This window comes from Rhinolophus sinicus, chromosome 3, assembly GCF_057876585.1.
Source record: "Rhinolophus sinicus isolate RSI-liver-muscle chromosome 3, RSI-T2T, whole genome shotgun sequence".
Taxonomy (NCBI): Eukaryota; Metazoa; Chordata; class Mammalia; order Chiroptera; family Rhinolophidae; genus Rhinolophus; species Rhinolophus sinicus.
The window spans coordinates 182764577-183052934 of NC_142503.1; the positions used below are offsets into that span (position 1 = coordinate 182764577).

Below are 288358 nucleotides of genomic sequence, written 5' to 3' on the forward strand. Positions count from 1 at the left end.
TCCTAAAATAAAACCAATACACTTTATGATTTTTGTGTCAGTAATGAGCTAAATTATATACAAATCAAAGAATCTCAATCTCCTCAGAGCAAATGTCTCTATTGCTTCCTGATAAGTGTTAAATAATACTAGCTTACTCAGTAAATTGGCATTCAACTCTTATCAAATGATGTGTTCTGGCAGACTTCATTCATCAGACACAGAATCTATTTCTGGGGTCATACTGGCCCATATGACCAGAAACAAACCTCTGACTTGATTTTTCTACCTGTAAAATGGAGCTAAAAATGTCTTCCCATATTTATCTCATGTTGGTGGCTAATGTATTCATATTTTTAAGAAACTTGGTCTTGTTCTAAAAATACTAAAAATGAAAAGCAATCTTGGCTAATAAGTTTATTTGGACCTGCCTAAGTCAATAGATTTCCTCTAATAAAACAGTCTTTGGGGGGAAAAAAATTCCTGGCAGGCCAGATCTGATATTAGTATGAATTACCAACCTGTTCCACTTGACTTTAAGAAAACTTTGGTTATTTAGTGGAAAACAGGAAAGATTACCAGTAACTGGGGATATTAGGGAAGGGCAAACTTTGCCTGAAGAATAATAATCAATCTGACTCTTTGCCCATACTTAACCCTGAATTGAACCAGTTTAAGAGCCCTCCAGAGGGGCATGTGCCTTAATTCTAAATTACTTACCATGTAACACTTCTGCGTCTTCCATGATTCTAGGGAGAATAGAAAGAAAATCTACCCAAATACCCCTGGTGCTAGAGAAAAAATTGTTCTCCTATGGTTTTTGGACCAGAATGTAATAAAAAAACATTCCGTAACAAAGGAGAAAAAAACACTGATTTTAATGGACAATGTGCTTGATAAATTCAAGCCTCAACACAATTCAGTGCCTGCCCATACTTGTGGTACTATTTGTATCTTCTTTAAAAGATTGTTCTATTCATTCTACACAGAAATATTTTCCTACTACCTTGGGACCTCAGGACTATGGGTCTCAAAAGAGCTATCAAAACTTTTTGTTTGCTTGGGTCACAGAATGACTTTTCTAGGAGTTAGCAGGCAATAGGGAAAAAAAAATGCAGAGGGCAAAGCAAAAGCATGGAAGGCAGGACAGGTTTTAGAAGAATGAATGTAATAAAGATTGGGGAGACGGGCAGTACATACAAAGCATTTGCCTTGATCACAGTTGATGCTAAATAATGGGAAAATTGAGAATTACAAAGAATGGAGAAGTTAATTCATGAAAAGACATGGAAGTGGAAGTCAGAAGGTAAAATACTTTTGTTTTCTGTATGTAGCCACAGTGAAAGGATATGAGAAATGTGAGGAAAAGGGATAGGAAAAAGCCAACGACATCTGCTTATATTAGAAAATTAGCTCTAAATTGCTCAAACGATCAGCTACCATAAGACATTTATTCAGTTAGCCATCCACTTGCAACATCTCCTGAAACCTGCAAAGAGCCAGTCATTCAGCTGAAGACTGAAAAGGATTCCTGGTCTAAAACAAATTTAGAGTCCAGTAGAGGGAGACAGACATGTAAACTAAAGAAAGCAATGCAAGGTTACAGGGGCTATAACAGAATTGCATTGTACAGTCTGGCAGTAAGGAAGGATTCGCCAATTCTATGTAAAAAGAGTGAAGAAAGGGTTAATGAAGAAAATACACAGGTCCCATTAAATGTAGTACTGCAAAATCAAATACAGAAATCTGGTACTTGATAACGGAATAGATTTAAAACAATGGTTTTGTAGACATCCTATTAGAGAAACTTAAATAGTACCTTTTGACCTTGAAACATAAATTATTTAGGATTATTTCATCTTTCCTCAATACACAAAGTTGTTATAGTCATAGAAAATGAAAAAACTTTGCTTAAAGCTTTGTTTTGACAGATGTTGTCAGTAACAGCAAGGAATAGGGACCTGGAGATACATACACAGAGGGTACCAAAAAAATGGATACACAGTTTAAGAAAGGAAAAGCTATTAAAATTGTAATATATAATATATACCGATAAACAAAAGATGCATACAATCACGTTTGACTTCTGCAGTTACAAGAGGTGCTCAAAATGGTTACCATCAGCATCCAGACATTTCTAATTACGGCAAACTACTACTTGAGCAACGTTGACCAAAGTGTCCACTTGTGTACATTTTTTGGCACCCCCAATATATATATATATTTGCATCTACTTCATATATACATAATGTACATTATATACATGTTATATATATATAAAATATATAATACATATGAGGTCTGACAATTGAGTTCACGAACTCATCCTAGAAAAATTGCTGCGTACCTCATTGCTGAATATCACTGTGGTCACTTTCAAAGTACTCCCCTTGGGAAGCTATGCACTGACGCCAGTGCCTAGTCCACCCTTCAAAGCAATTTTGGAACTCTTTTTCTGGAATGGCCATCAGAGCTGTCGTCATATTACCCTTGATGTCCTGAATGTCATCAAAATGTCTTCCTTTCAATATTTCCTTTATCTTCAGGTAAATAAAGAAGTCACTGGGGATCAGATTAGGATTAGGTGAGTAGGGAGGGTGTTCCAATACAGTTATTTGTTTACTGGCTAAAAACTCCCTCACAGACAGTGCTGTGAGCTGGTGCATTGTCATACGCAAGAGCCATGCATTGTTGGTGAAAAGTTCAGGTCGTCTAACTTTTTCACACAGCCTTTTTAGCACTTCCAAATAGTAAACTTGGTTAACTGTTTGTCCAGTTGGCACAAATTCATAATGAATAATCCCTCTGATATCAAAAGGTTAGCAACATCATTGCAACAGTTCGTGAACTTAACTGTCACCCCCTGAGTGTGTGTGTGTGTATGTGTCGTGTGTATACAAAGAAGCATTTCTTGGCAAAGCAGTTCACTTCTAATTAAAGAATCCATCAGTGGCAGGGATGGCAGTGACCAGATTAATTTTAGTTCTCCACGACCACACTTGTATAATTTCATTTTTGGGTTTTACAGGTACCTCATCAAGCAAGCTTATAAAGCACATTGAGATTACAACTTAGTGACTGTCTAATATTGTAGCCTCTGGAACCTTTATACTGCTACAAGAAAAAAAGTGGGTCTAGTTACTCAGCATGACTTTACTCCAAATTTTCATTCTTCCAGTTCTCTTCAGTCTATACTTTAGGTAATCACTCTTATTTCTTTATTTGCAATTTTTGTTACCTTTGTCCTCTCATGACAAATCACCTGACAGTGTATATGAAAGCAGAGTTAGAGATGCTGAGGATGTTTACCTGTTAGGAAATTTTATGAGCTAGCTCCAGAAAGATGTGGAAATTGGAAATATGTGTGAAATACAGAACGCATTGTATATACAATGAACATTCTTGTTTCCATATTTACAGTAAAAACTCCCGCTAGGAAACAGTTAAATCCTGGGATTTAAAAACAAAAACAAAAAAAAACCCTTTTTATTATGGAAAAATTCAAACACATGCAAAAGTAGAGTGGTAAGTATAAGAAACTCATGTACCCATCAACCAGCTTCAGCAAATATAAACTCGTAACCAATCTTGTTTCATCTCTACCACCCCACCTTCTTTCCCACTTCCCATGTAATTTTGAAGGAAGTTTTAGTCACGGTTTTTGATTCTCCAAAACATGTACAATGTTTTGTCTACAGAAAGCATCATATAAATTAGTTACCTAGTTGATTTATTCTCATATCTTCCTTTTTTACTAACTCTTTGACTAGCTGCCAAGCCACTAAGAAAGAAAGAGACATTTTCTCGTATCACTTCTGAGCTTGAATCCAAACTTTCATTTGGTATCGTTGTGCAAAGGTGGTTTTAAAATGTACATGGATAGAAAATAAAACTGTAACATTCTTCATAAATTACTGAACCACAGTCATTTCCTTTCTTTCATTTATTTTTACTGGTATATAGTATACATGCTGACTCAGAGTGAGATTGCTTTTTAAATTATGAGATGGTCTCAGTTTACTCATTTACATCCATTCCAAAATGCAGTATACTACAAGATATGATACAAAATAGCCAACTAGGTCATAAGAATCTGACAATTCTGATAGAACAGAAGCTGATGAAAAGAATTCATGGAGGTGATCAATGCCAAGCTAATGTGTTTCTCAATGTAAAATTTCTCTGAAACTTCACTAACACAAGAAAATCATGAAATTTACCATAAAAGCAAATATCATATGAATGTAAAACTTAATTTCTTAGTAAAACCCATAATAACAGGCCTCTACGCCTATTCCCTAAAGTCTTTCTGCTCCCTTGAGCCATCAAACACTTCCCAAAAGGTAATAATCCCTCCATTAGAGATCTGGCATCTTCTCAACTACTTCCAGAACAACCCCCGGCCCAAGAAGTGATAAATGGATGTTTTAGAGGGTTTTATGGAAAATATAATACCTTTCTCAATATCACTGATCACTAAGGGAGAGGGTGGAAGGTGGGATCGGAGAAGTATATGCATCTATTTCATTTTCTCCAAAAGAAAGTAAAATTTTACCCGATGCTACTCCAGAATAGTGTACTTGCATATGCATGTACATTAAATTTTGTAGGTGTGCTTTGCTATATTGGAAAACATATTCAAATAATAAATCTCAATAAATGAAAATGACTTTCTTTTCCTACAGTATATAAAAATGCCAGGGCAATCTGCTTTCCGTGTTCTGACACCAAAGAGCTAAACATTGAGTGATATCCAACTTTATGAGTCACATAAAAATGAAATAAAAATGGGTAAGAAGATAAACATTTAAAGAGATAAACACTGTCAAACAGAAATGATTACAAAGTTTGTAACAATCTGCATTTTTCATTGTTTTCTGTTTACCTAGCTTTTCCCACTATGAATTTCTTTCATTCATTTCCGTTCTTTTAATGATGTATGTTCCCAAGATCATTAACATTAAAGTAAAGGATGTGAAACAGGACTTAGTTTATATTTACTGGGAGAAATATAAATAACATGGAAATGCAAAAATTTCCTTAGACGCTTAAATGTTTCATCTAGCTACATTCATTTAATAGCTCTGGAAAACTGAGCTCCTTTTTCATGGGGGTACTGTCTGTTTACTTTGTACTATATGAAACACTACATTCAACCTTTATTGACCTACAAGAACAGCAATTTTATATTGTTTAACCTAACAGTATTTCAAATAGCAAAAGGTCTACAGATTGCCATTGCACTTGAGTTACACATGGTTATTTCTTGGTGAAATGCACAAAGAAAAATGGAAGTACTGTTTCCATTCGTGCACCCTTGACATAATTAGTTGAAATTTCATTTTTTAAAAATCATATCATATTAATAATGAAAAACAAATTAATATTATATTTTAGTCTGGTCTGTCAATGACTCTGTCAATAGCCTAACATTACCCTAAAATAAATGACATACCCTTCCAATCAGTGTGTGCAGTAAGCACACTAACTCCTTCTTCAAAGGATGACACCTAAAATGTATGTTAGAACACAGAATGTCAGTATTTATAAAAGCCAGAAAAATTTTTGACTAGAAAAGGTTTTTGTAAACAAAGTATTGTTTTGTTATTAACAAACATCTGCTTAGTATACTACAGTAATGATGGGGCGGGGGGAGTACAATTTATAGTTTTACAAGTAGAAAGGTCAACCTGAATGGGAGACATATTAAACAAGTCAAGTTATGGAAGAATTGTGCTCAATTTAGCAGGAAAAGACTTCTGTTAAATCCAAAAGTTTGAGATTTTACTTATGTCTATAAAAAGTTGAAAAGGTGATTCAGACATTCTTAGAGTATAGAATAATTTCTTTTCTGAGTGAATAGTATATCTCTGTTGCTCCCGAGGCTATTATTCTTAATAGGAACTTTTGTAAAACTTGGATTTTGAGTTCCTACTCAATTTTAGGGGTTAGCCTAGGCTGTCCCTGTTGTAGACAAAGTTAAATAAACTCCACAAAGCAGATCAGATACATTCTTTAGACATCAAGTCACTACTTTAACTACATCTGTAGTTAAATTTGTCAAACCAAAAATAACAGTAAAGAAATGTAGATTATATCATAGGCCATGAAGCAAGTACCCAATTACCTTTTCACACAATCTTTCTTTTATGTTAATGATACTGTCAACATAAACAGCACTAACAAGTAATGCCAGTGGACACTTATTGAGAAGTTCTTATGTATGAGCCACTCTTTTAAATTGTATTGAGTCATTTAGTCTTCATAACAATCTTCTGACCTAAATGTCATTATTTTGTAAGTGAGAAAACCAAGGTTTATGGAGGGGTTAAGCAAATTGCCTAAGGTCAGAATCCTAATACTGAAAGTGCCCATGAAGCACTCAACGAGTTTATCCCTCAATTTTTGTGGTAGGGTAAAAAAGTCCCCTCTTCCTCCAAAAAGACAGTAAATGCTAATCTCTGGAGGCCTTAAACTTTACCTTACTTGGAAAAAGTGTCTTTGCAAATGTGATTATGTTAAGGATATTGAGATGGGGAGATTATCCTGGATTATTTCGGTGGGCCCTAAATTCCATCCCTTGGGTTCTTATAAAATGAAGGCAGAGGGAGATTTTATACACACACACACAGAAAAAGGCAATGAGAAGACAAAGCAAAAAGAGATTAGAAGGTAAGAGATTAGAAGATACTGACCTAGAAGATTGGACTGATGTGGTCACAAGCCAAGGAATGCTGGCTGCAAGACACAAGGAAATTATTCTTCTCTAGAGCCTCCAGAGGGACAGGAATTTACTGACATCTTGATTTCGGCCCAGTGATACTAATTTTAATTTCAGACTTCTGGCCTCCACAATGTAAGAGAACAAATTTCTATTAGTTAAGGCCAATCAGTTTGTGGCAACCCATTATAGCAGCCACAGGAAAGTGACACAGGCTGCAATTCAGATTAAAAAAAAAGAAAAAAGTTTAACTGTTGAACAGAAGTTAAATGTTTTTGTTTTTAAAAACTTCAAAGAAGAGACTCCAAATTGTTTTTTTTTTCCATAATAATACACTACATTCAACCATCTCACTCTCAGAAAACAATCCTTTCTAATTTATAAATCATCAACTTCCTTTTGCTCTACCTTCTACAGGAACAGATATTAGCTTATTTTTGTCCTTTATCATAGCCCTCCACACTCTAAGTGACTTCACATCACTGTTAAATTCCATAGGGTGTATAATGCTCATTTATTTTGTCTCTTTATTACATGACTTATTCTGGTGTTACAATTATCTTCTAGTTTTCTTCTGGTATCTCACTATAGTTGTAAAACTCAGAAATGATTCCAAAATTCAAATAAACTAAAGTTTCTTTTAAGATATAAGTATAATGGAGAGATATATGGAATGGGCTGTGTGTAATTATGCTATTAAGTTCACAAACTTGTTACAACGATGTTGCTCAACTTTTTTGATATCAGAGGGATTATTCGTCATGAATTTATGTCAACTGGACAAGTTTGCTATTTGGAAGTTCTGAAAAGGTTGCGTGAAAAAGTTAGACGACCTGAACTTTTCTTCAACAATTCTTGACTCTTGCATCACGACAATGCACCAGCTCATATGGCACTGCCTGTGAGGGAGTTTTTAGCCAGTAAACAAATAACTATATTGGAACACCCTCCTTACTCACCTGATCTGGCCACCAGTAACTTCTTTCTTTACCTGAAGATAAAGGAAATATTGAAAGGAAGACATTTTGATGATATTCAGGACATCAAGGGTAATATGACAGCTCTGATGGCCATTCCAGAAAAAGAGTTCCAAAATTGCTTTGAAGGGTGGACTAGGCACTGGCATAGGTGCACAGCTTCCCAAGGGGAGTACTTTGAAGGTGACCGCAGTGATATTCAGCAGTGAAGTATGTAGCACTTTTTCTAGGATGAGTTCACGAACTGAATTGTCATACCTCATATGATTTTCAAAATTGATAATGGGACTTTAATTTTAAAACATTTATATTAATTCCATCAAAATCCCTCAAACATTAATAGTGAATATATTATATTCCATATGCTTTCCTATCAATTCCACAAAATTGCTTTTAGTTATCCAAATAGACTATCAAGTAATTGCTAAATAATATCGCCTGTGACTTCTACACTTAGAAGTTAATCTTACAAGTAGTATAACAAATAGAAACAACAAATATTAACTTAGTAATAGTAGACAAAATTCTTGCATAACAACAATTACAAGAGACATCATGATCTCTTGTCTATTTATGCAAGTTATAAAAAGTCCTAGATTCTGGCAGGCTTTACCCCAACCTGAGTGATTACTCTGAAACAGCAACTAGATTACTTGACCACAGGGTAGCCAACAGAGGCGAAACTGTCCACTCCAACCCATTCTCTTTTCCAGTGAAAATAAAAATAGTGTTCAACAATAAAATCTGTTTTACTCAAGTCAGCTGATATAGCCATAATTAATGATGACACAAGACACTTGGGAGCTCATGGCAGAAAGGATGCATTTTCAATTGCCTATAAAACTTTTTGAACATGCCATCATCGAAGAGACTTCACTCTTTCTACTTTACATGTACTATTTTAGAGCAGGATTTCTCAAACTCAGCACTATTGACATTTGGGGCCAGATAATTCTTTGTTATGGTGCTGCCCTGTAAATTCTATCATGTTTAGCAGCATCACTGGTCTCTATCTACCTAGATGCTAGTTGTACCATCTCACTTGATCCCCCAATCAAAAATGTCACCAGATGTTATCAAATGTCCCTTGGGGGAACAAAATCACCCCAAATAAAAACCACTGTTTTACGGCAAGCGTAAACACTAATTTATATAACCGACTGGCTGAATTGGGATATGTTAAAAAACAAAGAGTGAAACTAATGCCTCTTTTACATTGGTCTTGCTTTAAAGGCAATCATAAAGCTGTAAGACAAGCCAACAAATATCTCCTTTAACACTAAAGAGAGATTTCTTCAAAGGAGCTGTGGAGAGTTTATTTTTAATCAGCCAATTTTGTGACTGATCTCTAGGCCTAAGGACAGCATGTTCAAGTCCCATATCTCTTCACCAATTCTTACCTTAGGTTTCTGGGAATGAGGATTGTAAAGTCAATGTTTGATTTACATGGATTACACTGACATTCAGGGCAAGTGTGCATCCCCAGTAGTTCTATTCATATATGTATCTAGAGCACACGGAGCTGATGTTCCTGCATTACACATTAGCAGTTTCATTAATTTAAGTGGCCAACAGGCATAGTTTTGATTCCCTGGGTAATTTAGGAGTGAAGGTAAGGAGGAAAGGACTTAGGAAAAGGCCAACTGAGATGACTTCCCCGTTTTACTCCAAAAAGGGATCTCTGTTCTTTCTACAGTAGATAAAAATAAAATTAAGTGATTTTGGTCATGAGGTCCCAATAGTAGAATGGAAACTTATGGAGCAGACTTTCAGCCATTTATTTTCAAAATAATAGAATACATAAAAACACAAAAAAATTTTAACTCCATCAATAGGATAGATTTTTGTGAACATAGAAATGACACTGTCTGAGCTGCTAGAACTCTTAGAAGCTTCAACTTGCACTGTGATTTCTCTTTAAACCATGTAAATACTTGATATATTTAATAATACCAGGGGTTACATGATACTCTTTAGCCATTGATCCCATTTCTTTAGAGTCAAAAAATTACACCTCTGCTTTCAGATCTAAATAATCCTCACAACCCCAAAAGATAGTTCATTACAGTCTTCCTCTTGTTACCAAATGAGAGCAAAGCTTAATGGCTGGCTTTCATTTCTAATATCTTTAGCCAGTGATTCATTTCTGCCCATCCCACAAAGATAATGCAAGTACAAACAAATATCAGCATGTGTTTATTGTTATTCTTTTTAATCAGACATCACTTGTGAGAGTATATAGGCAAAGTTGTTTTAACCTTCTTGTTCCTGGCACCACAGCCACTCCCTTCCAAGGCAAAGGATGCAAGCCCAGCCCGAACTCTTGTACCAGCAAGTCAAAGGCTTCTGTTGAGGTTCTCTTTCACAGTCATGCAAAAAGGAGTTACAAGAAGCTCTGGAGACTGAACGTCAATAGGGCCAGTTCTGGTTGCCAGAGATATGCATTCCTGCCCCTCCTTCTGATTAAGTGTTTGGCTCTTTTGACTAAGGGAGTTTCTGTGGGTGAGGAAAGCTACCCTTGAATTGTCATCTCTTACGAGGAAGCTGACAGTGCTAATAGTTCAAGTACGGGTTGATTGATGAGACTCTCCCAGCCTGAGAGGCTTGCAATCTCTGTCATTGCCAGAATCAGGTAAGCAGTTTCACCTGCCAACATTCTGTTTTCCCTCCCTCTATTCTTACCCCGCCCATAAAGAGAGAGGACGACTACTGTTCCTGAAAATGGAAGTCTCATGTGATTTGAGTTTGTTGATTTGCAGATCCAAGGACTTTGGCTTGCAAATTGGGAGAGTCTTCCACTAGTTTTTCTTAACGAATAATGTAGCACAAAAGAGAACAAAGGGGTAAACCCAGATTTTCTGAAAACTTGAGGTTTCTAAAATTTGGGAGGACCCTCTTTAATAATAAAAATACATAGTTATATATACAAGAATTAGGTACAAAAGTGAATAGCTATTCAGAATGCTAAGAGACATCACAATAAATTACAAATTTTAAATTAACTACCTGATCTATTTCTTACATTTTGCAACTATAAATTCTTTGTTCACTTATTTATCATACAATAATATTGTCATATAATTTTCTATGGAGAGACTAAAAAGGTAATAGTCTTTTCTATAAACCTGCAAATAGGAATAAAATTCCTTATTATTATTGATTATTTAGAAGATTTTTCTTTCAACTTTACAACCCATTAAAGTCAATGTAAAATTTTAGGAGGGATGTCAAATTTTTCTTCCTGTGAGAGTTGTAAGACTGAATTTTTCAGTGATGAACTTCTTATTTTATATATTTCCAACCATATTTTCCCTTCACAACCACATCTCTTAGTCCTCTGGTCCTTTACTTTGTTATCACAATACCAGTTGATTTGTCATGGAGGGCAGTATTCCTAGAAGCGATCCCACAGCAGGACAGCTAGCAAGAGCTTAACTGTGCATAAATGACTGCAAATAACACAAATGCATCCCATTAAACCTGAACTAAATGCATTTGTACTAAAAAATGCCTGCTTGTCTCCAACCACTAAACACAAGACATATGAAAAAAAGAATAATGTCAGGATATAAAGAGACAATTGTTTTAACCAATAGTTAAAATACTTCATTTGTGTAAATTTAGCAGAAATATATGACTATGGGAACTCATTGCAAGTGAGAAGCCTGAAGCTGCGTTTCATTAGCATCCCATAAATCTGCCTTGCGGAGAACTGTAAAGTCTGGACCCTCTGTCCACACATTCCCATTCCTCTCTTATTTTCCCTTATATATTTTGCAATACCTTATACCACACAGTGACTGGCAAGAAAGTTATTTATCTAGTTTCTATCAGGGAAAAGCCTAGTACTAGAAATACTATATTAATTGTGAAAAGAAGATACCATGAGGATTAAGATGTTTCCCCCCCATTCTTCCACTTATGCTTCCAATGAGGATGTGGTGACTATGGTTCTGGCAGCCAACTCAGACCCTGTGACAAACTCAAGGATGGAAAACACATGAAAAGTCTGATCGAACAGAAATATAAAAATGTCCTGGGTTGCTAATGACCATGGAAATGCCAAATAAGCACTGGGTGAATTATTTCTGGACTTTTGTAGTGTGAGAGAGATATATACCTCTCTCTTATTGAAGCCACTGGTTTGAGTTTGCTGTTATAAGCATCCAAACTTCAAGTTAACTAACAAAATACTTATTTAAAAATTGTGTTTGGTGATACTGCCAAAATAGGTATAGATGCTCCTCAACTTACGATAGGATTACATCCCAATAAACCCATCCTAAGTTCAAAATATTGTAAATTGAAACTATATCATAGTATTTTCCCAATCTACCCAACGTCATAGCTTAGCTTAGCCTACCTTAGATGTGCTTCATATAGTAACATTAGCCCACAGCTGGGCAAAATCACCGAACATAATGAACACACTATAGAGTGTCAGTTTCTCACCCTTATGACTGTGGCTGATGGAGCTGCAGCTCACGGCCATTGCCCAGCATCACCAGAGAGTATCGTACTGCGTATCACTAGTCTGGAAATGATCTAAATTCAAACCTTGAAGTATGGTTTCTACTGAGTGTGCTATCTCTTTCACAGCATTATAAAATTTAGAAATCATAAGTTGAACAATTGTAAGTTGGGGATGGTCTAATTCAAGCACATCTTCTCATTGAAAATAAATAGAAAAGTTAGAATATATATATATATATATATATATATATATATATATATATATATTTATTTATTTATTAATTTATTAAATATATGAGACCTTAGGAGACAGTAAAAAATTACAGGGCAAAGATTTAGGAGAAAAGGACCCAAAGAGATGTGTCTGGCATCTGGGACCAATTTAATTGTTAAGAGTGTTTCTAGATTATAGAAAGGCAGCTGAGAGACTAAGAACCTAAGTAGAGGTTTTGAAAAAAAATTTAGGATAGAAAGATAAAAATTAAAATGCAAGACCTTGATGTTTTATATTAAGAACTCAAAAAGCTACACCAGAGCAAGAATAAATTTAAAAATATACTAACCCTTACAGGGAATAAAGATAATAATCTCAAACCCTGAAATTAGATAAGGTTACCCCAGATTGTATGTGCCCCTAGCCACCTGTCAAACAATTGTAAAGTCTTGCTGAGGGAAAGTAACATCATCCTGTTTACATATTGTTTCCACAATTATTTATATACAATACCTTATGTTCAATCAAAACTAAGTAGATACAAAAAATAGACAAAAACTATGATGCCAGGGGTTGGAAATGATAGCCAATGGAAACAAAGCAATCAAATATCTAAGTAATAGAATTATTAAAAATAAATGCTGGATCAAATATCTAGATAATCAGCTTTAAAACTATGCTGTATATGTGCAAGAAAATAAAATTCAAATCTGAAATATTTCAAAAGAATCCCACTAGAAATTGTAAAATAAGTGACTCAAGTAAAAATACAATGATCAGAATTAAGAAAATAGATAAATTTGAGAAGAGCTAAGTGGCAATTAAAGAAAGAATTAGTGAATTTGAGGACAATTGGGTAGAGACTATTCAGAATAAAGCACACATTTTTAAAAGCATGAAAAATACAAAAAAATTAAGAGAGTAAGATACTTAGGAGATACGTTAAGAAGGTCTAAAGCAGGGGTGTCCAAACTGCAGCCCACGGGCCAACTGCGGCCCGCAATCCATTTTTTATTGGCCCGCAGCAAATTCCAAAAAATATATCTAGTTTACTTAAATAAACCAGGTGAGGCAATACGTACTTCACCTCGAGTGAGTGGTCCGGCTGTTTGTGTATTTTACCGCATATGGCCCTTGGTGAAAAATGTTGAAAAAAGTTTGGACACCCCTAGTCTAAAATAAACTTCCGAACTACTAGCAGAGGAGAAACAAAATGCCAAAAACATTCCAAAACTGATGAAATTGTCATAGTTTATAAAGTTTATAATTTTTCTTTACATCATTTATCTTGCTTGGAGTTTTCTGTACTGCTTAAATCTCTGGGGTAATCTCTTTCACTTGTTTTGGAAAATGCTTGTCCATTATACCTTCAAATGTTGCTTAAGTCTCATTCTCTTTCTCCTTTTTTTCTGAGACTACATACTCGTACATACATTAAACTGTTTGACAGTGTTCTTCAAGTATCTTAAACTCTTTTTATTAATTCATTTTGATTTCTATTGACTTGCCTTTTAATTCACTAATCTTACCTAGTGTGTACAATCTAATAATAAGCCATTCCCAGTAAGTTCTTAATTTTGGATTCTGTCTTTCTTTTCAGATCCATAATATACACTTGAAAAATTTTTTAGATTCTATTTATCTGTCAAAATTCTCCATCTTTTTTTTAATCAAGTTTGTCAGTTTTTTAATTCTATTTTTCATAATAAATTTTAATCGTCATTTAAAAGTCCTTGTTTTCTAATTCCAATATCTAAATCATCTGGGGGTCTGGAGATATGTATTTTTCTTCGATTATGGATCGCATTTTCTACCTTCTTCACACATTATATAATTGTTTTACGTATGCCAGGAAGGACAATAGAGACTGGAATCAATGTAATTCGCCCTCAGACAGGGCACGACTTTTCCTTTCTCAGGCAGACAGAGTGAATGGCTGACCATCTTGAACTAATTAGGAATTGAGCTGGGTGAGAGATGGGTTGTTGCTTTAGTTAGAATAAGTCACAAAGGTGTGAACCGTTCTGTGTTCATTACAAACTTCTCCATCTTGCAGAACTTTGGCTTCTACTAAAATGTGGAAATAGTTTTTACTGAAACTACAGAAGGGAACTAGTCTCTCTTCTGCAAAACCCTAGACAAGAGTCCTACAGAGAAATATAGAGGGGAAAAATCAGCTTTGAATTTAGGACTCATCCAGATTCCAAGCAGCTATGCCATCCCTCTGGTGAAAGCTCCTGTTATCTCTTTCCCTCAGTAATATCTGCCTGTCTGTATTGGAACATGAACCTATGCTTGGACTTGGTGAAAGCTGCCAGAGAGGAAATGGATGCCAACCTCTGCTCATCTAGAAGGTATCTTCAATCTCTGGAAATTGTCTCTCAGTCTCTACACAGTCACAATTTTCTAATTTTTGTAGGTTTAGAGATATAGATATAAACTGCATATTTTTAATTCATCCAGGTTTTTCTAGTTGCTACAGAAGACACAATGGTCTGTCACTACCTTATATCTTATATGTCTTAACGTAAAGTGGAATCTTCTGTAACTATAAAATAATCTAATTCAATTACATTCAGAAAACTCATGCTCAGATGACTTCATAGATAAATTATACCAAACATTTAAGGAAGCAATAATGCTAATTTTATGCAAACTATTCAAGAGAATAGAAAAAGAAGAGACAATCTCCAACTCACTTTTTGAGGTAGCATAACTTTGATATCACAACTTATAAGGAAAATTATAGTGCAATCTCACTCATCATCACAATTGAGAAAAACAAAAAAATCTAAGTGAACTATTTGCAAACAAACACCAAAAGGATTATACATCACAATCAATTGAGCTTATTTCAGTAATGTGAGGTTTTTCATTTGAAAACTTAGTATAATTTCCCACATTAATTGAATAAAGAAGCAACATTATATGACTATCTCGATGTATGTAGAGAAAATATTTAATAAAATTCAACAGCCATTCATCATAAAAGCTCATTGAAAACTTCTTCAGTTATCTAAAAAAAAAAAAGTTACAGCAAACATCCTACATAATAGTGATATGAAAACTCTCCCTCTGCTATCAGTTAAAAAACAAGGATTCACATTGTTACCAATTTCATAAAAATGTATAAGTTCAAAACAAGAAATAAAAATGGATAGGAATTTGTACATAGAAAATAAAAGAGACTCTATAGATGGGTACAAAGTCAATATATAAAAATCAATAGTATTTCTCCAAATATCAATGACCAGAAAATGAAATTTTTAAATATCATCTACAACATACAAATACATTTCATTTCTGGAAATTAATTTAAGAAAATATGTAAAGCATTTCCACACAGAAAAATATAAAATATTATGGCAACAAATAAGCAAATATCCAAATGAGGGGCCAGCAAATATTTTCTGTAAAGGGTCAAATAATAAATATTTTAGCCTTCACAGGCTAGATGGTCTCTGACAACTATCCAGCTCTACATTGCAATACCAATGTTGAAATAGACAATATGTAAACAAACAGGTGTGGCTGTCTTCCAATAAAACTTTACTTTCAAAAATTGTCAGAGGACTGTATTTATCATATTTCTCTGAAAACAAGATCGGGTCTTATATTAATTTTTGCTCTAAAAAATGCATGAGGGCTTATTTTCAGGGGATGTCTTATTTTTTCATGTACAACAATCTACATTTATTCATGTAGAAAAATCTACATTTATTCAAAAACAGTCATGTCGGTTTCTTTTGTAACATCATTATAACTCTCCAAACCCCGAATTCCAGCTTGAATTTCTTGCAGCTCCATTTCCTGTAGAACCACTGGCTCCAATCTCTCATGTCCAGCAACAGAGCTCTCCTTAAATGAGCACTTCTTGTCCGTATAGCCTGCTCATAGTGCATTGGCAACATAGCTGCCATCGATTCTATCCCATGAATTCTTCACCCAACTCACAACCTCTCGCAGGCTAGGCTTCACAAAGTTTCCACGCTGATTTCTCTCCATTCTCTTTTCAATGTAGTCATTGGTTTCCCTGCGCAAATGGTCCTTGAATGGCTTGTTTATTGCAATATCAAGAGTCTGGAGCTAGGCAATCATTCCTGCGAGAATCATTATTTGATCTATTCTTCTCTCTGCAAAAAAATTCTTCATGTCTTTAGCACGGTGAGTGCTGGCTGAATCCCAGATTAGCAGACCTCTTTGGCCACCTTGCAAAACAGCATTAAATTAACCCACTTCCTTATAACTACTTGTGTGCACCAGGCTTTTTGGTTTCCAGAACATAAAAGCTTAAAACACATTCAACCTTATCTTTCTTGCCTTTAGTGATGATTAGAGGTGGGGCTTTCTTTCCATCAGATAAATTGCCAAAATACAGGTAACACATGCACTTTCATAACCAGTGGAGGGAATATAGATTGACGAGGCACCCATCTGATCAATTGTCATTTGAGATCCTTGGCCCATAAACACTGCAGTTTCATCCATAGCAATCATGTTGGAGAACTGGTATTTAGAAAAGTCGGTGCCATCAACAAATGACTTGAATGCAAGTGCACGTTTAATATCTTCAATGTCTTCCACCTTGAACAGTGTTGATCTTCTTAGAGACAGTTCATATCACTGAAGGAAGCCACCCAGCCAGTGTTGTGATGCTTTGAATTCTTCTGGGGATATTTCTAACTGTGGTGCCATTGCAAGGGCAAATGCTTGAATATCAGCCCTGCACACAACCAAAGCCTTTGCTCTCCTGTCAGCAATCCATTCACAGATGATGTCTTCCAGCTCAGGAAATAATGGTTGCCGACCTGATCCACACTTGTGCTTCTTAGCATTTCCCTCATCCATCTGCTGACTGAGGTTACTGTAATCTGCTCTCCATTTTCGGACCATTTGGAGATCCAATTTATTCTCTTTGCAGAAAGCCGTAAGATTCTTGCCCCTGGAGTCCTCCACGATTCCTTTCTTGTACTCGATGGAACAGCTCTTTCTTTCTGCACTCATCTTGTCTGGGGGTCAAAATATTATTCCCTTTAAGTCTACCATTAAATCAAGTGTTAATTGAAGACTTACAAGACAGGAGTAGCAACAAAAATGATGACAGTTAAAAATGATGGTCCACACAAAAGCGAAGAAAAATTGCAGGCACAAAAATTCAGAAAACGTTTCTTTATTTCACACAAGTGCATTAATACACTTGTGTATCCATTACAACATACAATGTATTTAATTATGAAGATTCATATTAGACACAATCACGTCCGTTTGTTACCAAGTGTGCAAGTTATTCGTGCGTTGTGTCTGTACTCTGATTGGTCATTCAGCAATAAGTCTTAAGTTCATCTGTTTACATAGGCATTTACCTCTCATCCAAAGGTGACTGCTTGGGTATTTACAAATACTTAATTATAATTTATCATTTATTTTAAGTACTAACGTCAATAATATTATTTATTTATATTTAATTATATATTAATATTATTATTTTATAATTCAATACCTCCCTTGTGTGTTGCAACAGACGTACTAAATGCGTCCGTCTGGCTGATGATCTTAACTGCGGCTTATTTTTGGGGTAGGGCTTATGTTATGAGCATCCTGAAAAATCATGTTAGGGCTTATTTTCCGGTTACGTCTTCTTTTCGGGGAAATACAGTAGCTCAGGGGTTGCAATTTGTGGCACCTGATTTAAATAATCAGAATAATGGAATATGTTAATATGTAATGAACATATAATAAAGATATCTATTGTCTTCAAGTAGATCTTTCCACATTTAAATCTCTGGCGGTCAAAATTCAAGAAATAGTTTTTGTTTTTTTAAGTCATTGTTTTGTTGGGGGTTTTTTGGTAGGTATTGACAAGCTCATTCTAAAATGAAGTAAATATTCAAAGAGCAAAAGTTTGCCTAGATAATCTTGAGGAACTAATTAAAGGACTTTAACAGATGTTGAGACTTATTTTAAAATTCTAGTAATTAAGAGAGCATGCATGGTATTGCTAACAGAACAGATGCCTAGATGAACAGAACATACTAGTGCATTAACACCCTTACATATACATACAATTGGTTCATAACAAAAGTGACATGGCAAAGCACTGGAGAAAGAGTGGTCATTCTAATATATTACTCTGGGTCACCTAGATAGGCATACTGTAAAAGAAAACATTTCCCACATAATATACAAAAATCAATTATAGGTATATTGTAGATCTAAATGTGAAAGATAAGGCAATGAAGACTTCAGAAGAAACTATGGAAGAAAATCTTTAGTACTTTGAGGTAAGCAAAAATTTCTTAACCAGGACATATAAAGCACTAATCCTAAAGGAAAACACATTAAAATTAAAATTTTTGATTTATCAAAGAATACATTAAGAGAGCAAAAGGTAAGTCACTTCCTGGGAAAAGATATTTTTACAGACAGACAGATAGCACCCAAAAGAAGATCTCCAAATGAAAAGATGCTCAAAATTACGACACATCAGGAAAATATAAATTAAACCACAAGAAGATATCAACATATACCAACCAGTTGATGTAGCTAAATAAGACTGATAATACTAAATTTTGGTGCGAATGTGGGAAACCTAAAATTCGTATACACTGCTGGTGGGATCTAAAATAAAACCACTTTGGAAAAAATACATTATATACGAGGTCTGAAAATTAAGTTCATGAACTTGTTGCAACAATTTTGCTAACCTTTTTTGATATCAGAGGGATTATTCATTATGAATTTGTATGAAGTGGACAAACAGTTAACCAAGTTTACCATTTGAAAATGCTGAAAAGGCTGCGTGAAAAAGTTAGATGAAAACGACCTGAACTTGTTGCCAACAATTCTTGACTCTTGCATCACTACAATGCACCAGCTCACATGGCACTGTCTGTGAGGGAGTTTTTAGCCAGCAAACAAATAAGTGTATTGGAACACCCTCCCTACTTACCTGATCTGGCCCCCAATGACCTCTTTCTTTACCCGAATATAAAGGAAATATTGAAAGGAAGACATTTTGATGACATTCAGGACATCAAGGTTAACACGATGGCAGCTCTGATGGCCATTCCAGAAAAAGAGTTCCAAAATTGTTTTGAAGGGTGGACTAGGCACTGGCATTGGTGCATAGCTTTCCAACGTGAGTACTCTGAAGGTGACCATAGTGATATTCAGCAATGAGGTATATAGGATGAGTCCATGGACTTAATTGTCCGACCTCGAATGAAAGTTGGATATACATCTGTCCTATTAACCAATTCCATTTTTAGGCATATTTCAAAGAGAAAAAAATATATACACATATACAAGAATATTCATAGCCATGCTATTCATGATAATCTCAAACTAGAAACAACCCAAATGCTAATCAACACTAGAATGGATAATATGACATAGTCATTCAATGGAATATTATACAATAATGAAAATGAATAAACTACTGTCCCACACATAATGTGAATACATCTCACAGACATAATGTAGAACAAAACAATTTACTAGACAAAAATTATACAGGTTATTTCATTTAAATTAATGTTTAAAAAATAAGAAAAAGAGATCATATAAGAATAGAAATGTTTAGAGAAGGAGAGAAGATAGCACAGAGAGATCATCCAAGGGTCATTTGGGTGTTCGCAATAATCTATTTCTTGACATGGTTGGTTGTACAGATACTTTCTTGATTATTCTATTAGTTACACATATTCACAATATATTAAAACTTTTGCACACTCAGGTAAGTGAATAGTGATTGTGTTTAATGCACGGGACAATGACTAGAAAGAAAAAACATCAATATGACCGCTCATTTCTGGATGCTGAGGTTATGGATTATTTAATTTGTAATTGTATTATTATGCTATTTATTTTCCTTTTTTTAAAAAAATAACAGGATCTTACATTCTTCTACACTAAGCCAAAAGTCAATATAATTTTTTAAATTAAAAAAGAACTACTTCAAGTTTGTGAGAACTGAATGAGAGGATGAGAAAGCCATTAATCAATATGGATAATAACAAAGGGAAAAGGCAGGTTTTGGCAAAAAGAAAATCTGGCACATAGTTAGCTTTGTGGAGACTGAGGTATCACAACAGAGGAATCAATCACAGATGAAAATTCAGTCAAGGCTGAAGGAACAGATTTCGGTCTTGCCAACACAGACATGATGGTTCATTCCGAGAACGGAGAAAATTTTACAGGAAAATGATAGGGAAATATGGATTGTAAATGTATGTGTCAGCTTTTATCATACATCAAGAGTTTTTGATTATGAGTAGACTATTTGGAGAGAAGTCTTTACTTTTGGATGTTTCCATTTTAGTGTTTTATTAATCACTGGGGTGAATATACATTATCTAGCATATTTCCTCATGCATGGTGGTTTTTAAACAAATGTTGGATTAATCACGTTAAGTGCTTACCAAATTTTCTGATGATATAAATCTCAGAAGAAAAATAAATGCTTTGAAGTCAGAATCAGAATTGCAAAGACCTTAACAGGCTGGAACAGTGTAACTGAATTCTAAGACAAAACAATAGGAATAAAGGTAAATTTCCACATGTAGTTTTAAAACAATTAAGCTCACAAGTGTAGGATGAGACAATCTTATTACATAGACTTTTATGTGAAAAAGACTTAAAGGTTTGGAATGATGAGGAGCCCAATATAAACTAATGAGGTGCTCAAGGCTACGGAAACCTAGGTCAGTTTTTGGCTATGTCAATAAATGTAGTGTCTCTAACAAGAGAGTTAATAGTCTCATCAGACATTTCACTGGCCAGAACAAACTGGAATGTTGCACTTGGTTCTGGCTGCATGTCCAGGGGAAGGTAGCCAAAATGGTGAGGTGTTTGGAAACCTGCTTTAGGGATGGTTGATTTTTGAAAAAGAAGAAATCTAAGGGGAGACAAGACAACTGTCTTTGAGTACTTAAAAGGCTGTCATGTGTAAGAAAGACGTGATTTTCTCTGAAACTTTGTAGACCAAACAAAGAATAAATGCTGAATATTTCAGCGTCATGTAAAGAAATAGAGTATAATGTAGACATGCCCAAAATTAGAACAGGTTATTAGTGAGAATGTGTTACTGAAACTTTTATTTTATAATTATTATGTTGAAACATTTCATAAAGTGGAACATTAAACAAATCTCAACATTTTAAACAATAACAATATAAAGTCCCATGTATTTACCACTAAGGTTAAGAAAAAAATGTATCAGCAGTATTTTAGAAGGCCCTGTGGAATAGAGATATCTTTAATTCATACTGATCATATCTTTGTTTTTCTTACCACCTATGCAAGTTGCCCTAAGTAATATATTGTTGGTTCCTACACTTCAAAGGAATTAATCATGATGTATATATTATATTCTGTCTTATGTTTTTTTCCCCTCAGTTTGAAGTTTTGCTGTTCATCCATGCTGATGTATAGGGAAGGTTAATTTCTTTTCATTAGTGAATAGTTCTCCATTTACATGGATATATCACAATGTATTAAACTACTGAGGCACATTTCAGTTGTTTCCAGATGGCTCTGATGCATAACCCTACTAAGAAACTGCTTCTTTTGTGTATGTTTCCTAGCGCACACTGAGAAGTTTCTTGGGGTTCTAGAGCAAGGAGAATACACACAAGCTCAAGTTCACTAGGTAACTTCAAACAGTTCTAATGTGGTTGAGTTAATTTACCTTCCTGTCACCATTAAATGAGTTCCCATTGCTTCAAGTTAGTTCCATCACTTGGTATTTTCAGACTGTTAAAGTTGCCCATCTGATATGTGTGCAATATATCTAATTGTGATTTTAATCTGTTCTTCCCTTAATACAAGTGACGTTGAGTGACTTTCATATATTTATGAACCATTTGTGTTCTATTTTCTTTATTATTTGTTAGGTTCTTTGTATGTTTGTTTTGCCTATTTCTCTATTGACCTGTTATCTTTTTCTTATTGATACCTAACTACTAATCGATTATTTTTGTTTGGTTGTTCGTTCCGTAGTAATCTCCTGAAATATACATTCTCATTTTACATTCTTTATATAATTTTGTTAATTTAACATCTTTAAATGTTAACTTAGTACTACTTATCAGTCTTTTTTTATGTTTTATGTAAACCTTCTTAAAAAATTCCTTTTCTACTCTGAGTTAAAAATACATTTTCTTGTCTCCTACAGTTTTCTCTAGTTTTGGCTTTGACATTTAAGTCTGCATTCAAACTTGAATTGGTATCTGTTTATGGTATATGGTAGGGATTTAATTTATTTTATAATTTTCATATACTATTCACTGATATAAAAAAACCATTATTTAATAAATTGTTTCCATATACAAAGTCTGACATTTAAGTTCACAAACCTGTTGCAACGATGTTGCTAACATTTTTTTTGATATCAGAGGGATTATTCATTATGAATTTGTACCAACTGGACACTTAATCAAGTTTACTATTTGGAAGTGCTGAAAAGGCTGCGTGAAAAGTTAGATGACCTGAACTTTTCTCCAATTCATGGCTCTTGCATCATGACAATGCACCAGCTCACACGGCACTGTCTGTGATGGAGTTTTTAACCTGTAAACAAATAACTGTATTGGAATACCCTCCCTACTTACCTGATCTGGCCCCCAGTGACTTCTTTTTTTTACCCAACGATAAAGGAAATATTGAAAGGAAGACATTTTGATGACATTCAGCACATCAAAGGTAATATGATGACAGCTCTGATGGGCATTCCAGAAAAAGAGTGTCAAAACTGCTTTGAAGAGTGGACTAGGCACTGGCATTGGTGCGTAGCTTCCCAAGGGGAGTCACCATAGTGATATTCAGCAATGAGGTATGTAACACTTTTTCTAGGATGAGTTCGCAAACTTAATTGTCCAACCTCATATGCATAAGTATATGTGAGGACTCTCTTTTCTGCTCCATTTGCCAACCAGTCTATCCCTGCATATGTTATCACATTTTTTGAACTATTGATTGCTTTGTTTAGTCTTAATATGTGGCAGGGCAAGAAGTCCTCAGATACACACACACACACACATACACACACAGACACACACACGTGCGGGCTTTCCTGTTTATGAGTATAGGGTTTTAACGAATAGTGCTGCAATGAACATAGAGGTACATACATCTTTATGGATAAATGTTTTCAGAATTTTGGTGTAGATACCCAGAAGAGGGATTGCTGGATCACATGGTAATTCTATTCTTAATTTTTTGAGGAACCTCCATAATGTTTTCCATAGTGGCTATACCAATTTACATTCCCACTAGCAGTGTATGAGGGTTCCTTTTTCTCTACAACCTCTCCAACCAACTCTTGTTATTACTTGTCTTGTTGATATAGTCATTCTAACAGGTGTGAGGTGGTAGCTTATTGTGGTTTTGATTTGCATTTTCCTAATAGCTAGTGAAGTTGAGCATTTTTTCATATATCTATTGGCTGTTCATCTTCTTGGGAGAAGTGTCTGTTGAGGTCCTTAGCCCATTTAAAAAAAAATCTTTATTAAATTTATTGGAGTGACATTGGTTAGTAAAATTATATAGGTCAAGTGTACATTTCTATAATACATCATCTGTATATTGCATTGTGTGTTCCCTACCCAGAGTCAATTCTCTTTCCATCACCATATATTTGACTCCCTTTACCCTCTTCTACCACCACCCCACCCCCCCACTCTGCCCATTTTTTAGTTTTTCGTTGAGGATTCCTTTTAACCTATAAATCAACTTGGAGAAAACTAACAACTTTACACCATTGAGTCTTCCTATCCAAGAACATTATTTAGGGTTTTTTTTGTTGTTTTTTTTTTAATTATACCTAACAAGAAGCTTAAGTATGTTGACTTTTGTATCCAGCAATGTTAAATTCATATTCATTATAAACAAATTTCTATAGAGTCTGTGGAATTTTCTGGGTAAACAAGTTTTGACTTCATCCTGATATAAAAGGGAACGTTTTCAAGATTTCACAGTTAAATATGATGCTTCCTACAGGATTTTTATAGATCCTTATATTAGATTAAGGAAAGTTTGTTTTATTGACAGTTTGTTAAGAGTTTTTAATTTTAAATGAATATGAAATTCCACCAAATGATTTTTAAAGCCTTTTTAGCAATTTGACATTTCAGTTTCTCTAATCTGTTTAATGTGACGATTTATTTGACATTAGACTGTCATTGAGATACCCCCACATTGGTCATGATTATCTCTTTTATACATCACTTGATTTAAATTGCTATTATTTTGGTCCATGTTTAGTAATGAGATTGGTCTGGTGCTTTTTTTAACAGTTTTACCTGGTATTTAGTATCAGGTTATTATTAGCCTTATTAAATGAGCTGGAGAATAATCTTTTGTGTCCTCTTGAAGAGTTTGTGTAAGTTTAGAATTATCTTTTCAATTAAAATTTAGTATAATTTGCCCTTATATCCATCTGAACCTGGTGCTTCCTTTTTGGAAAGATTTTAATACTTCAACTTTTTAAATGATTACATAGTTAGTTATATATTGTATTTCTTCTCGGGTCAGTTTCACAAGTTGTATTTTTCTATAATTTATATACTTCAGCTAGGTTTTCAAATATTTTGGCATAGTTTACTTATAGTATCCTATTAATTTGCATAACATCTGTCCCCTTTTTCATTTCTAGTACCAAAGCAGGACTGCATTTGAATATCAAGATGACAAAAATCATGACTATAGGAGAAATACATAACTTTGACCTACACAATGAAGACATTGAAATCATTAAAGATTTTGCTTACCTTTGTTCAGTTATCCATTCAAATGGAAACTGCAGCTAAGAAATGAAGAGAGGCAGAGACTGGGAAGGGCAGCAATGGAAGAACTAGGAAAGACCACCCAGAGCAAAGATGTGTCATTAGAGACCAAAGCTAATCATCCACACACTCACATTTCCAGTTACTATATACGAATGCGAAAGCTGGATAGTGAAGAAGTCTGATAAGAAAAAATCAACTCATTTGAAACATGGTGTTGGAGGAGAGCTCTATGAATACTCTGGACCACCAGAAGGATGAACAGGTGGGTCAAAGAGCAAACTAAGCCTAAAACATCACTGAAGGCAAAAATGACAAAACTGAAGCTGTCCTACTTTGGGTGCATCATGAGGAGGCAGGTTCTTTGGAAAAGACAGCAATGCTGGGGAAATAGAAGGCAGCAGGAAAAGAGGGAGACTGAATAGGAGATGGATGGACTCCATCAAAGAAGCCATAGGCATGAGGGGCTGAGCAGGGCTGTTGAGGACAGGACACTGGACACCACTCATTCATGGGGTTGCCAGGAGTCGGAGCCGACTCAATGGCACCTAATACATGTTGTTTATTTGTGATTTCCACCAAATTTTTCTTGATCAATCTTGTCAGAGTTTCATCTAATTAATTAGTATTTTTCAAAGAACCAACTTCTGGTTTTATTGGTTTTTGCTATCTTTCCTCATTCTCTATTTTATTACTTTCTGTTCTTATTATTTTCTTCCTTCTTTGTTAGGATTATTTTGCTGTTCCAACTTCTTAAGTTGAATATGTAAGATGTCTGTCTCATTAATTTTGACCCTTTCTTCTTTAGGGCTAATAATTTGCCTCTAACGCCACGTCAGTTGCATAACAAAGTTTTGACAGTAGGATTTTCATTATTATTAAAGTCTAAGTAATTTCTAAATTTGTGATTTACTCTTTGACCCAAGAGTATATTTAGTAGCATTTATTTTAATTTTCAATATTTTTTTCTGTATTTAGGAAGTTAATGATCTCTAACTTAATGGCATCAAATAATGTGATATGTATGCTATCAAGCATTTGAAATTTATTGTGGCTAATTTATGGTTAGTTTTCAGTACATGTCAGCACATGGTCAGTTTTTATTTATGTTTTATATGTGCTTAAAACGAATGTTTGCTATGAGACTATTGGATGCAATGTATCACATAGGTAAATTACAAGTTTGCTGATTTTGGTGTTCAAATCTTTTAGACATATAGATATAAAGTATTTTAGTTGGGTTATACTATCAAAAATTAAGAAATATAGCATCAACATTGATCGAGTTTAGTGTACATTTCTCCTTGCAATTCTATAAAATTTTGATTCAAAATTTGAGGTAATTATGTACTTACAAATTGAGAATGCTTTATTTTCTTAATGAATTTAGCCTTTCATTATTTTCAGTGTTTCTTAAACTCTAAAGCAATGCTTTTTGCCTTCATGTTTACTTTGGATGATATTGCTATTGCTATAGCATCTTTCTTTAGGAACATGTTTGACTTGAAATCCAGGGAGGATTAATGATGGGTTTAAGTTCACACAAATAATTCACAGAAGTAGAACTAGGACCCAAACTCCCTGACCCCCTATTCGAGTGCTCTTGATAAGTTCCCTAATAGAATGAGCATGATATGGTACAGAGAGCAAAAGAGAAACAGAATTGACTGGATGATATGTGCACAGAGCAAAGGGGACCAGAAGGTACATGTATGGAGGAGCAATGGAAGACAATTAAAGCCAGGCACAAAGTTTGAATTTTAGGGCAAGGTGTCATGACAAAATAGGATTTAAGGAAGCTTATAATTTTACCATTATTTAAGGGAGAGAGAGAGAGAGAGAGAGAGAGAGAGGAGAACAATCACGACAATGACATGAGGCTGTTCAGGAGGATCCTTGTACTCTTAGTCCCATGTCATGTAATTAATGAAATCTTGAATCATTCATGGCAATAAAGAAGCAAAGGTAGATTCAAGAGCCATTTTGTGGAGGGAACGACATGCCAAAATGACTCAACAGATTTTGGAGATGGAGGAAACTATAGAATCAAAGATGCTACCTCATTTATGTCTGTAGTACCCTAACAGTGTCATTATTTCTTGGGTTAGAAACCGCAGAGTTGGGAAGGAAGAGTTGGCCTAGAGGAGGAGAGAAAAATAATAACTTTTCTCTCCACGCAGTGAGTTTGGTATTTCTAGTAGACACGTAGAAATATAGGACTAAGAACAGATCCAGATATAAAAAAAAAAATTTTTTTTAACCTGATGAAGGGGACTCCTTGTATAGATATGAAAGTTGAACCTTTGGATTAGGCTCTGTGTTTCTTAAACACATCTGTTTCTTAAAGACCAAGAATCATTTTTCCCCCAATTTTTTAAATTAAAAAAATTGCCATAATTTATTACTTCCATCTTTTAAAAATTGATATCAGGGATGATGGCTGCATGAATAAATTTCTGGACAGCCCCCAGGAACCTTCTTGGACAACCACCATACTCCAGGTCAATCTTGAGCACCACTGTGTTTAAAAAGTAAGGTTTATTGCTGCAGACCTTTAAAATTCCTTGTAGAGCTCCCCTTAAAGTATTGACAAGGCTCAACCTCTGTTTAACTCACAAACATTAAGATCAAAGCATTAAGTGGTACATCTGCTTGTGCAATTATCAGCCATGCCAGAGAACAGCTTTGTGAATTTGGTCACGATGAACTCTGAGGGAATAAGTATCTGGAAAGGCTCTAAGAGCTTTCTCCCCAGAAGTTTAAAAAATCTGTAAGCAACCCAGTGATTTTTTTTTTTTTTCAGTGAGTTTGGTTTTGTTTTTTGCAACTGGATATAATAAAAATGTCTGAGATTTTGCTACATAATAGCAAAATTAGGGAAGGGTCAACAATAATGTTTTAAGCCAGTTCAGTAGACTTGAGTTCAACTCTGGAAGTCCAACAGGATTCTAACAAATCCACACAAAAGAGCCATCATTTGTCCATAAAGTATTTATGTTGAGTCCCTTCACTGGTAGAACAGGGAAGCCCTGGGGGAATCATTTAGTTGTCTGAGCATCAACTGTAAAATACATTGAGGCTCTGAAATCGCAAATTGAAATGCTCCGAGGACCACTTAGCCTTCATTACATGATCCATTCATTGCATACAATGCTGTCTGCTACGGAGGCTTTAGGATGAGACTTTTATATTAATACAGACCACATAGAAATTTGTTTTAAAGATCGCATGCCATTTTTGATACCAGGAGGGGCTTGTCTTCATGTTCTCAGCCCAAATTTCTGGACTTAGCTGAAATTTTGGAGCCCTCAAGATCCTGACTATATATATATATAATCTCAGGTTAACAATAAAGACATATTTCTTTATTTCAAGTCTCAAAAGGTAATTATATCTAGAGTAAACAAAGTGCTTCAAAAATGTCTACCTAGACTAGAACTAGAAGAATCTATAAGGGCCAAGTTTTCACCTGTGAACTTTATATAGAACCATGAAGCCCTTCTAAAAGTTTCCAAAAATTTCAGTAAATATAAAATTCTTTAAAGCTTTGTGGAAAAAAGATTTTCTTTTGTTTGCTTCACCAAGAAATCTGCTACCTGTCTATGTTCACCTTAAAGCACCATTTCTTGCTACTCTCATTCCTTTTTAGTTTGAGAATAAATGGGGCATCAATGAGACCAATGCCAGTTCTCTAATGCCTCTTTCTCTCTCTCTCCATTTTCATGTGTAGCTCCTCTTGCTGCTTGAGTTGACCTTTTCTGCACTCTTAGATAAATCTCAAGAATCTTTTGCGACTCAGCTGAACTGTCACTTTTTCCAGAAAGGTCTAGAAATTCTAATTGTCTTTCTCCCACTTCCATCTTCTCCTCTCCTTTAACCAAATCAGGAATGTTGCCCTGACTTCCATCACTTTTGCTTCTTTCTGTCATAACACTTCACTATATGTCTCCCTCTCCAGTGACAGTTCCTCAAACACAGACTGCCTTATTTGTACCTATAGTCCCAGCACCTACTTTAAGTTTAATACTTATTAACAAGCACATAGTGGAACTCTGATTACTTTTTCACTCACTTGGGGGTGCAAAACAAATGCGGATCTTTTAAAGTTGTAAAAAAAAACCCCTGCATTTATTCATTAATCCGTTAAAGATATTTATTGAGAAACTGTAATATGTCTGGTACTTTAGGTACAGAAAACAGAGTGAGGAACAAGCTAGAAATGGTCCTTCTTTTCTCAGACCTTATGTTCTAGAAGGAGAGACAAACAATAAAGAAGCCAAAGCAAACAAACTAGAAGTAAATCGACAATACGATGCCAATTAGTGTTAAGTGCTATGAAGAAAAATCATTACAGTCAGGGATAGAAAGTGAATGGCTGGGGTGGGGTGGGGGCTCAGGGAAGCTTATTTTGACCTGAATATTGTGAGTATGAGCAAGCCATGGGAGGAAGAGAATTCCAGTTAGGGGAATAGCAAGTGCAAAAAATCTGCTATGTAAGCAGGTTTGATGTGCGGGGAGAGTTGCAAGGAGCTCACGTGGCCGGAGGAGGCAGAGTGAGGGCAGAGTAGAAAGGGATTGGTCTAAAGATAGGCAGAGTTTGGACCATCCAAAGGCCTCCAGGCTCTTAGGGACTTTGCATGGGTTGCTCGTTATGCAAGTGTGCAGGGGGCCCATTTGAAGGTTTCAACGAGGGACATAATGTGGCCTGATTTATGTTTTTGAGGGAGCCCTCTGGATGCTAGATAGAAAAAGAATATAGGAGGACATGAAAAATTGTTAAGAAGTCCTTAGTGTAATCTGGGCGAGAGATGATGGTGGCTTTAGCTTAGCTGGTAACAGTGGCAGAGCCTTCAAAATTGGCTCTTAGCATTGTGAAGTGACGTTTTAAGTTTATTACAAGGTAAATCAGGATCAGGCTAATCCCACGATTCATCACAACACTAACAACACACACACACATGCATATGCATAAACACACACGCACACACACGCACACACACAGGCATAAACCCGCACATGCCAAACAGATACAGCTAATGACACAAAAGACATAAAGCCCTCGGTTTGGTCTGATCCGAGGCCATAGGCACTATTTTCAGATGCTATGGATGATTCAGGATTCGCCTCACAACTGATAAACAATTGCTCTCAATGATCTACGTCTGGCTGCCTTTATCCAGCTCACTAGTCTACAATTATAGTGTGTCAGCATTCACCTCACAAATGTGTTGCCCTATCTTGCCTGAATGTCAGCGTGCCCATGAGGAAATACTGTTTTACCCCTCTGCCATTCCACACCCTTAGTTTGGTGTCTGCTAAGAGAGGCTGGGCTACCCCAGCTCCATTGCAGAGATACAATAGAAGAGGAGAGGTTTGGAGTTTGAATTTTGACTCTGCCACTTACTGGCTGAGTAACCTTGGATGACTTACTTAACCTCTCTGAACCTTAGTTTACTCATTTGTGAAACGCAGAAGTTTAACAAACTTGAAGAAGATATGCAATAGATATTCTCTCCCATCCTGCTTCCTATGCTTCTGCACCTCATTCCAAATCTTATCTGGGAAAATATGACATCAAGGTAACATTGGTAAAACCACCAACAGGGACACCCATGATATATTCAACGTTCACAGCCATGTCTGAGGTCAGAATCTGCCTCTGCTCCAAAAACCTTTAGTTTGGATCAATTCCTGTCAATGGTAGTAACATCACTGCTTGCTGCCTCTGTACCAGAATCTAACAACAGCTTCCTGTTTTGAGTTTCTCTTAAAACCCTTGGCACTTTTGAGGTTAATAATAACATCCATAGGGCAATCCACAACTACAGATAATAATCATATCTCAGAAAGGAGGCATCAAACTGAGACGTTATTCAAGAGTTGGCAAGTCAGTCTCGTTATGCCATCCTTTTGGTCACGGAAGGGCTAAGGCCACTTTACTTTCATTAATTTTAAAGTAGTGCTTTAGAAGAAAAGCTAAAATTGCTCCAGTGGGAGGGAAGGAAAGAGAGGGCAGACAACAGCCAAGGGTTGAGAGCTGAGCAATGTGTCAATTCAAACAATGGAAATCATCAGCAGACACTGAGGGCAAATTACTTTCATATATAGAAATTATACCATAATAAAAGAGACAGATAGATCCTTTCACAGCTGTGGTTAATAGCATTTGTTCAAAGAAAATAATGGAGTAGCAGCAGGCTCAGTATGACAGGCTTTCAGACCTTATCAACAATAGCAAAGGGACAAGTAGCAGATAAACAGTAAAATAAGCAGGGGAAAAAACAATAAAGATGGAGCCGTGGATTGGTGTGATGAAGTGGGAATGATGTGAGGATGGTTTTAACGAGGTTACCTTTCTGGTGTATGAGGTTAATTCTAAACACCTAACAGGTTAAGAGACAATTTTCAGATATTTTTACAACCTGTGTACAATTGAACTGCTGTTTATTGTGAGTTTGCTTTCTTTCTAATTGAAATTTGGAATTTAGACAGTGTAATGATTGGTGTCAGAAGAGAGATAGACTATGCAAAGAGTTGGTAATTTGTCCTCTAGATGTCTGTGAGACCCAGTCATAGATAATGTACAGTAACCCAAAAAGTTCTTTCTTAGCAATGCTTCAGAATGTGTCATTTGGATTAAAAATATTATTAGAAATGGTGGTAAAGAATGAACTAAGTTTGTGTCTCTTCTGTTAACATCATCTCTTAATCCAGTGCCTCAACTAAAACTCGCTTCTCTATCCTCAATAAATGGTATGTTTTCCACCCTTCCTCGGACAAATTTTACCTGAGCAGTAGCATTTGGTTTCTATCAATATATGCTTTGATGTCATGAGAGAGACGATGATTTTATTTACTTCTGTTTCAACATGAAATGTGGCTCTGGAATGCTATTTGCTGAATATGCCAAGGAGAGGAAAAACTTTACCTATTGTATAAAATCGAATATTATCACATATTGATTATTACATAGTCATTTTTACAAATTTGTAGCAAAAAGCAAAATCTATAGCTGTTGTTTAAAACTTATTGGTGTTATCAGCCAGCCAACTCTAATGTAAAGAATGCTGTAATCCACTGACAATAAATCTCCTCATTATAGTTTCTGCAAACTATTTCTCAGGCCCTATGACACACTTAAAAATGTCTTCTTTCTTCTGAGCCCGAAAACCCACTGGTAATGGAGGAGTTAATCATGAGTTTGTAAAGCTTAAAGCCTTCACAGTGTCATTTGTTTCTTTTTGTTCAACAGAAAGAAGCCTTGAGAAAGTTTGACTGACATTTATGATAATTACATTTGGAGATTAAAATAATTTAGGGTTTCGAAAGGTTTAAAATTTATACACCATATTGGGCCTCACATGATTATGGCTACCCTCATATCATTTTAGTCATGTGTTGAAATCCATTTGATGTGACTGTAATCGTCATTTTAATGGATATTTTTAATTCCTTGTTTTCAGCATAATAGATAAAGGGGGATTTAATTAAATTCATTGTGCGAGCACTTATCAGGGGTAAAAAGGTTCACAGAATTATTATTTTTCTGGCATGACATGTAAAGAACATTGTAAAAGACAGGAAAGAGAACTATCAGAGTGCAGCTGGCATTAGAAGTCAGGCCAGTTTCATCTCTCCTGTATGACATGGAGATTTCAAACCAACATTAAAAAGTGGTGCCTTGAAACTATAGTTTTCATAAGGGACCGGTTTTCATATGTAACAACACTGTGTTCATTCTTCAAACCTGATGGCACTCATTAAGGTCAGAGTTCAAGTTTCCCCAAAAGTCTCACTAGAGAGCCAAATCTTAGGTCCCATAGCAGTCAACTGAAAACATAGCAAAAATGGGCAAGAGCTTATTTTCCCAGTAGTTTCACTTCATCTGCCAGTTCTGAAGATGGAAAGCACAGCTTCTCCTGGGGGTTTTAGGATAGTCGTGGTCATACTCTCTGGATAACTGAAGGGCTCCGAACGTGATTGATCTGGTTACAAAGGAGCTGTCACATCATGGAGGTAGCATTCAGGAAATGAGATGCCCATCAGGAACTGCTGAGGTGGTGAGTTTATTTTGGTACAAGAGGAAAGCCTGAATTATTTATTCTGTAGAATTTTTACATTATTGAGTGACCGTTTCTTTTGGAATCATTAAGCCTAGAACCTCTGCCCTTAGCTTGCTATTCAGAAACCTTTGTTATAAATTTCTCAGTGTTGTGAGACCACATTCAAACAGCATAATCATTAAATGTAAAAATGTACTAGGAGCTTCCACAGGGGAAGAAAAATATAGTTATAAGCAGTTCTAACTAGTTTAAGAGCAAATGAATTCAACAGTGAATGAACCCACTACACTTCTATCTAATCTTTAAAACTTTGAGTTAGGATGCTAAAATTAAGTTATGCAATCAGTATATTTATACACATACACATGCATGAAGTGGATAAGCTAATAGTTTTCTCTGGACAGAGGAATTACATGTGATTTTCTTTTCTTTCCAGGTGACTATATTATAATGATGATGAATGTGCATTACTTTAAAAACCTGCACAAATGCCATGAAAAATTGAAAAAATAACTACCATATATTAAGGTCTCTTTCCAACTTGTGGGTATGAGCACATGTGTGCGTGTCACTTTTCCTCAACTAAACCCATATGGATGAAAAGGGGCCATATACTAAACCTGACAAGCTCAGGGGAGACCAGCATGGTGAGCCTTGCAAACCCAGAGACCAAAGTAACCACAGAGTGGTCTGCATGTAAAAATTCCTAACTAAACGCAGGTCATGGTGGGTAGTCACTTCCTAAGCCTATAGCTTCCTTGACAAAGGTCAATCTTTACCTTGGAAATTGTCTATTGTCTTTGTGCATCTAAGACAGCATACCTTTGAAATGTCAGAGTAATCTTTCCAGAATCTTCGAAGGCATAACCACCAGCACCAGAGTTTGAGACCACATTGTTATCTTGTTGCCCACATACCATCTCCATGTGCTGAAAATGTTAACAATCCTGTACCCACCAATGTAAAAGAAGTATGTATTTCTCCATTTTGCTTTATATCCAATCCCAGAGATTTCCCTGCTTTGCTTTCTTCTGTTCCCTAATCCATCACCAATGGATTTCATGTAACCCTCGTTATGTCTCCTTCTTTGATTCTAATATATGAAATAAGCTGCAAAACTGCCATTCTCTGGATCATTTTCTCAATCTGTTGAGATTTTGCTTCCCAGCAATTGCCATCAGTTTGGTTTAAATAAACTCTTGCAAGAATTTTTCTTAGGCTGGATGTTCTTTTGTTGACACCCCGTTCCTTTCACGCTCCACATTCATCCTCGCAACCTCTCCAAGATTCAGAAGTAGTTGGTATGGAAAGAAATGTGTAAAATGTGACAACATCACATTCTTTAACTTCCACAAATGAGGTGGAAGGAGTAGTTTTAATACATATTCTTTTGGGGAGTAAAAGGGACACCATTCACCTCTCTTCTACCCTCCAACTTCTAACATCAGCTCCATGATGTTGCTCTTTCTTCCATGATTAAAATTCTCAAGGGTCCTTCTTGCCTCAATCTCCTTGCCACATATTTCTCAGTGTTTATCATGTGGCTTCTACCTCCTACCCACTAATTTCTTAAAACTCTTCTCCCAAATTTCTACTGACCCAATTAAAATGCCTTTTCTCTCTCCTCTTCTTTGATCCTTCTGCTATATTTGACAATTTTGACTTCCTCCTCTTCTTTAAAAAGCAAAAGGAAACTGATTTCATTACATAGCACCCTTGTCCTTCTCTAATTCCCATGGCTATTATGGTTTTCTCTAACTTTAATGGCTATTCTTTGTTTTTATCACCCATTCTCACTCTTTTCCTGGTTCGGCTTTCTCCTCCCCCTTCCCATGTGAAAGGCATTTCCAAGTCTGTTTCCAATCTTTATGCTATTTTATTTTGGCAAAAATTAATTAAAAACCTGCTACATATTTGGCACTACATTAGGCACTGGGGATATGAACTGAAAATAGAGTAATGTATGAAGGAGAAAGTGGCAGATTCTGCTTGAACAGGGTCTTGAATAACCTCTCCTGGGAAGAGGCAAGGATAAGATTTTGCATGTATTTGAAAGCCATGTTCAAGAGTTTAGATTTCACTCTCCAAGCATTTAGAAGAGATTGAAGGATTTTAAGCAGCAGAATTACATAAGACTAACATTTAAACCAATTTAAATGTGGCCTCCACACCTGATTAGAAAAGCTAAATAAATGTAGTCACCCAGTTAATAAATGGTCAAGCAAAAGATGAAACTGCGTCTGATGTCTGCCCGCCATTTGCAGAAAGTTTGTAATGTCAGTCCAAGCCTATTAGCATAATCTGAAAGGCAAGGTCACCCCCGGCTTGGTTTGAGTGGTCTCAACTTAGATTCTGATGTTTTTGTTCAAACTCAGAGACTTTGCTGGCGATCTCCTGAATGACATAATTTTCTCTTTGCCATATAGAACCGTAGGGCTGTCTTTCAAGTGATGGGTGTCTTTTACATGAGCCTTTAGCAAAGGCAAACTTGTCTGCCTTTCAACGCTGTATCATCCGCCAGAATAACAACTGAGGTGTAAGAAGGTATTTGGGATGGTTCTGCGGCTGTTAAAATCAGGCCCATCGGTACTACAGCTTACTGGGGACACATCTTAGTTAACCAAAGTCAGTATAGGGTGAGGGAGCCTGATCGCCTAGGTTCCAAGTCTGATTTACCATTTATTAGCTGTATAACCCTCGGCTAAACACTCCGAGCCCATTTTCTCATTGATAAAATGGAGATATGACAATAATAACAGTACTTAGCGCATAGAGTTGTGAGGATTAAATAAACTAATAAATATAAAATCCTTGCAACAGTACCTAGCTGTATAAATTATATGCTGTATAATAGTTATAAAGGCATTCATAATTTAGGGTGTTTCTCAGAAAAAAATACATATATCCCTTTCTAACACATTGTTTGTAAATAGACTGGCCTTTTAATGAGAAGAATCCAAAGCCAACAGACATGTTCTTTTATATCTCTACTATGCAATACGTAAAGCTACTGCTTGCCAGATGCTTCATGACCACTTTTGTGCTTCTGTCCCTATATGTGAAGTAGAAAAGCCCAGGCAAGTGGTCTCTGTTTGCATCCAGAGTCTGTTGTAAGGTATACCTCAAAGCACCAACCACCTCTGAAAACACAGTGGCTGGCAGGCTCTGAAAGCGATCCAGCAACCTTCTAAGACTGTTTCTGATGCTGACCAATTCAACAGCCACCAATAAGAAACAGAAACAAACCTAGAGACTGTGTCAGATTGAACAGTTCACTAAGGCAAGAACTCAAAGATTCTAGACTAGATTCTAGACAAGGTACTTGGGTAGTTATTACGACTGGCTTCCACACCTGATCCGTGCAACATAGAATGCAGAGCTGATAGGGAGAGGGCTTCCCTGATCCTATTACTACATTGAAGAAATGAAAGGCTCTGAATCCTTTGGTTATTTAAATGGAATGAGTTCCTCGGGTTTATCGCTGCCATGTTTGCCAAATGTAGAGGTCTAGCCCAGTTGTCCAAATTAACTGAGGAAGAGGAAAGAAAGGGGGGCCTCAAATATGTGTACAAAATTAGGATGAAAAAGGATAGAAGAGGGAGAAAGTGGATAAAATCAGGGTAATCTTGACTGGGGTGGGAGGGGCTGTTGTGGTCAGGAAGGGAGGGAGAAATATAATGAATAAACAGAAACACAAAATTTTCACATAGTACAGATGAAAATTGATTTAAAGAGCAACAAGGAAGGAAAGGAGAGACAGGCATCCCCTCCAGCCTGGCCCTGTTGCCTGCTTGATGCAATGGGGACTGACTAATTAGAGACTGACTGATAAGAAGTTAAGGCAAGAGACTCAGGAATTCAAGGTATGAGACTCAGCTGTGTCTTTTGGAAGTCCGACCTCCAGCTCCCTAACTTCAGCTTCTTATTTGGAACATGGACACGGAAGTTAGAATTGCAGCTATCTTTCGGGGGGGGGGGGGGGTGGAATATATATATATATATATTTCTTGTTGGTAGTATATTTGGTAGTAAATGAGTAGAGTAGGTGGTAGGTACATATTTGAAACACTTTCAAATTTTTTTTTAAAAAAGTGTTTTGGAGGGACTGAAACACCACTGCATGAGATGTACCCATCAATTATATAATGTTTCATAATTCCAAGAATAAGGATACAAGGATTAAAAAAAAATCTGAAGTACAATGAAGCACAGTATTTGTGGACTGCCTCAAACAGTATAACAATGAGCAGAGCAATCTCTAGAACTTTTATGCTTTTTAAAAATCAGAGTTTGGGTTTTCTTAGAGAAAGGAGTCCACAGCTCATTTGTCCTATTGCCTTTAGGTCAGGCAGCTTCCTTAAAACATTTCTAAGGTATGGATGAGTTTCCTTCATGGTTTATTTGGAAATCGGATACAAGTCATGAACAAAACAATTAAGCTAAAAAGAATCATGAGAATATGTATATTACAACATCCATTCCAAACTAGAAACAGGTAGGAAAAGATGAGCTGAAAATGCCAAAAAATTTGATTCCTTGTGTGACTTATTTGTTGATATAAAATTGGAAAACGTGTTTTTAAATTCACAATCTTAATGTTTTTAATTATTTATTTAGACCACAAAGCAACATATGTTTATTGTGTAAACTTTGGAACTGCAGACAAAATTGAGGATAAACTTAAAACCTTCCATAATACATCTACCCAGATCATTATCGTTAACCTTTCGTCATGTATGCTTATATTTTTTACAGATTTATAAAAACTTAAATAAAGTTGGAATCACACTTTATACATTGTTTTATAAACCTTTCATTTAATAGTGTTAAACACTGACCTAAATTATTACTCTTCTAAATTATGACTTTTAATGGGTGCATAGAATCTCCTCATATGGCTATACTCTAAATTATCGAATCAGTAACTCATTGTTGGTCATTTTGATTGTTTGCAATTATGGTAATGTTGCAATGAGCATCTTTCACATAATTTGGGAACATATCAGATTATTTCCTTAGACTAGCTACATGGAAGAATTATTAGTTGAAGAATATAAACATTTATAACACGTGATATATATTGCTGACTTGTGCTCATGAAGGTTGTACCAATCTATTCACTAACAGCAAACAATATATCTACATTGATTAAAAAACATATATAAATTCTTAAGTCAAAGGTACATAACAATTTCTGCTTCTAGCTAGAATCAAACAAGAAGAGGACAAGAATAATAAAATTATAATTAAAAGAAGGAAGCCTAGCTTTTCTTAAATTAGTGAGTATGTAAAACTGATATATTTATTCAGAGGTTCATTCTAATGCTCTCCAAACCCATTTTTTAAAAATTCTCACCTAGCTCTTTGAAAACATGGTAGAGAATAACTCCGGCAGGCTTTAGAGTGAGAAAGCAGGTTCAAGTCCTAGTTCTCATTTGAAAACTGTGGGTGAATTACCTAAGCTCTGTAAGGTTAAATTCATTCATATGTAAAATGAATATAAGCAAGCATCTCAGAAATGTTGGGAAGAGCACAGGAGATAATGAATGGAAGTTGTCTAGAACAGTGCTTGGTTCTTAGTAAGTCTTCACTCCTACAGAATCTTCCAACTACTTTAAACATGATCTATTCATAGTATACATATGTAATACATACAGAGCGTGCCAAAAAATGTACACACATTTTAAGAAAGGAAAAAACTATTAAAATTGTAATGCCCAATATATACTAATAAAAAAAGATGAATACAAGTCAATTGTAAGAAGTACTCAAAGTGGTTATCATCAGAGTCCAGACATGTTTGATTACGGGGAACTACTGCTTGAGCAACGTTGACCAAAGTGTCTACTTGTGTACATTTTTTTGGCACCCCCGGTATATCTATACTATGTGGAATGTGCTGGTAAATTGTTGAAATGAATCTAAAAACTGTTGTATGGTGTGTGTTTTTTTAATTAATTTGGTTTCTTTCAGTAGGAAATATTAAGAGATAGGCCATCAATCCTGACGTAAGTATTTCAAAGAATGCTTTATTCAATATTTTAAAAATTAAGACTACCAATTCAAGCTGGGGAAAAGCAGGATCGACCCAGCAAATACCAACTGTGTGGGGTACATTTTTAGGTTCCTCTTTCTCCATTACATCTCTGTGGTTATGAAGGACTTTTCCTCAAGGGATCCACCAACCAAAACAACCATTTTTTGTCTTTGTTCTCATTGTTTTCATATTTTTTCAGATTTTCTCTTAATAATTTTTCCCATGTTGACGAAAAAACATCCAGCCTAAGAGAAAACTTATATAGAGTGTATTTGAGCCAAACTGATGACAATTGCCAGGAAGCAAATCTCAACGGATTGAGAAAATGCTCCAGAAAATGGTGGTTTTGTAACTTATTTTATATATTAGAGGAGGGTTACATGAAATCCATTGGTGGTAGATTAAGGGAGTGGGAGAAAGCACAGCAGGGAAATCTCTGGGATTGGATAAAAAGTAAATTGGAGAGACAGGTACTTCTTTTACATTGGTGGGTAAAGGACAGTTAATAGCATTTTATAGCACACAGAGATGGTAATCAAGGGCCATGAACAACAATGAGGGATGCTGTAGTTTCCTGCACTGGTATAGCAGGTTGTGCCCTGGAAAAAGGGATTGCTCTCATATTCCAGGGGTGTGTTATCTTAGATGCAAAAAAAAGACAATAGAAAGGCTCACTTAGGATAAAGATTGACCTTTGTCAAGGGAGCTACAGTCCAAGGATGTGACTACCAGCCATGACCCACATTTCGTTGGGAATTTTTATGTTCAGACCATCCTATGTGATTAATTTCAGTCTCTGAGTTTGTAAGGCCTGCCAGGCAGGCCTCCCGTGAGCTTGTCAGGTTTAGTATGTGGCCCTTTTTTTGTCCACACCCATATATCCCATGCATCCTATTTCTTCCTTTCTGCTTCATTTTGTGATTTAAATTCCATTAGGCAGTAGGGGTAGGGGACCAAAAAGCCTACAATGAGAGACACTGAATGATAAAGTAATAGAGACTTGTCTAATACAATGATGAATAGCTAACAAAATTGACTGAAACATATGAACAAAAGAAAGTCATGAGAACTAAAAATGTGTGGGCATTGAAATATGTCATAAACAGGGGGAATTAGCCCAATGAGTCATAGAACAATGCTGTCTGAATATTAAAATATGGATCAAGAAAGGAAAATAAATGAATTTTCACTTTTTGCTGCAGAAACTTCATTTTTTCATTGTAAATAAATTAAGCTTTAACATTTTAAAAATCCTCAACACAATGACTGTATGTATTGACTCATATCATTTTGACGGCATTTAATGTTCACTGCAAAGTTATCCTTGAGAAGTCACATCACATACAAGAAAGCTACAAACTGACCAAGGGTTAAAATTAGCTTCTGTAATGGCACAGAGATCAGTGTATTTCAAGATAGGATGCCGAGCGTTTTGTCCTTTAGGATTATATAAAATTAAGGATGTTTTTTATAGGAAATTATTAGTTGTTGCTATAGACTAAATATTTGTTCTCTCTCCCTGCAAGAACAAAATTATTCCATTATCTGTGTTTCTATATAATTTATCCACTATCATTATACAAGTACTCTGTGCCCGACATTGTGCCAAGTGTTTTACATGTTTTATGTGTATTACATCTTGTGGTAGATTGCATTATTTGTTCATAAATATTTATTTGCCATCCACTTGTGCCATGTTCTTAGAAGGCTAAGTATTCTTTCCTGTCTATTAATTTTGGGTTGGCCGTGTGCTTTGATTTGGCCAATAAAATCTGAGTAAACCAGATGTACCCTATGTCTGAGCAGAAGCTTTACATGTTCACATGTAGTCTGGCTCTGTCTCTCTTACCCTTGTCTTTGCCATGAGAACAAGAAGTTTTATCATGCTTCCTTAACATGACTCCCAGAATGAGAAGACTCCTGGAACCCAGCAGAGTCCAATCAAATCCAGCAAAACTGCAGATAACCTGCAGCCCTCATGTATCAGGAGAAACACAAGTGGGTTTTCAGAAAGCCATTGAGATATGGGGCAAAAAGTAACACGATACCATTTAATGTAAATGTCATAAGGGTATGAAGTACCTACTATTATTATTATCTCACTCAACAGTGGAGAAAATCAACTCCAGTCACAGGACTTAGATTCTTCCCTATAATATAATGCATATCTGTTTCTCTTCTACTAGACTTAACTCCTTAAAATTAAGGACCATATATTTTTTCATCTTTCTTTCCCCAGCACCTAACACAGTCTACTTATTAATTATGGTATTGGAAAGAGGAAGTTATGATTCCAGAACACATCCGCATTATTGACACGTCTGGATGACTGTTATATTTAAACACCTTGGTACCAATAGTTTGGACTATTCACTATTTCCTCCCCAATATCCTTTTATTTTAAATACAAAATGAATTCCTTGTATTTTTTTAAATAAATGAAATAATCTGTACTGTAGTCCTATACCTTTACTTCATCAGAGCCCATGTTATTAAATAAAAAAAAAGTGTCAAAAACTTATCTGGATAAAACTCTACTTGTTTATAATGAAATGCATCTTTAGAAAATTGTTGGTCCACTTTTTAACACAGGTTTGTGTGAAGAGGAATTGAATAAAAGAAGATACAGTGTGCATTATTTAAAAAAATTCACAAGAGCTTCAATTCAGTAAAATCTAGGTTTGGAAGATGCCAGATATTTTGGAAGCAAAATTCACAGCTTAATGATTAACTGCATATAGGTGAAGAAAGAAGGATTAAGGGGAATGCTATAAATGTATTAGGGTTCTTCAGGGAAACAGATCAATAGGATGGATGGATGGATGGATGGATGGATGGATGGATGGATGGATGGCTATTATAAGGAACTAGCTCACGTAATTGTGGAGGCTGAGAAGTCTCAAGCTCTAGAGTTGGTAAGCTAGAAACACAGGAGAGTCAGTGTATAATTCTAGTCTGAGTCCAAAGGCCTAAGAACTGGGAGATCCAATGGTGTAAGTTCTAGTTCAAATGTTGGCAAGCTTGATACCCAATTAGAGCTGACATTTTAGGCTAGAAAAGACCAATGTCCACATTAAACAATCAACCCGGAGAAGTTCCCTGTTAGCTCTTTTGTTCCAGTCAGGTCTTCAATTGTTTGGATTAGGTCCACCCACATCAGGGAGAGCAATCGGTTTCTCTCGGTTTACCCATCCAAATGTTAATCTCATCCAGAAACATTCTCACAGAAACACTCAGAATAATGTTTGAGCAAATGTCTGGGCATCCTGTGACCCAGTCAGGTTGACACATAAAATTTCCCGTCACACAGTATTCCTTCATTTAACAAATATGTACTAAATTTCTATTCCATGTTAGGAATAAATCTTTCTTTCAACATCTTTGTAGTAACTGAATTTTCATCTTTCATCAAAGAATTTTAAAACTAAAGTGATCTTAGAAACTATGCTGTCCAACTGATGCATTTATACAGGTAAGAAAAACAAGGTCCAGAGATACTAAGTGACTTGCTCTAAGCAACATAATTTTACTGGTAAAGGCAGAGGTAAGACTAGAACCAAAGTGTCAAGAACAAATGCTCTTTCCATTATATTGCACAGTGCTACTTTTCCTTCTCAGTATTTGATTGTGAATTCCAATCCCAGAAGGAAAAATAAATGAATAGATACACATACGTACATAAGCCTTGTGGGGTGTTTATCTTGTTACAGACACATACGCACAAGCATTTATGAACACAGGGAGAGATAAAAGCTTTATTACAGCTTCCAAGCAATACTAAAACACATTTTAGGTATAAAAGACAAGATTCTCATAGATACAAATGCATCCTTTATAGTTTTCATCCATTAGAGAAAAATATAATAAAACACCCAATTTCTATTTCTGAATGAAGCGTTTCAGAGGTTTAATTTTTCTTGCTAACATCCAAGTAACTCAATGATGTTCATCTAAAAATGAGGGCAAAAGGTATTAAATTCATCAGCATATAAATGACTTTTCTAGATGTAAAGGTGGATCACAGCAAAAGACAGCCATGATTTCTAGTGTTATTACTCCTCAAGGAAAAATAAATAAAGTTTTTCAAGCAATCATTAACAAACTATTTCACTGAACTGTTTTTGATATTATCATTTTCTGTTTTATGGTCTCACCCCAGAGAAACTAACTATAAAATAATGTGCGTAACTCAATAATATTTCAGACTCTTAACACATCTCTTTTCTCGTTGTTTCTTTAAACAATCTTGTTAGCAAAAAAATTATTGGTAATTGACCCACACCAATTGAATACAAGTGGTACCAGCTCAGAGTGAATTTCAAAATGTCTGTCATCTTGTTTCCATTTAACAGGAAACATGATGCAATCCTGAAGATTGCTAGCAATAAGTGGAATAAATGGTAGCACATACTTATATACTCTAGTTGCTTTAATTTGGGTACATAGATAATCTAGACTATCACTTTTGATATCTTATGAACTGTAATAAAAGTATATGAACAATCAAAAATCCCTCATAAATTGACCAAAGTTCAATTGTTTATTTACTCATTCATCCATTTATTTAACAAACATCTATTGTTAGGCTAATGTCAACAAAAAACCATCCAGCCTAAGAGAAAGCTTATAAGAGTTTATTTGAGCCAAACTAACGACAAGTGCTAGGAAGCAAAATCTCAATGGATTGAGAAAATGCTCCACAAAATGGCAGTTTGCAGCATATTTTATATATATATAATCAAAGTATAATCAAAGGAGGAGGGTTACATGAAAACTATTGTTGGTAGACTAAGGGGGTAGGAGAAAGCAAAGTGGGGAAATCTCTGGGATTGGATAAAAGTAAATTGAAGAGACAGGTACTTCTACATAGGTGGGTACAGTATAGTTAATAGTTCACTTTTTACAGCACATAGAGATGGTAATCAGGGGAGAGGAATAACAAGGTAGGATTCTGTAGTTTCCTGCTCTAGTCCAAAAATAAAAAAGGAATACTAACATTCTAAGGATGTTATCTTAGATGCAAAAAGACAATATCCAGGCTCACTTAAGGTAAAGATTGACCTTATCAAGGAAGCTTCAGGCCAAAGATGTGACATCCCACCATGGCCCACCTTAGTTAGGAATTTTTATGTTCATGCCATCCTATGAGATTATTTTTAGTCTCCTGAGATTATCAGGTTTAATACATGGCCCTTTTTCCATCCACACTAGCAAGACTCAGCTACTAGTAAGCCTGGTACTATTAGATATTCTGGAATCTAAACTCATACAACTTCATAACTGATTGGATATGACTGGAGAAGGAGAAATTATATAGATATAGCTCCTACCTTTAAAAAAGGCACAGTGTATGGGGAGGCCTAAGCAAATAACAGAGTCCAGGTTTATTCCAATCATCTATAGAAGTAAGGTGAGAGGACAACTACCTGCCTGACAAAGATTGAAATGGCTACTCAAAGGAGATAACGTCTGAGGCCTGTCTTTAACAAGCAATGAAGGGGGATGAGGTTATTACTCACTGTGAAAAATATGAAAAGGCCGAGAGGTATAAAATAACAATATAGTTTTGGTTGAACATTAAATAGTTACATTCAAAAGGAAAATAGTGTGTGTGGTGAAAGGGACCAAAGTTTTGCCACCCCAAAATGTGCCTTTTGGGATATTGATTTTTAAGCTGGTTATTAAGAAACAAAAGACTCAGAAAGCACCTCTGACACCCACCCCCTCTCGCTTTCCTGCCTAAGAAATTAAAATAGCAAGGGCTGCTTTGGAAAGGAAATCTTAGCGTATTCACCTAAGCATTAGATAGGAAGCATCAGATCAGGGGCCTGTTAGCTAGATTCCTCACTGTATTCCACTGTTTGTGGGTTATCCAGCAAGAATTTGTTTGCCACGTGTCCAGCTCAGTTTTGGCTACTTGTAAATTGCTTATTTCCCTTTCAAATCCCAGACCCCTGCCCCCTTCCCTTTTTTCTTTATCCAAAATGGCATATAAACCTCAACTGCCCAATGCCTCTTTAGGTTTTCATATTCTTATGGACCTCCAAATGTTCATCCATATAATAAACTTGGACATTTTCTCCTGTTAAGCTGTCTCTGCTACTCTGATTTTTAGCCCAGCTAGAAGAACTTACAAGGTGGGAGGAAAATTATATATTTTTAGCCCCCACATTGGGTATGAAAGATGGGCCTAGAAAAGTAGGTTGAGGCTATTCTATATATGGTGTTGATACATATCCCTTTACTAGTAGGGTTAACACTGAAAGTTTTTAAAGTAAATTGTGTCCAGATCAATGACGAGTTCTCGAAAACAGCAGAAGGAAGAATTAAAGAGAGACCTGAGTCAATGATAATAGTTAGGGAAATACTATAATAACTTAGGTGAAAAATGATGCGCATCTGAAATTAACAATGGAAATGAAGGAATAGGATTCAGATGTGTAGTTGATCCTAAGTACTTCCAACATCTCTGCATTTGCAAGTATACTGACTCACTAAACAATTTTTTGTAACCCCAAAATTAATACTCATGTCACTTGGAGTCATTTGCAGAGATATACACAGTGGTTAAAAATTTGAGTTGCTCAATGTGCATTTTCCCAACTAAGGTCAAACAAAACAATGTTCTGCTTACCTGTTTCACTTTTGTGGATGAAAAAAGGGTCACATACTAAACCTGAGAAGCTCAGGGGAGGCCAGCAGGGCAGGCCCTACAAACTCAGACACCAAAAGTAACCACAGAAGATGGTCTGAATATAAATATTCCCAACTAAAAGCAAGTCATGGGCAGTAGTCACATCCTGGGCCTGTAGCTCTCTTGACAAAGGTCAATCTTTACCTTAGGGGAGCCTGTCTATTGTCTTTTTGCATCTAAAATAACTTGCCCTTAGAATGTCAGAGTAATCCCTTTTTCCAGACCCCTCAAGGTACAACCTGCCACACCAGAGTAGGAAACTACAGAATCCCTCAATTGTTATTCACGTCCCTGATTTCATCTCTATGTGCTGTAAAATGCTATTAACTATTCTGTACCCACCAATGTAAAAGGAGTACCTGTCTCTCCAATTTACTTTTATCCAACCCCAGAGATTTCCCTGTGTGCTTTCTCCCACCCCCGTAATCTACCACCAATGGATTTCATGCAACCCTCCTCCTTTGCTTCTAATGTACAAAATAAGTTGCAAAACCACCATTTTCCAGAGCATTTTCTCAATCCGTTGAGATTTTGCTTCCTGGCAATTGTTGTCAGTTTGGCTCCAATAAACTCTTACAAGTTTTCTCTTAGGCTGAATGTTTTTTTGTCAACAGTTTCTTACTGAAACCAAGTATCCTTTCCACAGTCTATTTAGTGCCATGTTTTTCACAACCTTATGCTTTTTGTTGGCGATTTCACTGTTTAAAATGGCCCCCAAGCACAATGCTATTTCGTGTTCCTAAGTATAAGGAGGCTGTGATGTGTCTTATAGAGAAAATATGTGTGTTAGATAACTTCATTCAGGCATGAGTTACACTGCTGCTTATTGGCTGTGAATCCAATGTTAATGAATCAACAAGATATTTTAATTAAGGTGTCTTTAAACTAAACACCCCGAACATGGTTATGCATTAACCATTTGACAAAAACATCTTGACTAGAGGCTCCCAGGATCCTAACTCTGTATTTTCCCTCGGGAGCAGTGATTCAGTATTCACTAATTCATTGCTCAAAGTGACTTTACAGAACATAACTACTGTGGATAATGAAAATCAACTTTTAGAATTGATAGGATTCAGTAGCTGGCTGGATGTGGGGGAGAAATGGGAAGTGATGAATAAACATTACTCTTCTTGCGTAAGTATCTGAGAAGATAGTAAATAGGGAAGACAAGAGATAGCACGAATTTTAAGAACTGACATTGATTTAAATATTGAATAGACTGAATTTGAATATATTCAATCTAAGGAACATAGAGGCAGAGAAATTTAGAAAGCTTTTTGGCATAATGGTGTGGGACTAAAGGGGGAGGTCAGAGTTGGTGATATAGATGAGAAAGTCTGCAGCATGGAGAGGAGGGTTGTAGTAGAGGGAATGAAGGGGGTCACAGAAGGAAAGATATATACCAAGAAGAGAAGTGGGGCTGAGGATGACCAATTCTCCCTGCAACAATAAACAGCACGAAGTCAGATAGGGAGCCTATACATAAGCAATAATTTAGGAGGAAAACCAGGAGAAAAGGAGAAACAGAAGCCAAGAATGGAGCTTCACAAAAAGGAGCAGGCGAAGAGGCCCAATGCTGCACGAGAGAGAAAGAGAGAGCAAGAAAGATTAGGAAGAGATCATCAGGTTTTATAATTGGGAGACCTTGTGACATTAGTGAGATCCAGGAAAATGGGAGGGGAGAAGCCAGACTGCGTGGGAGGAGGGGGTAGAGACAGTTTGCTCTTCCAAAGAGTTTGGTCATAAAGGACATGGGACAAGTAGGCTCTCAGCTTGAGGACTAGGTTAAAAAAGAAGAGAGGAGTTCATGAAGTTTGCCTTCTGTGATTATCTGGAAGTTTTAAGGAAAATAAATGATATCTAGAGAACTGGCTTTAAATTACTATTTTAATTCTAATTTTTTATGTTGCTACAATTTACCTGAAGCTCAAATTGCCATTTATCATTCATTCATTCAACAAATTTTACTGGGACCTACCATATGTCTGACATTATTTTAGGCTCTGGGGATATAGCAGTGACTAAAATAGACAAAATTCCCTGTCTCTGTGAAGATTATATGCTAGCATGCCACGTCTGCCTGAATAAGAATTGGTACTATCCAAGTCTAATGTAAGCCAATAAATGATATATGGAATGACATTAACTATAACAGGTCATGTTTGTTATTCTTTACTGTGATTCTTTGGAAACTCCATTCCTCTTCCTAACATGATTCTAAGAGACACTCTTTTTATTTTTTGTTTAATTCTCTATTAATTTTCTGACTTCCGTGTATCATCTACGAACATAGCAACTGATGAACACTTCTGGCAGTTCTATGGTAAATGGAATGGCAGCAAATGTTGGATCACTAATTGTTCATTTGAAAACTATATATAATTTTTCAGCTGGCACACAGCCTTTTGAAGTATCAACTAGTATTATATTCCTTTGGTAACCCCCCCAATAACACTAGGATAGGAATGAATTCATCTAATTAAATACCTAAAGGGCATCTTTTTTTTGCCCTTCAAGGATAGCTAAATAAGGAGACTCATGATGGATCTTGTTTCAAAATCAGAGAGATTTAGCCATCCAAGAGTGGTATGGCCCTGGGGTTTAATTTTAGTGTGAACATGGAAATGCATCTTCCATCTTTAAAGTGCTTATTCCTTAAACGATAGCTAATACACAAACAAGACTGACAGACTTGTTAATGGATTTTGTAACATTTTGGAGTATCTAGAAATATATTATTAATAGTATAATTCTGTTTGGCAGTTATAGCAACACATAATGATGGTTAATTGAGTTGTAGAAACTTGTATGCACATGCTACCAACCTATATAAATAAATTGATATGAAAATAATTGTTCTGTTTGGAAGCATGTAATTTTAATTCTGGGAATCCTTGAGATTAAAGTGTTACAAAACACTTAATTAGTTAATTCATAATCTACTCACTTTGAATTTGTGATAGATCAGAGAAAGGCTAAAACAAAGACGAAATGGTATATTAAATTGCTAATATACATGGTACTGCAAAGTTTATGTTTAACTGACTGGAAAAAAATTGAGTACCTATTTCTATCAATCCTTAAACAATTAATTATGAATTATGTTTATTTATTCACTTTTTATAAATTTAGCAGATTCCTGAATGACCTCTGATAAACACTGTAGTGACCAATTATGTAGTATATACTTGAAAGATATAAAACAATTTTTTTATAGAACTCAAATTTAACACTTACATGACTGTCTCTCATTAATCTGAATTGGTAAGATTTAATGTACTTCCTCTTTAGCTTCTAGTTGGCAGGGCCCAATTTTTCTATACATCCTGGATACTACTAGATAAATAATTAATTTTTATTAGTTAATATCAGTAATTTTACCCACCTGAGATCTCAAATGTTTGTATTTTCCTTCTCCACACAAACAGGCTGTCACATTACTTACATTAGCAAGACAGTTGTCAAAAATATCTCAAAAGCATTAAGCTAGATTCTAATTCTGCAGAGACAACTGTTATGTAATTTATTCATACCAGGACATTGGAATCTTGATAATACCAGTGTCTTTTGAAGTGTTTGCCAGTAAAACAAAAGTGGAACCCAGACCAAATATCCACTGTTTTATTTATGAGTAAAGATATAAAATAAATATTTAGATATAAGGTAAAAGAATAAAGAAAGCTGTGGCATTTTTAAAACAAAAATTTGAGCATCAACCTAACCAAAATCAGATACATCTAGATATGTTTGATAGAGGCGATTGAGAAGCCATTTCAGAAACAATATGAGTTGATATGGCTACACTTACACACCAGAACAGCTAACATAAAAATAACAAAATCGGTGAGGTTAGTGAGGATGCCGAGCAATCAGAACTTACATGCGCTGCTGGTGGTGTGTAAACTGGAACAACCATTTTGGAAAACTGCTCCACAGTACCTATTAAAGCTGAATAGATGCATACCCTATGGCTTGGCCATTTTACTCCCAGGTATATAGTCTACATAAATCTATCCATATGTTCACAAAAAATACACTATACTAGTCACAGAAGCACATTTTATTATTGCCCAGAACAGGGTACTCCTCAAATATCAGTCAATAGTGGAGTGGATAAGTAAATTACAAGATATTCACACAGTAAAATACTACACAAAAATGAGAATGAACAATCTGAAACTACAGGCAACATGGCTGACTCTTACAAATAAAACGGGTTAGTGAAAGAAGCCACATACGAGAGTATATGCTCTGTTATTCCACGTGTATCCAGTAGAAAACCAGGAAAATCTAATCTGTGTTCTTAGAAGTCAGGAGAGTGGTTACTCACAGCAGGTGGGTAGTGTTGCCAGGAGTTGCGTGGGGAGTTTCTGGTATGCAAGTAATGTTCTATTTCTTGATCTGGTGATGGTTACAAAAATGAGTTCAAGTTCATGAAAATCCATCACGCTACATAATTATGACTTATGCAAGTTTTAAAAATAGACATTTTTTAGAGCAGTTTTACCTTCCCAGAAAAATTGAGGGGGAGATACAGAGATTTCCCATACAACCCGTGAGAGTACAGAGGTATGGCCTCCCCATTATCAGCATGCCTCATCAGTGTGGTACACTAGAGTTCACTCTTGGTACATTCTATGGGTTTTGACAAACATATCATGACAAGTGTCCACTATTACAATATCATACAAAATAGTTTCACTACCCTGAAAATCCTCTGTGCTTCACCTATTCATCCCTCCCTCTTCCCAACCCTTGGCAACCACTGATCTTTTTATTCTCTCCATAGTATTTCCTTTTCCAGAATGTCATATAGTTAGAATCATACAGTATGCAGTCTTTTCAGATTGGCTTCTCTCAGACAGTATGCGTTTAAGGTTACTCCATGTCTTTTCATGGCATGATAGCTCATTTCTGTTTAGTGATGAATAATATTCCATTATCTGAAAATGCTACAATTTATCCATTGACCTACTGAAGGCCATCTTGGTTGCTTCCAAGTTTTGGCAATTATAATTAAAGCTGCTATAAATACTCATGTGCAAGTTTTTTGTGTGGACTTAAGTTTTCAGCTCTTTTGAGTAAATACCAAGGAGTCTGATTGCTGGATCACATGGTAAAGGTATGTTTTGTTTTGTAAGAAATGGTCACATTGTCTTTTGTAGGGACAATGCCATTTTAAATATGCACCAGCAATGAATGAGAGCTTTTGTTGCTTCCAGTCTTGCCAGCATTTGGTGTCAGAGTTCTGGATTTTTATGTTTCTAATAGGTGTGTAGTAATATCTCATTTTTGTTTTAATTTGCATGTGCCTAGTGACATACAATGTGGAGTATCTTTTCATATGCTATTTGTCATCGGTATGTTTTTTTTGATGAGATGTCTTTTAACGTGTTTGGTCCATATTTTAATTGAATTGTTTATTTTTCTTACTGTTGAGTTTTATGAATTCTTTATATATTTTGGATAACAGCCCTTTATCAAATATATCTTTCACAAATATTTTCTCCCAGTCTGTGGTGTATCTTTTCATTCTTTTGAAGCTGTATACTTTTCAGTGTTTACATTGTATCATTTATTTTGTATCTTAGATATTGTGGTATATATATGACATAAATTTTAACATTTTAACCTTTCTTAAGTGTACAGTTTGGTGGCAGTAAGTATATTCACATTGTTACGCAACCGTCACCACTATCTATCTCTAGGACTTTTTCATCTTTCTAAACTGAAACTCTATGCCCATTAAACAATAACTCCCCACCCTCTATTTCCTCCAGCCCCTGGAAACTACTATTCTTCTGTCTCTATGAATTTGACTAGGCTCGGTATCTTATATAAGTGGAATCATAACATGTTTGTCCTTTTGTGTCTGACTTATTTCACTTAGCATAATGTCTCAAGGTTTGTCCATGTTAGAACATATATCAGAATTTTATTTCTTTTAAAGGCTGAATAATATTTCATTGTTTGTCATGATTTAAAAATGCCATATAAATGGTCATTACATCAAAGCCATTAAGCCAAGCATCCTTTGCCAACCAGCTGATAACTTGTGTAATGCCATGAGCAAGTTGGCTAGAATCATGTGTAAATGATGTACATGATTACCTCTATAATATTATTTAGGGGAACTTAAAATGCCCTCAGATGTCTCCCTTCCTCACCTCTGACATGGTATTTAAAACTCTACACAGGCTATTTCTAAACTCAAATATTCCTGAAAAAGAGTAACTTATTAAGATGATAACATTTTAGGATGATTTAAATGTACTGCTTTCTTTTGTGGCAGGAGAGATCTTAAAAGGCAGGGAAAGGAAACATTTTTCTGTTTCTAGTGCATTGTGACATTGTGTCTTTCAACCCTCCTACCAGCTCCATACAGCAGGACTGATAACCTGCCTCTTGAATATGAAGAAACAGAGACTCAGACAGGTTCAGCAACTGGGACCAGATGAACAACTTGTAGGTGGGAAACTGGGTTTCATTTTCAGGTCTAATGTTTTTCTACTACACCATGCTGCCTACCAGGAAGAGATATCATTCATGAAAGAAGAAGGAAAAGAAAGAATACCAAAGAACACCCCTATCAACTTCCTCATTTTCGTCTAAAGCTAGGTGGTTAATTCACTGATCCATTTCACTAGAAGTTGTTCTTGATCATGAAACACGGATGTGAAAAACATCAAAAGTAATTTAAATATTTAGTCCATACTGAACTTTCCCAATCGAAAAAAATTTACTGGGGCGGGGTGGAGGGGAAGTGCCTGATTAGTTCATTTAGGGACTTCTGCCATTATGCTTACAATGACTCCCATGGATTGCTTTATTCCTAAACAGAGAAAAAAAGAAAAAAATAGGCTTACATTTGCTAAGTCATTTCAGTGTTCGAAATCCTTGCTCTTAGGAATTTCTCCCTTAGACATTCAAAAAATTATTCTTGATGGTCTTTCAGACTATTTCTCGGAGTAGACAGAGACTAACTGGCCACTATTCTTCAAATACTATAAGTTTCTCCATGAGCTTTCTTTCCCCAGGTGAAATAATTCTAATGTCTTTCATTCTGTCTCCTAAATAAATCTGAATTTTCTTATACTTTAATAAGAAATGTCAAGATTGAGAAAGCAATAATTCATCTGAGGCTATTCAGTATGAACTATGATCTATAATTGCCAAGTATGTCTGCTGATATTAAGTATAAACATGAAAGTGGTTTTATTAGTTTAGTGCACATTAAACTGAAATAATCGAAACTGACATTTATTAAAACAGGGGATGACATAGATAGCTATATTACCCAGATTTTAAGACATATCTCACTACAGTGTTTAAATTTTATAGGCTGAATTGTATAGAGAGACATACAAATAGAGATGAAAATAAGAAGAGGTAGAGGTAAAAATAAATATAGAAACAGATGGAAATCATGAAATTAAATATATACAGATTATTTCTGGAGAAAACATGAAGAACAGAAAATTATTATAAAATTACTATTATAATAATTACTAAAATTATTATAAAAAATTATCATGAGAAACTCTTATACATCACTTAGTTTATTGCATTTTAGAGGTTACCTTTTTTTAACAGCTTTATTGATAAATAATTTACATACCATAAAGTTCACTTGTTGAAAGTATACAAATCAACGGATTTTAGTATATTAACAGAATTCTACAATCACCACCATTATCTTTTTTTAGAACATTTTCTTCACTCCATAAAGAAATTTAACACCCATTAGCAGTCATTTCCTATTCCTTAATCTTTATCCCTTCTCCCATCCCTAGCCAACTACTAACATATTTTGTTTTTGAAGATTAACTTATTCTGAGCATTTCATATAAATGGAATCATATAATATGTGATCTTTGGTCACTAGCATCTTTTACTTAGCATGTTGTTTTTGAGGTTCATCGATGTAGCATGCAGCAGTACTTCATTACTTTTTAGAAATGATATTAAAATAATATTCCATTGTATGGCTATATTACATTTAGTTTTTTCATTCATTAATTTGTAGGTATTTGAGCTGTTTCCACTTTTCTTTGTGATTATGAATAATGTTGCTATGAATATTTGTTTACACATTTCTGTGTGAAAATATGTTTTCATCTCTCTTGGGTAGATATCTAGGAGTGGAATTACTGTGTCATGTGGTACCTCTACGCTCAACCTTTTGAGGAACTGCTAAACTGTTTTTGTGAGTAGCTGTATGTAACATGTACAATCACACCAATGTATGAGAGTTCCCATTTCTCACATCTTCGCTAACAATTATTAATGTCTCTCCTTTTTATTATAGCCATTCAGTGGATATAAAGTAATATCTCATTGTGGTTTTGATTTGCATTTCCCTAATGACTAATAATGTTGAGCATTTTTTTTTCATGTGCTTATTTGATATTCCTATATCTTTTTTGGAAAACTGTTCAAATCCCTTGTCCATTTTTCAATTAGGTTGATTGTCTTATTGAGTTGTAAGAGTACTTTATATCTTCTGGATTCAAGTACCTTATCAGGTATATGATTTGCAAATATTTTCCGTCATTCTGTGAGTTGTCTTTTCACTTTCTTGATTGTCTCTTTTAAAGCACAAAAGTCTTTAATTTTCATGAACTAAAACTTATCAATCTTCTCTTTCATTACTTATGTTTTTGATAGCATTCCATAGGAACCATTGCCTAACCCAAAGTCACAGAGATTTACTCTGGTTTTCTTCTGAAAGCTTTTTAGTTTTAAGTCTTACATTAAGACTACAATCTGCTTTAGTCCATTGTTGTCTATAATGTTAGGTAGCCGTCCGAATCCATTATTATGCATATGAATATCCAGTTTTCCCAACATCATTTGTTGAAAATACTCTTCTTTCCTCTATTGAATTGATCCCTTTGTCAAAAAGCAATTGAATAAAAATGCTAGGGTTTATTTGCTGATTCTTAATTCTATCCCATTGATTTATATGTTTATCCTCATGCCAGTACCACATTGTCTTGATTACTGTAGCTTTGCAATAGGTTTTGAAATTAGGAAGTGTGAGTCTTCCCACTTTGTTCTTCTTTTTCAAGATTGGTTGTTTAGTCCTCTTGCATTTCCATATGAATTCTAGGATCAGCTTGTCAATTTAACCAAAAAAGACAGCTGGGATATTTATAAGGATTGTACTGAATCTCTAGGAGGTTAACTTTTTAATACTTTTCATTAGGTATGAGCTATCATAATTAATTATGCATTAAATGGCCAATAATTGCAAATTTGATGAAAAGTTTAAAATATGGTTGCACTTTAAAAGCAGTTAGTTGTCAGCAATAACAAACACATGTTAGATAGAAAGCAATCAATTGTGAAATATAGAAGGAATAGAAGGAAATAACCTCGGATTTAAAAAAAAAAATTATATTTGGGTACAAGACTTAGGGACTACAAAAGTATTAAAAATATTTAAAAATATATTGGCCCCAATACACAAAAAGAAAATTTAAAACTTTTAATTCAGAAATGTTCAATTTAATGTCTACAGAATTTTATGTTGAAGGGGTTTAGGACAAGCCTCCCCAAAATGTGCCCTTTAGCATGTGGGATTATTTTGAACTGAAGGCAATCAAGACCCAACAATCGCAATAAAAAGTGTTACCTCTCCCTTAATTACCTAAAAGAATTAGATAAAGGGCCTGGCCCAGCAATAGAGAAGACTTTTTATCTGAATGATCTATCTGCATGCCAGGACAAACATCTAATTATTAAACATCTGCTCTTCTTATCATCCTATAAATTACCCCCCTTCTCTCTCAAGGCCCAGGCCCCTATCTCATTCCTTAGCACAGATCCTTGGGTCTCACTGCCTTTGTGAGGCCCCCATAGGTATGTAATTAAACTTGTTTTTCTCCTCTTAATGTGTCTTATGTCAATTTGATTATTAGACCAGCCAAAGAACCTAAAAGGGTAGAGGGAAAAAATGTCCTCTCCTACAAAGTCAAGTAGCACATTACAGCTTAATTCTTGGGATGGTTATATTTCACTATAACAACATTAAGTCATATGAATATAAAAGTATATACATGACAAACCAAAATTATAAAAGTAATTTCCAAAAAATGTTATAACAAAGATTTTGCTTATTTGATAAAAAATTTGATAGTGTTTGTGCTAATTCAAATTTTAATACATCAAAAATTGCTTGAGGTAAGATCTGAAAAAAAATCTGAAAACCTGTTTTCATTAAAGGTCTTAGAAAAGCCCTGGAATCAACTGTAAAGGAATCATACAATTTCTCAACTCTGCAGAATGACAAAAAGTCTTTTATGTGTACCTTTGAAATGTAAAGAAATCACATGATATCTGTTGTGGTATCTTATTCCACAGTATAAAAGTCAAGCAATGATAGATCATACAAACGTCTAAGAAAAACCACTTCTCCCTTTGACCTACTTGCAGAAGTATTTTCCCTTGGCTTTGAAGGTGAATAAGTATGCTTGTTAAGTACAGGTCAGGTCATCTACTCTTAGTAAAGGATTCTATTAATTATCACTTGGTCCCAGTTAAAGTAGTTTTAAAATTCTATTTGGGAAAAAAATTCTTTCTTGTGTAAGCCTTCTAATTTCTCCTTGACTTACTAAATGGTTGTATATTGGTTGTTCAGGGGGGTCTCTACTTATGTACAGCCTTTATTTGTTCCGTTTAATAGAAACAGAAACTTTAAAGCTGAACAAGTATCATGAATTGAGAAACTTGAAAGTTAACTTGCCTTGTAACCTCCTTAGTTATTCCATAAATGTTTAAATATTGGAACAACCATTTTCTTCAATAAAGACATCTCTACAAAACAGCCATTATTATCCATTATATATCAAACACCACTATGTTTGTTATGTAAGCAATATTTATAGAAGGTAAAATTTTGCCCAGAAACAGCTAAATAAAAAATGTTAGCCATAATCCTTAGTTTTATTAAGACAGAAAATATTGGCAAAGAGATTGTGATTATTTCCTTTTCAAATTCGTTGGCATTTCCTAGCTCCAGATGCACTAGAAATTTGAAGCTGACTAAGGAGAAAGAATAATTTCATTGTCTTTGTCTAATAAACGGTTCAGTAGTCCTCCCTTTAGTATTTGAACTGTAAATTAAGTTGATATGCTAATTGAATAATAAAAATCTTATGAGTATATTTGGGAATGTAGTATATCACTGTTGCTATTTTGTAATGTATATAATTGGTATTGGAAATGTTCAATTTACTAATATCTAAAAAATTATGCTGAAAGAAGCTAGCAAGTTGTTTATGCTCTTGGTAGTTTAATAATGATAATTTTTAAAAACTGTGTTTCATACATAGGCTGTCAATACTAACTACTACTATGTATATCTGAATCTTATTCACAATTAAAATAAAAATTAGAATACCTGAACATTTCATTGATTATTGTAATTATTTTCTTATAAAAGAGAATAAATAAACACTTATCAAAGTGCATCTGTCTTTTGGTTTATTGTAGAACTAACTGTGTTCTATAAAATATTTAGCCAGGAGGAATATTACTTCTTTAAAATCATGAAAAAAAGTATCTTTAGCTTTAACAAGCAGTGCTGATTTTTACTGGGCACTTTCAACTTGTTGCCCTCCACCACTGTTACCTGTCTTTGTGGATCTTTGACGATTCCACAAGGAAAGGGTTTATGGATGAGAACACCTAAGTTTTAGAGAAGTTATAGAAGTTGATTGAAGTCACACTGTCAACAGTGACAGAACCTTAATTCAAGTTGAAGTGGATCTAACTCAAAACTTACATGGATCTTTTCATTATACCATGATTTTCTCCACAGCCAGTAGCAATTATTGCGACTAGCACTACAGCCATCTCTATGATCTTGCCTCCTTGTTCCTTAAACTATACATTTAAAGCCTCACATCAAAGTAGTATGCATGTTCAAGGGAAAGGTAAAGTAGAGTTGTGGGTTCTAGAGACCAGAGCCTAACTTGAAGGTGACATCAAAGCTACGAATGCGGAAGCCTGTTCTGCAGAATAGAAGCCTCTGAGAGCAATGGCTGTCGGAGGAAAAGAGGATGGGAAAGGCATAGTGACTTAAATGTTCTCACAGGCATCAGCTCTGTGCTAGCTCTGTGTCAGTGGTACTTCTGTGTCTCATTGCTCTTCTAAGGAATTCATCTACATCAAAGCATTCATGAGCAGTGTAGATTTTACTGAAGATTTTGTAGCAAAGATTGAAGAAGAGATTTAAAGTACACATCCCTCCAAAACCTTTGAAGGCTTCCATTAGATATTTATTTTCTTTTCTAAATCACTACCAGGATTTCTCTTCCTCTCCTCTTTCACTACATGCTGCCTAAACTTGTTGACTCTTTTCTCTTCCTTCCCCAGTTTTCTCAAGATCTCCAAATACCTTTCCCCTTTAGAATGCTGAAAATTTCAGCTCTGCCTTATGTGTGTCAATGAAAAAACATCCAGCCTAAGAGAAAGCTTTTGAGTTTATTTGAGCCAAACTGATAACAATTGCCAGGAAGCAAAATCTCAACAAACTGCGAAAATGGTCCACAAAATGGTGGTTTGAAGGAGGAGGGTTTCACAAGAAATCCACTGGTGGTAGATTAAGGAGGTGAGAGAAAGCAAAGCAGGGGAAATCTCTGGGATTGGATAAAAATATATTGGCGAGACCGGTACTTCTTCTACATGGGTGGGTACAGGACAGTTAATACTTCACATAGAGATGGTAATCAGGGGAAAAGAATAACAAGGTTGGATTCTGTAGTTTCATGCTCTGGCCCAGAAAATAGGATTACTGATATTCCAAGGATATTACTTCAGGTGCAAAAAGACAATAGGCAGGCTCACTTAGGTAAAGATTGACCTTATCAAGGAAGCTTCAGGCTAAAGATATGACTTCCCGCCATGGCCCACCTTAGTTAGGAATTTTTATGTTCATGCCATCTTATGTGGTTGTTTTCAGTCTCCTGAGATTATCAGGTTTAACATGTGCCCCTTTTCCATCCACAGGTGCTACCCCCAAAATTGCACCCTAAACTCCATGACACTCAGGAAAATAAAGGCCTTCTAATTTATATCCATAGGAAGCAATGAGAAAATTATAGTATTTTTTAAACTAAGCTTCGCTATACAAAATCACTCTTTATGAAAATGATGTGAATTGGTGCTATTCTCTCTACATATATTGTACCTGTCTCCATGTTAATTCTGGCTGTCCTCACTTCAATCTAACTCTGCCCCTCACTTTCTTTAAATTTTGAACCTCAGGTCTGAATTTGACCAAAAATCAGAATGGATCCTGCTTCCATTCCAAACACATTATCAATACCAATCTAGCACATTCCCATTTATTTAGCATTCCCTATGCACTTGGTGGTATAGTGAATACTTTACAAATAATTGTATTTAAACTTCCCAACAAGTCTAGAAAGTGGAAATTACTTTTCATGTCTGCCCCTTGGCCTTTCCTTTGTCATGAAATAAAACTTTCATCTTGGTACTGAGAGTTTGGTGGGAAAGATACTGTGCTCACTAAGCATGCTGGAATGTGTTGCTGAACAGCTGGGAATAGGTAGGTAAGAATTATCCAGTATTGACCTTGATCTCACATCTAAATGATTCAATGAGACAAAGAAGTATGACACATTTAAATTTAATTCACTTAAGTTATGTGGTGCTTAATAACTTCTCAAGTGGTATTACCTGCATAATCTTTCCTAATCTTCATAGCAACCCTGAGAAGCAAATATTGTTATGACCCCATTTGCACAGATGAAGAAAGGAGACTCATAAATTTTGAGAAACCTGTGCAGAAACCTGCTATCTTTATGTCTTTATCATTTCTCTCCAGACTTTATGTACTTTGAACAATATCATGAATATATATATATATATAATATATGTATATATATGTTTTAAATGTGTGTACGTGTGTATATATATATATATATATATATATATATATATATATATATATATACACATATAGTAGTATGCACATATGTGCATATAGTAGTATGCATGTATATATGTGTCTTAAAGAAATTGCAACTGGCTTACAAGGCTGAATTATTTAATACAGAGATTAACAACAACTCAACAGTTGCCCCTCTAAAGAAGCAAAAAGTTCAGATTCAGTGAAATGACTCAGAATTTTATATTCATAAAATGAAAAACCTACTTTAATTTCATCAGTTAAAGCTCATCTTTCTCATCTGTAAACCAGAAGTAATTATTACAGGATTTTGTGTCATTTCAAAATTCACTATTTTATTTTGATTTGTAGACAGGTAGGTATTGGGGGCACCACCATCTTTTCAGAGTTGAGGGTTTCTAAAATTTTGAAACCAAACTTGATAGTATAGAATATTCCTTCAAGCCACATGGCAATAAAAGGAGAAAAATTAGGTAGTAGCTAGAAGAGAATGATGTTAGTAAAGAACAATCAGAATGGTGGGAAAACCGAAACCAGGACAAAATAACATACATGACATATATTTCCAGGTGAATATGAATACAAAGTACAGATTGTGTTTCAAATACAAAAGAACTGAGAAATGACGCAATGACAATCATAACAATAGTTAACATTTCTTTAACATACACAATATGCCAAGCACTTTACATGCATCATATCCTTTAATTCTCGCATCGACTCCATGAGGTACTATCGTTACCATCTTCATTTTGTAGATAAGAAATTAAGATCTAGAGAAGTTATGCAAGAGCCCAGTCACCCAGTTTGTGAGGGGTTGTAGCCAAAGTTTCCAAAGTGTGACCCCCAGCAGCATTCTCTCAGGCATGAAGGGAAGGTGGAGAGTGGGGAGAAGGAGGTGCCATTCCACAGGATTTTACAAAACAAAGAAATTAGGGTAATTTCAAACTAAAAAGTTAAAAAAGTTGGAGTAATTTTGGCAGCGCATACATTAAAAAATTGAGGAAGTTCTATGGCAACATAAGCTTAAGAAAAAAGAGTAAAATTGACTCTTTGAAGCAGATAAAATGTATAATTTAACAAATGTGTTTAAGCTGGTTCTTCCTGTGGAGCAGCTATGTGATGAGGGGGGAGAGGAGATAAGGGGACGGCAGGAGACTGAAGAGGTGGAGAGAGGAGGGGACTGGAAATCATGGCTGAAAAGAAATGAAAGAGACTCATCCTAAGAATAATGCAAGGGATTCCCACTGAAAACAATGAAAAGAGAACAGGAAAAAGTTTAAATGTCACGAAAATCTAAAACATTTGGGCAAGTATTTGACTAATTGTTCAAGGTACGGTTTGGGAAATGATTCCCTAGCTAATCTCTTCTTAGAAAGAACAGAGGAACATGAAGTAATTTGATCACAATCATGACAAGAGAGGTTGCTGTAAAATTTCATTCTTCGCAGAGCCTCACCTTAACTTTTGCTATTAACATCACCATGTCTGAGTCCAGAGTATTGAAGCCAAGAACCATATAATCATGAAAAAATAGCAAACATGCTGTGGTGTGTTTGTTTTCCTTGCTCAGGTTTTCTGTGGGGTGTATATGGTAGGAGTTACATCACGCATAATCAACTGTATTCAGTCCATCAGCTGATTACAGACATCCCTCCCAGGAAAGCCTCCATCCCGGATATGCTCAACTCTATTACCCAACTCTGAGGCACAATGAATGAATGATTCATGAGGAAAATGCCAGTGAAGAGGTGTGAAAGAGAAATACCCAGGAGAGGATGAAATTATTTTAATTCATTGCTCAACCACAATATGGTTTATATAACACAGGGTGGCAAGCTGCATACATGACTGAAAACACATCTTTATAAACTATGGCACCTCATACTGTAGTTATCACCTCTACAGATACGCAGAGTAATACCTCACCTAGGCAGAATGCTGGTGAGAAGCAGAAGACACTCGTACCTCTAAATAGCTACTACACATTTACTCCCAAAGCTCAGCCCGAAAGCTTCCAGATTCTATTCAGTGAATAGTTTATTGGACTCTCTCAAAACACTTTTTACTTTTATTTTACATACTATGGTAAGAAAGTTGGTATAGCTTAGGATTAATCTAAATAAAAATCACAGCCTCTTCCATATATTAGCTCCCATGTATTAGCTGGTAATTAATACAGGCTCTTCCATATTTTAGCTCCTATGTATTAGTTGGTAGTAGTTGGGATTTAATCATTCATAGCCTCCATTTCCTCACTTGTAAAATGGGTATATTTCATAGGGTAAGTATGAAAATGTAACCAGCACAATCACATAAGCTATAAACACAAACAAGTGCCCAAAAGGTTAAATACAGATTATTTTTATAGACCCTGGTACCACATTTTGAACCAACGCCCTTATGTGAGACTCAATCAAAGAAAGAGCAATCCTTTCTAATGCCAAAGAAAAATAGGCTATTCTGGAATTACTGAGAGATTGATTATACATTGATCAGAGTGGAAGTTTCCTAGAGGATGTTCAAGGGTAACTGTGATTTATTTGATTGTCTTTTGTTGCTAGCATTAATATTTCGCTGAGAATTCAAAATGCATAGCAATTTCAACCTACTAGCATAGGGATAAACAGCCCTTCCTAACTTCACTGCACTGTGTTATTGCAAAGCACAATCATCAATGTTCTTAATGATGAACTATGCCATCAAGAAAGGGTTAAAGGTAAGAAGACAAAATAAGCAGAAAGATCACCATTTTAAAAATTAGAATTTTTAAACGATATTTTTTCCCCAGGAAACGTATATGGGTAAAGACGCAGCCAGTCAAGAAAACTCATTCCGAACAGAGCCAATCACAATGCCTCGGTATAGGCCCACTGTCGTCCTATTTGCATAGAAAGATGGTTTAATATCTCTGTTTCAGCACTTGCACTCAAGACTACCAACATAAGCTTTTCAAGTGGAAAGAGTGAGTCACCTAAACATTTGCCCTTTCCGACCTTTACTTACTCTACTAAGTTGTTTATCTTTTCTGACTGATTTGTAGAAGCTCTTCACAAAGCTCCTTAAAGATATTAGACTTTGCTTCTGAATTATAAATACATTTCCACAGTTTACCTTTTGTTTTATGGTTACTTTTTTCCCCAAACAGAGGTCATAAATTTTAGTGTAATCAAATGTGACATATTTTTCTTTTATGACCTCTAAGTTGCTATCACGGGAAGAAAAGCTTTTTCCAACTCAAGATCATTAAATTACCCTCCTGTGCTTTATCCTATCCCCTCTGTGGCTTTAGTTTCACATTTAAGTCATTAACCCAATTGTAGCTTATGTCTGTGCATTACGCAAAGCAAACACATTTCCAATAAAACATCTTTTCTGAAAATACAGCACTTAGCTTCTTAATCCATGTAGCTAACAGCGTGGATTTTTACACTATTTCTAGGTGAAATAAATGTAATACATTTTTCATGTTATTTTAAGTTATCAAACATTCATATCTGTGAAGTAAACATTTTGGTGTTGTGATGAGGAAGAAAAGGGAACGAACATGATTATATTATATAATTATGACATTTAGGGGTTAATATTATTTATTTTCCAAATGCTAAGTATCCCATTTAATATTTTGGATAACAGTTATTCTTCTCATCATGTGGTAACTAAGTAGAGAAACTGAGGTAAAATGGTGATATAAATGAACATTCCTGGGAAAGATGAGGGATAGAAAATATAATATCCTCCTTTTCTTTTTTTCTAATGCTGCTTTCTGAATCTCTAGACTGGAACTTAGTAAAGAGATGACACGATACTCCACACGAGTTCCAGGGAGCTGGAAACTTTTGCATTCCTAGGTATAGCTCCGCTAGATGCTACACTCATCTAGAATGATGAATGGCATAGATATGAACTGCTTTGTGAAATAAAACCAGAAATAACACCAATTCTGTTCATTCCTTTCAAGTATAGCCCAACAGAAATAGTCATTAATGTTATGTTCACTAATTTTCCTATTATTACTGTATCAATACAAAAAACTTACAGCATGGGAGCCATCACCACGTACATTATCACACTAGATTTCCATAATCACCCCATGAGAGGAAAGCATCACAAGCATTATTTTCCCCTATTATTACAAGGTGACAGAAATTGCACTACTTACCTAGATCCCAAGGCAGGAAAATGAATGAATGAATGAATGAATGAGCAGAGGCTACAACTCAGCTGTTGGCATTTATATTTGCTTTTCCCACCAGGCTGTACTCCTTTAAAAGAGAAAAGGGAAGAAAAGAAAAACCCATCTTTAATTTTAAAATGCAATGAAAGTATAATAAAATAGAACTTTAAAACAATTTAGTGTATTAACATCTGCTGTTAGACCTACTCTTTTGTAAAATGAGATCTTGTGATCTCTGTCCCTAGAGATATTTGAGAAGTTAATAGGATAAGTAGCTGTCCTTGAAGATTGAAAAAATAATAGGTAGACCAGAAAGTCTACTAGATTCCATTCAAAGGCAATAATTAATATCCACAAAGAATTTCCAACCACTTTCATATCTTCTTGGAAAAAGTTCAATTTCTCAAACATTGACTATACCTACTCTGTGCAAGGCATTCTGAGGGATGCTAAGGAAATACAGTGGTAAGTGAGATGCCTGTGAAAAACAATATTTACTGTGGCTATCTCTGAGACTGTGGAATTATGGGAATTATATACTTATTATTATTATTATTATTATTATTATTATTATTATTGTGTATCTTTATTTCCAAATTTTTATGTAGTTAGCATGCATTTGTTTGGCACAACAAATAAGCATTTAAGAATGTATGGAGACGGATATAGCACAATGTTGTCTTATTTTCTACTAGAATAGGCCTCCCATGTTAAATTCCTTTGAAAATTCTATGCTCCTACGCTGAAGAGAGGGGAAGTCCACACTGACTGAGCAATTACTATGTTTTGGCATTTTCTTAGATGTTAGAAATATTAACCTTTTACTTTTCATCACAACCTCTCAAGAAAATATTATTATCCTAATTTTATAAATTTGAAAACTGACCCTTACAGGGAGGCTATATGACTGTTGGTCACGCAACAAGATTTTAGACCCTAAGTACAGTTTTCTTTTCACATGGCCATGATACCCTTCGTTTGAATCCTGCAGACAATAGGCTTGTCCTTTGCTGAAAGTACCAGTCTGATTTGTAACTAAAATAGAAAATCATGTGAAGTCCCAAATAGCTCCACGTTTATTTTTATTTGTAGCTGCCTAATATACCAAGTCTCAATTCCTATTGAATTATCCCTCGTCCCAAATAAACTACTGCATTAAATTCGTTACATCCACACAGTTGGTTGGCTTGTTGACCAAGTTTTTCCACTGGATAAAATGGAAGAAATTGTCAAGTACTTGTTTTAAACTAATGTACTTTAAACAATTGCCCTGGGTGTTCCGTAATTACTGAGTATGTTCTCAATACCACCCTGAAATTTTAAATTGTACATTCCAGATTAGAAACAAAACATGGAATAGACAGAAGTGAGTCAAGTTGAACCTAGAGAATTTCACTCAATGAAAGGGTAATTGTAGAATTATAAATTAGCAAAAAGAATGTTGTTGTTTTTTGCTTTTTTTTTAAGTTAGCATTTAGTCAGGAAAGTTCAGATCAAATTAATATTAATAATCAAAATGCTAAAGATTCAAATACATACAGAAAGACTATTTTTACAGAAAAAATGAAGTGAGTAGACATTTATTAGAAATAAAATGACTTCTAGACATCAGGAATTTTTTTTTTTTCTTAAAAAAATGGTTTAGTGAGGAATTAGGAAAAAGAGGGACTTCTGGGGTATCGGTGAAGTTCTGTTTCTTGATATCAGTATTGGTGACATGATAACACTCAGTTTGTGTATTTCCTGTTTGTTTGTATAGTATAGTTCAATAATCATTTCTAAGAAATGAGTTGTAACTGTGAGGACTGAAAACCTGAGTGATTTTTAAATGATGATTTTTGCATCTTTGCACTATAGATTTAAAAAAATGGCATGAGAAGAGCTTAGGTATAATGGATATCTATTCTTTTGCAAAAGCAAAAGACCAGAAAAAAACAAATTAAAACCACTTCACTAAAGAACAAAAGAAGACAAAATTTCTCTTAGTCCTCATATTCTGTAGGTATCTGACCTGGGATAAGGAGTGATCTAAAATCCCCATACAAGCTAGGCCCCAGTTAACTCTCCTTTCTTTTGCAAACACATGCACTCCAAACCACATAAACCATTTTTGAAATTAAGTTTTTGTCCTATGAAGAGTCACTATTGAACAGGACTTATACACTTACGTTTCTAAGGGTTAACTATAGGACAATTTTCATTAGCATCATAGCTGACAAGCCAAAAATGGGTTGTAAGATTCTTGCTGATCCATAAAATCCTTATATTTAAAGTTGACTATTTCAATCCCCATTTCTATTTAATGCCTATTAGAAATAATTTAAAACTCACACACTTAACTTCAGGAGAAGCTAGTAGTTCTCAAACTTTAGAATTCATAAAGGTTGTCTGGAATATTTGTTGAAAACATACTTTAAAACTCTATGGCAGACACTCTGATGCAGTAGATTTATAGGGACAGCCCCAGGAATCTATGCTTTCCACTAGCATGTTACATAATTCTGAAACAGATCGTCTGTATAGCACACCTTGAGAAAAACTGGCACTATTAGAACATCAAATATTGACAAGTTCCAGACAAACTCCGCATGGGATACCAAGAGATCACAATCCAAGCAGTGTGCATGGACTTAAATAGCCAGATGGTTTTCACCCTGGAAATCTAACGATCAATGAATTAACACCATGCTGCACAAACCTTCATCTTTGTGAGACACAATGGCTGATGTTAAGAGGAAGGGTACAATTCAGTAAACCTTTATGACACCCTGACCCACAGTTGGCCTAACAAAGACTTTGGCTAATTAGTAGGCAAACCCTCCATTCTGAGACAAACCCCATCCATGGAAGTTGTGACTCAACCTGTCACAACAAGTATACAAACATCACATCTGGACTGTCATGGGCTGTCAGTCACAGGGTGACTACTAGTTCTTCTAAAATCCAGAACGATCATGTCAGAAGAAGCAGCTACTTTGTTTACCCTCTTTCTTAGGTAATCTTTCTCTGCATTATCATTTTGATCATTAATGTTCTTGGGTTGACAGGAGCCAAAGAAAATTCAAATGCAACCCAGAAACAACACAAATATGTCATCCTGGAATAGACATGTGATCTGCTTAACCTAGGCACCTGCTTCTCATGATGACTAATGCCAGATGTTTCAGGGAAAGATATGAGCCTCTATTACACATCTGCTTTATGCAATTGTGCAATGATGTCTCATAAGGGAGTTCTTTTTTTCTGACCCTGGCTTAGCCATCAGCTGTAGCCTAATATTTCAAGACATCAATCCTTGAACTCATTACTCCTTCATCGTTTACTGCATTTTCTATAAAACAAACAAACAAACAAACAAATGAAAAACAAACAGAAAGAAAGAAAGAATATTTATCTAATATGCTCCCTTATCAACTCTGGACCAAACCAATTATACTTGTAGAAAACCTTTACTGTTTCCATTAAAAAGATAGCTGGATATTTAATATAAGGAAATATTTGTTGGTTACAGTAGGTAAATGAGAACTAGCTCACATTTACAAATAGTTTGGACACAAAAATTACTATACTGGTAATGCTGAAAGTTGATATTAGGAAAGACTTCTAGAGTCTATATAGCTAACCGAACGTAATTCAGGTGAAACTACAAGTAAGGACAAGAATTATAATTACAAGTATCATAAACACTATCAATTTCTCTTAAATTATATACTCCTGATAAAAATTCAGTAAGCAAGAAGCACAACTATGTTTATTAATTTGTGCAACAGATTTATAGAGTATCTTCTCTGTGCCATTCAATGTATTAAGTACTAGGTAAATAGTCACAGGTTTTACCCTTATATAGTCCAATAGGGGAAGTTGACAATTGTTAGGAAATAAATAGATAATATAATGATAAATTGAGATACATATTCTGTAAGAAACCAGAATGGTTATGATAGAGAAAAACTAGAAGAAACTACTTGGAGTTCTCAGGTAAATTTTCTTCAAGAGGTTACATTTAAATTGAGACAAAAGTTCAAGAAAACTAAGATGATACCAAGAGCAGGAGGGGAGTGTTCTGGGTAAAGGAAATAACAAGGCAAGTCTTGTTGGTACATTTAAGGAACTTAAAGGAAGTCAGTGTGCCTGACAATAGGTAGAAATCAGATCTTGGAGGACACTGTAGGTTATAGTAAAGAGTTTGGGCTTTATGATAGGTGAGATGGTAAGCCATTAAAGGACTTAAAATGGAGAAATGGTATGAACATACATTTTTAAAAGATCACACTGAATGCAAAAAGGAGAATGTAATGGAGGAGGCAAAGAGAGTGTGGGGAGGTCTGTCAGAACAGCGATTTTCTAACTTTCACGTGCACAGAAATATCTGGGGATCTTGTTAAAATGCAGATTTTAATTCTCCAAGTCCAGGATGGGGCCTGGGGTTCTGCATTTCCGCCAAGCTCCTAGGGGATGCAGATACTATTGGTCCATGGACCATACTCTCAATAGGAAAGTATAAGAATACTTTTACAGTAGTATTTCAAGATGGTGGCTTGAACTAGGATGGAAAATGTAGTAATAGAGGAAATTTGACATATTTGAGATATATTTGGGAGTTACAACTAACAGATTCTCTATAGTATGCCCCTTAATATTACAACAGTGGGGTATATGAAGATCTCTGAAACCAACATTTCTGAAAGTCAAGGGCATCCTGAAGTTTGTGTATCAACTCTGTGTATGAATGGAGATAGTAGCTGAGGAATTAAGGCAGAGTAGAAACTTTTAATGAGTAGACCAGAATTTAGCTTGGGGAATGGGGAGAAGGTTGAAGGTGGCGGTGAGTGAAATAGGGATGTTGCCTGTTTGCCTGACAGCCAGGGAGTTATGAACAGTGTGTCATACAGATGCACAGGAAAGAACCTTAAAGATCAAAGTCAGCAATTTCAAGTCTTAGTTCTGCTACATTTCAGCTGTGCCTCTGGGAAAAAAAAAATCACGAGTCTCTTATATCTATTTTCTCACTTAATAAAATATGATATAATGAGATCATGCACATGGACACATTTAGGATGATATCTATCATAAGAAAGTATTCACAAATGTCAATTGAATTACACCTATAAGCCTTAACGGGGGACCATTTTTTGCTTCTTCTGAAGATATGAAAAGAAAATCATTGTTGTAGCTATAGGAGGGAGTGATTTCATATTGTGGAGTGTGTCTCCGTGTGCAACCTATATTATATCTGCTCTACTAAAGATGTTTACTGACAATGAATTTGGAAAGCCTTTTCTTACTTAGAGACAAGAAATATCGCCTCTAAATTCAAAATGGTGTACACTTCTGCAAATACTACAAAGGTAATTTCCAATTAAAAACAATATTAGATTGGATTTCTAGTAAAGGTGGTGGAGGAAGTAAATGATGTACTTGCCTCTTATCATGACCACCTCAAAATTACAACTAAACTACAGAACAACCATCATTGAGAATCACCTGAAGTCTAGCTGAACAGAAGTCCTACAACTACAAATATACAAAAGAAGCCATGCTGAGACTGGTAGCAGGGGTGGAGATGTGGATCAGGCTGGTCCCATACCCACATGTGGCAGCTGCAAACTGGGAGGGATATCTCAGCGATGGTGGTCCTCCCGGAGTAGCGAGGGGTCCCAGCCCCACTCCAGGCACCCCAGTCCAGGGTTCCAGTATTGAGAAAATAAGTCCCCACAACTTCTGGTTGGGAAAACCAGCAGAGATTGTAGCTGAGTGAGATGAGGGCAGCTAGAGTCACAGGTGCTCCTCCTTAAAGAACATGCACACAGGCTTGCTCACTGGTGGACTCACTTGGTCTGAGCGCCAACACTGGAGCAGCAGCTTGAAAGGTTCCAGGAACATATGGGGAGACACTGAATTGTCTGGCTTTAGGGCAAGGGTTGGAGGGGCAACTTTCTCCCAGATGGAGGAGCTGGCAAAAACCATTGTTTCTTTGTTGAGCCCTCACCCCTCCTGGTGTGCCATATCTGAGTTTCCATCAACCTGGCTAACATTGTTTGTCCACCATAGTGATTCCCTGAGACCCAGCTTGTGGGCCCACCCATGCGATTTCCAGCGACTTTCCCATACAAATGGCCTGTCTTGGCTCATGCTGTGGACTTTCCTAAAATCTCTCAAAGATTCACAAACCACAAACAAGCAGCATCAGACGTTGAGGTGCTCCATACCTCTTGCTGAACAGCCTCAAGACCAGCATTGGTGCCAGCCAGCCTCAATTTGTGGCTTGGACTCTCCCAGGCACTTTCTATCACAGCATGGGTGGCAGCCATCTGCAGATTGCTTTGTGACTTATTCCAGGTGACCCTGAGCAGGGCAAGGCTACAGCTGAATTTGGCATGTGGTGTGGCCCCTTCCAGGATGACACACCCAAAGGGCAGACTGGTCAGGTACCAAAGCCCTGCTAAAGTGAACCCTACTCTGTATAATCAGCCCCTGCACAACAGCTCCTCCACTTTAGTCACAGCCAATCCCCACAACCAATCAGCCCAAGGGTCAGTGCCTCCCATTGATGTGCAAATAGGAATCAAGGCTCAACTACAATAGGAGAGCAGAACAACTCAACTCCCACAAGTGACACACCTGCAGCAGCTAGCTCGGGTGACCAGGGAGACTGTGCCACAGGGCTCCACAGGACACTTACTACATAAAGCCACTCTACGAAGACTGGGAGATACAGCAGTTCTAGCTAATACATAGATACAAAAACAGGGAGGAAGCCAAAATACGGAGACAAAAAAACACGTCCCAAATGAAAGAAGAGAACACAACTCCAGAAAAAGAACTGAACAGAATGGAGACAAGCAATCTACCAGATGCAGAGTTCAAAACACTGGTTATAAGGATTCTCAATGATCTCAGTGAGAACTTCAACAGAGAAATAGAAAACATAAAAATGGAGATTGAAAATATAAAAAAGATCCAGTCAGAAATGAAGAATACAATAACTGAAATAAAGAATACATTAGAGGGAATCAGTAGATTAGATAAAGCAGAAGATTGAATCAGTGATTTAGAAGATAAGGTAGCAGAAAACACCCAATCAGAACAGGAAAAAAAAAAAAAAATGAGAATAGTTTATGGGACCTCTGGGATTTCAAGTGTACCAACATTTGCATCATAGGGATACCAGAAGGAGAAGAGGGACAGCAAGGAATTGAAAACCTATTTGAAGAAATAATGATGGAAAATTTCCCTAACCTGGTGAAGGAAATAGACATTCAAGCCCAGGAAGCACAGAGAGTCCCAAATGAGATGAACCCAAAGAACCCAACACCAAGTCACATCATAATTAAAATGCCAAAGGTTAAAGACAAAGAAATAATCTTAAAAATAGCAAGAGAAAAATAGTTAGTTACTTATAAGGAAGCTCCCATAATACTGTCAGCTGATTTCTCAACAGAAATTTTGCAGGCCAGAAGGTATTGGCACAAAATATTCAAAGTGATGAAAAGCAAGGACCTACATTCAAGATTACCTTGCCCAGCAAAGCTATCATTTAGAATTGAAGGACAGATAGAGTGTCCCTGACGCGAAAAAGCTAACAGAGTTTAGGAGTTCATCACCACCAAACCAGTATTATAAGGAATGTTAAAGGTACTGCTTTAAGATAAAAAAAAAAAAAAATGGTAAAAATTATGAATAATAAAATGGCAATAACTACATATCCATCAACAATTACTTTCAATGAAAATGGATTAAATGCTCCAATCAAAAGGCCTAGAGTGGCTGAATAGATAAGAAAACAAGACCCTTATATATGCTGCCTATAAGAGATTCACTTCAGATTGAAAGGCATGGGAAAAAGATATTTCATGAAAATGGAAACAAACAAACAAAAGGCTGGGGGAACAATACTTATATCAGAAAAATAGAGTTTACAACAAAGGCTATAACAAGACACAAAGAAGGATTTGGTAATCTCATTTCTGGGTATTTATCCAAAGAAACCCAAAATGCTGCTTTGAAGGGACAGGTGCATCCACATGTTAATTACAGCATCATTCACAATGGCCAACACGTCGATGCAGCCTGGGTGTCCACCAATGGATGAATGGATAAAGAAGAGATGGTACATATATGCAATGGAATATCACTCAGCTATACTAAAGAATGCAATTGTGCCATTTGCAACAACATGGATAGACCTAGAGGGTATTGTGCAGAGTGGACTAAGTCAGATAGAGCAAGACAAACACCGTATGATTTTATTTATATGTGGAATCTAAAGAAAAAAATAAATGAATAAACAAAACAGAAATAAACTCAGATACAGAAAACATTTTGATGGTTTTCAAATAGAAGGGGAGTTTGGGGGGATGGGTGAAAAAGGGGAAGGGATGAAGAAGGACACACTGGTAGTTACAAAAGAGTCATGGGGATGTAAAGTATAGCATAAGGAGTATAGTCAATAATATTGTAGTATCTATGTATGGTGTCAGATGGGTACTAGATTTATCGGATGTATGTATATTGTATGTATACTGTAATCGAAAAATCAAAAAAATATTTTAAAAAGCAGTATTAGGTTATTACAGAACTTAAAGAGCTATCTAGGTCCTTAGCCATACTTGTAAGGATCCCTAAAAGGTGGCAGACTCTTATGTTATCGAAACTCTTAGGAAAAGAAGTTTGGCAAAACTAAGGTAGGCATTTTCAGGTCTCACCACAATGGTCATCAAGACTTTTTCTTGATGACTTGATATCAGTCTTCTACTGTTTGTTTGTTAAATTATTTGTACTAAGAAAGCGGCTTCCTCACTTTATCTTTCCTGGTTCAATTTAAGTCATTCCTCTTTCCCACACTCTCAGAGGGACTGGAAAATAGCTGGTCATACTTTATAACTCAGGCCTGGTGTGAAGTTAGGCTGACTTCAATTAAGCCTCTTTTGTAATTAACAGCAAGTATTTGCACACAAGAAAAGTTCCAGATGTCCTCCCGACCTCTGAGTGTCTAAGTGGATAGAACATGACCCCTGTAAAAGTACTCTGCATCATTAATTCATAGTGATTACGGTCTTCCCAGTGTTGACACAAAGACATACTCAGCCTTTCAAAATTATAAATTCAAAACAATGAGCTTCTTTACTCTATAATCTTAAATGTCATGGGATTTATAACCTCCTCAGGATAGGGAAAAATTTATGGAGTTTATCTTGTATAGCCCTGAGTTTATATATGTGTTGAACCTTATGCTTGAAATGAACAACCAGCAATCTTCAAAAATCCACTGTATCTATCCCAGGCAAGGCAGATGTAGTCTCCCCCTTCCCCCCGCTTCTCCATCTCTCTCCCTCTCTCTCCCCACTAGACTAATTCTCAAATCCCAAAAGAAGCTCTTTAAAATTTCCCTTGGCAATCCAGGCTGGTAGAAAAAAAGTAATAATTTTGGTCATTACCTTTTGCCTACTCTGTTAGGCAACATTTAGAATCATGCCCAGAATGTCACATGCAACTCTAGCCCCCTATAAGAATGTCTCACACCATTTCTGGGTAAGTCAATTCCTCAATTGCACAGAAGCTCTCAAACTCAAAGGAAATGTCCAGGTATTTCCCACCTCAGCAAAATTATCACCGTCCTCTTCCACTCACAGCCAGGACACACCACCAGGGAACTGAATATTGTAACCACACAAATTATTCAAAACCTACAAACCAGTCCTTTCCTCCACTTGGTCTCATGATAAATAATGCCAAGTATTTGGTCTTCAGAGATGAAAAATCTTTCAAAGGACTTAACAGTTAGGCACTTATCTCTCATCTATACATCTGTAATGATCTCGATCAGGCTCTTCCTTCTTCTAGTTCAACCCACTTAAATCCATTCTACCACTGACTCTAAAGAGAGATATCCAAAGTATAAATTTGATCATGGCCCTCAGGCAATGGGAAAGCTTGAATTTAACACATCAGACCCATTGATATTGTTGTCTGAATCCTTCACTGACCTATAAAACCTTTAAGGCAGAGAACAAACCATATTCATCCCATCAATCCTGCAAACTAATATTAGGTTGGTGCAAAAGTCATTGGAGTTTTTGCAATGTTTTAACCTTTTAAACCGCAATGACTTTTGCACCAACCTAATACCAAGCATAGCATTTAATGATATTCCATAAATGCTTGTTGAATTAGTATTAGTTTTTCAAAATCACAGACTCCAAAAATGGAGATAAAGGGAAAAAATGGCAAAAACGTACACGACAAAGATGCCAAACTATAGACCTTCTGTCACATCTTGTCCTCCAGAGTAGTTAGAGTAATATCTGCAATAAGTATTTTATATCACAACCTCCTATTGCATTCAGAGCTTCTGCGTTCACCATCACATCCCAAGTGATATACAGGGAAATCATATTTCACATCAACACATTACTACTGAAACAAAGCAAATCTGTGCTCTAGGTTTTAAATAGAATGGAACAGAAACAATGTTTTCTGAACACAGTTTCATCAAAACGGATTTGAGTACATGTTGTTCAGTAATGGTATCTCAATACCCACATCTGCCTCCTTGTGCCCTCAACACACACATGCAAATCTTACTGATATATGGGGGGTAACGCTTACTCACCCTTCACTGCCATTCCTCCTCAGCTCCCCTTAACTGCATTATAATCATAGTTATTACTGCCATAATAATAGTAATAATACTTTGTGCTTCTACAGCACTTCTCAGATGATCTCAAAGCATGACTGCATCATGACTGTAAAAATTAAGAACGTTCACCTCCTCTGGACATGGTGTTTATAATAAGGGCGGTAGCTCACAGACTTGCCTGACACCCACAAGTCAAAATTATGAAGAGACTTGCACAGATTTGCTTCTTTTATTTAGCTAGAAAAGGATGACTTTATGGACACAGGTCAAAACAAGTTCCAGAGGGTCCCATCAAAGAAGAAAGATCTACTTCTTATCCAACACTCATTGACCTTATCAAATACTGACAAGGAGGAAGAAAACATTTTAATGATTCTGTAGTTTAAATCTGCCTTTCACATCATGACCACAAATTAACTGGCTGCCCCATCTAGTCTTGGTCTCCAGTGTCAAGCCAAACTTTCTGTATGTCCCAACCTTCCAGAATAAATTCAATGTCTATCAAGTGCCAATGAAGTGCCAGGATAAGGCAAAGCACTGGGAATAAAAATATGTAGAGATGGTTTCTCTGCCCTTAAGGAGCTCATATTCTTTATAGGTTAGAGATCATGAAAGGGGACAGATAATTGGTCTTGCTTTCACATGGTGAATGGCCAAAGAAATTTAGTCTCTACATGGCAACAGAAAGATGAATTTCAAACACAAACCATTCAGATTGCTCACGTGCTCAAAACCCTTTGATAGTTTCTCATCACATTGAGAATGATATCTAACTTTGAACCATGATCTACACGGGGGTCCCTGTTTTTCTTGTTGTCTATCCCTCCAGTCTCATTTTCTTCCCTATGATCTTTCTATTTAAGGCACACTGACTTCCTTTCTTCTTATCTAAGAACCTAAGCTTGAGCCCATCTCAAGTCTTCTGTACTTGCTGCTCCATCTTCTTATAACACTCTCCTCCATACCATCATATGACTTGCTTTCTCATTTCATTCAGCTTTTTTCTCCAATGTCAACTTCTCAGAGAAGACTCCCTTAACCACTTCCTCTAAAATAGCCACCCTAGCCTGTGACAGCTCATCTGTATTTTTTTTTAGCCTACTTTATACTTCTTCACCATATTTATCTCTATCTGACATTATAATAAATGTTTATCTGGCTGGTTGATCACCGTTGGCGTTCACCTTCAGGATATAAGCATCATATAGGCAGTGATATTGTTGTGTTCATCATTACAACCCAAACACCTAGAATAATAGTTGACATATAGTGTCTAGCTAATAAATATTTTCTGATACATAGTGGAGAGGTTCTCTACACCCACACTCTACCCAATAATACAATAGGATCACCAATTTGCTTCCAATGCTCCAGGGATTATCTAAGGTCTTTAAATTGGGAAAGGGAAGGGAATGGGTTTTTACCTGTTAAGCTCAGACACACCAATGTTGGCTACAAGTAATATCCATGTGCCTTGCAGGAATCCTCTACTGCCCATAATTCCAGGTTTCTCTCTCCTTTACATATTAGGCACTATAATTACGATTTTATGACTGGAGACTGGCTGGCTGTCCAGTCATCGGGAAGCATCCTTTCTCGATGAATGTTGCCCCATGGACATAGATAAGCCCAATAATTGTGCCTCTTTGTCTATGACTACTCCTTCTAGTTCTCTTAAGTAGGCTTAAACTTGATTCATTTGCATATCCCAAGAAATTTTCCCCATGGGAGCAATGACAGGAACTGGATTGTTTTCATAGAGTTTCATGTCTATCTTGTTAGCCTCCAGGGGTCAAATTTTTGTGTCTTGCTTCCTTATGGGGTATTTCAAACTATCAAAACAAGTTTGTGCAACCAAAGAGCTACTTGGTTGAATCCACCAATAGATTGGATACCTATTTACAAGCACACACAATTTTTTTTTTCTTGTGCAAAATGTTAATGGACAAAATGTAAGGGCACAAAACCTCAAAATGAATACACAAATTGTGAGATATGCTTTTGAAATTCTGATAGGTTCATATAAGTCTTGGAACTTAGTGTAAATGTCTCATTCATAATTGTCCTTAATTTTGTACAAGGTGTGACCAAAAGGTACGGTGAATGTTTAAATAACAAAAAAATTATTACAGTAAGACACATTGCTATAATCCCCCTCAAAACACTCCCCCCTTTTTCAAACACACTTATCCCATCATTCTTGCCACTTTCTGAAGCAGTTCTAGAAGTCCTCTTTCATGAGTGTCTTTACTTCATCCTCCACCATGACAGTGCTCCTTGTCACATACTTCTGATAGGCAATTTCTGTCAAATAAAACTATGGCGGTGTGTCCTCATCCACCTTATTCATGGGGTCTTGCACCATGCAACATCTGGCTCTTCCCCAAAGTCAAAACGATCATGAAAGGGAAACATTTTGAATCAATTCAGAACATTCAGGCAGCCATGACAGCGTAACTAAAGACACTTGTCAAAGAGGACTTCCAGAACTGCTTCAGAAAGTGGCAAGAATGATGGGATATGTGTGTTCAAAGTGAGGGGATTAATGGCAATGCATTTTTTTACTGTAATATATTTTTTTAAACATGCACCATATTTTTTAATCATATCTCATACGAAGCTGCCTTCCTCACAAAGATTGGTTCCTCCTTCCCACCCCAATGCCTAATAAGAATATTGGTTGCCATTGCCAGCAGGCACCACAAGTGCTAACTCTATGGCATGTGAGAAAACAGGCTGATGGCACAGTCTTTATACCTCTTTTCTGCTTTAACAATCATTTAGCAGTTGGCTCAGTCTCATCAGATGTTTATAACACTAATTCAGAAAATGTGGTTTCCAATCACACAGAACAAGCCTTGTTCTCTCAGCAGTATTTCATGCCATCATCTGCCTTTCTAGAAAATGAGGTAAAACACTGGATGTTTTACCAAAATGTTTAGTAAACGACATTATGTTGGTTTTCTTTTAAAACTGGGTTGGGTAGAGCTAAAGAGAATATCAAAAACCGTTTTTCCATTTCTGAACCAAAAAACAAACCCAGAGCTACGTAGCCTCACACCCATATGTTCATCCATCCATCTGCCCCTTCAAACATGCATTGAACATCTACTCTATAGCAGACACTCTGGAACTGGAACTACAAGCACTTACAAGATATGACCTGGCCCTGACTCAATTATTTACATTAAACCAAAGTTTTTATCTTCAACAACAGCAATAGGTTTTAGGTCCAAACACATGTAGCCTAGGTAATGTTACCCCTATCAATGTCACTTCCGTGACTTTCTACAAAACCGTTAACTAAATCCATACTATCTGTGATGGCCACATCCTTCTATTTTCTTGATTGATTATTCATAGCTTGTAATTTACGAAGTACTTTCACATAGAACATTGCGTCTAATTCTCACAACAATCTGTGGGGTTGATGTCATAGACCTTATTTTACTGAAGTAGCAGCAGAACCTCAGGGATGCTGTGCCACTTGCCCACATCATACATGGTCTTATGGGCAGAAATGACATTTCTGACTCCATAATCACTGCACTGTGGCTTCAGCTGTCTCTTCTAACATCTCCTTCTAGTCTTCTTTGGTTGCACACTCAGTTAGCAAATATGTATTGAGCATCAACTATGTGCAATGTATTTTGCTAAGCAGAATTCTACCCTTGCAAATTTGATCAATTTTTTCAATTCTGAAATTGATCAAAAGAATTTGTTCATCTCTGTGTTCCCTGCATCCAGAATGAGTCCCTTCTAAAATTTATAGCCAAATATTATAAGCTCTCACATGGAGTCTGACTTCTCAAGTACATGCTCTCCTCAGCTCCACAGGAAGAGTTCAAGCTTTTCTCCATAACGAATAGCAATTTTTAAATTCTCTTCTTATTTTGAATAGTAATTTTTAGCCCTAGCCCCTTTCCTTCATGCCCCCACCTAGAGAGAAAAGCAAATGGATGTGAGGAGAAAGCAACAAGCAATGTTTCATTTCTTGGGCGGTATTTGAGAAGCAGCTAGATGCAGGGGTTCCCATGAGAAGCACAGATGGAAGTCCATCCATACAGATGACTCAACCAAAGTCCAGGTAACAGACAGTTCCGCAATGTCTGCCACTTTTTAACCAAAACCACTGCCTTCATCGCCTTCGTCTCACATTTGCTGCTTGTTGAGTTACTTTAAACCCTCGTTCCAAAAGATGGCCCTTAAGATAGAAAAGATATAAAATTAAAAGCAGATGCTTCAATGTACTGGGGTCATGTCTGGGTCTGGAAATGGAAAGAGAGACAGCAGGTTTTTATATTCTCTTACGCAAGTCCCAGGACATTCTTTAAAATGAAGAAGTCAAAAAATATAAATATTTCCATTAGTCAAGGGATACCAAACCAAGGTTTGTCAAATCAGTGACTATGAGAACTTCTCCAAATGGAAATATTTACAAGAAGACTGAGGCAATCATTATTACCAAGCACAATTATGAGACAATATGTACCCTTCTCTCTCATTTTTCCAAGCAGACATATTATGGCATGGAAAGATAAAGAAAACAAGGCAAAAATGAAAGGGCACAGAAGATGAGAGGAAAAGGGTAGGAAAGGTGAAAAGAAAGGAGAGAGAGTGGCTGGTATAAAAAAGAACAAGTTTTGAAATTAGACGGGCATTGATTTAAATTCTGACTTTTGCCATGTGTCTTGGCCCAACTTGTCTCATCCTGTAAAGGGCATGATTATATTTTCTCCACAGGATAAATGTGAAGATTAAATGAGATATTGAATGAAAAAGCCAACATGGTGTTTGACAGCAGCTTCTCACTAAAGAGAGGTGGTTGTGATTGTTGTTTATTTTAGAGTAAAAGACTAAAGAGAGAAAGAGGAGAGATGTTCTCACTGAATAAAATGTCATTCTCAAACCAGATTTATAAGATTTATTATTAAAAAAATTCTATCTGGATATTCCAGAATCTTTTAAATTAACTATTAATTGAACTATTCTGATAATTCTATAATGTATGGCTAGAAATGTAAAGCTACCCACAATAAAAACTGAAACTTTATTTTGAGTGCACTATGATTCTCAATCCTGGATACTTATCAGATCACTTTTTTAAAAAAGAGAAAAAATCAAATCCCTAGATCTTACCTCAACAAATTTGTTTTCAGTTAAGTCTTGGGTAGGGCTCAGACATCTGTATTATTATTATTTTTTAAGTTCCATAGGTATTCTAATGCCCAAACAAGGTAGAGAACCACTGTTATAAAAAACTACATAAAGTTGAGCATTCTGGCCATGAAAGGCTGCATCCCACTACTATCCTGAATCAATGTGAGACACCTGTAGGAAAATAAATATACATTCAACATAGCAACTTTCTTAACCAAATTAAAACCTGCACTTGCAAGGCTTTTTATTTCCTGAGACTATTTACTCAAACTTCTTCTATGTTTATACCTATCTATAAAACCAAGATATGCTCTATAAGAAAGACTGTGGAAATACAACAAACCCTTCCTCTAGAAGGTGCTCCAGGTTGTAAGCAATCCTTCATGGGTCTATATAATGACATGTATAACATAGAAGCTTCTGCTTCAAATGTGTGGAGAAACACACCCCTGAGAATGGGGTGATGCCTACAAGTAGTAGCACATCATGCTCTCAGGAGTGACTGAGGTAATGTTATGCAATTCGACATTTTGCTTCAATTTGTTTAGCCACCTCCATCTGCACAAGCATTGATTGGTGCATGGAGAATGAGTCACTTCACATCAGATTGGGTCCCCAGGGAATTAAAACAGTCAAATGAGAATTTCTTTGTGTGTCAATGCGAAATGGTTAATAATATACCAAGTTCTTGTGCACCTGAAACTAATAAAATTTTAAAAATAATAATAATATACTAAGATTCAAGAGAAGACCCTTCATTGTGCACCATTCAAGCACACTTGAATGAAAAGTGTACTTTTCATTCAAGATTGCAGCTTTGATTGTTTACAATACCATCACTCTTGTTCCCAAAAGAAAATAGTTATAAAAACACAGAACTTTTGTTCTTATATCACAGAGTTAACCATTTTGTAAAGCTTTGTTTGGAAAACCCAAAAGGGCTTATAATGCCTTTGTTTTCAAATATGCAACAACAACAAAAAAATTGTTCCAAATCAATTTTTAAATGAAATGCCAGAAACTTGGGAAAATGTACTCAGTGGGCCAAGAATACAAACAAACAAAAAAAAGTGGATGGTGATGAGAGTCTCCCTTCTCTTTCATCAGGTTTCACTTAGCTAGGGTCAGTCATGCAATTGCAGATAAACAAACAAAGGAACTACATTTAAACATGGTACATTCCTAACAGGACTTCTAAGCATAGGGGAGAGGCCATCTCAGTGCCTCCCTACCTCATGGAAGCACCAGCTGCTCCTCATCGCTTGGGAAGCGAGTTGTGAAGAACACCAGTGACTGATAATTAAAGAGAAGAAATTCCATTCAGATGTAATCATAAAGGGAAATAACAGAGACACAAAAGAAATGAAGAAATTAAAAAAAAAGAAAAAAAGAATTTAAACTCACTAAACCCTTGAAGGCCTGACGTGACCCCAGAGTATAAGAAAAACAGATTGCCCTTAAAAGACTTATCTTTTTGAGAGGAAAGCCACATCAACTGAAATGAATTCTGAAGAAAGAAGGCCAGGTTGGTAAGGAAGGAACAGATAATTATTTTAAGAGCTTAACAACATAGATAAGCTGGTGGAAAAGGGAAGGAGCACTCTGCAATTTGCTCACTACTTACCTTCTTTAGGACACTGGGAGCTTTTTATAGGCATTTCCAACACTGGGTTTACCAGACGGTCTTAGTCTTATTGACTACATTTAAGATAAAATCACTTTGAGGTGCCCTGAATATTTTGTTTCTTATAAACATTTATATATAATGGAAGTTTTTATTTGATCACTTACTTTTATTCTCTCTCTATCTCTTTCTCTGTCTCTATCTCTCCTTTGTCTCTCCCTTTGCATAAAGAGAATAGAGCCAATGTCTTTTTTCACTATGTTCTCAGTATCTAAAGAGAACCACAGCCCCTGAAAAAGGTTAACCTTTCATTGAAATAGTCCTTCATAGATTTTCGAACGTGAAAGAAAATTACAGAAAACAGTCCAGCCCCCCTGGGCATTGTGATTCGGACAGGGTGCCATCCCAAATATTTGCATGGGCTCTGAGTTGAATTTGAGTTGAATTGGTACAGTGTGGGTATATGGCAAAAGACTGGCCTGAAGAAAAAAGCAGAGAAAAAATCATGTATCAAAGATATGTGCAACATTTGTTTGCCAAGTTACCAAAGCATTGGCCTCTTGTACGGAGTAGAGACATCTGTGACCCTTTAACTTCAATTTTTGTATTCCCAGACCTAAGTCACTGTCCCTAAATTGATTTGTATTACTGGAGGGTAACTTTACATCATAAACAGTTCTATTGTTTGAATATTTAGGAACCTAAAACAATGCATTCAATATATGTTAAGGAAAGACTATTAAGACTTTTTTTTTTACCAGATTAATTCAGCATGTGCATAAACTTCACTCTTCAGAAGCAGCATGAAATAGTGTAAAGCACATGAATTGAAGAGCTACAGAGACCCTATTTTAGATTCTGCTCCACCACAGGCCATGTGACTATGGAAATAACAATAACTAATATTTACTGAGAATTTAGTATTTGCCAGGCACTGTTCTGAGCACCTCACATGTATCAAGCCATGCAGTCTACATAATAGCTCTGTGAATTAGATGATATTATTATGTTATTATGATTATGACTAATGTTGAAACAAACACAGAGTGGTCGAATGGCTGATTAGTGAAGAATCCAATATTTGGTGCTAGGTCTTTAGCCATGCTCTTAACCTCTACGCTATACCATTCCCCAGCATTATTTGATTTCTCTGTCTAAGTCCCAGCTTTCTAATCTGAGAGAATGGAAGGACTGTGATGTAGACTAAATACTACATAAAATAGCCTTAACTTTTAAATAGTGCTACTGTTAAGGGGACTTCTAATACTAGTCATAATGAAGTAATGTAGACTACATTTGTCTTTCTATCTTAAACAACAATATATCTGGAGGAAAAATGTGAAACAATGATATTCAAACATTTGACAACTGGCAACACAGGCCAGTGATCCTTGAGAGAACTAAAACAAAGTTAGCTCTATAATTGCCCCAGATTACTTCCTGGAGAGCTTCCAGACTACAGTGCAGAAAAAGGAAACCCAAATAGAACCAGAGGTCTTTCTGAATTAAGGAAACAGGGCTTGGAATTTAAGTCAGAATGAAGGAGACAGAGTTTGGAATTTGAGAAGATGAAAGCAACAGAATTTGTGGGGTAGAGTACAGTAGAGGAGGAAGTTGCACAGACAAAGACCCCCAGAGATCTGAAAAGGGAGAGTCCTTGAGTTTTTGGCTGATTACTGATGTGCATGTGTGTGAGAGGAAACTATCCAAGGCCAGGGAAGGAAGAAGGTGAACAATTCCTGAAGCTCCCACAGGGCTAAGAATAGTTATGTTACAACCAGACTGAGTGAAAAGAACTTCAATTACATGGGGAATTAGGTAAAGTCCTCAGTATGGCATTGCCTTAGAAGTGGGACTAAATTAGTTTTAGGCTAGAGGCTGACTTTAGGTCTGCCCTAATGAAACTTAAAAACAAGCCTCAGAAGGATCAGATAGATTCCGAGTAATTTAACTGCAACACAGAACAAAGTCAAACAGTAAAGTATAAAACAAAAGGCAGCACCCAAGTACATAAAATTCATAATGTTGGTATCCAGTCAAAAATGCAAATAAGTGGGAAACTATTTTTAGGAGAAAAATTAATTGGTAGAAATAGATCCAGATATAAAAAGATGACAGAATTAGTTAAAGAAGCTACCATAAATATGCTTAATATGTTCAAGAAGATGGGGTGGGGGAAAGATGAACATGATGAGGAGAGAAACGGAACATGCAAAAAAGAACAAAATCAAACTATCTCTAACATGAAAAATTCATTGGATGGGATTGACAACATATCAGATAATGCCAAGGGAAAAAAAAATATGTCAGTGAACTTGAAGACATAGCAAAGGAAAATATTTTAAAAAGTAAAAAAACTAACATATGAAGAAACTTAAGGGACTTTGGACTATATCAAGTGATAACACATGCAAAAAGGGGTGGAGGAGAAATGCTTGAAAAAAAATAGCAAGAATTTTCCAAATTTAATAAAAATTATAAACTCACAGATCCCAGAAGCTCAAAACACCCCAAGAAAAACAGACATGAAGAAAATCAGTTCAATTCAAATCTATTAAAATGGCTAATGACCAGTAATAAAGAGAAACTTTTAAAAACATTCAGTGAAAAAGATAGTACATATAAAAAACTGACGTAATGATTACAGCAGACTTCCTTTGACAAACTATGCATGTAAGAAGACGATGAGGTGATATCTTTAAAGTAGTGAAACAAAAACACTTTCAACCAATTATTCTATGCCCAGAAAAAAATATATATAAAAAAGAAAGGTTAATTAAAAACTTTTCTAGAGAAAATGTTTTAAGAATTGATGACTAGAATTTCTTCAAGCAGAAGGAAAATGATACAGATGGAAATTTGAATCCACACACAAAGACATGAAGACTATCAGAAGTGGCAATACGTCTGTAAATATATATATATATATTATACACAAAAAAATTTGTTATTAAAAAATCACTTTGAAAGATAATTCACTGTTTAAAATAAAATTAATAATAATGTAGTATGGACCTCATAATGTATGTAGAAGTAAAATGTATGATGACAATAACACAGGACAAGGGGATGGAAGAATACCAAAGTATTCTTTAGGTTCTTAAATACCGTGTTTCCCCCAAAATAAGACCGGGTCTTATATCGTATTTCCCCGAAAACAAGACAGGTATATACTAATTTTTGCTCCAAAAGACACATTAGGGCTTCTTGCCAGGGGATATCTTGTTTTTTCATGTACAACAATCTACATTTATTCAAATACAGTCATGTCATCTTCTTCTGGAATATGGTCATAACGTACTAAATGCGTCTGTTTGACTGACAATCTTAACTGGGTCTTATTTTGGGGGTAGGTCTTATTTTCGGGGAAACACGGTATATGTGTAGTGGTATAATATTTGAAGAAAGACCATGGTAAATTAAAGATGCATATTATAAATCATAGGAACAACCACTTAAAAAAAGTATAGCCAAAAAGTCAATAGTAGAGCTAAAATGGAATAATAAAACATTTAATTAATCCAATGAAAGTAGGAAAAAAGAACAAAGACTATAAAAGATAGAAACTGTTTTCTATAGTTACCTATAGAAAACAATACAACTATAGTTACCTATAGTTACCTATAGAAAACAATACAAAGATGGTTGATTTAAATCCAATCATATCAATAATTATATTAATTATAAATGGTCATAGTACTACCCTTTAGAAAAGGGGAAAAATACATTTAACTGGCCAAAAAACAGTGCTTCCATAAGAAAATTATATGAATGACATAATTATAAAATAAGTTTACTGAGGTATGGTGTTAACACTGATTTCCCTTTAAATCAAAGATAAACATGAAACATTATATTCACAGTCCCTCTCCCCTGAAGTAAGAACACACAAATAGAAAACTATTATGCAGAGATAAAGCTTGAGAGGATATACAAACTCTTAACAGTGATTAAGTCCAGGGAGAACTGTGGGGAGAGAAACGTGAACTGGAGCGAAGCGAAGAGGGAGCTTGTTAAATGCAGATATCTAACCAAGCCTCGTCATGAGTAATAGAGTCAGTAGATCTGGGATTAGATCTAGAAGTATGCGTCTCTAGCAGGCACCTACAAGTAATTAGGTTGGAGTAGTCCTTGAGTCACACTATGAAGACATTGATGACGGGAATATAAGTCTATGGTCAGATTGCCTGCGTTTGAATTTCAATTCCACCAATCACTAGCTTGGAACAAGTCACTTCATTTCAGTTTAGCTATGGGTAAATGGGAGTATTTGTATTAACTGAATCATTTCATTTAAAATATTTATCATGGTGCTTACCACATCAGTATCCATTAATGTTAACCAATTTTGTTATACATATTTCTGAAAAAATTGGGGTTTTATATAATGGTTTTATTGCATTACCTACTGCTATGACAAGCATATTGGAAGAGTAAGTCAAAAAGGAAAATCAATAATGTTGATTCTGTATTTATTTAAAATTTTGATATTGTGTTCACTATTAAATTTTTTGCATTAATTTTTATTTTTAATAATATTAAAAAATTGTGTGTATGTGTCTAGTGCCTCACTCTAGTCCCAGGCCTGTATCACTTGTATAACTAAAAAAGGTGGGGAAGAGGCATATTCCTCTGATTATGCAGCCCCACTGATCAAATATTGTGGAGATACAGGTATGTCTTCACCCTCTAAAAGAATGAGAGATATTAGTATCCTGAGAGTGAGGTGTTTTTTCACTCTTCAAAGCATTTCCTATACCTTCTTTCAAATACCCAGCTCTCCTAAAAGTATTAGGTTGGTGCAAAAGTAATTACAATGTAAAAGGTTAAAAAAAAAAAAATTGCAAAAAGCGCAATTACTTTTGCACCAACCTAATATTTCTAGAAAGAATTCAGTTCATTAACAGTTATTTGCACAACTTTTTATAAAAATATTACACCTGCAAAATGATCTCAAACAGGAATAGTAATATGGAAATACTCATGGGTGCTCAGTTTGTGTCAGGTATTGTTCTACACACTCCACATACTTCAAATGGTTTAACTTTCTCAGCAGTCCTACTAAATAGGTATCGCTTTTATCGATAAAAAAAACTGGGGTCCTTTAAGGTTACATGACTTTCCCAACACCACACAACTAGAAAGTGGCACAGTGAAGATTTAACACCAGGCCTTTTGATCTGGGTCCTCACTCTTAATCACCACACTATACGGCCTTTCACCCCCAAATTTAGGAAGCAGAGATCCAGGAAACCACAGGATGTCAGTAGGCAGCAAACACATCTGGTACATCTCAACTCAAGCTTTTTATATTCTCAGAGCTAAATGGCTGCCTCTATACTAATTAGGATCACAGGTGGGTAACCACATCAACAGCTGGTTCCACTGCCTAAATATTCAGGAATATAAAAGAACACACTTAGTGACTTATAGTTAAATTGGCTGTTCACTGGCAGAAAGAGACACGTGACAGACACACACACACACACACACACACACACACACACACACACACACACAGAGATCCTTGGAGTGTTCCTGGGGATTCATTCCACTTGTCAAGAGAGATTTGGGTAGAAAGCTAGAACACTTGGATCACTTCGGCACGTGCTACTTTTTTCTCATTATGATATCATTGCAGTCATGAAGGCCCCTGACAGCATGTCAATTTGGAAAATAGTATCTCTGTTGAAAGCTTGATGAGTACATCTTATTTTTAATGCAAACTAATTCCTGCTTTGCAGATAATCCTCTCTGAGTGATGTTTACATAAGATACACAGAAATGACAGGATAAAAATAGTTACTATGAAATTCTCTACAGGCTATAAACAGTTTTAACTTTTGGCAAAAGGACTTTATTATTTACATACTCGGACAAATATAGGTCACATTCTCCTCAGATTTTTAATGTTCCTCTGCAAATAACTGACATACAGAGTGTGTAAATATACCAACTGGACCCCTTCCTGTGTCTTAATTAAATTCTAGCCATCTTGCTCAGAGTCTTGTGTATTTGGTTTATCTTAGGATCATTATTAATATATGTCAATAATGTTGCAGTCAGATCTTGTCTTGCTGCCTTTTTAAAAAAACAAATACAGTTGGAGTGATTTATTTCCAATGATAGATAATGTCTCACTCCAAAATCTCAAGATTCTAATCCCCCACTGTTCAAAAGTCCATAAACTTCAAACATCATCAAACTCAAATGCTATAATCCTAGTAGAGAACGAGGTGGCAGATTCTGTAACTGAAGTAAGGAGCACACTGGTTTACATTAATACAGTTATTTCTCTGTCAAAGCCTCACAGCAAGAACAGAATCTCAGTTCAACATTTTTAGGCCAAATGAAGCATCATGTTTATAAATAAAGCCTTCAGTCCTTTTCCTCTCTTAGCAGTAAATTCTTTGCAACTCCTGGCATTTGCAGTACTAACATTTGTCTGATTTAGTTGCAGGACAAAGGCACTCTGTTATGGAAAAAGAAGCATTTCGGCACTCACCCATATCCCAAAACATTTCTAAAATGTAGGTGTCCTATGGGGTTTGTGGTAGGTGGAATAATGACTCCCAAATGTGTCCACGTCCTCATCCCTGGAACCTGTATATTACCTTACATGGCAAAGGGGACTTTGCAGATATGATTAAGGTTAAAGACCTCCACAGGGTGAAATTACTGTAGATTATGAGGTGGGTCCAATCTAATCACATGGGTATTTAAAATAGGAGATGCTTTCTCGACTGGGTTTAGAGTCAAAAAGAGAAATGTGAATACAGAAGAACAGCCAGAGAGAGGCAGTGCTGTTGGCTTTGAAGATGGATAAAGGGGCTGCAAATGACGGAACATGAACATTCTCTAGAAGCTGGAAAAGGCAAGAAAACAGATTGCCCCCCAGAGCTTCCAGAAAGGAACATAGTCCTGCCAACACCTTGATTTTGGTCCAGAGACACCTGTGTCACAATCCCAACCCACAGAACTGTTAGATAATAAATTGGTGTGTTTTAAGCCACTGAGTTTGTGGTAATTTCTCCCAGCAGCAATAGGAAACTAATACAAAATATTTTCAAGTTACTGGGCTACACAATCAACTTCCCAAGGAGCATCATTCCACCTTTACAACAGATATTTTTAGCATTTGTTCCTACCAAAGGAAATGTACCGTGATGGTTAATTTTATGTGTCAAATTGACTGGCCATGGGGTGCCCAGATTAAACATTATTTCTGGATGTGTCTGTGAGGGTGTTTCTGGATGAGATTAGCATTTGAATCAGGACATTGGTTAAGATGATGTGGGTGGGCAGCACCCCAATCCATTGAGGGCCTGAATAGAACAAAAGGCGGAGGAAGAAACAAGTTGCTCCTTTCACTTCCTGCCTGCCTGCTTCAGTTGGGACATCTCATCTTCTCTGGTCCTCAGGTTGGGACTAGACCATTAGGCTCCCCAGTTCCCAGGCCTTCAGACTCAGAATGAACGACACCATGGGCCCTCCTTGTCTCCAGCTTGTAGATGGCACATTGTGGGACTTCTCAGCCTCTTTCATCTTGTGAGCCAAGCCAATTCCTCATAGTAATAAATATATATCTATATCTATATACATATATCTCACTGGTTCTGTTCCTCCAGAGAGCCCTAATATATGAACTTTCTTCTCTACACACAACCATATATGCTATTAGTACATAAAGAGTTCATTACTCTTCTATTTTCCAGGAAATACACTAAAGGAGTGTTCTTAGGTACTGAAACCGAAACCACTGACATGCAGACCTCAAGCTTCAACAATTTCTCCTATATCTCTAAGACATAAGATCCCTAGAATTTCCTATTTAGCAACTTCTTATTTCTCTGAAATCTTGGGTTCACGACCAGGTTATGAGGAAAAGAGGCGTGGAGGGGGAGGAGAGGTAAGTGGCCCAGCCCTGGCTCCTAGGTGATTTGCTTAGAGCACTGGAGGTTCATACATACCTAGCAGGTCAATTTATCACTTATTCATTCCTTAGGCAAATATTGATCGTGCATCTAGAATGTTTCAGGCACTGTGCTAGGCGCTGAGTCTACATAGGTGAACATGACAGGCTGTGCTTCCATCCCAGAAGCTGGAATTTACAAAGTTCTTACAGAATAATGAGTGCTTACAGGACAGTGAAACCTCTTCAGCTCATGAGCACCTGTTTGGAACTTTTGCTGTCCAGTTATGACTTAGTAATTGTTGAGACTCGCTTCCCTCTCCAGGTGACTTCCAGCTTTGCATCTGAACTCATTCCTGACTAGCAAGCACAGAACCCCAAAGGCCCTACCACTTTATTCTGCTCTCAGCTCTGCCTTGTGCCCAAGCTCAGCAATAACTTTAACCTTGTTCTCAAATCTGAGTGTGCACAAGAGTTACCTGGAGTGCTTGTTTCGAGTATACATTCCCAGACTCCCATCAAGGTAATACGATTGGATGGGTGTGACATGAGATCTATGAGTTAGAATTTATAAACAAATACTCCAGGTAAAATCTGCTGAAATGACTGCAGACTACACTTTGAAAAACACTCATTGAACTGTTATATTTTTCATATCCATAAGACTAAAAATGTCGTTTTCTTTTTAAAAAATAATTTTTTATTTCTTCTGAATTTTTGCAATTTTTATTCACATTGAGGAAAAAAAATCACGCAAACTATAAGTCTCCCAACATTCTATTATACACTGTTAACATTTGGTACGTTTTCCTCCAATCTTTGGCCTGAGTGAATTAATAAATATTTGGAGTCATATATAAAGCTACGAGTCTTGCCAATTTTAAGGAAATATTATAAACAATTACCCATGTCATTAAATCCTTCAAAACTGGAATAGCTTTTCATTAGTCTTTTAGGTTGCTTAGTAAAGTTAATGAATTTTCTTTATGTAGATTATATACGTTTCACGATAACCTTATTTTTAGGTATTTTCCAGTTTTGTGACTATTAAGCATTTGTTTCTATTTATGTTTTCATGTTTTTAAATATGAGCATGTAGAAAATCCACTAATTCTACTAGTGGATTTAAGTTTACTAGTGGATTTACTAGTGGATTTAATCTACTAGTGGATCTAGTATTTAAGTTTTAAGAGAATACCATATTTCATTCTGTTGTTTGTTCTAATAATTTTCAGTTGATTCTTTTTAGCATTCTATATGATCTGCAAATAATAACTGTTCTCTCCTTTCTAATATTTATAATTCATTGATTTTTATCATGTTATTATGTCTGTTACAACTTTCAAACTAATACAAAATAATTTGTTATAATTGATCTAATTATTTTATTCCTGACTTTGACGTTATTCCAGTCTTCCACCAAACAATATCACTTTTTTTAGATTTCAGATGATAATTTTAGTATTTTTAAGTCAGTTTTCTCATATCATGGGTTAGTAAGACTTATTTTTAAGATAAGATGAGGTGCTGCATTTTACCAAATAATTCTTTTTCATCTACTAAGAAAACAATACTTTTCTTTTTACCAGGTTAGTCTACCTTAATAAAACAACTTGGGAAGATGTCCATCATGTTCTAAGCTCTGTTTCAGAGCATAGATTTATCTTTTCTTTGAAGTTTTAAACAAACTTGCCTTTAATATACTTTTAACATTGCGTTTCTGATAACGTCTTTTTATTGCCATGCATGTGAAAAATAGATTGACTAAGTATAAACTTCTGAAATCATATTTTCCCCTCAATATCAAAAGATTTTCTCCCAGTATTTAATATTGTGAAAGAGAAATGATAAATTCCTTGTTTCTTCTGCCTAAATATTTGCAGGAATTTTTTCAAAATTAAAATTGTTGTAGGTTAAGTCTAGATGCTATTTCTTTTACTTTTGCCTGAATTTGACTCATCTGAGGAAACTTTTTTCCTCTTTATAGTTTATTCTTATTTATCTGTCCTTTTTTCCTGATATTTCTAGGTTGAATAGCCTGGAACTATTCTTCACATTTTTTATATGTTTTCTCATAATTATTATTTAGATTTGTTCCATGAGTTTTGTGATCATTTCTCAAACATAGTTGAAGCTAGTCATAATAGTTTCAGTCATGAATTTTCAAGATTGCTTTCTATGTTTGTTATGGACGCTGTACTTTAACTAGGGATGTGATCTTGCTTCCTTAACTGAGGTGACTTTTCCTGTAAGATACCAACTTCAAATGGCTCCCTGCTTCATTCAAGAGTCTGTTACCATCAAGAACAAGCTATAAACAGCATACAGTAGCTCCAGGTACATGCCTCAGAAACTTGACTGACCAACTTCAAATGGCTCCCTGCTTCATTCAAGAGTCTGTTACCATCAAGAACAAGCTATAAACAGCATACAGTAGCTCCAGGTACATGCCTCAGACACTTGACTGAGATTGAGATTTGAATACCACTCCCTATACCTGCTGATTACCCCACACTTCAACTATCCCAAGTCCATGTTATTCCGAAGGAAGGGCCAACCAGCCTGTGGGTCCCCAAGAGCATAGAAAAGCCTACTTGGCCAACTCCCTTTAATACTTGCTTGCTCAATTAGTCTCTCCTTTATCATATGCTATACAAAAAAAATCTTTAATGTTTATTGCATTTAGACCTAATTTTCAGTTGTAATAAAAATTTTCTTATTATGACTCGTTGTCAAATGGGAATGTGAAATGGAATAAAGCAAACAAACAGACCATATCGTCATATGAAAAAAACACCATCATTCTTATAAAAATCTTAACACACAGACGGAAAAGAGAGGAGAGGATAAAAACAAAGCATTCAGGGGTGGCCGGTTAGTTCAGTTGGTTGGAGGATGGTGCTGGTAGCACCAATGTTGCTGGTTCTATCCCCACATGGGCCATTGTGAGCTGTGCCCTTCTTAAAAAACAAAACAAAAAACAGCAAAGCATTCAAAAGCTGGTGGACAACAGCAAATTGTCTAACATAAATATTATTGAAGTCCAAAAAGAAGAGAAAACAGATTATTAAACATCTTTAGAATTAATGGCTAACATTTTTTTTTAAAGTAATAAAGACAAGAAACTGCAGATCCAATAAATGAGATAATTCCACACTGGATAAATATGAAAAGACACACCTATACACATCATGATCAAACTGATGAAAAGCAAAGATAAAGAAAAAAATTCTGATAGCCAGAGACAAAAATAATATACATACAGAGGAACAATGATAGAAATTCTAGGAGATATTTTGTGAGAAATTGTGTAAGCCCAAAGACATTAGATTTACATAATTAAAGGCCAAAGGAACAAAAACAATAACAAAACAAAAATCAAGCAAACAAACAGAAATGTACTGACCCTGAATTTTGTACTCAAAAAAAAAAATGTTTTTCAGTAATGAAGGGAAAGTAAAGTCTTTTTCATATAAACCAAAGCTGAAATAACTAGTTGTCAGCAGATGTGTATTCAAAAAGTTTTTTAAAAAATATTTTTATTAAAAGAATGATGATACCCAGTCAGAAATTTGGATCTTACAAAGAAAAATTTAAAGGAACAGAAGTGTTTTTTTAAAAAGATGCTATATATGAAAGATACATTGTTCTTATTTTAATTGTTTAACAGTAATTAATTGACTAAAGCAAAAATAATGTCTTGGAGGATTTATAACCTATAGAAGTAAAATGCATGAAAATAATACCAAAAACTACGGGAGAAAGGAAATTAAAGTATATTGTGAAAAATTTCTTGCACTGCATATGAAATATGTAATACAATTTCCGTGTAGCCTATTATAAGTTAAAGATATATATTTAAACCCTAGAGCAATCTTTAAAAAAAAATTAAAAGAGATATAACTAATAACACCACAGGGAGAAAAAAATGTAATCAAAAGAAGGTGAAAAAGAAGAAAAGGGGAACTAAGAACAGATGGGGCAAATAGAAGAGAACTAGCAATATGGTAGATTCAATTCTAAGCATGTCAGTAATTACATTAAATATAGAGGTCTAAACACACCAATAAAAGGAAAGATTGTTAGATTGGATTCTTTTTTAAAAGCGAGACACAACTATATTCTGTCTATAAAATCCACTTTGCCTATAAAGACATAAAGAAGTAAATAGTAAAAAAAAGTTAGGAAAATATATACCATGCAGACACTAGTGAAAACCAAGATAGAGTGGCTATAATAATAGAAATACTTCAGCCCAAAGAATATTACGAGACATAAATAGGGACATTTCATAATGAAATAACAACCATAAATGTAATGGTATCCAAAAGCAGAGTTTCAAAATATATAAAACAAAGGAACTAAAAGAAAAAGGCAAATCCACAATTTTTATTGGATAGTTCCATGCTCTTCCCTTAGTAATTGATAAAACAGTAAACAGAAAATCAGTGAAGATATAGAAGACCTGAATAACATTATCATCCAGTTTTATTGGATTGATATTTATGGGATCCTCCATGTTAAAAAATAAAATCTATTTATTTTTTAGTCATGTGAAGCATTCACTATGATAGACTGTACAGTATTCTGGGCCCTAAAGTAAATCTTAAATTTAAATAATTAAAATCATACAAAATATAGTTTCTGATCATAATGCAATCAAACCATATCAATAACAAAGATATCTGAAAAAAGCCCAAATATTTAGAAATTATACAAAGTTGGTTCTTATTAGTCTCTCAAATTTATCCTTTTTCTCTTCAAACTTAAGTCTACTTTTGTGTTTCTCCTTCAGAGGACATCACCATCTTCCCATTTTCCAAGACATTGAACTTTTCTGCCCTTTTCTTTTCATAACCACCCCCTACCTCCTTTCCCAAACACTGACAAACCATTGACAAACCATGTGATTCTACCTCTGAAAAGTCTGTATTTCATGATCCCACTACACCCCCAGTTCAGGCCCCCCTTTTTTTTTCACCTTAGTCAGATTTATTTCTTCTAATAAGATAGTTTAGCATTTCAGAGTTTTGCATCCTGCACTCTTACAAACTTCAGTTATTAGCATCAGAAACACAAAAACATTACCAGACCTCAAAACACAATAACAAATAAAGCAACACATGATGCACAGTAAAAAATATAAAACCTAATAATGCTATCAGAAAATTAGACATGTTAACTCATATTAGCACAATTATTGCTGAGCAATAATTTATACTGTTTTTGTTGTTGTTTTTTCTTAGAAGAGCTGTATAATGCATATAAAATATACTATAAACAAGGTTGTTTTTGGATTGAGCCTTGTTTACTAGTTGCTTATTAGTTGTTTATAAACAAGGTTGTTTTTGGTATATTTTATATGCTCTATGCACAAGCAGAAGAACACAGGACGTGAGTTGGTGGTCACAATTGCTTGGACTTTCAAGATGGATCCTCACAGGGAGTGGTTACCACAGATGGCAATTTTTAAAATAGGCAGATTAAAAATACAGAATCAAGTGAGAGACTGGCCTTCTTTGGTCTTTGTTTTTGGGTAATAGAACTGAATGAAGAGATGTGCCATCAGGCAGAGAATGGAGTTCTAAAAATGTTACACCATCATCTACATGGTTTGACACTCTTCCTTTATCACAGATATTATCTTAGAGAATTCTTACAGAAATTCTTGGAAATAATGCTGCTGTTGTGTTGTCCAATTAGATCACTGAGTTTGCTGTTGGAGGTTATCTTATTTGTCTAAGGGGACTGAGTCATAAAAACTAACCACAGTGAACTGCAGGAGTGGAAAACCATCCCAGACTTTAACCTCTGTTTTTTTGGGCGAGTACATAAGGCAGATTCTAGATTTGATACAGCAGCAGCCAGGAAAATGAAATGCAGGCTCTGCTTGGCACCATTTGGGCCTCTGCAAACCAGACCAATAGCCTGCAGGCCTTGGGTCACCTGAAACCAGTGGAAAATGTCACTAGGATGCTTCTGAGTCTCAGCTCCCTTTCTCCCTGGTTGACCCTGGTTCCCTGGTGACAACCAGCACTGCCCAGACAGACAGCAATGATGATGACCAGATCACCTGTTGACACTGGAGCATTACACTGGCTTCACCTGACCTGTACTCTAGTGGACACATTCCACTTTGGAGAAAACACAACTACCAGAAGACAAAATGGAAGGCAGAACTATGGTCTTGCACTGAGAAGTAGATTTGGGTGACAGACCCCTCATTCATCGCAAATGCTCCCAAATGCAAAGGAGGCCCTGAAATTCTGCCCAGCTTTCCTCTGCGGTCTAATAAAGATCTGTTCTAGAGATAAAAAAAAATAGGACTTTAAAGCTCTGCCAGAGCCCTTTGCAGCACTATTTGCCCCAAGCAAAGGGACACGTTTTGGAGGCCAAGGTATGGGTAAGAGGCCCCCTGAGGAATGAATCTGAGCTCCCGACCGACCCCAGGAAAACCAGCAGAGATGCTGAGGCTGGAAATGTTGGTGATGGGCACAGAATGACAGTACCAACCTCGCTCCTTCATTGCAGATGGGAAAGGGGCTGTGGGACCTGGCTGTTGGAGCGCTGTACCCATCCCCCCAGCATGCAGGTTGGGGCCCTGCCTCTCTCCCAACCCCCCTCAGGCTGACAAGGAAATGACCCACCTCAGGACTAGGCTGTGTCTAAGGGTCCGTCCAGACACCCTCTCCTCTGCTGGACGTTGCCCACTGGCTGCAGGATGCGAGGACTGCCATACGGACCACCACTGAGACACTGCTCTCAGGCCCTTCTTAACTCACTCTGGCTATTCCATCAACCTTCAATCTTTCTCCTTTCATGCGTACCTTCAATCAAGTGTTATAACCAATGTTATCTGCCTAAAGCAGGTTTCCAATGAAATGTGGACAATGCACTGTCCAAAAAGTACTTCTGTGGCCAAAAATATTTGGAAAACATAGCATATTATATCCATCTCTTTCAGCTTTACAATGCGTATTGGCATATTAAGAGTTATTTGCATTACTGCAGTGAAAAAAATCTGTTTAACTTTGTTTAACGTAGCATGTCTCAGATTTGTTTGAAAATTAAGTTGGTGGTGTAAAGAATGTTCTTTAGTAAATATTGTCCTAAATCACAATCTAACTTCACAGTTCCCCTCCTTTAAAAAGTGGATGGTTCGGAACTGGTTATAAAATGACACCCAAGCTCTCGGCCTAGATGCAACGTCTTTTATATTCTGGCTTCAGCCTTCCCCTTTAGCCTGTGTTCCTTACATTCCCCATCCCCAGTCCACCAAACCCCCATGACTCAGCCACTCTGGACTAGTGTCCACAACTCAAAAATACCTTGTACTTACTCTCCTTGCTCTCTCGCCTTTGCTCTTTTACCGATCTTTCTATATCTAGCCCAAATACAGCACCATCTACGTTGCGGTTCCATTCATTTATTTCAGAAAACATTAATTCCATATCTACTAAGTACTTGACACTGCCGTCTAGTCCAAGGAAGCTCCAGTTGGAAATAACCTCTCTTTCCACAATAATCCAATAGCAAGCTTTGACTGTTACATTTCTGCATATATTGTATTTTGTATACATTAAAGCCTTTCTTGAAAGCTACTCCACAGACATCCTAGGCACCCACCTGCTAAAGTTTACATTTCCTGCTCTGTTTCCTGGACTACTCCTCTCCCAGATATCTGTATGGCTACTTCCTTACGTCTCTAAGGTCTTGACTCAAATAGGAACTTCTCAATGAGGCCTTCTCTCACCATTCTTTAATATTGTAGCTTCCCGTCTCCCTTTATTTTTATCTTACTTTTCTTCATGATACTTATGATACATTATAATGTAAATTACACATATTTGTATGTTGCAAACCCCATAATCACAGGTATTTTCATTGCACTTATTCACTGTTTTATGCTTAGTGTCCAGAAGAAGGCCCACCACTTAGTGAGTGCAATGGATAATTTTATGTGCCAATTTTACTGGCCCATGGAAACCATTAGTTTGGTCAAACGCCCATCTAGATGTCACTGCGAAGGTATTTTTTTAGATGAGATTATCATTTAAATTAGTAGACTTTGAGCAAAGCAGTTGACCCTCCACAGTGTGAATGGGCCTCATTCAATCAGTTGAAGGTCTTAAGAGAAAAAGATTGAGATTCCACCAAAGCAGAGGGAATCCTGCTCGCAGACTACATCTGAACTGCAGCATCCACTCTTCTCTGGGTTTCCAGCCTGCTGGCCAGCCCTGCCAATTTCAGACTTGCCAGGCCCCACAATCTTGTGAGCAAATTCCTTAAGTCTCTGTTGATAGATATTTGGAGATATTTCTCACTACATATGGATATAGATATAAGTTTAGATATTTATACCAATCTAGCTATGTCTATGTCTATATCTATCTATCTACCTACTCACCCATCTAGAAAGAGAGATACATCCTACTGGTTCTCTTTTTCTAGAGAACCTTGGCTAATATCGTAGGTACTCAGTAAATACTTGTTTTTAATAAATGATTTATTATTAATTATTTACAGATGCAATTCCTTTTCTAGACTCTAAGCTCCCTGAAGGGGCTACAACTTTAACGCTTATCTTTCTTTAACTTTATAATTATATTTCTGTCTGTTCTGTGCCTCACACCACTATTCATTCATTCATTCATTCATTCATTCATTCAACATACATTTGTTGATTACCTACCTAGTACCATGCATGGGGCCCATGCCACATATATGCATGTACTTCCCACCCCTCTGACTTTACTCTCTCACCGCTCTGCATTCACTTATTTAATTCCAACTATCCTTCAAGATTCAGTTCAAATACAACATCTTTCATAAATAACAAGCCATTCATCTATTCAGCAAACATTAATTAAATGTCTACTATGTATAAGTCCTGGGTTATGTTTATTGAATAAACATATGAACTCCTGAAAAGCTACCTGAAGAGAAAGGTAGCAAGATTAAAAGAAACATCCTCATTAAAGTTGAACTTGTTAGAGAGTCTATACATTAACAGTGTCACAAAATCCAAAAACAAATAGATCAATTGATTGGAATCACGTTAGTTATATCTGAAATGTAGTCACCAAACAGCCAAAGAACCATAGCACCAGAGCATTTAGCACAGAAAAGCAGCACATTCCTATGACATTTAAAGGTCAAATAAAGGTAGGCAGTGAGAAGTAGACAAGTTCAAATATGAGGACAGCCTGTTGGGGGTAATAAAGAAGGAAAAGGCAAGGGTTTTCAAAGGGACATCCGTTTTGCACCTCATCCATATTTTCATCGTCCATCCAAGGTGATTAGTTCAGGTGAAGTGTCAGCACTAGCGAGTTAAAGCTTTATGTATGAGGTGAAAACTAGTCTTCTTGGCTCTGCCTTTCGCACTGAAATGATTTATGAGAATAACAGAGATTGACAGATTAAAAAGGTCACTTGTCCAGTCAGCCTGCCACACCTCATCTTGTTTCCATGTCATAATAAACTTTACTTGCAGACCGTGTCTGACTTGCGTCCATATGCTTTGGATGCTCCAGGAGCTGAAAGGTCACTTTGGACCCGAGTGCTTCTCGGTCATGTGTGGGTGTTGCCCATCTCCCCTCACTTGCATATTTTTGTATTTAAAGCCACAGCAGGTAAATTTCCATCTCTTGTTCAGCCTGTCAGCCTGGGTCTGAATCATAAATTATGTTTTTCCATTTTACAGTCAGAAAAATCTCCTCTTTGACGATAATAAAATCAGTGGACCAGATTCTGCCCTTTGTTACTAATGTACAAATCCTGCTGAGGTCAGCAGAATTTAAGGGCATGCAACTTTGAGCAGAATGTATTCCAAATTTTTTTTTTTTTTCCTGCTGGATTTTTATTACCTGACATCTTTCTGATCACTCTAGATTGCACAATAAGGGAAGGGTGGCCCAGTTTGGGTAAAATAAAAAATGACCCAAACCACTGACCTAAATCTTGCCTTTGAAATTTAAAATTACATTTACTAGGAAGGAAAATAGTTTTTCGAGTGTGGGTGGTTTTCTTTTTCAAAACCCATTTTCAAATGTTGACCTCCTGAATATTATCATACCAGTGTGGACTGGAAAACAGAAGGGTAGGTAAACATTTTTTTTAAGCTTGGTGGGGGGAAGTCATCCTTTCTGAATTCATTATCTGCAAAGAAGCAGGAAATACCAAGAACTTTTTTTTCCCCCAAAGATTTCCTAGTCACATTGCCAGATTTGACTCCAAAAGAAAATTGTCCAATTTTGTGAAATATTAAGACTTTTTGTCTTCTTTTTCTTCAAAGGTGAACTCAGGTGGTGAAGAAGCAAAGGTAGGAAAGTTTTGCTTGGGGCAGGGATAAGCAATGGAGGTAAGGAAGTCTCCTCCTTTGTTCAAATAAAGGAGCCATATGTATAGTTGCCACACAGATGACAGCCCCTATGTTTTTACGTAATGACTCAAAGACGGCCCCACCATTAACCTCCCTGCTCTTTCCTTGTCCCTAGATGCCTACAGAAGTCAGTCTTTTAGCTAAGATGCCACCTCCGGAGCACTCTGTGAAATTACCTGGGATATAGGTCTCTAACCATACACCCAATTATTTATTAATTCCCTATCTGAGATTAAAGCCCTGACCAAATGGAACATGACACAGGCAAATTTTAGTGAGAGAGAGGAAGGAGCGATTCAATAATGGAGGAAGGAAAGATTCAGAGCAAAGCGCATTATGTTAACACTTATTCCACCATGTTGTCTTTCTTCGTATTCATAAGGTCCCTGACCTAAACTGATCTCCTTGAAATTGGGGTCTTGGCTGCATTTATTTTTGTTTCGCCAACACGTGGCACAGGGTCTGATAACATGGAAGGAGTTTAACGTAGTTCTTTGATTTGACAGTTCTGGACTTGAGTGCAAATTCTGCCAATTACAAGGTAAGTGACTTTTGGTAAGATATTACATCTCATTAAACCTAATCTCTAAAATGGGCATAGTAATTCCTTCCTCCATATATTCTTTTGAGGATTAAGTAAAATATAATTCTGAGTGCTTTTCACAATACTTGGCACAGAGTTTGCACTTAATAAAAACTATAATCATCATTGTTATTATACGTTCAAAAAGTTTCTTGAAGAAATGAGCGACTCAATCAATCTGTCAACTAATGAAGAATTATTAACAAGGGAGCAGCAGAATTATATGAGATGCTGGTCACTTGAAGATGCTCAAAGGTGGGGGTGGGGAGTGCCTACAGAAGGCATGAAGCAATTAACCTCAATCTTTCTTTGTTCTCAGTCCATTTTTAAAAACTCATCACAATTGGTGGGACATGTGAATAGAATAAAAGTCTCAAAGCAGCACTAAAATATCAATGATTTAGAAAAACTCTGTTTCACCACATCGACAGCATGCATTTGAGCCCCGGGTAGCTGTTTAAGTAAAACTGTGTCCTTCTCTCTTAAATTCTTATACAGCAAAGTGACCACATGTTCCAATAAGCATATACTCTTTCTTTCATGTTGACATGATGTTAATCGGGCCTCTGACCTCATTTTGATCACGATATACTTTGTGTTACAACACAAAAAGTAACATTTATTAAGAACTTACTAAGTCCTCATCTGTTTCTAAGTATTTTACATGAATCAATTGATTTAATCATCACAGGTCAAGGATGTAACTACCTGTGTGGAAATTACCATTATCATCTTCATTTTACAGATGAGGAAACTGAGGCACATGGACTTAATAATTTGGCAAAGGTCAAAGAGGTAGCAAGAGCTGTGGTGGATATTTGAACCGAGATGGGAAAACTCCAGAGATCTTACCACTATACCAGAGGCCCCACAGGATACACTTGCTCCAGCTACCTATTGCAGACACCATCATAGCAGTATCTGTGTATTACGTTGTAGCTAAATACATTTTTTCACATTGGTGGAAATATGGCTGTGTAACTGGGGAGACTCTGCACACACAGTGTGAGATCTGCTAGCAGAGGCAAATTCTGCTTCAATCACAAATATGCCAGGGGCCAGCATACCAAGCTGAGGAAGTGGGGCAAAATTGGTCACACTCTTCAGCATGTAATTTCCAAAAGCATGGCCTGTCATGAACTCTCACCACTAATCCCTGTTTCTACTGGGATGCAGTTGAGGGCCTCTTCAACAACCCACTTTCCAAATTTTCTTCCAATGGAGTAAACCTGCAAATAGCAACTGGGCAATGGTGAAGCAAAGCCAGAGCTCCCTAAAGCCTCCTAAGTAAACCTACAATTTACCAGGAATTCCTTTCTCATGATAATCTTTGCTTAAAATAAACACGAGCATGACAGTCACTGAAAGAAAGGGTAACAATCATTGGGAAATACAGAATCTTTCTTCCAGTTTGTGTTCTGGGCACCTGTTTACCTGTAAGTTTTGTCAATGCCATCACACACCAAGTTACTGCCCTCAGGAATTTTGCTCGCACATATTTTTAGATCTGTGCATGAGCTGGTTAATGGACCTCTCCATTTTGATTTGTTGCCCTTGATTATATCTAGATGTTAAGATTCAGCAGTAGCATCCATTTTCCATTTTCTGGACAATAGCAAGATTCAGGAACTCCTGTCTAACTGAAATTTTAAAAAACCATTGCAATCGTACACTGTATTGCATCCAAATAAAATGTTAGTTCTGTCCTAGAATAGGCAGATTGGATTACGTATTTATTAAAATTTGAAAAACAAGCCAAGGACTTTGGGGAACTCAATTTTCTTGCCCCCAGGATCTTTACCGTTGCAAGCCCCCTCTCTCCTCAGCTGGAAAAATCCCGGCCGGTAATGGAGAACTGGTAAACTCCTTTGAGAGCTTCAGTTGAAACGTTCTGAAATAGTCCTTAGAGGACTTTTCATTCTGCATATCTCCTTTCCCCTTTAGAGCTGTCCCTGCTGACTCACTCATCCTGTCCTCCATCTGTAACTCAGAAGAGACTGTGGTCTTTGAAAATGAGGAATGTCCCCACTTGGCAGATGAAGAGAATGGGCATCCGATTGGGTCTTCTCTACTCACGTGATCAGTATCCTAGAAAATTGTGCAGCGCAGATATAACCCATGTAAGGATTGGAGAGTGTGAATACAAAAATAATCCTCACCCTCAGATCCCACTTAGGTACACCGAGTACACTGAGAACAGTATTGCCAGTCGAATAAATGCTGTAGAACCCTATGATTGTCACTGAGCTTCAAATATGCTCATTCTGCAACCAAGGAGTGGTAACTGGTGAAGAGGAATGTCCACAGATGGCCACCTCTCTTACAGCTATAAGCCTTTAAAGAGAATCAGCTAGAAAATTGGCTGGGTAAATGAAGTCAGGGGAGGAGAGCATTAGTGCAAGTTACCATCACCTCTTACCTGGACAATTATAATACCTTTCCTGCCACTATTCTTGCCCACCCCAATTCTCTTCCTATTGACCAGGGTTATTTTTACAAATGCTATATCAGAACATAACCCTGCCCTACTTAAGATCTTCATTGGATTCCCACCACACAAAGAAAAAAAATGCAAATTCCTTAGCGTGGCCTACGAGGTGCTTTCTAAGCTGGCCCCTGCCTACCTCTGCAACCTCCTCTTCAGCCCTTGTCTCTTCTGTCATAGTTCCAACATACTTACGTCCTATAACTTCCTGAACCATGTCAAACTCTTTCCCAACTCAAAACACATACCCTTCCCTCTTCCTGGAGCACATCCCTCACTCATATTTCCCTCCTCATGGATGACTGCCTTCCCTCTGATTCTTCCCATAAATGGTGCCTTATTTTTCAGGCGTAAACTTTATTTTCCTCCTGAGACAGGCCTTCCTGTATTAACCTAGGCAGATCTCACCTATTCTTCCCTATCACAACACTTTATTTTTTTCGTTCATTTAGCAAATTTATCTGTGTACTTAGTATGTGCCAAGAACTGTTTTAAGCACTGTGGATATAAGAGTGAACAAAACAGACAAAAAAAAGGTGTGCCTTTGTGAAGCTAACATTTTAGTCAGAGAAGCGGACAACGACCAAAATAAATTAGTAAATGAGTAGAGAGAACAGTTAGCTATTCCATGTCATTTTAGACAGAAGGGTTAAGGAACATTTAATTGTGAGGGTGACATGTGAGAAAAGACAGGAAGGTGGGGGGACAAGCATGCAACCAGCCAAGGAGAGAGTGTTTCAGGCAGAGGGGACACTAGGTACAAAGGCCGTGAGCAGGAGGGTGCCTGGAGGTGTGAGGAAGGTAAGACGCTGGTGCTGCTGAAGTGGACTGAGGTGGGGACAGTGGTAAAAAATGAGGCTGAGAAGCAATGGTGAAGTCAGGTGGAATAGGACCTTGGGTGTCACCATCGGTTCTTTGGCTTTTGCGCTGACTGGAATGGGAAGTCCTTGGATGCTTTTGAGTGGAGGGTGATATGATCTGTCTTGCATTATAAATAGCTCACTCTGGCTGTTCCTTGGGGGAACAACTTGAAGAAAAGAGTTATGGAATCAATGTTAGTGTCCCTTCAAAATTCCTATGTTCAGGCCCTGACCCCAAAGTGTCTGTACTTGGAGACGGGGCCTATGAGAAGGTGATAGAGGTGATAGAGGTTAAATACGGTTAGAAGGGTGAGTCCCTAATCTGATGAGGCCAGTGCCCCTATGAGAAGACGAAGGGACATCAGAGCTCGGTCTACACACAAGCACCAAGGAAAGGCTATGTGAACACACACTGAAAAGGAACGCAAAAGCCGACCAGGCTGGCTCCCTGATCCTGGACTGCCAGCCTCCAGAACTGTGAGCAAATAGATTTCTGTTTTAAGCCACCCAGTCTATGGAGTTTTGGTTTTGCGGCTGGAGCTGCAATATATTTTTATTATTTATTTTTACCACAGGTGGGTGCAAGAATGGAAGACCCTGTTTCCTTCACAGCACTTAAGAGAATTTGTAATTATAAATAACTGCCACTGTGTATTTGTTTCAAATCTTCACTCAGCTGTGAGCTCCAAGAGGCTGGGCTCTGGGTCTCTCTCGTTCACCATTCTACCTCTGTACCTGGCAGGTCATGGATGTATAATCAGTCCTTGCTGAATGAGCAATTTGGTAAACTTAGAATTTCCCCTAAGAAGGGCCCATATATTTAAGACATTTGCTTTTAAATTGAAAACATTTTTTTGTTTGTTTCCCTAGAGACTTCTTTGAACTGATATTGCGATGCCTTATATTGATCAGCTTTCCTCTTTTGCGTTCTTTCATTCCACAACCATTTATTGAGCTCCTGCTATAAATGTGTCAGTGTGCCAGGGCTGGGATGCAAAGATAGTCCCTAGTTGTTTACTTCAAGTTGTTGAAAGATTTTTATGTTGGTATTATTTAACATCATACTAGTTAATAAGAGTTTGATACACACACACACACACACACACACACACACTCAAAAATTGAACATATTTTTACCAAAGTCAAGTATCTTTAATTTCTGAGACTACTTTGCAATCCTCTACTAGAACTCAGATGGCACCTATTTAAAATGTAACTTTTATTTATGATAGGCTACAGTTTCAAAGTTTGGATCACTTTAATTGACTCTTGTATTAGTTTCCTAGGGGTACCTTAACAAAGTACCATGAATTGGGTGGTTCAAATAACAGAAATTTCTTGTCCCACAGTTCTGGAGCTAGAAGATCAAGGTGTTAGCAAAACTGTTTCCCTCTGAGCTCTGTGAGAATGAATCTGTTCCATTCCTCTCTCCCTAGCTTCTGGTGATTTGCTGGCAACCTCTGTCATTCCTTGGCTAGTGGAAGCATCACCCCACATGACTTCATATGGCATTCTCCCTATGTGTGTCTGTGTCCTAATTTCTCCTTTTTATAAAAACCCAGTCATGTTGGATTAGGGACCTAGCCTCCTTCTGGATGAGCTCATTTTAACTAGTCAGCTGTAATGTCACTATTGCCAAATAAGATCACCTTCGGAGGCAAGGGGATTAGGACTTCCACATAGGAATTTTGGGGGGCACAATTCAACTCATAACAATCCTTAATAAAGGAATGAACATAAAACTCTTCTCAAGGCTCCTCCACCTTTCAGCCCTTAATAACGACTTGTCTTTGATAAGCATTGGGGTTGAAAGTTGCAAAAAAAAAGATAAAGGGGGGGGTAATTCTGCATTCTACAACTTTCATAAGAAAAGCACCATTGTGCAATCAAGAAAACACATTAGCAAGAGGTATAAAGACCTGTCCCGATTTCATATGTCTGGTAACATCTGATTCAGCTAAGCTTATTGAAGATATCAGTGAGTTTCCTCATATATAAAAGGCAGGGTCAGCTTTGATGATCACTAATGTCTCAATCGGTCCCAGGAAGAAAGTGCTATATTTGTGGCAGGCAGAATTCTAGAACGACCCCCATGACTTACACCTCCTGGTGTTACCTCCCAATTACAACTGCAAAATCCCTTTTGCTGGGATTTTGCAGTTGTAATTAAGATTACCAATCAGTTGATTTTATCATAAAGAAATTATCCAGGTGGGCCTAACCTAAATATATGAGCCCTGTAAAAGAGTTTTTTCCAACTGGTAGCTGAAGAGAGAGATTCAAAACGTGAGGGGGATGCTTGTGAGGGAGATTCTTCTTTGCAAAGATGAAAGGGGCTAGGAGGGCCGGGACCTGAGAGAGTGGCCTCTAAAAACTGAGAGAGGTATCTGGTCAACAACCAGCAAGAAAGCAGGAGCCGCAGTCCTACAACTCCAAGGCACTAAATTCTGCCAACAATCTGTATGAGCCTAGACGCAGATTCTTCTCCAAAGACTCCAGAGTACCCAACCTTCCGAGAGACCTTATGCAGAAAACCCAATCAAGCCCACCTGGACATTGACTTACAGAACTATGAGATACAAATAGGTATTATTTGAAGCCACCAAGATTGCAGTACTCTGTTATACCGCGACAGAAAACTAATACATCATTACACTAAGGTGAGAAAAGGAAGAGAGAAACCAGGAAGCAGAGAAATGGCAATGGAGTGAAGAAAGAAACCAGATGAAAACTGAGTAGGACAGAACTATCAAAGAAAAGAGGCGAGGAAAGACATAAGGACAGAAGGAGATAAGATAAATAAGATACATTTAAGTTTTCCTTAAGTATTTCTACTTGGTCAGAGCTAAAATATGCTTATCTTTGTTTCTTCAATTGTCTCCTATTTGCATGGAGTGATGACAGTGGATTTGACTATAAAGTGTACAACATTTTATACAATTAAGTTGAAATCATGATCCATGTTACCTAGGAAAAAATAATCTAATAAAAAAATAGAAGGGAAACGGTGCTTTTTGCACACATGAGCAAAAGAGTACAGGAAAAAACAGAAGGAAAGAAAAGAAGGAAGGATGAAAAACACAGAGGGGAAGGAAAGGAAAGGAAGAGAGAAGAGAAGGAAACTGCAAAGGAAAAAGGTTTTTTAAAGGAATATAAAATTCTTTATTGAAAACTGAACTAATGTGTGTCAGAGACAGGCAGAGTGGTATCAAACCTCTTGCAGTTCTCCAGAAGCAACAGAAAAATTGCCATTTCTATTCCACTTTTTCAGCCCTTTTGAGCTTCACTAGTTGCCTGGCTGCTTACATAGCCTTCAATGCCATCAAAGGAAGCAAAAGCTCCACAGTCATGACATTAAAAAAAAAAAAAAAAAAGAAAAAAAAAGTCTTTACCTCATGTAGGTATTTCTGAATCCAAAAACTATGAAAACACAAAATCACATCTGTTTGAAAGAGACGGGTAAGCCAATAGCAATGTTAGACATTTCCAATAAAATTCAGTAATTGAAAATAAGTTTTATTAGGAAAACATCATTTCTGGACTTTCCCTCAGCAAGGCAGAGAAATTACTCTGACATGGTCAAATCCCAAGAAGTTTTTTTTTTCCTGTGTCCTGAGTGGTTCTATGGCTCCTTTATAGTATGGGGCGACATTTCACCCCATGTTCATTGCCCCATGACACAGACCAACATCAGCATACTGAAATAAAACACGAAGACCAACTTGGCGTACAATTTGTAGCAAAATGCATTAGTGTTAAAGCCAAACTGGTCAGGCAGTTAAATAACCATACACACACACACACACACACACACACACACACACACACACACAATGAGCAAACTCTGTGCACAGACTTTGACGGCGCATTTCATGTAAGACCTCTTTTTTTTTAATTGAGCTATTAAACACTAAAAAACAAGACTTGAATACACAGGACAAAGTTCAGCTATACAAGTTGGCACCAAAACACTGAATAAGAAGAAAGCAGATATTCACCTAGCAACTTCTGTTCTGTGTTCTAAGGAAATACCAACTCTATTTTCTTTGTCTATGACTACCAATATTATTTGCAAAGCATTCTCAACAAATTGGTTAAATAAGATCTCTTTCCAGCTAGAGCTGACAGACCTCTAATGGAAGTTAGACCTCTAATGTTCTCAGTAGCTCCTCTTCCTGCACTCAGGAAATTCTACATGATTATTGCTGTTATTTTGTACATAGATGGCTGTTATATAATTGTCTACTTGCTGTCTTGTGGCCTTGGGAAGACTACTGATGTGATGGTTGATGACCAGCCAAACCCAAAGACTGTCAAGTGACCCAAAGAGCTGTTTATACCAATCTCAGGGAGGAAAAGTACTACATAATTACAAAATAACATATTTAGATGAGGGGTCAGCAAATGTTTTCTCTAAAGGGCCATAGAGTAAATATTTTAGGATTTGTAGACCATGTGGTCTTTGTCACAACTACTCAACTCAGCAACAGAGGATACGTAACTGAATGAGTGTGGTTATATCCCAATAAAACTTTATTTATAGACAAAAATGTAAATTTCTTGCAATTTTCTTGTCATAAAATATTATTCTTATTTAGATCTCCTTAACCACTTAAATAGTGGTTGTGAAAATCAGTCTTAGCTCAGTAGTGAAAATCATTCTTAGCTCACATCCATACAAAAACAGGTGGTGGGCTGGAATTGCCAGGAGGGTCACAGTTGCCCACTCCATATTTATACTATTTTATGTCTTTCCAGAATATGTATCATGATTATACTTTTAAATTGAATACCTGATAAAAACATAATAAACGTTGGTTAAAGTTATATACAATGGGTACCAGATGCACATTATTGAATTTTGTGAAATATTAATAGAAGTTCACCATTTCTAACATACTGCAATTTTATTTACTTTGTGCTTTTAAAGCTTCCAGTCCATAAAGAAAATACAATGCAGAAAATCTAAAAGTCCAAAATAATTTCACCACCTATCAATTCCAATTATTTTGATACTGAAATACTGTATTAATGTCATAAAATCTGAATATTTGTTTTCCAAAGACAGAAATTATCTCAGGATTACTTGGTGTTATGTGGCTGAGAATTTGATGATTTAGCATGTACAATACCACAATTAAAAATGACCTGTACTCAGCAGCTGTACCCTTCATCTTCTGATATCAATGATCATATTAAGTGGATAAATCCAAAGAATCAAGTTCAAGTTACCTTTAATTGCAAGGCTTGGGGATGGCTCTTGTGGGAGTTTTAATGTCATCACTATTACACACAGTGTGACTCATAGATCAATTCAACAATAGCCATTGTTGCTGCAGCACTATGTGTGTGTAAGTTGTTCAATGTGCATGGCTCCATATTTTTCATATTAGTGCTAAAGAGCTGTCTCACCCAGTTCAATTCTATCAATTAATTAACCATCAAGTATTTGCCAACTCTGTGATTTACGAGGTGTGACAATTACGTTTGCGAACTCATCCAAGAAAAAGTGCTGCAAAAAAAAACCCCACAAAAAGAAAAAACAAACAAACAAACAAACAAAAAACACACACATAGTGATATTCCACAATGAGGTAAACTCTAGGGGTAAACATTTAGATAGTCACAAATGTAATTCTGTCATTGTGGAATACCTGCATGCTTTGTTTGGTGCATTTCCCATGGAGATGTCAATGAACATAATGCTCCATCTGTGAATATTTTAAATGTTGAAATAAAAACAAGAAATGTGAGAAAATAAACTAGTAACTAGTTTACCTCATTGCTGAATATCAGTATGGTCACCTTCGAAGTACTCCCCTGGGGAAGCTATGCACCAATGCCAGTACCTAGTCTACCCTTCAAAGCAATTTTGGAACTCTTTCTGGAATGGCCTTCAGAACTATCGTCGTATTACCCTTGAGTTCCTGAATATCATCAAAATGTCTTCCTTTCAGTATTTCCTTTATCTTCAGGTAAAGAAAGAAGTCATTGGGGGCCAGATCAGGTGAGTAGGGAGGGTGGTCCAATACAGTCATTTGTTTACTGGCTAAAAACTCCCTCACAGACAGTGCCGTGTGAGCTGGTGCATTGTTGTGATGCAAGAGCCATGAATTGTTGGCGAAAAGTTCAGGTTGTTTTCATCTAACTTTTTCAATCAGCCTTTTTAGCACTTCCAAATAGTAAAGTTGGTTAATTGTTTGTCCAGTTGGTACAAATTCATACTGAATAAACCCTGTGATACCAAAAAATGTTAGCAACATCCTTACAACAAGTTTGCAAACTTAATTTTCAGATCTCATAGCCAAAGCTTCACCAAATTCCCTTTGTCTGTTTTCCTTTAACATACTACGTCAAGTTATCTCTTACTTCTACACAGTGAATCTGGTAATTACTTTTTCCAAATTATCATTTTCCCCTTACAACATAATTCAATTTAAGTTTCAGGGAGCTGGTTAGGCTCTAGTACCAAGAGAACAGGACCCAAATGTTTCAAAAAGAAGACTTTGCTCAAGCCCCCCATTCTCAATAGGAACATGCACCTTCTTCTTGGCTACAGAGCAAAAGTGCCATCATCTCTTGCATTTTTTTAAAATTTATGTCTGATTTATTCTCTCCTTTAGCTCTTCATGCCTTTATTACCTTCCTCTAACTCTCTTTCCTTCCCTTCTTAGATAGTCTCCATTTTTTTCATTCCTTTCATATTTCCCAATCTTTCTTCCTTTCTGCCTACAAACACTGATTGGCTATCAGGCGTCAATCAGTGCTTGGCGCCAGAAATACAATGATGAGGAAGACACAGCTGCATGAGACAGATGGTGGCATAAGATGCACAAAGAGTAACATGCGGCATGGAGCTCAAAGTCTACTCCCCTCTCTAAACCTGAGACCCGACATACTTCATTTTCAAAAGGCCGGTGCTTTATCCTCAGTTTCTTCAGAGGCTTAAAATTCTCCCTCTTTCTTAGGACCCTCTAACTTTAAATACAATTATGCCATCCCAAATTGAAAAACAGTCTTTACTTTCCTTTTCATGTTTTAATAAAATATTTTAAACATATATAAAAATAGAGTAGAAAATAACAAGTCATCCACTAAGTGAACACGTTAGTATTTTATCTTACTTGACTCAGGCTTAAAAAAATAAAAATAAAAGAAATAAAACATGCCAAGTACAGTTGGTGTTTTCTTTGCAGCTCTCCTTCGTCCCATTCCTACTTAACAGCTCTTCCAAACTTTCCCCCCACCAAGTAACTACTATCTTGATGTAGTTACCCTTCCCATACAGTTTGTGATATACTTTTGCTACAGATGAAAGGGTCTATATAGTTTTATTACATGTGTACATAGTTTCTAAAATAGCATTCTCTTGAGTTTTTTAAAGTACATCGTGATATCACACTATCCCATTCTGAAATTTGGCCATTAAATATATTATTATTATTCTTGAGATGTATCCATATTGATGCATATGGTTTCATTCACTTTACCCAATGAGTACTATTCATCAGATAAATAGAACACATAATATTTTATCTTTCCCTTACTGATGGACATTTACATTACTTCAAATTATAAATACATTACTACAATTACAATGTCAAAATGGGCATTTTAATACATGTGTCTTTGTGGTCATGGGAAAAGTTTCTCTAAGGTACTTAGCTAGATATAAAATATCTTAGGCCAGGTGCATTTTCAGCTCCACTAGATACATAGCTTGTATCAATTGCTTCTCCAAAATAGTTGTTTCAAGGTGCTCTCCTGCTATTAATGTATGAAGGTTCTCTACATCCTTGCAGCAATTTGGTGTTGTCAGATTTTTATATTTTATACTGTCTGATGGGTTTAAGTGTATTTTATCATTGCTTTCCAATCTGGTTTCCATCTTCATTTAGATATAAAACTGTTCTTTCCATGGATATCTAACAATCACCTTCTTGCCAAATCACAAAGACTTCAATCGTCCTCATCATTCTGCTTGACCTCAATTGTATTTGGCAGCCTGGTAAATACCAAGGCCAAACTCTCCTCTCCCTTTGCTTACACTGAACAGTATCCTGGGAAAAAGGAGGCAGAGAACAAGATGTCCCCTTAGAGGTTCAGATGTGAATCTAGGGGAGAAGTCAGGGAAGATATTCTTCAAATAAATATATTTAATGATAGAACTGCAAAGTTAGAAAATTAAGAAAAAATACAGTAGCTTTAATAACATTAAATACATAAAAGTAATATCAAAACGAATACTCCTATTTGTGGGAGGTGTGCAAGAAACAGTATCAGAACACATTCATAATAAGCACTACATTTAATGCAACATACAGTAATTATTTCTCAATTATGTTCAATGTAGTTTATTTGTGTGATGCATTTTATATTGATCAGCTTCCTGCTTATTAAAATATAATAAAATTTTATGTTTTAAAAATAAATACAGTAATTGAATCTACTATAATGTCAAAAATGGGACTATGGGTCTCATGAAAGCTGTTTATCATACATTTTCCATTTCCCTTCCCATGAGCTATAGTTCATTCTGACTATACAAGCTACAACACAGATCAAACAGAAGCCCATTTGGATATGGCCCCAGGAATCTTTAAATGGGTCTAAATAGGTAGCTATAGATGGGAAATTATGAACATATTGCTTACTGGAGTTCCTGGTTATTTGAAGTAGTCAGCCCCACCATTCACTGTCCACCACTGACATCTCTGATAATATTAAACAAATATCACTTAAGAAATTCACTCAACAGATATTTTCTGAGAATTGACTCTCCTAGGTAAGGGAATTGAGCAATGAATAAGAAAGTCTCTTCCCTTGCACAACTTAGATTCCAGAGTTCTATGAAAATGATGTCAGGCCCTGATCAGCAGCTCCTGTCTTTATAAGGTTTTTGAGGGATGGGTAATGAGGTGTTTTTGTCTGGGGGAAAGAGTAGGGTAGCTGTCAATGTTGGCAAAAAAAAAAAAAAAATTCTGAAATATGATAAGGCTGATATCACAAACTCTGTAAAATGATGACATTCAGATTTCTCAGTACAAACTAAGTCTAAAAACACAGAATAATGGCACCATATGACCCTCTTGAATGACATTTGAGTAAAAAAAATTTTAAACAAAAATCATACAAATCACCCCCCGCCCAAAAAAAAGAACCACCATTCACTGCCCCACACATGAAGTTGGCAATTACTAAAACTTATAACCAGGAGTCTTCAAAGGCTGAAAATTTTATGTGAAATAGCCCCTTGAATTGCAAAAAGTATAATCTTCCTTCTTTGGTGACTCTCATTAAACCTTTTACTCTGAATGCTTCCAAAACTTTTATTAAAGAATTATGGTGTTTTTTAAAGGAAGAAGTAGTGTTCTTCATTTAAAAAAAACCTTGTTATTAAATTTATTGAAGGTAACATTAGTTAGTAAAATTATATAGGTTTCAAGTGTACAGTTCTATAATACATCACCTATACATTGCATTGTGTGTTCACCACCCGGAGTCAGTTCTCCTTCCAGACAAAAAAAGTCAAGAACCATATAACTTCACTAATATGTGGGATATAAAACTAAAAGTAGTATTCTTTATTAAAGAACACTGTGGTGTTTCTTTGTGTAATTTCTGTAGTTAATCCTCAAACAGATAACTCAGCAGATGATACCACATTTAAGTTTGGCAAAAAAATAATCATTAACTTTTATTTTCTTTGGTTGACTTGTGATGGTTCTACCAATGGGAGAGTTTATTCAACTAGTAGTTTACTCTGAATGTTTAACTAAGTATTTTATGGAATAAAATGTTCCTTCAAGCATTGGCAACTACCAAAGAGATGAATTATCTTCACAGTTCTGTCTAAATTTTTCTAAACAAAGGAGCAGAATTAGGGAGGAGGAGGAGGAAGAAGGGGAGGAGGAGGATTGTAGTATAAGCTATTTCTATTCTAGAAATATTAGGTTGGTAATCTAGATGACTAGCAAAAAAAATTGGAGGAAATAAAAATAATCAGTTTAGATTCCCTGTTGCCATTTGTTCTCAAGCAATGATTTTTTTCAAATGCTGCCAAGTTCTCTAAGAGAAGAGCTCACCTCGATTATGAGAGAATCAATTATGAGAATAACAGTATATGAAACATCAGAATCTTTCTTTCTTTGCTTTGTGGAGATATGTATGTGGATCAGAAAATGCTTGTGTTCCATGTTGAGGTTCTTTGATTCTCAAAAGGAAATATGCTGGGCTAAATTTATGAGCTGAAAGGCCAAGGGGCCTATTTTGGGAACACTAGAGAAAAGACCAACTGTGTCAAACTTAAAAAAATTGTAACTGTCAGTGGATCTTGGCTGTTTGGCAGATATACTCTGAGCATCAAGTATACTAAATCTGAAATTTCAAGAGAAAATTTCCAACCTCATTTCTCATTATATTAAATTTTAAGCATTTATAGCCAAAACCCCAATATGGATACAGTTTAATAATACTTATTGAAAAAAAAAAAACAACTAGTTGTCTTAACTTGGTGAAAATTTCAAGGACAATATCTTAAAATGATTTTAAAATGGAAAATATTGAGCCTCATGTACTCCTACTGTAAGAAAAATGTGGATGGTATTTTTTTCTTTTGACATTGTAGCAAAAATTCCCTTTGGAAACTCACAAGAAATATTTTCTAGGATTGGACAGTACACAACTGGTCGGAATAGATATTTTTAAAATTATGCTTAATTCAGTTTCCAAAATTAATTTTTATATAATCATGAGTGAAGTAAAGTATCACCCCAGAGGAAGTAAACAGGCTTTGTCACTATTTGATGTTCATCAATATACACGTGACATACATTTTCCTCACATTTATAAGAGAAACAATTTTCTTCTAAAACTACCACTGAAATCTTTTTACCCACCATTTTAAAACTGTAGAAAATTTATGTACCAAGGCTACTGCCTTTCTGATCTATGCCTTTTCTTTATTGGTTCCTGGTCTTATCACACTTCCTCACTAGAAGATTTTCTCAAGACTTGGCACTTGGTCATTTTCCGTGTGTGTGTGTGTGTGTGTGTGTGTGTGTGTGTGTGTGATTAAAAAACTTACTTCTCACAATTTAAACGATGATGTCTGTGCAGAGAACTTCCAAATCTGTGTTCTTTACATTTAAACCAAATCTCCATTATTATATATTTATTGATTCCAATTTATTCACCAGATATGACACTTACTGTCTACAGCTCTTGCCACAGGCACTGGAAACATAACAGTACACAGAACAGTTCATGTGTGTGTCCTTAGAACTGCCTGTTGATGGCCTCCTTAGATATCTGCTCAAAACATTGCATTCAACACTTATTACTTACAACTCATCATTTTCTATTTCTACTAGCTCTCTTTTTTGATGAATATTTTTGGTCAGTGCTACAATCACTCTCCTATTCATCCAGATGTTTAACTGTGGGTTACGTTGTAGATCAGGAGGAAGGAGAAGAGAGAACGTTTTTTAAATTTTCACTCCACACCTATCCATTTTTCCTTTTGTTTGTTTTTTCCTATCATTTTCTAATGGACCCCCGTAGTATTTAGGGTCCTCCCCTTTCAATCCATTCTGTATAGAGTTGGCACTCTGTTTTGAGAATATCATCTGTATAATGCCACATCCCTGTTCAGAAACATTCATTGATTCACCATCTATGGAATAAATCTAAACCTGTCATTCTAGCATTCAAGACAATCCACAAAGTATAAAATACTGCCCAATTTTGTCTCCCCTAACTCTCTAATATATAATTTATGCTATAGCCAGACCATTCTCCTTACCATCCACAAAACAGTTAAGTGTTCCACCTCCATGTTCAACACCTCCTGGAATCCTTCCCCCCATTCCACCCCGTGCCCCCATTTTCTTCTCTAAACGACCAGGTTTCACCCAATTTAAGGTAGACTTATAGTACTACCTCCTCCTGAATTTTCTTGTTAACTCTTCTAACCAACATTCAAATCTCTCAGAAAGCATGAACTATTTTGTTCGTCCTGGTACTCATCATGTTTTGATCATTTTGCTTTAAAAAAAAAATGAGTATATTTTATTCCTGAGACCAAATTAAATGTCTTTAAGGATGGAGCCCTCTTATAGTGGGATTCTGTTTGTCTAAAGGTTTACATTAGAGAATGACTTGGCCTTTGACAGATTTAGCTGTGCCGCAGTCTAATCACATCCTCTAAATGCTGTGCACAAGTGAAGGACCGTGTACGGTGGTCAGCTTTTTATGACGAGCACACTCACATCCCCTTAGAGCAATGCTTTAATGGGATGTCCTTCATGACTGTACTCCTTCTGTTTGTATTAGTTCTCAAATCAAAGAATAACTCAGTGCCTCCATATGTACCATGTTCAATGATTCAATTAGTAGGCCTTTCATGTCACTTGTGGAAAATCAGAAATAGTTTCCCATCTTTTAGTGACTGTAAAACAAACAGCAAGGGCTGCATTTTGATTTTATGCCCTCTTTGGAAACTACACTTAGGCATTGGATTCTATTAACTGAATTAGTATGTAGAAACTTGTGAAAGACTGGCTATCCAGACAAGTTTATAACCATCGTTTGCTCTGTGTACAAAGGAGTAATGGTGAGAATTATAGATTAAGGAGAGAATATCAGATGCGTTTGCTGTGACTTAACAGCACTAACAGGGCCCCATTCTTGCTCCATTACTGTTTGTTGTCTGCTTTTCAACAGTGCTCGGCATTTTCTCCAAAGCTTCTGATTGAGAGATGAGCAGAGAGTTCCTCAAGCGAGAACATGCTTGATGTGCAGTACGTCGCTAGCAAAATGCTGATGGACATTATTCAAGAATTTCGATACATCAGGAACTGTACCCCTGGGGCTCATAATGGGAGTCAAGCGCAGCGATTACATTGATTTGCCAAGGCCACACTTCACTTACGTCTGGCTGGCAGAGCCAAAAAAGGCAGAGGTCCTCACCTAGTGCCGCCCAATGACTGTGTTTACAATTCCTGTCATTCTGCTAAGCAGCTTGTGCCTGAAAGTCACTGATAATTCTGTGGTCACAGTAGCCCCACCTTCCCCCTCACCATCTTTCCAAGGAAAATAGGTGTCCAGTTGGCCAGGAGGGCTTCTGAATGGACTCTAAAGGGTTTGTGAAAAGACCATAGTGTTAAGATCAGTGTAATCTAAAAGAAGAGAAATCTAGGCTGAACCAGAGCAAAGACAATCCCCCTAAGAGATGGGTTTTCAACAGTTTTACATTGAGGAATAACAAGAAGCTTTATTAGAAGCTATTTTTTTCAACAGCTTTATTGAAGTATAATTTTTATAGCATAATTCACCCGTTGCAAATATACACTGCAATGCTTTTTAGAAAATTATTATAGAGTTGTGCACCCATCACCACGGTACAGTTTTAGAACATTTATCATCACCTCCAAAATTCCCCTTGTGCCCCTCGTTTGCAGTTAATCCTTATTTCCATCCTACCCCTCACAAGCATTGATTTGCTTTGTGTCTCTACACATTTGTCGTTTCTCAATGTTTTATACACATGAAATTACATAATACATAGTCTTATGCATTGGGATTCTTTCACTAAGCGACATGGTTTCAAGTTCAGTTATGTTGTAGCATTTATCAGTAGTACACCCCTGTCATTGCTGAGTGGTATTCCATTATGTTTATCCACTCATCAATTGATGGTCATTTCGATTATTTCCAGTTTGGGGTTATGATGAACAATGTTACTATGAATATTCACATACATACCTGGCCTTGTGTGGATATATGTTTTCACTAAAAATTAAAGTGATCTCCACCCCCTCAAAATTAGTTCTTTTTCCTAAGTGCCATCATTCTAAACTCTATTGGAATAGTCAATACCCACAGAAAATAGCAAGATTTTAAGAGTAAAAAGCTGGACCTGGTTTATTTCACTCAGCTGAATTATTTACCTGATTCTTCCTCAACTTTATTCTGTGTCCAGGTAAGTGCATACAGAGAAATGACACAAGGTCAACTCAAAATGCTAGAAAAGGTAGCCTCTATCAAAGGTTATGAACTTTTTTTCTTCCAGGTGTACAATGGTCTAAAGACCACAATAAAATCTTCCCTCGCATCAACTCATTCAATGCCACAGATCTTGACATCAACAGAACAACAAATCTATTAAGACTTGATTCCCAGTTTAAATAATGTGTATTCTAAGAAGTGCTCAGCCAAATATTTTTTTATCTCAAAACAAAAATTTGCTACCAACTTATAGATATGCAGAGTATATTTCTGGCAGGTAGACCATCCCTCTTAACAGACTAAGTGTTGTGTTCCCCCCAAATTTAAACGTTGAAGTCCTAACCCCCAATGCAATGGTAGTAGGAAGTAGAGCTTTGGGAAGTAAGCAGGTGTAGATGAAGTCATGAGGGGATTAGTGCTTTTATAAGAGGAGACCAGAGAACTCACTCTTCTTCTATCTCTGCCATGTGAGGACAGAGCAAGAGGCAGCCATCTGCAAGTTTGGAAGAGGGTTCTCACCAGAACTTGACCATGCTGCCAACCTGAAATCAGACTTTCAGCCTCCAGAATTGTGAGAAATAAATGACTGTTGTTTAAGCCACTGAGTCTATGATATTTTGTTATTGCAATCAGAACAGACTGAGAAAATCCTTTTCAATGACCTTCACCCCACCTTAAGATAATCTCTTCCGTCCTCAAAACAAAACAAAATAAAACAGTACAAATAAAACTGTAGAAATTAAGATGAATATTATTTTGCCATTTGTTTCTAGAGTAACTTCTTTTCTTGAAATTTTTTGAAATTAAAAAACATCCAACAAAGTATTTTCCTCATTTCTGATATCTTGTGGATAATTTTTCAGAGGCACTTCTTTCATCATAAATACAAAGAGTACCAAATAAATGTATACACATTTTAAGAAAGGAAAACACTGTATTAAAATTGTAATACTCAATATACATATTGATAACAAAAGATGAATATGTTTATGTGTATTCATTTTTTGGCACCCCCAGGATGTTATTGCAGAGTTTTTCACATTAAAGAATGATTTTAATTTGCCTCAGTGCCAACATTTTTAATGAGGGCACACATCTCTGAAATTATAATTTAAATCACTAGGAAAATGTGATTTTCTTTATAAAATGTGTTCAGAACAATTCTTGAGAAGCATAGCCCTTGGTAAATTGAAGTGCACCCATAATGCACATAATCAGTGTAGTGTATGTAGCTTTAACTGAGGTCTGTGATAAATGTCCCTTGTTTTGTTGGCAGAAGAGCCACGAGGCAAAAATATACCATCAGCATATGCTTCTTGGGATACTCTGCCTCATGATCCCAAACTAGGCCAAGCATTGATAACACGGGAACCACAGCAATGACTTTGCACGTGATAAAATAGAGAAGTATGTCAAAAATTCTGTACAATCAAAAAAAAGCATACTGAATATTATCAACAGAAAATATGTCTGGGACAATCAGGAAATGACTGAAGACTGTGGAAATACCTCTTGTGAAGGTATATGGTCGAACAAAAGGATACTGGACACCTTTAACCATAACCAGCATATTTACCTTTCAAAAAAAATCATAATTACAAATGGCTACTGTATGTCTGCATTCAGAATACATTTATCTGACAAATAGGAGTTGAACAAGGAGTTACATCTGGCTGCTGTTGCCATTTTCTTGCTTGTTCAGAAAAAAAAAAAAAAAAGGCATTCTTTTCGCTGGTACAGAAGCAACAGGGGTTTAGGCCATATTGAATGTGAGGTGGCCATAGGGTATCGATTTTTGGTATCCTATACTTACAGATACCAATATGGAGCTCAGAAGAAGAATCTAGCTCTAGAGTTGAAAATGTTAATTCATTAACATAAAGATGCTACCTGAAGCATGGCAATGCATAAGCCAGTGGAAGGATACTTTGCTGACTGAGTAGAAATCCAGGAGAAAACCCTCGTAAGTGTTCATATTCCATAAAGGACTTGCAAAAGGATGAAGAGCCTGTGAAGGCTGATAGGTTGTGCCAAAACCCAAAGGAAATGAATGTATAGAGTGCAGAGATGAGGAGGTGTGCACCAGCAGTGCCAAATGCTACAAAAATGCCATTGATGAACAATCCTGAAAAGCATCCATTTGATTTAGCAGCGAAGAGCTTGTTAGTGATCTTAACCAGACCACGATGGACTGAGAAGCGGAGAGAACAAAGAAACATAACCAGTCGGGATTATTCTTTCAAGATGTTTGGCTCTGAGAAGAAGGAAAGAGATATGTCATTCGTGGGAGGAACAGAGGACGTGAAGTTAAAGACACTTATTTATTTATTTAGGTAACTCAGTGAAAATGAAGTAGAGATGGAAAGACGGAAGACACAAGAAGGAGAGGGATTCTGATACATTTTAGATGCTTAGCCAGTAACAAGTTTAAGAATGAGTGATCCAGTTCAGTAGCTCTCTGTTTTAGATGCAGGGATCCTAGAGTTCACAGAGATTAGTTTATTTGACTGGTTATGTCACTAATAAGTGGCAGAAACCACACTCTATCATAGATCTACCTTTCATAGCCCAGGGCATTTCCCACTGTACCACTGCACAGTCTGTTTAATTCTAAGGATCTGCCAGATGGTGCTTCCGGTGTTGAAATAGTGGATTCGGAAATGCCAGGAAGATCTGAGGAGGACACACTCTAGAAAGCAAAATTCCTGGTTGCTGTCATAGCCAGGAGATCTAACAGCTTCCCTATACCGAAACAAGTTTCTCCTAATTTTCAAGATCCTCTTACCTCCATTCATTGTGTCTGTTTCTGCTTGCCACTCAATTTGTCTGCCTTGGACCCATGGCTCTGCCTTCACATTTGCCTTTGTCATACTCCCAGGGTAGGGTTGTTAGATAAAATGCAGAATGTCCATTAGAATTTCCAACAAGCGGTAAGTTTTTATTTAGTATAGATATGTCCCATTCAATACTTGGAACACCTTTATGCTAAAATGTTATTCATGTTTATCTGATATTCAAATTTGACTAGGCATCCTGTTTTGTTTTGTTTTGCTAAATGTGGCAGCCCCATTCTAGGGGCCAGATAGCCTAGGTGACTGTCTCTTTCCTGTCACTCCTTCTCTTCATTGTGCAACTGTCAGCTCCTAACTGTGTTCCGAGTCAACACTACCTGAGCCCCAGATTGAGAAATACCCACAGGCTCTGCTGGTACAGCGGTCCACAAATATAAGATAAGCCCTAAATCATATACCATATTTGTCTTAACGCAGTTTAGAGTTTGTTTATTTTCCTAGATTTGCTTCCTTAATCATGTGTAGTTCCAATAAATACCAAAATTTCTTAGCATCCCATGAGTAGACACTAACTAATGGCAGATCAAGTCAATAGACATGGGAGGAAGGGAAGGAAACTGTCTCCTATTTTTATTTTCCCTCAGATAATACACAAAGCAAATCAGGAGTGATGATCACATTTGATCCCTATAATTGGTTGATATATTAGGGGCAGTTTAGGCAAGAAAAATCTGGCTGTATCCTCCACTTCTTGTCTCAGAGGACTGCCTCCAAGTCAGCACTGTGAGTTGCTGACCCAACATGATGGCTTAAATAATAAATACAATGAAATAAGGGCTCAGTTAATTTCTGCATCCCTGCCCTGATCTGCTAACCCAAGTATATACTAAGTACATATGCAAGAGATGGGAGAAGTTCATGGTGTTTAGTCTGCAAAAAAACCAAAAACACATTTTGCCCCAAGCGTTTTTCCCCTTCATTTAAAAGTTAAATTGCGTATTTCAAAGATAAATCTAAGCCATGTGTCTCACAGTTTGCTGTTCTGAAAAAGCTCCCTGTCATATCAAGGACTTCCAGAATGTCATTTTTATTCCAAATGAGAAAACTACATTTTTCCTAAACACACAACAACATTCAACCTCAAAAATACGTACATATGGTTCTGACATCTCATGAAATACAATAATCATTTATTTTCAGCTGATCCATTTATACCCTTTCTGAAGATACTTGTCATCTGATCAATGCCATTAGAGGTTTAACATTTACTAGCAGCCTATTATGTGTCAGGCACTATGCTATGTACTTTACAAATGTTAGTTTAAACCTCAATCACCCTGGTAGAGACATATTATTAACTCATTTAATAGCTAAAGATACTCAAGTCTCAAGAGGTTATGTAATATGTGAAGCAAATAAAAGGCTAACACAAGTTCTGCCTAACACAGAAGCCCGAGATCTTTCCACTTTCCCAGATAGTAGTATGTTCCCTTACAGGTAAAAAAAAAAAGCTAAATCATCCCTATTTTATATGAGTCAATAGTCTTAATAAAAGACATAGATAAAAGGATATTGACACAGTGTTGACTGACCCATATTTAACTCAGTGGAAAACAATGCACTAAGATAGTACATGCATGGATCTAAAAAAAAAAAAAAAAAAAAAAAAATCCATCTTTACAAGATATTAGATTATAAAATTCACAAAAATGAAATACCCAGATCCTTTTCATTAAAATAATGTATAATACATCCTACCTCCAGTGCTCACAGCTTTTTTTGGAGGGTTGAGAGTTATATACAGATTATATTCTGGGGTATTACAGGGGTATAAGAAAAGAGAAACAGCATATTCAAAGCACATGCATTACAGAGAGACAACAGAGAGGAGTGAATAAAATACAGGTTCTGGATTCTGACACTCTTGGGTTTCAAACCAAATGCCAGTGCTTCAATTACAGGTCCTTTGCTTAAATGCTCTGTACCTGAGTATCCTCGCTTACAAAACAGACATAATAATACCTATTTATAGGAATGTTATAACAATTAAATGAGATAATATTAGGAAAACAGTTGGCCCAGTGCCTGGGACATAATAAGCATGCTGTAAATGGTGGTTGTGGTTGTAGCTGAACAATCGAGCCAAAAACTTTGGCAGTCATAGTAGGGCCATGGCGGCCAATGAGGCGACATTTTCAAATAATTATACCCCATGGATAGGAAAAGGAGAAACCTAGCTAAGTGCTTGGCAGCATGGAAAGAAAGGGGTGAGGGAAGGTGACTGTCAGAACTGGCACATGTGAAGATATAAAAGGGCTTGACAATGAACTTGCTATCTACATTGGAAAGACAGGCTACTTACATTTTTGGCCATAAATAACGCTGTCTGAATGTTGCATGTAGGAAAAAAATAAAACATTAAAGAGATTGTTTTTATTGGATTAGGAGATACAAAAAAATTTAGGAGATTCAGAATTTATATGGCTTAGTCATAGAAATAACCATTAGCCCATTGGCCTCTTGCCTAAAAGTAACTATATTATTACTTGTGGGAATTATAGGTTGGGACTTTTAAGAAGTGGAAATGACAATTCATTGTCACTACATTGTGTTTGTTTAGTGATAACGAAAATTTGCCTTTGAGGAAAAAGTTTGAATACATCCACTTTAAGTTGTTTTTGTGTTTTCTTAGAGTAAGGGCCAGCAAATTATGGCCTGTGACCAAATATGGCCCACTGTCTGTTTTTATAAATAAAGTTTTATTGAGCCTCATTCACTTTTTACATACTGCTATGGTTGTGCAAAAGACTGTATGAACTGCAAAGCCTAAAATATTTCCTACATGAACCTTGGCAGTAAAAGTGTGCCAACCCCTTTCTTAGATATTTTGTCTTAGTCATATTGGGTTGTCATAACAAAATACCACAGACTGGGTGGCTTGAACAATAGGCATTTATTTTCACACAGTTCTGGAGGCTGGAAGTCAGGATCTCATCATGGTTGATTTCTGGTAAGGGCTTTCTTCCTGGCTTTGAGGCTGACGTCCCATTTTGTGCGCATATGGGAAGTTGCTGGTTTTTTTGGGTGAGAGGAGAAAGAGAGTGAGCAGCCTCTGTGGGAATCTTCTTTAAGGACACTAATCCTATTCTTTGGGGCCTCACTTTATTATAGGCATAACTCATTTTATTGTGCTTCGCTTCACTGTGCTTGACAGATGTGCTGTGTTTTTTTTTTTACAAATTGAAGGCAAAATCCTCCACCAACAAAAAGCACCAAAAAAAAAAAAAAAAAAAAGATTATGATTCCCTTTATTGCAATACCTGCTTTATTGTGGTGGTCTAGAACAGAACCTGCAATGTCTCTGAGATATGTCTGTACCTCATTTAAGTTGACTACCTTCTCAGAGGCCCTGTTTCCAAATATAGTCACTTTGGGGGTTTAGCTTCAACATATGGATTTTGGGGAGACACATTTAGTCTATAGCATATTTCAAACCTACAAAATATTATTTAGTTTGATAAAGCCATAGTGTTTCATTCCCAATGCATCTTCCAATGTGCCTTTCTAAACACATCTGGAAAATAGGTTGAAAACAAAGTACAGTGGAAACCTTCCCGCTCACTATGAATAAAGAGACTACCCAGAAACTTTACCTCAATGTTACCCTTAGCAGAGCATTTGAGCTTGGGGAAAATTAGAGATGAAATTACTTCTGGAGGGCAAAACAAATTCTTCCATTGAGAAACTGAAAGGCACCTATTAATCCATTCCCCAAATGGTAGTTTTCATCATGTGGATGCCTTTTTTATCTTACTGAGGAAAACAGTAGTGAAAGTACTTGGGGGAGAATCTGTGATCGAGTGGGTTTAAAAGATTCAAATAAGCATTGATGTGTCAAAGTCAAGTTGTAGGGATCATCATTCTTGCACTATTTGCAAAGAGGATATAAGTCTATTTCTCCGACAACCACAGAGTATTTTAAGAGACACTACCTCATTCATCTTCTGAGTGCCCTTTGAAGTAAGTGTCCCATATTTTATTTCTATTTTATAAATGGAAAAACTAGGGCAGAGAGCAGTTATATGCCTCTCCCCAGAGTGAATCAATCACTAGAGGAACTGAAATAGAACAATTTTAAATCCCTTGTTCTCTATGCATTCAACCACGAATTGGTGTATTAAAGACCTCTCCGTAAATAAAAAAGTGTCCTACGTTCATTGGATGAGGTATTATTCACACTATGAACATGGTGTATGTTTCCTGCCATCCAACTATGGTGGATAACTCTCTAACTTTGGCACTTTTAAGGATTCCCTTTCTCAATTATAAGAAACATGAACATCAATAGGAAAGAAATTTTAAACCAAAATAATTTATAGCCAAAACACCCAAAGTAATACTGGATTGAGCTCCTGGCACCATGCTACCTCAGGAGATAGAAACAGGCTCTAGCACCATCTAGTGGGAGACCAAAGTAACTCATGGATTATTAAGAGGGTTGTTGTCATCCTTGGGGTTCCCTTCATTGAGAGGTTTGGATTTTTTTCTGATTACAGCTTCCTGGGGCTTACTCCTATATAAGTAAATATATCTTTTGTTGAAGTCATTGTAGAATTATACTAAGGGTTGGACTTGGGTTACCTGTTGCAGTTTCGTTCCAATGACAGAGTAAAAAGGACGAGCACTGGAAGTGGAAGAGATGAGCTTAAATCTACTCCACCACCAGCTCTTTGCTTTTACACAAGCTACCTGTTCTCTCCAACTGTCCGTTTATTTATTAATATGACGAAGTCAAGGGTAGTTGTGATGATTAAGGGAGTTCTTTAGTTTATTTATGTATTTTTATATAAGCGACTCAACAAATACTAGTTTTCTCTTTCCCCGAAAAGATTCCTGTAATAATTCTGTATAGGACTGTATCAATTTGTTAGGGCTACGGTAACAAAGTACCACAGACTGCATTACACAATAGAAATGTACTGCCTCACAGTTCTGAGGTTGAGAAGTCTGAGATCAAGGTGTCAGCAGGGTTGGTGCCGCCTGAAGACATGAGACAAAGATCTGTTCCAGGCCTCTCTCGGCTTGTAGATGGAGACCTTCTCCCTGTGTCTCATCACACTGTCTTCCCTCTGTTTGTGCTATGTCCAAATTTCCTCTTCAATGAGGACACCAGTCATGTTGGATCAGACCCACCCTCGTGACCTCATTTTAATTTACCTACCTCTTTAAAGACTCTCTATCCAGATACAGTCACATTCTCAGGCACGAGGGGCTAGAGCTTCAACATATGAATTTGTGGAGGAAGCACAGCTGAGCCCAGAGCAAGCACAATAGGCAGACAGCCATGCAGCAAGCAATCAGTTGAGGCAAGATAAATCCTCAGCCCAGCCTACTGAGGCCTAGCCACGCTGCCTCCAGACAGAGAGAAGTGGGAAAACACAGTTGTATAAATCAAATGAAAGATCCCATTTACTTTTGTTTAAGGTAAACATGAGATCTTTTCCCTCCAGGACCATAGGTTTCTGAGATAAAAGGGACTCTACAAGCACAACAATGTATTGTTAATTACAGGAGGCCCCTCAGGTACCCTCCGCAAATAAGGAGGTGGAATCCAAACATTGATTCTATCTCCTAAATGGATTGAATCAACAATTCCTCAGTTATTATGTTACCCACCCGTGCTAAACCAACTTTGGGAGACTTCATTTCACCATTTAGCTGACTCAGGAAGGGCTTTTTTTATAACTTCTAGCTTATCTATAGTACAATTCTAAATCTTAAGTTGCTAAAAAACTGCACTCTCCAGTTTTCATTCTGGGAAAAAAAAAAAATGTGTCTGCCAGCATTTTCAAAATGTATTTTGTGAGGGGCCCATATGTTAATATAAGTACGGCAAAGATTGTCCACCTCGTTGCTCTCCTATTAAGCAGATTTCCTTTACAATCTGCCATATAGCCAGCCTCTGCACTTCAGGTTTAGAGAGAACAGAATTGCAGTGCTTTCCCTGCCTGCTGTACCGTGACTTTCACACGGTTTCCCCCTTCCAATTTCCCCACCACAGCTATTTGCATGCCTGGTATCCAGTCTTCCTATGCCTGGGACAAAATAAAAAAAGTCATAATAATAAAACACAAGCAGGAGCTTCAGAATCCCAAACAATTGCACTCTCTAGTTATCATTATCGTTATTACCCCCATTTATATTTTAAGTGACTATTTGAGTTTACTTCATAAAAAGGAAATTCTGGGCAAAGACAGCAATAGCAAGCAGTCCTCAGTTTGGGGAATCCAAATGAAGCTGGGTCGGAAGGTCAGCTATGAATTGTTCTAGTAAAATTGCATAGCATATTCAATTTCAAAGGTGACTTGTTACATATTTATCCCAGGGTTTCGCTATCAGTTTAAAATGCCTGTGTTGAGTTGCCATGCATATTCACATATACTGCTTCCCCAGGGTCACCCAGTAGGTGCCATGTTTTATCTCCAGCTTCAATGCATCATTCAATCATCAACTAACATCTAACCCACTCCCTCAGTTCTTTTCTCCTCTTTCTTTTACCTGACATCTGATCCCTTCCTTTCCCACAACCTGACATATTCTCACTATGCAAACATTTCTGCTTTTATACCCAGCACCTACATCTTGGTTTTCATACCATTCTCCAATAAAAACAAAAAACAACAAAACAAAACAAAACAAAAAAACACCAAAAACTGGGCTGATTCTAGGTGTGGCACAGGGAGCATACAAGAGGAGCCTAGAGCATTTGTAGTGCCAGAAAGTAAGAAAGTGCTCTATGAAAAGAAGTTTTAAATATTTAAAAACTTCAAAGAAACAACAACAACAAAAAAACCTTAACAGAGCTCCAATGGCCGAAGCTGGAACAATTTGAGCAGCAAAATAAATAACATACAATTGGATTATACCACAAATATAAAATAAATACACGAGTCCAGAGTGGTATAAATAAATGATGGAGTAAATATGTAGAAGAGAAGAAACAAGTCTTTTCTACAGAAAAATTATAGGTAATGTATATAGATACTCTCCTGTTGTTAGGGACTGGATGTGTGTGTCTCCCCATAACTCATATGTTAAAATTTTAGCCCCAACGTGATGGTATTGGGAGATGGGGCCTTTGGAAGCTGATCAAGTAGAGCTCTTATGAATGGGATAGCGCCCTTATAATAGAGATTCCAGAGAGATTTCTATGCTTTCCACCACGTGAGAACACAAAAAGAAAATAGCTGTCTATTAATCAGGAAGTGAGCTCTGACTCGATCTTCCGGTGCCTTGATCTTGGACGTCCTGGCCTCCAGAACTGTGTGAAATAAATTTCTGTTCTTTACAAGCCACGCAATCTATGGTATTTTGTTATAGCAACCCAAATAGACTAAGACATTCTCCCAGAAAGTAGAGCTTAATCTCCCCACACCCTGCCCTGAATATAAGCTGGATTTATGACTCACTTCCAAAGAACAGAGTACGGAAAGGGAAAAATACTAAGCTTATAGTGGAAAATCCTGGCAAACACTAATTTAAGCAAGTGATCAAGGTAAATATCCCGAGTGATATATCTTGTGGATACCATGTACTCCCTCATATGATATCATGAGAAAGGTATCCTACCTCTGTGATCATCATCCCCCAAACCCATATCCTCAATCTAGTCACTAGAAAAGCATTACACAAACCTAAACTGAGGAATATGTTATAAAATATCTGAACAATTCTCTTCAACACTGTCAAGGTCATGAAACACAGGGAAAAAGTAAGACCCTCACAGATCAGAGGAGACTAAAGACATGTGACAACTAAAAGCAAAGTGGTACTCTGGATTGGATCCTGGTACAGAAGGAGGACATTAGTGGGGAAATTCATAACATCTGAATAAAGTCTGGAATTTATTTAATATCAATGTTAATTTCTTAGTTTTTGGTCTTGGTCCCATGGTTTTGTAAGATGCTAACATTAGAGGAAGCTGGATGAAGCACATGCAGGATTTCTCTATATTGTCTTTGCAACTTTTCTGTAAATCTGAAAGTAATCTAAACTAAAAAGATTATGTTAAAAAATTAAAAAGCAAAAGTAATTGCTGCTTTTTAATATTTTGTTCATCTATGATTTTAGTTTACCACTATAAAAATCTTCCTTTAGGAAAAAGTAGACAAAGGAAGATAATAACTAAAGTGAATACAGCAATAATATTGGGGGATAGAAGCAAGTTCACCTCTACTGTGTTTCCCCGAAAATAAGACCTAGCCGGGCCATCAGCTCTAATGCGTCTTTTGGAGCAAAAATTAATATAAGACCCAGTATTATATTATATTATATTATATTATATTATTATATTATATTATATTGTACTATAAGACCTGTTCTTATTTTAATATATTAAAAATAAGAACATATTAAAATAAGAACAGGTCTTATATTAATTTTTGCTCCAAAAGACGCATTAGAGCTGATGGCCCGGCTAGCTCTTATTTTCGGGAAAACACAGTATGTATTTGAGACATAACTCACCTACCATAAAACTGACACTTTTAAAGTATAAAATTCACTGTTTTTCAGTTTATTCACAAAGTTGTGCAATTATCACCACTATCCAATTCCAGAAACTCTTTATCACCCCAAAAAGAAACCCCATCTGCATAAGCAGTCTGTCTCATGCCCCTCTCCCCAAAGATCCTGGCAACCACTGATCTACTTTGTGTATTTATGGATTTGCCTATTCTGAACATTTTATAGAAATAAAATCACACATACAATATGTGCCCTTTTGTGTCCATCTTTTTCACTTAGCACAATGTTTTCAAGATTGATTTATATTGTAGAATGGATCATTACTTCATTTCTTTTCACGGCTTAATAATACTCCATTGGGCAGATATGTCACATTTTGTTTATCCGTTCATCAGTTCATGGGCATTTGGGTTGTGTCTATTTTTGGTTATTACAAATATTCCTGCTATGAATATTCTTGTACAAGTTGTTTTTTTTTTTTTGGTTTTTTTTAAGCATATACTTTCCTTTCTTTAGGGTATATAGGGGTGAAATTCTCTAGAAATGAAATTGTTGTATCATATGATAACTCTATATTCGACTTATAAGAAACTGCCAAACAGTTTTTCAGTGAGCCTGTACCATTATATCCTTACCAACAATGCATGAGGGTTCCAACTTCTCTACATCTTCACCAACACTTCTTAGTATCTCTTTTATTATTATTATTATTATAAACCATCCTAATGGGTATGAAGTAGTATCTCATTGTGGTTTTGATTTGCATTTACCTGATGTCTAATGATACTGAGCATCTTTTCATGTGCTTACTAGCTATTTCTATATCTACTTTGGAGAAATGGCTATTCAAATTCTTTGCCCACTTTTAATTGAGTTACCTGTCTTTTTATTGTTGGGTTGTAATAGTTTTTTTTTTATGTATTCTGGCTAGTAGATCCTTATCAGATATATAATTTGCAAATATTTTTCTCTGATTCTACAGGTCACCTTTTTACTTTCTTGATAGTGCCCACTGACGTACAAAAGTTTTTAGTTTTGATGAAATCTATTTCAAGTATTTACTCTTTGATTATTCGTACTTTTGGTGTCATATCTAAAAAATTATTGCCTTATAAAGGCAATTACTCCAAGGCAACTAATTACCTTATTTTCAAGTGGAACTCTGTTGATCTCAACCTTTCAGTAAACCAGAGAGTGTTGGGCTGCAGTGTAGTAAATAAAGCTCCAGCTTTATTCATAATATAGTAAATTTTTCATGAAGCTCTCATGACTACAGAATAAATCAAAATAACTATGAGAGTGAGAAGATAAACTTTCATATTCTTTTTTTGAGGTTTTGTTAGGTTTCCATTTTTTTTATTTAAATTATTCATGGGTTCAGATGTATTATAAGGTTTCATTTTATATCTTTAACTGAAAATTAATAAAAATTCTAGTAATATACAAAAGACAAAATTCAGCAGTAAAGATCATTCATTTATAAGATTCAAAGTACTGGAACTATTTGTGTTAGAAACCTTCATGATGTGATAGTGTTGATTTCATAAATGTTTTGAGGAAAACAAACAATTATAATTTCCAAATCAAAGAATAAAAAAAAGAAATGGACTTTTTTGGGTACAAATACAGAAAAAGTTAAACCTCACTTTTGCAAAATTGATGAATCACCTTGTTTGGAAAAAGGGTCTTAAGCCTATTGAGTGGGTGGAGACACTAACTTGCTATTGGTCAAGAGCTCATTAGGAGCCAAAAGAAAACGACATGACACCCATATCCTCCAGGCAACACTCTAAAATATGGGATCCTTCCTTAATGTTTCTAGCCCATTCAAGGCTGGAGACATGCTGACTAAATCCCCATCATTCAGTCCCATACCTGTTGCCAAGATCCTTCCTGCCTGGCTGGACCATTTTGACACTGACTGGCAGCTGAATTGTCAAGTTCTACAAATAGCATGTTTCCCTGCTTGCCTGGATATCCTTCCCATCTGGCAAGAAGCGTTCTAAAATACCAACTCCTCATTCTTCCATCCATACACCTGGGTGGGCAGGTCAAGAGGTTGGGACATTGGAGCCAAGTTTATTTTCCTAGTGATTAATACTCCTGGCTCTCAGGCTTATCTCCTGAGCTGAAAATTTCCTTCTCAAATATAACCCACACCTACAGGTACAGGCAGAAACCCAGATGGGATTACCATTCCAAACTCAAGAATCCCCTACATAAGCTCAGTTACTGATCCTTTTCCAAAGTTTATAACATTTTGCCCTCAAAATTTAGCATTATCCAAGTAAACGGTTATTAGAACTTTCCGCTATTGTGACATGGCTATGTTTAATTATTTCATTGGATTAAATTTGAACATTTGAATGTACAAAAAAATAACATTTTATTCAATACATTTTGTAGTATTCAAAAGAGAAGTTATTCCTAAGTTCTAGATGTTAAGAACAAATATCAGAGTAATAATTCAATAGCAGTGGCCTCATCAATCGAAGATGGGTTCTTTGAGGTCAGGGTTGAGGTATTTTGGCAACAAACAGCATGCACTTGGGTCCATAGATCACAACCACCCTGGCCATGCTTGAGTTACTCTGGATAGAATATTAAAAGAGTGGGGGGTGGGGCCAGGTATCTAAACCTGAGACTAGAATGAGCTAATCAGCCTCATCTCAAGAGCATTGTGTCTTTTCAGCAGAAAGGAACAATATATTCTGAAACATGGTAAGATGGGAACTTCTCCAGAATCCAAATGTTTGTCAGAAAATAAAAGCATTTGTCTTTCAACTACCCTCCCCCATCCACTGTCTCCTCCCCCTTCACAGTTTTACAGGCACAGCAACAAGTTTTCCTTAATTCTTACTGAGGTCACAAATGTAACATTGCCACAGACAGAGCAGATGGAAACCAGCATTTACCAGGGTGACCATTTAAGAATCATGTTTGTGAAATGGTTCCCAAACTCCATCTGCGACGAACGGAGTTAACCAGCATTTCTGGAGATGGGTTCGGGAAGACTATATTTTGGGGCAGCAGGCTTCAGGAAGTTAACCTTGCTGCCTCTAATAATATCGAAGTTTGAGAAGTATTGGCGATAGACACTTTAGCAAAGACAGAAGGGATCCCCAGAGGTGGAGCTGGAGATGGTAGAAGGTAACTGACCTCAGCAGAGAGAAAGTACTCAGGAAAAATTTGATGCTTGAACTAAGAGGAAATCAAAATGTATCTTCTTCCGTCATGAAAAGGGGTCTTCTCTCACACACACTTCAGAGCTTGAAGAAATAATGTATACATTCCTAGAGACATCACCCTTAATTTAGAGCAAGGCTTCTCAAGGTCAAAGTCACTAGAGGAGGCCTGTGCTGGGAGAGGACATGAGGGGGCAAAAACAAAGAAGTACGGAGAAGAGGAGTGACCTGATAGAAAAGAAGACGTATTTCCTTTGTGGCTATAAAGTGAATATGGAAGGAGTGGACATGTATTGGGTTTAAGGGACACCAGGGCAAAAGCCACACAGAAGGAATTCTGCAATGAGAACAGCAAGCATAGAAAAGATACCCGGTGGAAAAACCAGGTAGAATGACTGCTCAGAGTAGCTGTACTGACTAAAACTAAGGATCTCCTCTTTGTTTTGAAAGCAGAAACATAGCAAAGAAATGCATGTTCCTACAACGACATAACAATGATATTGTCTGTCATACTGACAAGGTGACGTATATGAGGACTTTAATTTTTCAGTGAGTGTTAATAATTAACCTGCTCATCAGGTTTATTAGACAGGATTAGTCCCTAATTGGAACAGAGCAACCGCAAGGCAAATTATCAAAATAACTGATGGAACTTTTTTGACTTTACAAGTTTGGAAGCTCCAGATATTTATATGTCTAGTTTTTCGATCTTGAAAAACTAGAAAGTGTGACTGCTGTGATGCATTCGAATACATATTGAATTCTTTGAGTACTGAAGTAGCGTTTAATATAGACACTGTGAATAGAGAATATTTTGCAAATAGATATGTTTCTCTGGTGGGAGATGTTAACGATTAAGGAGTCTGGGACACGTGGGGGCCGGGGTATATGAGAACTCTGTCAATTTTGCTGTGAATGTAAGCTGCCCCTTCAAAACTAAAGTCTTTAACAGGAAAACAGGTATGTTTCTGTGTTTTGACATAACAAGTCTTCTACCCAGCACATGAGGCCACCATATGGCTCGTCGCTCACTACTGATGCGACATTTGGTATGTGTATAAGAACACATTTATGTAGCATAGCCAAACTTTTAAAACTGTATTTGACATGGCTTTGGTATCTTGAGGTCTCACAGATTTAATAACTAAAGGAAGCTATCTTTCAAAGCATCTATACTTGAAATTTTATACTAGGAAATAGAGGGGAAAAAAATTTGCCAAACATAAAACTGAGTGATAGCAAAGATGATTGCATCTAATATTTTATCTTAACTTTTCATACTCATCCCAAATATTAACAAATATTTTAAAAACATTATGAACTATGGCCCAGCAGTTTTTAGATTCTGGGATCTCTTTGCTGATTTATATCCTAGAATATTACAGAGGGAAAAAAAATCAAAATAACTCAGAAGAATGCCTGGCTCCATTGATTTTGTGGTGAGGCTCTTGCTTGGCTGAATTTAATTTAAATGTAGTTCTTTGTTATTGCTTCAAGAGGAAGACAGTCATTTCTAACAAGCACAAATTATTCAGAGCATGACCCTAAATGCTGTATTTCAAATAGCAAAAGAAAAAAAGCTATCCTCTAACCTACTTCGCATCGCTGGAAGAGGGGCTGTGTGAAAAGAGAGCTGAGAAAGGACAACCTGACCCAGAGAGATTAGCCTTCACCAGGGCCCTCCTCCCAGTTTTTGTGGGTCTCTGGATGGGCCAGTTGCACAAATACAAGAAGATCAGGCCAACATCCTGGAAGGGGGGAGGGGGTGGTATCACCCTTCTTGGATCGCTGTTTGCCAAGCTCTAGTTAACCCAGTTACAGTAAAGCCATTGTGGACTCTTTAGTAGAGCAAGCCTCAAATCCACATGGCATTCACAATTTTTTGACGGTCGTGGCCACAGCCAGTAACTGCAATTTAGTGGCTTCCACATTATCATGAAAGGGGGCGGGCAAAGGCTCAAGAGCAGTGGATTTTATGGCAGTAGGAAATAGGACCCATTTTGTGCAGTTGCCAACTCCTTTGCATTTCTGAGGATGAAATGCCCCCTAGATCAAAGTGACAAAGTGGTTAGGATATTCACGGGACAGAAGACAAAAGGAGTTCATTCACTGCCAAAAAACAGCCTTCTGTTAAGGATTTAGAAGTTTAATAACAGTACTTACATGAGAAGTAGAATGCAGGAGACTAACTTGAAAGTGTATGCTGTTTAACAGAAGCTGCTCATTCTTCAAAAAGCCAGGCAAGCAGGGTTAAGGCTTACCCTCATTCACTCATTTGTTCATCGGACATATATTGAGTACCTACTACACGGGGCACTGAGCTAGGTATTGTAAGGAATATAAATGTGCTTAACAAAGCCTCTACCTTTCAGGAGCCTGCAGGGATGGGATAGGATGGGATAGGATAGGATAGGATAGGATAGGATAGGATAGGATAGGATAGAATAGAATAGAATAGAATAGAATAGAATAGAATAGAATAGAATAGAAATTATAATATAATATAGCATAATATAATATAATAATATAATATAATATAATTAATATAATATAATATAATATAATATAATGGCACAAATTGAGGTGTCAGAATATCTATATAGCACCTGCAAAGGAAATAGACAAAACTAGCTTTGCAGTTTTAGCCCAACGTTCTCAAGAGGATAAAAGGATCGTGGTTAAAGAGGCAAGGAGAGAGGACTTTTTTGGAGGGATTTGTTGGAGTTCAGTGAATCTCCCTCTCCACATGCCCCTACCCTGCCAATGGGGAAGTTGGGACAGTGGGGACTCCCTGTTTATTTCATGTAAAATGAAAGACATTTCAAGACAACCACTTGGGGAGCTTGGCCTGTATCTCTTTTAGAGTTTGTAAGGGTACAGGGTACAATGTGAGACCCATGCTTAAAAAAAAACTCTCTAGGCAAGAAGCTAGCTGCAGCTTCCTGTAGTGTATACTTTGAGGGCTGTATGGAGAACAAACTGTTCTTGCACTGATAGCAGAGAAGAGAACGCGTAAATGTTTCCCCAGTACTACACGGGGTCCATAGCCCATGGGAAACAGCTGTGCGAGAGCTGTTTAAGGTCCTTTACCCAAAAGGGCTGCCTAGAGAGACAATCGATTTAAAAGGGATATAAGAAGATTAGGGGAGTAGAAAATAAAGATGCCTTCTGCCTACATCTGATGGAGACCAGCACACTTCATTTAGTAGTTATAGTACATTAAGGTTGGAAGTCTAAATCTCATTAAGATACTTAAAGATAAAGTGTTCTAGGGAAAAATTTTTTTAAGTTACTTAAGACTTGTTATGCGCCACTAATGTGTCACTAAGTAAAGGCTGGATCTAAAAAGGTTATATCTATAAATACAAATAGTCAAATGAAAAGTGAAATTTTAAGTCATTATTCAGCTATGTAGCTTGCAGGACTTCATGCTTTTGGAAACACAGAGTTTGGAAGTTTGAGAAACTAAAATTTTTATCTGCATGTCTAACATATTAAGACATGACATGAATAAAAAAACATAGACTCAGACTCAGTCCAAATGTGTTTGATCCTCTAGCATAAAAACGCTAAGAGTGATGCCCTTTAAGAATGAATCATATAGGGAATTATGGAGGACTTGCACCCTCTTTCCTGGAGGAGCTGACATGGGGTAAAGGCAGGAGAAACAATGCTGGCTCCCCTAGTCTTAGCCCTACTGCTCAGGATAGGGAGGTGAGGACATTTAGAGAGCAAAGGACAGACCCTGCCTCCATACCCCAGGTTCCCTCCTGTACCCCATTAAAAAGTCCCCCTTCCCATTTCCTTGCTTCTCTACCCCCTTGACTGCTTGGCCCAAGAGGCCACAGTCCTAGTAGTCCCCTGAAGGCTAAAGCCAATGGTTTGCTGCACTTCACAGACTGCTAAAGCATAATCCAGGGGTCATGTGGTCTATACCCTTCCCTTCTGAGGCCCAAAGAAGTTAAGTGGCCCATTCGCCATAGCATACTGGTTGGTGGCAGTGACAGGAAGAGAACCCTGGTTTTCTGTTTCTCTAAAAGGGCTGTTTTGACTATGCTACCTTAAATGAAAGATACGTGGGAAGGAGTATGGCGTTACATATACACATACACACACACACACACACACACGCACACACACACACACACACACACACACACAAAATGGTTAAATATTTTCCTTGCCTCATCCCATAGCAGAGACCACGGTTTCAAGAAATTTTATTTAGTATTAGGCAGCAACCTCCCCCCTCAAAATAATTTAGAAACTTCAAAGAGAATTACAGAACCACTTCATATGCTATGAAGTTGTACCATATGTCATGAATCAAACAACTGATTAAATAAATGGGGAATGTCATGAAAGTTCCATTAATGCTGATGTCATCTCTGCCTAGGAAAACTCATTCGATTAAGTCACTTCTGTAAAAACATTTCTATAATCTCCAATCCCCTGCAATTTTTAGTATACAAACATATAATCTTACGTGATTGGTGCCCAGACAGATGTGTTAGGCAAAGGGCCAGAGGATTCTAGGTAGAGCCTCATCAGAATTAATTTGTTCTCTACGGGGTTCCTGTCCTATTGTGGTGCATGGGCCCATGTCTTTCTAGGAACCATTCCCAAATAAGAGTCAAGACAGGCCAAGTCCTCACTCTGCAGTGTTTCAACTTCACACCAGTGCCCTCAGGCCCTCACAGAGGCTCCCTTGCTCGAAAAGCAAAAGGCTGAGCAGAACTGCTGCTAAAAGAATTGCCTACACTTGGGGACACATTCCTTTATTTGATCATGAAAATAAAACCAAGTAGCTCAAACAAAACACGTGGTCTCTTGCCAACTTTTCTTTCAATGACAAAAAAAGCAATTTTTTCCATAACATGAATAATAATAAAAAAAATGTATCTTAATGAGATTTACATAATATTGGAAAGAAAGATTATGAATAGGTCAGGAGATTTAGAGATTTCAACCACTTAAGCCCCAGGCTATGATTATCTCATTAGTCCTGTGCACTCAGAATAAATATAGAATACGTTGGGTGTTACCAGTGAATACCACGTTTTGCCAAAAACTTGTAAAGAGCAAGCTTTGGATACAGAAGGGTATGTACCAAGTGTTACCTAAGTGGAATTCACACTTATGAAAGGCAGCATCTGGTAGAGCAAGTTCCCCATAATCAGAGCCATTCATGTATCTGCCACAGTGCCAGGCTCCCAAACAAACCATGTTGTCATCCCCACCTTGGGCCTACCTTTCTCAGAATACTTCATGTTCCTTCTATATCGCACTGAAACTACTGTCTTCCTCTTCCTCAGGTCTCCTCCCTGGAAGTGGATTTATTCTCATCCTCTTGGGAGGCACATGAGCAATGTGGAAGTTTAAACCTATTGCTTCAATTTGATCCTACTTTGGAAGAGTTCTCGTGGAGAGAGCGAGCTAGAAAGGTCACACAAGTTCTGCTTGAGAGAAACACTCATTGTGCAAACAGCGTGAAAACAGAAGTAGCAACTGGTCAGAAGATCTCCATCAATAAGGAGTAACATTGAATGAGCCCCTATTATGTGTCGGGTACATTCTAAGAGCTTTATCTGTATCAATTCATCTAATTCTTTCAACATTTCCATGACATAGATGCTCCTGGAATCCCCATTTACAGAGGAGGCAATAAAAGTACAGAGAGATGAAGTCAATCGTTCAAGATGAGAATGTTGGAGCCAGACAGTCCTGCTGAATAATCATAACAACAGTAATTGAACACTCAGTTGGTTCCATTAGTGTTAGTCATGTGTCCAGCATTGTGCTGTATGAGTTATATGTATTATTTTATTGCATACCAGCAACAACCCCTTGAAGAAGATACTGTTATGATGTCCATGCATGCATGTCCTATTTTCCATCCAAAGTTCAGAAGTATTAAACAATGGAGCCAGATCCAAACCACGATTAGAATGATTTGTTTTTTCTCCTCACTACTGTCTCTACAAAGTTACATAGAGCTAGTCCCTACTGAGAGTGGGTGGGATGTTTAAGAAGAATGAAATACCCCACTATTAGATGTGCTCAAGGAGGGGCCAGGCATTTACTTGAGTGGGGCAGCCTCTGAAAGTCATTTCTGCATTTCCATATATCTAGGGGTGTATGTGTAGATTCATTCAGATTGTTTCATGTCTTTCTAGGCTTCTTTTCCTACCCCATTTCTATTTACTCACCTTGAGGTTGCAAACTACCTTTTCTTTTCCATTTTTATTTTCTCACAATCTCTGGGTGCCAAAGTCAGTAATTCTTACTGCTGCTACTGCCATAGCTGATAAGTTTGGGACTATGAAAGGCCCTGAAAACCAAGTCTGAATTGTCTTCTTACAAAACGGATGTTTCCTTGCTCACTGTTTTCTGCTCAGAGCGAGGACCACATTGTTTAGACTTGTAATGGACTGGGCGCTCCTAAAACAGCAGAACCACCGTACCCATGCGTGACCTCAGGGATGTTTTTTTCTCTTCAGATCTGGATCTATCAGGTGATGGTAGGTTCTGGGATACTTGAAATGTTGTTCTCCATTGAAAGAAAGTCATTGGGTTCTGAATCTATTCCTGGGATGGACTCAGTTTCTCCAAGATGGAGGACATCAGAACAAGTATAATATTAATTATTACCTAATACTTATTACACATTTACTATGTGCCACTCTAATTGAACACTTCACATTTATTATCTCGTGTAATCCTCATGCACAAAAGAAAACTGAAATAGGTACTGAGATCCATCGTTAAGTTACAGGGAGGAAACTGAGACTTCAGAAAATGATATAACTAGTCCAGGGTCACACAGTTGTGAGAAGTGGAAATAGTATTTTAAAATTTTAAAACAACGACTGGACTACAGGAAGCCTATCCTCTTGACCACTATCCAACATGGCCTCCCACCATCCAACATGACTGAGTAACACAGCATCACAGAGTTGTGTTAACACCAGAGCATTTATGGTTGCTGCTCACTAGCACTTTTTTTTAATTCTTTTTTTTAATTGGGGAATATTGGGAACCAGTGTGTTTCTCAAGGGCCCATCAGCTCCAAGTTGTTGCCCTTCAATCTAGTTGTGGAGGGCGCAGCTCAGCTCCAAGTCCAGTCGCCATTTTCAATCTTTAGGTGCAGGGGCCACAGCCCATCATCCCATGTGGGAATTGAACCGGCAACCCTGTTGTTGAGAGCTCGCGCTCTAACCAACTGAGCTATCCGGCTGCCCCAACTAGCACTTTTATGAGGATCTTCTGTGTGGAGGTTAAGTTCTTGCCTGAGCTAAATTCCCGCTACATTGATTGCTAATTCAAAATGGCCTGACTCAACTAGACATTCACTGGGAAGACTCTTACTATACTTCCAAATACCATCTAATCCGTATACTGTGGATTTAAATTCACAGTATATGTCTTGAAGCTCATCTTCCATAGGCACTTCTTCTCTCCTTATATACTTATTTATTTATGTCTAGTGATCCTCACAATTATAGTTTGAAAAACTGGAGGCAGGATCTTATGTACTCGTATATACACCAAGGGGCTTGCTTTAGAACGCACTGATTTTTTTTTTTGTTGTTGTTGTTATTGTGTGGGGAGAGGGGATTCAATTTTATTTTATGTCATCGAAGCTAATCTTTTTAAGGTACTTAGCTTCAGAAACATGGCAAAATATATACAGAGTGTGCCAAGAAACTGTATACACATTTTAAGAAAGGAAAAAAACTATTAAAATTGTAATAATGTATACCAATAACAAAAGATGAATACAAGTCCCATTTAACTTCTGCAGTTACAAGAGGTACTCAAAGTGGTTACCATCAGAATCCAGACACTTCTGATTATGGCAAACTATTGCTTGAGCAACGCTGACCAAAGTGTCTACTTGTATACAGGTTTTTGGCACCCCCGGTGTATATATTTCTAATTTTGGCCACTTGCTTTGTATAAAATAGTTTTGGGATATATTTTGTGTCAATGACACCCTAAAAACATAGAAGTAAGGAAAAAATTTAATTATTATTTATAAAAATATGAGAACCAATTAGATGGAAGTTTAAATATATAAAACATTAAGACTATCAAGACAGATCGAGGCTAACTAAAGATATATGGAATTGAGACTCTAATAAATTGGCTTGAAATCATAATATTATGGAAGTTTTATCCTAAAACCTCCTTAGAAATGAGTTATCCCATTACCCTTACTTCCAGGTGAGAAAGAATAAGACCCACTGTGTGGGGGTAACTTGTTGGGATTGCATGCGTGGTCAGGACCAGAAGCCAGCCACATTTTGTAATACTTTCTCAGGCTTGTCACCTATTCTCACCACTTGCATTTTTTGCTTCCTAAATTACTTGGTTTTATCACTGACTTTCTTTCCTCACTCATTCACCAAATGATATTTTTTGCTAAAGAACACTCTGGCCCATTCGGCAAGAGATCCCCATTTGAGTTCACCCTCTGCTGCTAACTCACCATGGGTCAAACCATTTGCCCTGGCTGTGATGGCTCAGCTGCCTCCCTCTCTTCATTGATCCCAAAACAGTGGCAATGACTGCATCGCTGATGGATGCACTTTACAGCACAGTCTGCATCAACAGGGACAACCAACTTGCTCTGAATTTTATAATTTGGGAAGCCCTTGTATCTCAGCCAGTTACTTTTTTAAGCACCTGGAAGCTACAGGCAAGTGATGTAACATGTTCTCTTGATAACATGCCAGAGACAAGATTAAATATTGGTCTTTCTCATGGACATTCAGCCAGAAGTCAAACATTACTTTCCCCTTTTCTATGGTGAAGTAAAATATTTGTGTCAGATGCTTCCAGTGTATTTCATCACCCTAGTTTCTTCTTTTCATAGGAACTCTTCTGTCTGCTGATGTCAGAGTTTTGAGTAGCAAATACTAGCTAGACATTACCCTAAAAATCTCACTTGCCCTCTTCACACACTAGGGGAGCAGAGGGGACTGCTTTGCATGTGCCAATGAGAAGGATAATTTTTACACTCTCTGTAGACATTAGAAGTTTTCTCATACTGTCTCATGGAGTGTCCCTGTCACGGGAGATGGCACAGAGAGATGTGCCAGCTGGCAACCCACCTGCTGGCTGGTTCTCTGAAAAAGGTTCACTAGTTAAATCAAAGTTAATTGCCAAGCCAGGATCATCCTAAACCCACATCAGAAAAAGATTGAAACTCTGCCACTGAAAGGAGTTGGCAGGGAACATGGGGAGGTATTTACGGATGGAGATTCTGGCTGAGCAGATACATCTTTTGTTCAACAGCTGTATCTTACTGGATCGTGTTATTGGTATATTGTGTCCACTCAAAAAACTTCCTATGTTGAAGTCCTAACCCCCACTACCACAGAAAGTGACCTTATTTGGAAACAGAGTTGTTGCAGATGTAATTAGTTCAGATAAAGTCATACTAGAGTAGGGTGGTCCCAATCCAATATGACTGGTGTCCTCATAAGAAGACACAGATACACAGGGAAAATGCCATGTGAACATGAAGGCAGAGATCAGGGTGATGTTTCTGCAAGCCACTGAAGGCCAAAGATTTCCAGGAACCACCAGAAGCTAGAAGAAAGGCATGGAAGAGATTTCTCCCTGAAGGAACCAACCCTGATCTTGGACTTCTTGATCAAGGACACCTTGATCTTGGACTTCTAGGCTCCAGACCTGAGAGACAATACATATCTGGTGTTTAAGTCTCCTAGTTTGTGGTACTTTTTTAAGGCAGCCCTAGCAAAACTAGTATAGACCGTATTTCCAAAGTTTTAATAAACATAACATAAAGCTCTAGCAGTAAATATATTCCAGTAACAAGTTACTCGAATAGAAAGTTTGTATAATTCATCATAGTTAATATTTCTTCTTATTGAGTGATATATCGTCTATTTCCACCCAACAAATACCATCACTTGAATGTCTCAAAATAAACTAAAATAACAAACAAATAACAATAACAAAAAACCAAACTCATTCATAAAATTTAGGTCTTTTTGCACAATCCTTTCTAAAGCAGAGCACCGTTTCCAAAGTGTAGTTAAGATCAGCCAAGGTTTTTCCATGACTCAACTGGTACACTTGAGATGTACATTCTTTCCTTCTCCATAACAAATATTATTATATAGCTGCTGTGTACCAGACACTCTGATAGACATTAGAGACCCAATAGTGGAGAAAACAGTGGCCTATGTTCAGTGAGGAAGACAGATATCAAACAAATAATTACTCAAATGTACACAACTCCTAACTGTGACAAGTGCAATGAAGCAGTATCACAATATTTTGTAGGCAGTTACTTTTACTATAAACCTGTGGGAAGGCAGAGCTGGTCTTACTCTGTACTCCAAGTAAAGGCTGAAAAACTGACTTTTCTCCCATCAAAAGAAAACACCGAATATTACACTCCAGGAACCAAACCACTATCAAAAAAAATAATCATCTTAATAAAACACAGGCCCCCAAAGAAGGAGGGGATAGGAGCTTAAAGTGGTACAGAAGAGAAGCAAAGAGGAAAATGGGACATGGAGAGAGTTAAAGACAAAGGAAACTCAGGACGGGATGCTGACAGCAGCTATCCACCCCCCATTCAGGACTGAAGAATAAGAGAGTGAAGACATATGCCCAGTGCTGTAAGTGTGGAGTGGTGAATGGCATGTGGTCGGGCATGAGATTTTGTGCAGCTGAAAGGATCTTACCCAAAATAAAACCCTACCTTTGTTTGCAGCTCTGTCCTTTTAAACTGGAACATCACTGTTCAGAATGCTCCTTGCTCTGTGCAGTTGTGAGCACTTGAGCCTGCTGCCAAATGACGTAGCTGGTCACCAAAGAAGCTGCTGAATGCTGCTGAAGACAGGGAAGAAAATCCATTGAATTAGTCCTCAGCATTGCAAACGCAGCTGCCTCTCTCAATTACTTTGTCAAGTCCCATTATGATTGCTGCTCTGATCACATGCAAGGTTTTCCCACTAGTGGAGATAGAGCCAAGAACCTCAAAGTGCCGGCATGTATGCCTCAGGCCACTATGGACAGGTCTGCAGCTGCTGTGTCACTTGCCCTTAGTGGAACTGAACAAGATAAACTGCTTCCTTGGCATTTATACCACACTTAGCATGGGTTATATTTACACCTCTTGCCTGTTGGTGATGACCAACTTCATGATCTACTTTGAGATCTCTCAAACAACCTAGGCATGACTGAGTTGAAACTACTTTGGGAACAATAAATGAATCACTGTATGGAACTATGAACCCTCCTGTTTCCCAAAACAAGTATTCAGGGAACACCTCTACTGATAGCTGGAGGCAGGGGTGATGAGCAAATGATACTGCTGGGGTGAAGAACTCCATCATGGAACAGAAATAAGCTTGATCCCAGCACAGAATTCTACTATGACCCTTGATTTGTCCTTGTCTGTTTGAGCTTGCATAATTTAGAAGCATGGCTGTGATAGTTGGAGATGCCAAACCACCAACTAGTAGGTAACTAGGTACATCACTATAACCCCCATATGACTAATATGAGAGGAAAGCTACCTATTTTGAAAGCTGTTAAGTTACATGGTAAGACTTACACGTGTTTAGCACATTTAGCATCATATTTTAAAATGAGTGGAAGGGAAATGATCTCAAAAATAGGAAAAAGAGAATAGAAACATATTATCTGTGAACAAAAGTGGAATGTTCTGGAACGAGTGGGTATTGGTGGCTGGTTAGAGCTGTGGTTCTCAAAGTGTGGTCCTCAGACCAGCAGCATTTGCCACAACTGCGAACTATTTAGAAACACAAATTGTCAGGCCCTACCCCTGACCGACTGAATCAGAAACTATTGGTGGGGAGCTCAGTAATCCATAGTTTAACAAGCCTGCCAGTGATTCGGAAGCATACTCACACTTGAGAACCACTGGGTTAGGGCATGAAGACCAAAGCACAAGCAGAACAGAATAAACCATCTTCCGTAAACAGAATTATCAGGGCAGAATTTCAGGGTCTCCAGGGAAAGAAACTGTAACCCTTGAGACTGTAAATTATTGGAGGGTCTAACAGTCTAACCAATGATGATAAAGAGATAAAACAATTCATTAAAGCAGACTGTTAAATGGTTCTTCAACTGAATAAGTGACAGACACGATCCCTGTCCTTGTGACATTTGCAGAATTTCTACAAGTTCACTACAAACAGCGTTTTCACCCCCAAATTCTTAAGCAACTGAAATCAGCTTTTAGTCCAGGCAGCTGAAGTTTTTGTGGTCTGGCAAGTATTTGGCATGACTCTCTTCACCTGAATCTGAGCATTTTCCTTCTGAATCATTCACTGAGTGAGCAGAATTTGAAAAAGAATTAATAAATAAAACACATTCTTTGAGGTTGGAGAAATAGTCTCCCATGATAATAGAATGGCTAAGCAGGTACAAGCAAAGGACATATAGAAGAAACACAGAATACTTCTACATTGTGTAGTCTTCTTAGTTCCTGTATATACCGAGGGAAAACCCTAGCACAAGTCACTGGTCAAAGGGAATGTTGAAAGGATTGAAAATCCAGGGAAGAAAAAAATGCACTATAGTAAAAGTCTAGAGTTAATGTGGTTTATCTAACCTAAAGCTGAATGCCAGAGATATTTCTCCACCCTCCTCATCTCCCTAATGTTATAAGTAACACTTAACTCTGGGATATTAAGTAGAAAGAGTTTTGTGTGAATAGAAGTTATTTTTTTTTTCTTTTAAACTCTTTCATTTTAGCATACACCAAAAAGAGACTTGCATGCTTATTTTAAAAGTGACATCCATTTGCTAGTTGAGTTCCCCCAGGCTAAGAAAGTAAATGGATGTTTTGGCAAAAAGTCCTAACTTAGCACTCAAGTTGCGTATACCAGCCACACTTAAGAAATATTTTATTCATTCAGTGTTCCCCTGTAATGGAAGATGGCACAAGAATTTTGAAATAGACTAGGAATATTCTGATGAAATTTCTCTTTTAATATGCCTAATTTTTTCAAATATTATTGTGAACTTCATGTCTCTACCACAAATAGACATTTCAAAAGATCCTTTATAAAAGACACCCAAATGTATTAACTCAGAGCTATCAAATCAATTTCATTCCAACTTAAAGAAATTATTTCATTGAATAACTAACATTTGCTCAGCCAGGCCTGACTCTATGAGTTCAGATCCTGAAATCAATTTTCTCTTCTAAATTCTTATTCCTCTCTCTCTCTCTCTCTCTCTCTCTCTCTCTCTCTCTCTCTGTCTCTGTCTCTGTCTCTGTCTCTCTCGGTAAAGCAAGGGTGGCAGCCTAGTGATATCTCTGCCAAAACTGTTTTTGAGGACACTAGGAAAAAAAAGTACAGAAATAGTAATTTACTATTTTCCACCTGTAGTTAGAACAGTTTCCACCTGTAGCTCACTCACTGGTATCATGCTGGCAAGACTCGTGTAATGCTTTTAACGCACCTGAAGTTTTGTTTAACTTCCCCAACCTTCTTTTATTCACCACCCAAAATAGAGTAAATTGTGCATCTCTTGTTTTAAGACAATGCAATTTTAGTCTGGGATGCCATACAAATTGTACGGATCGTCAACATATGTTCTAGTCTAGCTCATTTATCAGCGATTTTCAAAGCTCAGATGGAAAGGGAACTGGTAACACCAGACCTCATGAGTGCTACTGATGGGAAGAACCCCTCTGAGAAGTACCAGCCCAGAGAGTGTTCAAAGGAACTCGAAAGTTTGGCTGAGGCTAAATTTCCTTTGGGGTTTTAAAAACCTGACTAGTTATTTGAGCTGATACATACTGTGTTTCCTTGAAAATAAGACCTAGCCAGAGAATCAGCTCTAATGCGCCTTTTGGAGCAAAAATTAATGTAAGATCCGGTTTTATTTTATTATAAGACTGGGTATAATATAATATAATATAATATAATATAATATAATATAATATAATATAATATAATATAATATAAAATATAATACCGGGTCTTATATAATATAATATAGTATAAGACTGGGTCTTATATTAATTTTTGCTCCAAAAGACTCATTAGAGCTGATTTTCCGGGTAGGTCTTATTTTCGGGGAAACACGGTAGTTATTTGAGCTGATACATAGCCAGTTTTACTGTGATCTCTTTCTTACACTCTCTAGGCAAGTAACTTTGCATGAAGTTAAGGAAGCCAAACACCTCAAACAAAGAAGGACTCAGGTATCCAATGAATTAAGACTAGTCACACACACACACACACACACACACACACACACACACACACACAGACTAGGAACCCAGATTCCTATAGTGGTGTGTTTCAATCACAGAAGCATGGTGCCCTTTTGTTTTGTACTCCCTTCTTTCCATGATCAACTAAATACGGTTTGACAGTAATTGGAGTCATGTGGCTTTTGTACTTCAGATCTTGTCAATTGTATAAAACTTACTTTCCATTCTTCATATCCCTGCAAATTTGCACTAACACCATGTACAATATATATGTCAAATCCCATTACAATATAAAATTTTGAAAGACAGACATTTCCAAACGTCTTAACTGTGACTATGTTGTTGTTATTTAAAAAAAAAAACAAGACACAATACAATAGTTTTTTCTTATAACAAAATTATCTGGACAGTCCTTAGGAGTTGGTCTGAAAGAAATTTATAACTGTAAGACAAATAACTTGAGAAGAAACCAAGTCTTATCATTGAGATAGCACTTTTTTTTAATATCATTCCATAAATTAGGATTATTATTTACTGATTTACTTGGAGATACAATATATAAGAATGTTTTCATGTATACTTTATTTTGTCCTCCATACAGTTGCATCACTGATTTATATAAGTTCCATCACTGATTTATATAAGTTACTCAGTCTGCCTGGCATAAAATGAGGCATTTGGCCTAGGTATATAGTCACTCAACTCCTTTAAAGTCTCTGATTTTCTTCTAAGAGGCTCAGAGATTCATATTCTTCAGGATATTTCATGGCCTTTCCCTACCAAAACCAAATAATTCCACTTAATTCAATTTGAGTCCATTCATTTATTCATTTAACAAATACATACTGAATATATACTATGTTCCAGGCATTCTGCTCCTATAAAGTATTTAAAATTTCAAATGAAATATATGAAATGAAATTTCATATGAAATATATAAAATGTATAAAAGACTGAAACTTTATATATTTCATATGAAATTTCATATATTTCATGTTTGATACATATTTATTTTTAAAAGGGCTACATATATTCTTACATAGCACATCATCCATTTTGTTTAGTATGTCATTGTACATAGGCCCAACTTGGTCTAGCACCCTTGAAACTGTAGACATCTTCAAGTTCAGTAGTCTATTTTATCAATTTTGTCCCCATTAAACAAAGAGGTTAAGAGACAATCTACATATGGAGTGTAAAACAAAACAATAACCAATAGTTTAGTCAAACAAATTAAGTGAATACTATAGATATCTTTCTTAAAATTTCCAGATAAGGTAGAAATCAATAATTCAAATCTTTGTGAAGAGAACTGGAATGACATTCCAATGAGATTTGAGAAATATATTTACCAGCAAGCTATTTCTCATGAATCCTTAACCATTGCCAATTATTACTTAAGTCTGTATAGCAATCCAGTATAAGGTTAGATCACTTAGGCAAATGAATTCAGATTTCATTCTGATAACATTTTTGTTAAATTCTAGGAGGACTTAAAGTCCATTAGTTAGATTTAGAATTCTATTCCAAGCGCTGTGAAACCCTATAAAGTGAGCCTATGAGTTAACGTATCAGTATTCCCAGTATGCCAGAATATTCTCTCTTTGTCGTTCTCCATTCTACATCTTCTATACCTAAGAGCTGTTCTTAGGTATAGAAATTTTAACAGCATTGATTTAGGAAACACTAGACAAATCACCATGCCTCTGACTATCTCCCCAGCTGACCAAAAATCACCTGAATTTCTCCATTAACGGTGCCTTCTTTTGGGTTCGGACATTGCATAACTAAGAGTGGCCTGATTACAATAATGATGCCCATTCATTGAGTGCCTAGTCTATGCTAGACACTGTAATAGGGCTTTACATACTGATTCCCCCCAAACATCCCTGTATCTCTTTTTCTGCAGATGAAGGAAGTGAAGTCAGGATGGTCACATAGCTAATAGATAGTGGAGCCAGCCCTCAGCACCTCTGCTCCTCCACTATGTGACTTTGGGGCACCTTATTAAGCCATCATCACTTTTGGTGGTCTGTCATAAAAATGTGTATTATATTACTCTTCCAGATGGCTTAAAATTGTGAGACAAATGTTTGTAGTAGCAGAAAAAATATCAAATGATACATCTGGGAAATGATGCATTTCTCAGGGTGATAATAGAATTGGTCTCTTCAGTGAAGAGTGGTAGAACAAGACATACACAAGGCTGCAAAATTTGGAGAAAGCTAATATAACAATCATTATTATAACTAGCATTCACTGAGGACTTAACTTTGCACATTCACTGTCTTAAGTGCCATACATACCTTAACAGATTTTAAAACCCAAAGATCAGAGAAATGTCTCTAATTTGGAGATATCTCATGGTGATGGGAAAAATAAGACTTGCCAAACAAACTCTTCTGCTTCAAGGACATTCCTTTGCACAGAGAGCTACCTTAGGAAACTACCTTGTGACTATCTGGACACATCACTCTTTTCTAATCTAGGACCTGCAACCTTTAAAGAAGTACTTATATAATGAGCAGGGAGAGATCCAGGTTTATTAGGCCTAAAAGTTATACAGTTTGGGGGTCCTTCTTTAAGAAAAAGAATACAAAATTTTTTGTGAAAGTACACTGTGCTTATAACTAATTGTTAGATTATATCCAATTTTTAAATTTTACAAAAACATGTGATCATGTGAACACATTGCAACAGTTCTTGCCAGAGACTTGGGAGAGGGTCAGGCAAGCAATGGGTCTTATAGGCTGAGTTTCATTTGATTCTTGGGACACCTGCCTCTGACAATGAGCAACAGTGAAGGGGATACATTTATCAGGAGGTTGAAAAAGAAATCATCAATGAAGTTGCAAATGGAAGATATCTTTCAAATTAACCCCAAACAGCCCAACAGTTTAATTAAAGAAACTTTATAACTGCTAGATTTCAGGAACTGAGATAAGTCTTATAACAGCTCATCCACCTGGAGACTGAGGTACATAGAATTGGGTTCAAAAGTGAGGCAAAAGGTACTTGTTTGGCAGAATGACAGAGTGGCATATTGTTACACTCCTTACACCCCTTCTGGGAAGCAGCAAACATCTCTCCCTCCTGAATGTGTCAAAACACATCAGTGTGTTAGACAAACAACTCAGACACTTCCCACATTTCCATTCTTGTATATTGACCCAAGGGAAAGGGAGGGGCAAGGCTTGGTGAGGCAGTGAGCATCCTGTTACACATAATCCACCCAACAGTACAGAATTCATTTCTTAAATTGCTATCACACCCTGGGCCCCTTTGTTGCTCAATAATAGAGGGACTCATTTCCCTTTCCACCTTGTAAAATCCACTTAGAAGGAATTTAACTCAGTCAGAAAGCATTAAAAAATTCCTGAGTGGGACCACCCATTAATAATGTTACCCTAGAAGAGATAAAGACAAATAAAGTATAGACACAAGAATCAAAGGGGTCAGGTGAACAGGATCCTAATGGCTTTCATAGAGAACGATCTAATGAAATGAACTGACATAGTTTTCCTTTCAAAAGCAATTTTGAAATGAAAGAAAAATATCTTATGCTGGATGAAACATACATTTTTAGATGACGAACACAGACTGACTTCCTTATTTGCACCCTTAGATTTTTGAAAAGACTGGAAAGATTGAACACTTCCCTGCTGTTTGTTTGATTTGGTCTGAGTTGAAGCCAAGAGATGTGGTGATGGAAGTTTGGAAAAACAATTAAAAAGAAATGTATGCAGTGGTTTTTCTGGGATCCTAATTAACTGGCCCATTTCTAGGTAACATTAGGGAAGTTGTGGGCAGTGATTATTATCTCTTTAAAGTCCTAATTAAAATGTCAAAATGTAAGGTAGAATGTCTTCAAAGCTGCATGTAATTTGATTGTGTTGGCTTATTGGAAAAATGGCCTTGGAAATACAAATAAACCAGCCACTAAAAAGATCCCAGAAGTCCAGGCTTTATTCCAGAAGTATAATCTGTTGAACCAATAGCATTTCATAACTAACCACTCACCAAATGGTAGACATCCAAATGTCAAAGCCAGTTTCATAACATGGTAACACATAACATGCTGCACAGGAATATCTTGCCAGAGCATACTTGAGTTTGAAAAGGGTGTTTGGGGTTTGTTCCCCTACAAATGCTTATCACCCAACTTTAAAAGTTCTCATTTGATGAGCTTCAGAAATGGCCGGCACCCTACTCACTCTCTAAATAGTCTGCTAACACTTCTGAACTCTAAAAGAATTCCTGCATACTATGGCAGACTTCTGTTACTCTCACGCATCCAGATCTCAGGAGGAATGGAATCCCTATCACGTCTGTGCATGGGCACTGGTAAAGCTATTCTTTAGTTAAGAAGGTGATGTGGTTATGACATTTTGGGATGCAAATAATGAAAAAAGCCAATGAAAAAATGACTTAAGCAATAAAGATAGCTGTTGTATAACAAGCACAGCAGTTGATTAATATAGCATCTCAATGACAGTAGCGATACCCACTTTCTTTCCATTTTTTCATACCGCCACGCTGGGTGTGCCAGCTATTCCCTTTATTATCACACTCTGGTTGCATGAGCTCTAGGTGTCATCTCCTGAAATAACCACACCCAACGGGACAGAAACAGAACTGTTGCCTCCTACGGACCTCCTTTTATGCTTTCCTAGACACCCTCAACCGACTTGGCCATCAATCAAACATCATCAAAGGGAATTATTAGGTGGGTACAAAAGTAATTGTGGTTTTGCAATTGTTTTTAACCTTTCAAACCACAATTACTTTTGCACCAACCTAATACTATGACTAGATTAGCTTCATTAAGATTCATCTCCCACTCCCAAAGCTAAGGAGAGACCCAATCTCCCCTAGTGTACCTGTCATACTGATACTATGAAACCAAGCATAATTCCATTTGCAAGGAAAGAAATTGAAGAATGGTAGGCAACCTACAGTGGCCACCCATGTAGGTGATGTGTCTACTTCATCACTGTCAGGAGGGTCGATACACTGAGTTGCTTTTCCAATGGTGAGCACATTTGTACTGACACGTTCATACACATCCTCTCTTCTATCTCCAGTCATGGCAACCTTTATATAAAATACCTGCCAAGACCTTTGGCTATGAATGAGAGAAAAAACGATTTCCACCTTGAAATCCATACATTCATTCACTTGTGTATTCACAAATACAGGCTGAGCATCTACTAGGTGGTGGACCCCATGTTAGAGATACAATAAGAACAAGCCAGACATGGTCTCTAATATCACAGAGTTTATAATCTAGTGGGAAGAATACATAAGGGTAAATAGGCAGTAAAATATCATAGTTCTTTGGGAAAGTATGTCGTGAAGTACTTTAATATATAGTATCGTAAGTGCTTTGATAGTGAAAATACTGGGCACTATATAGATTCACATAGAAGATGTACCTCACCCAGTTTCCAAGAGGAAGAGATTCCTGTGGTAAGAAACAAAGAACGTTATGAGAATGGGTTGTAAGTAGAAAGAGTTAAAAGGAGACTAAACAAACACTAGAGCCTTGGCTCTCATTTAATTAATGTTCAATAATTAATTCAAAACTTCTTAAGAATACCTGTCCCACTAACTTCTGAAGGGTACCTGTACAACTAAAACAGGGACTCTTGATTTGGGGCACGTGGATGTAAGTCAGAGATTAGTGAACTTGGAGAAGAAAAATATATCTTTATTTTCATTAACTGAGACTTTAGTTTCTAACTGAAACTTATCATTTCCTACAATAATAAATATGGGCCAAAAACCCACAGTAGTGTTATCATTACACATGACTTTGTCAGCAATAGAAATCATACATATTTCATATTACATTAATGTTGATGAAAGTATCTCAAAAAAGTGTTCAAAATGATGGCACTTAGAAGACCTACTTTTGATCTTGTTCTTTCAGTGTTTATGTGAAAGAACACGTTCTTTGGTTTTGTTTTTTTAAAAAAACAAAACAAAACGAAACATTTACCATATTTACATTTTACCATATTTCAATATAATTGGTTTTCTTTTTGATTCTATACATTTTATTTTATGCATCAAAAAGCAATAATCTGAGAAGGGATTCATAGATTTCACCAGACTAAATAGGGGTACATTTCTTCCCAAGTCAGATTCAGTACTTGTACTTGAAAGACTTGGAAAAGCTGTGAATAACATTTTTTTGTAATTGTGCATCCTGTCCAATTAAATTTTGATGTTTAGCAATGTTAATTCTGTTGGCTACAAAAAATAAAATATTCTTTTAGGGCTGCAGTAGAAATTCTAAGTCTCTGAGTTAGCCATTTTCTTTCTGTAAGAGTTCCAGTGCAATCAGAAAATTCATACCACATCAGTTTCCTTATAGTCATCCTTACTGCCAGAGTGGTCAAGTTCAGTAGCTTAGTAGGCACTTGTTTAGTAGACACTTCATCACAGTCAATCATAGGTGATAATTTGATTAAATGAGATGATACTGAATGCCATGGATTACTTACTAGTACCTACTTTCATTCAGCATTGTGTTCAAGTCCACGAACATGACCAAATCAGTCCCAAATTTTCATTTGGAGTCTTTGTTTCCTGGGACCACTTGTGGAACCAAGTTTTGTATTGATGAGAATCCAAGCAGGAGAGCGAAATCATATCAATTGTTTGAACAGAGGATTTAATACAAAAATTTTTAGTTCTGTGTAAACCTGTTAATTAAAAGGTGAGAATAACACTATGACGGGGTTCAGCAAACTTTATGTAAAAATGGCCAGATACCATAGAACTTTCAGCTCTGCAGTCCTAGGGTCTCTATCACAACTACTCAACTCTTCTCTTACAGAACAAAAGCATCTATAGACAATACATATGAAAATTTGCCTACCACTGCATTAAGGTATTATGGAGGTATCTACTGCAGAAGGCAGCCTCATTCCTTGGTCTGGGAGAACAAAGGGAAGAGGTTGACATCTAGAGGACGACCCAGTGGAACTGAAACTCGGACTTCTCTGCAGAGGGTTCTAGCTGGTGCTGATGTCTCTGAGGTGGTGCCACAACCCAACTCTGCAATGTTGGAAAAGCTGCAAAATGAATTCAGCTGTTGTTGTGGGAAAACACTGCTGATGCAGCGATGGAAAAGTATAGCACAGCAAGAGGAAATAGGCAGGAAACAAACAGGAAGGAGAAAATCTCTTCTTCCTCCTCCAGCCTTGTCATTTTTGACTAGAGCCCTCCATTGGCGTAGCCTAGCGGGAAGTCAGGTGGCCATGCTGCAATGTGGTTTGCAAAGTCTTAGCCTCAGCATCGCAAATTGGATTTCAGAATAGTAGGCTTGAAGCTAAGGAACAATAGCTTTATAACTGGCACAAAAGTTTGCTCATAAGTTTCACCAGCCTACTAAAGATTATACCGTGCGTAAAAACAAATTAAGAATGAATTGGCTCTAGTTTTTGATAAACTCTGATTACTGAATAAGTCCATGAAGTAGTCTGTATAAACTGCTTACTTCAGTAAGCATTCCTTTTTACACTATGTTCTAAGAGTATTGAGAAATATTGTGTCCCTTGTTATCAGTTTGGAAGAAGATAGACAATTATAATCAGTAACGACAATGACCCCACTCAGGTCACTTTTGAAAAAGAAAGGGCCACCAAAGTTGAGGTAGAGTCTTCTGTTATTATTATTACCACTTCTGGGCACACACAGATGGTTCCATAATCTCTTCAAAACCCACTGGGAAATTAAAAAGAATACTAGATCAATTTAGCATTTTTAATAAAATAGTAATGTTTTTTAATGGAATCCTTCATTGCTGTGTATGGCAGAAATGGACTGGAGACAGAAGAGATAATAATTAGTGAGCTATTTTATTTTTGGAAAGTAGCCCTTGGTCAAAAGGACTACACATTCTTTGCCCTTGGATAACCTCCACTATTAATAAGAACAGACATTCTGAGGCATAAAAGAAAATAAAGCACACGCCAGGTTGACATGCCATAATTGGAGGGCCCATCAAATATTCCAGGTTCCATTTTCCCTAGAATGTTTGTACCAAACAACACAATGGACCATATAATATTTAGAATTTACCCCTTCCTCCCATTCAAAGTCTGAAGAAAGAAGGAACAAAAGCTTTTGCAAAATTATATTATCTTTTTTGGAAACTGTCTCTGACTCATGCCATTCAATTTTGATCATTTTCCTATACTTTGCATACTTGCAACATTGTATCTTATTCAATATGGCTTCTTCAGTCAAGGAGCATGTGCTATGAGTTAACTGCTTGGTGCCCAGCACTGCCTGACGTACTATGGGAATCTCAGAATGGCTTCCATTATCAAAATGTTTCCTCTATGGCTAGAAAGCAGAATGGAAATATAAGAAACCATTGTATTCAACAGAATGTGAAATGAGGTAATTTCTTTTGCAGCATCCCAGTTAATAGACTTATATCTTGGCAAAGAGAAAAGAAAATAAAGAAATATTTGTGAGCTGCAGTAGTTAGCCTAAGGTTTTTTGTTAAAAATAGGATTTTGACTGGGCTTTGAAGGTTGAGTGGAATCTAAACAGAGGGAAGTGGGCTGAGAAAACAGCTAAGCAAAATCACAGAAGCAAAAATAAAAACTCTGACTTAGGCAAGAGCTAAAGATTTGAGAAAAGAACTGTGTGAAATAAGCTTTATAGATGTTCATGGAAGCATTTGAAAAATGATTAGTAAAGTACGAACTTGAAGCGGGAACTTCAAGAAGGCAGGATCAGACATGCTAAAAGTGGGGTTTTGAAAAGACTGATCATCAGTATAAAAAAATGGTTAAGCAAAAGGAGGGAAGGCCAAGCAAGGGTCTGGTATAATGGCTCAGGCATAGATAGGTAATAATCCTACTGGAGTAGTAGCCATGAGAAGAATGAGGAAGGCTCTCAGAATCCAGAAATTGAAGATAAAGGGAAGATACGCACCAGTAACTGATAACTTTACTAGTGTCTTTCTCAGCACCCTGCGTCCCCTTCTAGTCCGTCAACCATTAGCAAGTCCCTTCCAAGCCTTCTCTGTGGACTGCTCCAGGACACAAAGGCTGCACCACGCCCCTGGGAGAGGATGCTGAACTCTTGAGTGTCATGCTCATCATACTGATCCACAGCTTTGAGTCCTTATTTTCTTTGCGTTCCCATACAGTATTTATACCAACCTATCGTCTCCTAAAATTTTCTTTTCTTTCCCCTTAACCGGGGAAACACATCTTTTTCCTGTTTTATAACTTGATACGGAATCAAGAGGCACTGGAGATCATAGCTGACCGGTGTCCCACGCTTTCTTCTCAAGCCCCCATCTCACCCAGAATATCCGGCTCTTTGCACAACAGGATCCATTCTTGTTTTACCTGGCTTCTCCAGCCACTACCCCCATAGGTCCTCTAAAGCTTTTCTTCATATTATAGGTACTCCGTGTTTTGGTTTGGTCTTGGTCTTAAGCAGTTCAGATCCATAAAAGCTGCACAATACATTTTTATACCGCATCATTATGAGCTTGTGTTATTCTATTTTCATCTCACTACTTGAAATCTAAAATCTAAAATTTCCAGGCACAAGGACCTTGTGCTGCCCAGGTCTGCACAGCACTGCCATTTTGCACCTCAATAAATATTAATAAAGGAACTAAACTTTGGCGTGTTTACATTCCTTGCTAAGAAGCTGGGGATACAGATGTAGATGTCTTGATAAGAAACCCTAGAATTTCTAAACTTTAAAAGACATGGATTTTCCTAACAGGTGACTAAAATTTCATAAAAGCATCTTTCCCTTTTAATGTATGAGATAAATTATACGTAGACATGAAACTCCAGGCATTGAAATGTTACATTTCAGGAAAGGCTCTTACAGTACTCCTTGGAAAACAACTCTGAAGTAAAACAGAGCCCAGTATGAGGACTATTTCTCTCTCTCTCTCTTTAAACAAAGTGTCATTTGTTCCTTAGCACAGTGCCCCCCAAACTAATTTACAGTAAACCCGAACAGCATAAAAGCTCAGACTGTTCACAGTTAATAACCATTATCTTTTCCTGTGTGATTCACTAGGCACAGATTGTCATGAATTTCCTTTGGCCCCTTTCCCATTCTTTCAAATGGCTCCTCCCCTCCCATTGTTTAATTCAGCTTGCTCCTCACAGTCTCCTCCCTGCAAACCGTCTACTAAACACACCCAATTTCTCAGTTAATTTGTGTGTATTAGTTGCAAGCTTTTATTGTTATTACCTGTGAGATTGTTTAGACAAGCCAAAGATACTCATTCAATCCAGCTATTAACTTAAAAGAAACTAAACTTTCTACCAACTCTATTTACTCACCAAACCCTGAACTATTTAAACACTGGATTCTTAAGAACCAAGTCGCTGATACTTCCTGCTCTGCCTTGCATAGAAAGGAAAAAAGAAAAGAAGACAAAGACTTGCAATATCTTTCATAATTAGACACCATAGAAGTAATGAGTATAAAATACAGTTGGCTAAAGAAAAGTATTTTAAAAAATAATAGTAATGTTATCAAAAGGTGTGGGTATATAGTATTTTATATTATAAAAGCCTGTAAAAGGAAAACCACTGAAATATCTTAGAGATGATGGGGAAGTTTAAGAATAAGCAATTTGTTGCAGAGATATCCAGTTATTTAAGTGTCTTCCCTAAGCACCTTCAGATGAATGGTCCTGCTGTGGGTACGATGGAGGATGCTCAGAAGTAAAACCTGGGCTCTGTTCTAAAATCAGCTGACGACTCCATTGGAGAGAAAAACACAAGTACAATATACATTACACTGAATTAGAAAAATCTATCGCAGGTCCATGCCTTTTGACCCAGATATGCTACCTCTCAGATTTTAGTCTAATATAAACAACCATGGATATAACCACATGGGCTTATGGAATAATTTTCAGAATAACTAACCTCAGACCAATGGACAAGATAATTAATTTTAAAATGTGGCCACATATAGTAGAATGATGTGCAGCCATTACAGTGACGTACAAGACCATTTAATGATATGGAGAAATGTGTGTGGTATATTGAGTGAAAAAATCAGGCTAAAAATTAACAAACTTAGTATGATCGCCTTGGTGTTGAAAATATACACAAGAGATCACCTACATGAAGCCGATAGCAAACATCATATTTAATATCAGAAACTAGACGAAGATGTCCACTCGTGCCACTTCTATGCAACATGTTAGCTGGGGCAATTAGTCAAGAAATTTAAATAAAAGGCTCCAGATTGGAAAGGAAGAAGTAAAACTATCTCTAATTGTGAAACATGATGTTGTACCTAGAAAATCCTCTAGAAATTCACCAAAGAACTATTAGAGCTAATCAATGAGTTCAATAAGGTTGCAAGATATATCAAAATATAAAATATGAATTGTATTTCTATATAGTAGCAGTGATCAAATAAAAAAAGAAATCAAGAAAATAATTCCACTTAAAATAGCATCAAAAAGAGTAAAATACCTAGGAATAAATTTAAGAAGTTGCAAAACTTATACTTGGAAAATTACAAAGTAGTTTGAAAGAAATTAAATACTTAAATCAATGGAAAAAACATTTGTATTCATGGTTCTGAATATTTAACATTGTTACAATGGCAATATTCCCTGAATTGATCTATAAATTCAGTGCAGTCCCTATCAATATACCAGCTGACTTCTTTGCAAAAATGAATAAGCTGCCCCTAAAATTTATAAGGAAATGCATGCAAGAGAGTCAGAGTAGCGAAAATAAACTTGAAAAAGAAAAACAAAATTGGAGGACTCACATTTTCCAATTTCAAAACCTACTATAGAGTTACAATAATCAAGACAGTATGGTACTGGTAGAAGCATAGACCTAGAGACAAATGAAATAAAATTAAGAATCCTGAAATAAGTCCTTCTGTTCACGGTCAATTGATTCTCAACAGAATGTCAAGGGTTGGATCCTTACCTTGCACCATATACAAAAATAAACTCAAAATAGATCAAAGATCTACATGTAAAAGTCTAAACTGTAAAATTCTTAGAAGACAACGTAGGTGTACATCTTCATGAATTTAGATTAGGCAATGGTTTCAGGGATATGATACCAACAGCAAAAGCAACAACAAAATAGATAAATTGGATAGCTGCCGTTATTTTTGTTGTCTGTTTATTCTATTTCCTTGTTTCTGTTTTCTTTTTCTGGTTTTCTTGTGATTTTTTGTAAATTTTTAAAATTCAATTTTAGTTCATCAATAGCATTTTTTTAGTTTCCCTCATTGTTTAGCTTTTTTAGTAGTTGCTCTAGGTATTACATTACTTAGACATAACTTATCACAGTCCACTTGGTATTGTCATTCTACCAGTTTCAGTGACATATAGAAACCTTTCCTGCTTTATGTCCCTTTATCCTCCCCCCACTTATAACTGTAATCAATATTTTCTCTACATATATTCAGAGCCATATCAAAGAGTGTTATAATTTTGTTTTAGCCATCGAACACAATTTTTGTTCAGATAACTTCCTTTAGTTATTCATTTAAGATAAGCTAGATCTGCTGGCAAAAAATTCTCTTAGATTTCCTTCATTTTAAAATCTCTTGATTTCCCTCTTTGTTCTTGAAATATATTTTTCTAAGTCTGCAATTTTCGGTTGACAATTCAGGTTCCTAGGCCCTGACAGTAGCATGAGGAAAGGCAACAATGGTAACCAGAATGAAGCCCTGAAACACCGACTTGACCAAATATTCTTTGCATAACACTTGTAAATAGGGAGGGAGTCCCAATAATAAGCCAGAGTGAACGTACCTTTATCTCTGAGGTACTGACGATTGGCGTCCAATTTAATTTTGATTTAAAAGAAATAAAGTAATATTACATGCCTTACACACTTAGTTTTGTAAGATACAATTTAAGCCTAATTGTTTTATTTTTATTTTTTATAGCTTTTTTTTTTATTTTTATTTTTACCTAATTCTGGCAGAGGAACGGGAACTCTTGATGCCAGAACAATTATACTTACCCTTTCCTCTTTTTTATAATGTTTTCTAATGTGTTCATTTAATTTTTAGATCACTGTAGCCTTTTATGATAACTGTATGCTTTTGGTTTTGGTTTTGGTTTTGGTTTTAAACATCTGAGATAAGTCAGTTTTTCTTACAAAGCTAGTATTACACACTGTGGAACTGCTTCAGCCATTGTGTACAAAAGAAATTTATCAAAGGGAACGTGGGTTTCAAATGTGATGTTTCCCTCACCTCGCACTGGAATGTCATCTGTGACTTTAAACGTAAAACTTTCTCTTTTTATACTCTTTATTCCTTCTGCGGCTGGGAAATGCAGACATTTCCTAGACAATGAGAATCTATTTTTGCAGTTTTACAGACATAGTAGACCTTATTGGTTCGACCTGAGATTTGGGGTGTACCACGTCCTCTTCCTAAGGTTGCATTTTCTATTGTTTTTTGCTGGGTCCTCCTGAGGCTTCCATTCTACTCTTCTGCTTAAATATTGTTAAGCTGTTTTGTTCCAATTATTTTCTCAATTATTAATTTTAAAATGTGGGCACCCAAAAGAGGCAATAGTTGTAAACATACTCTTGACTATCAGATATTTATCTCAAGTCTAATCTGTCTCTGTCTCTCCAATATCAGGCCTGTATAACCTCTCCTATTACATATGAGTCTCTCTCCAAGGATGTAGCAAATGTATTTCAAACTCAATATATACAACACTGAACTCCAACTTTCCCATTAAAATCAGCATCTCCTGCTGTGGTCCCAGCTCAGGAAACGGCACCATTGTTTATCTAGCCAGGGCCCAAGCTACTTTTTACCTCTCCTAAACGAAACTGTCACCAAGACTTAAAAAAACTTAAATATCAAACAAAATTCTTCCCCCTTTCCTTCTTTAGCGTCCAATCATTTCTCATCTAAATATTACTACGGTTACTGCTGCTACTTCTCTCTCTCCTTGTGCTACTGTTGCTACCACTACTATTAAAACAATAATGATAGCCAACATTTGTTGAATACTTTCTATGAGTCAGAAACTGTTCTAAGTGTGTAACATGATTTTATTAATTGCATCCTCACACAACCTTAAAGTGTGAATTCTACTTTTATCCCCATTGTACAGATAAGGAAATTGAGAGAACCAAGAAAATTACATATACTGACTGTGGGGACAGAGCCCCAGAAAGCAGTTTCCAGGCTCTCAGCTTCACATAAAAAGGTGCTGGCTCAGGTAGTAAATGGCCATCAACTGTGATTGGATGGCCATCAGCTGTGGCTAGTTGGCCGTCAGCTGTAACCAGTGAGCCATTGGCCACTAATATAACTGCTGTGGCTACGCTAGCAGAAAATGGGGGCTAGCAAGAAGATGGGGGCTGAGCTAGCAAGCACGGATTGCAGTTAGCACGGCGGATTGCAGCTAGCGAGAGGAGTCGGTCTGTTGGCAGAAAAGTGGACAGCAGGTCACATGTCGTGTGAATCCAGCCTCCAGTGAGACTATAGTGGTATGACTCCCCTACCCATGGCTCCGTGGGTGTTCCTTTATGGCCTCACCATATCCTGCGTACTTATGTGGGGAGCGGGAGCAGAGATCCCTCCGGAAGCTCTGCGTGACACTGACCCAAAGCATTACAGGTAGTAAAAGATCAGGGATTCAAACTCAGGAAACCCAGCTCCAGAGCCAGGACAGTTAACCACTACTCCGTTGCCTCCAAACTCACTTTACTCCTAGTCTCCTCTAATCCCCCCTTCAGTCACAGCGATGATTTTTAAAATGGAAATGTGATCACGCCCCTTACCCATTTAAAATCCCTAGAGTCTGAAGATAGCATTCAGTGGTTTCCTGGGTCACTGAAAAGTGTTCATCCCTGCACCACTCAGGCTCACATCCCAGGCAAATATGCTCCCGGTCACATTAGCCATTTAAGGGATCCTTTGCAGATCTCTCTGACTTCCTTGCTCCCCCCATTTTGTTCTGCTGGCAGAAGTCGATTGTTCGTCCAAGAAGGAAGGAGGGAGGTGGTTATCTCTCTGCAATCTCCAGGGCAGATGGTTTCCATCAGCCAGTCTCCAACAAAAGGTGAGAGGGACAAAACCTTAGCTTAGCATTTGCAGCCGCTGAGGCAAGGGAGCAGTAGGCAGGGACTGGAGACACGGCAACAACAACATCCTCCATAGCCTCTTTCACATGTATTGCTCTGTCTTGCAGTTTTCTATTTGCTGCCTTCAAGGCTACACAAGCAATTACCTAAGGACAAAGATTGTAGCTTTTACTCTGGATCTCATTTGCAAGTACACTATATGGTGAACTGATAAATAAATGAATGATGAATGAATGAATGAGTGAAAGAATGACATACAATTTGTCAAGGAAATCCCACCATAGGTGGGGAGATACACAGACAAATACAAAATAAAGTGAGACTGCAATAGAAATACAAAGGAGTGAGTCATTCAGTCTTGGGTTTCAAGAAAACAGAAGTCCCTTGAGAGCAGACTTTCTATCAGCCTTACTTCCTAGGGTGCGCCCTGAACCTCACAGGAGGCCTAGCCTTTATGTGGCAGTCAATAAATACTTGTAACTAAATAAAAGAATTTCTGTGAACTGAATTCCTGAAATCAAGAGTTGATTAAAATTAGTTGCAAATAATTTCTACTAGCTTATACACATCAGAAGTCAGCAACTTCGAAAACAGTTCACAGAGTCAAGTCCCAGCACAAACATCACCTGAGAACGTTTTAAAAATGCAAATTCTGGAGCCCAATTCCAGACCTAGAGAGTCAGAAACTGTGGCGGTGGTGCCCATTTATTAGCAAATACTCCAGGTGATTTTTAAAGTCTAAGAGCAAGTGTCCTAATGCAAACTCGGCTGCACATTAGAATCAGCAGGGTGTGTGTGAGTGTGTGAGTGTGTGTGTGTGTGTGTGATGGACTGAATGTTTGTGTCCCCCAAAAATTCATATATTGAAGCCCAAAGCCCCAGTTGATGGTATTTGGAGGTGGGGTCACTGGAGATAATTCAGTTTAGATGAATTCATGGGGGTGGAGCCCATTCTCATGATGGGTATTAGTATCTTTATAAGAAGAGGAAGAAAGATACCTGTGACGATTTTTATAACTGGCGATTTGTACGTCTTAATCCCTTTCACCCATCCCCCTAACCCTCAAGGGAATATAGTCAATAATATTGTAATAACTATGTATGATATCAGATGGGTATTAGACTTACCAGGGTGATCATTTTGTAAGGTATATAAATGTCTAATCATTATGTTGTACACCTGAAACTAGTATAATACTGTATGTCAACTGTAATTGAAAAAAAAATATTTAATGAGTAAGAGAAGAGCAAGAAATACCTCTCTGCCATGGAGAACACAGAGAGAAAGTGGCCTGTCCGAAAACGAGGAAGATGGTTCTCACCAGAACCTGACCCTCTGGCATCCTTATCTTTGACTTCCAGCCTCAAGAACTATGAAAAGTAAATGTCTATTGTTTAAGCCACCCAGTCTATGGAGTTTTGTTATAGCAGCCCGAGCAGACTAACACAGTGTATGTGTGTGTGTGTGTGTGTGTGTGTGTGTGTGTGTGTGTGTGTGTGCCTACATACAGAGGTATGTACATACATATATACACATATATCAGTCCTTGGTCTACCCTCAGGGAGCCTGATTTAATTTGCACTGCACAAACACCCGTGTTTCCTGGTACTCAGAATGCTTGGGTCTAAAGTCTTAGAAATTCTAGGTTTTCTCAGCCTAAGGAGCAGGGCTGTGTTCTGAAGCTCCCAGAATTTTTACTTTCTCCCAGAGCAGTACATCATTCTTCTTCTCTCCCCCTCAATCTTCACCTCCTTAGTTTTGGAGGCAGTGTGTGCTCGCATTAGAAGAATGTAGACTTTGAAGCCAGGGACACTGATCTCGTTTACATCCCCGCTCTACCACTTAACGGCTTTGTGAATTTGAATAAGTCACTTCACCCTTCTTAGCTTCAGTTTCTCTTCCAAAAATAATAATTAAAAAAAAAATACCAGGCTGCAGTCAGAGAGAAAATAAAACATTCTACTAATACCTACTGGAAAACAAAAGAAAGACCTCTTTCTATCAATCTGTTGTAGAACCCACTCCTGTAGATGTCTAGGAAGAGAAATAATATATCATTAATTGTCATGAATAGCCAAGGTAACAGGACAGCTCAGTAAGAAAATGAAAAGTCTCCGGAAAATGAACTTAAAGACATGGAAATATGTGACTTAAATGACAGAGAATTCAAGATTGTAGTTCTTAAAAACTCAACGAGATGCAAGAAAACACAGACAGGCAGTTTAATGAACTCAGAAACACAATCAAAGAATACAATGAACATTTTACCAAAGAGATTGAAATTTTAAAAAAGAACCAAATAGAATTTCTGGAGATTAAGAACTCAATAAAAGAAATGAAGAATGAAATAGCCAGCTTAGGTAGTAGAGTTGACAATATGGAGGAAAGAATCAGTGACATTGAAGATAAAAAACTGGAAATGACACGGATGGAAGAAGAAAGAGACTTGAGACTTAAACAAAATAACTCTACAATAACTTTCTGATTCCATCAGAAAGAGCAATATAAGAATAATGGGCATACCAGAACGAGAAGAAAGAGAGAGGGGAACAGAGAGTATATTCAAACAAATTGTAGATGATAACTTCCCAAACTTGTGGACAGAACTGGATCCTCGAATCCAAGAAGCAAATAGCACACCTAATTACCTCAACCCAAACAGGCCTTCTCCAAGGCACATTGTATTGAAGCTGTCTAAAGTCAATGACAAAGAAAGAATCCTCAAGGCAGCCAGGGAAAAGAAGATGGTAACCTACAAAGGAAAGCCCATTAGATTATCATCATATTTTTCAGCAGAAACTCTACAAGCCAGGAGGGAGTGGAATCAAATATTCAAACTACTGAAAGAGAGAAAGTATGAGCGAAGAATAATATATCCAGCAAAGATATCCTTTAGATATGAAGGAGGAATAAAGATTTTTCCAGACATACAGAAACTGAGGGAATTTTCTAGCACATGACCTGCACTACAAGAAATACTGAAGGAGGCTATTTGACCAGCATAAATACGGATAATTTGTGGCAACCAAAACATAAAAGTGGGGAGAGTAAAGGCCTGAACCAGAATATGGGAATGGAGAAAGTAAGCATGCTGAAGAAAATGGAATACTCTAAATATGAAACTTTCTTTTATATAAACTTAATGGTAACCACTCAAAAAAAAATCCAGAACTGAAATGTATAACATAATAAAAGAAGAAACAGAGGGAAAAACCATAGAATACCACCACACAGAAATAGACAACAACAAAAAGGCAAAGAAACAATGGAGACACAGTCTTACCAGAAAACCAAAGATAAAATGACAGGAAATCCTCACATATTAATAATCACCCTAAATGTAATAGACTGAACTAAATGGACTGAACTCACCAATAAAAGGGCACAGAGTAGCAGATTGGATCAAAAAACTAAACCCAAGAGACACATCTCAGCTACAAGGGCAAATATAGACTCAAAGTGAAAGGGTAGAAATGAACAATCCAAGCAAATGGTATCCAGAGAAAATCAGGTGTAGTCATACTGATATCAGATGAACCAGACTTCAGAATAAAAAGGTAACAAGAGACAAAGATGGAGATTTCATAATGATAAAGAAGACTATACAAGAAGACATAACAGTTATCAATATTTATGCCCCCAATCAGGGAGCACTGAAATATACCAAGCAACTACTAACAGAACTAAAGGGAGAAATTGACTAAAATACATTTATACTAGGGGACCTAAATACATCATTGACAGCTATGGATAGATCATCCGAACAGAAAATAAATAAATAGCAGCCCTAAATGGCACAGTAGATGAAATGGACATAATTGACATTTATAAAGCACTTCATCCTAGAACATCAGACTATATTTTTTTTCTAGTGTACATGAAACATTCTCAAGGATAGACCATATTAAAAAAAAAAACACCTGTCTGAACAAGTCAAAATTAAATTATGCTAATGTATATAAAAATCTAGTATAGCATATAAACCTAAGCAAATGCCATTATCATTTAAAATAAATAAGTCTTCCTCTCAAAAATAATATTATAGATTTAAAGATTTCCACAACCCTTCAAAGATCATATTATAAATTTAAAGGTTTCTACAAACTTCATAATTTTAACAAAATAAAATGAGGTGCATTTTTGTCATTTCTGATTTGTGCATAGAGAAGCAATAAAACACAGAGCATTTCTTTCTTTTAGAGAGTATGTTTTCTTTGATGACACAACACACAGAATATCTGTATATTCACTAATAAAAACTATTAACCTTGTCACACCAATTGTTAAAATATCAAGTGAAAACAAAACTTAAAATGATATTTTTAATAAGGGTTTTAATAAAGAGTCTGAGACATGTTCCAGAAATAAAAAAATATATATATGTATGCTTGAAGACAGTCTTACTTCCTTGGTGAATGAACAGGTGAAATTACACTTTATGGGTATATTCCTCTGAGTTAAGGGAAATTTTGAAAGTTGAATTCTCTTTCATTGTTGTCGTCTCACTTTGTTTCCTCAGAAAGTGACAAGAGGCATTGGGACTACCTTTCGAGTGAAAGGGTAAATTACTCTTACTGTCATGAAAGACAATAAAGTTTGCTTTTGCAAACTTAATAATCAGCTTTTTAAGGTACAATTTACCTACAATAACACTCACCAGCTCTAAATGAGCAATTTGATGAGATTAACCAATCATGTACACAGTTGTATAAATACCACACAATCGTGATACAGAATATTGCCATCACATCAAAAAGTTCTTTCCCCTTCTACAGTTAACCCTCTCCCCCGATCTCCACAACCTGCTGGTCTGCTCGCTATCACTGTAGTTTTGACTTTTCTAGAATTTCACATGAATGCTACCATACAGTCTTTTGTATTTGGATTCTTTTGTTTAGCATAACATTTTTTTATGGCATTTGAGGTTTCCAGTTCTTGGTTATTATGCACAAGGTTTCTATGAATATTTCTATACAATTTATTGTGTGGACAATAATATGTTTTCATTTCTTTGGATTCTCAAGAGTGGGATTGCTGGGTTATATGATGGGTGTATATCTAACTTCATTAACAACTGCAAAACTGATTGCCAAAGTGGTTGTACCATTTCTATTCCCTCAAGCAATGTGTGAACTTTTCAGTTATTCCACATCCTCACCAACACTTGGTATTGTCAGTACTTTTTATTTTAGATACTATATTTACTTACTATATTTTACCTGTATAGTATCTATTTATGGCTTTATTTTATATTCCTCTCATAAATAATATTTCTATGAGACATATTTCATATTAAAGAACATAATTTTTTACTATTTTAATATCAATATTTATATTATACATTTAATATATTCAATTAATTTAATATATGCAATTAATGATGAATTAATTTAATATTAATATATTTAATATTTTTAGCAAATACTACAGTTTACACTTGTTACAGTTTAAAGCATATATCTTTCATATATTTTATAAATTCATGTCTAAATATTTCATGCTTTTATTGCTATTATACTTTCACATATGAACTTCCAATTATTTATTGCTCATATATAGAAATACAATTAATTTTTCTGCATTGACCAGGCATCCTGCAACTTTCATATTAGTCAGCAATATTGCAGGATTTCCCTTACGATTTTCAAGATAAACACATGTGTCTGAAAACAAAGCCACTTTACTTCTTCCTTCCCACGAGCCACACTTAAATCTCAAGTGAAGAGTTAGCAAATATAAAGCTATTTAGCAACTCTTCACCATTACAGCTCTTGAAAAGTTCAACCACATTTTGCACATTTTTTTTTTCAGAATAATATATTTCTCACCCTAAAGTGCTCCAAATAAATACACAGTAAAAGGTGATATTTTGACATTATACATTCACTAATTCCCTTGATACAACAGTTTCTAGTCAAGAAATATCATAAGGTGGCAAATATAAATTGGGTGTTCATATGGATTAACCCAAAATGCTTTGCCTGCATACATATGCATATACACAAACGTTTGCTTCTAGATATGCACAGAGTAAGAGGGACAGAAAGGTAATATCTTCTTCCACTCTTTTGTCTCTATTGGACATGTGCTATTTTCACACATTTCTAAGAACTTATTCTTCATTTTGCCTTAACAGTGATGTTCTAAGCTGTAACTCTTTAAAGTGTAGCTTGACTGCAAGTAACAAGCCCCAAAATGTCACCAATTGTTTGCTGTAGGATTTCTGTTTGCTTCCGACCTGTTCTTATTCCCATGAGCATCCCCAGCAATGCTTTTGACCTTGGTAGCTGCCATCCTTTTCAGCTGCTGAATCCAGTTTTTAGCTTTTCCAATACTCATAAAACCATCCTCATCACCCACCACCACTACCACCAACAAGAGAGAGAGAGAGAGAGAGAGAGAGAGAGACAGACAGACAGACAGACAGACAGACAGACAGACAGACAGACAGACCCAGCTAATCAGGGCCACTTCATCAGAAGTCTGACTTTCAGCACCATGGTCTTTTCCCCACCTTCTAGGTTTTAAAATTTCCAACCTCTATTCCTTGCCCCCTGCCCTCAACCCTAAGGGTGGCAGCTGCTTCCTGCAACCGCTACCTCTGTGACACTTCAGTGATCTCTTTCCCGCTCTCTCTTTTTTCTGTTACATAAATAACTTTAGACATAGTTAATAATTCATTAAACTAAATAATTTGCGTTTAAAAAACCTGATATGCTTTGGTGTTGATGAACCCTAACTGATAAAGATGTTGGCACTAGGAACAGTCCCGTGAAAGAGACTATTAACATAGCACGCTATGGTTAATTTGGTCATTTTGCCGGCTGGCATGAGTGTTGAGCTGCTTGTGAATGGGAAATGGATTGTTAGTGAACCACGACATGCACTGGCATGTGATTCATCAAAGCATCACTTGTGATTGATTGTGGTGAAATGCCGACTAAAGCAGGTCCTTGGAAAACCAAGTGGCTACTGTCCTTCAGCACTGCGGCAATGAAGACGACGACGACTGCAGTGTGGATGCATCCTCTGAGTGGCCTGGAACACATGCAGAGAGGGAACAGGGGATGCTGTGAAGTATTCTAAGGGTATTAGACCAAGGAGGAGGAACCAGAAATCTGCAAAGGACTAGACTTATTGCTGTTGATGCATTGAGGAGTGTGTCTGAATTGAACGTGTTAATTGTAAGTGGTTCTAATAGTTTATTTTGATTGAGTGACACTTGACTCTAATATCCTGCATTTAATGAGACTGAGATGCCAGGATGTCCCTGGCAAACATAGAATAACAGATCCAAAAGGCTTGGGGAAATAAAGAGTGGTAGAGCAGATTTATCAGAGGCGACCTACAGTCTCACACCACCACCCTTAATCCACGTGACATTCACTGGGAGAGCTCAAAGACATTCTGTTCACGTTGGTGTGGGGAGAACCAAAATCTTGGAAAAGCTCTCTGGTTGCTGTCCTTTGTAGGGACCAAAGTGGGAGATGCTGCCACTGAGATGTGCTCCCGACCTTCAGAGGGAACCTGCGATTGCAGAGGCCAAGTGTCAGTGCTTAAGTGACAAAGACGTTATGGAAGCATTTACCATAATGGCCAGAAGGAATAAAGTGGTAAGCCATGGGCTTTGATATCTTTGGCACTGGCAAATGGATTAGTGTCTCTAGAAATGAAATGCACAGATAACTTACTAAAATGTTACTTGACCTATAAAATAAGAACAATTCCAAGTCTGATAGAAACCAGGCATGAGTTGACACAATGCAGTATCATAGCCCCTCATCCAGTTTCTATACATAAGCCTAGAATCCCTTGATTAAAGGGGAGAGGCTAGGTTCATTTGAAGGTAGAGCCTGCTAAGTTGCCATTTATATGTGTGTGTGTATATATATATATATATATATATATATATATATATATATATATATATATATATTATAATATGAGAGGAAAGAACTAGCAAAAGAAATCAGAGGCAGTAGCTAGAAACACAGTAGGAGTACCAGGTGAGTGTGGTGTACTGGAAGCCACAGGAAGAAAAAAGAATAAGCAACTGTGTCAAATGCTACTGATCAGTCAAATAGAAAAAGGACAACTAGATTTTAGCAACACTGATGAGAAAAGGAGTTTCAGAGCAGGGGTACAGAAGCCCGATTAGTGTGGGTTCAATGAATAAACTGAGAGGATACATTCATTGGAAACAGCAAGTGCAGACAACTTTTAAGAAGATTTCGCTATAGAGGGAAAGAGAGAAATAGGGCAGCAGCTGGAAGAAGTAGTGAGGTCAAGAGAATGTTGTTTGTTGTAAGATGAAGAAATAAGAGCATATTTATGCTGATAGAAATGTTCCAATAACAAGACAGAAATATGACGATGCAGGGAGAGAAAGAATTGTCAGACCAATGCCTTTGAGTAGGACAAAGGAATCAAATTTAATGTACAAATGAAGGGGTTAGATTTAGCTTTGAGCACAGATAGTTTATCCACAATCAAAGAAAGTAAAAAACTATTAGTACAGATTTAGGATACAAATAATCTTCAAATAAAATAGTTGGTTCTTATAAAATTAAAAAATTATAAAGTTAATTGTGTTAATTCATATACACATGTAAGTCTTTAACATAAGTTACAAGTTCTTATAAACTTATGAAATTGACAAAACACTGGCAAGGTTTATCAAAAAATAAGTGAATACTTTCATAAGTAAACTTAGGAGTAAAATAGGAGACTTATGTAAAAATGCTGCAAATATTTCAAAGATAATAAAAGAATATCGGGTCCCACTTTACAGCAACATATTTGAGAACAAATTCTAGGAAAACAGTAACAGTAAAATTGACTAATGAAGAAACAGAAAATCAATAGTCCTATAACTATTCTTTAAAATTGAATCTGTGGTTTAAAATCTTCTTACAAAGTAAACTCATACTTAATGATGGGTCACGTATTCAGGTCATTTCCTTTAAGATTAAAAAGAAGAGTAAGAAGACAAGAAGCTATTACCATTTATACCCATTAATGCTCTCTTTCTGTCTGGTTTCTTTCACTTGTAGATGATCTCACCCCCTAGAAATCTTCATACAATGGACTGTCACAAATTTTCTTACAGTGGTCTTGATTTTGCTGCCCCACTTTAGAAAGCTGTGGATTTTAATGAACCACATTCTTCTCAAAGAGCCCGTTGCTGAACGCCATCTTTTCTTTTCACAGCCTTTGTTTAGCTGAATACAGCACATTGTTACAAAACTGTGGCTATGAATGTGGTTTCCCTATGGGCCATTTAGGCTTTATTTTATTCTAGTTCCATAAACTGTAGCCCTGTGCACCAGCTAGCTGATGTGAGATTTGGATCCCAAGAAAGAGTCAGTGGATATGTCAGCCCTGTTCAAGCTACTGCAAGAAAGCAGATCAATGAGTAAAGGGACAGATTATCAGGAGAGGGAACACAAGCCGCAAAACTTCTAGTATTAATAGATACATCATTTACTCTGGAGCAGTCATACAACTGACATTTACCTGAGTATTTTCTATGTACGTGGCATTGTTATCAGAGTTTTAGATGCATTGTGTCATTTAATCCTTAAATCCCAATGACACTGATGCTATTAATTATTTTTATTTTATACAGAGGAAACTGAGGCATGGAGATAGTACAGTCACAGAGGAAATGGCAGAACACAGAACAGCATGGACTCTAAAGACAGATATACTCTGGTATGAATTCCAGCCCTGACATTTTAGTAGTGCCCAGTTTTCTTGCTAGTTAAATAGACTTGTCAAATAAATATCATAACATAACAGTACCAGCTCACAAGGTTGTTGTGCGGCTTAGATGATACAATGTGTGCAAAGGGCTTAGCAGAGTGCCAAGTACAAAGTAATAAATGATAGCTGTAATAATTATTATCATTATTACCATGACCAAGCGGTAATACTTCCAACCATTATTACTCATAGTCTGTTACTTGAAAGTAAAATATTTCCCAACCTCCTTATCAAAATGAGCTGTGTCATTTCTAAATATTGGACCTTGAAGAAGTATGAGAGATTAATATTAATTAAAATACATTCTGATTTTCCACCAAAAGCATTGATTTATACTCTGTCATTAAGTGCTTTTCCCCACAACATTTTAAGACAACTAATTTTCTTTAAAACACATACAGAGAGAAACACACCTAATATTTCAGTCTGGTGACAAATGTGCTCACCACATGGTTATTATCTGAGAGTTAATTCGACTCCTTGATCAACAGTCCCTGCTTTACTGGTTCAGTTCAGCCAACTCCCATTTCTTTTACTTTTTTCAGCACATAATGTGATAAATGTTTCCACTACCATATGCTTCACAGGGTAACTGTGAAGTGGCCAAGGCACACACACATAAAAGTCTCACCAGGAGGAGATGAGGAGGAGGGTAACAGAGCAAGGCTGCCATGGCATTCTGGAATTATTTATGGCTAGAGAAACTTCAGGCCTGCGATTCAATACAGTTAACCTCATGATAACTTTTAGTGCAACTGCTTCCTTCCCCATGCTTCTGATCACAACCAAGGATTGTGGGCTCTGTGCTTAGATATGGTGGGGACCACCAGCTTGCCACATGCCCTTGCATACCCCATGACAAAATTAACCTTGCCAGTTGCATCTCTTCCAATGACCTCTTCCAACGGGGTGACACAAATTTCTGTCTGGGATCTTATTCTGAATGGTAGTTACCAATCGCATGACAGCAAGAAAGTACTCCGGGCTGCTAGAACCAGGCAGTTGGAGGAGGAAACTGAGGTAGAAATCCTTGTTCTACAAAGCTGTCCTTGGCTCTTTTTTTATAACTGAACAGAAATGGAAACACTGTCTAGCCTTGTGGGGAAATGAAGATGAGCATTTAGTTACTGTTGCTCATAACCCTCAAGTCCTTCGCAAATACCTAACATGGAAGATGCTTTTACTAATTTTAGACTCTTCTTGGAAACAAGAAAAGAGTTAGAAGGGACCTCAGTGTAGACCCACCACATCTTCATTTTAGGTTTATTGCCCCAGTCATCTGCATTTAGGATCAATCACATCACTTGCTTGTCTCTATCTCCATAGTACCTGCTCCTGCAGGAACACTGAATCTTGAATACTATCCAGCAATACTGTGATGCCTCTTTTGTTGACTCACTCCTTCATTCATCGTAAGTAATATGCCCAACTCTCTACTCTCTTTAAATCTCCAGCCTCCCCCACCTGCCCAATCCTTTTTAGTCAGCGACCTCATCCTCCTACTTCACAGAGAAAACTGAAGCCTTCACAAACAGCAACACCTAAAAGGTACCTGCATCGACACATGTGATAGCCTTTCCACAGTGATGAATGGATAATCTCTTCATTTAAGAGGATAATCCATCCATCTGTACTATGGGTCCTCTGACAGACCTACCTTCTTAAGAATCAAGCCCTATGGATTGTTCAGCCCCATTAATTCATCTTCATCCTTTTTCTCTCTGTGGCCTCTTTGGCGTTAACATTTAATCATTCTCAAGTTTCTCTTCTCTTAAAAAGAAAAAAAAAAAATCTTCAACTGCATTTCCCTCACCAGCTACCTCTCTCTGTGTTTTTATTCACAGTCACTACTTCTATTTTAGTCTCTTTCTATATTTTATTAGCTCCTTGGAATCTTGTCTCCACCCTACCACTAATCCCCAAAAACAGTTCTTGCCATGGTCAACAATCACCTCGATTTCACCAAATTTGGTCTAGCTCTCTGTATTTACCTGACTTCTCTATGGTATTCGACATGATCCTTCCTGCTTAACACATTCTCTACTCTTGATTTCAGGGCACTCCAATCTCCCGTTTCCTCCTACTATAGACATCTCTACCTCTTCTCAACTTCCCCAACTCATCCTGTTCTACCTCACCAGTAAATGATGCAGTTTTCTAAAACTTAGCTCCAGGCTCTCCTCTCATATAAACTTCCCTTTTGAGTCCAACTGCTCTGCACATTTTCATTTACCACTAATATGCTAAGTAAGCCAAGTTAACTTTGCCGCTAGCCTTCTCGGAGGTCCATAGCTATACTACATATTCGTCCTTTTTCATAAATTTCAAAGGCACCTTACATCTGACATGTCCAAAGACAAGCTCAATCTATTCTCCCAAAAGTGGTTCTTCTGAATGTTCCCCATCTAATAGTACTACTGTATTTCCAAGTGCTCACACAAGAAACTGGGGAATTATTTTTGATGCTTTCTTCTCCCTTAACTGTTACATCCAATCAATCATCAGGTTCTCTCTAGTAGAGAGAATCCTTATTTCTCTTTGGTCACGTGGCCTTGACAGAACTCCTGGTCCTAACAGAGAATTGTAAGGAAATAACACTTCTAGTTTTCTTTTCATCCCACCTTTCCCCACCTTCCTTAGAGGAGAAGAAATGAATTGGTGACTTTAGGAGAAGGGGCCAGGCTATTCTGTAGTTCCATCTTTGGATATTTATGCTACAACATAAATAAACTTAACTAAAAAAAAAGTTAAGTATGTTATAAACTACACGATATTATTGAGAGAAATTGAAGAACTAAATAAACAGAAAGACGTCCCACGTTCATGGATCAAAATATATCCTATGAAAATATGACTGTAAATGATCTACAGATTCCCTGCAAACTTTATTAAAGTCCCAGTGGATTGTTCTTTTTTAATAGAAACTGACAAGCTCATCCTAAAATACATATGAAAATGCAAAGGAGACAGAAGAGTCAAAACAGTCTTGAGAAAGAGGAACAAAGTTGGAAGAGTCATACTTCTCAACTTCAAAATTACTAAAAACTACAGTAATCAAGACAGGCTGGTACCAGCACAAAGACAGACAAATAAATCAGTGAAATTATTAATTCCAATTAAGAATCTAGAAATAAAACCTCACATTTATGGTCAATTGATTTTCAGCAGAGGGACCAAAATAAGTCAATAGAGGAAAGAATAGTTTTTCTGCTAAATGGTTCTGGGACAATTGGACACCCACATGCAAAAGAATGAAGTTGAACACACCTGCCTCATATGACATATAAAAATTAACTAAAAGTGGATCAGAGATCTAAATGTAATTAATAACTTAAAAAAATGGGTTTAACAAACTATAATACTCTTACAAGAAAACAAAGGCATAAGTCTCTGTGACCTTGGGTTAGCAATGATTTTTATATGTTACTCCAGCAGCACAAGCAGAAAAATAAAAATTGGATAAACTGGACTTCAACACAATCAAAAACTTTTATACTTCAAAGGACACAATCAAGAAAATGAAAAAGACAACCCACACACCGAATGGGAGAAAATATTTGAAAATTCTAGGTATATTATAAGGCACTTTTATCCAGCATGTGTAAAGACAATCTCTTATAACTCAACAATAAAAAGATAAATGCCAATTTTATACTGGGCTAAGAATCTGAACAGTTTTCCAAATAAATTACACAAACAGCTAATAAGCACATGAAAACTTAATTCATCTTCTGTGCTCAACATACTTAATCATTAAAGAAATGCAAGGTTGAAATCATAATGAGACACTATTTCACACCCACTAGGATGAAAGTAATAGTAATAATAATAATAATAATAATAATAATACAGACAACAAGTATTGGTGAGGATGTGGAAAAATTGGAGCCCTCATATTAATACATTGCTGGTAGAAATGTAGAATAGTGCAGCTACTTTGGAAAAACCATCTGGCAGCTCCTAAAATGTTAAACAGAGTTACTATGTGATCCAGAAATTTCCCTCCTACTTATGTGTAAGAGAAATGAAAACTTATGACCACAGAAAAACTTGTACACGAATTTCATAGCACTATTATTCATAATAGCTCAAAAGTGAAAAAAAAACAACAACACCCAAATTCTCAACTGATGATAAGCACAATGTGTTTAAGTACTAATTAAGTACTAATACGTGCTACAACCTGGATGACTCTCAAAAACATTAGATTATGTGAAAGAAGCCAGTCACAAAAGACTGCACATTGTATGATTCCATTTATATTAAATGTCCAGAACAGGCAAATCTATTGAGACTCAATTACATCATGTATATTTATGTTAACAACTACTGAATTTTTCACTTTAGACAAGTGAATTTTATGGCATGTGTATTACTTTCCTATCCATCTTCAAAGTTAGCAAAGTCACATCTCTCTCACCCTTAGTACACTGTCATATCTTTCTAACCCAAGTTGAAAAGTTTTTCCAGTTTTGAGAACTCATGTCATGAGATTAAACCCACCTGGATAACCCAGGATACTATCCCCATCTCAAGGTCCCTAACCATAATCACCTCTGCAAAGTTCCTTTTATTAGGAAAGGTAACCTATGCACAGGTTCCAGGGTTAAGTTACGGACATCTCTGGGATTCCATTATTTTGTCTACCACACTTCATAAACTATATCTCAATGAATGTTTTTTAAAAGTGGGTGCGCTCTGCTCTTCTGTCTCCAGGAGGACTCACACCTGGATCAGAGCCCAGGTGTGGCCTGCAGAAGCAGTTTGGAAGCCCATGTCCCTCTTTCCTGTGATGGGCCTGCACAGATATAAGATAGCAATCCTGGGAAAGTGGATCTATGGGCTATAACACTCCCTTAGAGAGTCATTTCACATTCTAGACTTGGACAGAATTCATGAGGAAATAATCGGTCACACACCTAAGCTCCCCTTGAATGATGTAATTGTCTCATGGGTCAACTTTCTCCAATTTATTCCAATCTCAGAGGATAGAGAAAGAGGATAAATTACTGTTCCCAGAAGCTCAAGCATTAATTTTGTCTTCTGGATAATGCTCATAAACATCAATTTTACTCCACCTTTACCGTCACCACCTTACTTTAAGCCCCCATTATGGCTCAACAAGATTATTAATATGACTGCTTTGCATATTTTCTGTTCTTCCAATCCATTCTGGATGCAGCCAAAGTAACCTTATTAAAATGCAAATCTCACCATGTGACTCTGCTGCTTAAGCCCCCACATTGCTTCTCATTACTGTTGGGATATAAATTTCAAATGTCCCACACATCCTGGCTGCCAACCCTAGTGCCAGTCTCCACTTGAGCCATTCTTCCCTTGATCATAGCATCTCAGAGCCCTTGTGTGCTGCTTTTTTCCTAGGCGGACCCCCTTTCTGCTCAGTCTTCACCGGAATGACCTCATCATAACCCACAATCTCAGTTTAAACCTCCCTCCCCAGAGCTCCACTCAAAGAGAGAAACCTTATAACATTACGCACTTTTCTTTAGCATCCTGTCCTTTTCCACTGAGGCACTTATCACAACTTTTATTTAATATTAATGTTAATTAATATTACCCATCACTTCCAATCCCAACTAGTATAATAACACATCATAACCAGTGTAAGACAGAAAGTAGCTGTGAGGTTCCCAATGTCCCAGGTAACCCTATTTCCAGCAGAATGACTGTACAACTGAAGGAAATTCACTCTGGGAAACACGGCATGACCCCAATGACTTCTTTTTCAAACTTAATTTTGTATCATTTGTTGGGTGGTAGAATTGATGTGCATAAGAGGACTATGCACCTACCCATAAAAACAGATCATAAATAAGCCCATGAAAAGAATAGCTGTATCATAGAAGTTAAGATTTCAGTGACAGTTCCTATGTGCTTCTTCTGCTATTTTCATAAGTCAATGATAAACAATCCTTTTTTTAAATGATTGGGATCATGGGGTTGGGAGGGACTTCAAAATGTTACTAATAATTTAAAGTAATTTATGTGGTAGTATATAAAGAAGCAGAATAGATAGTGAAAAAAATCTTTAAATTTAAGTCTTCACTACGCAACCTGCTGGCTGTGTGACTTCAAGTACATTATTTAACCTCTCTTAGCCTGCATTTCTTTATCGGTAAACAAAAAGAGATAATAATACCTAACTCACATGGCTGTAAAAGGTAAATTATATTTTTGAAGCAACTAGCACAGATTGTTAATATTAAACATAGTAATCCTAGACTAATATATTTCATGGAAATGTTACGTATATATGCACATTATATATAAAATACAACAGTAATACATATTTAAATATTGATTTAGGTAAGACCCATAGGATGTGACGTTACTTATTTTGTCAAATATCATTGTGAAAAATAATTTTTACAGAACATATTTTCTCAAAAGACATTTTAACAACAACAAAAAGTAGATCTTCACATTTAAATTGAATAGCATTAGCTTCAATTATGCATTTCTCTATGGAAGGATGAAAACTTGACCTCAGACTATCAGTGGTTTGTGGACTGGACTTGCAGCCCATATTATAGATGTTTCATAAATATGGCTTCAGACAATTGTCTAAATCTTTCAGGACCAATTCTCAAGAAGAGACTCTCCTGTGACTCATGGCATATCCAAATATATACATGTCACATAAGATCAACTTTTCATATGTTTTCAAATAAATCCATGCCTATTGTTTTATTGGCAGAAATGTCTGATTCCTAGCAGGAGGAGTTTTAATTCAATAAATAGTACTTATGCACTTTTCAGTTGTTTGCAAATATTCCAGCTAGGATATTTCAGTCTACTTGTCTTTAAAGTAGGTTTGCAGGACTTTTTAAAATATGGATTAAGAACCTAGGTAACTAAGCTACAGAGCTACCTATAGGAAATTTGCAAAAGACCACTCAGGACTACTGCAGAATACAGCTTGTAAAATTTTTGGAAAGCAAGCTGGCAACACCATAATAAAAATCTTTAAATATTTATGGCTTACAATTTGCGTAATAATCCATAATAAAAGTCTTTATGAACAAAGACATTCATCTTAATGTTAATGATTAAAACTTGGAAAAATCTTAAAAATCCAAAGATAAAGAAAACCAATATACAAACACACACACACACACACACACGATGGATTATAGAGTTACTAAAGTGTTCATAAAGAAGTTTTAGTTACATTATATGTATTTTCTCATTTATAGCAGTCCCCCCTTATCCACGGGGAGTGCAAAACCCCAAGTGAATGCTTGAACCTGCAGATAGAACTGAACCATATATATATATACTATGTTTTTTCCTACACACACATTCATACGTATGATAAAGTTTAATTTATAAATTAGACACGGTAACAGATTAACCATAACTAATAATAAAATAGAATAAATACTATAATCATAGTTATATCAATGTGGTCTCTCCCTCCAGTTAACTTTTTAAAATTTTATTAAATGTATTGGGGTGACATTAGTTAGTAAAATTATATAGATTTCAAGTGTACAATTCTATGGTACAACAGCTGTATATTGCATTGTGTGTTCACCACTCAAATTCTCCTTCTGTCACCATATATTTAACACCCTTTACCCTTTCCTCCCTTTTTTTATTTTTCAGTCTAAATCTATTCCTGGATCTGTGTAACTATCCCTTACCTCCAGGAAATGGCTTGGTGCCACTCATTTCAGGGGGTCCCTTGCTGCAGTCTGTCTATAGGCTCAATGCTTTCTGGAGCGACATGCTGCCATCAATTAGAACACGTTTTCTGTTCATGTCTTCCACCCACGAATTTAATGCCTTTTCCATCTTAACTAAGCACTTAAACACTGTGGCTGTCACTTTTGCAGTTGGAGGTGCGACAGCAAAAATAGCACAAATTTCTTTTTCCTTCTTCACAATTTCATGAATAGAAATTTTGTTCTTACTGCAGATCTTAGCAACCTCGGCATACAATCTTTTTCTTTCCTTATTAAGTTGAGAGCTTCCACCTCTTTGCTTAAAGGAAACATTTTCTGACTTCCCTTTGGAATATCTGATTTGCCAGCACAGCTGCTCTTGCGCTTTGGGGACATTAAGTAAAATAAGGGCTACACCAGCCCTGCGTTACTGTGACAGTTGATCTGATAACCGAGATGGCTAAGTGACTAATGAACGGAAGGTGTATAGAGCAAGGATACGCTGGATAAAGGCTGATTCACGTCCCAGGCAGGATGGAGTGGGACTCATGAGATTTCATCACACTATTCAGAATAGCATACAACTGAAAACTTATGAACTATTTCTGGAATTTTCCATTTAATATCTTCAGACTAAAGTTGATCCTGAGAAACTGAAACTGCAGAAAGCGAAACCAGGGGTAAAGGGGATGACTGTGTTATGGTCTAGGCCAGAAGTCAGCAAACTGCGACGGCCCATGGGCCGAACATTCTGTCATCCGTCTTTGTAGGGCCCATGAGCTAAGAAATAACTTTTTCATTTTCTAATGAGTGAAAAACTTCAAGAGAAAAATAATATTTTGTGATACAGAAAAAAACATATAGATTCAAATTCCAATGCCTATAAATAAAGTTTTATTGGAACACAGCCAAGCTCATATGGTTATGTATCATCTATGCTTTACTTACACTACAACTGCAGAGCTGAATAGTTGTGAAAGAAATTATATGACTCACGTTGCCTAAAATATTTATTATGTGGTCCTTTACAATAAAAAAAAATTGCTAAACCCTGTTCTGGGAAACAGGGCTAAGTCTGAGGTTGGTCTAATTCCAAAGATCCTTCCTCTATGCTATGCAACCCCCAACTGCATATGGGGTGGAGGTGAGACATAGCACATCAAAATGTTAACAGTGGAAAATTATCTTGGAAAGAACATCAGGTGCCCCATGATAGACACTCCATAATTTTTGAGCGAATGAATGTGTATGTGAATACGAATGCATACAGAGGGATTCATATGGAATCAGCGTTCTTAAAAAGTCCTAGGTCAGTCTGTCCCTTGCCATTATTTACAGAGAAGTAGTCATTCAATGAAGAAGCCAACAATTACTTGAGGGGGTCTTTGGGTTCCTTATTGTGGGAGGATGCACTGGCTTAAGAATTTCTAGAGTCATGGAATAATGGGGAAAAGAATCTTCTCCCACTGAGGTCTGATTTCTAAGAGTGCTGGGCTTTCCTGACCCTATTGAATTTGACAAGCCATCATGACCATGGGAATGAACCATGCTTAGAACAGGGGCCAGGAAATAGGAACTTCCGATACGTTGTCTCTAGACTTGTGCTAGTAGTCACCTGTGGCTATTCACATGTATATTCAGATTATTTAAAATTAAAGATTAATATTTTAATTCCTCAGTCACACTGGCCAGTTTTCAATAACCACACATGGCTAGTGGCTTCTGTTTTAGATGGCTCAAAAGATATCATTTCCATCATAATAGAAAGTTCTATTGAACAGTGCTGCTCCAGACATTAGGACAACTCTTTCATGCAATTGATGACGTGGCATGGGATTCAGCATTTTTGCCCTACATCATCTGTGTCATTTATTAAGCTAAGCTTCTGGTCCCAGTATTTTCTTTGACAACACATCTCTAAATTTAGAAATCATTGGAACTGAAGATTTCCCTTCCAAAATTCTGTTTTCCAAATTTCAAAAATCTATGTGTATCTCTCTTACCTTATGCTTCAGATCCAAAAAGTAGAGGTAGCTCCTCATCTCACATTAGAACCTCAAAGGTAGTTTTTTCACAGAGTATAATTTTTCCTATGCAATTATTATATATCAAGGTCTGTGGCTGCATGTTGGCAATCATTTATTTCCCTTCTCTACTTCTCTATGATGTGTTTAAAGCCTTGTGGGCTATAAATCAAGTAATTGTTGAATGCGTTCTGGCTTGCAACTTTACTTATACCACTGTTCTCTATAGTCAGAGCCTTTTATCCAAGCCTCTGAGAGCACTTTACATCCCTGTACTCATTAGAACATCTCATTCTCCCAGCTGGGTGACAGGGATTAAATCTGTTCACAGATGGAGAGACCCAGAGAAAGAGAATTACAAGGTCGCTGTGTGACATTGACCATTCTAAGAACTGAACCCACTAAACCCATAATAATTGACCCAGTGTTCACAGTGATAATTTGACCTTTGAAGAACATTCCTTATCCAAAACTTTACAGGCATTTTTTATTTCTGGAAACATTTTCTTCATTTATGGAAAAGAGTAACCCCTTTTCCTTTCTTTTTTTTTTTTCCTTCTTTTAGTAATCGTAAAAGTTGTGAATGCTCATTTTTAAATACTTAGCAAGTATAAAGGGGAAAAAAAAAATCCAGAAACCAACTGCTAGTTAATTCCTTTTTTTTTTCCATTCAAGAAATATTTAGTAAATGCTTACTACATACCACACACCGTCTTACTTGAAGACGACTTTCCACTTTACCTCTTGACTTGATTATACAGTGGAAACTGACTTTATTATACAATGGAAAAGGTGCTTACCTTTTTACCTTTATATAAAACTGGGAGATAACATAGTATAGTTAGTGGAAAGAGCGTGATCTTCAGCATGAGACCAACCTGTATCAAAATCCTGGCTCTGACACTCTGTGAAGTTGGGGAAATAATTTAAACTCTGAGTTCCATTTCCTTATGTGTAAAATCAGTATATCAATAGCAGCTCTGCAGGTTTTCAAAGGATTCAAATAATCTCTGCTCTGTAGGGCACTATATAAGCTGTTTGGGACATAAGCCTGTGAGTCTCACTGAGGTCTTTGCCCTGCACCAAACTGGGGCAACACAAATGAGCAGAAAAAAAAAAAAAATTAATCATAAAAAGAAGGTTGGGACAAGCAATCCAGGAATATGAGCCATTGAGATAGTGGCCAAGTTTTTCCAAGATTCAGGGAAAGAAGACAGATTTTCTTTTCCCGGGCCAAGCTTGCAAATCCCCGAGTATGTCACCAACTACAAAACACTCCATGTTAACACACCATTCAGAGCAATGATTGTTAGGTTCTCAAGTAAAGTTGTAGACTCAACACAGAAGAGGATGTATGCAGGGCAAGTAGGGCTGTGTAATCTTAAATTACAGTGAGTTAAATGGGAGCCTTTGAGAAATGATTAGGTTTATCCATAGTATTTAGAGGTCTCTCTTGCCAGCTCACACACTGCTGCCACAATAGGAATGAAGGAATCATGGAACCTTCTATACAGCCTTGCCAATTCTCTTTTCTTCCAAGCTGATTATTCAGTTTGGAAATTAACCCAGATTCCTTGTTTCTCTTTCTGCTTACTTTCCTCCACTGTTTTCTGATCAGTTCACTTATTAGAAGCTCTGCCAGGGGGTAGAAATGAACATGCTCAGGAAGCACTGAGTCACTGTTTCATTGTTTTCTGGTAACACAGATAAAAGTTATTTGGAAGACTATACTCTAAGACTGTCCTTTACTCCTGATTATGCAAATGACAGATCAATCAAAGCCTTGGTAGAATTATCTTGTTTTCTACACCAATACGCTATTCTTTAGAACTGGACCCTCAAGGGCTACCATCTCCATTTTTGCTCATTACCACGGACAAATTAAAATCTGGGTATACCAAACCTCTCTCAGAGGTTTTATATTTATTTCTAGCTCCACACATTGATCCAAAACTAGTTTAGTAAAAAGCAAAGTGAATTTTAGCTTTGAACTGATGGGAACAATTTATAAGATACTGAATAACTTAGTTTCCGTTGTATAATAAAGTCAACAATTGACATAGCTTACTTTCCTGCCTTACAACCTGATTTTATGAAAAGTACAGGTGTTCAGAAAATTTTTAAGAACATTATTTTCTCACCACTGCACCACTATGCAATATTTATTTTTACTGCAGAGATATTTTTCCCCCTTAGACCCATCTTGAGATCATTTTATGCCCTAAAGCATATCACAGTATGCTCTGGAGCATATCTTAGGAATCAGAAGTGAATCTTTAAATTACCTAATTTTACATCCCAGTAGCTATGATTTGGTCAATATCTGTGCAGAATACACACTGCAGCAGAGGTTAGAAACACCAAGACAAAACACCAAACTGAGTGGAATAAATAACTTACCTTCAGGTGGAAAGAGTCTGCTTTTTTTGTCAACTTTGTCTTTCATAATACCCCTTTTAATATCCACAAAACAACACCTTCCTCCCACCAAAGTATTTTCAACATAATTAATCACTGTCTTTATTACATGTGACTTGTCAGATAGAAGAGATACGCCTGTGAAGTCTGCTTCTAGGTGACATATCACTTTTGATCTTTACTTGATAAATTTGAAGATTATTGCTTTTCATACTGCCTGTAAGTCCTTGGAAGCTAAAAATGAGATTCAATTATCAAGATCTAGGCAAGTTATCTATTCAAATTTTTTTTAAGTCTCAAGTATGCAGATCCAACTATGGCCATAAAAATATTTTTATTCTTAAAATTAGAGAAGCATGTACATGGACTTTGGAGAACAAAAATTCCTGTGTGAGCCTCATCAATGTAATTAAACCCAGTTTTTGTTCTACAAAATGGATTTAGAAATACCTATTTCAAAGGATGGTGGCAGTCTAACACAGATCTCCGTGTAAACTTCCCAGAGTATTACCTGTCATACAAGACACATTCAAATACTCTCTTTGTAAGCAAACTTGAAAAGTGAATTGAATATCTTTTTGTTATGTTATAGGCGAGACAAACTTATTTGGAAACAGAAATGCCTCCTGGGGATATAGGTTTTTCTAAAGTGTCTAAAGAAGCAGAGTCATTGCATTAGCTTGGCTTTGGTCTTGGTTTAGTTGTGGTTGAGGTCCTGCTGTACACCACACATTACGCTAGGCATTGGGTGCTTTTCTCCCTCCGGACTACAGCAGAGAGGCTGACTCTCCATTATCCATTCCATCTCAAAATCATTGGCCAAGTAAATACTGATAATTCCATAGCTTCTACCAGTGATAGGTTCAGGAGTAACCAACTCTGGTCAAAGAGGTATGGAGAAAATTTAGAAGAGAAGACACTTGCTAAGAGACCGACACCTGCTGTAATAATTTCTCTCCTAGCTCTGGATGGGGCCATTTTAGGGCATAATGCTCAGAGCTACAGCAACTACCTGTGCCTTGCATGAGGATTAAACAAAATCCAGGGATGGCAAAGCGTATTCCTTGAAGATACCACTGAGTTGCTGAAACAACACACACCCTGGAACTTTTTATATATGAAATAAAACATCTTGTGTCAGTCAGTCTGGGTCACTTGGATTTAACAAATCAAAACACCGTTCTAACTCAAAAGAATAGCCTCTGATTGGTCCTTTGCTTCTACTGGTCGCTTTCCCTTCACAGTTCTATTCTCAACACAGTAGCTCAAATGATCTTTCAAACTCATGTCTTCTCATTCCCTGGGCAAAAACCATCTGATGGCCTCGTATAACCCTCAATAACATCCCAAATCAGTACCAAATCTTACAGTCTTCTATAAGCAGTGCTATAGGGGCCTTCCCTATAGAACTATAGAAAGGAGTGATCCAATAGGAGGACGGAAAACAGAAACCAATGTGATCTGACCCTTTTCCACTTCACCAGCATCTTCTCCTCTCCACCTTATCCTCTCTGGCTCTGCTACAGCCACAGTGGTCTTCTTTCTGTTCCACAAATAGCTCATTTCCACTTCACTCTTGTTCTTCTTTTTTCCTGTGGTGCTCTTCACCCTTTCTTATTTTATTGTGTTCTCAGCTCAGTCACCTACTCAGAGAGACCTTAATCATCTTATTAAAAAAAAAAAAAAAAACAACCTTGCATACTCACCTAAACCCAATTCTCTACTTCATTATACTATGTTATTTTCCTCATAACACATGTCACTATCTAAAATTATATTGTTTATGTGTTTACTTAGTTTGTCTTCTACTCTAATATAAAACTTCAGGAGAGCAGAGAGCCTGTGAGCCTGGTTCACCCCGCCTCTCCAAGGCTTTGCACAGTGCCGAGCATATATTCCCTGTTGAATGAATGAAGGGCAGAGCTATTGTAAGCATAGCAGTAACACAGCCTGAGATAAATAGACAAAGCAGAATGAAAATTCAAAGGAGATAGGAAAATAATGTTCAAAGGAAGTCTGATAGAGTAATTAAAATGGAAAAAGTACAAATCAGAACAAGTAATATAAAACAAACGACTATAAATACCAATGGCTAGAGGTCTAGCTCCGAGAAAAGAAAAATAAAACATGTTAAGTACAAGAACAAATTTGAATATGAAAAGGAAGACATGGGGCCTTGCAGTTATTTTGACCAAAATAATAACAGCTAACATTTTTAGTACTTGCTGACTACTGGACACTGTTCTAAGCTCTTTACACATAGTATCTTATCTCTCAGAATACTACAAAGTAGGTTATCTTCTTTTCCCCATTTTACGAGAGGAAAAAGATACTCATTTCTGACTTCACAGTGTTTGGGAAATAGTGGACCCCAAAATATCTATTCAACAAATAAATTAGGGAATGAGTGAAAAGGATCCAGAAGGAAGTAAAGAAAGAAGAAAGGAGAGATACAGAGAAAAGGAAGGAGGAAGAAGACAGATGATTCTGGATCAAACAAAATTAAGACAAACCAAAAGACTGCAAACAGCACTATTCAGAAGAGAAGATGGAGGTCTGAGGATCTCAAGAGGATCCTTAAAAAAACAAAATGACCACAGGAATAACTGCATAAAATGTACCCGAAATCTCAAGTGGCTGTAACAATGTCTCACATACCAGACAGGATGTAAGAACAGACAAGTCTAACCATCTGGGGACATGCTGCATACACCTTGGGCATAGCTCAGACGACGAGGAGGAGTAATTCAGCTTACCAGAGAAGACAAGAATGCTTTCTTTCAAGGTAAATAAAATACAAAAGAAAAAAGGAAAGAGAGAGAAAAAGGACAGGGTTGAAGAGAGGAAGGGAGGAAGAAAGAAGAAAGGAAGAAAGACTAACTTCATTATATTTACATTGACTACGGAGACCTGGATATATTCCACAATATGCCATTCTGCTCTGAAGGAACTGCCAAAAATAAAGGTAAAACTAGACACACTGAAGTATGGTTTTTTTCTACTGTAGAAATTTATATAAAAATTAACAAGAAATGTGTGTGTTTGTTCTGGAAGTAAGGATCACCCTTCTTATTAGAATTTTGATATAATGAAGCACCTCTTTATTAGAAGAGCTGGGAAGACTGAAATGCAAGGATATCCCCCAGTGGAATACAGAAAGATAGTAAACACGATGACATAAGCTTCTAAACTGTGCTAATAGTGTAGAGAGTGGCCGGGGACAGACTGGAGGATCACATCTCTAAGAACCTGGTAATGTGTTTAAAAGTCAGTTTTTAAGACCATAATGAAAGAAAATATTTAGAATAGCACAAAGACTTAGACACTCCCAGAAGGTTGTCAGAGAATGACACATGATGCTCACCTCTCCATGCCTAGGCTTGATCCAACTAGAATTAGAACTAGACTGAGTCTCTGACGTGAAACAGTAAAAAAGACCATCTCACATTCAAGATGTCTATTGTCTAGTTCCATTGCTGTGGAACTAGCTGCATGATCTTGGACAACTTATATAACCTCTCTGGGATTCTGTTTTCTCATCTGTATGAGGCAGGAATTATATTGACTGATCAGAGAGATTGCTTCCAATTCAGAAAGCATTTCTACAGGGGCCTCTTGTAAGACCTGGAACAGTAACTACTGCGAGGAAGAACAAGAAGCAACAAACAGGGCCAGTTCCAGTGAAAAGAAGTCAACTGCTTTAAAGATGGACAATTTCAATATAAACATCTTTGTTACACTGTAGTCCTTTACAAAAGTGACTAGTGATGAAATATTTAAACTCTTATGAGATAAAACATCATGGCCACTATTTTCAATGCGTGTGAATTTTAAGTTTTTGCCAATTTTAAGAATTATCCTCCAACCCCTGGAACAGTTTTTCCTCAACCTTAGGTTACAACAATGACATAGTGGCTTAAGATACAATTTCTTCTTATAGCAATAGCACAATTTACCCTGGTTTTAGCTGTTTTCACACAAACTGTTATGTTGATCTTGACTTGTAGGTAGAGACATGAGATGGAGCCTATCGGCTCCAATCGACCACATGGCTGAAGAGTAGCACTATTCAGAAGAACACTTTCCTGGACAGACATTGCTTTTGTTTTCCCAGCATCCCTTTATTGGAGAATCATTTATCCCTCATGACATGAGCTCTTGGAGTGGCTGCAATGACAGGACTTTGCTCCCTTTACTTCAGATAGATATTTCTTTTTTCTCCTGGGAATCTGAACCTTGATCAGAAACACACAGCCACATAAGCAAGTTGAAAGGAGTGCTCCAATAGCGTTGCCTTGGAAGGAATATACATATTGCTTCTTTGTTTTTTTCCAGCTCTTCCTTGATTCTCTGAGCTACTCTGTACCTAAGCTAACCTGAGTGGGTTTCGGTTGCTTACAACCAAAGCATCCTGATGCCAAAATGCCACCGTGCTTATTCCTAATGAAGTTCCTTAAAGGGAAATGTCAGGATAGTTTTGCATTCCATAATCATTCATTAAAGGAAAGAAAAAAGTGACTCATAAGTAGGAGAACAGAAACTATCTGGCTTAAAGTATTCTACTAATGAGAAAACTGAATTATGACAAGAAAGGACTGATCTCAGAACATACAATTAGTCATTGATGGACCTGAATTCAAAACACCTGATGCTTACATCTAACTTTTCTCCAAACACCAACAATGTTAATCAATAATCCACAAATGAGTAAATTATCTAGTAACTGAACGCAGACTCTATTTCTAAAGAAAAAAAAAAAGGTACCTAAAAGTGATTACTTTGTTTTTAAATGTTTTAGTAGAAAATACATTCACACAGCTCAAAAAATATATAAAAATATAAGCAGTGAAAGGTCTTTCTTCCACACTATCCCTCTCCATCCTCAGGCAACCACATTTATTTGCTTCTTGTGTATGCAAACACAAATATATATTTTTTCCTCCTTTCTTACACAAAAGGCAGCATACTCTAGAAACTTTTGTGTATCTTGGTGGTTTTTTTTAATAAACAAGATATATATTTTCCACATCATTACCTTATTTTTATTTTTACAGGTATATAATAATTCGTTTTATGGTTATACCACAATTTATCTAACATCTCCCCAACTGATATTTAGGTTGTTTCCAATATTTTGCTGTTCAAACAATATCCTTGTAAATAATATCAGTGGTAACTAAGCCATATTCAGGGGGAATAAATTTCCAGAAATCTGTTTGCTGTGTCAATAGGGACATGTGCATTTGAAAATATGATAAATATTGAAAAGTTGCCCTTCACAGGGGTTCATGTAGGTTTATATGATACACCCTGGAGTTGTCATATCTATTTCCCCATAGTTTCTCTAACAGTATGTTGCCAAAGAATCATTGCCTGGTTCAGCTATTTGAAGGAAAATAAATCTGAGTAGTTTACTTTTTTAAGTACTGAAAGAATATTTTACAGCAGTTTCACCTGTAGGTTTTCTATCTTGAACATGCAACAAAGAATGTACTAGACAGCTCTAATCTATGGTTTTGAAAAGTCACACACTCAAAGTTTTCCTTTGAAATCATTTTTGTTGCATGAGAATCCTTTCTTTCTGTCAGCCATCGCCGTAATTCTTTAAGCCAATGAATTGCCAAGGAGCCAGGCACAGACTGATTTTGATCACAATTCCACTTACCTAGAAGCCAGACTTCTAGTGACTCCAGCATTCCCACCTGAAAGTGGCACAGGCTTCCAGTAAACAGCTATTCAAAAACCAGGCTACTTTAATCTTTATAGACACATCCCCACAGCAAAGTGAAGGCCTGGGATTCTGGGTAAAAACAATTTGGTTCACTTTACAAGCCCAGTTATCTGATTTCCCAATTAGAGGCAATCCAAAGCTCTTCCTACTTCTCTGAAAATTCACCAGTAACCAGCAACCAGGGGAATCTGGTCAAAGCTCTACGACAAATCAGCTGTGTAACCTTAAGCAAATCTCCACCTCTTTTTCCTTCTGCTTTCTGATATAGAAAAATGAGGGGATTGAACAGGGCCCTTTTCTGTTGCAAAATTCTCTTTCTCAGACTCTCTCTGCTTCCACCCATCCTTGCACTCTTCAAATGTGATAGTCCTTAGCACTCAACCCTTCTCCCTACATTCTTTCTCGCTGAGAGTTCACCCATCCTTACAGCTTCAACTAGCAGTTCCAGGGAAAGTCAATATTATAGACCTTACCTCTCTCTCTGTTGGCAGATTGCATAGTGAGTCAAGAGTGCTGACTCTGAGGTGGCCTGAGGTAAAATCTACCACCTCTGAACCATACCACAGCCAAGTGAAAAGAGACCTGCTCTTGATGACTGGAGGATGCCTGTAGAAAGAGGAAGCTAGCATTCTTATTCCCCCTCTTTGAATGGCTGCCTGGGTAGCTGACTTGTTGGTCTATATCAGGCTCTCTTAAGTGAAAGAATTAGTGAGAAATGTTAGATTGGAGAAGGTAGGTGGAAGAGAACTTCTGGAATGCTACCTTGTGGTGTGGCAAGGATGCTGAGTTTGTTTCCCCTGGGGCACCCAGCTGGGCTGGAAGTATTCTTGGAGGTATTTACTTCTACTAGAGCTTTCCTTGGAAGTTACCCAGTCAAGGGGGCCCAGGATCAAGAAGCTATAATGTATAATGTTGGGGATGGGAATTTGGTGGGCAAGGTAGAGCCAGAGCTGGAACTCCTAACTCAGGTGTAATACGGTTCAGGGAATCCTACTCCCACGCTGTTTACAAAGAACTTACTCTATGTTTTTGTGTAGTATGTGACATACTATAGAATCAGCATTTGGACACCTGTTACACAAATAGCATAGCAGGCCCGTTTGTGTTGGCCAGAGAAGCAAAGACAATCTACAGAAAGAGAAGTACAACCTGGGTGATTGAATCCATAAACATCTGCCATTCCTCTATTATTTTCCCCAGCCATCCCTCAACAGCAGAGGTCACAGACCTTGAAAAGAGAATAAGAGAACCAGATCGTTGTCCCAATCCCCCTTCAAATACACCCACAAAGGCCACACATTGCCAGGTACAGGAGTGGGAGAGGAATGAGAGAAAACCACCACTCGTCTCCTTCAGTTCCCTTGAGCCCTAGACCAACCTGTTGATCATGAAGGAGAAGATTTGATATAGAGATTGGAGTTTTACATTGGACAGTCCTTTAACACCTGAAAGTGACTGGGAAGTTATAAATCTGGCTAAGATGTCGTGAAGGGATTTGCTACCGCAAAAGGAAAGAGGAGTAAAGATAGGACAGCTGGGGAAAGTGTTTACACAAAAATAATCCCTGTCTCATGTTTGAGCTGACCTAGTGGAAACTGTTCAACAAACTGCAGTTGTCAAATCGTGGCTCTTCCCCTTGCAGCTGTTGACCTTCAGCAAGCTACTTCACTTACGTTTGCCTTATCTATGAAATGGGGATTCATGAGATAGATGACTAAAGCACTTAGAATAATCTCTGAACCCATAATAAGTGTTCAATTCATACGCTGTCATCATTGTAATTCAGGTATCTCATATTCATCTTAAAATCAATGTACCTGGGGATAAGTGGTGATGGGATTATTAGGGGACATGAACTCAAATGCATTGAAAGCTATGGAGTGTGATTAAGAAGAGCACAGGAAGGTAAAGAACTTGAGAGTACATGATTTACCTAATACATTCAAATTAAAAAAACAAACAAACACTATACTGGCCATGCTGCAGACAAATTCTGCCTTAGAGATTGCAATCTCCAAAATAATTTCAAAATCTCATTTGGTTTTAACAGTCTATGGGTACTGAACTAGTCTGTCTTGACTTCCCTATTTTAGCCAATGATATCAGCATTCAACCTGGACTTGACCACTCAATCAGCTTTGAGTCTTTCTCCCTTATTGCTCCTTTATCCTGTCAATCACACATCCAATTCATACCTCCACTCAACAAATCCTTAGCCTCTTCTCCAACATAACTTCTGAATACTACCTGTTTTTGCCTATTTCCACACCTGTATTAGTCAGCTATTGCTGCAAACAAGAGGGTATATTTTGTTGTCTTACAACAATAGGGTATATTTTCTCATTCACTGCTTTGAGGGTTAGCAGGGGCAGATTTGCTTCATTCTGTAATGGGCTGGGCTCTAAACTAAGCTTTGGGTCAGGAACAAATTGACACCACATATTTCTCATCCCCCTTTGGACCAGAGGCTATACAAGGGCAAGTTCTTTTTTAAAAAAATTAATTAAATTTATTGGGGAGTCATTATTAATAACATCATATACATTTCAGGTGTACAACCTTATAATACAACATCTGTATACTCCATTGTGTGCCTACCACCAAACCTTAGTTTGCTTCCATCACCATGGATTTGGAGGCAAGTTCTATTTATGGCAAAGAGCAGAGCCACAAGAGGCTGAACAGAAAATCAAGATGTCTCTTGAGGTGTTAGCCTTAACCTGGCACTCTATGACTTCTGCCCACATTCCATAGCCAAAGCAAACCACATGGCCAATCCCAACATCCCTGAGGCTGGGAAGTATCCTCCATTCATGCTAGTGGAAGCATTGCAAAATCATATGGCAAAGGGTATACATATACAATTCTAACAAAGGAAGGGCAAGGATAATTGCGAACAATGAATGAAAGCACATCCTTAGTCACCATTATTCCTGTCCCTCTCACACTCAGGTTGCACATACCCTCCCCCCATAAGACACCACAAGGATGGAGACATAAGAAGCACACCTGCACCACAGCCCGGAGCCATCCCCAGCTCAGATGACCCGCAGCCTGACACAGAGGTTCTCGACTAAGCCAGTCTACATCAGCAGATCTACGAGTGTAAACATAAATGTTTGCTGTTACAAGACACTGAGTTTTGAGGTGGTTTATTAGGCAACCTTCACATGGCAGTAGCTGGTTAATACAATGCATTTTCTCTATATCCTTGACATGACTTCCACACTTTCTCAGTCTTCTTAAATCCTCATTTAAGATGTTTCAGATTGACCTAAATCTTCTTTTGGTACCTATATCTTCATCTCATCTCCAAAAGTATCTATAGAGGCTACGCGACTTACTTTAAATACAGTCGCTCTGTGGAAACTCCTTATGGATTTATCTTTCAACACAGATTTTTGAATACCTCCTACGTGAACAATGACAAGAGCTGGGGATACAATGATGAAAACAGAGTCCATTTCAAAGACTTGATAATTTAATAGAAACAAAATAATAACAATTAAAAAGGGACATAAATATTCTAATTTTCAAAATATCAGTCTTAGATGCTTAATTAAAGTTTAAGCTAGGACAAAGACTTAAGGGCAAGGATTATTTTATTCTTTCTTGATCCCCTCATAGTACCAAGCAACAGAGCTTTTCTAAGAGTAACTGTTCAACAAATAGTTGTTTTGTTGTTCAACGGCCAATGGATCACAAGTGCTATGCCTCGTTACTGAGTCTTCAGTTCACTGTTCCCAATCAAACATCTGCTGACTGGCTATTATGTGCCAGGCATTGTATAAGGCTATCAAAAGAGGGTATAGTCTGGGTGAGATAGGTCTGTAAACACATAATTATGATACTACTTAAGATACACGAGAGTACTATGGGACCAAAGAAGGATGACCAACTTCATGTGGGGAAGTAACTTCATAATTATAATAGGATCTTTTAAGTGTAGAAGGTTTTCAGACAGAAAGAAATGGGAGAGGCTACTCTAGGTCACAAGAACATCATGTACCAAAGTATAGAGGCATGAAAAAGCAGTTGGGTTTGGAGATTAGCAAAGCATTAAGTTTGGATAGAACTTAGGTTGGGTGGGAGCTGAGTGATGAGAGATGAAGCCACAGCTGAACTGAGAAGAGCTTTGTATGTCAAAGTAGTGAACTGAGATATTATTCTATAGAGATCAAAGAACAAATGGAATGTTTTAAGGATGGGAGAATTGTGCCTGGATGCTTTTATTTATTTGGGGGTGACCACCTCGTAATAATGTGAAGAGTTTGTATAAGTAAGTATAACTAAGTGTACTTAGTTATGTATATGTAACTAAGAAGAAGTAAAGATAACTTGATTATAGAAAGACAAGTTAGGAAACAGTTCCAGGCTCAAAATGATAAAGGCCCAGCTAGGGTGGCAGGTGAATTGGAGAATGTTTCTGCAATAGAGTTGACAGGATATGCTGAGTCTGTAGATGGCAAATACAGAGGAGAGGAAGGTAAACCAAGTCTGCACTGTGTTTAAGTTGGGAGCCCAATGGGAGTAGTGACTTCCTAAAATAGGAAGTAAGGAAGGTGATGAGTAGAAAGTTCATTCTTCAGTAATATTAAAGAGAAAAAAAATGGCATGCCTGTCTAATCTACTGTGTTATGTAAAAACTAGAAACTACTTTCCTATCTTCTAATTAAAAACAGAGCCAGGTACACAGATAAATCTTTGTGCAGAGTATAGATGACCGACCGGCACAACTTTTACCTATGAGCCAAAAGAAGCGGCACATAGACTGAGAAAACGTGAGAACTACTATTTTTAAATAACGCAAGTACTACCAGCATTAATTCATTTTTTAAGTGTTTGAATGTCTTTGATGATTCATTATTACTGCTTGAATAAATGCATTTAATGTTGTATATTGTGCCTGTGGCAGGTACTACTAGATGTTCTCCATTATCCCGTTTTCTCCACTTTCTTTTAATAATTGAAAGAAATTATTCACCCTTCCACCCTCCAAACTTCCTCCTCCACCCCATTTTATAGGAAAATGGCCTCCTAGCTACAAACTACATTTCCCAGCATCCCTTGAAGCTAGTTAGTAAGTTCATGTGCTGAAGTTACAAATAATGGGAGAAGAATGGAATTGATATATCATTTCTGGGTCATCTCCTTAAAGACAGTTGCTCTTGGATCTCTACTATCCCTTCTTTTATGGGCTGAAGCACAGATGTGATACAGACCCAGCTTTGGTAATGCTGAACATGACATTGGGAAATGGTAATGCAGGAAGGAAGGAACTTGTATCCTTTCATGACTTAGAGGAGTCAGTCTACTGCATCACCTGGACCAGCAGAAATGTAATGTGAGAAATACATTTCTATCTATGTAAGCCACTACATTTGGGTGTTTTGTTTTGTTTTGTTGTTGTCATTATAAATCTTACCCTCTACCCCAATGGAACCAAGAATTTACCTTTTTTTTTAAAGAAAAAAACACACGATTGTTTCAATTGTGAAAATTACCTTTAGGACCTTATGGGACAAATTTTCTTTTTCTTTTTTTTTAATAATGCTGCTTGAACATTTGTATACAAGTTTATTTTGTGAATATGTGCTCTTGTTTCTCATGGGTATATATCTGGCAATGCAATTTCTGGGTCATATAGTAACTGTATTTAACCTCTCAAGGAATATGACAAACAGGTTTTTGATAACAAAAGTCTAACACGTCAGTCTGAACTTTCTGAATACTCATTATCACACCAACGTTATTATCAAGGGCTTTTCCATTGCTCTTTATGTGGTAACAGTATTTTGAGTTCTAACGGAGAATATTTAATTGTCCGTTTGGTTGGTTTCGGTTATGATTATCCTGCTGTTTGTAATGAAGTAGCAATTTTTCATTTCTTTTACTAACCCTGCCAGTGAGTGTTGGTTGAACAAACTAAAGACATTTTAATTTGCTTTACCTCTGTTATTAGACTTAACCATAAATTAGATAAAGAAACAGGGGTCTCAAAAGAGAATGTCAAAAAATAATGATTCGCCAAATTTTAACCTTGAAATAATACTATCAATTTGTATACCATAATTACTGACTTCCATTAAAATTGTTTTTGACTAAAGAGCAGTATTGAAAATAGAATTTCATTATAGTGCCACTCTTTTGGCAATTGGGGTAAAATATGGTTCAGGATTCTAGTTTTGCATATCTTCAGTAATAGGGTATCTTGCATCCGTATTTTTACTACTAGTATAATGAATAGCTATGAGATGGCTTAGTTGTCAAAAAAGTTAATCAAAAAGATAGGTAATGTTAAAGAATTGGAGCACCAGGTGATGGTGCAATATAGACAGAACATATCAACGTTATCACACATGGCTACTTACACCACTTAACTCAATCACAGATAGGACTGTTTTCGATGAACTAACTTGAAAAATAACTGCCGTGTTGATTTTTCAGTCACTATCAATAATTTTCAACTTCAGAGAAGCTAAATCAGCTTCTTCCCCTTGACTTCCCAGTAACCAGTGACAGCTGTTGTAGTGGAAAGAACACTTGGCTAGGAATCAGGAAACTTCATTGCTAGCCCTGGCTTTCCCACTTACTAAGAGTGAATTTGGGCAAGTCATCTAACCTTTGTAGAGGGTGATTATGAAGTGCAAAATAAGATCATCTAAGAGAAGAATTTTGGAAAATAATACGCTTTATATAAATATACAATAGTATGCACATGTGTGTGTTATGTAAGAAAAACTAACATTCTTAATAATATAAAGCCACCTATACATGTATGTGTTCATATATACACATACACACACAATTTGCTAAATTAAAAATTGTACTATGTAGAGTTTATGTCCTGGAAGCTTCTAAAATGAGTCAAGGCAGTCATAGATTAGCACACAATGCAAAGGTGAAATGAGAAGCTTTAAAACAAAACAAAGTCAATGTAGTTGACATTTAAGGAGTATTCTTAAGAACCCTCCTGCTCTTCATTGATGGCTGAAAGCAAAACAGATAAGGAGAATTTGTAGTTATAATAAAGGTTACTAATAACTTATTGAATACCTGTGAACTCCCCCCTCCCTGCGCCTCACAGATAAAAGTTAGAATCTTGACAATGACTTACATCGAACCAGATGGTTTCACCCATATCCCAATTCTCTGTCTCTCCCTTTCTGGGTGATAAAGTCAATAGGCTAGCTCAGCCCGAATTCTCAAGAAGGAACATCTGGGAGGTGTCAAGTTCCCACAGTGGAACACAAGCACACGTTAGGCTTGTACCCTGAAGTCCGCAGGACTGTTATCAGAGCACAAGGTTATGGTGGAATATAGACTGAACATATCAAACATATCTTTTGAACTTTTTTCTTAGTGATCACTTTTAATGATGAGAATAAGGAACAAAGTAACAATCATGAGAATAACGAGTTGTTCCTTTACCTAGTCCCATACCACCCAATAGTTATTAAGGTCCTAATTATCTTCCCTCCTAAAATAATTTTAAGTGAGCTACATTCCTTTCTATATACATGTAAGTAAATTGGGAATTAATTTCATTGTGAGGTAAAGGATAATACAAACACCTTTGATCCTCAGTTCGAACAATACCATTGTATTTTGAAACCATCCATCAATTTCCTTTGATCTTTATTTTAAAACAATCGAAAGTAAAGCATTGCATTGTATGGCCTCAATCCTCAACGTGAACAACAAATATGTTAGACTATTTTTATTGCACAGATTCATATAGATGGTCCTCTATCTCAAGCTGAAACTCACAGAGTAATCACTAGATTAATATTGGGATAAGCAAAGAATGGCATTTGAGATTCTTCCCCTCCCCCCAGCCTTAAAAAAATGATAACTTGTAAAATGGGTTAAAAAAAAAATCTCTGCACAGATGTCATGGAAACAAAGAGCGAGAGCTAACCATTGAATACCACTGCCATACTTGTTCTGCTGCTGTGTTTGGCCTCATCACTTAACCAAAGCATCACTCCAGGAGCAGCGCCAGGCATTAAGAAATGTTCACAGCTGAGACATAGGTCTTCCAAAAGTTGGAATTTCTTCTCTAGACTAATATTTCTATTTTCTGATACTCACATGAAAACAGTTCCTAGAGAACAGTGTGTTCAAAATGTGACACCTTAAAACCATAATTTGCCTCTCCTCCAAAGGAGACCTCCAAAAGCAGAGACTCATTTAACATCCGTGTACTTGCCAAATAGGCTGCAGAGAGCACCACCCTGTTTCACAAATGGAAGCCTGTGTCATCCCGGCCTCTCCCAAACAGAGAGAATGAGAGGAAGCAGTGACAGCTACATATTCCACTCATTTCTTGAATGTGCATTTGTGAGCTCACATGTCAATGGCAGACTTCTTAAGCAGGTGCAGAGTAAACAAGTAGAATACATTGCGAACGCTGGTCCTTGCAATGAGAATTTAACCAGTCTCGCAGAGCAACTGCAAAATATATGCGAGTAAATATAGTATAGTTGACCCCGGACTCACCAGACCCCTTTGTCCTCTTGGAGTTGAAAATACCTGCCCAGATTGCCAGAAGTCAGCTAGAACAGAGACAGGGGAGAGAGAGAGAGAAGTCGCAAACACAGTCTTTATATGCCCCCCTCCCCCCCTGCTCAAACATCCTCTTCACTCTGATTGGCTTCTTGTTCTCTCACTGTCCCTTGTCTTTAAAGTGTTTTGCACTCTGCAGCACGCAGGGTTAATGTTGCCACCTTTTCCAATACATCTATGCACATCCTGGGCATGTATGTGTATTTTCAGTGACCCAAGTGACAGTTAGTGGGAGATAGGTTCTTGTAACTCCTTTTCCTAGAAACTTGTCTCTCCCTTGAATGGCTTATCTTGGCTCTTATAAAAGGCTAAGGGAGGTTATCTATTCTCTTCACCTGCAAGTTATAAACCATAATATAGTTCTGTTTTAGAATGATGGTTTGCTGACTGGCATATCACTGCCAGAAAGAAAACTCAGGTTCCATATTTGATCCACTACCTCATCTTCCAAATCAATTACCTCCATAAAATTATGAGCCCATATTGCCTTTCTCTTTGTCATCTTCCTACCTAGATTAACAACATTTTACTTTCTTAATCTGATTTTTCTTGTTTTCTTCTTTATAAAGTTTTTTTAAAAAATAAAGTTTCCTCTGACATAGTTGAAGCTATAGGTTGTTTTTCTGGAAAACAAAAACAAAAAAAACAAAAACAAAACAAAAATTCTTTATTCCTTGATTCCCACACCAGATTATAGAATGAACATATGTGACTTCCAGGGACTAACAACTGGAATAATTTTGTCATTTTATCTTCATTTCTTGATTGCACAAAGAAAATGGTCAGGTCAAATTCTGTCGTAATAGGACAAGGGAGTTGTTTCCAAGTCCCTTTCTTGGGTGAAATTTTATGGTACCCATTACTGAGTGAAAACAAAAGAGAAGTTTAGCAATCATTCAGCTACCGGTATGCACAGACTGCTATTATAATGGCATTTGCTGAAATGGCAGATATCCAGTATACCATGGCAGAATTTCACCATGACCATTTCTGATAACCAGAATGTGATAGCATGATTACCTACATCTAATTGAATTTCACAGCCTTGGTTTACACGCAGACTGCAAAAACATCTTTTTTAAATCATTTAACTGTTTTCTGCCGGATACATATCAGCTTTTCCTGAAGTCTTTATTGCATTGAAATTTAAATAGCAATGAGATTTAACATTTTCAACAAATAATGTATAACATACTAAGTTTAATCTCTTGGAGCAAACTAACAAATCCCTCCTTCCCAATTTCTCTGGACGGAGACGTACTGAATGTCCTCTCAGAATTCTCAAATGTTGAGTTATTTTTGATTCAGAACATTTCCACTGGTTGCCCTTGAGTAGACATGCCATATTATCACATTACCTTTGGAATCTCTTTAAACTGTGACCCACATTCTCAGCAAGGCAACTAGATATGAACACCTTCTTCTCCATCAACTTTTTTTTTTTTTAAAGACATCTCCCTTGAGTAACTGGTCACCTTGCAAGGTCTCAATCCATTGAGTTGAGTACATGTGAAACATATTCCTATGAAATGTAGGATTTTTTTTTTTTTGCTTCATTTAGAAGTACCAAGAACTTTATTAATATCTTCCCATATACTTGAGTTGTGAAATTCACAATATTGTCCTACAGAATTACATTCCTTAATGTTTCATGTACTTCCTTCCCATCCCGCTCCTCAATTATACGCATGTTTGCACATGCACACAAATGCACATTCCTACATCTATAGTATAAAAATGTTCTAGGTTAAGTCTCAACTATCTAACTCAAAATTCAGCCTTTTATAAAAGAAAACAAAATTTTATGGGGCCAAAAGTTACAAACTTTCAGTTATAAAATAAATAAGACATGGAAACGTAATATACAGGATGGTGACTATAGTTAATACTATATGTATATTTGAAAGCTGCTAAAAGAGTAGATCTTCAAAGTCCTCATCGCAAGGGAAAAAATTATGTTTGGGGATGGCTGTCAACTAGACTTACTGTGATTATTTTGCAATATATACAAATATTGAATCATTATATTGTACACTTGAAACTAATAATAATGTCGCATGTCAATTATACCTAAACAAAAACTTGTTTCTCAATCCAAAAAGAAAGAAAAATTGCATTAAGCTCTTACTATTCATTATTGCTCTCTGTAAATACAGATCAGGGATGCTATCTTCCACAATAATCTTTTTCACATGATCTGTCTGAAAAACAATCTTGTGAACTCATTGTCTCCTTGTTTTCATATCGCTTTTCCAGGTACCCAAACCAGTCTTCAGAAGTGTATTTAGCTAACTAAGACTTCAAATGTTCTGTCTGCTCCCAAGATTGCTTCATGTTAATCAATAATGAATCTTAATGAATTTCTAAATGGCAGGTTACCAGATATCCTTGATGGGGATAGGAAGAATTGGAGTGGAAACACTGCCAGTGCTTCCAAAGGAAGGGAACAAAAAGGAAAGTGGCAAAATGCATAGCTTGTGATTTTAATAAGCAAAATTGTACCAACTAATATTAGAATTTTCATATGTTATGTCTAATCTTTACCCTGCAGCGTGGACACTATTATTAGCTCCATGTTTACAAATAAGGAAGCTGAAGCTCTCAGTTAGTATGTAATTTGCCCAGAGTCAGAACAGCAAAGTGGGAGAGCCGGGATCTACATTAGGTCTACGGGTGCTCATGCCCACCCACTTGTGCGTGCACATTTTCCTAGACTCTGTCAGAAGGCTTTGGGGAAGGAAAGTGAGAGCTCAAAATCTCTAAGTGTCAGCTCCAAGTAATTTGGAATTTGTACAGGGTAAGAGGCTGGACCAGAAGATATATATGAAGAACCTATAAATGCCCTTCCCTCCACCTTTTTAAAACCCAAAGAAGGTATGAAAGTAAAATAAGAAGAACATGGGCTTAGAAGTCAGAAGGCACTGGGTCAAATTCTGTTTCTGACAGTTATTATACTGGCTGTTACCTTGGATAATATTACTTAGTTTTCTGGGGCCAAGTTCGCCCATATAAAAAATGTAGCAATATCTACTTAATAGGGCTACTGTGAGGACGGAACAAAATAAATTATACGTATGTAAGTCTCAGGATGCTCATAGTATAATCTCAATCAAGGATTTTTCCTAATCCTTCCATCCATTGTTATAGTTTATTTATATCTAACCTTTGAATAGCTGCAAAGGAAGATGCTTTTCAAGTCTGTAACAACATATTCTTAAGTGAGCACCAGACAGCAGCTGTACCATCATGGCTCAGAGCATGAATTCTAAATCCTAATGACCGGTTCAAATCCTGGCTCCACTCTTTAAAAGTTGCGTAATCATAGCACGTTTGTTCAAACACTTCTGTTCCTCAGTTTCCTTATCTGTAAACTAGGGATAATAATAATGATATCTGTAAAATAGGGGTAATAATGATAAAATAGGGATAATAATAAAGTTCATAAAATTGAAATTTATTAATACAAATGAAGTGCTTAGTACATGCCCACTTAGTGACTGGCACTTAGTAAGGGATCCATAAAGGCTAGAAATAATAGAGCTAGAACAGTAATCCTCCATTGGAGGTGATTCTGCCCCCTCCTCAGGGTACATTTGCCAATGTCTGGAGACATTTTTGGTTGTTACAACTTGCCAAGGAGACAGCATCTAGAGGGAGGAGGACAGGAATACTGCTAAACATTCTAATATACACAAGACAACCCCACAACACAGAATTATCTACTCCAAAATTTCAATAGTGATGAGGTTGAGAAACACTGAGTTGAGAAAATGCACTCCTGGTCAACAGAGATTCTGAGATAATTCCCCCATGGGGCAGAAGAGGTCACTAGTCAAATATTACTGGGAAACCAAATATCCCCATAGAAACTGCTCCCCATTTAATATCAAATAAGCTAATGTGAAAAAAAGTAAAAGTGGTTATTGGATGTATGGGGTTATAACAACTCAGTGTGTCTTAGAATTGTGTTAAAATGATCTTTTAAAAGAATATTTCTCATTAGAATCACTATGCTAAAATTCATTGAATAAGAATTTTGAGCGTAGATGAGCAAGGATGCATAAGGGCTTTAGAGCCCATAAAAATTAATGCTTGCAAATTTATCTGGATTCCTTGCCCCATAGGACCTAGCAGGAGAAAATGGTCTGCCTATAATTGATACTGAGTAGGAAAAAAGTGACATGAATTTTCATGCTCCTTTATATTTCACCCTCCTCATCCTGGCCCAGATACTTTGTGGGTGATGGGATTAAAGAAAGCTAAATGTGAAGGGAGCAACACATCTCTGTTTTCACAGTCTCAATGTTTCTGGTGAATTTAGCAGGATCTCTAGCAGGGAGGATTCCTTATCAATCCTCTCTGTGAGTTTCTCTGTATCTCCTCCACCTTGAGTTGAAGAAGGTACCTTGGCAACTTGAACCAGAACCTACTAAGCCCAGGGGATGGCTTTCCTTACCAAAAAGCAGGCATCAAAGTCTGAGGAGGAAAATAGGGAGCTCTCTGTCAGGAACACACTCTCGGTCCTGACCTTCACTATTTGGGAACGGGACAGTTACAATGGGTCCCTTTCCGTTCTTCAATCCTTGGCAGGGATGTATTGCTGAAACACAGAACACTGTTCCAATGAACAGAAGACACATACAGAGGTATGACTCCTTGTCATGCTGGGAAGTGCCATCCACCAGAGAGGCTCATATGGTGTTTAACATGGACTCAACACTGTCTACTATGTGTGAAAAAAATGACTCTTTGTGTTATTCTGATTGCAGTGGGCTGAACAATATGCCCAAACATATTAAGTCCTAATCTCTAGAATTGGTAAATGTTGCCTTATATGTAGATTTGATTAAGTTACGGATTTTGAGATGAGGGGATTATCTTGGATTATTTGAGTGGGCCTTAAATGTAATCATGAGTGGCCTTGACACAGGGAGGCAGAGGAAAATCTGACATACAGAGGAGGCCATGGGACCCTGGTGGCAGAGACTGGAGGAAGGGATCAGCCACAAGCCAAGAAACGCCAGCAGCTATCAGAACTTGGAAGGGTCAAGGAATGGATTTTCCCCTAGAGCCTCCAAAGTAAGCACAGCCCTTGATTTCTGCCCACTGACAATAATTTTGGATTTCTGAACTATGAGATAATATATTTCCATTGTTTAAGCCACCAGTTTGCAGAAATTTGTTTCAGCAGCCACAGGAAACTAATACACTGGTCATGATTGAGGACTCTCTTCTCACAGGCCTCCATTAGCCTAATCTAAGAGGAAAAGAGGGAATGGAGGAATGGGAAAAAGAATAAAGGAACAGAAGGCAAGCAAGAGATAAAAGAGGATTGAAGAAGAGGAGACAAGAGAAGACAAGAACCAGGAAAAAGTGGAGGAGAAATAATTCACTGAGTGGTATAGGTCCACACGTGAATGGTATTGGGAAGAAGTACACAATAGCCTCCAAATTCCACTTCTACCTACATAGTAAATATTAAAGTTATGCCTAGGTCTGCAACATCAGGGAAATTTGTCTGTAAAACATCTTCATGATTCATTCAGTGGTTATAGTGTAGCTTACGGAATTTTTTCTCATTGAGGTACCAATAACTTCCTTTTGGTAGAAAACAGTAACCCCTTAATCACTGAGCTCTTTGACCTGATGTGCCAACACCAAACATCTTCATGATTCATTCAGTGGTTATAGTGTAGCTTACGGAATTTTTTCTCATTGAGGTACCAATAACTTCCTTTTGGTAGAAAACAGTAACCCCTTAATCACTGAGCTCTTTGACCTGATGTGCCAACACCAAACATCTTCATGATTCATTCAGTGGTTATAGTGTAGCTTACGGAATTTTTTCTCATTGAGGTACCAATAACTTCCTTTTGGTAGAAAACAGTAACCCCTTAATCACTGAGCTCTTTGACCTGATGTGCCAACACCAAACATCCTTCAAGATCCTATTCATAACCCACTTCCTCTATGAAATCTCCCTTGACCTTTTCTGAATTCCTATTACACTCCCAGAAAGTATATTTGTTATTTCTCCCCCTCTAAAAAGAGGCTAGGAATGCTGCTAAACATCCTAAAATGCATAAGACAACCACCGACAACAAAGAATTATGACATTTTGATACCTGCTCCAGCAATTTGCACAGGGCCAGTTTATAACGCAGTCCTGCAGTGAGGGACTATCTACTTTTCTGAGCATAATAATGCAGATGGTCTCATCACCCTCATCTTTTACCTACTTATCATATTGTACAATGATGATTGATACTGAGAATTATGTCCCTGAGGCATGCTAAATCATAGGCATGCTAGGTCTAAATCATAAAAAATAGATTGATATAATTCATTATCTTGCTGGTTAAGAGAATCTACTCATACATTTTCAGGAAGAGTTGAGGCCAGAAAGCATTTCTAATTTATCCTAATTTCACCCAAATATGCAATTAACAGCAACCCCTTACATCCCAAGTACTGTGTTTCCCCGACAATAAGACCTAGTCAGACAATCAGCTCTAATGCGTCTTTTGGAGCAAAAATTAATATAAGACCCGGGTTTATTTTACTATAATATAAGACCAGGTCTTATCTAATCTAATCTAATCTAATCTAATCTAATCCAATATAATATGGTCTTATATTAATTTTTGTTTCAAAAATGCATTGGAGCCAATTGTCCGGCTAGGTCTTATTTCCAGGGAAACACGGTATTCAAGTATCTGAAGATTGACTTTCTTACCAGAAGTTAGTCTTCTCCTAAAATATACTGAAGGTACCTTCTTTCTGATATTTATTTCCCAATATGTGGCAAGTCTTAGTATAAAAGTTAAGTTGATTTTTTTAAATTGATTATATGTTCCTGCTATACTTTCCCAATGGAAGGACTGTGCTTTGAGGCATGTTTATATTTTTCGTATTGCTCATTTTCATCCACTGTAACTGAAATTTCAGTTCAGTTCAGCCAATTATCCCACAATAAGTGATCAGATAACTGTCCACATGCAAATCATTATGTATACACATGGCTAAAGAATCTACTCAAGCATGTGCAACTGTTTGCGAGTATCCCTCATGGTTTCACATTTTAATGTTTATTTTTTTATTTTTAAGCATAAAAAGACCAAAGGCACATTGTGGCATTCCCATCGTGTAAAAGCAGTGAATATAAACCACATCATACAATTAAGAATAACAAACACACAGAGAATGGAAATAAATAAAACGAGTAAATTAATTAACACACTTCCAAAACAGAAAACAAAGACTTAAAATATTGTACACCTTAGTGAAATAACAGCTGCCTTATTAAAAACCATATGTGCCATTAGTATGGTATTTTATAATTTATTGCCTTTCCCACCTTGGAAAAATTATATTACAGTTATATGGCCCATATTAACAGTTTTTTGGCCTTTTATAAGTAACAGCTTTTGAAACTGGACATTTAGCTATCCATTAAGTCAGCTGCTTGAGAAAAGCTTTCATTTTTTGTTTTTGACTCTTAGATTGCTCCAAAAGAATGATTCAGACAAATCATAAAAGGATTAATTCATAATATTAAGTGATGAAATTCATAAAATATACCTGCACCCTCTCCAACTAGTGTGTTATCTATGTATCTAAAGCACGATGCTTTCACATCACTCACGTGTACACAGATTCCTATTTTGATGACCTTAATTAGTCCAGAATAATGAGTAGGATCAAAAGGCCCACACACCATGAAAAACTTAGAGGCTTTTAAGTAGGGAAAAGGTCCTTGACTAGGCTGATACAACCAGGTTCTTTTTTCTTTCCAGAGAGAATACCATAGGTGACAGCCTATTTTCTGGTTTGCTAATGATAAAATGCTTAATCTTCTTCCAGCACTTTCTAAAACCCTTACACTTTACTTTCCTCCTGAGAGAACTCTGCCCCGAAGGGGAAAATCGTTTTCTTCACCCAGAGCCTTTTTCCTTGTATTAATATTAATATCCCACGAGAGTATTAGCTCTGGAGGAAAGAATTTGGTGGCAAAATTCCATATTTACTCATGAAATCCACCCCCAACTTCCACTCACACATTTTAATAGGACGGTCAGAGGAAAAGCTCCCAGTCCCACCGCCCTTTCTTCACACTTCCCCTCAGTTTCTCCTGACACACATTCTGGTTTCTTTTGTTTTTTTGATTTTTTTTTTCCTGCAGAACCAAGTCACTTTTACTAGCAGAGGCTCTACTTGGGGAGAGTATACTTTGTATTCATTAGGGTAGAAAAACACTTATGTTTTAAAAAAAAAAAAGAAAGAAAGAAAGAAAGAAAAAGAAAAACTTACTTGGCACTGGCTAGAGTGTAGAGACAGGAAATGGAGGCTGTTCAGTCCTCTAGGTTCTAACTCCACCTGGCTGCTCTTCTCCCTCCCCACTCATGGGTTAAAGGAAGGGTATATCAAAACATAATGCATCATCAAGCCTCAGTAAGATTTCAGCAGGGTAGTGGCGTGGACAGCAATTACCTAACCTTCCTTTCCTGTTCAAAGGACTTGCTGAAAGAAAAGAAACTCCTTAATGCCAATGATCCTTTAAAACGATTTTTAAGTGACTGTTTCCATAGGTGGCCAAGTGACAAAGCACATGAACTCTGAAGCCACACCCTGCATTCCAATGTGGGCTCCACACTTACCCACATCTGATTTTGAGTAAGTTACTCAATCTGTCTGTGCCTCAACTTCCTCATTTGAGATGTATTCTCAAATGAAAAAGATAAATAACACCAGCATCAGAGAGTTGTGATAATTAAATGAGTTAAAATATACAAAGTGCTTCAAAATAGTGTTGGCACATAATAGCACACAGTATGCGTTAGGTATAAAGTATCCACATCTCTTTCCTAGCCACATATGACAATTTGAAGATAAGATTTGAAGATATAAAGATATGTTTGTAGCAATATAGTATCTATCTGTTTATCTATCTATATAACCATCTATCTAAGGAACTGGCACTCAGTAAATATTTGGTGAATTAACACAATCTAAGAGAATAAATAGGCTAATTCTAGAGTCTAATTAGCTTTGTCACTGATTATTGCATATTTGAGGTGATGTGTTGCTGTATAGTATAGGGAGACAAGAATCTCAGAGTTCAGGGGAGATTTCTATGAAGTGGGTCAGGCTTAGACAGTAGAAAAAAGTAAGGTTCATTTATGGAAAACTACCATGGGCCATATTCTGAGCCCGGCACTTTTCATGTGTCATTATATAAATGTCTCCTAAAAGCCCTCTTAAAGTAGACACAATAAATTCCATTGTGCAGATGAGGTAAATGAGCTCAGTAATGTTAAGTAAATTACCCCTAATTGCATAGCTAGAAACTAGAGCAGGAATTCTCATCCTACATGATTTTTTTTAGCAAAACATAACATGGAGAAAGGAGAAAGGTGGGTTATGCAAGTTAAATGATTTCACAAAAGGGTCATTACTGAATAAATCATTGACAAAAAAGCTTTATAATTCAAAGATGGTTTGGTAGCTCTTAGAGTTAACATGGAGGCAGATACTCAGACTACACATTGTCCACACTCAATCCAGTGGAGAACGCCACTGTACATTTCAGTAGTAGACTTCCAGACTGTCAGAGATGGAAAGTGACCCAGAAGACTATTTAGTCCAACTTCCTCAACTAACAGCTAAGAGACATCAGAGGTGAAACGGCAGGCTCAATGTCATAAAGGCAATTAGTGGCAGAAACAGCCAGGATTCCTTTGGACCCAACACGCCACTCCTTTCAGCATGCAGGATAGCCAATGGGCTTTTAAATCCATCCATTTAGATGCATGTAAATTCTAGTTCATTTTAAATACCCGAATTTATCCTACTTTAACATCTAAACCTAAAAAGAAAACTAAGCTGATTCTTAAAATTCTTTGGGGAAATATAATAAATAATAAGAATGTTCTCTTAAAAAGCAGGTGGCATTTATATTTAGGAGCTTCTATTTTTAAAGCCTACCAAAATTCTAGTATGTATCCTGCCAAATGAGAACAAAAATTAAGTATTGTCTGCATGGGAGAACAGCCTTTTTAAAGGAAAGTGCTGCATTTCTTCATGTGGAGAGGAATTAAAAGCATCTTTATTTATTTTTTTGTTAGATTGCATTCATTCAATCTAACAGAGTACCAAACAGCAATAATAGCAGGAATCCTACTTTCCTGGCATATTTCACAGCACTCATTACAGTGCTGTATTTTCGGTAGTCACTGATTGGTTGGCGGTACCTTTTCCTAGTTCAGTACAATAGACGGCTTCAGGACAAGTCACACAAAATATGCCAGCCACTGTGCTAGGCAAAGCACAATGCCTTTGAAGCTATGAGAGCTATGACTGATATCCTGCTAGGGAGGTGGAAGAAGGCGATGGCTCCGGACTATGCCAGTGTTTGTGTTGTCGAGAACTAGGCAGCATAGCACACACTTTCTTCATTACAGTATCATTAGGAAAGTTAAGTCTTTCACTGCGCATGCACCACAAGTGTATCACCGTCAGCATCATCTCTTATCAAGCTGGCAAGCATCAGGCTGTGTGATGGGACCCACACTAAAGAGAAACTACCATCTAGCTGTATCATGGTACACAGCTGGATCACAGGGCTTAGGAAGCTTGGTTCATGAGTTATAAGAGACGGTTGTAATGTGAAAAGCACATCGCCCACTGCTTCAGCACACTGTATGATTACAAACATAACAAAACACCTGGATGTGCCAGATCTTGGGAAGCTCAAACTTTTCAACTTTAAACTTCAAAATATGCCAAACATCACTTTGGCAGAAAGGGTTTCGGGTTGCAATAACAACGTGGAGAGAGAGGAAGTACTAAAGGTAAAGACAAAGAACGATGGAAGTACACAATTCAAATGATTTTTATAGCAGACACTTAGCCCAAGTCAGCAAATAAATTGCTAACTGACAAGAAATTGGCATATGAACCAAGCAAGTGTCTCAAGCCAAACATCCTGAAGTAAAGGAATGATGGCGGGATGAATAGGCAAGGAAACCACAATCAGCACAGATTAGCTGGGTATTGGCAGGCCTTGTTGGCCCAGCAAAGATTTACCTGCCATATTGCATAGGGAGGGTGAAGCACAGCTTGCTGGAGACGATATTGAAAAGTCAACAATGATGGAGCAATAGATGTTAATACATCATATGGGTCTCTCCACTTGCTTTAAAATACCATACTGCAAAATCAACTTGGGATTTAAGGCACCAATATGTTACAATCTCAGCTATTTTGTTCCACATTAACCATCCAGTGGAAAAGTCCTGGTGAATTATGTGGTGATGACAGGAATCACTATAAAAATCCACAAATATGATGTCCAACACACACTCGGGCCTCCACTGTATACTTACACAAACACAGGGGAGATGATGCATGCAATGAAAAGACAGATACTTTATTGATATCCACTATGGGAAACTCAGCATATTTCGTGCTCGATAAATTAGTCATGGCTATTGGTGGCACACATATGTTAGCTGATCAGTATGATTTTCCTGCCATTCGCAGCACTGAAGGAATGGTTTAAACCCTTTGGTGGAAATTCCAAGGACACTGTGATTTGAATTTTCATGAATACAATCAGGTAACTGGTCTGTTAAGTGCTAGAAGACATTGCCAATTTGGCTATCAAGATCAGTTAATAAACACCTTTTGCTCACTATAATAGATAGGGAAAGATGGCTGAGTACAGGTGTGGTTGGTTTAGTAAGCAAATGTATTTTGAACACAAAATATGCCAGCCACTGTTCTAGGCAAAACACAATGCCTTTCTTCAAAGAGCTTACTGTCTAGTGAAGGATCTTGCAATTTAGAAATGTGGTAAATACATTTAGAGCATCTAGACATAATGTATCAAATAAAGATGCTGTCTGGATACCATTGGTTGCATTCTGCAGTTTTCTATATAGCTTTCAAAGATTTGGATTCTGGATCCAACACTGACTAAAAGAATTAAGATGTACAATTGATGATATTGAAATAACAATAAAAATACCTAATTCTTGGTTTCTCTCACACACATTTTTCTATGTTGGGCCTTCTGCTAATAATTAGAAAAATGCACTGCAAATATTAAAATGGTGATGCTTTACTACGGTCTGACCTTCCCAAATCCTTCCTGGATTCCAAACATTAGGAAATGGCTCTTCACACAAGTCATGGGTATCTTGGGAATTAGCTCCCGTGATGTTACCAGCAAAAGCTAAGTACTTATCTGTTGGTAAAAGACAGTGTTACTTTTGTAAACTTGATCAAACATTTGTATAAAGTTGTGGTGTTGAGATCAGTACCAAAATAGGCATGGATCTCACGCTGGTGCTTGCCACTTTGCTGAGCGTCAGTTATCACATTAGGAAAGTTGGTAGGTTTCAACTGTGTTGTCTGCTCATGTGGACAAAAGAAGATTCCTTTCACATTCACGCTTTCAACATATTTCAAGCACTTGGGTTACAGACCCCAGACGATTTTAACTTATTTTCCTTTAGCTGCCTACTTTGTTTCTAGTTCACTTGTAATCACTCTCTGAGAAAAGCAGTAAATACTAAGCATTTCAGGGTAATAAAAATTTAGCCTGAACATCTACTTGCATGAACACTGCATGGGAAAATTTTTCTTCAGCTGCTCTGTGGTCCCAGTGTCTGAGACTGTACATCCCACTGAGAAATATAAAGAGTCCCAAAGGGCACGATTGAGGGTAGAGAACATCTGACCTCAATCACAGGCGTCAGGATAAGAAATGCATAACACATGGTCACAGCTCCAACGCCGTGATCTCGCGGTTACTGCACAGGATGGCAGCTGTTCAGCTGGACGTCTGGGTCTCAGTGGCTCCAGAACTGGATTGTTCTCTCATGAGATCTGTCTATGAGAAGCTCAGCCCATCTTCGGTAATGGTTCTGAGAATTTGCATCTAATCTTCATGTAGTGCCCGACAAATGATAAATTTTGCATATACACACAAGATTCTTGTTTCTGGCAAATAAAGGTTGCCCAAAAGCAAAATATTAAAACAGGAAGGATCGTTTTTGTGTTGTATGGCTATGTCTGAACTGATCCTTCATCTTTTGTGTTTACACTCAAAAGAGATCAAGATTATGTAAGGTTCTTGGCTGTCTTCCTGTATTATCTGATATTATCTAAATATAAATAATTTTTTACCTACTTTTCAAAAGTTCCATTTCATTCCACTTTCTGAGGAAAGCAATAAACAGCAAGATGTTGAAGGGTAACGAAAGTTTAGCATATGCAAATCTAGTTTGCTACGCAAGTCTAGTTGTATCAATTTCAAATGGTGTATTACATAACTATTATAATTGGTAACTAGGAATTATGAAGTGTATACATATTTAAACATGTCCAGCTAATCAACTTTACAGTGTACCAAATGAAGGAATTCTATATAAATCCTTAAAAATGACAAGGTTGAGGTTGGTAACATATATAGAAAATGTTTTTAGCCAATTACATAAGATATAATAGGCTTACATGAGTTAAAGGATGAATGAGTAAATGGATAGACAACTGAATTAATGGAAATAATGCTTTCTTGGGTGGAAGGCCACTAGTGCTAAGTAACTTATGAATGTAAGTATGTTGTTGGCATCATCTCTCAACAGTGGGAAATTTTTCCAAAGCAGATAGCAGCAAGTGTAAATAGAATCCCTTTGTATATTTGTGTGGGCCTTTTTTTTTTTTTTTTTAAGTATCTATATAACCACTTGGTACAAATTCCAAACCATACAATAATTGAAGACATTTTAAACACAGTTTGAGGGGTCATGCTGTTTGCTCTATTTACTTGCTTTCTATTTATTGCAGTACTTTTATCGCTGCAGTTGGCTGGGCACAGGGGGTGTCCTTTGCAAAGACTATCGATAGGACCTAGAATATTGGAGCTGCTCAATAACTAAGCACTCTTCCATAAAAATACTGTTTCTCTATAACATAGTGTAATACTTACATCAAGTGTTCAGAAATGGACAGGAGTTCTTAAAAAAGATTTAGGCAAGACTTCAGAATCAGAAAATTTTGTGTAGATTTTGATTTAGTCCATTACTGAGCAAATAAGGAGAAGAAACTTGATTTGAAACAAAGCTCTCCAGTTATCAACTATATAAAATGGTGGGTACAAAATGTAAGATAAAGGGCCAAGACAAATTATACATGCCCATTAATTATCAGTCTTTCAAGGACAAAGAGATGGCATGATACAATAAATCCCTGATCTTAGTTGTATATAGTGAAGAAAAGCTGGATGAGATTTAAATGTCTAATGGTCTTCAAATTAAAATCTTTCCTCAGGTCACAATGTGAGTCTGTAAATGGTACTTGGAAACATAGCAGATGACTGTGAACGGCTCGTATGGACAGAAAAAAAAAAAAAAGAAATTTTATGTGAAATGGTAACACAGGACCAATGCCCCAAATCAGGTTGTTCCCAAATACCTGGGAAGGAAAGGATGAAGAACAGGATTAGAAATCAGCCCTGAAGAAGTTCATACCCTTTTGATAACCAAATACTAGTTCTATGCTTCAAACCAGAGGGAAGAGCTACCCTCTAGGTCCCGATTTAATTCGATGATTCGATGATGATCCTGAATGGGTGGCGAGTTCTGATTAATAGAAATGTGGCAGGCAGAGCAGGTGGGGAAGTGACCTCTGGTAATACATTACACATCTCGGGAAGCTACCTGAAGTCCTTCATCTGAGTGGCCCTTGGGACTGGAGCCATAGCTTGGACACCTGGCACAATACATGATACTGAAAACCAAATTTTAAAAGAGTACTCGGTACATCACCTGGAAAAGAAACCGTGTTCTTGTCTTTGTTTTGGGATAGAGACTAAGACTCAGAGAAGGGCATCATCAAACCTTTAAGGCATTGCTCTTGAACTTGAGCACCTAAATCACCTGTGAGACTTGTAATAATGCACATTGATGGCCCCACCTCCAGAGTTTCTGCATCATTAGGTCTGGGGATGACCAGAGAATTGGTCAGTTAACCAGCTCCCATGTGCTCCTGTTGCTGCTGATTTGGGGACCACACTTTTGAGAACCAGTGCTTTAAAGAATACTAGCCCCCCAAAATATGTATCTTACAGAAAACTATTGTTCTCAATGGAGTCTAATTCGTAGGTTTACATGCAGTTAAAATTTAAAAAAAAAAAAAAAAATGAGCAATGACCACTACTGTTAATTTGGAACAAACTAACCTCACAAAAGACTTCTCCAATGGAAAAAATGGGAAACTCTTTCCACGATACACATTGGCTTCATTGGCTGTGGTCTTAGTCAAAGCACAGAATGAACTTGGCCAGCAGCGTGAGGTCTCTCAAGCTTGCAGCTGTTGGGAGGAGGCTGCTCTGCCAGTGACTCTGGGCAGGAAGTGCCTCGTTAGAACTGATGCATCTATTTTATTCAGCTCAGAAAAAACAGGCAAAAATTCCTTGGTTTCTCCAAACTTCTTTCAACCTCCCCAAAGCCACCATGTTAGATGGTTTTGCTGCCATGGCTGCTTGACTTCTGGTAACTGACAGCTTGAGGTTCAGGATGATGGGAAGTTTTCAAAATGCTAAGCTGTAGATCAAGCCTGTGTCTTCACTCACAGTGGGCTTAATGATAGCATCAAATGAAAATCCAAAATGAGACACAAGCACAGAGTACTCAAACTGAAAACTATCTGAAAGGAAGACACTTTGCATCCAGATCCAAACGTCAGCAAGCAGTCCATAAAGTGTCCATAAAGAACTTTATGGTTTGGTGCAACGTTCATCAGAACTAGAACTTCCCAATGCACACGTCAGGTTCTACAGGATGTCTCACAATGCTGCTTTCCAGGACCCTGCTTCAGATAAAGGATGGACTGCTACCGCAGTTTTTTTCTTTCAAGTAAACAGTTTAAAATGTGTGTTGTTGAAGGCAGCCCAGCTTCCTCTGTGTTCAGATCATTTTACAGAACTCCTGCCATCCTTCATTTCCTTATCCAGCTAAGTGCTCAGCAACAATGGACAAACAAAATCTAAACTAGCATTACCACTACCCTAGGGATAACATTGAATAAGAGTTATGCTATGATCTGATAATAGCCAGCTTCAAGAACTGAAAAGGGGGAAAAAAAGCTTATAAAGGAGATACATTAGAAATTTAGATTTTTAAATCCTATGTACAACATGATACACATTTTCAGAATTGCTCTTTTGGCATTAAGGGAGAGAAGCTGATTAAATAGGGCCTCCTGATATATGAAGCACATATAAATACTGCTCTTAAAATGAGCTGTGAATCAGCACACAAAGGATGAAGAGAAACAATCTTGTTTTACCAAGAGAAGCCTTTCACTCATGGGTAACAGACCTGCCCGCATCCTTAGGAAAACACTTGTGTTTCATTTATTAATCTCATTCACTCTCCATTATCCCGATGTCTTAAAATGCATGCATAGGACAAGCACGCATCACTCCAGTCCAGAAGCTGGCCCAAACAAAGGACAGAAACGTGCTTCCTGAGCTCCTTGAGCAAGTGACTGTGGATCCAAGAGAAAGATATGAAAGACTCTTGGAGGGCGGAAATATTTCGAATTGAAATACAGTATTTCAAGAACACAGAGAGCTGCACTATCTTAAGGTATATGTTTTCACATTGTTGGCCAAGTGTTTGGGGCTTTTAAAAGCCATTTGAACTCTTGTGGGCTTCAATGACACAAAAATACACCTGATTCTAAATTGAAAATTTTCTAAGGAAGAAATAAAAGGAAACTGTAATTTGATGGAAATCCTGACACTATAAAAATTAGACGTGTCCTTTTTTTTTTTTTTTTTTTTTAAAAGAGTATTTTAAGAAAATATGAAATCAGAATTTAAAGAAGACTGTGAATTAGTGACGAACTAATGAGCATACAATATTATCCTCCTTTACCTCAGAATATTTTCTTACTTTTAAATTATAACATCTGAACTGTTGGTAGTTTAACATCCACTAATTTTGTTTAAAAAATCTCTTCAAGCCAGTTTTCTAATCTTTTATTTCCAGTGAAGTATACAGCTAAGATGACCCAGGGCTCCAATATTTAAGGCTAAATTGTAACTTTCGTTTTTATTTAACTAATGCCAGTCAAAATGCTTTACTGAAGACTAAAAAATGAGAGGGTGTCAAGTTGTGGGGCTCTGTCGAGAGATGATAGAAGACAGTCTGGGCATGGAGGTCCACTTTGAGAGAGCATTCACTCTAGGGAATAGCAATTGGGCAACTTCAACTTCTTAAAACATAGCAAGTTATTGTTAGAATGATCATTCTATTGTGATAAATGTGGTATGGCTCTATTTTGACTCTAGGGGCACTTTTTCTCATGTTCCTATTTATATGCTCAAAGGCGTAAGATGCTACATTTGGAAAGGTGGAGGTCATCCAATTACATATTGTTTCAACTATCCTCCTGCAAGGGAACTAACATGATGCTATGTTTAGAAATCCAGTATATTCCTACAGAGCAAGGCAGCAAGCTCACACCCACAATTGTCACGTGGCTTTGTACCACATCAGAGTCAAGCTGTGTTATGGAAGAAGAGACACCCAGCTACAGACATATTCCTAGTTTTAAACATGAGAGTAGTCAAAGACATGTGACATTTAAATCCTTTTCTAACTGGCTGGTCCTGAAAGAAATGCAGGTGCTACAAATCCCAGATAGCCTGCCCCTTTGTTGTGGGTTGTAGAATTACTAGACTTCAGAGGTCAACAGTAGGGTTGACCTGGTAGAACACTGAGTGAGCTGGGTTGGGTTTGGCTTTAGGTAGCATGTGGGTATAGGCATGGATAGATCAGGGGAGACTAAGCTGGGGGCAGGTAAGGTTACAACTTCAAGGTCAGCTAGTTTCACCAGAGCAGAGCAGACTGGTTCACTTTGTTACTAATCAAGATCAAGGGAGACTTCTTTGAAATCTGTTTGGGGCTTGGAATCTAAAGTTCTGCTTCTAGACGTAAGTATTTTTCCTAACCTTAAATTAGATGTGTCGTATTTTATACGGAAATGAAACTAAATGGAATCTTTCATGGTTAAAATTTCTTTTCTCAAGTAGAAATAAGCTGATATGTTTTTATTGCTAAATATTTGAGAACTTAAAATTTGAAAGATGTAACTATTTTTATATTGAACTTTGGTGCATGAAATGGCTTTATATACAAACTTTCCCAAATTTACTTTCCAGCTTAAGGTTCATGGTTTAGTTTTGATCCAAGAAAACCAGATGCTTTCGTGAGGACAGCTTCCTCATTGTAAGGCCATGAAAATCACAAATTTTCTTTTTGTTTTGAATTGAGAGAAAATACTGGGATGGTTTGTTTGAGGAGGGAGTGTAAGAATCTTGGAAAAGGAATCACTTCATGATCATTCACGTTCTTGGCTACCATATTATGTGTAGTTGGGTTTATAGTACAAATTGCGGATAAAAGAATTTGAGGTATTTGCCCCTTCCTAAAAAAGGGCTTGCTAAGTAAATACACCATCTAATTATATGTACAAATTTGGTCCCATGTAAAACAGTATTTGTTATTTAACTATAAGATTCAGTACAGATGAGAGAAAATGTAATAATTATTGTGATTCTAAATACATTTTACATACCAATGATCCAAGCCTCAAAATGGAAAATGCGTTTACCATAGTTGAAAGGAGAAAAAAAAAAAAAAAAAAGGCTTGTTTTCTTAGGTAAGTGGGCAGGCATTTTTTATCTATTAACCTTTAAATCCAGTTGCCTTCTGTGCACTATTTTGTGAAGCTACAGATTTCATCTCTCTCTTGATTAGTAAAAATGTATAAACTCTAACAATAAGAGGAAAAGCTGGTGGTTTGGGGAAACTGGATGCCTAAGATGTTATATAACCAACTGGTTTCCAACCTTCAAATCAGACACTACTAATCAAGGAAATAATAATGACATTAGCCAATGGGAAAAACATCACGCCAGATTTCTCCCAGCTGTTTCTCCCCTCTGTGGTCCTCAGTAACTTCAATGGAAGTTTAGTGTGTTTAGGGAGAAAGATGGCCAGAAGAATCAAGATTATTAAACCAAAAAGGTCAATCTTCAAATGCAGTCTTGGACCAGGCTCGTTGCAAGAATAAGGTTTATCCCTTCCAGTGTCCCAGTGCTAAAAGCAACATGGCTGACTAGCCACAACTAATATCACACATTATCCTGCCAAAGGGGTGAGTAAAGGAAAAAAACAGTTGCTGGCTTTGAAATGTACAAATCAAGCTATTAGTGTTTCTTTAGCATTCTTTTTGATTTCCAACTCAAGCATATTGGGACTGCAAGAGATAGGAAAAATCCTCAGAGGATCGGGTCCTTGAATTTAACTCCATGCAAACACAGGGCCAAAGAATTCTGACAAAACGGTTGCTCCCAAAAAGCTGACTTTCCCTTTGAAGTTCCATATTTAAAGTCTGACACCTGCAGTCATCCAGCAGTCGCATACGGCGTTCCATAATATGATATAATAGGTTTATTTTTTTTCAGATTAAGAAGGTCTTTCATAAGATCCCTGTCCATTCTGTTATAAAACCATCAGAATATGTTTGCAAGGATTTGCCAAGTAAATAATTTGAGTTACCTCAAGCTTTCAGGTCTAACTGGCCTGACATATTTCAGGTTTTTTTTCAATGACCACGGATGGGCTAAGAATGGTTTAGATCAGTTCCTAACACACAGAATGGACTACGCATGAAGTTCCTACTAGTACATGAAGGGAGAAGCTATGTAACTGTTATCTGTAGGACTTAAATAAAACCTGCTAATTCCCTCCCTTATTTTTTCCCCAGGTAGTCGTTCAGCTTCAAGGAGATACAATATTATGGTGTTGGTCAAAAGAGCAATGAAAATCCTGACAGAATTTCTTACTACCCCAAATGCTACTAGAGCGACGCAGGTTACGTGGAGCACCACGACTATGAGCCCCTCTTTCAAAATGGCCCATTTCCACTAAAACCTCACACTGTTCCTTAGCACGTGAACGGCGTGCAGTCCTGAGGTTAGACAAAACCAAACCAAACCTGTTTAATGTTGTCCAATCCAGAATTTCTCCAGCTACCCCGAGCACATCAGTCCTTTTTCAGGTAATGCCTAATGCCAAACAAACCTTGGGACGTGAACACCTGTTTGGTTTCTTTTTGCCTTTCTAGCACACGGACTGGCCTATAGCAGGAACTCAGGAAAAGGTTTTAGGAATTGAATAAGTGACAAAATGAATGCCTGTACTCTCAGAGGTTATTCAGACTGTATTATGTAATCTTGGGATATAAAACGCCTTCATCTTCTGTAGTAATCGTAGCATTAAAATTCGTGGAAAGAGAGTGCCATGTCTTCTGCATATTCAAATACAGTAAGTTGGGAGAACATATCTTGAGTGGAGAGAGGAGCATCTTTATGAAATCTGAGAAGTCTAACAAGCAAGTGTACTTCAACAAACACCAAATGTAATGCATGTTAGGAAGGTATTGCTTTATTGTCCTTGTGTCTGTGCATAATTTTTCCACCATGACCCAATGGGGATTTAGTTCCTGGATGTTGACCATTATTTAGCATTTAACACAATTCTTTCTCCACTGGTAGATTAGCAAGGAAAGAGGCTAAGTTCTGAACAACACTTGGATGTTGAAAAAAGCTGAGGTACTGAAAGTAGAAAGATAGTATCAAATTATACGAGAACTCTTGCAGAACAAATCTCATGGACACAGGAGTTTGGTACTGTGATTTCGGTCAGAGTAAACCAAAACGGTCCAGGATATGACTAAAGTGATCGCAGTTGGATATTTGGCCACAAAGAGACAAATAAATAAATTCTGCAATAAATTCTTTACAGGGCTGGCTCTTCAATTCAGATAGCATTTGTAGATTCTTTATTGCTATTAGATGTGGATGATTGGAAATAAGGTTAAGACGCTGCATGTAATAATAGGCTGCTGAGATGGTGAATGTAACGATCCTGAGCATTTATAAAGTGAACTAATATTATATTTGCATATCTCCATGACATGTTATAACACATGATAATTTATTAGGGAGAAAGCATTTTAAAAACATCAATTGTATATAAACACTCCCTGAATCTAAAGTGCTAGCAACCTCTGCCTCAAGGCGAACTCGTTTTCTCCTTTTTAGCCAGTAATTGAAAGACCTCAATTATAAATCCAAATTTTGGATGGAAAAATGTGACTGACCACACCTGAAAAAAGAAAATGCAACGTGAAAAATATCACTTTCTCTGCTGGTGTAAGTTGCTGATAAGTTAATTGTAAGTCATTCACGAGCTGATATTACTTGGATTGGTTTAACTTATCATTCGCAAGAACCAACTGTATTTCATGTTAGTGTTTGGCAATGCTGAAGAGCAGAAGCTTCGAATATGTCTGCGAGATCTTCTGGGCCGAAACTGCAACAAGGATAGATATGCTATTATTTATAAAACCCTCATGTAATTACTCAACTAATTACATTTTGCCCTTTTTGCTTTCGTATGCCTCCTTTTTGGATAGTGGACTTGTTCCCTCCATTGGTAAACTTGTGGCATCTTCCTTGATTGAAGGTGAATCGGGAGCAACTGTTCTTTTGGTAAATGCTGGTAAGGTAAAAGAAAAGAGACAAATAAACCTAGATAAGTATAATCTCTGCACTTTAAATTTGTAAGTAATCATTGCATTTGATCTAGTTTTCTAACAGACCTTCAATGTAGGAATAAACTTAATCAGTTTATTATATTTTAAAAAAACAAAAAAAAGCCATATTCATGTGATTAAATTTGGGGAGGGCAGATTTGAAGTATCTTAGAGTGGAAGATGTGTGCGTTGTCAGTATATACAGAGCACACACAGAATTTAGGAGGGCAACATCTTAAGGGCTTCCTTTTTTTACAGAATATTCTGTTACACAAAAGGAAGCTGAGAATAGATTTGCAATCTAGGTTTACTGTTATTCTACTACCTCTTACCTCTCTTCTGGGCTCCAGAAGCCTATATCCAACTATTTATGTGAAATCTTCCCACCTGAAATCCTCCCACCTGATTTCTAACCTCCGGTGTCTGCCCATCCCATACTTTTCTCCATCTTAGAAAATGATACTTTCAACTACCTAGTTTCTCAGACCTTGGACCCTTCCCTCCTTTGTGCTGCCTGCTCCACTCTTCCAATGCAAGAGTAAGTTCTGACGGTTATGCCTCCAAATTCAACTGAGTTCTGCTTTGCACCACCTCCATTACCGTCACCCCAGCCCAAGCCACCATTTTCTCTTTTCCTATTTTCATCTTGTCGCCTTTTCCACACAACCAGAATTATCTTTCTAAAAGCTAAATCAGATTACTCTCCTGCGTAGCCCCTCTACCCCCACCCCACCAATGGCCTCTCAGTGAACTTAGAATAAAACCCAAACATCTGACTTTGGCTCCACTGGGACCTCATTCTTTCTTTCTCTTTCTCTCTCACTCACTCATGCAGTGTTCCATCTCTCTAGAAAACCATACCTCTTTATTCTCCGGGTCCTTTGCACTTACTGCTCCCTTTCCCAGGAAAACTCTTCCCACCCAACTTTAACTCAGCTGGTTCTTCTTGCCATTCAGGTTTCAGCTCTGTTGTACCCTCCTCAGAAAGGCATGTCCGGATCCTTAATCTAAAGTAGCAGTTCTATTCCAGGTATCTTCTATCATTTCACCTTTACACCACCAATCACCATTTGAAATGGTTTCCTTGCATAGCACCTGTTACCTCCATGAGACAAGGTGACCTCTTCTGTCTTGTTCACTGCTGTATCCCCCAGAGCCAGAGAGCCTTGTACATAATCTTTTAGTAAATGTTGCTTGAATAACTGAATATACATAAGAGATTTTTAAGAGATAGCCAATTGGGAATTTTGTAATTGCTTTCTAGAAAGCACCTAGGGAGTACCTTCTCAAATTGCAAACATCAGAACTCAATTACTTAACAATATCTGGCACCTAACTGGTCAATGAAAAGATAGTCATAAAAAAAATCCCTATCATGTAAAATGAACCTATAAAATGGAGAGACAGAAAGACTGCTTTCATAGCATAAACACATCCTTTCAAAAACAACAACAAAAAATAACATTTTTTTTCACCTTATCAGTACTCCAATATTTTTGTTGCCATAAATCTTTGGCATTTTCTTCTACAAGTTTGAGGACAGACTATATATGAAGCGTCTATTCAGGGTAAGCCAGGTGGGTCCTGAAGAACAACATGGGAGTGAAAAGAGTGTGCTATTCTTGCCGTGGATAAATTATTTTTCCTGTGAGGAACTTAAACTCCCACTAAAGGCACCTCACAACACAAACTAAGTATACTAAACTCTCTCTCTTTTTTTTTTTTTTTACAGAAATGTAAACTGAGGTAAGGAAGTGAAATAGAGTTCTTTTTTGCAACTTTCATCATTGACTTGCTTTTCTAAGAATATCAAGTTAAATTAATATGTAAGATTCACTTCTAATGCCTATAATAATGCTTAGATAACATTTTTCATATGAAAAATTAGTCCTTTCTTTTTGGGATCATTTATTTAAATACACATAATTTACAATAGTTTTAGAATTGCAGAAAATTTGCAACCTGCATTTATTTTTAAATTTTAGTGCAGAGATACCAACTCCACAAACATCAAGCATTATAACGTCAAAGGACTGGAGGTTTTGAGAAGTTGTCCGATTACTCCAGAGCTCATTCAAATCTGTTCTGGTCCTGGCCCCAGGAGTGAAGGCCCTGTGCTGGAGTGTGTTCCTTTAGCCTAAAAGGAGCTATACATGGAGACTAGTGGTCAGTCACTACTTATAAAAAGTAAAAATGACAGCTTCAAAAGCTGGCATTATGAGTCTCTCTTACTAAGCCCCCACTGTCTACAAGCTGAAGGTAATGGAATCCAAGTCTTCTAAAAGAGTGTCCTGAATCAGGGCCATAACTTCTAGCCAGCCAGGATAAATTTGGTAGTAATCATGGCTCTAAATAATGGATTTCTGTGTTCCCATTTCCAATGGTAATATAAACTTACAATTTATACATTTCTCCCCTTCTTCCTGGCAGAAGGAATCTACCTTTTCTTGAATTGACCTGAACTACACAAAGCTGACATAAATTACTACTTAAAACAAACTTTCATTAATGCTGGATCATTTCAAAGACCACAAATTATGCAGTATTTTCCCATTTCCTTTGTTTTTTCCATGGTCAGTGATTCTACGCTTTAGTTTGGTCACAGATTGACAGGGCCCCTAAGTCAGCAGAATGAACGCCTTAGCATCCACAGGATAGACAAAAGGGCCTCATCCAGTACAAATCCCAACTTGAGTAGGCAGGAGCCTGTCCTGTGGGCTCATAAACTCATGTCTGCTTCAGCACCAATAGCTATTTACTCCTCACGTCTCCATACAGGTCCAAACTACTCTAAACTCCAACCCTTAGCTTTCACGTTCCATTCAGAAGTTAGCAAGAAAATTGAACACTTGCTAGTCAGACATAAAAGCTGGAATTTTCTTAGTAACATTTTATTTTTGTAAGATTCCTTTTTAGCCAAAGTGTACATACACATATCAAATAGCACCAAAGGGCTACATAGAAAGACGGCAGTGTCTTGCTCCATCCCTCCCAATCCCACAATCCTACTCCCCAGAGCCAACCACAATCAACTCTTTTAGGTTTATTTTCTGTATTTACTTCAATTTTTGTAAATAAAAGAAGCTTATATTGCTATTTTCTGATTTATCATTTTTAGACTTATCCACACCCATCCATTTCCCCTCACCCCATCCTCCCTATATAGTCACACCTGAACTTCTGGCTATGTCAATAGAGAGTATTTACATTATTATGACTATGTAAATATGGCTGACACAAACCTAATAGGTATACTATGAAAATGTTTCTTCTCTTGCTCATTTTTTCCTTTGGAGTTATTAATTGACCCATGTCTTTATTTTTGTTTTTTTAATTTGCTCTTTCTCGATGACCATCCTTAATTGTGTCTAATAGCACAATTATTTCTGCTGCATTTCTGTTAATAGTTTATTTTTCCTAAATGCTCAACTGAATCAAATAGTCTACCAGTTTTTCAAAGTTTATTTCCTAAAGACTTTCTTGATGGAATCTTTCCTTTCTTCGTTTGATATGAGAGAACCAAAGACCATGAGTGTCTTCCCAACCCAATAAGTAGCTGGAAAAGTGAATAAAACAAGACCCACAATGAGGTATAGCATCACACAACTCATTGGGGTTAAAGAGAAGATCCTAAAAGTTCCCCAGACTGAGAGTGGGAGTTAGTGATGGTGGAGAAGATCACTTCAATGGAATGGGAGTCAAAACAAAAAAGACATAAGATTTTCAACAGCAGCATTGGATTTTGGAGACAATTGTGCAATGACTTCAGAAGGAGACATTTTCAACCTAGAATTTTATAGCCAGTCAAAGTTTCATTTACGTATGAGTGGAAAAAGTCCATTTTTGGAAATATAAAGACTGAAAACATTTACCTCACTTTCTCTGATGTGCTCCCACAAAAGAAAGGACTAAAACAAGCAGAGAAAGGCATGGGATTTGAGAAACATGGGCATCAACACAGGAAGAGGGTGAAGAAACATCTCAGGATGACAGCAGTGCAACAGGTACTGACCTGTTGGGTGGGCCCCTTTTAATCTGCCCACTTCTGGCCTTTGTTCTGTTTTCTTTGTTCTCTCATCTCAATACTCTCACTGACCAGGTATTTTCTCTCTTGAACTGATTTTATAAATATCTTTTCTCTCCTATCGTCCCATTATTTTTATTTTTCTTCTACTTTGTTTGTGATTTTCTCAACTTCATTTTCCACCTTTCTTGCTTATCATATTTTAAATTTCTGAGACCTCTTATCCTGTGTTCTTTTTTCATAGCATCTTGCTCTTATTTTTAATGGATGTGATATTTTTCTCTCATGTCTTTGAGGGCGTTAATGATATTTTTAAACATCTCCTGTTCCTTGTAGTATCAATTTATGGTAGGTTCTGTTTTTCTCTATGTTGGTGTTGACATCTCTCCTTTGTAATTTTGGAGGTTTAAAAGGAGGTTAAAGAAAAATTACAGAACAATTTCTGTAACTAAGCTGAAATTGTTTGCATTACAAAAATAGAGAAGTATTCAGAGCAATCCTAATCCACTTCTAAAAATACCACATTATGAAAAAGGTATTGAAAATTCAAGGGTCATCAGAAAAGCAAATAATAATATGACTTCTAGAAATCCTATAAATCATATTAAATGATTCATATTAAATCATAATAATATGACTTACATAATAATATGAAATACATTTAATTCGATCACTTAAAATGATTAACAATACGGTACCTATGATTAAATTTTTAAAAAGTATCCTTGAAAACATTTAGGTAGGTATGGGATGAAAATCATAAGACAAACTTGTCAAAAAGAACAGTAAAACATAAGGCTATGAATTAATAAATTAATTAATTTATCACTAAATTAACAAAAATGTTTATTTTTTAAGCTAAATGTTTTCAGTCAGGTTTTACAATATAGACAATAAGTATTTTTTGCCCAAATTATGTTCTCAGTAATATTTTTTTCTTATTCTTATTTATTTCCTTTTGAGCCAGGTCATTTATGTAGAAACATATGGCTGCCTGTGAAGAATGTATCTTAGAGAAATGACCATAGCTAGTAGTAAAATATTACTGAGTAGAAAGCTGAACACAGTTTCTTCACTTCCTGTCATAATATTAAATAAAAGTCTAAAAAGCTTGATGTTTCCCCCTTAATGTCTTCTAACTAACTACTTTCTTCTAGGTGCCTTTTTGGGGAGCCTCATGAAAGTCATGATGGAAACATGAAACAGCAACAGAGCCCTGATGTCTGTGCTCATATCACGGTGCTGTTCATCTCCGGGCTCACGAATGCCAAATGGATAGGATACTAAGATATTTGAGGGTGCTTTGTCCCTTCCCTCCTCCTCCATTTTTATATACATCAAACAGACGTAAGGGAAATTTTCCATTGCTTAATATGAAAAATAAAAAATTTGACCTATGTGTATATTAGATTCTGAGGTACCATAACCAGCTTGAGATATGATTCATATTGAGGGGTGGCTGCCAGATTAGAATAGCAGCGGGTTTATGCAGATATATAACTTTACTCGGTTAAATGGTTAAGTCAGGAAAGAGAAAATGCTTAACTTTTGGAGTAAAATATCATGATATAGTGAAAACCAACCATTATCAGAAACTGATAAATATTTATCCAATGAATCCATAAATATAAATCAGCAAAAATGAGAGTTATCACTTTTGGATTTGACCTACTTCCTTGTGGTTTATATTGGCACTTTATAGCAACCTAGATTTTTTAAAAATAAGAGATTTAATGTACAAACTCTATGCCCATGGTAAACCAAAGTCCTAAATGATTATCTGCATAAGAATTCATTAAATAACATTTGAGTCCCAATGGCTTGGATAAAAGTGGACTTAAAAGAAAACAACTCATGCACTCAGTCATCTAATATTAACTGAGTATTCACCATGTGCCAAGGAGTATGTAGGATGCTGAGGAACCAGTGGTGTACAACACAGACTCCGCTCCCATCATCATGGAGGTCACTCTTTGATGAAGAGAAGAATCAGTGGAAAAAATCTCACTCAAACAACAAGTGACTCCAGAATTATTCTGAGAAGGGTTTTAAAGAAAAATTGTAACACATTGTAGGCACTCATAACAGAAACCATACTTAAAACTGTAATTTGTGAAGGATTATTTAGGGGCATTACATACGAGCTGCAACTTGAAGACTTAAGCATAGTAGGGAAGGCAAGGGGGTAGATGGTGGTAGATAGTGTCCTGGATCAACACACTATACTTTGTTGATGTGAATGATGTTTTATTAATATTTACAGTGTATTCATAGGATGAAAGCTAGCCTGTGGTCATACTGATATCCTTATTCTTTGCACAAGAGTATATATTTCTGAATAGTTCTATGCAAAAATTTTCCATGTTTCGATTATTTGAATTTTATTATAATACCATCTAATGTCCTTTGCCCAATCATCCACAATTACCAGCGAACTCCACACACACACAAAATTTGCTTAGTTAAGATTATTACCTTGGGTGATTCATTTTAAGTTTTTTATGATAAGGCTAAGGTCTACAAAGAAGGGATTCCATATGTATTTTTAGTAAATTGGGTAATATTGTAAATGTACTTGGGTGGCATTATTTGTATGATTCATAATGAAATTTTTTCCAAACTCATAACATGAATATTATCATGTACTGGCCTTACATTGAATTGAATTTTTCCATGAGTTGCATTTTCTCAAATCCAATTTTAAAACTGGTATAGGACTTCATTACTTACAGTTCAAGTGTGAAAATCGCGGACTAGACAGGAAGCGACCATGATCCTGCCAAGAGGATGAGTGATCTAACCCATGAGCATGGGAACTTTCGGCAAAGGTTTTGTCACCCTACAAAAGATAGCACAGCATTTCAGTTCTCTGATTACAAAATGTAAGAATTGGGATTTATTTAAATGTGCTGAAAGTGAAATTGAACCTCACTATACAAGTTGTTATACCATAATTTACTACAATTACAATCCCTTATTAAAAAATAAAATCTGTGCATGTTACAGAAAATATGAAATGAGAAGGAAATGACCCATAACCTTAATAGCATGACATATTTATTTCCAGTCTTTTATCCCTGTGGGTAGGATTTGTAAACATTGATGTAAAACTTTGTGTTCTTCATGTATTTACATTAATACTACATTTTAAAAGTCATTTTATTATCCTAACCTTTAGCTTATGTGTTACGCATATACTAGCTAGTGAATTACTACACTTAGCTAGCATAGCATGCTTTTCTGAGCATTTTGGTGGTTTCTAGTGTTTTACTCCTATAAATAACATGGTGAGAAATATCTTTAAATATATAACCTTTTCCATATTTAGGACTATTCCTTAGGTAGACAAATTCTTAGGTGGAATTCCGGGTTAATAAAAATAATATGATGTTTTTAAATACTTTTAGCCAAATTGCGTTCCGTAATGATTATACTAATCCTCTTCCTCATTCAATGCATATTTAATACATAAATAAAAATGAACACAGAAAAGGTCCCTCTCTTCATGGATTATATGGATGTGTCCTTTTCCCCTAATGTTAGCTGAAAATAGGAACTTCAAATAATTTTACTAATTAGATTAAAAATAGATGCTTTAATATACTTTTCTATGAGAGTGAAGTTGCAATTTTTTTCTCTTGAATGTTTTCTAATCATTTACACAATTCGTTTTTTCTTTCAGTCATTCATTCAACAATAATTTATTGAGCACTATGTTCTGGATAAAGAAAAAAACAAAACATTGAGGTACACGGTCATGAAATCTTCAGGCGCGCAGGAGAGAAAGGCATTATACAAATTACACAAAAATCATAATGTAATGAAAAACAATGATAAGCGCTATAAGTAGAAGAGGAAATAATAGAACAAACTAAAATTAGATTTGCAGTCCAGAGAAGGCCTCTCCGGGAGGTGCCATTTAAAGCAATGTTTCAATGCTGAGTAAAAACCAATGACTCAGCCAGGCAAAATCGTATGGGAAGAGGGTGGGAAAGTTGGAGATAATGGGGAGCAGGAAACAGTGGTCTAGGAATGATGTTCCAGACTCTTGCAAAGGTGCTGAGGTAAGAAAGAGTTTGGTGTGTGTGAAGAACTGAAGGAAGGCCCTGTGGCTTAGGAACACTGAGCCTGGTGGAAGTGGTTACAGTGAGATCCAGAGGTAGGATTTGGATTTGGGATTATTTTTCCTTAAGTGCATCAGGCGGCAATCAAGGATCTTAAGGAGAGGAATGACGCTATGATTTATGTTTCTCAAAGATTACTCTGGTCTCTTTGTGGAGAGCAGACTGGCGTGGCACAGTGTTAAATGGAAATACCAGCTAAAAGACTGTAACTGAGGATAACTGTGGGGTCAGGGGAGAGGAAGAGATCAAGAATACTGCCAAAGATTCTAGACAAAACAATTGCGGGTTAGAGAGCCCAAACAGACTCTTCAAAACATGGCTCCCACATGCAATAGGGCCTCAGAACATGACAATTCGACAAACTTAATTATTCTCTATACTAAGTACCAAGCTTATATTTTATTTCTGTCACATATATACTATGCAAATGCAAAAGAAAGGCCAAAAAGAACATGTTATAAAAACTTGTAAAAGGCCTATTTACTCTGAGTTAAAAGCATGGACAATATCCTCAGATGGTTCAAGATCATTAGACTTCAGTTACCAAAAGGGAGTTCAAGTCTATTTAAGATGAAGGCCCTGAGGTTTTTAACTAAGTGGTTTATAGTTTTCACTAATTATGGGGAAGGATTTCATAAGAAACTGGAAGTCACTCACTATAGAACTTTTGGGAAGGAAAGGATTTATATTGTGTCCCAAGTGTATTTCAATGGTTACTTTAGAATGAGCTGACCTGGGGCAACCAGAGGCAGGGCAATGGGACTGGTTATTCTAGTTCAGATGTGAAATCCTAAAGGCTTGGGTGAAGTTGCAAAATGCACAAATGGAAAGAAGCATTATGTTCTCACACAATGCTAGAACTCTTCATTTAATCATGGGTTTTATATAAAGCATGGCAGAAAAAAGCATAACAAATGGTTTCCCGCTAAAAGTTGCTTTGATGATTATGAGCCAGTAGAAGAAAGGAAAAATTAAGGGAAAGCAAACACACTCACATTTTGCCCACTGACACCTGAACTGAGACAAGCAGTGAGAGGACAGAAGTGGAGATGTAGGATTGGGCGTTGCTGAATGAAACAGATGGTACAATTACAGCCTCAAAACGCGCCTACCAGAGGAAAGACGAAGTACACAAAGATATTCAAATTGTATTCATTCTTACCAAAGGGCATGGTTTTAAATTTCTAAAACAAAATCAACTGGCATTAAAGCATAAGCTATATCTTTTCTGTTCACAGAGAAATAATAATTTATCTTTTTAATTATAAAACAAGCTTCTTGGCACATGATGGTTAAAATATGGCACTGACATTTCATTCTTAGCAAACTTGGAAAATACATAAAAAATTAAGAAGAAAATAAATAATCTAACAAATTAAAAATAAACTTATTAACCTAATTTAACAGTACATTTTTTTCCATTGCTCATTTGTAAACACTTTTTTATATTGAGATCACCATTTGTTGACAATTTTGTTTTCTACTTTTTTCATGTAATATTATATATGGGAATTTTCTCTATCATTATCACTATGGTTAACTGTAGTTTATTTTACTAATCTCCTGTTGTTAGAAATTTAAGGTTGATTCCTTTTTTTTTCTATTATAAACATTTGATAAACATATTGGAGCATAAAGCTTTGTCCATATTTTGAATTTATTAACTTAGCATAGATTCCTAGAAGTAGAATTACTGGGTGACACATTTTAAGGCTGTTTATTTATATCCATATCATCTAAATTATCAAATTATTTGACAGAGTTGTTCATAATATTTCCTAATTATCCTTTAAATGTCTATAGAAGTTCTAGTAATATCCCTCTTTCATCCCTAATATTGGTAATTTGTATTTTCTCCTTTTCCTAATCAATCTGAAGAAGGTTTTAAATTTTATAAATCTTTTCAAAAATCCTGGTTTTGGTTTCATCCTGTTCTTCTGCTTTCTACTTCACTGATCTCTGTTCTTTATTATTTCCTTGCTTTTACTTAATTTACGTTTGATTTACTCTTCATTTTCTAGTTTCTTAAGGTGGAAACTTGGATTACCTATTTGACACTTTTCTTCTTTTGTAATATACACACTTAATGTTACAAATTTCCCTGTGAGCACTGTTTATCCGAATCGAACAAATTTTGATAAACTGCACTTTTATTTGCATAGAGTTAAAATATTTTCTAATTTTTCTTTTGAGTTCTGCCTTGACCCACCCATGGGATATTTAGGAGTATGTTATTTAGTTTCTAAATATTTGAGAATTTTCCAGATATCTTTCTGTTACTGATTTCTACTTTCATTCCATTGTGGTTAGACAACGTATTTTGTATAATTTCAATCATCTTAAATTTATTGAGATTTGTTTTATCGCCCAGAATGTAGTCTATTTTGGAGAATGTTTGATGTGTGTAATCAACTGTTGTTGGGTGGAGTAGTCTATAAACGTCAGGTCTAGTTGGCTAATAGTGTTAAGTCTTCTATATCCTTACTGATTTTCTGCCTACTGTTTTATCAATTACTGAAAGAAAAATGTTGAAATCTCCAACTATAATTATGGATTTGTCTATTTTTTCCTTAATGTTCTACCACTTTTTGCTTCACATTTTTTGACACACTGTTAATAGATGCATAAAATTTAGGACTTAAATTTTAAAATTTAAAATTGTGGACTTTTTCAATCACTCACATTTCTTTTTCTTCACATACAGAAAATGAGGAGGCTTAACTCTGATATGTCTTTAAATTCCAACATTTTATAAGTCTTCAAAAGACTGTAATAATCCCCCATATTACCCTGAAATGTAACTAATAAAATGAACTCTAAAGGAAAACCCTAAAAGAAAAATTATTTCACAATTCTTTGAACAATCAAGATACCAGAAGATGAAAAAAAAAAAAAAATACCTTCATGTCCTACAATCGTATATTGATATTTAATTTGTGGTATTTCTATATAAGTAAATTTTACAAGGTGACCATAAGATGAACATTTTAAAAATAATTTCTACTATCTTTTAATCAAATACTTAAATATTAAAAAGCATTTGTTGAAAAGGAAGATTGTTTGCAATGTTAGTAATCCTAGCTTTTGCTTTTTTACCAATTCTTATAGCCTTAGCACACAGCCCTATTTTTATTGCTGTCTTAAGCCTCAACAAGCTAGTTAGCCAGAATTCCCTGCAAAAATTCCACTGGGTGAAGGGACTTGCATTTTCTAATATTTTCCCTGGGTTTCTTCCACTTCTCTTTCATAACCCACATTGTAATTGGTTTCTTAAAAGCTGTTCCAACCTGACTAAAATGTCTTTGCTAAACTGATCTCTAATGATTAATATTTAATGACGCCCACCAAGTATTTTTCTCTCAGGAATATTATAAGTTCAAAGTTTATAAGACAAATGATACATTTAATTTTAATTTATCCAACCCTTCCCCTGGAGAGAAGGAAAAAACACTTATGTGTTTCTGAATCTGTGGCAGAAATGTTTTCCAGAATCTGTCTCTACACTAACAATGTACTGTCCCTCCATCTCTTCCCTGCTCTTAATTCCCAGTTCTCCATCAGTGCTTTAAAAAGCTTAACCTCTTCCTCAGTAAATTTTAATCCTATTTGAAGGATAAATGTGGGCACATAGTTTACTTAAAGCCTGCCCTCCATATCTCAATCTGCATGGCTACTATTTTAGCTTTTAACATCCATGAAGATGAGGCTTTTATTCTGTCTGTCTAGCTTCCTATAGACCCATCCCACTAGTCCAAAATTTAGCACCATGCCATTTGCTTTAAGGAACTGAAAAATGGTCATGTATGATCATTTCTTGACCAAAGTGCAGAAGTGAAAATTTGCTATGGTGGAAGATGGGAAATAGGAGACTTCCACTACCAGAGTCTCAGCTTCTGCATGTAAAAAAAATGAGGATGCGGGACAAGATCATCTCTACGTCCTCTCAGCATTAACATTTTATGATTCTAATCTATCTGGACAGAACCACTAAACAACCAGTACTTTTAACTAGGCCAACTCTCTTTACCACAGGAAATCCAAATGTACTTATAAACAATACTTATAAACACTCATCCACAGATGAACAGACTCATGAAAATACTGTGCTAGATCAGGCCATTTGATAAATTTACCTTTATTCAATTGATACTTTATTGTATGAAATTTAATATTCCTAGCAATTGACTAATGAAAAAGATCCCACTCAGTATTTTTTAACCTACTTCAGACTTGGCTCTGTATGACTTTAATCCATTTTCAGGCCCCCAATCTACTCACAGTGGATACAAATTTGCCTTAAACAAGGAGATTCAAAAGAATGTGCCACTGACTTAAGAAATAAGGCAAAGATGTTTTAATGATGGTGCCTCATTGGACTTAATGCTTATTCTCTTAAAGTGACTTTTTGGAAGAAAATAATGATTGTTTGGGTATGTTATAATATGTTTAAAAAAAAAAACCAAAAAACTAATAAGACGTTTACTTGGCATTCTTTGTTTTTAGTGTCGAGAATTTTGAATTTGAGTGCTCAAAAATGGTATTTTTATACATGAATTTCTTCACAATCTTTCCTTTTTAAATGCTCTTGTTGAGTAAATTATCAGGCAGGGTGAAGGCATGTGGCTTGTTAAGGGAACTGGGTTTGGCAGAATAAGGCTCAAGCAGCTTAAAAAATTAATTCCTAAATAAGCACTTTCGATCCATTGTTATTTTCAGATTTTATAACAAAGAAAAATCCCAACTCATTTGGAAACCTTTTGTTTAACTTTTAAAACATCAAGATGAAATCAACTGGTTAAATATTATGGCTGGCAAGTTAGTCGTGATTACTTCAAAGGAATAAAAATCTCTTCAGATTTCAGCATGATTTGGTTGCCTACACGTTTTCATATGTGTCATCTAAACGTTACTGTAATTAAATTTTTGTTAGAATTCCAGAATGGCTGAAGCTAGAAAAAAAATGTTCACTCACGAGTGTAACATGCATATGTGTATTCTGTGCATTCTGGAGTCAAAGACGAAGCAGACAGTGTCTGCTCTCAAAAGTCATACAGTCCACGAGAAAAGCATGTCCCAAATTTCAGTATTCGCCTGTAGTTATACTTTCTATTTTATGTTACTTTACAGATTAGCCTTGTACCCTAAGTCTCTATATAGGAGAGAAAATTGGTTTGGGTTGGGGGAAGCATGCAGCTATATTTGCAAAGCAGTTCATATATGATTTCTTATCAAAGCATGGAAAGAGGTGCTTATAAATGAGATATGGGGTATTACGGGGTTAAAGCTCCCTCAAATCCCCCCATGGTTGCCACTACTGTTCCCAAGCAATATTTGTAAAATTACCTGAATAATGCACTAGTGATACATTTTAATAGTCATTAAATAAAAAGCACTTATAATCTTGACTTGCACCAGTAGTTATGCGTAGCATGCTTTTGAAGCTACTATTGTAAGGATTTAAGGTACGGACAGAAATACCTGACCTAAGAGAGAAAGTCTAACAGCCATTAATTGCTCTGGGCAAAGTATAAACAAACCACAAAGAGAGTCAAGGAGGGAAAAACAGTTTCCAGGAGAAAAGCATGTAATCAATACCATACACATGTTTACATTGAACAAATATGACAAAGGGCTTCGGCAAACTCCGCTTTCATAAACTGTGTCAAAAGCCATTATCAACACTTTCTCACCCACCCCATCTTATCCTGTAAAACATGTGCTTCTTTAAAAAAAAGTTACACATTAACTCTTCAGTTACAAATAAAAAAATCACGATTTTTCCTTTCAGGAGGAGGAAAGACGGGAACAAAACATGCCTCCTGTGATTTTATTAAAGAATCCATTGCTAATTAAAACCATATGTTTAGTATAGGTGGAGAGCAAAAAGTGCAGGTAGCAAATGAGGGTTTCTTAAAGAAAACCATGCTCCTTTGTGAATTCAGACTAGCAATGCTGTGCTATTGGTTGACTTCTGAACATTCTGTTCTACGTGAAACAGCTGGGACAGCAAGGGAGACTGTCCTACAGAAACCCAATAAGGCCTGATGAAGGAGAGGCCGTGAAATGCTCCTGTAGTCCACACAGAGACAGAGAAAAGGTTGTGTCAGATTTGGCTTTGATTTGAATTCTAAATATAAACTTGTAGATCAGACTTTGTCAGTTAACTCGGTCTGCTTAGTACAATATATTACATTATGTCCTCGGGAATTGTGGACGTTGGTCCTGCTGAAAAACCTCAAAATCTGATCATTTTGGGTCTGGTGACCACCATGAGAGGAAAAGCAGGAGAAGATCTAGTCTGGATTGAAAGAGAACCTGATTTGTACACTTCCTGCTAACCCTCCCCACCACGAGTGGGGCGACCATGCTGGAAGTCTCACTGCCTTCCTACATCAGCAACAGCATGAGAGAAGCCAGTCGCCAACGTTCTTCTGCTATTCCAACAGTGACATGTCTGTCAATAACATACGGTCAGGGTTCCACAACTGTAATGCTTATAGCGACTCTTCCAGAGACGTGTGGATACGACACTTCCCTGTACCTTGTCACCACAGCTCTTTTCAAAAGACTTTGGGGCATCTTTCTTTTCTCTGAAATCCCACTGCAGTCTATTGAGGCCTCTCTAATAGCATTTATCCCTTTTTTGTTTCCGCTACAGTTGTTTGTGTGGAGGCTTTGAATTCCTAAGGACTGGTAATGACTTTTCTTGTTGTGCCATTCTCTAGTCCCAAGCAGAGTGCCTGTGTACAGTAGAAACTCAATAAATGTTTGTTGAATGTTATATGAAAACAACAACAGCAAATGTGAATATCCTACGATTAGAATGGAAGTTCCAAAAAGGCAGGGATCTTTGTTTATTTTGTTCAGAATCCCATGCGTCTAGTAAGTTCCTGGCACATAGCTGACGCTCAATGAATGTTTGTTGAATGAGTGTATAAGCATTAAGACTTTCCAAAGAGCTTGAGCAGTATTTATTTGATTGGTAAATAACGAAGAGGAAATATTTTACCTATGAGCAAAGGAAGAAAGACTAGACAGGTAATTTCTCCTTTCTCTAGACCAGGGATTGGCAAACGTTGTCTGTAGAGGGCCAGAGAGTAGATATATTAGGCTTTTTGAGCCATATGGTTTCTGTTGCAACTACCCAATTCTACTGTTGGGTGTGAAAGCAGCCACAGACAAGATGGGAATAAAGGAATGTAGCTGTATTCCAATAAAACTTTATCTACAAAAGCAATTGTCAGGCAAGAATTGGCCCATAGGTGGTTGTTTGCTGACTCTTGTTCTAATCTGTAGGGATTAAGACAAATTAGTAACTGTTTCCTCCTGGAAGACCATGCCTTTGGCATCTGTAGAGGTCTGTATCCTCACATCTAACAGGTAGTACAGTGCTTTGCAATACGGTAGCTGCACAGTATATGTTTGTTGAATTAAACTAAATCCTACAGTAACTGATTTCCTAGAACCACTTTTTAGTAGAATCAATGAATTCAAGTCCCTGCCCTGTGCCTATTCTTTGAACTTTGTCCTAGAGAAACATGTGGAAGTTAAGAGCTGTTGAAATAATGTCTTATGAAAGGGGGACAGCTTCTCTTTTGATTGAAAGAGTCCCAGTGCCTCTTATTTGAAGCATTGTCTACAGAACGTCAATGATTAACTGGAGGTAGCTCTTCTGATTATCCACGAAGCAAGAAATGACCAACAATTTTCTCCCTGCCCATCTGAGCTCAAGCTTCCTTTGAAACTGCCTCCCCTGTCAGTCTTTTTAAATAAATAATTTTCATAAAAAGCATAGAAGTAAATGATCATTGGTATCTACAATCGGCAAAAATGTGCTCCCACATTTTCCTCTCCAACGACTACAAAAAATGTGATATCCTCATGAGTTATATGTTAGATCACTGCACTGTTTCAGGCCAGACACATGTCACATATGCATCACTGAAATGGGTCAATATTTTAAAATGCTTAAGTGGTATTGATGTGCAACACGTCATCATAAAATGTGCTTTGTGGCCCTTTCCTATACTTGCACTATCTATTTGCAAACCTTCTTTCTCATTTTGCTAAGTGTTGGCCTCACTTACAAACCAGGCCTGATTTTCTCTTCAGCTGCAAATGTAATTTTAAAGAGGACTCCAATGAGATTACTTGCTGAACATGTTAAACATTCATAGCTTTGCCATATGCTGTTATGGAAATTGCACTGATTTATATCAATTTGGGTGCTACTAGATAGCACTGATTCACCTGATATCAAATCTGTTTTGGGAAATGATGTTTTAAATGTTTCATTTGCATCTAGACCTCTGTTGAACTAAGAGGCATGTAATGCGTTTATGTATTTTTTGGAGACAACTGACTTTTACATATTAAAAATATAATCCTACATTCGGTGACTGTTAGAAAAATTAAAGTGCAGGAGGCCCAAATTTACACTGTAATAGTCTAGTGGTCAAGGACATAGATGACTGAAGCGAGGCAGATTTAGGTTTTAATCCTGATACAACTGTTTAATTGCTCTATAACCCTGCTTTCTTGAATGGTAAAAGAGGAAAAATAATGGTGCCAACCTGACAGGTAGCTGTGAAGCTTAAATGAGATAACAAACGCAATGAAGCATGCGACACCTACAAAAAGAGCAATTTCATGTGATTGGCTCGATACTGAGTAGCTATTATTATTAGCTATTGTTGTCTAAACCTTGTATTTCCATTTCAGGTTAGCAGCCCCCCATGACTGGTAGAGAAATGTGTGTGTATATGGGCCTGATGGGCATGAGGGAAGATGATTAGTAAACTTAAAATTTGCTATACGAAACAACAAGGTTATAATCCATAATATCAACCTACAGAAAACAAAGGTGAAAAGGCACAAAGTCACAGGACGCCCTCTCACAATAAGGCTATCAATAACATGGTGTAATTGTGTTAAGTTTTGGTCGGAATGGGGGAAGTGGAGTGCTCATTTTAAGCACACTAGTGAGGGCTTATGGAAATGAACACAGTCTTTACATCCACTGAGCATTCTATCCAATTACATTCAGAGGAGGGAAAAGCTTCTTACAAATAATTACATTTGGCTGTAATACGTGAACATACACAGTGTAATGAATATTCACACATACTGAAGTTTTTAAGAATATCAGAAAGCCAGAAGAGCCTTTAGGGTTTTTTTTTTCCTTCTAAATTGACTTAGAGTGTACATTCGAATATAGATGGAGTCTCTCTAGCTCAGTGTTCGCAATGGGGCTCCATTGTGTCCTCAAGGGGACGTTTAGCAGTGTCTGGAGATATTTTTTGATGCCACAACTTGGCATGGGGGATGCTCCTGGCATCTAATGAATAGACTCTAAGGATGCTGCTAATTATCCCACAATGCATAGAATAGCCTCAACAACCAGGAATTACCTGGCCCACATGTTAGGAATGCCAAGGCCGACAAAACCCTGCTCTAGGCTAAGAACTGCTCAGGGTCAAATGTGGTTTAAATCATCCACACCCAAGTGCAACTTGGGGAGACCGAGGGAATGGTGGGCTTTTTGTCAATAGGGTCAAATCTTCCCAGTGTCCTGTGTTGGTTACACCCTAATGAATCATAAACTGAAATAGTAGTATGGAGTTTATATCCTCAGGAAACGAATAACTATAAATGCCAAGATTATAGTTTATAAAGTACTATATGTTACTTGACCTGCTGAGGACTTCAGCACCAAGAGTAGCTGGACTTACGCAGAGAAGACAGAAATCATTCACAATAAGCCTTTAACCAACCAAGAGACCCAGGGTTCCCTGGCTCAGGATTTCTTAAGATAATCAATTCCTATGGACAAACAACATACAAGCAATAGTAGCACAAACTTAAAGGTTAGTTCCCAGGTAAAGAGTTATAGGTACTATCTTTGGATTTGTATTCTCTTCTCCCACAAAATTGGAAATCTATTTCATATATTGAAGAATATCTTTTCTTTCACAAGTACTCTTACACGAACCCTGCAGGGGTTGCTTAGAAGGTTGTAGCCATAAACATGATTAATGCTCATAGACTGAAAAATATACATAAAGGACATTACCTTGAAACTTTTGATTCGGTACTTGGGGTCATCTCGGCATTGCTGAAGGGACTCTCTATGAACTCTGTATTTGGAATATCTCCCATCAATTCTCTGGGATAAACTGTGGGAATCCTGGAAAAACAACAAAGTGTCAATGAAAAAAAATCAGTACTTGAAATTAGAATAAGAAAGTATGGATATGTAGATAATAAATGATAACAGGAGTTTAGAGAGATATTTAGGGGAATCATAGGTCCGTAAGGGTAAAGAAGAAAACAATCACTTTGGATGCTACTATAAAAATGACATAGGGTCCCATATTGGTTATTTACATTCTTTTTACAACTAGTCTCTATGCCAGTCTGAAATGATTGACACCCTTTACTTGAAGGAAAAACGTTCAATTAACAGTAAGTTCTCCAAAGATGGTCATTAATGACATACCATTTTTGGAATTGTGTACTGTCACTTGTAGTAGTATTTGGCATCAAAATAGTCATTTTGTAAAAAAAAAAAAAAAAGGACTATTACCTGTAAAACTAGAGCAATTTTTCTTCACTAACTCTTAAATAACATTCTGCTTTTTAACTATTATGTCCTGTAGATTTTTAAACTTAAGGATATCTCATCTGACCTCAATTAAAAGATTCAGGTAAAAAGTAATTACGAAAGCAAAATTTCCAGGGCCAGTCTTTCTTCCTTCCTTCTTCCCTCCCTTCTTCCTTTCCTCCCTCCCTCCTTCCTTCTTTCCTTCCCTCCTTTCTTTCTATTTTTCCTTCATTTTGGGGGGGAGAGGATGGGACATAACAAACAGTCACTATAGCCATTTACTTAGCCATTTCTATTATGAATTAGAAATTAAAATAAAATGAAGGTAACTGATTTTTGTATGTAAGAAAAACCATCTATGGGATTTAGTTTCCCCAAATAGTTCCCAGAACCTTATTGAAAGGTCAAGCTAGGAGTATTACAGTAGAATTCCAAAGTTCTCACTTTTACATTAAACAACAACAAAAACAAAACAAAAAACACACCCTACAAAACCCAGAGAAGTTAAGAATGAATTGCCCAAGGTTAGGTAATCTGTGGTGGATTGGGCTTGGAAGACAATGGTATTCCCTCTCCACCATAATAAACATATAATATTTAAATGTGAGATTGTACAGCTGATTGTAGAAATGAGGTTAGAAAAATGAGAGAGACTATGACACGTTTACAGAAGAATGAAGTCGAGACTATTTAAATAGGATGAGATTCATATTCATACTTAGAATCATAGATGGTAGTATTAAGATAACTGCTAGTGATGCCAGTGTGAGTGGGAACCATAGAGAAAATGTTCAAGTCTCTCGTTTTATGGATGAGGAGATATCCCCAGAGATATTAAGTCATTTCATCTGGTACATGAACTTGGACCAGAACTTAGGTCTTTGGACTGTCGTTCACAGCACATGAGCTCTTTTTAATCGTATAGATGGCTTCAGAGTACATACACAGTGGGTTTCACGCTAGAGGCAGCAGGGCAAAGGAGCTGGGCTCTGCGGTTAATACACAGACTTAGCTCCCAGCACCAACTTACATGCTCCATGCTTCAGTGTCCTCAGCTGTAACAAGGGGTCAAATACCCGCCCCCCACCCCAGTCCATAGGGTATCTCTGAGGATTTCGAAAAATGTAAAGCACTTAGCTACTGCCTCCCACATAGCAGCGCATAACACTTGCTAATGAACTCCTTTACATTTTAAAGCTAAAGGTTTCAATTTTAATGACTACTATCAGAAAGCACAATTTTAAACTTTGCAAAATATTCTCCTTAAAAATTTTACTAAGGCGTCTTCATATGTGAGTGTGTGTGTGTGTGTGTGTGTGTGTGTGTGTGTATATATATATATATATTAGACCTGCAAATAATCATTAGCCTATATGAAGGAAATAACAACAATTTAAAAAACCCTTTTGGTAATAGTGGAAAATAAAACTTTAAAGTTGTACTTATGAATATTCAGTTCAGTGTATGCCACTGGGGAAAAAGTGAGCTGTCACTAAAGGTGAAACTTTATATTTTTATGCTGGCATAAGAGAGGCTTCTGTTTCTTAGTGACAAATGCGACCTGTTTCCAACAACCTCTCTTCTGTGCCCTTCACTCAGATGACTTCTGCTAGCCACAGAGAAAAAGGTGGAAAGAATATAAGTGTAACATATTCCTTACTATCCACAGTGGGTAATAAAAAGGTGAGTAGAAATCACATCTTCGTGGACACTGGTTTCATAATTCTTTGATGGGGATTTATACAGCAAATATCAAATCATGAGAAAGAATTGAAAAGTTACTCAAATATACTACAAACACTTGGTTTTGTTCTATTTGTGATAGTCTGGATGTCTGGATGTGTCAGCTCAATCCTGGATCCCACCCAAAAATGTGTAGTTACTGAACTACCAAAATATGCTTAATGAAAGGTAATTTCAAGATAGTGTAGACCTTGACAGCCTCATCATATCAGTGCCACCGATAAATCAATATGGCATAGTCAGGCAGTATTTCCTATTTATTATACCCTCAAAGAATATGTTAGATTTAAACAGAACCTAAATATAACATAAGTTATATTTTAAAGCCAATGTGAAATGAGGTTAAAAGCTTTTCAAGAGAACTCTCACCATTATTAGCTTTAGCCATACAAGGTCAAGAAACTACAAACTGCTAAAATTGTCCATTATATATGCATCCCCAAAGGATATGTAAAGACGTTCTCTGGCCTGGTCCTGGTCTGGCAGGACTGGGCGCCAGGGTTATTTGCTCTGTATCTCTCCTCTATGAGGTACTTAAGCAAAATTACAGGAGGTAAATCCTCACATGCAGTTAATTGGATTGCTAATGAAATGCTTTGTTGTTAGAGTTCTATCAATAAATGGCAGGGGATATAAAATCTAAAACTCTACGTGGATTTCAATTCATATATCATAGTATAGAGACAACCTGCACATGATAGTATCTCTTAAACAAACAATACTCTGGAAATTTGCCATTAAAAGAAAAGATAATTCATAAATTAAAATTGTTTATCGAAAAAGTTAGCTATTGTCAATATAATGTGTAACCTGTTTTAATTCTTCACTATTTCTAAATGATTGCTAAAGCTTTAGAGGGCTAAATGAGCTTCTAGTGGTTAGGGTAAAAGTCTCTATTTTCCCAGATTGTGCTAATATACATTCATTGTTTTCAATCCTGACTTCACAAATGTCAATGAACTCTGATAGGATGGAGTGTGAAAAGTCCCCAGTGTTTTTCGGTCTTCCCTCCCTCCCTACAATTTTCTTTGCACATCAGGAAGATGTCAATGTTCTAACTCAGATAATAATATGAAAAGAGACAAGCCAACTCTTTCTCACTCTGAAGTCTTTGAAATCTTCCAGTAGGCTCAGTTTCTCAGGCACAGACTCCAGATGGTCCAAGGCCACTCGGGTACTCTGGGAAAGAAAACAGAAGGAAACCAAACAGTATAAAAATTGTATGAAGATTCTCAGAACCCAACTACCAAAAACCAGTTGTACCCCTGGTATAAGCAGTTCAAGCTATAAATTGAGAGACTCAAATAAGAACAGATATAATAGTATCTCTAAGGTAAATATATCTTTTCAAATCAGAAGAATGATTTCCTTTTATAAAGTATATGGAATGCATTTGTAAGACTGATTCAGATATGAAAATTCTTCTTGGATAATTACCTTCAACTGCTACGCTATGAAACTTTCAATAGAGCATTTCCTATTAATATTAATTTGCAAACCTGCTTCAGTGAACATCAGAAATAAACCACGAGGTAATACTGAAAAACAGATGAATTTGCAGTTTACTTATCAACGAAGCACATTAAAGATCCACACATATGGCCATTATAAGGAAGAGTTCTTAACAATTATTTTAGTTAAAAATGAAAAGAGGTGCAGTTTTCAAAAGACTTGAGGGAATAACCTGAAATTAAATATTTGTTTCAGGAACACAAGATCCTGCTGATTATAAATCAATGACTTACAGTCTGATTAGCTGGTCACTGATTTACACATAGCAATAGAAACATAAGAGGGAATGACCTGAAGATTATTTCAAAGCCAATGTAAACTAAGAGTTTAAATGGTAGAATAACCTTGAGACTAGAGAATGTATCATATGCATCTCTATATTCTTAGTGCTGTCACGGAACCAGCACCTAATAGATATTAGCTTTTAAATTTAAAATGAGTTACAATTATTCAATGAATTAAACAACAAACCCCATGGCTGGTGCATGAGAAAACAGTGAAAGGCCTTACGAGAACCTAGACATTAAGTTCGCAGAGTTGTTGAGAAGTTAGCGGCCACCCAATACTCCATGTGCTCTCCTAATGTCCCCCATGTGAATGGTTCTGAACAACACACTGTGAGTGCAAATGACATGTGTCAGTTCTGGGGTAAGACAGCTAAGCCTGTGTGCTAGGCTCTTCCATCCTAACCTCTGCCATGAGGACCTTGGAGGCCACATGTTTCAGATGGCACAGATACAAGACAGAGGAGAGCTGTCAACCATATTGGACTTTCTGTGAGCGAAACATCAAGCTCTATTGTGTCCTTGAGATGTCAGGGACTGTTAGACACCAATGCGTAGCACTGAGTTAATTATTGCAAATGATACCTGAGAACTACACAATTAAATTGTAGGCTAATCAGGTGGTCACTGGCTTTTTGTTTTCTTTTGTTTTGTTTTTGGTGGGGCAGAGTTTCCAAATTATGAGTATATGGAAGTTTTTTCTTAGGGAAAGTTCAGTTTTTCTGCAACTACGTAGACAGTGTTAGAAACTGCTGTTCCCACTGCTTTCCCTTAATCTTCCTATTTTAAATCTCCTACTTCACCCCAATGCTGTTCTCTGCCTTATCTTCAATCCAGAGTTTCTCCTTACGTCTCCACAGGGTGTGTGTTGGGGTCAGGATGGAGACAGAGAGTTGAGGGTCTAATTCCTCCTGCAGACACCATCAATGTACTCATTTCCACTCTCTCCTTCTGCAGTAATTAGTACCTCCAGTTCAAAAGCCTTTCTGAAATTCTGCACAGCGAATGGTACTTGCTTTCCATTGCTTTCCCTTGACAGACACTGGTTTTCACCTTCTCTGCTCTGAGTCACTTTACCATTTTTCTTTCAGTGTTCTTCGACTTTGAGTTACACATGTCTTTTAGTTGTCAACGTGTAAAAAGTGTTTCTATTTCTTCACATTCTTATTTTTCTAATGTGATTTTTTTTGCAAGAAGAACAGAAACACCCGTACTTTGCCATTTTAAAGCTGGAAGTCATGTGTTGTTTCTTCAAGTTTGTAAAATCTTCCTTTTCAAGTTCCATTTAAACTACTTAGTATTTTGTTCCATCTGCTTAACATTTATATGATTGTTAGCCTTTTTGCCACTTGTGCTTACTTAAACTGCCATGCACTTTAAATGGCTTCATTTAATTTTTTCACGTGTAGGAAAGATTCCTCAATATAGACTCCAACATAGAGGTTTAGGAGATCGAGTAGTTTCAGCTACCATATATGCTGTATTCATTTAAATAGTAAAAGTATAGATTTCCCCAAGAATTATATTGGCCCTTGAACAATACAAATGAATGCCATGGTGATTTTAAACAAAAGGTTATGTATCAAATAAAATTTTCATAAACAGGATTCCTTTGGCTATTTGGGGTCTTTTGTGATTCCAGGCAAATCTGATGAATTTTTTGTTCTATTTCTTTAAAAAAGCAAACCTGAAAAAAAAGAACCAGGCTGGAGATTATCACACTCCCTGACTTCAATTTATACTACAAAGCAACAATAATTAAAACAGCACAGTATTGGCAGAAAAACAGACACACAGACCAATGGAACAGAATTGAAAACCCATATATAAACCCACATATATATGGGCAGATAATTGAGCCAAATGAGCTGAAAACAAACAATGAAGAAAAGAAAGCCTCTTAGTAAAAGGTACTGGGAAAACTGGAAAGCCATGTGCAAAAGAATGAAATTAGACTGCTATCTGTTACCGTATACCAAAATTAACTCAAAATGGATCAAAGACCTCAATATAAGACCTGAAACAAACTGCATAGAAGAAAATGTAGGTACTAAACTTATGGACCTTGGATTTAGAGAGGGTTTTAAGAATTTGACCTCAAAGGTAAGGGAAGTAAAAGCAAAAATAAATGAATGGGACTATATTAAACTAAAATGCTTCTGTACAGCAAAAAAAAAAAAAACTATCAACAAACAGAGGCAACCAACTGAATGGGAGAAGATATTTGCAAACAACACCTCCGATAAGCAGCTAATATCCAAAATATATAAAGAACTCATACGACTCAACAGCAAAAGACCGAATAGTCCAATTCAAAATGGGCAGAGGACCTCAACAGACACTTCTCCCAAGAAGACATACAAATTGCCAATAGATATATGAAAACATGCTCAACTTCACTAGCTATTAGGGAAATACAAAAAAAAACGCAATGAGATACTACATCACACTTGTTAGAATGGCTATTATCAACAAGACAAGTAATAAAAAGTGTTGGAGAAGTTATGTAAAAGGAACACTTACATACTGCTGGGAATGTAAAATGGTATAGCCACTATGGAGGTTCCTCAAAAAACTAAGAATGGAACTACCGTACAACCCAGCAATCCTCTTTCTGGATATCCCAAAAATCTGAAAACATTTATCTGTAAAGATATGTGTATTCCTATGTTCACTGCAGCATTATTTATGGGGGCCAAGATGTGCAAACAACCGAAGTATCCTTCAATTGATGATTGGTAAAGAAGATGTGGTACATATATACAATGGAATATTACTCGGCCATAAGAAAAGATGAAATACTGCCATTTGCAATGGCATGGATGGATTTTGAGATTATTATGCTAAGTGAAATAGGTCAGATGGAAAACATTGAGACCCATATGATTTCATTCATATATGGGATGTAAAATTGAAAGCAACAAATGTACAAGACAAACAAACAAAAACTCATAGACACAGACAACAGTTTAGTGGTTACCAGAGGGTAAGGGGAGGAGGGGGTGGTAGAAGCGGGAAAAGGGGATCAAATATATGGTGATGGAAGGAGAACTGACTCTGGGTGGTGAACACACAACGTGATATATAGATGATGTATTACAGAATTCTATATAATCTTACTAACCAATGTCACCCCAATAAATTTAATAAATATTGTTCAAAAATTCATAAACAATGATTCCAGCAGACTTGCAATTTTAAAACTTTATTTCCCCTTTTTATTCCATAACATTTCACATTCAGAAGTGACCCTCTCCACCTAGGTTAAATATGTTAAACTCATTTTATTATTAAAATAAGCAAATGATCTCCTTTCCTACTGTAAAATCCAACATGTTATGCAAATAATTTTCCTTAAAATTTTCAATATAAACAAGTGACTGCATAAAAAGCTTTTTTTCTAGCATGTTTTCACATACTAGTTTATTTTAAATATTTGGTTATGTATTTGGATGCATATTCAAATGGCAACTTTTTTTGAGTGAACCTTATAAAAACTCCTTGGCCCCTTCTTAAATGCAGTTATTTTTTTACTCTCCTCTTCCATCTCCCATATCTTAATTAACATCTGTATACTTTCTCATCATCTATTTCAGTTGTGCCTTCTTTTATATCTGTCTATGTGCTGTTTCTACATATCTCCCTCCGTATCAGTGGTACTTCCTGGTACACTTGCCTTTCTCTTCATTCTTACATTCTAGGCAATCAATTGGCATCAACTGTGTACATAGATATAGAGACATAGACAGCATATATGTTTTGTTCTTCAGGAACTTTTTAGTTACTGGGGAAGTGGGACAAGAAATATGCATAAGCAAAAGGTGTAAGAATTATACAAAGAAAAGGTTAATTGCATTTATTTTATGGAAATTACATGTACAGATACTGAGATTTTGAGGGCGTGTGCAGCAATAAGATGTAAAGTAATGAAGACAATGATTCTGGGCCTACAGGCATTTCAGGTCTCATAATTTCATGATTAAGTGATATTTGGGGCGTACATTTAGTTTCTAACTGTCCTACTCTCTCTCTGCATGTGAACGTGCTTACAATCACCACTCTGGCATATAGACTTAAGAGTATGCATATTCAAACTGTTTTTTTTAAATTAATTAATTTTTTAATGTGAGATTGGCTGGGGTTCCATGCTTAGAGTCTTCTCACATTACATGGCATTCCAAGTTCACATTTCCCCAAAAGTTAACAGTGCCAGAGAGACAAGAACCGGTAGCAGATGAATAGTCTAAATAAGAAACTTGTTGGATTTTGGAGATGCCGTGAAGACCTATAGCATGCTAGTTTCCAGGGCAAAATACTTCGTCCAGGCTCAGGGAAACTTTTTATTTTTTTAGGTTGGTTAATTACTTCTGCCTTACATAGCCTAATGCTCTGAAGGGCACAGACAAGTCCCTACTGTTAGAATTAATGGCACCAGCAAATGACAGGTGCTTAACTTGTCTTCAATTTTCTTCAATTTTCTAGAAGGCCTCAATCACACATTCACAAAGGGTTAAGGTAAGAGACTGTTTCTCTTTTGAAAATGTTACAAGAGCCTAAATTTCATATGGAATTTGAAAACCAAGAAAAATTCACAATAAGACTCTACTTCATAAAGGACCAATACATTGTGTCTAATGGTTTATCTGAAAGGCCTAAGGAGCTGGACTTCCACGGGCCTAGAGCAATGGCAAGCAAGTGATCAGTTCCTCACTCCTGATCCTGTTTAGTAGCATAATAGAAAACTGACGCATAAAAATAGAATTCCATTTTGAATATACTTAATCCTCACACCTCCATTTGTAGACACCATTGTTGTCCCATTATACAGATGAAGCAACTGAATAACCTTCACAGTCATGTTGGCAGAACTGATGTGAATCCAAGCTGCCTGAATGCAGTCGTGGCAGTTTTACTACATACCTATTTTTGTGGTAAATCCCCAGCTAAAAAGGACAGCAGCCAGAAGCTGTAACAGTGAGTGTTTTACGTAATTCTTAATCCAATCCCTCTCTAGGTATCGACTCTTAGCTAGAATTTCAGAGATGCGACCTTGACAGGCTTATTTCTAGAAGTTTGAAGATGAACGCAGGAAGAATTTCATTTTGCCAGTGCTAAAGAATCTGTGCTCAAAACCACAAATCCAACCACATGCGCATGCGGATGGGTTTGGGAAGTTCAGTGTGAGGTTGAGTTTTATGATGCTCACTCACACCTTTGCTTTTTTCATAACATTTAGTACTAGCATAGCACACAATCTGGCCACAAGAGGTGATTCAATAAATTTTGGCTGATAAAGACAAAGGCAGCATTACCGTGCTCTAATCAACCCACGGAATCTTGGCCTCTTTAGCAAAAACCCAGAAGCAAAAGTTTGCTGTTGCATTTATTTTCTCTAGAGTAAGGGCAAGATCAAGTGGTAGAAACAACAGTGAAATTCAGAAATCCTGTCTATTAGCTGCTGTGGCTTTTGCACCTACAGGTGTGTTTAGATATCTGTTGAAAAGGGCAAGGAATAATCTGGCAATTTTACTATTCCAAAATCTTCAACACACACCAAACTGTATGAAGTTGAGCAGTTTACAGTGGTCCACAGTGTATTTTTCTTTAGTCGCCCCTTTGTTTCAGATGACAGGGAAGTTGAATAATATATGACAACATAAATGGCAGCAATTAGGAATTAGTAAGGGGTTTCATTGAAATTCTTAGATTCCTGTTTCCTGTAAAGAAAGCTCAAACAGATTTAACCGTAGGTATATTTCAGTAAATAGACTTCTTTTTGTAAAAATGCACGTGTTCATTTTCTTATTAACATATAACCACCATCACTTTCTTATAGCACTACTGAAATTATGTTTTGAAGTTTAGACAATAAATTAAAGGAGATGCTGTCTATATTTTTATTTTAAAATAAGTGCGTACATTTTTTGGCACTACACAGGTATTAAATAAACAAGGTTATGAAGCAGTTTGTTTGGGTTCAAAAATGCAATTCTATTTCATTTGGAAAGAGACCCACTGCAAAACTTTCTTGACAAATGGCTGAAAGATGGTAAAAGGACCTGAGTAAACAAGTTTCAAGGAGAGGAAGGGTGAGATCATAAAAAGGATAGACTGTCTGACTTTTCACTTGTGGTGACTCCATCCAGCACAGCTGTATTGGCTTAAAAGGGCCCTCTTTTCATCCAAACTGTATAAGACACTTGGCTGGAACCAAGCTGAACAGTAGCAGAGAACAGGCCGGCAAAGTCTTTTTGTCGCTGCACGTCCTTCAAAGAGCCCCAAGCTCAAAGCTGTGTGGATTTCTTGGAATATCAGAAAAATCTTCTATTTCTAGATTGTGTACTTTAAGAGAGATATAAAAAACGGACACCCACTTAGAAGTGTTTACGTGCGTCTTGGGTAAGAGGGTGCCTACGGCTCTTTAAAACACACACCAGTTAATGGGGCAGTATGACATCAGTGGCTATCGCTGAGATAAACTGAAGAAGAATTTTTGACAACAATAAATTCTGTTTGTCTTTATATAACAACATTCTAGTCAAAAGTGGTAGATCTCCTTTAAGAGAACAAATTTATAAAATTTAAGAACAGAGCATATCTTCATGGGAAAACTTGGATAGAGAAGGCTTTCTAGGTATTTTCCAACTCTCACCATTTTTAAAGTGAAGAACTATATGAAATCTAAGGATCTGCCATTCCAGATTATTGCTTTAATTTTAGACCTAATCAAATTATAGGTCACTCAACTCATGACCTTATTGATAGCTTAATTTGGGGATTTCCTTTTCCAATAATAGTAAGAATGAGTTGAAGGAGAAAGGAAGACAGAGGAAATAAAGAAAAAAAGTATCTCTTGCCATGAGATACTTGAGATTCCCTCTTTGGACATTTGTCTTGTCACTTCCTAACAGAAAGAAAAGGAATATATGAAGACAAATGCGGACTAGTTTAGGGTTCTCTGTATGCTGAACACAGAATTGGACGCTTACAACTGGTCTACAAAGAGGAGGGTCTTGAGATCCATAAATATTTTCTGTGAAATCACTGTACTTCTTAAAACTGAATACAATGTATTCACAGAAAAAAGAAATTTAAAAATACTGGTCCCCAAAATATGATTGCTAATCCTGGGAAAACAGTACAAGCAAGGGTTTCCTGGAAGAGACTGAGTTCAGCAATGTTTGCTAAGGTGGCAGGTAAAGAAACTATGTTTCTGGATCTACTGACAAACATGCTTCAAACTGGCCAATGAAGAATGGTGGGAAGTGGGACACCTGACATAGGGCAGGTACTGAGAAATCCTCATCGTTTCCCAGACTGCGAAGCCCTCGCCCCAAGACATCAAGGCACGCTCAAGTAGGCAGTCACATCTGCCTCTTCCATATTTAACACAGAAGAGAGGGACCTGAGGTGGAGAACTGATGAGGGATGGTAATCATCCTGGCCGAGGTAGGGTCCAGGCTCACTGACTTCTAAGTACTATGGAGAGGTGAACACAATTAATCTTCTCTGTTCTCAAAATAAAGGGTTAATTTCTTTTACAGAGATGTCCTGTGTGCTCAAAGAGAAGGACAGAACAAATTAATTATTTTCCGTTACTCCACACACAGCACTTGGATGTTGAAATAGCATGTGAACAGTTAATCCCCCTATATGGATTAATTCCGGTGACAGGCAGATCAGATCTAAATAGAAATCAGGCAAGGTATTTTATTTTTATCATTGTGGCTTTGAGATTTAATTCAAAAGTAACCGAGATCAACGCTGCCTCTACTTTTAAAGTGTGCTTTCATAATTAATCCTTTTTTTGAATACTCAGAAACACTCTTTTGGATCTTGTACAAAGCATTCCCCAGGCCGACTGCTGCCAATGCACTGGCTATCTAGAATATTTTAAAGCCATCGAAAATTCAACTGAACTATCTCTTTAAAAAAATCCCAACTGCCAGGCCATACTTAGTTCAAAGGACCAATAATTTGAGGTAATAGCAATATATTTTGGTAGACAGCTCACTAAAGGTGAATTCTAAGTATGTTAGAAATGCTCTGTTAACATATGTCCTGAATGGCTGAATGAAAGGGCAAGAGGGGACATATAAGTATATGTGAGGAAAAGTATATATTTTTAAATAAGGTCAGCCAGTTTCTTATTTTTTAACCATTGGCTGAGAAAGATGGACCACAAAAGCCAGTGGGCATAATAAAGCTGATAACATTATTTGGTGAGCAAATTCATCTGTCATTTGCCACAACCAATTATTTTCCTGAAACTTCAATTGCTAGAAAGTGTGTGTGTTGTTGTTTTTGTTTCTTTTTTCTTTTTGTTAAATGAAAGCCACGCATTCATGCAGATGGACAACAATGAAACTCTGTGGCCTGGGGGTTAGTATGAAAAGGAGTTGGTCTTGCCAAAACAATTTGTCATTTTGAATTTAGGCTCCCCTTCCCCCGCACCACTTCATTTTAACGAACTCAACTGAAAGGAACAAGTTCTGCAGCCTTTACTAGACACTTAAAAAAAAAAAAAAGAAGTAGCCAAAACCACATGACTTTGGACATTTAAAGTATGTTATGAAAACTAGAAAACATGCAGTATTCTTCCAATTAGGCAGGACTTCATAATATTTACAGTGTTTCCCCGAAAATAGGACCTAGCCGGACAATCAACTCTAAAGTGTCTTTTGGAGCAAAAATTAATATAAGACCCGATTTTATTTTCCTATAAGACAGGGTCTTATATTAATTTTTGCTCCAAAAGATGCATGAGAGCTGATTGTTCAGCTAGACCTTATTTTCAGGGAAACACCGTATTATCCAGAAACTGGATAGGACATTCAGTCTTTCCTTCATCCAACAGGCACTTGCTAAGCACCTGCTATGTGAAAAGCAAACTATAATATCACTACTACATCAGACTTCATTCTGCTAATGCTGACCAGAGCAGTTCAAGCATATCCCTTTGATTCCTGAGTGGAAATAACTTATCAGGGCACCAACAAGAAATACGTATGTTACATAATTTTTTCATTAACTGCTCTTTTTCCCATTTAATTGGTGAATTTTAAGTACTGGGACTATGCCTTGCTGTCTTTGAATATATGGTGTTGACACATAACAGCTACTCGATACATTTGATTGAATTTGGTGCTACTATTTCTTCTCAGTCATCCAGTAACTATACATATATGCAATGAGATTTTTAAAATTTGCTAACTTGAAAGATCAGATGATTTACATTTGATTTGGGAATAATCCCATATGCTGTCAAGGGACTATGGGTGTGTCAGGAGTTCTGGGATACACTCAAAATGAACAATAAAGTGGCAATAGCAAGACTAAATTATGTGAGAAAGGTATACCACATTTTCTTTGAGGACTCCTGTTCCCTACATTTTCTTGGAATATTCCAGGACACAATACCCATGAGAAGTACCATTTAGGAAGACTAAAACTGACGTATTTTATATCGTTTTCCCTGCCCTCTCCACTTTAGTTGGAGACAAAAGGTGAGAGCTTTGCTCTGTATTATTTCTAAGAAGGTGCAAACATAGGTACATATTACACTCTCCCTCACAAACTTAGAGAAAATTCTGTGCCCTAAAGGAACTTCCTGGACATGAAAAACAAGATGTCTACTGATGGTGAAAGCCGGATCTATATTTACTGTAATATCACTTGAAGTCAATTGCAATTCACACAATGTGGGAACCACAGGAGATTCGTTTGTACAAACACACAAACAGAAAGATGGAATACAAAATGTCAGCTTGCTTCCAGATCCTGGAACACAACAATGTACTTTTGCTTAATCGTTAATATATCAAGACAATTAGTCATCACCATTTACTATTCAGGTCCAATGGATGGGATTAAAACAATATTTTAGTTATTGATAATTTAGACAAAAATAAAGAGAGCAAAAATAACTTTATTAGAAATTTGAGCAAGAATTTAAGTATATCGTATATTCTCCTGTTTTTGAAAGTATGAATGCAGTGGACTGCTGAATAATTGTCATTCATAATTCTAGAAAATACTTATCTTGCAAATACTGATTCCAGATTTAATGAGTTCTAGCTTATTAATTCTGGCTCATTCGTGCACTTGCATCTTCAAAACATAATACATCTAAAAATGCGACAACTCCTAATTTTTTTTAATAGATAAGGCCATCTTCTTTGTCACATAATTGCAATTTTTTTTCATTTTTTAGATTTATGGGCATCCTTTAGAAGGGTCAATGCAAGGAAAATTTTCATTTCTATATCATCTTTTCCTTCCAGTCACAGTTTTATACACTCTACTTTCACCATTTGCTTACTTAACTTTGATACACAAACATACCAAAAAATGAAAGACTTCTGTCACACATTCTTTAATCAAAATGGGCTGGTCCAGGTTCTTGTTGCAAAATACTGCACGACGAAGTGCTTCTTGTTGCATAACTAACTGGATGAGAGTACTGTATTTCCTTTTGTCCTCAGAAATATATTGTTCATTCACTGACTCTTCAGTTTGCAAAAATTCATCTAGGATATTATCATTTGAAGACTCATAATCTCACTTTTTGCTTATATAATCAATTTCATCATCATCATCATTAGTATCTAGAGTACCACTGTCTGTCTCTTTATATTCATCTTTTGATTCATGTAATAACTGTGAAATGCCGTTCTCTGCCAGTTTCCTTCTCTTTGTCATTACGGGAGAAAATGAGAAATCCTGAATTCTCAACCTGCGTTCAACAAACGTACTAATAATATGAAAAAGATTACAAAACTTCTTCTTAAAAGACAGTACAGTATTTTGTTGGAAGGGACTTCTCCATGGCATTGCTACATGTCTTGTGATAGCTTTTGTCCCAGAAGAGCTGTTCAAAGACGTCTACAGAGTGAAGAGACTTAGAAAATAGAGATAGAGTCACCCTCGGGGGCAAAGGCTGGGCGGCATTTCTTGCAGCTCCCTTTGCAAGGCTGGGGGTCGCATATGCTTGGGGGTTCATCAGCTAATACACAAACCTGCTGCATGTGCAGCACCTACTTGGACCCATCGCCACATGGCCCTCGCAGCACCTGGGAGGCAAAGGGAGTCATTGCTAACATGGAGCCCCCGGACCTGCTGTGCCACGAGTGATAAAGGCCCTGATCTTGAGTCCCTTCCAGCACCCGTGACAGCATGGAAGGCTAACTTGGTAACTTGCAAGGAGGGTAAAATCTCAGACTCTTCAGTTTTTGACATACTTTGGACAACACAACAAGAAAAATTGAAATAATGGTGTAATCATGACGATTTAGTTCATTCATTGCAATGTTCTTCTATGGGATTCCATTATTCTTCTATTTTCATATTATTTTAGTCTTTTCTAGCACAGTTCAAAACAATTGATGGATAACTATAAAATAATTTCTAGGATGATGAAATGGGAAAATGTTTCAAGACAATAAGATCATCAAGAACCACTATGTATCTTAGATTTGTAACAGGTTTTGATAGACTCATATGGTATTTGCAAGACAGAAAGAATGAGTGGCTTTGTGTTTTTAAAAAATGTGGAAAATTTCTCTTTGTTCTTTGGAAGATTAAAAAAAAAAAAAAAAAAGAACAAAAGTGAAAACAAAACCAAACAAGACTAATCCTTACCAAAAGAAATTAAAAAACCAAGACTGGGTCCAATTGAGCTGATGGTATAATGCGGATGAAACCACCCTGAAAAGCTCTTCGCCGTTTTTATCATTGCCTCTCAGAATCCTCTTCATCCTTTTCGTGCCAAATTTCTCCTCCCTGTGAGCCTTCCTAAACCACTTCTGTGGGGTCTGATATGAAGTCTGAGAGTTCATGAAACACTTGTTCTACACGACTTTGCAGGAGGAGCCACGCTTCATATACAACCCTCTGCATGGAGTAGTTGGTTGTCATATGTTGATTGGAGAAATGAGTAAAAGGTAATGAGGGCGATACTCCACAGGGAGGAACACAAAAGTAGGAAGAGGAAAAATGAGAAGAGAGAGATGAGGGAGGCAGGTCGTTTACATCATCTTTGTCAATATATCAAAAGCAGACTGACTCAGTAGCCAATTTATCCAATATAGAATTGCTTTACAAAACAACTTACTTATTTTGTAATTCTTCATATAGTTTCCAAAGATACTGTTTTTCGTAAATTGGCCAAGTTGTTAAAATCAGAGAATTGGCGATTTGGTGAATTTATGACTGGGCAATTTGCCCTTTAAGTTAGGTCTGACAAATTTAAATTTTAGTAAGATGCTAAAATAAGCATCCTATATTTTTGGAACATTAAGGAAAATGTTTGAAAAAGAATCTTACAACTGCTGTTTTGATAGATGAGAAAAAAGAAATACTGAGGACTGAATACATGATGGTATCGATTGAAAAGGCTTGGAATTAATTCAGTGGAAATAAATGGAATGAAACCCAACAGACACGAAGGCAAAGTAACACCAGGCTCTAAGGGATGGATGGTCTTACAGGACGCATCAAAGATGGCCCAGATCAGTGATTCTCAACCATGACTTCCCATTAGAATCTCCTCAGAAGCTTTGAAAAATACTGGGATTTACCCCAGAACAACTGACTCTGTGGGTGGGTGGATATTGAACTAAAATTTTTGGGATTATTAAATAAGCACTGTGAATCTCAATTTCTATGAGCCTAAATTTGAAACAAATGAATTGAATGTTGGAGGAAAATTTGGTTTTAACACAAGAGTGCCAAGTCACATGACCAGTGTGGCAAAACGAAGACCAAAATTCAAATGTCCTGCGTGATGAGCCCAAACTTCCCAGTCCATACACTGCTCTTGTGACAGGTGAAGGTAATATACTCATACGGAAGGAATGTTGTTAAAAATTAGAAAAAGACCTTAGCATCTGCTATCTCATTTGATCTCTCCTGCTTTGAGACACGCAGGACAAGCAAGCACTGGGCCCAAATCATAGATAACAGAATTTGGGCTCCGAGACGTTAAGTGACCTGCCCCTGTGAAAGAGCCAGGACTCACAACCAGCTCTGCTCTTGCCCAGTCCACCAAATCCTAATCATGTTCTAGGAAATGTGGAGACCACCTGGCCTTTGTCTTACTCTCTGGCTCAACTCTGACATGTCTGGGAACAAATACACTCTTCTTCAAGGAAAAACTAATGTCTAATGAGGAGCTTAGAGGTACTACAGAGCAAAACAAGTTCTGAGTTAGAAATGACAGTAATAAAGAATACAGGGAGAGATGCTAGTAGAGAAAAATATTGAAGGAGCTCTAGAAAGTCATTTATGGAACACCAGCTATGCAAAATAATTCAGAACAGAGCCTACTACAGAGAATAACGAGGGAAGGGCTATTTTGGTGGTTTGGCCTTTTACTCTTTGATGTTAACATATAATGTAATTGGAGGCAAATGATAGGTTGAAATCATTCACTAATGTTGAATAATTAACATAAGACTACTTTGGATATTTATATTAATAGTGCTAATAGTGACAATTTATATTCTCTCTAGCCTTTCATCTGAGATCAAAGTTTATTAAAAGCCCCAAACAAACTTTTTAAATACTTGTGGCAGTGGAATTATAGCTGGTATGCCAACGCATAACATAAAGATCGACAGGCATATAATATCACTGAGCAGGCTGAAGGCAGAACTAGTAACACAACCCAGGGGCACACCAACTCTTCTCTTCAACATTGAAAAGGAAGAAAACTAGATCAAAATTGCTTTGTGAAACTCCATTTACCAATAAGGTGAGGGCATGTTCTGACAGTTCTAAATATGGTCCGAGAATGTCAGTGTCCTATTTATGAGGCTACTTCTTGTCCTGTTCGAGGTAAATATGGGATCTGGTTGTTAATTTTCTTCCTCTTCACTTAGCATCATTCACTGAGCACTTGTAAAGTATTTCTTACTCATTTCTTCATTACTCCTGCCAGTCACACGTGGAATATGTGGAATGGAAAGAACACTGTGTCACTAATGAGGACACTTGAATTTTAGCCCAAGTTTTGCCACACTTTGCAATTCATAAACTCCTCTGGCCTCCAGACTTCTCATCTACAGGATGAGGAATTTTGACAAGGATCGCTAAGACTTCTTCAAATTGTAACACTTAAAATGTGACATGCACGGCAGCAGGGACCTCATCTGCTGTATGCCCCGGGACACTGTTGAGACATGGCAGAGATTCGACAAGTCTCTTTTATATAATATTATATGATTAAATCAGGGAAAACTGTTTGATAGCAACTATTGGCAAGTTGGAAATTTTGTGAAGATCAGGTTTTTTTAATTGCTCCTAGACTAGACTTTAACCTCTCAGAGAGAGGACCTTTTAAATATCACCTAGTCCAGCTCAAAATCATTTTAAAAATAAGAAAATGAAAATGTTGAGAGTTTAAACAACTAGTCCAGTTTCATGTGCCTGAGTGGTGGAGACAGGATCAGAAGCTAGCTTTTCAGACTTTTAATTGGATACTTTTTTTTTTTTAACCATATCACCATCTTTTTAAACTAGGCACATAATAATTTTCAGCTGAGGCCTGTATGTAATTGGTTAAAATTAAATGGACAAAATGAAAATTCCCCAAATCACCTTCTAATTTAAAGTCTACTTCAAAAATGTGTGCAACATACACTATTCCCACCAACTATATATTAGGGGTGTAACGCTCGTATTTTGCTTCCTACTTAAGTTGGGATCTTAAAAATCAACTTAATACACTATTACTTACTCTGAGATTTCACCCAGATATGCTCTTTTAAAGAGAACAGAATGCATTTTTTTACATGTATTGCATTTTTTCAGAAAGATGCTCTCATGATGTTTTGTGATGTACACTCATGTTATCTTCACCACACAAAGCAGGAGCTTTTTACTCAGAGAAGGAAGGCACTGTGTTGTCATACTGTTTAGAACAGGACTATAAAACACATTATCAAGCAAGGCAGTTACACAGGAAGTATGACTACTTATCAGCGTCAAATCTGAAGCTGTCAGTCTGAGCAATTCAGTAATACTAAATTTATCTGCTGGGGAAGCTGCATTCATTATGTAATTTCTCGATGATACTTTCCCTGTGTCACCGCATTTATGAAAAATTTGACAGGGCTGTAAGAAACCATTTTTGCAGGCTGAAGTAAGTCTTACATTTTTTAATTGGTCACCACCTTTTGCCACAAAGTTGAGACTGAATAAAGAGCCGACTTGTTTTAGTATCATTTTCTCCATTTGACAATAAGCTCGGTCATGCTTTAGAAATTTAACCCTTGGAAGATGACTCCATTATTTGGAAAACAGACATATTTTCATACTGACTAATACAAAATACAAGGTCTGTGTTTTGGGACAAGGTAGCGAAAGGAGAATGTCTAGATTGTTGCAACCAAGATCCCTCATGAGAGATTCATGAGGATATTTCCGTTTGCCCTCGATCGGAATATACAGAAGGTAGACTAACATTAGAGCAGTGGGAAACTTGGCAGAACGGGCAGGACAGGGTTTGTGCAAAACCTTTTTCCGGTTTCAGTTTGAATGGGTTCCCAGGAAGTGTCAAGTTTGAACAAATCCAAAATTTTACAATGTAGCTCAGCCAAAACTGCTGAGATTCACCTGATTCTGGGTCAAAACCGTACAGAGCACACTGCGTTTTATTTGGAGTGAAGCCAGTTTAACTGACCCTTTCAGGCAACCTCAATGAGAGAGAGGCTCGTAGCCTTAGCAAAACCAAAAATGAACCTAACTCGATCTTGGGTTTTGAAACAGTCAGTTCTGGCTTTATAAACAGATAAAGGCAAATTTTACTTAGCTTCGAGATTCTTACAAATACTCAGAGGCGGCACGGCAAATAATGATCAGTTATTTGGCCAGATTTACATACTCAAGTCAGTTATTTCCTGAGCTTAAGCAGGACAGTGCAGTGAGCACATTAACTCTATTGGGTCCATGTACTTCTGAGTGCCGTAAAGTAAAGCAGAACTTGGTGTCCTAACCAAGAATAATGGCCCTGCTTCAATAAATTAGCTGCCTATAGAGCAGACTGCACATGTGGTAGGATGAAGCACAATTAGCAGCGACATCCAGGGTGGGAAGGAAAGCAAATTAAAAGTAACCACTCCAACAGCCATTGTCTATTCTAATGGCAGACATGTTAAGTAAGAGTTTATAGCGTTACTTAGTGTGTCCTGGACCCCAGGACCTCGGAGATAAATGGTGTGCATGGTTCAAAGCTGTTACCATTAATATTAGCTGGAAGAACCCGTCAGAGATGTGCTAAAGGCCCTAACAGATTTGAAAAACTAATACATCATATTTCTAAGAGTTTTCCAGTGTTCTGTAATTTTTCTCAATCCAGGCAAATTTACATATGTTTTTCTCCATAAAGCTACAGGTTAGCATTGATCCGATAAGTAATCTTATCTCTGTAAGTATACATTGAAAATAAGGGAGACTAGACTGTTTTAAGCAACTTTGTTTTAAGAAGCTGATTAAACACCGACAAGTTGCAACTACATTAAATATCCATTTGCTCTAAGTCAGTGGTTTTCAAAATTTTGAGTAGATATTCCCTAAATAACTTTATTAACTATGGCTCCTCCCTTTTTTTCTTCTTTTTTTTTTAAAGAGGGCACAGCTCACAGTGGCCCATGCGGGAATCAAACTGGCAACGTTGGTGTTATAGCACCACACTCCAACCAACTGAGCTAACTGGCCACCCTTTGGCTCCTTCCAGATTTAAATTATCTAAATGTTTTCATCATAAGTTCAGATAGTTACAAAGGATGAAATTTCTGGAATATTGTAAATATTGACATTTTCAAATAAATTGACATTTACATTATTCATATAAACTTCCCCAGTGAACTTTAAATACTTTAATAATCTGTTACCACAATTTATCCACTTACAAAATAACTAAATAAGATCCTTTTCTAAAGAGAAATTTTATATTGTTCCTTTTCCCTTAGAATTTCTTTCTAATCTTTCACCCTCACAGAGTTTTATCCTATTAGATAATATATTTATGCTTGTAAACCTTATGCTTGAAAGTCTTCTGACTGGTTTTCCTATTGTACTACATCCTTCTCCGTGAAAAGAAAAAAAAAATGTACATCTATGGAGAAAAGCTGATTTTTAAAACTCCCTGTAACAATAACGCTCTAAGGGTTATACATTTTGGGGGATTGAATTATCATTACACTTAACATTAAGTATATTAAAATTTTTGAGAAAAACATTTTTTTAAAAAGCCCAAATGTTCCAAAAGTATATCTCTTAATGGGACGGACATAGCTTCCTCTTCTCCTGCACTAAGTTAGCTCAGGTATCCATGGGCTAATTTTTCAGGTATCCATAATGCTAATTTTTGCTTGAATAAGACAGGGTTCCATTTAATTTCTATTTTTTGTTTCTATAGATTTAATCACTGAGATATCTTATTCATGTAAAAACGTACATGAGAATGAAAACAGTTTTGTTTTAACGATGTCCCTCAATTTCTCAAATGCCTTTCTAGTTTTACTGCAAAGATTGCATAGTGATCTGTCATCAAAAATTAATTTTAATGATCTATCAGCTCGATTAGGTCCTCCCTTCAATTTTGTTGAAAGCAAAGAATTAGAAACCACATGACTTGCCAATGTTGTTATTAAAGTCATTCATTTTCTGTTTCTGGAAAGTATACCAAAACGACGTTCTTTACAAGACCTGTCAAATGACTACAATTGTTCTTCTTTTACCTCGAGGCATTTTATTGAACTCACATACAAAAAGGACTGAAGAAAATAAAAATCTTGTTAATTTTAATACCATTCAATCAGTATAAAATTTTTAATACATTTATTTTATCTTAACGTTAAATATATATTCATCAAAACTTTAGAGCTGCAGATTGGCAAAGCCAATCCTCATTGTCAAACCAACCAGCCAAATCAGGCTTACTTTCTGGCAGAGAAAAAGTCTGACTTCATTTTTCAATTCTATGAAATGTGTTGGTGTGTCCTTGTGACAACTGTCTTACTTGAATTATAATTCTAAGGCAGATAAATAGATAAGGCATAGGGCCACGTCAGCATTTGTCACCTGGATGATAATAAAACACTGCTGCTTTCAATTGTTTCTTCCCAACATTTCTGAGTTTTATTTTCTGGAGCTAAACGTTCCCTGATTCTAATAAGGTGGTGGAAGAGGTTAGGTCATTCAATAAAATTGTTGTTACTCCCCCTCAATGACAGTTAACAATGTATTTGTCAACTTCAGAACACCCCATTCCCAACACCCCATATTACCTATACATTCTTTGTTCTAATCAAAAATATATGTACAACTAAGGACAAGAAGCCTTACCTTAGACACTTGATTAAAGGAGGACATGAAAGCACCAAAATCATAAATGCCCCTTGTTTGGCACCCTAAAGTGCCTGGGGGAATTTGCCATCATGGTACCCAGGATAGGTGACAGAGTCCTTTCTTTTGTAAAGTGGGAGCCTATTATGAAAGGTAACATGGCTTCTTCAAGCACAGCCATTTTAGGAGAAAGTGCATGTAAAAGCTCAGGATATAAAAATTGATTCTCTAAAACTTATATTTGTGTCTGAATTCCACTCAGAACACCTTTAGATACTTATCCTGGGGGCAGGCTACTCCAGTCTGAAGACCAAGCTCTCACTTACTAGCTGTCTTTGAACATTACCCTCAGGGCAGCATTCATTCTTTTGTGGTAAATCTTTTTTTCAAGTTCTGCTAACATGTTTCAATTTCCCTCCATTTGTTGATGTTGGTTTTTTTGTGTGAAATGTGTCATAGATACAAGAGTGCATACAGTTTTAAAAAATGACAATTCGTTGTGGTTTTAATCAGCATTTTCCTGATTACTAGTGAAGCTGAATATATTCTCACATGTTGTTTCTTCTTTAATTGAAATGCTTCCCATATCTTTTTCTTCCTTTCCTTTCCCTCCCTCCCTCCCTCCCTCCCTCCCTCCCTCCCTCCCTCCCTCCCTTCCTTCTTTCCTCCCTCCCTCACTTCCTTCCCTCTTTCCTTCCAGAAATCTAGGTTGTTTAACTTTTCTAATGACTTTGTTGGCAGTAAGATTTAAATAAAAATTGATTTGGATACAAATTGTTAGTCACTTATAGCTTCTGCTACAAATATACATTCTAAGTGTGGCTTTTCTTTTCATTCTTTTTATGCTATCTTTTGATTTACAGTTCTTAATTTTAATGGTCACATCAATCATTTCCTTTATGATCTGTTTTCAGTGTCTTTTCCACCCCCATCCTCCCAAAGTCATGCGAATGTTAAACTATTCTTTCTTTTAAAGTTTTATGGTTTTGCCATTCACATTTAGGCATTATTCAGTTTTGCTTCAGAGATAAGGTCAATCTATCTATTCATACGGTCTATTGAAAAACTGACTCCTGGGATGGCCGGTTAGCTCAGCTGGTTAGAGCTTGGCGCTAATAACAACACCAAGGTTACCGGTTCGATCCCTGTATGGGCCACTGTGAGCTGTGCCCTCCTTAAAAAATAAAAACAAAAAACAAAAACAAACAAAAAACATTGAAACAAAGTACTTACTTAGCAATAAAAATTAGACCCAGCAGTTAAAAAAAAAAAGGAAAAAAAGAAAAACTGACTCTGTGTAGTGAACACACAATGTGATATATAGATGATGTATTACAGAATTGTACACTTGAAACCTATGTAACTTTATGAACCACTGTCATCCCAATAAACTTTAATTAAAAAAAGAAGAAAACTCCATCCTTACTATGAATACGTGATGCTAGTTGTATCAGACATCAAGTTTCCATGTATATGTATTGCTGTTTCTAGGTTCTCTATTTACTTATTTATATATTCCTATGCCAAGAATACACTGTCTGAATTTCCATAGCTTTAATAAGGTTTAAAATATGTTAGCAAAACTGTCCCAACTTGTTCGTATTCTGAAGTGTCTTGGCTATTATAATGTGTCTTCACTACAAAGGACGTGCATTTCTTTTTGTTAGATTTTTTTCCTATGTACTTTGTACTTTTCAGTTACTTTTGTATTAACATGCTTTTAATTACATTTTCTTAGTGCTAGCGCTGGAGTCAGAAGTAAAATGGACTTTCACATACTGGTTTTTTATCAAACTTGATAAACTTTCTTTATTTTTCATAATTTAACTCTAAATTCCTAGAGCTTTTTATATAGACAATAACATTTGCTACTAATGATAGTTTTACGCCCTGGCTAGGGACCACTTGCACAGAGGTTGTGGAATGGGGCATCCTTTACTAGTTCCTGGTCTGAAAGGAGGGCTTTCAAACACTAAGGTCATGTTTGCCATATATTTTTTCACAAGACCCTTATCAGATTAAAGGAAGTTCCCTTCTACTTTTAGTTTGTCAAAAAGATTGAGGCGATGAATAACGATATCATGGGAATAAAAGCTTTTTATTCATATAATGAGATCTTATTAAATTTATTTCTCCTTAATCTGTCACTATGGTGAATTGTATTGGTTGATTTTCTAATATTAAAGCAACTCTGAATTCCTGGAATAAACTCAATTTGTTCATGATAAATTATCCTTTTTATACATTCCTGGACTTACTTTGCTAATATTTTGTGTGTAATATTTTTGCATTCACATTAATATGTGAGAAGTCCCTTATTTACCCTAATTTATACTTTATATGTCTGGTTTTGTCTCAAAGGTTACGCTACCTCATAATGAGCTGGGCATGTTCCCTCTTTTTCTAGTTTCTGGAAGGGTTTTTGTAAAACTAAAATGATCTGATCCTAAAACATTTGGTATAACTTGTTTATAAAATTATCTAGACTTGGTGGCCCTTTCCAGAGAAATTTTAATTGATTAAAAATTGTTGATGAAACTTTTTAATTATTTTCTAAAATTTAGTTTTGGTACTATTCATGTTATTTCTTCTTACTCTGGCAAATTACATTTTTCTAGGAATTTATTTCTCCCAATTGTCTAACATATAACTGCAAAATTATTCACAATACCCTTGTATGTGGTTAAGTTCTCCAATAGATAACGGTTATATACTCTTTATCATTTATAACATTGTTCATTTGAACCTTCTCTTTTTTTTTCTTCATCAGTCATGATGGACATTGGCCTTTTTTATTCTTCTTTTTAAACAACCAACTTTACTTTATTGACCTTATCTATTGCATGTCTGCTTTCTAGTCATTAATTTATAGTCTTTTCTCCATTTCTTCCTTTCTTTTGCCTTTTTTTTTTTAGTTATTGTGCCATTTTCTTAATTTCTTTTGTTGAGTGATAAGCTCATTTATTTTTATCCCTTTTTTCTAATTTAAGTATTTCAGTCTTAAATTTCCCCATAAATACTACTTTTGCTGGCTGTATCACCCATTTTTAAAATTATTTTATTTTACTTTATTTTTTTATTAGTTTCAGGTGCACAAGACAAAACAATACTTAGACGTTTATCATTTATATTCCTCACACTGTGTGAACCCCCTCCCCCCATCCACTATCCCTCTGACATCGCACAGAGCCATTACATTTCCACTGTCTCTATTCCTAATGCTGTATTCCGCTTCCTGTAACCATATACATACATATACATACATACATATGTATATGTATATATATGTGTGTATATGCATATATATATAGTTGGCATTCATTATTGTTCAGCTTCAGGTGTACAGTGCAGTGACCAGGCATCTACATCATCCCTGAGGTGGTCTCCCAAATGGGATAAGTGTCCATCGGATACCCTACAAAATCTTTACAACATTATTGATTACATTCCCCAAATTAATTTTCAAAACCCCGTGGCCATCTTGTGGTTACCGACTGTTTTCTAATCCCCTCACCTTCCCCCTTATCCCCAACCCCCGCCCATCTAGCAACCCTCAGTTTTTCCTCTATGTCTCCAAAATTGTTTCTGATTAGTTCATTCACTTATTCTGTAGATTCCGCATATAAGTGAGATCATATGGTATTTGTCTTTCTCTGTCTGACTTATTTCACTTAACATAATGTTCTCTAGGTCCATCCATGTTGTTGCAAATGGTAAGATTTCTTTCTTCTTTATGGCTGCGTAATACTCCATTGTATAAATGTACCAGTTTCTTAATCCAGTCATGTATCACCCATTTTAACACATCATATTTTTATCATTCAGTTCTACATATTTATAATTTCTACTATAATATATTTTTTGACCTTGAGTTGTTAAGTAATTTACTTTGAAATTTCCAAAAGTCTGTGGCTTATCTGGTACTCTTTTTGAATCGTAGAGATAGTTATAATCATGTCACTAAATTCTGGCCCATGTAAATGAACAGAAATGGTATGTATAACTTCTAGTTTCCATGAAAGGAAAGTTACAGGCTCTCCCTTTCTTTCTCTAGTTACAATGCAGACAATATGGACTGGGGGTGGAACAGGTATCTTGGATCAGGAGGGGGAAGCAATATACTCATATTGAGGATGGTGGAGCAAAAAGTCAAAAGAAGCCTGGGTTTCCGACACCACACCTGCCATAGACATCATATATTTGGATTGATTGCTACACAAGAAAATATTTAATTTCTACCTTATTTAACCTACAATTATTTTAGGGTTTCTCTGTTAACTGAAGTCATACTTAACTCTAATACGAAGGTATGAAAATCTAAATTACCATGGTATCAATGGAAATGAAAATGAAGGCAGATTTGAGAGGTGATATGAAAAACTGAATTTATATATCTAAGCTACACTGACTTCCATTCCCTTAAAACTTCCTAAAATGACTCTTACTGTATTGTCTATATCTCCTCTTCTTCCCTGACCTCCCACTTGATAAGTTCCCTTCTCTAATCAAGGCATCCACTTAAACCCTGCCTTTCTGGCACCAAACTGTTCCAAGCTCTAATTTTTCAATCACATTCCTAACGTTGGATTACCTCCAATGGGGACTTTCCTTATTTCTGCTCGTTCTCCATCCCTCCACTCCATCCTGCACACTACACTACATTTGTGTTCCCGTACAGCACACTTAGTCTGCCACAACCCCTGAGTTAAAACTATTAATGGCTCTCTACTGGCTAAATAGCTGGGCTACCATTTTTCACCTCCCAGGCTTGCAATGCACATGACAGAGAATGCAAAATGATCACAGCACTCTTTCCAAAAGAGCGGCCAGAATCCTTCCCAAAAGACTGTTTCAACTGCCAGGACCCACCAGTAGGAACTGGCACTTAGGAAGAAACTTTGTACCTCTGAATTAAAATATCAACTATAAACTCCTTGGTTTGTATTTCAAAACTCCAATATGTCTCCTATTACTCCCTCCAAGTGCTATCTCTTATGAACCTATGAAAAAAAATGTCAAAGACTTTGAAATGAAACTTACTGGGAGTCTTCAGTAAAACTAGTTTTGCTTAGCACACCCTTTGGGTGTTCTGATTTGATGGGGTCGCTGTACCTCTCATTGTCTTTGAGCTGTTTATAACTCTGAGTTGTAGATAATTGATAGCAATGCAAATGATTTTTGTTCACAGACATGCACATAAATTTTATCTGGGGGAGGTTCAATTGATTTCCTTTCTCCACTATGGAATAAGCCAGTTTTGCATCTATTTTAAATTCATGTCAGCACTCTTTGGTGCCTATAGATAGAGATATGGCTCTTTGAACGCTCCTTTAAGTCATTGTAAAGTCTTGCTCAACCTCATTAATTAATGAGTTAAGTAAATTACTTCGTTAAGAGTCCATTTTATATTTGTATGGGAATCATGATTTTTGGATTTTACCCTTTAAAAAATGCATATATCCTTTTAACTAACCCTTTGTTCATTACTACCTTCAAAGTTTGATCACATCCTCAATACGGAACGCCTTCTCTGGCTCTTTCTACCAGGCACTACTGATACTTCCCATTTCAGAAATGAATCTAATCTCTGAAAACTAACCTAATCATGTCCCCAAACTACAAAATCTATGACTTTTCCTGATGAACCTAGACTGTAATGTCTTATTTTATAATTATTTTTTCTTCATAATTTCTACAAAAGGTGTTACCTAGCTATAAAAATAGATATTCTATTTTTATTTTATATCACTAATTTATTTATATGTAAGTAACTTCTCAAAGTATAAGTTCCTTGAGAGAACTGATCACAATTTCTTTTTTTTTTTCTCCGCTTCAGTTGTCAATGCAATGCAGTACATAGTATCCAATAAATATCCACTGCTGAGAGCTACCCATGGCCCATGAACTGGGGCTCTGAGTCAAGATTTTTTTCAGGTAATCACTTCGCTTCATTTGGAGAATCAACCTGCTATATTTTGGCTGAAAGTGGTTTCTCCTTATGAAAATTCACACTAAACTTTAATGAAGGCCATTAGAGCTTCTGTGGAACATCAAGTAAAGTTCAGGACTGATCAGAAAAGCTACTATAAAAAGAATGAATTAATTTGCTTCTGGGGAATTTTTTTCCCTCAACTATTGGACTGGTACTGAAATGTATATTCCTAAGAACAGTCTTGTGCGAGGGTCATATATGAGGTGTGATCAAAAGATACGGGCAGTGTTTAAATAAAATTTATTACAGTAGAAGACACATTGCCATTAATGTCCTTCAAAATACTCCCCTTCACTTTGAACACACTTATCCCATTGTTCTTGCCACTTTCTGAAGCAGTTCCGGAAGTCCTCTTTCACGAGTGTCTTTACTTCATCCTCCATCATGACAACACCCCCTGTCACACGTTGCTTCTGGTACAGCAATTTCTGTCAAATAAAAACATTATGGTGTGTCTTCATCCACCTTATTCACCAGATCCGGCACCATGGGACTTCTGGCTCTTCCCCAAAGTCAAAATGCCCATGAAAGGCAAACGTTTAAATTGATTCAGGACATGGAGGCAGCCATGACAGCACAATTAAAGATACTCACGAAAGAGGACTTCCAGAACTGCTTCAGAAAGTGGCAAGAATGATGGGATAAGTGTGTTCGAAGCGAGGGGAGTATTTTGAGGGAGATTAATGGCAATGTGTCTTTTACTGTAATACATTTTTTTAATTTAAACATTCACCATAGTTTTTGATCACACCTTGTATGTTCAATTTGACATTCATTATTTCATTCTACAAATGCTTAGAGATTGTCCACTGTATGTCAGGAATTTTTTACAAGACCTGGGATGCATAAGTAAAATGTAATTTCTAATCCAAGAAGCTTACCTGCTAGTGAAGGAGGAGAGGGAATAATTGAGAAAGGGGAGGAAACATGAACATATGATTGTAACCTAAGCATACAGATAATGGGTGATAAGCGAAATCAAGTTGCTCAGTATGATGAAAGCAACTTCTTACTTTCAGGTATTATAACTACTGAACTTTTAAAATCAATCTATTGCAAATATTTCTAAAGGAACATTGAAGTTTCATACTTTTGCAGATTGGTGTCAACATAATATACACCCGACTCTATGCCTCATGTACCCTTAATACCAACCCAACCCAATGCAGACCACCAGCATTTTTCTATAGTTTGAGTGCAGAGCTGTGAGAGAATAATAAATGGTCTTGAGATTGCTTTCAGCATATCTGGTTTTATGAACTATAAAATGCTTCAGCAGTTGAATAGTCTACCAAGTGCATTAAATCTACTCCTTATAATGTCATGTGAAGTCAAAGGATTTCATAATATTTGAACATTAACATTAGTACTAAGCATTTTCGTTTTTATGGTTTTACTTAATTACTTCAAATTAAACCCATCTTGAGAATATTGCTACTGTAAAAAAACCTAGTCCATTTAATCAATTTTATTTTTCTTATGACGACTTTTTATTTTACCTTTATTCCTAACTGAACAGAATAAGGCATTTATGATTCTACCCCATAGTGCTTTTAGTAAAGAGATACTATAAATAAAAAAGACTAACAAATACCAATAAATGTTATAGGCTTTTTGTTGTTATTGACATAATTTTCAGCTTCGCATAGTATATTGGTATAACTAAAGTGTTTAAATAAGTAATAATAAGGAATCACATAATGGTAATGATAGCTTAACATTTGTTTGGTCCTAAACATTGTCTTTTAATTCCCACAACAACTTGATAAAATAAGTTTCATCATAATCATTTTTACAGATGAAGGAATCAAGAAACAAGTGATTTGCTAAATGTTGTATAAGTGGCATTTAGTATGATGAAAAGTCTTCAAACTCAAAATTTCTGTTTTTGTTCATACTTTTAAAAAGAGCATTTGATTCACAAGCCAAATCCTGTTGGCAAGACACTCCCTAAGGTTAAGTAAAATATATGTGGAGGAACACTAAACATTTTATTCACCTACAATGTCATCATACTGAAACTGAGAAGGTCAGTGTACTTTCCAAATGGCCCAGTTAAATCTAAGGAATTGATTGTTTACCCACTAGGGTCTGGACACTGTCAATCAAAGTCACTTGTTTATACAGGATTAAAATGTGCTCTATTAGCATCTTTCCATTCCTCACATGAACAAAATAAATATTTTATTCTTCATTAGCGTTATTGTTTAAAGGTTTTTTTTTTATTTTTCCCTGTTCATTAAAAACATAAAAAAGATAAAATAAAAATCACCACTAGTCCCAAACGACTCAATATTTTGTATGTTTTCTTAAAGTCTTTTCTAACACAAAATATGCATATTCAGTACCTGCTTCATATTCTCCATTATACTATACACACCACTGTTTTCTCCCTCATCACAGCATAGCGATATTTACTTTTCAAAAATATGACTTTTTATGGCTCAATAATATTTCATCATAAGGTGGTACCATAATTTATTTTACTGTTCTTCCAGTGCACATGGTTTTTATTATAAAAATGTTTATTTATAAAATACAACCATGTTTTATAAAACTTGAAAAACAGAGAAAGAGATGAAATCACAGCTCTATTTCTTGTCTAACAAGTCACTGTTATGAATTTTGCTCACTCCCTTCAATACTTTTTTCATATGCCTATTATTATATAGCTTATCATTAAAGTACACACAATTTTATGTTTTGAATTTATTTCCACTTAGGATTATATTATAAACCTTTTCCATAACCATTGTGGCATGCTGGGTGAAAATTTCACACTGTATCTAACCATTACTTTATTATCAAACAATAAGTTGTCTCCCCTTTTTATTCTAAAATCATTTATTACAAAATAAATCATTTTGCAGTAAATATAGCAAGCATGTAGTCTTGACATTCATGCATTTTAAAAAAAACATTATTTCTTAATACTAGATTTCTGCATGTAAGATTCCTGAGAAAAAGACTGCCCAGCCTTTATCATTATTTGAACATTGATGAAAACAATGTAAAAATTATTAATAATACTGAATATTTTGACTTCAAAGTATAAACAGCATTCCAATCTGTTTCTTATCAACCCATCCTTTTAGTGATTTGTAAATACAGAAAAAAATATACAGGGTATTGACTACATTTAAACTAATTACATTTTCCATAAATTAGTACATCTTGGCATCATCAGTCTCAAGAGAGCAGTGGCCACTTAAATATGCACGTCTAAATTCTGTTCATTTCAAAAGTCAGTATCCACATACCTTTCATTTTAGCTTATTTCCCCCCTTGATACTTAGATGTAGTTTTAGAAATGCTTTCTGGTACTGTTTCCTTTGGGGAGTGCTTGGAATGCAAATCCACATCAGGACAGAGCAGTAATACTGACAGGAGACAGAAAATGCCCCAACTTACCGTTTCTAACACATTCACACGGTCCTGAAAAGAAAGCATAATATATAATTATAAAAACAAAGCTATCAAAATCATTACAAGTTTACTTAATTTTCAGATTTTCTCTTCATTCTCTATTAGTAATAATTTATTTTTAAATGTTAAAAATGAAACCTCCTACCTAGGATGATCTCTACAACAGAATTAGTCATGAAAGGATCACTATGCCTTTTCTCATCTCGGCGAGTGTTAGGACTACAAGGTTTAATTTAACAGTAAATACCACAAATTCAGATGCAATTACTAAATGGAATAGATTTTACCACTTTTTCATTGGTAAAATTATTTATCTACTTAAGGGTATATTATATTAAATACATTTGACAATATCAACCAGAACTAGGCAATAGTAGTGATATAAAAAAGGAATGTAACACAAATACCAGCTCTCAATTAGGTGTACAGCACAAAGTGTGATCGCACAGGAAAGTCAAGTTCAAACATAAGAATACTTCGTCAATTAAAATTAAGAGGTAAATTGTAATTAAAACAAGGCAGGAACAATAAATTAGAAAGATACGTTACATGCAGCCAATCCTGAACTCAGATGGGCTTACATTACTCATACAGAAATCAGTTTGAAAAAGAGTCATTGACAATATTCTTTAAAAAGTTCCATGATTGAGAGAAAATAGCTGCATTTTCAATCCAGTGGTTGCATTTCTCAACTCTTTTCAGAGCTGATAGCTACATACAGGGAGTTTTTAACAAATAAAAAGGGCTGAATTTGAGAAGGAGAGTCTGAAGATTTAAGGTGGGATGCCATCTTTTTCAGGATGGTCAAGGCCATTTTTCTTTCTTTTCTCTCATTGTAAGCAGTTGGAGGAGATGTGTGAAATCTGGGTTTCTTTTTGTTTAACCAAATTAACCATTTAGTCCTCAGAGGGAAAGGGTGGAGAGGGGAAATAGTATAGAGAGCCACTCAGCTCAGGTCTCTCATGGTGAAGGGACTGCCATGACCCAGGACACTTAGGAGCAGACAGAACTTGGCCTTCACCTCCTTGCTCCCAGCATCACCTAACACAACTCCCAGTCTTGCTTTTGAGGACTTCTGCAACTCAACCTCCAATCCTCAAACTGGAAAACTGAGTTGAACATTTTTACCCTTCAGACATTTGGCTATGTGGGCACGAGTTACATGAATAAATTATGCAAAATTAGCCCAAAGCAGATGTTTTTTAGCAATATAATGAGTTTAATTACATTTTGTTGGCATACTTGAGAGAACCTCACCCTCGCCCCCACAAGTTCCATGAAATAACTGCTATTTTGCTGGTGACTTGTGTACTGCCACATGAGTGTGTCATAATAGATGCATATAATGCCTCAAGTGGCCTTTGGTCTGTTGTTACCAGCCATCTTACTCATAGTGTACCTGGGACAAAGCCATTCAGCAATACTCTATCATCCTTTGCAGACTTAACAGAGCCTCATTAGATGCCTTATAGAGACAAAAATAACCTTTATACGAACCATCTCAGAAGGCTCAAAATATTCACAGCCACTGTTTGGGCCTTAAGTTTTCCCCATACTATGTATTTGTGGGCTCATATTATTTAGGATTAGCATATTTTAAAAGCATACATATGGCTCGATTGAAATCAGTAATCTCAAATGATGTGAAAGCAGAATTGAATTAAATTGTCTCTTAATTCCTATCTTGGCATTTGCCAAAGACAAAATTTATGTATTAGTTTCTTCATTTTACTTGAATATTTGTTCCAGGACTTTAAAAGAATAACGTACTGCCATGGACTACAAGCTTGTATCCTTGCAAAATTCATGTGCTGAAACCCCTAGTGTGATGGAATTTGGACATGTGGCCTTTGGGAAGTAATTAGGTCACCAGGCTCGAGTCCTCATGATAGGATTAGTGCCCTTGTAAGAAAAGAAACAACAGTGCTTGTTTCTCTTTCTGCTCTCTGCCACGTAAGGACATATGAGAATTTGACAATCTACAGGGCAGGAAGAGGGCCTTCTCCAAGATTCAAATCTGCCAGCACCTTGAGCTTGGACTTCCCAGCCTCCAGAACTGAGAGGAATAAATGTTATTTAAGCCACCCAATCCGTGGTAATTTGCTATAGCAGCCTGAGTTGACTAAGACATGGGCCTAGTCTATAAGACTATGAAAACAAAAGGTCTACAAAACCCCATTTTATTAAAGTACAAAGGTCGATAAATAATCTATTTTGATGCAATTTACTTATGTCTATAACCTACTTCATTTCAAAATGGCTTTCCACGAAAAATGTGCATGTTCAGAAAATGAGGAAATTCAGGAAATATAAAAATTCGTTTCATTAATCTAAATTTAAATAATTCAATTTTCCAATCAACAACAACTAATAAGACACCAGCCACTGCTGCCAATTCATGAGCTTTGTCTATATTGTAGTTTTTTGGTCTTAATTTCAAGACTACAAATGAAAAACAAAAACACACACACACCAAAACCCCACAAACTACTCCTAGTCTTTATGAACTTATTAACTTGCTTTTAAAATTAAAGAAATGCATTTTGAAAATTTAAACTGTTATTTGTACTTGACTTCTTTTTTGGCAGACAAGATTAGTTATTATAATTCTGCATATAAAAGAATCAGGCTATTGCAAACCCTTATTCTCAAAACATCTGCATACTTCCTCTCATGTTCTTATTATTAAAATGGAGGTAACTTAAGCCAATAATGGACATTGATACATCCTATGAAAAACTGCCAGTATATGTCCTAGAATGAATATATAATTATACCAAAATAAATTATATTCTTAACCTCTCCCACTCTTATTAGAACTGCAATTGTAGTGTTTGGTTGTTGTAGTTTAATCTCCAATTAAACAGATTTTACCTTCAAGCTCAAGCTGCAAGTTCAACACACTCCCTACTCCCCCATCACAACCCCCTTCCCCACCTGAGCTTGGATTCTGAAAGAAAAAAAATGTATCATTAGGACACTAAAAGGGGGATTTTAAAGGTGGGAGAAGTAGAGACAAAGACAACCTCCAGAAGTAAGAAAGACATTCTCACTGTAATCGTGCTATTTCAGGTGGTTTAAAAAATCCATGGTTCTTATTTTTGCAGTCATGGATTTTGAGGGTCTAATTAAATTTGAACTTGTCCCCAGGAAAATGTACATTATCCACAACACACACACAATTCCGCATACACTTTTAGGGGAATTGCAGACTCTCTGAAGCCCACCCACCCATGGGCCTTCAAGTTCTTTCACTCTAAATAAAAACACCTGAAATAAGATCTAAGAATATTATAGAAATAAATAATTTTATTAAACCAAATCTATTTCTCCTGTATGAAATATTTCTAGATAAATACCATCAAAAATAAGGAAAGAAACAATTGGGGTGGAAGGTTATACAAAAACCAAAGGAAAATTTTCCTTCAAGTATTTTGAAGAAGAAAAGTTCTTGGGGGAACTAACGTATTTTATTGCTATTGGTTTTTTGTTTTGCTTTGTTTTGTTTTTGTGATTGGATAGTCTCTTTCCCACTACCCTTTGGTTCTAAGGAGGGGAAAGTCTAAGAAACACGTAAAATGGCAACAACTATTTTAATGCTACTCTTAAAGTACATGTGTAGTCACTGCATAGTCAGTGACTCACAATGTTCTTACCGATGACTAACAGTTCTTACCAATGCGAATATTACAGACTAATTTTTAAATGAAAATAACGCTGCTGGACATAATGTTTTAATTCATTCTGGACTTGAGAGATTGAGTTATATAAATATAACTAGAGAGAGTTATATTTTTGGGGGAGACCTATAGTGCATATGCACTATAAAAGTGTGTATTTTATTGTAAAAACAGTCATGGGGATGTAAAGTACAGCATAGGGAATATAGTCAGTAATATTGTAATAACTATCTGGTGTCAGATGGGTACTAGACTTATCAGGGGGATCACTGTGTAAATTATACAAATGTCTAATCACTATGTTGTATACCTGAAATTGATATAATATTCTATGTGAACTGTAATTGAAAAAAAAATTTAAATATGTATTTTAACTTTTTATGATGAGCTTAGTAACCTGCCTTGAGCTGTATATATTCTTTTGTTACTTGGTCATAATGGGGTGTACACTGAAATTTATAAATGAACCAAAGCAAGTTGATTAGCATCATTAGAGATGGGCAAAAATTTGTAGGCCAAGTTAAGAAAAGAACACTAAATGGATCTTTGGTATCTGAATCCCTGTTCATGAACAGTTCATTTCATTCAGCTGAGCCAATCAATTAGACACATTGATTCATCCATTCCATCAAGGAATGAATTAGAAGCTTTATACGTCTAAATAATCAGAGTTGTTCGGCATTTGGTTAAGTATAGTTGAACAGGTCTAGTGACTTTATCAGAATAATGCAGAATTTTCCAAGAATGCTTTAAATATATCATTAGCATATGAAAAAGCACAATACTGGCATAAAAATATAACAAGAGTCTCTATCCCTTCCAATTCTGAGAAGCTTTAAGAGTATAAAATAATTCTGGAAACTTCTCTGGGACTGAAGCTCTGTGATAGACATATAATTTTCAAAAAGAAAAAACAACAATGAGGACTCCCTCCCATCACTGTTCTAAAAGCACAATGCCTCCTTCCAGAAGAAAAATCCACTCAGCTTCACCCCGAGAGACCACTGCATGACATTTTTCCTGTCAGTGTTAACTCTGTTTAATCAACACTCACTCTTTAGCTACTACTTCCTACATGAAGGGTATAAAATGAAATGCAAAGATGTATATTTTTCCTCTATGCATTTCCACACAGCAATCCATTACATTTAACAAATTGTCAATCCTTTTTTAATAATTAAAAGAATTAGAAATAATTTCAAATGTATTCTTTTCCAAGCTTCAAGACATTAAAATGAAATAAAAGACCTTTATTAATCATCACAAAAAGATTAGCAATTTCACACAGAGATTTAAAATAAGTGAAAATAAAATAGAGATAAGAATCGCCAACAACCTGAATGTTGGAACACAAAAAAAGCTTTAGAATATAGAGTAAGTTGGCTGTGAAACTATCAAATGAATTAACAATCTATACATAAAATTGCATTTTATCCATTAAAAGTCAGACAAAGTTATTTCATACTTTTGAAAAATTAGGATGGATGGAATCAGACAATGTGCAGTGGTTTCTCAATTATCCAGTGTTTGATTTAGCCATCATTAAATACCTGTAGTCAATCTTTGTTAACTCATTTCATTAGATGCTCATGAACCTTTTTCAAATAATCTACTTCAGGGTCCAAAACAACAAAGCAAATACTGAAAAGAAAACCACAAGGCATCACGGTTGTGTCTAAGAAGCTGTCCATAAACCCCACACCCAACATTTTGACTTATCATGAAAAGCCAGTTTAAAAGGATGCATCATTTCCTTGCCTAGAAGGAATACCCAGTAATGTTCCTTTGTATCTGCTTTTCACCCAGGAAGTGGACAATCAGAAGCAGAAACTATCACATTTCCACACAGAATCAAAGGGTATGCTCCATGTTTCTGATCTGGTCTCTCATTGACCACCATTCCCCTGGGTGGACAGAAGAGGCATCTGGCTGTGCCTCCGTAGCTTTCTTCCGTTAGATCCCATGTTGGCGTTTGGATTTGTGGTCTCGTTTGTTATGAGGACATTACTGACCACTGTACTTCAGTCTGACACTGTTCAGGAAAGGCTGAGATTGCATTTATCCTAAAGTGGGATGTGTGCATGGGTTTGTGGGCTGAGGAATACAAGTGGGGTGGAGGAGAGAGATGAAGGTAAATGTACGGAAATGGGGCTCTGTTGGTTTGTTTCAACAGATTTCATGCTGGAAAATGAAGCCCAAGAAGTTAGGTAAGGGTTTTGCTTAACATCCCTGTAAACACTTCCAGTCCACTTTATGAAACTAATACTAAAATATCTCAGATTTAGCCTTTATATTCCAGACCACAAAGCAAACAAATGTGTTTTTTGCTTGTTTGTGTTTTTTCCTTTAAAATGAAGAATTTAAGCACAAATGGAATGTGATGCATAGGTGTATACGCACAGGATGAGACTACAAACCAAATGAAGGGCAGAAGACAGAATTATTTTTCTCCTGGAATTGCTCAATTCCACAGTGAGAGTGCTGGTAACAGGTAATGAAAGTTCAGTGAATGACATTTGGACTGGGGAACAACTAAAAATTATTGGCAGGTAATAGAAAGGCTATGATGGTGGTTAGGAGCAATGCAAATGACAACCAATGTAACTTCAAAGATTGACTGTCCCCCAAGAGAGAGGCAGAAACTGGAGTTGAGTAGTAGGCGGGAAAAGCCAACAGCCTAGAAACCAACACACCATAATTTTTTGAAGGATTTACATTTTAAGAAATAAAGTGCATGTCTCCAGTTGTGAGGTTAGTCATATATCAGCTGAATATGCTCTGAACTCTTATGCAAATCATAGTGCTGTGATGGTCATGGCATAATTTACAAGTAGATTTGTGTCATGCAGAACTTGTGGGAAACCATAGGACATGCTTTTTCTTCAGCGTGTGTATTTGACTGCCACCAAAATAGCTTATCTAATGAGACTCCCTGAGGCTGACATCTCCTTTGTTTCCCTCAAGGGTATGTATCTCCTGGGCTTCTAGGTGAAGAATGTTCACAAGGAAACCCACATAACCATAGAACCCTTTGTTTTGTCTCCAGCTCCTTCCTCCTGAATATCTGAATCACAGAACTTGATTTTTAACTATCATGCAAATCACATAGCTGAGTCATTAAATGATACGGGCACCCAGTCCACCTTGGGAATTAAACTGCTTACCTTTGAGCAATTTCAATAATCCACATCCTAATTTACATGTAGAGTCATTTACTCAATTCTTTTCAGGAATTAAAGCACAAGGAACATTCTACTAGAGACTCTGTCTCACTCTCATTCCCATATTCCTTCTGTGTCCATTTACTTCTCACTAATCTATACTAAAGAGAGAGTCTACTGATAAGGATAATCAAGACATAAACTGACAGTTTTAAATAATGTATCTGGCTGACATGAGTTAGGTTTTTCTTATTTTCTAATTCAGTTTGACTAAGATTCAACCTATATTAATCACCATTTCCTAATAAACAAGCACAGAAAAAAAGGGATAGGTGGTTAAAGGATTTAAAACTAACCTTAGATTATCTGTACTCCAATAATCAACGGTGCACTATTCTTAGTATCTAAGAAAACTGAGAGAAAAACCCCCAATAACTTAGTTTTCAGTTGCATTTCTGGGAAGCATACCTGAAGGCTGACTTATCCTGTATATCCTAAAATAAAGAAGATGTATTTTGACTATCCAGTTTTAAATATTCTAAACATTCCTATCCATGAAATACTTAACTGCTTTTTCTTCAAATTGAGCTTCATTCTGATTTTTCATTGCAGTCTGACTAGCATCTTCCCAAGGTGGAATTTTAAACTGTAGCTTTGGCTGTTTAAGAGAGATGTATGTGAGTAAAGAAAAAACACTGGAAAGCTCTATTGTGCTAAAATAATCAAAAGCGCTATAAATAATAATAGCTATAAAAATAATACTAATAGGACTATAATAATTTCAAATACAGTTTTAACTTTTGCATTTGGAGAAAATAGTATCATGCTGTCCTTTTAAAATGGACCCCAAAATAATTCCTCATCCCACTTAAAGGCACAAATTTTAGGAAAATCATTATGCGAAATTTAAAACATTTTACTGCTCAGGCTTATAAATAAGTAGTGATTTAGTTGAAAGTATCCTCCACTGTCTTGGTTTCAAAAAATCATTCCTGGAAGGAATTGATCCTAAATTCCAAAGTCTATTAAATGAAGGAATAAATGAGATGGGAGCTTGTTAACAGACACACCTGGGCAGTTTTGGTTGGTAATGAAAACTACTTTTAACACTCACAACCTTACCTGCAGATAATGAAGCGCTGAAGCATGTGAGCTGAGGAGTTCAGGAAGGTCTGATTACTCAAAATTATACTTTCCTTCCATTTGCAAAATTATTTAAAATTCTATCAATGGAAATTTATTCTTTGGGGAAGAACTCAAAAATTTATTCTTTGACTCTCTCCACTTCAGTTAATCTTTCAGAAGGGAAACATTCCTAAGAGAGATAACCATTAACCCAGTTCATTCCAAGGCAGGGGTCAGCAAAATTGGACAGTGGGTCAAATGCAGCCCACTGCCTGATTTCATAGGTCCATGAGCTAAGAGGGGTTTTTACATTTTCACTGGGCTAGAAAAAAATTCAATGTAAGAATAGTATTTCATGACATGGAAAAATGACATGAAACTCAAATTTCAGTTTCCATAACTGAAGTTTTATTGGAACATAGCCCATTTACTTCTTTACATACGGTCTATGGCTGCTTTTATCCTACAATGGCAGAGTTGAGTTGTGGGACAACATATTGCTTGCAAAATTGAAAATATTTAGAGTTTTGCCCTTTACAGGAAGTTCAGTGACCCTCTGTTCTAAGGTGTTGTTATCCTCTAAGAATTACTTCCTGACTCACAGAGGTTGCCCTGGCAAACCGTTCAAGGTTCTGGAAGGAGAGGATGAGGTGAAACACACTGACCAGTGTCAAGAGAATAAGAACCAGAAAGATTTTATCCAACTTTTAAGCTTTAAAACAAAATTTAAAAGTTGTATATGCATATATACATATAGTACCCAGAATATAAGCCATTCCACAGACCACATAAGTTTCTTCCTTTTGTCCTTTACTCCTTTTATCCATCATTCTTTCTTTCTTTCCAATGTCTTTCCATCCTTCCTTTCTTGCTTCCTTTCTCTCTCCCTCCTCCCTTCCACTCACTTATTCATTTACTTAATTAATCCATTCATCCACACAGGCTCCATGTTGGAGAATGGGTACACAGCTATAGACAAGGGATATAAGGTCTCTTCACAGAGCTTAAATTCCAAAGGAGGAGGAAAGACATGAATAAAGAAGTCACCCAGGAACTGATGGGAGGTGATGAGGGTAGAGGTTCAGTTTAGACAAGGTTGGTCAGGGTCAGTTCCCAGAAGAGGTGACATTTGCGCTGAAACTCAACAGGATGAAATGAGCCATCAGTGAAAGAGCTAAGGGAAAGCATGATCGAGACAGTAGCACATGCAAAGCTCCGGGGACAAAAGGGTTTAATTTCAGGAACAAAAGGGACACTGGGATGTGTGCTGTGGCTGTTAATGAAACAATCCCTTTAAATTACCAAAAAGTATAAAATAAAAAAAAACCCAAAATGCTATTAAAACCTTATTATTTGCCAAAAATTGTATCGGGTGCTTTCCACATATGTTCTCATTTAATGCTCACAAAAACTCTCCCTTGGCGAACATTATTAACTTCATTCATTTAAAGTCAGAGAAAACAGACTCACAGGTATTAAATGTATCGAATTCCACACTGTGATTAAATGTTGGAGCTTAGACTGTAATTCACGTCCACCTGACTCAAAGGAGTCCATATTAACTCTCAAAAAAGCAAATTAAAGATCACATTAAATATATATATATATTTAACAACTCTGCAAAATGGAACTAATGGAAATACCATATGCTGACAGTGAAGTTTTATGAGCAGATAGACAATAAATGCTTTTTTATTACCATCAGGGGCTATTTCGTCTGTGTGTGTGTTTGGTGAAGGTTAGGGGATACACTGGAAAACTGTTCCGGAGCCTCTTTCTCAAAATTATTCATTCCAGAACAGCATTCCAGAACCTTATTTTTAACAGATGTCAGGTGACAGTATAACAAAACACATGCTATCTCACAATACATTTAATGTTCAAACAAAAACTGTTATTGATACACATTTTTATATTTATTTACTCTGTAATAAAAGGGATTACATTTTTTGCCATACGCCTTTCTTACGTAAGTTGCAACCCCTCTGACTTCTGGGTCTGACAGTAGGCCAGCCGGGCACACAGTCATGACCACCAGGGAGCTCTCAGAAGACAGGACAAAGGGCGGCAGAGACCTACACTTAATTAGCTGTGCAGATAAATGGCACCTCTATTGTGTGCTGCTTTTCCACCTCTTTTAGATTGAGGCTGCAGGAGCTTAGATTCATCACCGAGCTCATAAATGGCCTCTCCCCCCCACTCCCGTTTCACTCGGGACAAATTTATTAGTTCTTTTCTCACAGTGAAATGAAATGTTGGGATTTCAATTACAACCGGAGGGTGGTAACGACATGGAGTCTCTTGTAGGTAATATTTTTCTATTTCATTTTTATGAGCAAACACAGAAATATTGTTAACAGACATTAAATGTTATTTATTAAAGTAAACATTAAACTTCTAACAAATTAAATTTTGTAATGTAGATACTCTTGGAAAGGAATGCACTTCAGAATCAATTTTTTTGAAACCAAAATAATCACTGATTATGATAAGAAGTCAAAGATAGAGAAGAGATGCTTATTAGTCATTCTTTCAGCTCATAAAACAAATCTTTGAGGTTTGAAGCATTAAGAGGACATCATTGAAAGTAGAGTTCTCACTTCTGGGGCTATCTCCCATTCCCATCTCTGGCTGATTTGCTTTAGTTTTATCACTTTTTTGCACAATTTAAAATTTATGCAAACATTTTCAATGCTGCCTTTAATTTTTGCCAGAATATTTTGAACCTGGTTTAAAACTGAAATTGAAGAAGCCCGAGGAGGGTTTTAATAACAACTTTCTTCAGTCTGTTTATTTAAAACATGATGAATAAGCAAAAAGAAAAGGTGCAGAATGGAAAAAGAAAAATGATCCCTTCTCCTTCCTAGAAGTGCTCGAGATTACTGGATTGTTCGTAATCTCGCACCAGGGATGAAAATCTTCCTCACGTGCCAATGGCCAAATATATACATACATATATATTTATATTTATATGACACTGTCCCAGTTGCCATGTGCATTTAAGCTTAGATTTATGCATAGTTTTAAAGATATAGAAAGGCAGTGAGAAGTTTCACTAAATCTCCAGTATTGCCTGACTTATTTAATGCACTTTCTAAAAAGTATTTAGTTTCTTATAGTCTCGTTTTTGAGGAGGTAGGAAGTCAGCTAGTGTTTTACCACACTAAATGTGTAATATGCTTGCTAATGAATCATTCTCATAGGAAAAAAAAACAAGGAAGAAATTAAAAGAAAGGCCAGGAACCTAAACAAATAAACAAAGTGTAGCAATTCAGTTCTCCATAAGCTCAGGAGGCATTAAGCACAGTGGTAGGGAAGCCAGGCAGACTCTAATATAAGTAAGTGATAGCCCTGCCACTTACGGGCTTCTCAAGCTGCATGCCTTAGCTTCTTTATCTGTAAAATGAGAATAGCAGTATCTCTTATAGAATTGTTATAAGGAATAAATGACATATATTGAGAAGTTTGAGCATAGGGCATGACAAAAGAATTGCTCATTAGCTATTAATATCATTCATTAACAAATCAGAGGGCCTGTTTTTCCCCTTCTTTGATGCACAGACCATCACCCTTGGGGTGGATTTAATGCAATCTTGACAGGAATTAAGAAGTGTTAAATAAGTATTTGTTAATAGAGTGAAACATAATCTTAGTGAGTTTTCAAGACTCCAGCTTGGGGAAATCCTCTGCAGTGTTTCTTTATATTCTGGAAAATCAGCCAAAGATGGGATGGGAGAGCCCCAGAAGTGAGAACTCTAATTTCTTTCAATGATGTCTTAATGCTTCAGACCTCAAAGATTTGTTTTATGAGGCAATGGAAACTGTTTTAACCTGAAATGTATTATTGATGAGCAACTGTTTCCAAATTTGTTGCAAACTACAGCCATTACTTAAAATATTGCTTTCCACAACTGTCAATGTTATCAAGAGATGGAAGACAAAATGGAGCACACAGTGTTACATTTGAACGTCTGAGTGCCCGTAAAATTCATAGGTTGAAATCCTAATCCCCAATATGATACTATTAGGAGGTGGGGGCATGAGGGTGGAGCCCTCATAAAAGAGCCTATTCAAGAGACTCAGCGCGCTCTCTCTGCTCTGTGCCATGTGAGGACACAGCCAGAAGTGGCTATCTATGAATCAGGAAGGAGGCCCTCACCACCTACCAGCATAAATACCGAACATTGCATCTGCCTTGATCTTGGACTTCCCAGCCTCTAGAACTGTGAGAAGTAAATGTTACTAGTACAAGTTACCTAATTTAAGGTATTTTTGTTATAGCAGCCTGAACTGATTAAGACACACAGTTATCTGTCTAAAGTTGAAGGCCCTATCTAGGAATGTAACGTGAGAAAAACAGCAGATACGCACGATGTAGAACAGTGTCGTAGTGATCACTTAATCCGCAATGCAAATGAAATTGCCTCCAACTACCAGGTGACAGTTGACTCTGGAAACATGGCAAAACTCTCTGACAAGCTCAACACTGCAAAACTTCATAATGTGCTTAGATTACTTTCATTTTTCACAGGAAAATGTAAGCTGCTCTTCACATCAGCCCCTGTGCCCACGAAGCCCAGAACTCAGACTCTGACAAAACTCCATGTTTTATGGAAATATTGCTTTGCATGCAGTCAACTGCAAAGGGGATAGTGTACAGAGATAGATAAAATAACTTCCCCCCTTGGGAGCAATTTGCAAAATCTGTAACATACTTGGTTCATTTTCACTACCAAGTTTTTTAGACTTCCAGTCACGGAGTAAAATTTGGGCTTTTGAGCTCAAAGAGGACACAGTTTTTGCAGTTTTAAATGTATCCAAATGGTGCCTTTTTTTTTTTTTTTTTTTTTTTTTGAGACATTTTTAGAAGCTTGACTCAAGAAGACTGCTGGATCCTGAGGACCTGTGCTTTGCATCCCTCAGGAGAAACAGAACCGACCACATTTTCATATTTTTTATCCTCAAAAGAAAATGATTTAGTCAATCAACTTCCAATTATTCAGACACAAGAATACTTCACTCTCAAGGCTTTCTATTTTCAAGTTAAATTCTGTCATAAATTTGGAAATAAAACTAAGTTGCAAATTTCAGGTAAAATAGGATGATAAAATTTCCAGTGGAATCTATTTTACTGAGCTCGGTTCCCTGCTCTCCCGAGGCCTCCTAATGTAGTAAATTGAAGTATACAAACCTAATTGGTTGAGACCTTGCTTGACCTTATAATACAGACTGATTATGTATCATGTCTGTTAAGACCTCGAACCGAATTTAAGGCTTGATAAGACTTCTCAGCTTTTAATAAAAGAGAGATTTTTAATGAGCCACCAACTTGCCTTGTCCTGAAAGTGTTGCTCAAACCTCCCACCCCCCACAGTGACCCATGTTTTGTTTTGTTTATGTCATTGCTTAGAACAGTTTTTTTAAGAAATCATGTATCAGAAAAAGATAGTGATTTGCTTACATTCCGAGGACTGCATCTCGGAAAGAATAAGTAGGTATGCATCACATTTTGGTTTCTAGAATTATGTAAGTTCCATTATAACTCTTGTGAGTTATCCCAGGGATGAGCAGGATACTGAATTTATTCTTTAGTTTAATAAAGCCTTAAAGAGTCAATCCCAATGTATCAATGTATTTAAACTGGGATGTCTAGAAATGTACTTTAGTACCAAGACAATCAGAATTTCTGCAGAAATTTTAAGAACTGCTTTAACCAATCCTTCGATTCTTCTGGAGAGCCAGTGTTGGAACACAACCTCCCAGGTCACTCTCTCTCCCCCTTCTAAAGTCACTCAGGGACTCTTTGCTGCCCCATCCTTGCATTTCTATCCACAATCTCTAAAATCTCCAGACCACAATGTGGTTTGAAAGTATAGGTTATGGGCACGCCACAGTCAGGCAAACATGACTGACAGCAAAACAACAGAAATTACCCAGTTGGTCTGTCACTGGCCCAGTTTGTCACATGGTTGTTTACCGGGAGAACTGGCCATCTACTGGGACTCCCGAGATGTTAATGTTTGATATGCCAGCCTCTGCTAGGGCGATTTATTTGTCCATGTCAGTTTTTTGTCTTTGGTGGTTTTCCTTGCCCAGTAAATCCCCAATGATGTGTCTGCCAACTCTACACTGGAATTCTTTTCCATATTATAATACCCCTATATTAATATTCATTAGACTTGTTCCAAGAGAACTAAGAAATTTGAGTTCTATTTTTCTTTTCTTAAAAACACTGTGCTGCCATAGGCTGGCTACTCCATAAGTAGCTGAAATGAAGTAATGGCTGAGGAAAAGATTATCTTCTCCTTCCTGTTCATTTCTAATGCTTTTGCCTAAGCACTATTTAGGAGACAAAAACAAAATCAACCCCCTGCCCTTCCATTCCCAAAGCATTTCCCAAAAATAAATGATATCCCTCAAATGGAAGGTTCCAGACTATTTTTAAAAGCTATCTGGGAGAGAAATTAAATATAATTATGGGTCATCTGAAAAATAGCATGCCTATAATGCCATTTAATTATCCTTCAAGGGCATAGCTTCTAGAATGTCTCAGAGAAAAATGTATTACTTTTTAAAAAAACATAGAATCATTTTTTAAATTAAATGAAGGATTCAGCTCATTTCTAATGAAAATACTGATACTGAAGAAAGTGTCCAGAAATACTTGTGATGTTTAGATTATAGAGCCTACAACTAAAATGTTTCCTTTTTCCTCTTAATGTGATTGATATTCATGTGTAGCCCATATCATCAATTTCATTACTACTACATTGTGAATTATTTCACTTTTCCATTATATTCAGTAGTTATCCAAAGATGTAAACACTTCCTTTAGCATAATCTGACCAAAATCTGAATTTAAAATCCTGGTTACCCATGGGAGGAGGAGAGGAGAGGGAGAGAGGAGAAAGAGAGGGGGCTCCGGAAGGAGGCCGGGGGTGGGGGGAAGTGGCTCCAGGAGGGCAGACACATTTACTGCTTTGTCCCCAGCATGCAGCACCAGGTCGGGCATATAGTAGGTGCAGATAAACAGTCAGTGTGTGGAATCAATATTTATGGAGGACCTGCCAGGCCCCAAGGTTTATACGCTTTTTATCCTAGTTAATCCTCTCCATAACCCTATGAAGTCAGTATTATTAGTGTCCCCAGTTTACAGATACGAATACTGCTTCAAAAGGCCCAAAGATGGCCTCGCAGAAGAGGAAAATGAATAGAAACAATCATATTCATAATCATCTAGTCTTCTCATTTAAAAGAAAATGAAAAGTGAGATGGCTGTAAGTTTGCATGAAAGAAGGGGCATACATGTTTTCAAGAGATGTACTCGTCTAGTGAATGACTTAGTAGCATTTGAAAGCTGTTCATCACTAAGCATGATACTCTTTGGAGCGATCTGCATTCTGGGAACCACAAAACAACAGGACTGTAAAAGAAAGAAATCGATGAGAGGTAAGTTGATGATTTAAAAATGAAAACAAGAAGCAACAGCAGGACCTACCACTGCCAGCCATCACAAGTAAGGTGTCAGTCACTGAACACTTTTCAACTAAACTGAGAAAAAATGGATTACCTTTGACGTCTACTTAAAATGACCCAGCTGATCTCCAGTGGATGAAAGAAGGGATTTGCTTGATCAATGTACCTCAAAACCATATGCAAATGGGACTCATACTGCACCACACACACATTTATACAAGATAATACTTGGTTTTTAAGAGCAGCGGACAATGTAACAGCAAATGAATCACTCACACACACACACACACGCACACCCGAGCCAGACAATGTTAAGCTCCAGTAAAAAATTTTCCCAATGACCAAATGCTTTGTAAAAATCACTGTTAAATACATTTGTCTCCACTGTTTGATTCCTCCCACACTCTCCTTTCTGCTGTCTGCCCCCCTCACCATTTGATCCTTTTCCTATCACAATGATTCATACCACTCCTGCCAAATTATTCACTTCTTGACCTTTTGCTTCAATACGTTCAAAAAAGAAAGGAGAATAGAGCAGGACAGAAAAAAGGAGGGAGACTGAAAGTGTGTGTGCGCCCAGGAATGACAGAATTTGGAAGTCACCCCAAAACTTTTTCAACAAAATATGAACTCTAGGACAGAGATGGCTATTGTTTTTTAATGGGTGCGCCTTTGAGAGAACCAGGAATAGGTGCTACACAAATAAGAGACATGTATGGAGGCATTTATTTGTTTCTTCAGTCAGACGAAATTTACTGAATACCTACCACGGTGAGGTGCTGTGCTAAATATGTGGATGTTTGAGAAAGCAAGACATCAGAGTCATTTTGTAGGTATGACAGGAAATTACAATTCTTCGTATAGTAAATTTTTGTTTCAAAACCTAAACTCCTTTGCTAAATGAATTCAAGGACTTAACAAATATTTATTCAGTTTTATTGATTATTTTCCTTTTGAAATATTCTTGGCTAAGCTTCATGGCATTATGATCTCCAGAAATTATTTTCTTTATGTCTTAGACTCCTTTGCAGGATTTTCATCTTTAGCCTGTTATTTAAGTGTTTGTGTTCCCTAGAGTTCTGGCTTAAGTTTTCCTATCTTGCTGTTTTCTGCCTATCCCCCTGGGAGTTCTTATTGGTCCTATGACATTTAGTAGCGTCTGTGTGAGATGGAGACCAGATCTAAAGACACCAAATTCTGACTGTCCTGTTCAAACTCTTCCTGAGATCATATGTGAATCCCCCTCCTGACATTGCCACCTGGATGTTTCAAGGTACCTAAACTGAAAGTATCATAAATTGAACTAATTAATTTTCCCTTATTTCACTGACTAACACCACTATCCATGAAGTTGTCCAATCAAGAAACCTAGAGTCATTCTTAGCTCCTTCCTTTTTACTTCCTAACAACCAATTTAAAAATTCCATGAATTTTTATACCCTAAAATATATTAAGAAACCACCTACTCCTCTTCTGTCTCTGTTACTACCCAACCCAAGTCACTAGCATCTCTGGCCAACATTTGCACCAATATCTGCTTAACTGGTCTCCCTGATTTCAATCTTGCCTGCACCCAACGATTTTACAGCCAGTTATATGTTAAAGATGCAAATTTGATCATATTGTCCTCCTGTTTCAAACCCTTTGTTGTTTTCCCATATACAGAAGGTAAAATCCTCCCTCCTTCACGAAGTCCTGTTTACCTTCCAAACTCCTGTCTTGCTTCTCCTCTCTGTCACTCATTCTGCCATATAAAACTTCTTCCGGTTCCTTAAACATGACACTGATGCTTTCTTTTACCTCAGGCCTTCACATTTCCTAAACATTTTCTTATCTTCATTCCAAACTTACCAGTGCTAACTCATGGTTTTCATTTAAATATGGACTTTCTTTGGGATCGTCTTGCCGCTGTACCTCAGGTCACCCTTCCCACCTTCAAGCCCCCACACTTCTACCATTATCTCCACCAAACAAAGGCAGGTGGACATGTTATATGCTCCCAGTGACTTATACATCCCCTCTAGTAGCATTTTTTAAAAAACATTTTATTATAAACACCTATTTAACATTCTTTTTCCACTGTTGTACAGGGCAAGAAGCTATCCAGTCTACGCAACTTGCCTTTGTATCCCTAGCACCCGATGCCTTGCACAGAGAATTGGTGCTCAATAAATATTTGTTTAATGAGTAAATGGAGCATCTTTCAGTTACAGGAAACCGGGAAAGGTTTAGAGATAAATAAACACCTACAACGCTTAAGGAGGATAATATGAAATGCAGAGTGTCTGTTATACATAACTATAGGATGATAATGAGGAAATAAAATTGACTCCAATTTGGATACATGGGGATTTGCTAACACTGCAAATTGGAATTAAATATTTAGCTCTCCCTTCTGGGATAATCTAATCCACACTAAACCCTTCTGGAAGGCCATTTTGTGATTTTACATTACAGATGAAAAAATAAGCACAGCAAACTTAATTGAGCTACTCAAGGTTACCCAATGAATCGGAGACTCAGACAGGACTTAAAACTCAAAGCTGTCAATCCCCAGTCAATCACCAAAAACAACAACAACAAAAAACACAAAAAAACAAAAACAAAAACAAACAAAAAAGCTACTTTGTCTTTTTTCCTCCCCAAAGTTCTATTGTGTGATCATAGGACATCAACCTACGTCTTCCTAAAACTAACATCTGTGATATTTATGTTTGAATATGGAAACTCAGTAATGTAGGCACTTTTTGAGATATTTTGCTCTAGTCTTTAAAGTGAAAGGCGTTATGTGATGTGTCCCTGTACTCTTGTGCACTCTGAGAGGTGTCAGTTCCTTTTTTGTTCTCAATAGAGTATCAGTATTAGGCATGAGTTGCCACCACAAAGTGTCAACATGGAACTCTTCTGCTGTGGGACATCATGTTGGATTCCCTCCCTTGACAAATGCACACAGTTAGCAGGCATAGTCCATTGTGCTCGACAGACATTTTGGTAGAAAATGCTGCCAGTATTTAATAAATATTTGAGAAGCAACATAGGCTATTAAATTTAACAGGATTACTGGTTCCAACATTCATATTGTGACAGAAATAAACTCAAAAACGTTTGTGCTGCCATTTCAAAAGGCCAGATGTGTACCAAGTACTCAATAAATATGTTTATATATGATATTCTGGGGTCTATGGCGAACATGATGCATTGCATAACCAAAATGCTTCAGAAAGCCTTTATTACCTTCTCTGTACACTCATCTAGTGCACATAGAAGCTTTGCTTTTTATAACAAAAAGCACTGCTGATAATAACTTCTCAGGGCGAGTATGCACTTGAGATTTTCCCTAGCTCCAGACTGGACCACCAAGGGCTCTTTCTTTTTATACCTGAATATAGCTGAAGACGTTAAAGAATTTTACGTGTACAAAATTG

The 288358-nt window shown here is 36.6% G+C and overlaps 1 protein-coding gene and 1 long non-coding RNA gene across 10 annotated transcripts in view; both read right to left on the reverse strand.

Moving 5' to 3' along the window:
• Nucleotides 1-64044: 64044 nt before the first annotated feature.
• LOC148758706 (uncharacterized) lies at nucleotides 64045-199370 on the reverse strand. Its single transcript, XR_016020573.1, has 3 exons — nucleotides 197692-199370; nucleotides 142955-143082; nucleotides 64045-64147 (listed from the first exon to the last, which is right to left on the reverse strand). It is a non-coding gene; the product is annotated as an uncharacterized LOC148758706 (long non-coding RNA).
• Nucleotides 199371-218815: 19445 nt separating this feature from the next.
• The window catches only part of CEP128 (centrosomal protein 128), a 345597-nt gene continuing 276054 nt past the window's right edge, over nucleotides 218816-288358 (reverse strand). For 6 of the 9 annotated variants that reach the window (XM_074327098.2, XM_074327095.2, XM_074327093.2 and 3 more), the window contains 6 exons: nucleotides 276901-276990; nucleotides 269477-269500; nucleotides 241031-241108; nucleotides 237656-237769; nucleotides 226190-226298; nucleotides 218816-219398 (listed from right to left, as the gene is read on the reverse strand). In XM_074327098.2, the coding sequence (XP_074183199.2) occupies nucleotides 219271-219398; nucleotides 226190-226298; nucleotides 237656-237769; nucleotides 241031-241108; nucleotides 269477-269500; nucleotides 276901-276990 (543 nt within the window). In that variant the 3' untranslated portion in view covers nucleotides 218816-219270. The remainder of the gene's footprint in view (nucleotides 219399-226189; nucleotides 226299-237655; nucleotides 237770-241030; nucleotides 241109-269476; nucleotides 269501-276900; nucleotides 276991-288358) is intronic. The other 3 variants (XM_074327096.2, XM_019731122.3, XM_088797438.1) reach the window with 2 other exon arrangements.